The 288,358-nt window shown below is 47.2% G+C and overlaps 6 protein-coding genes across 14 annotated transcripts in view; 2 read left to right on the top strand and 4 right to left on the bottom strand.

Moving 5' to 3' along the window:
• The window catches only part of LOC140915916 (ADAMTS-like protein 2), a 45,288-nt gene extending 33,532 nt beyond the window's left edge, over positions 1-11,756 (top strand). For all 3 annotated transcript variants that reach the window (XM_073356538.1, XM_073356537.1, XM_073356540.2), the window contains 9 exons: positions 207-642; positions 1,445-1,551; positions 2,828-2,954; positions 4,556-4,769; positions 5,534-5,689; positions 6,244-6,414; positions 9,406-9,582; positions 10,901-11,045; positions 11,134-11,756. In XM_073356538.1, coding sequence (XP_073212639.1) covers positions 207-642; positions 1,445-1,551; positions 2,828-2,954; positions 4,556-4,769; positions 5,534-5,689; positions 6,244-6,414; positions 9,406-9,582; positions 10,901-11,045; positions 11,134-11,252 — 1,652 coding nt within the window. In that variant the 3' untranslated portion in view covers positions 11,253-11,756. The remainder of the gene's footprint in view (positions 1-206; positions 643-1,444; positions 1,552-2,827; positions 2,955-4,555; positions 4,770-5,533; positions 5,690-6,243; positions 6,415-9,405; positions 9,583-10,900; positions 11,046-11,133) is intronic.
• Positions 11,757-11,910: 154 nt separating this feature from the next.
• Positions 11,911-86,491, bottom strand: LOC140915918 (protein FAM163A). The gene is made up of 5 exons (XM_073356547.2): positions 85,677-86,491; positions 20,396-20,486; positions 17,925-17,947; positions 16,745-16,859; positions 11,911-15,155 (listed from the first exon to the last, which is right to left on the bottom strand). Exons 4-5 carry the CDS (start codon positions 16,835-16,837, stop codon positions 14,754-14,756), a joined length of 495 nt encoding a protein of 164 aa, XP_073212648.1. The 5' UTR covers positions 16,838-16,859; positions 17,925-17,947; positions 20,396-20,486; positions 85,677-86,491; the 3' UTR covers positions 11,911-14,753.
• Positions 86,492-124,534: 38,043 nt separating this feature from the next.
• On the bottom strand, positions 124,535-154,152 carry TDRD5 (tudor domain containing 5). 2 transcript variants are annotated; one of them, XM_078854061.1, is made up of 18 exons: positions 154,085-154,152; positions 153,395-153,633; positions 150,204-150,596; positions 149,569-149,747; positions 147,857-147,940; positions 146,354-146,410; positions 144,924-145,077; positions 143,625-143,734; positions 141,326-141,546; positions 138,023-138,235; positions 137,319-137,385; positions 136,006-136,206; positions 134,312-134,476; positions 131,759-131,932; positions 130,229-130,438; positions 129,646-129,801; positions 125,882-126,098; positions 124,535-125,084 (listed from the first exon to the last, which is right to left on the bottom strand). In XM_078854061.1, exons 2-18 carry the CDS (start codon positions 153,624-153,626, stop codon positions 124,828-124,830), a joined length of 3,090 nt encoding a protein of 1,029 aa, XP_078710187.1. In that variant the 5' UTR covers positions 153,627-153,633; positions 154,085-154,152; the 3' UTR covers positions 124,535-124,827. The 2 variants fall into 2 exon arrangements, with proteins under 2 accessions (XP_078710187.1, XP_078710188.1); XM_078854062.1 differs by having other exon boundaries at positions 143,646-143,734.
• A 9,907-nt stretch (positions 154,153-164,059) lies between these two features.
• Positions 164,060-179,250, top strand: NPHS2 (NPHS2 stomatin family member, podocin). The gene is made up of 8 exons (XM_073356531.2): positions 164,060-164,399; positions 169,329-169,432; positions 170,864-170,936; positions 172,667-172,749; positions 174,134-174,337; positions 175,194-175,249; positions 177,072-177,150; positions 178,040-179,250. Exons 1-8 carry the CDS (start codon positions 164,096-164,098, stop codon positions 178,313-178,315), a joined length of 1,179 nt encoding a protein of 392 aa, XP_073212632.2. The 5' UTR covers positions 164,060-164,095; the 3' UTR covers positions 178,316-179,250.
• Positions 179,251-184,781: 5,531 nt separating this feature from the next.
• On the bottom strand, positions 184,782-240,326 carry AXDND1 (axonemal dynein light chain domain containing 1). Of its 4 annotated transcripts, none has more exons than XM_073356526.2 (26): positions 240,228-240,326; positions 238,161-238,319; positions 237,192-237,373; positions 225,010-225,110; positions 224,210-224,318; positions 223,248-223,330; positions 222,110-222,166; positions 221,879-221,987; positions 220,943-221,064; positions 220,393-220,533; positions 218,701-218,805; positions 217,491-217,611; positions 213,465-213,566; positions 212,732-212,898; positions 210,769-210,844; positions 210,245-210,479; positions 208,106-208,319; positions 205,377-205,470; positions 197,449-197,657; positions 195,896-195,992; positions 194,453-194,563; positions 192,858-193,007; positions 192,124-192,261; positions 191,223-191,314; positions 190,291-190,433; positions 184,782-185,498 (listed from the first exon to the last, which is right to left on the bottom strand). In XM_073356526.2, the coding sequence occupies exons 2-26, from the start codon at positions 238,285-238,287 to the stop codon at positions 185,410-185,412; spliced, it is 3,174 nt and encodes a 1,057-aa protein (XP_073212627.1). In that variant the 5' UTR covers positions 238,288-238,319; positions 240,228-240,326; the 3' UTR covers positions 184,782-185,409. The 4 variants fall into 4 exon arrangements, 3 of the variants coding, with proteins under 3 accessions (XP_073212627.1, XP_073212623.1, XP_073212628.1); XM_073356522.2 differs by having other exon boundaries at positions 184,783-185,498; positions 192,124-192,264; XM_073356527.2 differs by lacking the exons at positions 225,010-225,110; positions 238,161-238,319; positions 240,228-240,326 and having other exon boundaries at positions 184,783-185,498; positions 192,124-192,264; positions 237,192-237,279.
• Positions 240,327-243,880: 3,554 nt separating this feature from the next.
• Positions 243,881-288,025, bottom strand: SOAT1 (sterol O-acyltransferase 1). 3 transcript variants are annotated; one of them, XM_073356529.2, is made up of 16 exons: positions 287,921-288,025; positions 283,811-283,943; positions 275,487-275,545; positions 262,850-263,001; positions 262,713-262,772; positions 261,672-261,779; positions 259,242-259,524; positions 257,233-257,311; positions 256,316-256,397; positions 255,475-255,520; positions 253,585-253,714; positions 252,933-253,030; positions 252,180-252,278; positions 250,981-251,116; positions 249,848-249,993; positions 243,881-247,910 (listed from the first exon to the last, which is right to left on the bottom strand). In XM_073356529.2, the coding sequence occupies exons 2-16, from the start codon at positions 283,935-283,937 to the stop codon at positions 247,854-247,856; spliced, it is 1,662 nt and encodes a 553-aa protein (XP_073212630.2). In that variant the 5' UTR covers positions 283,938-283,943; positions 287,921-288,025; the 3' UTR covers positions 243,881-247,853. The 3 variants fall into 3 exon arrangements, with proteins under 3 accessions (XP_073212630.2, XP_073212629.2, XP_073212631.2); XM_073356528.2 differs by lacking the exon at positions 287,921-288,025 and adding an exon at positions 287,507-287,903; XM_073356530.2 differs by lacking the exon at positions 287,921-288,025 and adding an exon at positions 287,554-287,575.
• Between the last annotated feature and the right edge of the window lie 333 nt (positions 288,026-288,358).

Genomic DNA, 288,358 nt, shown 5'->3' with positions numbered 1-288,358 from the left:
ACCTCATGGTTGGGCAACTGAGGTGCTTGTTAAGGGTGGGACTTACAGAAACACTCAGCATTGGCCCACCTCTGCTCTCATCGAAGCCAGTGGGCGCTGTACCATACCAGCTGGGTGGATGGGGGAGGTGGTGAACCAGAGGGGGAACCAGAGGTGGTGAACCAGAGCCTCTGTGGGCTCATTAACGCCCCTGCATTTTCCTTTAGCCTCCAGCTTAAACCAGATTTCCATCAGCACAGCCATGCCCTTCAGCGTGATGAGGCCCGAGATGCCAGAGAGCGGTGGGATTGGGGCAGCCAGGCTCCAGCTCTTCAGGAGATTGTGTCACCAGGACCCACAAAACGCTGCCTTTTGCAGGGAACTGCAGTACCTGGCTGCCAAGGTAGGCTGGAAGAACTCAACTGCAGGGCTGTGGAGAGAGCTGGTGGCTGGATGGCCAGAAGGGCTGCACAAAGGGCCTGCCAATATGAACTTGCTGGAGAGCACGAAGGCAGAGGCTTACGCAGAGAGCCAGGAGAAGGCAGCTAACTACAGTGTGATTACAAGCATTCAGAACCCCGTGCTGGGTTCCAACTCAAGCCTCCACTCTGGCCTCGGGAATAGCCACCTGGCAGAACCTCTTCAAGCCCCTGGGCCTGAAAGGTGAGATGCCGCCAGGTTCCTGAGGGAAGACAGGATGCCGGTTATCCTGGGAGGATTGATCATCCCATTCCCATGGTAGCTTTAGGGTTAGAATCATAGAATAACAGAGTTGGAAGGGACCTCTGGAGGCCATCTAGTCCAACCCCCTGCCCAGAGCAGGACCAATCCCAACTAAATCATCCCACCCAGAGCTTTGTCAAGCCTGACCTTAAAAACTTCTAAGGAAGGGGGTTCCACCACCTCCCTAGGTAATGCAGTCCAGTGTTTCACCACCCTCCTAATGAAAAAGTTTTTCCTAATATCCAACCTAAATCTCCCCCACTGCAACTTGAGACCATTACTCCTTGTCCTGTCATCTGCTATCACTGAAAATAGTCTAGATCCATCCTCTTTGGATCCACCTTTCAGGTAGTTAAAAGCAGTTATCAAATTCTCCACTTGGTTCTCCACTTGGGTTTCCCCTCTCTGACTCCTCTGTTATTGTGGTGATGGGGAAGGTGGGACAAAGTCAGCAGCCTGTGCCAGTCCATCTCAGACTCCCAGAACACGTTCCATAGTGCCTCTGCTCCTCCAAAGGGGCTTGGTCACCTCCTACGTGATCCCTCACTCACCAACGTGCTCCACCAGCCGTAGGAGATCTTCTCATGCAACCTGATACATGCAAGCCTGCAGGAGAGCAGTAAGAAAAAGAAGCAGAGCCACTGGGGTCCCTCTCCATCCCCTGGAGTACCAGAGGAAAGCTTTCACTATCTGTCACTCATCGCATCCCAAACTAAGCTCATTCCTGCTCCTCTCTCTGCAGCAACGAGTTTGATGTGAGCCCCCTGGACCATGATGACATCAGCCTGGCCGACATGTACCGGTGGAAGGTCTCCGCCTATGCTCCCTGCAGCTCCACATGCACTTCAGGTAGGTTTGGTCTGGGAGACTGGATGGCTTTGCAGGACTGGGAATGAAATGTAGAGCCCTTCACCTGAAGGTCCCCAGGTATAGTCCAGCCCAGCAACCAGAAGCTATTATTATTTTAAAGTGGTTTGGTGGCCTCTGTGAAATAACTTGGTGTCCTCAAGCCAGTTTCTAGTGGAGTAGTGTCCACATCCCAAAAGCCCCTGCATCGGTTGGCACTAGGTCACACCCCTATGGGCAATCTCAGCTGCTGGGAATGGCAAGTGAGCTCTCCTTCCCCTGTCTGGGGCAGGGCGGAGGCACATGGCTAGGGCAGGGTGGCGAAAGCTTGCACTGCTGCTGCCTGTGCTGTCCTTCGTGCGTGGGTCAACAGAGGAATCCCTTCTCCAGGGCCGGCAAGTGCCTTTCACCAGCACTAAATCCTCTTCAAATGCAAATGAAGGATCCAGCTACACCATGAACAAGGGTTAACATTTACACACAGGCACGGCTCCTGTACCTCAGCCGAAGGTGCATGGGAGAGAGCTGCAGGGGAAGAACCTGGGCATGTAGTATATGATCTTATGGGTCATGGTGGCTCCTGTTTCATTGAGGATCTATATAATTACCCTAACTGGGAGGTGGGTGAATGTTTCTGTGCTTGGGCTGAGCCTTTTAAAACTTGTAATAAGCCATCGAGAAGAACCTGAGCCCAGCTGAATAGTAGGTTCACACTTGGAAATGGTGACGTCCCTTGATGTGAATAGCTCCAAGCTGGGCTCCAAGTCTTGCCAGTTCGTTTCATGTTGGTGGGGTGACTGGAGGGGCTGAAGTATATTTGGTGGGGAAAGGGAGCTGGTACATTCAAGACCTGTTAGTCTGCAGAGGACCTCTTGACACGTCTGAAGCTCCTGGAGAGTGGTGTCAGAATGAGCATAGATACTTCAGAGGATGGGAGCTTTATTTAAGTTTCAGCATCCTTTTGCCTGAATGAAGTGAGACTAGGAGTAAAGGTCCTGGGAAGAGGTGGGTGGAAAGCAACCCATCAGCAGCATCGGGCTGTCTTTGGCACTGGTAAACTATGCTGTGGAGTGTTCAGTTCTGGTCTTGGCTGCTGTCCTGCTGGCCTCATCACGTGGGGCTTGAGCTTTGCAGTTCTCTTCTGGATAATGATCCTGTTGAATATTTGTGGTTTTGCCATGGCACTAGACTCTCAGATACATAGGCACCATGTAATAGATGGAGCGAGTAGTGGTTTGTTGGAGAGCAGGCACTAAGAGAGATTCCTGGTGCCCAGCAGGCATCAGCACCTCCTATGCCATGTGTGTCCGGTACGATGGAGTGGAAGTAGGGGAAGCGTATTGTGATGCCCTGACCCGCCCAGAACCCACTCATGAGTTCTGCACAGGGAGAGAATGTCAACCCAGGTGAGTGAGGATATTCAAGCCTTGGCCCCCTCTCAGCAAGACACCCCATCAGCCAAGGATACAGCCACAGATGGGCCTGCACAGCAGCAAACCGAGCTAGGTGGGACCTGGCAAAGATTGCACAGGCAGAATAATGCGTGGGAAGCCAACAACCAACAGAGAAGGAGGTGCCCAATGCACACCCACGGTTTCGGGTGGGTTTGTACCTAGCATGGCTCGGCCATGCTTCCGCTGCTGCTAGTTAGATTCGTGCTAGCTCTAGGAGAACCAGTGTGAGTATGTGCACACGCGCAGGGGGATCACCCCTAGCTCGCAGTACAGACAGAACCTAAATCAGGGGAAAAGAAAGGGAGAAAGCATGAGAGAGAAGAGGGGTGGGCGTAGGTGGGATTTCTGTGTCCTGTAGCTGATCCCACTCAATAACTCTGACGCTGGGTGTCACTTAGCACCCACAGTGCAGAGTATTAGAAAGAGGTGGGTGGGGACTGTCATTTTTTGGTGGCCATCTTGATACAGCAGAGTGAGGAATGACCCCGGAGATGCTTAGACCGTGGGTTTGCGTCAGCTCAGGTTGTTGGGCTGGGTTACATTGCTTTACAGCAGACTGGAATATCCGCCGGTGTCTATTTAAAGGTGGCCTAACATGTTGTGCAAGTCAGGATAAAACCCCCCAGGACATAGGCAGGGCCAGATGCATTGGGTGTAATTTACAAGCTGGGGGCTAGACAGAGCAATTCAACAACCTGCCCTGAGGAAGGGGTGGCCCACAGCTGCACTGCCCCAGGAACCCCAGAGACTGAGTGGTACCTCTGTCGCGTTGCCTCCCTGCCCCCTCCCACCTTACTCTGATGGGGGAATAAATTACTCCACCCCCTTTTCATGGAGCAACTCACTCCCCCCAGGCACTTGTGCACCTACTCTGACTGGTGGATGCAGAGCCAGGGCTCCCCCCACGCCCCATCCTTCTCCCCCTGCTCCTACCCAGTTGCTCACAGTGGGTGAGTAGCCCCTGCGCTCCCCACTAGAGTCAGTCACAGTCTGAGCAAGGGATTAAGGTCCTTACTCCCCTGCTGACTCAGACGAACACTGTGACCACCCAGCCCTCTGCGTAGGGGGATCATGCTGCTCCTGGAAATACGCTGCCACCTCTGCGCTGGAAAGGGACAGCCTTGAAACAGCACACAGCAGCCCTGTGCAACAGAATAAGGCACAGAGAAAAGGACAGAGTACCCAGTTGAAAGACCTCAGTAATGCTAGGCAGCAGGGCAGTTGGACACTGGGGACACAGGTGTTAACCTTCTTACGCTTGTGAAAGGGCCATGGAGTGAAGTTTTTAAGGCCCACATGCAATCAGGCCTCTGTGCTACATGTGGGAGACCAATGAGCAACTGGTAGTTAATTACAGGGGGATAATTGTCCTACAGAGTTATCACTTTAATTGGAGACACATGCGCACTGGGCAGTCCCATGTACTCAGGAAGATGAAAGGAGCCCACCAGTGACCTGTGTCAGATACCCCCTGTCTTTGATGTCTGTGGCCCTCAGGGTGCCTTGTTCTGACCTATGCTTTGTCTTCTCTCCCCTTGCGAACCCACCTGGAGGTGGGAGACCAGTCGCTGGAGCGAGTGCTCCAGGACCTGTGGGGAGGGCTACCAGTACCGGACTGTGCGCTGTTGGAAGATGCTGGCTCCAGGCTTCGACAGCTCCGTTTACGACGAGCTGTGTGAGTCTGCTGGGCTGGCCAGGCCAATGGAGAGGAAAGCGTGCAAGAACAAGGCGTGTGGGCCCCAGTGGGAGCTCTCCGAGTGGTCGGAGGTATGGAGTGCAGTGGCCTACCCCATGTGTCAGGGTTAGACTGGGGAGTGGCCCATGACGAGAGGAAAACTGACCTCAGCAGTAGACTCATTCCTATGTGTCGTGCTGAGGAGGTCTCTGGGTAGTTTGAAGCACAGTAATTAGGCATCACAGGGAAGCTAGCATTGTTCTTGCCCATCTTTTTCCTGTTCTAACACAGTCCAGGGGAGTCTACTACCCCTTCTGCTATCTTGCATAATAATTTGCATTTTTATAGGATCATCCCTGTGAGGATCTCAGTGAATTTAGCCACAGAGCACCTCTGCGAGACTAACCTCCCCCTCCCACCATTTTACAGCTCAGGAAACTGAGGCACTAAGAAGCTAAGCCCCACACTTTCAGAAGAGGTCACTGATTTTGGGTGGCCAACTCAACACGCCTTGTAGGTCTGGTTTTCAGATGTGCCAGACCCCTGCATTTCCGGTTTGCTGGTGGGAGCTGAATGCACTCAGCAGCTCTGAAAATCAAGCCCAAGGTGATTCATGCTGGGCACCCAAAACTTGGGGGTATTTGGGTGAAGTGACTTGCCTGTAGCCACCCAGCAGCAGAGCTGGGACTAGAACTCTGGTATCGTGATTCCCCCGCCACTGTTTTAGCCACAGGACCAGCCTTCCCCTCTGCACCAGCACTCACCTCAGTCTAGGGAAGAAAAATGTATCTTTTCCCTCTGCCCCCACCCAATCTCTTGTCCCCTTACTGACGCAGTCTGGTCTCTTGTGCTACAGTGCTCTGCTCGGTGCAGCAGTCAGGGGATGATGAAGAGGGAGGTACGCTGCTCAGTAGAGCCAGGCCTCTGCGATGAGGCCCTGAAGCCTGTCAGTGAGAAGGAGTGCACAGGCCCACCCTGTGACCGGCGCTGGATTGCCTCTGACTGGGGACCGGTGAGTCCAGGCCGGCTGCTTTTCCTCTTTCCCGGACCTGTTCGAGGCTTGAGGACTTGGGTGAAGAAATGCAGTAGCCCAGGCCTGAATGGAGGTGGAGATGGAATCCACCCCGCCCCCCGTTAGAGTGGATTGTGGGACCAGAATCCCCCACACACCCAGAGCAGATTACGGGGCCGATTACGGGGCCGATTACGGGATTATCGCCCACACAGACAGTTTACATTATACGCAAACTAACGGTTGAGTTGTTTTTGCTCAGACTTTTAACAAACATTCCCCTCCAGGCACAGATGGAGCCTGGAAAAGGTCAGCTCAAAAGTTTGGGACCATTATGAGTGCCTGAAAACGAGGAAGCTACTGCGACTCCTGAGTTAAGGAGGCAGTTGTGAGGCCATCAGCCCTTAACCGCGGCATGTCAGCATCAGAGCTAGGACCAGCACTCTGGTCTCCTGCCTCCCACTCCCATACTCTGGCCACTCAGCCATGCTCCCTCCACTCCTGCCAGTGCTGTTCAGTGACTGGCACCTTGACATGCCCTTTATTTCTCCAAGTGCTCAGGTTCGTGCGGCAAGGGGCGCATGAGCCGCTTTGTCGTGTGTCGCAACCTGGAGGGGAAGGTGATCTCGGACTCCCAGTGCGATCCGGCTGCCAAGCCTCTGGCTGTCTACCCCTGTGGGGACAAGAACTGCCCTGCACACTGGGTGGAGCAGGAATGGGACCAGGTAAGCCTGGAGTGGCCTCACTTCGACCTGCCTGCTGTCTGGAGGGGCTGACTCCAGGCATCCGGCCCCCTTGGGGGGGTACATGGGCCTTGGGCAGCCAACATGTGTGTTTTACAAGCACAGGGGGCCTGTGTGTCAGCGCGGAGGGGCTGGGAGGAGGCAATGAAGCAGGGGTGAGCCTCGGGGAGGGAGAGCGTTTGGGGCCCAGGGAGGGATCAAAGCACAATCCCTGGGGAAGCCGAGAAGCCAGGAGAACGGTCCCTTTGGGGGACAGGGGGGCGCTGTCCCCTGGGGGGAGACGGCTGGGGGCAGGAGCAGCACACAGGGGTGGGGGACATAATGAAGCAGTGCCTGATGGGACTCACCCTCTGCTGCAGGACAGGTGGCTCCTGAGGCGCAGCTCGGCTCCGCTCCCCACCCGAAGCCTGGCTCACCGCGGGGGGGCAGGTTCCTCAGCTCCCTGGGGCTGGTTAGCTCCTTCAGGCTCTTCTCGCTGCCGTGGCCCTCCTGCTTCCTGGAGCGGATCTCGTCATCCTGCCCGCACCCGGGACAGCCTGCCATAGCAGAGGCTGGAGGAGGGAGGAGGCCATCATTGGTCAGGCTGAGTTGGGGCCGGTCTCTTCAGGCCAGACGCCCCATTGGGTGCCTGGGGCTCCCAGCTTTACTGCCAGAGCTGCCGCGGGTTGGGCAGCGACAGCCCCTGCGCTGGTGCTGGAGCTTTGCCGTCCCGGGCTGGGTTAGCAGAACCGCCTGCCAGCTGGCTCTTTCCCGCCCGAGGCGGCTCAGGAGGTTCCCGAAGCAGGGAGGGGAGTCACAAGCGCCACTCCCCACAGCTGCCGCTCCGCAATGGCTTGACACATGCTGGCTTTCCCAGAGCTCCCATCAGAGGGCAGGGACTCTGCTCCTCCGCTCTAGCCTGCTGGCTCTTGCAGATCCAAGATCTAAACAAGGCCCTGAAGTTCAGTCCCGTTATGCACACTGCAGTAAGAGTGGAGAGCACTGGAGAGGGGCCCCAGCCAAACCCCAGGACCCATAGGCTGTCTGAAAGCAGGGCCATCAAGATCACTGTGCAGCGGGCATCTCCTGAAGCATTCACTAAGAGCCAGTGAAAGCACACGGCAGTGTGAGAATCTCTTGGGACCAGGAGCAGATGAGCCGTAGCTGCCTCTGCCTCCTCCGCTTTGACTTGAGGTCTAGAGTGGTCCGATTGAAACCCGAGCCATCGGTCATGGGGGGCAGGTTGCATAGCAGGGTTGAATGTGGGCACAACTGGGGATCGGGGGCGGGGGAGAAAGGGGGTAGTCTGGGCCTAGGGAGGGGGTAACTGCTAGGGGCTGGGTTCCAGCCACACTATTCCTTCCAGCACATCCTAGCTGCCAGCAACCCTCCCCAGCCAGCCACACTCTGCCAGCCCCCTTCATGGCCTGTCTACACCACGGCTGCTGCCAGTGTCAGAGCAGTACAAAGGCTCCAGCGAATACGATTGCTTTGTGCCACCGATTTTCCAAATGGCCAGTGATAGCATAGACCCAGCCTCAGCTCAGGCGCTGCTCTGTGCTGCCTGCCAGCTTCAGCCTTGCAATAGCTTGTTTTAGGTGGCTTCCCAGATAATGCAAACCAGGACACTTTGGCATTTGGTTTCCCCATACAGCACTGAGCTAACATGGCTTTACAGTGAACTCAGGAGGGAGCACAGAGATACCCTGGGGCCTAGCAGAACCAGCCAGACCCCAAGCACTTTTAAGCTGGGGCAGCGATATGAAGCAGGAAAACCACTTGATAATTCTACATTTCAAGCGCTAGGTGCCTAGGGTCCCACCATCCCTGGCTAAAGAGTGTTCTCCCTTTGTCTGAGCAGCCTGCTTAAACCCACCTCCTGGTTAGTGCTGAGGGCTTGAGGCTTGATGGGTGTAATAAACTGAGGCTGTTTTATTTCCCTATGCTATGGCAGTCCATTACCCCCTTTGCCTGCTGTGCAATTTGCACACCCCAGTGCAGCTGGGTTTACAAGCTCTGTTTCTCCAAGTACCAGCGCCCGTGAACTCAGTCTGAGCGCTTTTCTTCTCTCATGTCCCCTTCCGGGGTTGAGCGGGCCTTGGTGATCAAGTCTAGCTGGAGGGTGATTAAGATGGAATACAATCCAGCTCCCTGCCCTCCAGCTGTGCTTGTGTTGCATGGCGAGGGCGGGGGGAGTGAAAAGCGGGGCAAGCACAGAGGTGGCAGTCACGCTGGCAGAGGCAGCTGGGGACCTGCAAAGGGCGTAGAACAGAGCTGGACTCTTGCTACTGCATGACTGAGTATGTAAGAGCTGTCTTACAAGCTAAAGCGTGTCAGTAGAGCCCCGCGTCACGCTGCACTGGCCTGGCGCCCGTTACAACTAAGCCTGCCTTGTGTTCCTTCAGTCCCGATCCAGGAGCGTGCAATACGTCTCTCACCAAGACTGATGTATTAATGCGCTGTAATATCCAGCTCTTACATGGCATCTGGGTACAACTACCTCCCTAAAGGCTAAGTCTACGCCCTGACCTAGGGGTGCGACTCCCAGCGCACGTACACAGACGCGCAGTAGCGCTCGTCAGACAGCAGTGCTGCCGTGGTAGCATGGGCTTGCTGCCCCGAGCACAGATCTGCCTGAACGCTGGGGGGACGCACTTGGGGCAGCCTGCCTGCTCCACCACTGCCCGTGCTACTGCGGCTACTTTTAGCCTGGTAGCTCAGATGCTCTTCTGTGTCTAAGGACCTCAAAGCCAGTTACAGACACTAACATCCAACGTCTCAAAGGTATCGTGGCTGCTAACTTTCATTGGCATCAGCGGCTGCGTCAGGAGCAGCACAAATGTTAAGTGACTTGTTCAAGACGGCACGGTGAACTGCTCTGAGCAAGAACCCCCCTGCTGGAAGGCCGGCGCGTCTGCCAGCCTGAGCCCTGTGCCGAGGGTGTAGCAGTCCGTAGCAGCCGTGAATGAGCTGGGTTCCTTTTCGCTTTTCCAGTGCGACGCCAGCTGCGGCCGGGGGGTGAAGACCAGGAGCGTGCTGTGTGCCGGCCTGGAGAACGGCGTGTACAGGGAGTATCCAGAAAAGCGCTGCAATGCCTCTCAGAAACCGGAGGTGCAGGCGGCCTGTTTCAAGAGGCCTTGCTCTACGTGGTTCACGACCTCCTGGTCTCAGGTAGGGAGCGAGAGGAAGGGGGTGGGTATTGAAGGAGCTGGCAGGAAAATGGAAATGACAAATACCAAGGGGGAAGGGGTGATGGGCCTACACTCCAGGGAGCTGCAAAGGAAGATTCAGATGCCAAGGGAGCCAGGAGAATTGCTACTTTCGTGTTGTGCCTGTGGCATAGTTAAGTCTGAATGGAACCACCAAACTGGCTCCTTTCAGGGGCTAGCAGGAGAGGAGAGGGCTGGACATGCTCACATCCCCGAGTCTCTGAGTACAGACCTAGCAGGAGTAGGGACACCAATTACCTGTGAGCTGGGTAATGGTGACTATCTTGGTGCCCGTCTCCCTTGGGCGTCATGCCCCATAGAGTAGAATGCACACCCCTACCCTCCAGAAGCCAACTTTCTTCACGCCTTTCAATTGAATTTAATTGGTGTGTTTAGTGCTAGCGAACAGTGCCAGACTGACAGCCCCAGGGATATGCGGCCAAACAGGATTCCCAAAGGGCTGCAACAAAGCAGACTTCCTCCACAGCCCACGCATATGCCCCAGCCCTGCCTTGCAGGGATAAGAAGGGAGCTCAATTTCTGAAACTGTTCTGTGCTTGGCATCTCTGTTGAGTCCTCCCACCAGGGAGCTGATGAGCAAGCATGGTATGGCAGGAGGTATTTTGCAATGCATGTACCTAAGCAATGGGTGGTAGATGGAAGCCATCACACTTATTACCCGTAGGCCACCAAAGGGTTGTTAGCTGGTAGCCAGTTTCAGTCCCCATGTGCTCTGGTGGATTTGAACAAGTTGCATATGGTGCAGGGAAAGGGTCCATCACCAGTCCCCCCTGCAGCCTCATTTGTTACTAACTCTAAATTCTAACCTCCTCTGCAGCCCTTTGAGCGATGGTGGTCTGAAGGTCTTAGACTCTCTGCCCCCAAGCATGGGCCAGGTCTCCAGGCGCTGTGCAGACATGCATAGCACTGGGAATGCTGGATATGCTAGTTAATGAGACCAACCTTTTTATTCAGCTTGTACAACTCTCAGCATGGCCTGGGGGACATTTCTGAGCTGCTAGCTCTTATGCAGAGAGCCAGCCAGAAGCAGAAGAGCAAGCATCTTGGGACCAGTCAGTAATAGGCATAGGGAAGCACAGAAAGAGAACAGTAGTTTTCCCCCAAGGCCCATTAGGTGAGAGGCTGGCTGGGGACTCACTGTAGGGTGAAGTGGGAACTCCCTCAGTGAATATCCCGTCTTGGGGGACCAAGAGGAGTGACTGGGGGGGTGATAGGCACCAGGCTCACAGCCCGCTTCTCCTCCCTCTTGCTTCCGACAGTGCAGTAAGACGTGTGGTGCCGGCCTGCGGCTCCGAGAGGTGAAGTGCTACCAGGGAGATGCCCTGGGACAGGGCTGCGACCCAGCTTCCAAACCCGATGCCAAGCAGACGTGCCAGCTCCAGGTGTGCCCCACGGAGGCACCAGGTAAAGGGGGGGCGCTCTTGAGGTGGCAGTTCAGGCTTGGGGGCAAGCCCTTGCTTTAACCGCTGCTGTGGATGCTTTCGCTCCCCAGATGAAGACTGTGAAGACAAAACGACAGCCAACTGCGTGCTGGTGCTGAAGGTGAAGCTGTGCTCCCATTGGTACTACAGGAAGGCCTGCTGCCGGTCATGTAGGAGTAAGGCGCCCTGATGGCTGCCACACCACGCTTCCCTTCCAAGACCAAGGGGCAAGATCCCCTTAGAAACAGACTCCACCATAAACCCTTTTTCTATGACAGAAGCCATTCCGCCTGGAGTGCTCTGTCACGGAGCCAGTCCCTGTAGAACATCCTGCTCAGCTAGGAAGGATTCCTTGGGCACACGTAGCAACAACAGTCCCCTCTTCACCTATAGGATTTTATAGAGAGACCAGCAATTCCTACAAAGCAACCAGAGCCTGGGTAGTGTGGGAGGTTGGTCCCTGCCATCCATCACCAAGGAGCTGCTCCTCTTCCCCACCACACTGCTAATTCATGGCCCTACTCCTGCTGGGTGTGTACCCAGAGCTTCAGGGACGTGAGCAAGGAGTCCCATCAAGAGGTGGCCAAGCGTGTACCACAGCCGGCAGCAGCTAGACCAGCTGCTATACCCTCCAGCCAGAAGGTCAATTTTCAAACAAAAAAGTCCATTTGACAGTAAAGCAATAACCCATCCATTTGTATTTTCTGCACGTGTGTTCGGGCCTGGACGGGGGGCAGGGCTGGAATGGATGGGAGGGTGCATGTGTCCCAAGACCGCTTCCAGCGCAGCACCGTGTAAAACCTGCCCGGCCCCGATCAAAGAAGAGAGACAGCCCGCTTTATAGTTCAAAGTCCTCATTTATTTCTGACATTCACTCTGTATTCACAGCTGAGCAACAACGATGTAGAACACCATGTAGAAAAGTCTGACTTCCCTGTTCCTTCCCTCACCCCTTAGCAGGGCTGGAGCTACATTTTGGGCTCCCACTTGAGTTCTGTAGCTCTCACTTTTGTACTTGTTCACATGTTCCAGCACACATGCAAAATGTATTTGGGATTTCATGAGTGATGGGGGTCTTCAGCTGGGCTATACTACCAATCTCATACTGGGGTACACTTGGCCTAGCTCAGGGCCACATCAGCCTGCTAGAAGCCTAAGGGTCACATTTAATGTGTGTACGATGGAGCAAACTACAGCTATCTTCCCTTTTAACAGAGGTGTGACCCACAGAGCCTACAGCCTGTCATATAATGCACAACTTTGATCCCAGCAACCTTCACTGGGAAGAGACAGCATTGCATGCCGGGACCGTTAGTCTCCGTGGGCTGTCCCTTCATATTAAAGAGACACAGCTTTGTGCTCTGTTTAGCTCATGGGCTGCACTTTGACCACCACAGGTCGTGTGGGGTTAAGTTCAGGCTGGAGGGCTAGCTAAAGCAGGTACTAGCATATGAAAGGACAGGACTTGTTGAGTTAGACCAAGGAAAACCCTGCCAGACACTGTATCACCAGGGGAGTGTGCTGGTTGGGATAGGAAGCCAATAGGAGCAATGGGCTATTGAACACTTCGGGTCAGAGGCCTTCGTTGCTACTACCGCCCTCCCAACATTAGCTGGCTTTTTCTCCCAGGGTCCGTAAGAGGACACTTAAGAGGCAACTGCCATCTGAGGGAGAACTGGAGAATATGCTATTTAGGGGTCACAGTGAGGATGGGATGGCTTAGGAGCCAGGGAGTATCCGGATGTGAAGTCTTTCAGTTTTAAGGCCTTGGTTCAAATACAGACCAGCAGGCGACCAATGGCTGTTCAAACCGTCTACACCAAACGGGTTGGTTCCTGATGGAGAGATGCTTGTGTCACACACAACACCATCGCGTTTGGCACTAATCTGCTCCCTCACTGGCAGTCTCAGCAGGGATGCCAAAGAGCGAATGGGCCTGAAGACTGAACCCTCGTCTCCCCTACTAACGTGGAGCCTGCAGCTCTGGGCAGTGCTGTGCCTCAGCACCATGTCATGCCCCGACTGTGGATGAACAGAGAATATAAAGGCTGTCAGTCCAATGCCTTTCATGGAGTTAGACTATTTCTTCTATCACAGTTTATAGTTCTAAATAATGCTGCCTAAATAGCATGGGTGTGTGTTAAACCATACTCTAGCGATCATCGCTAAGGAAGTTTGTGTGGCAGCAGGAACTTAGCTTTATAGGTTCACCTGCCACCAATTTGTATTCTCCACCTGCACACACGGGACCACGTGTTGGGGACCCTGCAGCTGGCTGCTATGGAAATGGATCAGAATGACAGATGCGCCTTTTTAGTAATTTTTACCAAGTTTGGTATTGGAGTGAAAATAATCTCCATGTCCATTTTGCAGAGAGGTGGACTGGATGGTCTAGCTCAGTGGTTGTCAACATTTTTCATGCAGTGACCCCATGTTACCCCAGAAAGTAGGCTTGGGCCTCCAATCTAGCCCCAAAGAAAGGAAAGGTTTCAGAGTAACAGCCGTGTTAGTCTGTATTCGCAAAAAGAAAAGGAGGACTTGTGGCACCTTAGAGACTAACCAATTTATTAGAGCATAAGCTTTCGTGAGCTACAGCTCACTTCAAGGCAATCATGAGCCCCCTAAAGACCTGTCTGTGTGATTCCTCCCACTGGTGTTCATGACCCCAAGGTCATGATCTAGTAGATCTTTTCCATTCCTATTGCTATTGTAAGCAGAATTAGTCCTAAACAGACTATTTCTCAGTTTCCCAGAAGATGGCAGTGGGCCTTTCAGGGCTTTGCACACTGCAGAAGATCAAAGCTTTCATTCTTTAATAGTACAATTTTTTCTTTCAATAAAACCTTGCGCTTTTTATGCCTCTAAATTAAATCACTCTTAAAAAAAGCCTGTGAAGATTAAAGGGCTTTTTTTTTTTTTTTGGCAGCAGCAGGATCATCTCCATTGTTAGCATATGTCAGTAATTTCACTAGTCCCCTTTTCTCCCCTTCATAATTATCTAAAGTAGCCAGGGAGAGGTTATCCTATTTTGCATTCTAACACAGACACTAGCATTCAATTGCAACTAACGTGATATGAAGGGAACAAAATGATCAAACTGTTTATTTGCTTCTCCATTAGCTTTCATCAAGCAAGAGTGTTAGAACTCCCGGCACACTGGCTGGATCTTCACCCTCTCTGTCTCTTCCTCCTTTCTAATGCCGCAGCCATTGCTGGAGCCGACAGCTCCCCGTATGATGTCTTGCTCTTGCTGAATGCGCTCAGTTCATCCATACTGGAGGCCAGTGGTATTGCCTTGGAAAGTGACAAGTAGGATTTGCTTAGTGTAGACACCAAAGACCTCATTAAGGACTCAAGGGAGTAAGGAGAGTCACAAGGGTCTTGATAACTAAGTTAGTTCATACTGTACATAGCCCTCGTTAGACAAATCCCTTCCGTAGATACAGTGGAATAATAATTACACTTGTGATAGGTTCAGAAATCACGTTCAAGCTCTTCATTCAAATGTCCCACGAAAGCTTACAATGATCTGGACAGATCAACTTCAGGACCACGCTGGGTCTCTGACTTAGCTGTTCATGTTCGTTCAAGGGTTCCTCTCCTTTGCAAGAAACCCCACTGAAATAAATGGAGCCTCCACCCCGCAATGGCCATCTCATTGGCGCACCCTGTGAGATAGTGACAATGCTGATTACACATCTGTACTAATAGCCCTCGGGTTTGGAAAGGTCTCATGGACGATGCCATGGCGGGTCATCGGGTAACTCTGGAGGGTTGCCATTCTGATGGGTGGCCCCATTTCCTTGTAGCACGCAGGCATGTAGGTGATCCTCTCACCACCATTCCGCACCATGTCACCGGTCCGTATGTAAAAGGGCGAGCTGTAGGGGGAACAGGTAGGGCAGTAGTTCCGAGCACCCTGCTGGTTAAATTCGTGGGGTGGTGGTGCTGGGCTGCCCTGCCCGTCCACGATGCGAGAGTTGCAGGCATTGCAGGTTGTAAGGTATGAGCGAGTGGGAAGGTCAGGCTCCTCCTCCTCCTCCTCCTCCTCCTCTTCTTCCTCAGCAGATTCATCTTTCTTGCAGCAATAATACTATGCACAAGGAAAAGGCTTTGGTTAGTAAGAGGATAGCATACCATGCAGCTATGCTTGTGCACAAAGGCCCGTAGAGGGTCATACACATGGTCTTGAACACAGGCTACTTTTGAAGACATTTTTAGGATTCACGGTCATTCTCACTTCCCTCCCCACAATGTTTCTTCATCCATGAAAGTCCTTCAGTAGGGGCTGAAGGATAATGGTCAACTACCGGGAATTGCACATAGAACCATTCGAGAGGAGATGCAAAGAGCTTAAGAACATAAGAATGGCCATACTGGGTCAGACCAAAGGTCCATCTAGCCTAATATCCTGTCTTCCGACAGTGACCAATACTAGGTGCCCCAGAGGGAATGAACAGAACAGGTAATCATCAAGTGATCCATCCCCGGTCGCCCATTCCCAGCTTTTGGCGAACAGAGACTCGGGACATCATCCTTGCTCATCCTGGCTAATAGCCACTGATGGACCTTTCCTCCATGAATTTACCTAGTTCTTTTTTGAACCCTGTTATAGTCTTGGCCTTCACAACATCCCCTGACAAGGAGTTCCACAGGTTGACTGTGCATTGTGTGAAGAAATATTTCCTTTTGTTTTTAAACCTGCTGCCTATTAGTTTGATTTGGTGACCCCTAGTGTTTGTGTTATGAGGAGGAGTAAATAACACTTCCTTATTTACTTTCTCCACACCAATCATGATTTTATAGACCTCTTTCATATCCCCGTTAGTCATCTCTTTTGCAAGCAGAAAAGTCCCAGTCTTATTAATCTCGCCTCATATGAAAGCCTCTCTAGGCAGGCCTGGAGGAGCCAACTTCTCTGCTCCTTCCCTGGGGCGGGGGTGTGGTAGGACCATGATGCCTCCAGCAGGGGGCCTCAAAGGGTCTGGTACACGGTCACAGGAACCTTATGTCAGCAGTGATCAGAGTAGCGTAGCAGAGCTCCGCCTCGCCCCAACACACATCCCCCTCTCTCCTCAGCACACCCTCTGCTTTGGGAAGAGGTGGCTGGCACAGGAGCCAGCTTCAGAGGTTTTACAGCAGTACGGAGACCGCCTCTGCCAAAGGTGGTCTCTGCTGGCCACTATAGTGAGAATTCAGACACTATGTGCCATGCACATGGTGCAAAGTATCGCAGGTGGAACTGAAAATCTAGTCCAGAAAATTTGAGGCAGCCTAGCTTGGGCATGGTGGGGAACTCTGCCTCTACCCCTAGCACCGACTTCACTTCAATGTATAAAAAGGGTTTTCTAGCTAATCTCCTTAGGAAAAAAAAACCCAGTGGTTTACTTTACAGGGGGAACTGCGAAACCAGCCAACCTCTCCAACTAATTTTGAGTTCTACAAACCCTCAACCCCCAGGATTTGCATCCAGCACCAGGAAAAAGGAAAACAAAAATAAGCCCTCACTCTATGGAGCTCCCTAGGAAAGGGGGAGCATAGCAAAGATCTAACAATCACAACACCCAGTGTCCTGCTGCAATGGGGTATAAAGCAATGCACAGCAGCATTCCTGAAACTCAGCTGCATTGTCCAGGTGAGTACAAAGCACAGGTACCGTACCCCAGAAGTGTAGTTACATACCTGTAGCCTACAATAACAGAGCACCGCAATAATACACAGTAGGATCACGGTCGCTAGTATTCCACCGGTGATAACAACAGTTCCAGCTGTCATCCGACCGATTCTCCATCAAACTCTGAAAGGCAGCGCAAGGAAAGGAGTGGGTTAAATTCAAGGGAGCTAAGAGCAATGGTCAGTTACTGTGGTTCGAGTTAGGGGATCTGATTCTGCTACTGCTGCATCCGTACAGCTACCGCTGCCTTTAAATGTGGGTAGCTCAGTGGCTGCAGAATCAAGCCCAGGGAGTTCCCTGTGCATGTGGGAGAATGAATGGCGTTAGTCAAATAAATGCCTGAAAAACAGAAGGGTGGAGAAGAGCACTGTGACCAATGAAATGCAACTCTCCAGGACTAAGCGAGGAGGGTAGCAGAAGTCCGTTCTCTTGTACCTTGCACACATATCCCTTTTCACACAGGTGTCTCAAAGTGCTTAAGGAACACTAATTAACCCTTGCAGCCCACTGGTGGAACTGAGCTGGGCGGATTTGCCCAAGGGCACTCTGCAAGTCAAGGCTCCATGCTTCCCAACATAGTCACAGGTGGTAATAATTCAACAGCACACAAGCTAGGAGACTATAGTTAAGCTTGGATGGGAGTAGATTTTCGGTGATGCTCCTACAACTACATGGGCAGCTCTTCCATATACCCAGGGGAGGGCAGGCTCAAGCTACTGCCCGCTGCCTCTAGTTGGTAAGAAAGTTTCCAGCTGAAAAATACAGGGCTGACCCTCAGAAAGCAGGTCCCCGTGCAGTGTGACCAGTCTTGTCCAACTGCAGGTGGCTCTTGACCAAAGGCTACTTTTGAAGCTCAGCTGCATGAAAAATTTCTGATAAGGACTAAGGACAAAGATCCCTCCAAACTGAGCTTCACTTGTGATCTGAGGAGCATGATGCTAGATTAGAACCCAGAGCTCCAGCAGGGAACGTCTAAAGGTACAGCCTGACTTGGTCACGGAGCCTTTGCAAGCCCAAACTCCAGAGCACAGCAGGCTCCAAGGCATCAGCAGGCCTGGGGGAAGCCCTCAGCCTCACTGCAATAGCCCAGCACCTTCCAGCATTAAAAGTGCCATACAGAAGGGAAGTCAGTGCAAAGAGGGCATGAAGTGGGTGACAGGGTTGAAAGAGTTAACAGAGAGTACTTACGTTCACTGAAGGGTGCGCTGGACCTGCAAGGGATGGGGGGGTGGGGGGAGAGAGAGAGAGAGATTAGACCATGTTCATTTATTATGCAATATTTCTGAATAGCCATTAGGGGGCAGTGGTTCAAACCTGGACAGTCAAGTGTTGGGCGTTTTGGGTCTGATTTCTAGAGGTGAGGAGCACCAACAACTCCAGTTGAAGTCAGTGGTAACTGGAGGTGCTAAGCGCCTCTGAGAATCAGGCCCCCTCATTAACTTAATCCCATTGCTGGGTCTAAGAATGAATGGTCAGTGATGGTGCTATGCTGCAGAGTCCAAGGAACCAGGATCTACGCGAGCTGAGCTGTGCGCATTGCGTAACGTTTGCTCTGCAATAATTCACAAGGGCAAAAAAACCCCGTGGCTGTTTGCTGCACTTCTGTTGCCCATCAGATTACTCTGTGATGGCCGTGGCGGCAGCACACCACACAGACACGCGCTCTGGTTCTCCACATGGGCTCCCCCTTCACCTCCGTGTGGGCAAGGCTGGTCAATCCTTCCCCAAACCCCACAGGGGGCTGAGGGCGAGGGCAGCTGCAGGGGCTGCTGAAAGCCTGATGGCTCTGTTGCTGCTCCATGCCTTGAGGAGAGAATTCCCCTTCCTTCCGCTTCATGGGAACTTCCCCCTCCTTCCCTTTGGCCTATCTGGGCTGCACACAAGGGCCAGGATCTGGCTCAGCACACGTGAGCAGTGCACATTTCAGTACATTGCTGGGCATATGATGTAAGTGCAGGCAGTCCTGCCCCAGTGGGTCTGGCAGTGCCCACCCACCTCCCTCAGCCCAGCCATGCAACCTGGTGCACAGTGCTCCCAAGGCACTAGTGAACAGCCTTGCTGCTCAGTCGGTCTCACTGCCACTCCCGCACAATGGCTGCCATGGTGCAACTGACAGTGCTGCAGCCTCTGGCTCTCAAAGTGCCTCAGCAGGTCAGATTAATTCAGCCAAGCAGCACCTCTAGGAAGCAGGTATTAAGACTCCCCATGGTACCGATGGGGGACAGGCTCAGAGTCACACATAGCAAGTCACCAGCAGAGCCAGTTCCCCCGCCCTGCCCGCTAGCTGCTTTGCCACTTTTGTCATTTTTTAGTTAGAAGCATAGAGAAGTGGATGTTTGCAGAAGACCAACCACTCCAAGGAAATCAGCAAGCAAGGCATGATTTGCCGAGTGGAGTCTTGGAGCCAAACACATCCCTAGACTGCATGTGAATGGCTCTACTGAAGTCAGCAGGAGCCCTGGGCACAAAATGGGGCTTTTAGCATTGTTGTTAGAGGCATTTGGCCTCCAGGATTACAAAAAACATTACCTTCTTCCCTCCCGGCCCCCCAAGAGGGCAACCTTTTAAGGACACGGTGGCTATCATGAGGTTGCAAATAATTCAATGTTGCTTCTTGGGGGAAAAGCACAGCTTTGTTAAGTATTATTTAGTCTTACAATCTTTACAACTGACTGCACTGCATGCTATTGGCTAGCCTCAAAACTGGCCCACACAAACTGTTTATGTATTATTGTTACAGCAGCACTTCGGGGAGGTCTACTCTGCCCGTGACAGCGAGCCTCTTAGCCTGGCTCAACAGACTCAGGCTAGCGGGATTCACGCTCCTGCTCCACAACAGGATGGGCAGAGATTGTGACTTGGGCTCTGGAGCCTACGAATGGGGGTGGGCTTTCGAGTCTGAGCCACAACTTCCACGCAGTCTACACAGCTATTTTTAGAGCGCTGGCACGAGGCCCACTAGCCCAAGTTTCTCTCGATCCTGACTGGGAGGCTTGCTTCCACAGCCAGTAGATGCACCCTCTAAAAGCTCCAACCAGCGGCAGGGCCCCACTTTGCTAGATGCCGTATAGGGACAGCTCCTACCTCAAAGGTTGTGGCTTCACTGCAAAGTTAACTACACTCAAGTGAGCTGAGCTTGAGTGCAAGCAGCCAGCCTGTCACACATTCCAGCTGCACACAGAGCGGCCATGTTAGCAGCTGATGAGTTGGGCTGACTTGAGCTAGCCTATCCCACTTGGTGGGCCGGCAAACTGGAGTTAAAAGCACCACTGCGCTCAAGTGAAGGGTTTGGGGGGGGGCAGGACTGCAGTTTGGGGCATCACTGAAGTTGTAACTTGAGTTAACTCTGCAGGGAAGAAGAGTCCAAAGTGACTGGCCCAAGGTCACACAGGCAGTCTGTAGCAGAGCCAGGAATCAAACCCAGCTCTCCTGAATCCCAGTCGAGTGCCTTAGCCCCCAGATCAGCCTCCTGTGTACTTGGTATATTGTCCCATGTAGTGTAAATCCGCAGTCACCACACTACAACAAACAGACTATCAGTGCACGAGGAGCATGTCTTCTCTTCCCCACAGGGCTCAGATGGGGGTTTTCTCAACACCTACCCAGATGTCTAACCTTGAACAAGTGGGTTGTCATGGGTAGCTTGGCTGGACACTTACAATGAAAATGGCTGAAATGATGCCACAGTCACATGGGCCTGAGAGGAGACGACTGGAGCAGGAAGTTCCACACAGCATTACGTGGGTTGTCCTTGAGGGGGAGAAATCGGAGAGGAAAACATCGGAAGCAGTACAATCATTTACTTATATTACAGCAGCACTTGTCAACCACAGATGAGATCAGGACTCCACTGTGCTCGGCCCTGTACGTACATACGTAAGTACACACAGAAAGAGATAGCGCCTGTCCCGCAGAGCTCACCATCTGACTAAAGACGGACACAGGGTGTGAGAAGAGAGAGACGAAGTGATCACACATCAGTCATGTGTCAGAGCTAGGAACAGAGCCCAGGCCCCCAGAGTCCTAGTCCCTAGATCCCATCTCTCTGAGGAACTTTGACTAGTTCCCACTATAATGCTGTTCCCAGCCCCTGCTGGAACAAAGGATTTGCCTTACCTGCCTCCTACAGTGACCCAGTCCTTGCTGCTTCAAAAGGAAGATGGAAAGCCCACCCACCGTAAGGCCCTAGGCCAATGGACCCAGTTTCCAGGCAGCCTGTCCACCTGAGACATCCCCGCTCAGTGTCTGTCAGTTTCACTTTTCCCCAGGGCAGCACTGATTCTGTAACTGGGGAAAACACTGGCTGCAGCTGGCGTGATCACATTTAATTAACAATCTCCATCTCCTTTTGAGTCACAGCCCCCTCAGGAGCATGCTCATTGAGAGGGACCTGTGCCCCAGTCCATTTCCAGCCAATCCAATCTAATTAAGCCCTCAAGAGATATTAATTAACTCGTGAAATTGATCAAGCGAGGTGGCAGCCTGGATAAGAAAAGTGTCTAATTGGCTCCTTAACTCAAGCACTGCTAAGCAGTGCATGGATGTGGACCAGAACCAACTGGGCCCTTCCAGGTTCTCCACAGTGCCAGGAGAGTTGCAGTGGAAAACAAAGGCCTATTTTCCCTTTTAACGCCTCACTCACCATATCTCTGCATGTCCCACCCCAGGGTAACATGCACACAGGCAATGTAGTCTGCATCTCGGCAGTGGAACTGCAGGGCACGGCTGTAGGATGATGGTGCCAAGCAGGTGCCTGTTAGCCTGCCACATGCCTGATGGGTTCACATGGATAAGGCAGATGTTTCACAGCGCGCGCGTGTGTAGAAGTACTGTGCCACTCTGGATACTGCTAAATTATCTATGCCAGGGATGACTCTTCTAAAGAGCCTTTCGTCTTTCCCATTGGATCACACCAAACTGGAAATTCGGAGAGAGGGACATGAAAAATTAATGCAGGGTTGGGAGGATGTGTGGGGAATTGATTTGAAGAACCAAGTGCACATAGCCTGGCTTCACCATGATGGTGGGGAACGTACAGTATGATACTCCAAACCCTTATAAAGTATTCGAGGGCTACAAACAACAAGAATGGTAGGAAGATAGTTAATGAAACCCCTTGGATTAACTGAACATGGAATGAAGTTAAACAAAAAGAGCTCTGAGCTCAACTTCAAGAAGATATTCTAACAGGCAGAAATAGTAGACCGTGGAATGGTCTCCAAGGAGCACTGGCAGAATCCCCAGTGTTCAGTTACTTAAAAGTGGACTGGTCAAAGCATTGGCAAATATACTGCAGGAAGCAGTCCTGCCCTGGCCACAGCATGGAATTCTCCCACTAATTGTTTTTCCATCAGAAAGTGTTGATTTGTCTAAACCGAAACTTTTGGCAGGGAAGTGTTGGTTTCAACAAATCTCCAGTATTTTTATATTTACGTACATACAGACATACACACGTGTGTGTGTGTGTCCACGTGTGCGTATAAAGTTTCAAACTTTTCTAAATGTAAAGTTTTGTTGTTCAAAAATTTTCAGTCAATTTATACCTACAAAAGGTCACAATCAAAATGAAACATGTCCATTGACCCAATCCCACATTTTTTCATCCAAGGTTAGGACAGGACTTTAAGTTTCAGAAACTCTCCTGGGACGGGAAAAACATTTCACACCCAGCTTAACCTGTTTGGTGATCTTTCCATCGCTAGTTGTTATGATTCCATGATAGGTCCTCATTGGCAGGGCTTAATGTTCCACATCCAAAGAGCAACTTCGGCTTTAGCCTACTCCTCAGGCAGTCCCAGTGAAGTAACGCAGCCTTTACAAGGAGTTAACATGAAGTGACACTGGCTGTACTTTGTGCACCTAGCAGGGCCAGACAGGTCTAGGGTATGCAATGTTCACACAGTCCTTTCACAGGGAGTGTGTCATTTCATACAGCACTGCTAGTCCACTAGCTATTTTAGAACACTAAATTCAATGACAGTGCATGGACAAGGAAGATGGTCTTTGTCTCTCATAGGCAAAAAAGTCACCACATGATCTGGCACAAACAATGATCTGGAATGGAATGCAGGAGGCGCACGTCAGGTTTATGTTATGCACTGATTGTCTGAGGAAAGACTAGCTAGTTTTCTGCAATCTCACAAAAATATACAGTGCCCCCATCATCTTATTCTCTCTCTGCCGTTCTCCAGCTGCTATTTGATACAGTGAGCACAACAGCAGAGCTATCGAGGGATGAGGACTGAGCTAGCTGGGCTGGGGTGCCCTGGCACGGCTGTGGATATGGGTGGAAGCTTGTGCGTTGCTGGCACTGTGCCTGGCTCACGTCGAGGATGAGTAGTTTCACAAGCACAAAAACTCCCAACAAGGTGGATCCAGGTTCTTAGGCAAAATTAAAGAGGATGATGTTCACTAGAGAGGCACCAGGCTGCGTACACGGAGCTTTCAGAAAGCCCTCCCCATGGCAAGTGGGCTGTGGAAGCTACTCAACAAAATCGAGACCAACAGCTCGCTCCACCACACCTTCTCCTTTGGCCAGGTATTTCAGCTCGGCTAGTGGGGCACACTGTTGTGCGCCAGCAGAGCTGGGTAATGGTGCTGCGGTTTGTACATTGCCTGAACCAGATACCCACACCCCGAAGGCTTCACTTGGACAGCCAGACCTGAACTGCCTTCACCAGGAGGGACAAGCAATTCTTCTGGGCGGTGTGGGACAGCCCAGAGCCACCTGCCTATTACAGAGCACAGAGACCTTGGGTGCAGGAAGCATGACAACATTCCCCTGCAGGTGCTCACAGGAAATCACACATTCTAGAGCATATGGTGAGCCCCTACCCTGCTCAGACTCTGGGGTAGGGACTGGGGCCCTTCTCCTGGCCCTGCCCAACATTTGACACCTACTCCAGTGTCCAAACTGCCCTGGGATTCCCACATCAGCATCGCTGGGTTATGGTTAGTGGCATGCTGCCGGCAAGCCCTTATACCAGCTGCAGGAGGTTGGCTGACACCTCCTCCTATCCTCCCATTTTACTGGTCCCAGCTTCATCACCATCATCGGCTCTGGTGTGCACCCCTTGGTTACCTTGGCACCACACCTCCCAAGAGCAAGAGAAGTCTCCTAATTAGCTCTCGGCACACCAGAGGCTGCTCCTGCCGGGAAACCGGACCCCACATATCACAGGACCAGGTTCTATTCTTATCCCACTGCTCTGGGGCAGAGGTGACCTGTGAGTGAGTCATGCTGCTGGAGCGGAGTGCTGTCCTTATTAATGGCTTATGTGTGGAATGGGGGGGCAGGAAGTAGTGGCCCTGGAGATAGGGTCCCTTGCCCCCTGTGAATAAGCATCCCTGGTCAGTGATTTGAAGGGAGGAGGAAGAATTTCTGTCTGGTGTATGTGTATATATTTAAAAAAAAAAAGTCAACCATTACCAGAGTTTACTGCTATGGGGGAGAGAAGCATAAAGAGCAAGAAAGGGGAAAAACAGCTACAGCACAGGCCAAATGCAAAGGTGATGGAGACAGAAGGGAAAAGAGGTGATTCTGTGAGGGCTGAAGGAAGGACAGGAAGATTTATCTGTGCTGAGCTTAATCATGCTCAGTTTGGTAGTTTAAACAGAGGAAAATTACGGCAGGAAAAGCAAAGCCGCAGCTAAGTTGCATAGGCAGCAGGGAGCCAAGTCACGCTATTATGAATTGGGCTGCGTGGACTCTCCCGCTAATGGATCCCCCTCCTTGCCAAGCCCCAGCAAAGCTCCGGGCACGTGGCGCGTGCTGCAGATGGAGTGGCAGTCCCAGCTGGGCACGTTCACGCTCCACGCTGGCCTCGTTTGCGGTTTACTTTTTGGCTGTGCAGAGACAACATGGCTGGCTGGCACCAAGCGTACCCCTGGCTTGGGCTGCAACCAGCCTTTTCATTTCTCCTGCACTCAGAGTGGTTATCCGAATGGCTCCACCCTTCTCCCCAACCTGGGGGGAGCAGGCTATTTTGGCTGGAACTAGACAAGGAGAGACTTAGGGCCATAATGCTCCACGTTCAAACACCTGCTACATGTTCAGCTCTCAGCCATTCAGAGGAGGCAGCAGGCCCCAGCGAGAGGAATAAGCATGACACTGGGGAGTCAGGAAGCCCTGTTTTAACCCTGCCTCGATCAGTGACTGGCTGAGGGGCCTGGAGCATGTCATCAACTCTTAGCTTTGCTAACATTTTGATGGCTATCTGGGACTTTACAGTTGTCTATATGTTGCACACCGCAGCCACAGGGAACCCCAAATCAGCTGTGAAGCTAGAATGCAGATGCTCCAGTGAGAGTCCTGTGCTTTTGGAGCAGGAGGAAGAGGGGAATCTCCTTCTGCCAGCAATATAGGGCGTATGACACACAGCTCTGGGTCTATTCAGCAATCCTTGTACTAATGATCCAACCCATGTCTAAAATACAACCGTTCTCCATCCATGCCCCCACCCCTCCAACTCAGTGCTCTTGTAAGGAAGACAGCAGATGCATATGGAGGTTGACACTTGCTACCACTTACAGTAGAGAACATGCGTCTGTGCCTGATCTCTGGCCACTCTTGCATTAGAGTGCAGCAAACAGGTGTGCTCTGAAACGCACGCCACTTGGCTGGCAGGAAAAACGCCTCTGCATTAGTACTTAACGTTACCTCCGGTTATATTCAAACCACCCAGCCTCCGTCTTTTCCTGGTGCTTCATGTTTTAGGGGAAATCGCTTTGGAGTCAGAGAGATGAGTTCGTGGCTTAGTCATGCTGGCCCAGCTCCACTGGACTCTGAGGTTCCACCAGCAGAGCTGAGAGGAGAATCTGATTGAATGTATTTCTCCAAATATAAATAAGGAGCCAGATTCTTCCCTCCACCGTGCCTGCTCACTGGGCCTCATTCAGAGCGGGTGCAAGTGGGGACAAGTCCACTGACGCAGATGGCGCTGCATCTGCTTACAGTCAGTCGGTCTGACTTTCGTCCATTGACAGGAGCGTGACTCACAGCAGAATCTGGCCTGTTAAGTCTGTGGTCAATTATTTGCTGCCTCCGGTTGAATTCACACTAAATTATTTTTCCATTAGAGTCTTTAGTCTGTGTTTGACAAATGAACAAGAATCGATTCACCTACAAACAGTGCAAGGAAATTCATTGTTTTCTGCAAGCTAGCATTCCCTTAGAGCAGGGGTTGGCAACCTTTCAGAAGTGGTGTGCCGAGTCTTCGTTCATTCGCTCTAATTTAAGGTTTCGCGTGCCAGTAATACATGTTAACGTTTTTAGAAGGTCTCTTTCTATAAGTCTTTAATATATAACTAAGCTATTGTTGTAAAGTAAATAAGGTTTTAAAAATGTTTAAGAAGCTTCATTTAAAATTAAATTAAAACGCAGAGCCCCCCGGACCGGTCGCCAGGACCCGGGCAGTGTGAGTGCCACTGAAAATCAGCTCGTGTGCCGCCTTTGGCACGCGTGCCATAGATTGCCTACTCCTGCCTTAGAGCCTCCACTGAGCGTTGGTCTAGGCCTGCTGCTTATGGCGTAGACTGAACTTCACTGAGCCACAGCATGCAAAACAAAAATCATTGCCACGGCTGGCTTGCTCTCTACCTCTGTTCTTATGCAACCCCCACAGCTTGGTATTGGCAGGCCCATTAATTATTTGTATGACAACAGTTTGTAAAGGCCCCAACCAAGATAACTGCCCCATTGTGCTAAGCACTGCAAACAGAGTAGGAGACCATTCCTGGCCTGAAGACCTTACAATGTACTAGAGCAGACAGAGGGGGAGAAAAGTAGTACTATGCCTATCTTACGGATAAGACATTGAGGCACAGAGGAGAGGAGAGCCTCTGGATGCAGACCAAGTTCCATAGGCAAAGCATCCCTTTCAATTCCCGTGTTAGCATGAGTGCCGGGGAAGGTCCCAGGATGGAGCGGTGCTACGGCAGCCTGCCGCAAGTGGTGACGTGCAATAAGAATTGAAAAATTGCTGCATTCGTGCTATGCAGAGCATGCACATCAGAGAGAGAAAGAGAGAGAACGGACAAGCACACACAGAGGGCAATATTCCCTCCTTGGCAGGAACCCAGCACACCCCCCCCCGCCCCGAGTCCTACTGTAAGATGGGGGCTGGGACCTAAGTGGTGCAGACTGTGTGGAGGCCATCTGCACAGGGCTGGATTCCCCAGAGTGCGCCATGCACCCCAGCACTGATTACTTAAACTCTGTTGGATGCTCCCTGTTCCGTGCACACAGCAGTTAAAAGCTCCAGAAGCGCAGTGACAAACCAAGCATTACTAAATAGCTAGAATGAGCCAGGCTGTAAACAGCACTTAAAACAATGCTGCAGGCCAACTCTTCCCAACTGCCAGCGAGCCCAGAGAGCTCTGCTGTTGAGACACAGCACACAGAGGGTGGATTCACTTAGGGCAATTTGCCTAGTACGCTGCCCCTCAGAAGCAATAGAAATCTACAGTTCTGATTCATCAGACTGGCACAGTGTTACCCTGCTTGGGTGTTCCACTGTGTGGCAATAGCACGAGCTTGTGCCCAGGACTCCATAGGGCTGTGTCAGTGGAGGCTACCCACTAGCACTCAAGATGCCCTGGCCACTCTCCACTCCACCCCCTCCAACCCCCGCCTAGTGCCATCTTCTTATGGGGTTGCATTGACTGACTCTGAGCCACTCACAGTAGGGTGAGAGAGCCTGCGCTTCCCCTGCCCCAGGCAGACTTCCCTCTGCCGGGGACCCTGTGCCGTAGGACACACTGGCAGAAGCTGGCACGTCCCAGAGCTGAGTAAATGGCTGCTTATTCGTCAGAAGTGGTTCTCACCTGGCAAAGACACTCTCCACTGCTTGTGAGGTAGTGGCAGCAACAACCCAAACCTCTTCACCACTTTATTCAGTGCCGTGGGTCACTTTGATGGGAGCTTTCATGCCGCAGCAGAAGAGACTGGATGCGTCAGCCAAATTCTGCTCTGCATTCCACTGGTACAAGGCTGGCATAACTCCACTGGCTTCTGTGGATGGATTCTGGACTTACACTGGTGTAAAAAAAAAAAAAAAAACCAAAAAACACACCTATCCCAGGTACTTATCTGGCGCCCATCACCACAGCCCCTGCGCACCTCACAGTCTGTAATGTGGTGATCCTCACAACACCCCTGGGAGGCAAGGCAGTGCTACTATCCCATTGTACAGAGGTGCAACTGAGATTAAGGGACTTGCCCAAGGTCACACAGGAAAGTTGTGGTGGAGCAGAGACTCTCCCGAGTCCAAGGCTAGCACACTAATCACTGATCTTAAAAGAGAACTGCCCCAATTATACCCCTCTTCAATTGGGATTTTTCCCCAGAATGCCCTGGAATGCTAGCCTATGTTTTGGTCATCCATGGAAGCTCCATATTATTTTAAAGGCACACGGTCAAGCATATGATGGGATAACATGATTTTGGTAATTAATTGATCTTTAAATATTCATGGTAAATAGGCCCAATGGCCTGTGATGGGATGTTAGATGGGGTGGGATCTGAGTTACTACAGAAAATTCTTTCCTGGGTATCTGGCTGGTGAATCTTGCCCATATGCTCAGGGTTCAGCTGATCGCCATATTTAGGGTCGGGAAGGAATTTTCCTCCAGGGCAGATTGGAAGAGGCCCTGGAGGTTTTTCATCTTCCCCTGTAGCATGGGGCATGGGTCGTTTGCTGGAGGATTCTCTGCTTCTTGAAGTCTTTAAACCACCATCTGAGGACTTCAATAGCTCAGACATAGGTGAGAGGTTTATTGCAGGAGTGGGTGGGTGAGATTCTGTGGCCTGCGTTGTGCAGGGGGTCGGACTAGATGATCATAATGGTCCCTTCTGACCTTAGTATCTATGAATCTAAGATCCAAGTGAAGCCTGAAATGATGGAGCACTGAACTGGACTCTCGTCCTTTAAAAGTCAGTGTTAATACCCTAAAGATGTTGTTAGTAACACAGGTGAAGACTTTTTGGGAAGCTAATTCTTGGCAGTGTCTCTTTACTGGTTTTTTTAAATAACGAAGAATACCAGAGTGCCCAAGACAAGAAACATTTTTTTCCTTTTGACTCAGTTAGAAAATGGAGGCGACTCCCCTGTTGCAATTTAAAATAGACAAATGGATTTCCTGCCACTCCACTCTTCGCCCGAGACACCATGTACTAACAGGCACCCCCAAGTTAATTGATTGGTTTGTTTATTAAGAGAGACTCTCGGAGTTTCTGAACCGAGGGGTTTGTAATGGAAATGCGGTCAGGCCAGAGCACCATAAACGGGGCTGCTCTCAGAAAACAAAAGAAGCCTCGGCTGGGATAAAGAGTGTTCTAGTTTTATTTTCGACTCTGCTCATAGAGACACTTTCCTCGCTCCTTGAGCTAGCCACTGGGATGGAAATGGAAAGGGGTAGATCCCCAGCTATAGGATAACTCCATTGACTTCTAGAGGTACACCAATTTGAGCTAGGATCCAGCCCTTTAAAACTTCCTAGAAAAATAAAAGCATTTACTAGTGGGTTTGGGGGCTCAGTTCACATCCCTCCCCATCTGTGATGTTAAAGTCATGGAGGACACACTTAAAGTGCCCTTTTGGGTGGGGGTTTCACCCCCTGGCCCTTCTTGGCTGCTTTCTAACTCGGATGCCTCCATAGAGGGTTGTAGTTTTCACCCTGAAGGATTTCAAAGTGCTTTGCACACTTACAACATATCTACACACTCCAAGGCCAAATACTAACCTTACACTGCACTGAAGCCAATGAGTTACACCAGGTGCAAACCAGCATAGAATCTTGGCTAATGACAGATTGAATTATTTCACCTACCACGTGTTACACCACCATCTTTGTTAACAGGCATGTTGCCACACTTGTGCATGGGCTATTGCATTTAAGCTGAATGCACTACGCATCCAGGCTCAGATTTTCAAATCCACCTAGCGGGAATAGAGCATCTGTATTCCTTAAAGTTAATAAGAACTGGGCGTCCAAATCTCCTAGGCAGGTTTGAAAATCTCAGCCCTATTTTCTGATATCAGATTTTGTTTTCACCATTTATACTGTTTGTTGACACTTTGCACTTCAGTCAGCTCGGATGGTTGGTTTTAAAATTCATGTAACTTTCTATTTTCTGGTTCCTATTTTTAATGCAAGGCTGTTACTTTAGCAGTTCCAGCACTATGGTGGGTTGTCTTGTGTGTCCTGCACTAGCCATGTGAAAAGATCTGGCATTTAGATCCCATCTTGTGGTGCAGGTTCAGAACAGTTTTCACACCATGAAGATGATTGTCCCTTGGCGGTTTGCCATTAGATCAGTATGTGACAATTACATCATGAAATGAAGGAGGAGGAAGCAACTGGGAGGTGGACTGAGCTGCTTTGCATGGGGCTAGAGATGGCAGGAACAAATCTCTGATTTGAACATTACCTGACCGATACAGAAGTAATATTCAAATGGCTGAATAGTTCTCAATGTTCAAAATTAATATTCAGCTTGACTATCCCTGGTAACCTGGCAGGGTTCTAGTATTGCCAAATCCAAACGTTCAAAAATCATGAGTCAAGGTTCCCAAAATCATGAGATTTAAAAATTAAACAAAAAAAAAAGGTGGATTCTTCCCCCCGCCTTTGCCTTGTGGGTAGGCTTGGAGCAGTTTTTCCATGCTTTCTCTCCAAGAAAATTTACCTTTTCCATAATGAAAGCCAAAATTCTCCTGTAGTCACGACTCCAGCAGCCAGGACTTGAAGAAAAAACAAATACGGCAAGACTTGCAATAAAATTAGGAGAGATGGCAACACTAAGATTCTAAAATCCAGAGCAGGATCTGGGGAGATGATGATTTCCAGTTTAGTAGGAGCTAACAGAGCTAGGCAACTGGGCAACAGTAGCAGATGAAATTCAGTGGAGACAAGTGCAAGTGCACCGGGATTGCCAGTGCTGGAATGAACTATTTGAGTTACTCATACTTATAATTAACTGTAACCACTCAGGAAAGATCTAGGTGTCACTTCAACAGGTCAAAGAAAACATCTGCTCAACAGACAGCAGCATCAAACAAGAAAACTTGGGCTGTATAGGGAGAGGAAGAGAACAAAACTGAAAATATGTCATTATTGAAATTAGTGGCACATCTTCCTCCCAAATACTGTGTTGAATCCCAATCATCCCATCTTTAAAAGGGTAAAGCAGAAATGGAAAAGGTTGGTCCAGAATGGCCAACAAGACTTGATTAGTGGCCCAGGAAGATTTTCTTATGGACTAGTGGTCTAATCCAACATGAAAAGTCCTACAATCTTCCAAGCTCTTTGGAGCTCAGCAAGTTATACATTACTGTTGGGGGTAAAGGGGCTCTCAAAAAGCTCAGAGATCCATTTTGGATAAACACCTGAGCCCTGGTCTACACTAAGACTTTAGGTCAAATTTAGCAGCATTAAATTGACGTAAACCTGTCCACACGATGAAGCCCTTTATTTCGACTTAAAGGGCTCTTAAAATCGATTTCCTTACTCCACCCCTGACAAGTGGATTAGCGCTTAAATCAGCCTTGCCGGCTCGAATTTGGGGTACTGTGGACACAATTCGATGGTATTGGCCTCCGGGAGCTATCCCAGAGTGCTCCATTGTGACCGCTCTGGACAGCACTCTCAACTCAAATGCACTGGCCAGGTAGACAGGAAAAGAACGCGAACTTTTGAATCTCATTTCCTGTTTGGCCAGCATGGCAAGCCATGCAGAGCTCATCAGCAGAGGTGACCATGATGGAGTCCCAAAATTGCAAAAGAGCTCCAGCATGGACCGAACGGGAGGTACGGGATCTGATCGCTGTATGGGGAGAGGAATCTGTGCTATCAGAACTCCGTTCCAGTTTTCGAAATGCCAAAACCTTTGTCAAAATCTCCCAGGGCATGAAGGACAGAGGCCATAACAGGGACCCGAAGCAGTGCCGCGTGAAACTGAAGGAGCTGAGGCAAGCCTACCAGAAAACCAGAGAGGCGAACGGCCACTCTGGGTCAGAGCCTCAAACATGCCGATTCTATGATGAGCTGCATGCCATTTTAGGGGGTTCAGCCACCACTACCCCAGCCGTGTTGTCTGACTCCTTCAGTGGAGATGGAGGCAACACGGAAGCAGGTTTTGGGGACGAAGAAGATGATGAGGTTGTAGATAGCTCACAGCAAGCAAGTGGAGAAACGGGTTTTCCCGACAGCCAGGAACTGTTTCTCACCCTGGACCTGGAGCCAGTACCCCCCGAACCCACCCAAGGCTGCCTCCTGGACCCGGCAGGCAGAGAAGGGACCTCCGGTGAGTGTACCTTTTAAAATACTATACATGGTTTAAAAGCAAGCATGTGAAAGGATTACTTTGCCCTGGCATTCGCGGCTCTCCTGGATGTACTCCCAAAGCCTTTGCAAAAGGTTTGTGGGGAGGGCAGCCTTATTCATGGTAGGACACTTTACCACTCCAGGCCAGTAACACGTACTCGGGAATCATTGTACAACAAAGCATTGCAGTGTATGTTTGCTGGCGTTCAAACAACATCCGTTCTTTATCTCTCTGTGTTATCCTCAGGAGAGTGAGATATAATTCATGGTCACCTGGTTGAAATAGAGTGCTTTTCTTCAGGGGACACTCAGAGGAGCCCATTCCTGCTGGGCTGTTTGCCTGTGGCTAAACAGAAATGTTCCCCGCTGTTAGCCACAGGGAGGGGGGAGGGTTGAGGGGGTAGCCACGCGGTGGGGGGAGGCAAAATGCGACCTTGTAACGAAAGCACATGTGCTATGTATGTAATGTTAACAGCAAGGTTTACCCTGAAAGAGTGTAGCCACTGTTTTATAAAATGTGTCTTTTTAAATACCGCTGTCCTTTTTTTTTTCCTCCATCAGCTGCATGTGTTTCAATGATCACAGGATCTTCTCCTTCCCAGAGGCTAGTGAAGCTCAGAAAGAAAGAAGAAAAAAAAAAAACGCACTCGAGATGAAATATTCTCCGAGCTCATGCTGTCCTCCCACACTGACAGAGCACAGACGAATGCGTGGAGGCAAATAACGTCAGAGTGCAGGAAAGCACAAAATGACCGGGAGGAGAGGTGGCGGGCTGAAGAGAGTAAGTGGCGGGCTGAAGAGAGGGCTGAAGCTCAAATGTGGCGGCAGCGTGATGAGAGGAGGCAGGATTCAATGCTGAGGCTGCTGCAGGACCAAACCAGTATGCTCCAGTGTATGGTTGAGCTGCAGCAAAGGCAGCTGGAGCACAGACTGCCACTACAGCCCCTGTGTAACCAACCGCCCTCCTCCCCAAGTTCCATAGCCTCCACACCCAGACGCCCAAGAACATGGTGGGGGGGCCACCGGCCAACCTGCCACTCCACCACAGAGGATTGCCCAAAAAAAAGAAGGCTGGCATTCAATAAATTTTAAAGTTGTAAACTTTTAAAGTGCTGTGTGGCATTTTCCTTCCCTCCTCCACCACCCCTCCTGGGCTACCTTGGTAGTCATCCCCCTATTTGTGTGATGAATGAATAAAGAATGCATGAATGTGAAGCAACAATGACTTTATTGCCTCTGCAAGCGGTGATCGAAGGGAGGAGGGGAGGGTGGTTAGCTTACAGGGAAGTAGAGTGAACCAAGGGGCGGGGGGCTTCATCAAGGAGAAACAAACAGAACTTTCACACCGTAGCCTGGCCAGTCATGAAACTGGTTTTCAAAGCTTCTCTGATGCGTACCACGCCCTCCTGTGCTCTTCTAACCGCCCTGGTGTCTGGCTGCGCGTAACCAGCAGCCAGGTGATTTGCCTCAACCTCCCACCCCGCCATAAACGTCTCCCCCTTACTCTCACAGATATTGTGGAGCACACAGCAAGCAGTAATAACAGTGGGAATATTGGTTTCGCTGAGGTCTAAGCGAGTCAGTAAACTGCGCCAGCGCGCCTTTAAACGTCCAAATGCACATTCTACCACCATTCTGCACTTGCTCAGCCTGTAGTTGAACAGCTCCTGACTACTGTCCAGGCTGCCTGTGTACGGCTTCATGAGCCATGGCATTAAGGGGTAGGCTGGGTCCCCAAGGATACATATAGGCATTTCAACATCCCCAACAGTTATTTTCTGGTTTGGGAATAAAGTCCCTTCCTGCAGCTTTTGAAACAGACCAGAGTTCCTGAAGATGCGAGCGTCATGTACCTTTCCCGGCCATCCCACGTTGATGTTGGTGAAACGTCCCTTGTGATCCACCAAAGCTTGCACCACTATTGAAAAGTAACCCTTGCGGTTTATGTACTCGGCGGCTTGGTGCTCCGGTGCCAAGATAGGGATATGGGTTCCGTCTATAGCCCCACCACAGTTAGGGAATCCCATTGCAGCAAAGCCATCCACTATGACCTGCACATTTCCCAGGGTCACTACCCTTGATATCAGCAGATCTTTGATTGCGTGGGCTACTTGCATCACAGCAGCCCCCACAGTAGATTTGCCCACTCCAAATTGATTCCCAACTGACCGGTAGCTGTCTGGCGTTGCAAGCTTCCACAGGGCTATCGCCACTTGCTTCTCAACTGTGAGGGCTGCTCTCATCTTGGTATTCGTGCGCCTCAGGGCAGGGGAAAGCAAGTCAAAGTTCCATGAAAGTGCCCTTACGCATGCGAAAGTTTCGCAGCCACTGGGAATCGTCCCAGACCTGCAACACTATGAGGTCCCACCAGTCTGTGCTTGTTTCCCGAGCCCAGAATCGGCGTTCCACAGCATGAACCTGCCCCATTAGCACCATGATGCATGCATTGGCAGGGCTCATGCTTTCAGAGAAATCTGTGTCCATGTCCTGATCACTCACGTGACCGCGCTGACGTTGCCTCCTCGCCCGGTATCGCTTTGCCAGGCTCCGGTGCTGCATATACTGCTGGATAATGCATGTGGTGTTTAATGTGCTCCTAATTGCAAAAGTGAGCTGAGCGGCCTCCATGCTTGCCTTGGTATGGCATCCGCACAGAAAAAAGGCGCAGAACGATTGTCTGCCGTTGCTCTGACGGAGGGAGGGGCGACTGACGACACGGCTTACAGGGTTGGCTTCAGGGAGCTAAAAATCAACAAAGGGGGTGGCTTTACATCAAGGAGTATTTCAGGCAGGACTTCACGGAGGGTTCCAATAAGAAATGGTGCACCTAAGTTATTGTTCTTATTGGAACAAGGAGGTTAGCCTGGCCTCTGATTGATACATAGCTAGATTTACCTCACTGCACCTTCTCTGTGAGTGACTGCAGTGTGACCTAGAGGAATGAGTCCCCTAGACAGGGGAGGGGGGGAAGCAAATGAGTACAAAACAAATCTGGTCTATTTCTTGTTTTGATCCACTCCATCTATCTTTTACATCTTTGGCTGGCAGCAGACGGTGCAGAAGGACTGCATGCCATCACATCTCATGGCTGCTCGGCAGAAGATGGTACAGTACGACTGCTAGCCATCCTCATCTCTTGCCTGCCCGGCAGAAGATGGTACAGTACGACTGCTAGCAATCCGTATCGCCTGCCTGCTCACCATAAGACGGTTCAATAGGACTGACTGCAGAACTAAAGAGAATGACCTGGTCAAGTTACTCCAAATTTAGTCCCTGCGCCCATGTCTGCCCAGGTGCTCCCAGCCGACGTGGCCAGGAGCACCTCGGACACAACAAGGACGGCTACCAGTTGTACTGCACCGTCTGCTGCCACAAGGCAAGGGGTTGCTGCTACTGTGTAGCAATGCCGTACCGCGTCTGCCAGCACCCAGGAGACATACGGTGACGGTTACCTGAGCGGGCTCCATGCTTGCCGTGGTATGGCATCTGCACAGGTAACTTAGGAAAAAAGGCGCGAAACGATTGTCTGCCCTTGCTTTCACGGAGGGAGGGAGGGAAGGGGGGCCTGACGATATGTACCCAGAACCACCCGTGACAATGTTTTAGCCCCATCAGGCATTGGGATCTCAACCCAGAATTCCAATGGGCAGCGGAGACTGCGGGAACTGTGGGATAGCTACCCACAGTGCAACGCTCCAGAAGTCGACTCTAGCCTCGGTACTGTGGAAGCACTCTGCCGAGTTAATGCACTTAATGCACTTAGAGCATTTTCTGTGGGGACACACACACTCGAATATATAAAACAGATTTCTAAAAAACCGACTTCTATAAATTCAACCTTATTCCGTAGTGTAGACATACCCTGAGAGTTCAGATGCTGATCAGAACCTTAGCTGAACTATCCACATGCTTCAAAACAGCAAACTCATATGGAAACGCCACAAGAACAATCCATTAGCCTTCGCCATATTCACTACCTGCCCCTGGCTGGAAACGATAATAGCTGAATAGGCAAGGGGGATAAGAGATCTGAACTTTGTCAAGCGGCCAGAAGAGGTTCTGTTGGATTTGGGGATGGGTTTTGTTCTCCCCTGCCACTAGTTAGGATCCTTCAGTCTGAGTCTCTTTCTTTGCAGGTGGATTGGAAAGGGTTGATTCTGGAGAGATGGTCAGGAGTTTAGCTCAGCATTCATGATCTGTAAAAGCAGGAGATGGAGTGCACAACAAAAGTCAAATTCCCACTCCACTCTAGCAGCCACCCTGCTGCGTTTAGCCACACTGGAAAGCCACATTATGTTAGCAAATCTGTTCTCCAACCACTCATTCAGATGCCAAATACAAGAAACCCCAAAGATGCCTCCCTAGCTGGGGGAAATTCAGGAGGAAGAGACATAAGCAAGCTAAGGAGATTAATACAAATTACACTAGCACATTCATTTCCCCAAGGAACTCGTAGCTGCTACAGAGGAAAGGAGTTTGTCATCAAACCAGCAGGAACATGTCCCTCTGAACAGTGCGCCAGAGGAGGCCTGGAATATGCTGCGCTGATTTGTCTAGACAGCCACACAGTGCTCTCAGGGAATACAGATACAGTTAATTAACTGTCTTTTTAGAGATGATTTTTGAGAGAACAAAACAAACTCTGAAGGATCTGGCCATTCACACAAGTGATTGGAAAGTTACGGTGAGATGCCAAAACGATGTGGCTGGACGTTTAGTATTTGATTTCTTCCTACAAAAAAAAATACTCCACAAAAACCAAACCAATACCTTCCTAGCCCAACGGGACAATATTTCCATCATCCAGTCAACACACTCAACCCAGAGAAGGGCTAAGAACTCAGACTGAAAACACGAGGCTCCTGAGTTCTTTTATACCGGAGCTGTGCCTTCCACATATAAAGAGATGGGGGCAGAACAGTTTTCTATTACGTTATCAAAGCCCACTGGGCTTTGTTAATACAGGAGGGCTACTGACAGTGGCTGGAAGAAGGCAGAGTTTGACCTTTGGTGACCTGTTTTGAGTGAGCCATGAATTATGAGGCAGGGAGCTGTTTGCATCCAGAAAACTTCATTTCCTGGTCACAGTGATTTGATTTAGAACTATGAGAGCAGCCTGAAATTATCCCGAGGGTTAGACCAAGCAGGTGGGCTGTGAGAATTATGGTGTGGAGTGGGGGGAGAGGAGTGGCTTTCCAGGCCATCCCTAATATCCTGGAAAGAGAGACAGAGACAATGTTCTCGCACCACAAACAAGGTGTTGAGAGCACAGAAGCCAAGGGGTGCTCTGGTATCTTGGCACTGCGCTGAACCAGGGGAGGGGAGATGACTGGGCCCAAATCAAAGCAGTTGGGACCTGATCCAACTCAAGAGGAATCCTTGAACAAGACTGGTTCAATGAGCTACTGACAACAGTTTTGGATTGGAAGAATTCCAACTACTCTTACCCTCTTGAGCCCTGTTATGTTAGCAATGTCTCAGCGGCCTCAGCACCCTGGCTTGGTGGGCTCAGCCCACCTCCCAGAGAACAAATGTCCATGACCCCAAACTCACAGCTCCCAAGAATCAGCTCCCTTGTTAGCAGCCACTGAAGAGAGGCCAAGGCCAGAGCAGGCCATAGAAATGGCACCCCCCTCAGACTCCTAGAGGCTGCCCTCTATCCTCAAGCCAAAGCGGAGGCATGCTGGCAAGGGGGTGTGGAAGACTCACTCTTGCTCAGCTGCTTCCCAAGCTGCATCTGTTCTGTGGATTGCAGGCTCAGCCATGAGGCCATCAGCAGGGGTTTTCCAACTGATGTTAATGGGTGTCAGATTTGGCCCCAAAAGCAGCCAGCTGTGTCCGGGGCCATCACAGGCTAGCACTTTTCACCAGCACAAAGGCTCTGACCCAGCAAAGCGCCTAATTACAGGCATGAAGTTAAATATGTGCTTTGCGGAGTTAGGGCAGCAATTCATAAGAACATAAGAGCGGCCATACTGGGTCATACCAAAGGTCCATCTAGCCCAGTATCCTGTCTTCTGACAGTGGCCAATGCCAGGTGCCCTATGTTACCCGAAATTGGGCCAGCTAGTAAGCTTAGGGAGGACTAATGACCCACCAGAGTTTGGCAGAAAGCAGCACATTTATTATACTGATAACTAAGCTCAAAAGAAACGGGGTGGGAGTGTCACACTCACACTCGCATACTCACACTCCCAGGACAGGCACGGCACTGGAGATGCCAGGATCCTTCAAGGTAAGTGTACCACAGAGCAGCGATGGACGGTGCGATAGAATGCAATGCGACGAACCACTGGCCAGGCTAAGGGCCTTTACGGGAGGTACAATCTTGTGAGTGAACTCCTGAGCACATGGCCTCTTCCCCTTTTAAGGATCTGCTCCTCATGGCCTGCGACTAGAGATGACTTGGCCACGTCTGGCTGGTCACACTCCACCTCGGACAGTGTCTATGCATTGAGTGTGTGATTACTGCCTAATTAGAGTCCCGGACACCTTATCTTCCTGGGAGCTCTTCTGATCTTCCAGCTGTTCAACCAGCCCATTCATCCCACAAGCATTCCAGGAGGGAGTGGGAGAGGGAAAAAGCCACTTCACAGGTATTCAAAGAGGGAGAGGAGGGGTGGGGTGGGGGTGAGGTGTAACAGAACTTTTGAACATACAGGTTATACAGAGCATACAGATCACTGCTGCTCCTACAACACCCAAGAGGGTATGAACAAAACAGGTAATCATCAAGTGATCCATCCCGTCACCCATTCCCAGCTTCTGGCAAACAGAGGCTAGAGACACCATCCCTGCCCATCCTGGCTAATAGCCATTGATGGACCTATATAACCATTGGAGGGATCTTTTCCCTATTTTCCCTTTCTGACACTGCAGTATTTAAAGAGTTTTATCCCTTCTCATCAGAAGCTGTGCCTTCTGGGAAGGGTGGGTACAGAAATTCATTGCCTGCTCCCTGAAACAAACGCATTAGTCTAAACATTTCATGTACCACTTGGCCTTAAGAAAAGGAATACTAGTGGCACCTTAGAGACTAACCAATTTATTTGAGCATAAGCTTTCGTGAGCTACAGCTCACTTCATCGGATGCAGCCGAAGAAGTGAGCTGTAGCTCACGAAAGCTTATGCTCAAATAAATTGGTTAGTCTCTAAGGTGCCACTAGTACTCCTCTTCTTTTTGCAAATACAGACTAACACGGCTGCTACTCTGAAACCTGTCACTTGGCCTTGTTAAAAAACAGACTAAAAACGTCTTCTCTACTCTCCAGCTGTGCTCACGCATACGCACACCACTGTAGGATTACACAAACCATTCTAGATTCTTTTACAAGTTCAAAGGGGAAAAAAGGTGCGCAAGACAAAAGATTGGTCCTCTGCAGTTGTAATTCTCTAAGTCCCCAGGGGTCCAGTAAGGACAGCCTTCCCAAAGGGCATGGGACTGCCCCCATTACCGTGGCTTGTCCAGCAAGGGGATTAAAAAGACAACACCTTTCCAGGTTGTGTGGTGATACAAAATTGTATCACAACCCGATGCTCAGGTCACATGAGATGCTGTGGCTGGGATGTACAAACAGGATGATAATGATGGGGGAGGGGTGGGAAGATGGTGTAGCAGGAGAACAGCCATGAACCCAGGAATCTCTGGGTAAAAAATAAAATAAATAAAAATAAAAATCCTAGGCCTGCATTATTTCAGCACGTGGGACTACAAGAATATAATGGTTCCTTCTGATTTTGAGATCTATACACTTAGATAAGCAGTTTTGAATCAGAAGCACCTTCTATAACTACCTACAGCATTTCAGATGTCCCAAGCTGGGCCATAGGGGCCCCTTTACGACTCTACCCTTGTGTGGGTGTAATGACAAGACTCTGCAGAAAAGAAATGAAATTCAAGAAAAAGGCCCCAGAGATGGACCAAACTGGGTTAAGAGACCATGCGTATCTTCAGAGACTGGACAGGCGTTTGCCACTTGCAGCTGTTCTAGAAGGATGGCTGGCTCTCTCCCGCACTCCCAGAAAACACCTGTTCTGCGGCATGAGAAACAGCGTTTGGCTGTCATGGTGTAACCCACGTGCCTAATAGGGAGATCTCTCTAAGAGACCCATTGTGGGGAGGTAGGAGTGAGTTGTGTCTGGGTCATTGTTGCTAGGGAGATTAAGCATTCCACATCCAGAAGCTTCTGGAATTGGGTGTGGTAGATCCAGTGAACCCCAAGCAAGCCCATTAGATCACAAAGCTGACACATGGCCCCTTTCTAAAACTAGCTCATTTGCCGCTGACTTATCGACCCCGGTGCAGTAAGACAGGACAGGCGAGATCATGCTCACTTTACCCACCAATTCCTGCTGATGACAACGGGAGCTCTCCTCAGAGCACTTTGTCCCCGATTTTGATCTTGCTAGGGTGGCAGCCCTCAAGAGACGCAATCAGTGCGATGGATGAATTGGCCCGTGGTTCTAACGAGTGGGCTGCATGTAAGGAAATGTGAACTCTGCTCTCATTCCTACAGGGGGCGTCTGTAGCTAGACGTACTGACAGGCCAGCAACGGGAAGTTCTGCTTAGCCCTGTGTGCTCAGAGATGCCCAGTGCCTTCCCGCAGCACCGAGAGTCATGTTGCATGTATTCCAGAAAAGAAGAATGGAGACCCTGGGCACATTCTGGTGCCAACAGACGCAACCACGAGGCAAAAAAAAAAAAAAAAAAAAAAAGAGTGGGGGGGGGAGGGAGAAGGGGGCTTCCAGCATTCAACTTTTGGCTCTCACATGTTTTGTGGTCCTCACTGGACTGCCAAAACAGTCACTTCTGCTGCCACACCCACCCGCGCCTTCATTTCAAAAAGGGGAAATACCTCAACACTAGATATTGAAAAACAGCCTTTGCCCTACAAATTGATTGTTGCTTAGAACTCTACTACTTTGCACTTGGCTTACTAAGGAAAGCGAGGTAACTTAACGTGTCCTTCAATTCAGTTAGTATGTCGGTCAATCAATATACAGTCTAGATGCATTTGGGATGCTCTCTTTTGATTTGAGATAAAGTATCTGTGGCAAAACATTTTTTGACTTGAACAGACTTTTGGATCAAGAAAAAGCTCTTTAGTACAGAGGATAACGCTTTGTTAAAACTCAGAGGGAAAAAGCTACCTAGCGTTGCATTGCTTTAGTCCCAGCGATTTAAAGACAGACACATCCTCTTCTTTAAGGAGAAGAGACTGACTGCATTGCTGAACAAAAAATACGCACACAGAGATAGTTGCTTTGGCTTGTTTGCTCTACCAGCCACAAATCTTCACCAAAGTATTAATTTGACGTGTACCTAACCTTGCAGTACGTCCCTCTGTCCTTGAGATCAGTGTAAATGGAAGACATTGAGCTGATTTTATTTATTTTGGTCCAGTGAAAGTTCTCCTTTGCACTTCTAGATACGGTCAAGCCATCAACCTCAAAGCCCTTGGAAAAGGTGGGTAGCATCCCTGTCCCCATTTTACAGATAGGGAAACTGAGGCAGAGAGTGTTAAGGGATTTGATTGACAGTCACAGACTAAGCTAATGGCAAGAAGAGACTCAAACGCCAAATTCTGCACTCTGCTCCAGCTGTTTTTTGCTGCAGACAAGCCAGCTCAACAGGGTACCTGGGGATTCCTCTTGCATAAGGGAAGTCTCCCTGTGGCCTAGGGAGCCAAAGTAGCAGCAATATGTTTTCACCTACCCCAGCACAGGGAATGTGGCCAGCTATTCCCAGAGGCTGGAAATAGGAGCCATCGGCAGCTTGGTATAAATCAAAGCAGCCTTCAGGCTGCTCTAATTTATGACAGAGATTGGACTGGTGCCTGGTCAGCCCTAGAATCTAGCAGCCACAAATTTATACAGTCACCTTTGCCTCCCTCCTCGTCAGCTGGGCCAGGCTGATCTTATGACAAGTAATCATGCACTTTTTACAAAAGAAAGGATATCCTGGCCCAGTTCCAAGTGGGGCAGTGACAGTGTCCCCTTTTATTTCAACTGTACAGTATTAGTCTTTTAAAAATTCCCATCACAAACTGTTGTCACATTACTGTGAGCTGCTGCATTCCACACCAGAGGTGGTTGCATTTCAAGAGCAGATGAAAGGGTCTTTCAGAAAAATGCAATACAAATAGAAGCAGAGATTCAAATTACCATTATAGCTTGTTAGAAACTTTGGGGCTTGCGCAGTTACCTTACGTGTCATTGACCTTTCCCTGGATTTCTGGAAGCAATTAGAATGAGGATACAATAGCATAACTGTTTCAGGGAGGTGAGAAAGAAGGGACCAAAGGCAGACACAATCCTTGGTGAAGGATAGGGACTGTATTAAACTACATGCAAAACCACTTGGTGCAGAGATACATTTGCTTTAATTGACGCCGTGGCTCAATGTGAAGTTATGGCCTGAAAAGTGACTCTGTAAATTAAAAAAATCTTGATGTTCTATATTTATTCTCTTTCAGTGACGTCCATATCAAATTTGCACAGTTTGCAAGTCAATACAAGGTTTTGCCAAAAGTCAGCATTGTCAGCAATGCCTTACAACATTGGTCGGGGGAGTGGAGGGAATCAAGCAGAATTCTTGCTCCTTCACATTCTGCAACACCTACAAATCCTGCAAAACCAGGAGCTAATCAGATGTGCATTTTACCATCAAACAACCTAATCCTTTCTCCCATCCACCCCCTTTCCTTCGCTTTTTATCTCAACAGCAGCCCATCCTGAGCTCTTGGGGCTGGGACCAGGTCTTTGCTCATTATTTAAAGCACATCTGTGCTACTACATCCCCAAGTGATGATGCTACCTTGGGCTGTGGTGTTGTTGTGGCAATATTCACTGAGACAGACAGACATGAGCCCTCATTCAGCAAAGCACATTATATCAAGTCCCTGAGCCCCACCGAAGTCAATGAAAGTTCGGCACCTGTTCGAAGGGGTTTGCTGAATAGAAATGGACTTTTTAATTGGGGCTGGGGGCTTGAGCTAGAGCTCACTGAAGTTCACATGAGTCTGTCCATTGATGGGCTTTGTATCAAGCCCATATTGCCAACAACATTTATAGTCAGATCTCATTTTGCAACAAACATAAAACTTGGTTTTCCCCTCCATTTTCATTTCAAACAAGACCACCACTATCTGTGTTAACCACAAGCAGTTCTGACCATAAAAGAGATGCTTTAACAGAAAAGTTCATTGGTCCCTCTTGCCTGATACCTAGCCAGAGGCGCAATGCTAAGAGCAAAATTTGGAAGAAAAAGTCATAGTAAAAATGTAAATCACCGCAGATCCGCTTTTGATCTCAGTTACACCCATGTGAAACTGAGATCCAAATCTGGTCCTTCAATTTGTAACAACCAGGCTATTTTAATAACCCCAACTTTCCTCTACACACAAAGTCTATTTTTGCTATTATGGAAAGAGAGCCTTGTGACTAGTGTGGATCAGTGACAGGGGGAGCTGCAATCTATCCACAGCGCTATAGAAAAGTCCTGTGTAACCCTAGGCAACCTCTCTGGTTCCTCAATTTTCCCATTCATAAAATGAGAATAGTAATATTTACCCATCTAATGAGTGTCATGAAGCCAAGTCATTAATATTTACAAAGTATATTACATATACCACCCAGCGCTTAGCAAACTAATAGAAGACACAACCCCTGCCTCAGAATGCGCACTGGCAATGGACCCAATCCCGCTACCCTTCTACCTGGGAGCAATCCATATTCTCACCAACAGTCCCACTAACACCCGGGATTAACAATAAGCATGAGTTGGTGCTAAAGGAAACATAAAACAAATCACAGTGGTTTGGGGTGGGGAAAGAAGCATCTTACAGCAATACATTTCAGAGGTTGTTTGTTTGGTATGGCTGCATCAGGGCATTTCCATTTGGGTTTGAATATACAGAGTTAGATTACCTAGAGCTCAGCATGGGTTCCTTGGATTTAAAGCGCCACCCGGCATAAATGTAAATTGTCTTTATTTGAGAGGGCTAGATACTAGCCATGGCTACAATACCAGTGCCTATGCATATTCCACTTCCCTTCAGCAAACTAAATGTTGAAAAATCCATTTTATAATATTAGTCAAAGACCAGCCTATGATCAATAGAGCACTGCTTTAATCAGTATCTTTGATCCCTTATTAATTAATATGCAGATCTTCCACCCCATAGGAATTCTCAGTGGATGGTAAAAATGGAACAAAGTACTTTCACCATCCCATATAACCCTGTATAGTCTCCCGGCTAGTTTTACTAACGTGGCAAGAAAGTATCATTGCATGTGCCTGCGTAAAAGGGGTGGATCTGCTGTACTGGCGGTGTGCGTAAGAGATGAGATCACTTTCCTGACACCCATGTTATGCCACTAACAGTCTAGTGTCCTCCAGCAATTGACTATGCCCTAGTGCAACATGTAAACCACCCATGCACCAATTTCAGGATCCTATGGGAACAGGAATATGAACTGTATCCATCAGCCACCCTGTTGCCTGTGTTTGTATTCTGTTAGGTTAGTGGTGTTCACTGAGCGTCCACCAGTCTGCTTTTCGGCGTCCTCACAGGGATATCCTAAAGATGAGAAAGGCACCAACTCGATCCCCTCATCAGAGCAGGAGGCAGCCCCACCGTCCCCTGACAAATCACACATCAGATTGTAAGTGGCATCGATGCTTGATCTAAACCAAAAGGCCAAAGCAACTGAATAATGAGTGCCCACTCTTTGGGCTCAATTCCCCATCACCTGCACCTTGTTCAGCCATTTACACCAGCAATAGCATTTTACCTCCACTTTGCATTCCTATTCGGTAACGGTGAATCAGGCCCCATCAGCCTCCCACGTGGCAAGCCTTTGCTGCAGCTTTTTCTGCTGTTACCGTCTACTCACCCATCCACAAAACCCTCCCAAGTGTTAGAGATCAAGAATGTGGTGAAGGCCGGACCCATTTCAATCAGATGAGGGTGATGTTTGCATTTATGCAGCACCTCTCATCCGGGCCTCAACATGCTTTGCAGCTATTAAAGCATTTGATCTTGCAACACCCCTGTAAGGTGAGTGAGATGCATTATCCCCATTTTACGGATGGGGATGTGGACACACAAAGGCTAGGACTTGCCCAGGGTCACACAGCGAACCTGGAGTGAAGCCAGGAAGAAAGTCAAGCTCACCCAGTCCCCAGGCCTGTGCATTAGCCACAGGACCATCACCTTCCCTCTTCAGCTGGGACAAAAACCCAGCCCTGGTGTTAATATCGACTAAGCATTGTTCCTTGAAGGCTTAGCAGGCTAGAGACAAGCTAGTGCTCAACTCATTGTGAGCCAGTGTGGCTCAGGTTGGAAAAGAACTACCAAACCGTGGCCTCTTGCCCTGCCCACCTCTGCTCCCTGTGTGTTCTCATCCGTATGTGCTTGGTTTATGGACAAAAGACTCTGTTCTCCTGTTTACCCAGCAAATCAGTAAGATGTGGACTAGCAGCCTCTATGCTATTCTGCCTATCACATCCTCCAGCAATGCAGCAGCTAGCCCTCTTGTTCCAGAATCTTTCCTGCTAGGCGTGCTTATCTTGCATTGCCTAACATGTGCAGGGTGCTTTGCAGACACACATCCCTGCTCCAAATACCTTGCAGTCCCTGGGTCTGTCTATACTGCAATTGCAGCGTTTGATCACAGTTCAAGGCTCCAAAGGGGCCCCAGCTCAGCCCACTCTCAGGGCAGGGGGCTGGGAGCACCTCCACGACCCTCTAAATCCGCCACTGGGGCTGACCCTCCCCCACAGCTCCCCACGCTGCAGCCAGGGGCTGACCCCCCACTCCCCGAGCTCCGCATGCTGTTGCCAGGACAGGGGCTGATCCCTCCCTCACCTCAGCTCCCTGCAGCACTGCCAGGGGCTGGGGCTCGCCCCAACCCCTGCCCCAAGCTCTATTCTACCTGCGGCTGGGGCTGATCCCCCAAGCCCGGCTGCCTGACACCTTACATCACACCCCCCCACACACACACGTTCTGCCATGTCCCGCTAGGGGGCGCACCGGACTTTTTTGGTAAATGGGCATTTGTTCATTTGCTCTTGCCAACTGATCAGCTGGCAAGAGCAAATGGGATAAATGCCTGTTTTTGTCAAAAGTGTCAGGATGGTCAGGACAGAACTTAAAAAGGGAACTGTCCTGGCCAAACGGGGACGTATCGTCATCGTATCTCCAGGCAAGTGGGTCCTGAGGGAGCCTGTCCAGGGCGGGGGCAGGCCCTGACCTAGCTAATTGTGCCACTCCTGAGAGGCTGGAGTGATTCCCCACCCTGGGGACTGCACCAGCCCTGGCCGCGCTGCCAGCTCAGCCTGGTAGACACCGTCACCTTCCAGCTGGGCCGGTGAGTGTGGCCAGGGGGCAGGGTGTGAGGGAGTGGGTCTCTGGGAGGTGTGTGAGGGGCTGCTGGCCAGTGGGGGGTCTGAGTGGGGTTCTGTGTAGTTGTGGTGGTGGGCTGTGGGGAAGTGCATTGGGAAGTAGTGGTGCGGCTGTGGGGGCGGGGGTGCTGGGCAGGGGTGGTGGTGTGCAGGCCGCTGTGCATTTGTGGTGCAGGGTCTGTGGGGGGGGCTGCCGGCATAGCAGTTCTGGGAGACGCTGGGCATAGTGAGTTGGGGGCTGTGTGGCACGGCATGGGCCCACCCCCGAGGGGAAGGGGCACACTGGCAGCACAGGGCTGGGCTGGCCAGTGTGTGTCTGGCAACTGCTGGTTTGTATACAGTGCCCTTGCACTGGGCTGGGTGGAGCGGGGCCAGCCCCACCGTGCTATGCCCCATTGCCCCTGGCTGGCTCCTTGCTCTGAAGACCGACCTCCCCGCATCATGCTCCTTTGCCCCCACAGGGGCCCACAAATATGTTTGGGGCCAGGCCCACAAAAGGTTAATCCAGCCCTGTTCTTAACATGGGGCTGTGAGCATGTTTTGGGGTGGGGTGGGCTGTGGCCACCCTTTGTCTGAGTCATTGAGAGGGGCGGGGCGGGGCGGGAGAGTCCTGAAATTTGTTTCCAGAGACAGCTAGGAGGCACGGTATGGAAAAGGTTGAGATCCATTGACAAGACAGATGGAGGGTGGGGGAAGGAAGCAACATACACGCAAAGGCCTGACCCTGCAATGCATTCCACAGTAATGGGCTCTGTGCAAGCAGATCTCCCCACCCAGACAGTGCCCCGTAGAAGTCAGTAAGGCTCCATGCCAGCACAGGGGTCTGCCCTTGCAGAGTTCATTGCAGGATTGGGACCAAAGCAATTGCAGCGATGTGGTGCCAACAGGATGTGTGCCAGAGCATTTTTTGGAGGCATCCTTCCCCTCCTTGTCTCCAGCTGTCCTGGAGCCTGCATTCTGAACTAATGATCACTCTGTGCACTGGGTTTCCACATTGTTGGTATTTATCCTTCGCAGATTCCCTCCTGCATTTCCCCCCCTTGCCCATTCATTCACAACCCAGTTCCACCCCACCCATGGACTCATTCCATCACAGCTCACTAGCTTTCCCCTCTACCTTACTCTCTCAGAGCCTAATCTACTCTCATGGCAGCCACCTCAAAAGGACTAGGCCAAACCATGTGGGACCAGAGTCCAGCAGCACCATGCATGAGCTGGGGATGGGAGGCCAGGCCAGGCCAGGGACCCGCCTGGCCCCCTCACCTGCAGCCAGGCCAGGGACCCACCTGCTGCTGCTGCCGCCCCTCCCTGTTCTTCTAGTCGAGGCTTTCCATGCCCCTCTCTGAGCAAAGCCAGTGCGCTGCTCCGATGTCAATGGAGTGACCTTTTCAGACCTGGGGCACCTGCCTCGGAAGTCCCGGGCTGCAATTCTGTCTCCTTAGTGGACGAGATGGGCCATCGTGGCACTTGCCCTACAGGTTTCCATCCCTTGAAGAAGTCTAAGGGCTTGGCTACACTTGCAGATGTAGAGCGCTGGGAGTTAAACCAGCCTTCGGAGACCGCAGCACGGAAAACACTGCAGTGCGTTTACACTGTCAGCTGCAAGCACAGTGGCGTGGCCACATTAGCAGCTCCTGCAATGCCACAAAGAGCGGTGCATTGTGGTAGCTATCCCAGTGTTCAAGTGGCTGAAGAAAGCTTTTCAAATGGGGTGGGGGGAGGGAAGAAGAGGTGGAGTGTGACAGGGAGTGTGTTGTGTATATGTGGGGGAGAGTGTGTCAGCATGCTGTCTTGTAAGCTCAGACAGCAACAGACCCCCCCGCCCTCTCTAACACACACACACAGCGCCAGCATTCCACAGTAATGGTTTGCTTTGTCCCAGAGCAGATAAGCATGCCGGCTGTCAGAAACAGAGCTCCGAAAGGGGATATCCGCATGCCTGGGGCCGAGTTCAAAACAATGACAAGAATGGCCACTTGACTTCAGGGGATTGTGGGACATTTCCGAAGGCCAATCACAGCGCAGTAATGCAACACGTTGTCCACACTGACACCCAGGTGTTTCAGCTGGGGCGCAGCAAGCTTTATGCTTCTTGTGGAGGTGGATTACCAGGAGCGCTCCAGCTGCAGAGTTCAGGCGTTCTAAGTGCTTTGCCAGTGTGGATACCTCAGGAGTTAGGGCACCCGGGGCTGATTTAATGTGCTCTAACTTGCAAGTGTAATCAAGCTCTTAGAGTGACTTTAGTGGCCAGGAGAGTCGCAGGACAATACAAAAGCTGGTCAGGGCCAGAACTGTAATGTCCTGTGTGCAGATGAATAGTGGCCTGGGCTGAGTTCCAAAATCCCATTGGAGGATGGGAAGATTTGGGAGTTGAGTGGGTGAGGACCACTTTCTTAGGCCCTACCCCTGCATGCCAATAGTCATCCCACTGACCCTCCCTGTGCTCCAGGGGTGTAGCGGCTCTCTGCTGGCTGCCTGTCAGCAGGGACCCCAGAAGAGCTGGTCGCTGTGTGAGCACACCTCTGGGCATGGAGCTAGGTCCAGTCCTGTGCTGTTAACGCCATAGCTAGCGTGCAAACTCCTCCCCTCCAACAGCGCTCTCAATGCATCTTGCTTCTGACCTGCAGACTCCAGCCGTTCCAGGCCCAGGCCTTTTGTGAACAGGCTGGGTTAGTCAAATCATCCACACAGCCCTAGATACAGCTGGGATTTGCTCACAAGTGAGACCAGCCCTACGCCAGCAGGGCCCTGCCAACCCCTTTGCTCTGAAGGGAGTAGTGGAAAGAGGATGGTGAACAGCCATTCGGTGATGGCTCCTCACTGTACCCATGGTGCTGAATCCAGCCAAATTATGAACATCCCACGAACAGAGGGCAATAATCCTGCAAATTTTGGGCAACAATCCTAGGCAGGCTTGGCAAGTCATTCCAGTTGGCTGAAGCCAAGTGTGATTACTACTTACACCCCCATTTAATTTGAGAAATGCACTATTCAGACAGCTCTGCCACACTCTGCAGCTGTTACAATAAAGGAAACATCACACAAAGGCAGCATAAGAGCTGTCAGGAGCAAGGGGCATTAACCAGCAATACGTGGGCCACAGCAGCCGGTTGCAAGCCATGGAAGAGGGTGGCGTTTGGGCATAAATTTTAAGGAGGAAGTGATGCTGAAGGAACTGAGCAGGTGGGGATGGTACTAGAAATTGATGAGTACTGACATAGTGTTTTAGAGGGCCCCCCCAACTGGAGATCAGGCCCCCATTGTGCTAAGAACTGTACATGCACATACCAAGAGAGTCCCCTGCCCTCAACAGCTTGCAAACAAAAGAGATAAAGGATGTCAGATCCCCACTTGGAAAACCAAGGTGGAGAGAAGCAAAAGGCCAGATTCCCATGTGAGATCAGCTAAATCTGCCCCAAGTATCACAGTGGGAGCTGCTGGATTCTGAACACTGGAAATCCTGGCCCCAAAGGACATCCCCAAGGTCACATGCGCAGTCTGTGGGACTGCCAGAAACTAAATCCAGACCTTCTGAGTCCCAGTCCAGCACCAAACCATGAGGCCATCTTTCTTCTCAGGAGCAACAATGAGAGGTCATTTTTCCAATTCCTCAGTATAGACTAGAGCCCCCATCTTTATTCAGGCTAGCCTCCCATTGACTTAAACCAGACTGGGGACAGCAGAGGTCGAGCCTGTTGTCTGTTTTCAGCTCACGTATTTTCCTTTGTTGCAGATTGTCGCTAATAAGAATATTAGATAAGCTCAAGTCTACGTCACCCAACCCCCTCCATTCCTGCACTGGTGAACTCCACCCCAGCACACGTACCACAGTTCCAGGCTCACTCGCCGATGCATTTGCTAATTCAATGAAATGTCTGCCTGCTAAATTAGCCCAGTCACTGTCTTTCCAGAATAATCTAACTGGCCTAATTGGGGGGGGGGGGGGGGGGGGGAGGGGAGAAGAAGAGAGAGAAACCAGCATTGGGGCTGCCTTTTTGAAACAGATTACAGAGGCAAACAACAGGATACGGACAGCATCTCGCTGATCCAGCGGTGCTTAGAAGGTCATCTCTGCTGACACTACAGTGGGGTTACTGGGTCTGCTGACCCAGCTGCTAAGAAAGCATTAGCCTGAGTTGGAGCATGGAGTTTGGTGGGTTAATATACTCATGTAAGTAGGAGCTGGACCAAGATGAATGTAGTGCTTATGAAAGTAAGGAGTCCATACTACTGGCTAGGCGCACACAACAAGCCTTGGCAAGCTTTACAACCAAATATTCCCGCCCTGCTAAATTGGCCTATGGCAATAGTTGTGCAATACATCCATTGCAGGCTAGGCAGAGACCCCTCACACTCATTGCATTTTTGACCTCATGCACATTTGACAATATGGGCCAAACTCATTCCTGGGGTAATTCTATGGATTTGGTCTTCTGTGTCTAGAAATGAAAGACGACCACATGAATCCAAGGAATCAGAGCCAGTCAGTCCGTCCACCTCCCTGCCAATGAAGAATTGCCCTATCGCAGAGAAAGGCATTAATAACTAGGGAAGTGGCAATAAGCTACTTTAAAAAAATTCCACCAACCTTTATTGCTGCCATATCACACTGCAAACTCATGCCCAATTTGTTGTTCACTTCCACCCCTAGAGCCAGAATTGTCAAGGCCACTCAGCATGTTGGAAACTGATCTTTGAAATCCTGGCCTTAAGTGTTACATGGGAGTTGCAGAGTGCTGAGCACTGGAAAATCGAATCTCCAAGCTCTTCTGAAAGTTGGACCATCATCTCTTTCAGTATCACAGATTGGCAGGTTTACCCCTCCCACTGAGGGCATGTGTTTCCAATTATTTTCCCATGATCCATCAGCCTGCAGTTTTCCAAGCCGAATCTGTTTCAATTATTTTTGGTCTGCAACCCTTCTACTTTCCTTTTCACCATTTCTCTCTCCTCAGTGGTAGCTGCAGTTCCTCCCAATTGAAGATCTATTAATTAGCAAGCCCTGGCCCCTGATCTGACATACCAGTTTCAGGCCAATTTTAATAGGTTTTTAGAAAGGATGCAGTGCACACACACTAGCAATGCCAGTAAAATATTGCTTCATTTCAAGTTTTAGTCATACATTTCCAGAAATTGCTTTGTCTTTTCATATTGCCGAAATGCTATTTTATTGTACACACACACCCAGTTGGCATTTTAAGGCTTTTTTTTTGGCGCGCAGAATCAATCTTTGCACGCAACTAAAAACTTGTTCACAAAAAAACATGATTTTTTATTGAAGACAACAGTTTGCTCTCCGTAGAGATTTTAAGGATCTTACACCATTGAGGTTTCCAATACCATGTCTATCTCTTTGGTTAACTAGGGGGTTTTTGTTCTAGGAGAGCACTGGGTGTTACTGCGTTTGGGTAACCTGAGGAGCCTACAAGCCTGCTTGTAAACAAGACTAAACTAAAGATGAAATACCCAGAAAAAGCCCTTAATTTAGAAGAGACAAAATTGGGATAGTTGTCTTTGAACTAAGCTTCTCAGTCCAGCTAGTACATCTCAGTCATTTCCCCCCCCAGCCACCATGAGTGCAGAAAGCCATTCTGCTATCAAGGGACCCGATCCTGCAATCGGAGCCACTCATGTGGACCTCTGGGGATGAGGTCAGCACACTGGGAGTTCAGTCTGTGTGTGCACATGACCCAGTAATATGCAAGACATTTAGAAAACATACTATAGCAACATTTAAAATGTATAAAGTCAGCGGACATTCTAGGACAATCAGCTAAATTCATTTCTGCTGTTGTCTATAGAGACATTGCAGATCTTGATGAATGTGGGGCAAGTTATTCCAAGATATGCAAGCAGTGGATTTCCATGTATTTTCCTTAATTATATTTTGAGAGCTGTCTGACTGATCTCTGGCTGATTTTGCCTAGCATCCATCATTTTATGTTTTGTGATGGGGTTGAGTAAGGTTGGTTGGGAGAGGACAAGATGCTATTTATTTTGATATTGTTTCAAGGGGGCCTAGAGCTTTGTCTAGACACCCCTTTTTGCTGGGGCATAAATCCAAATAAATAAGGAATATTTGGTGTCCGAGATACTGTTGCGTTACTCCAGATTTCACCAGTGTAACTACTGAAGTCAATAGATTTATACTGGGGTAAAAACCAGAATAATACAAAAGTGACTCAGAGCCTGTATTGGGAGCTTGCTACTGTACAACACTCACTAGATGAGACTCCTTCCATGCTGTAATCATTACACAATTGTTTAACTGAGTCTGGTTAAACATAAGACAGCCTACAGAAAATAGGAAGCATGGGCCAGGTTTCATTTACATTCCCCCAATTTACATCCACTGAGGATCTGAATCTCTATCTTCCAATTTGATCCACTAACTCTACTCCACAATAAAGCTGATTGGTGCGTGTCGCAGCTTCACTTTATTCCCTTCCACAGCTTGTCCTCCCCACTCCACCTGTCCTCCTCCCCTCCCTGCAAAGCTCTTGCAGCATGACCAAGAGACAGGGAACAGAGGATGGCCTCCAGCCCAGAATCTCAGCTGCCAGACTTCAGGAAGCTTGCATTAGCCCAGCCAATCAGATACTTAAAGTTTTGCTAGAGCTCATGGAAGATAGTTCAGAGAATCAGGCTCCTGCATGTGCTTGGTGCAGGCTGGGATAAAGGAGAATCTTCGTTCAGAAGCACTTGCAGTTTTTTGTCAAGATAGCAGAACTCAAGGCAAAGTTCTAGCTGTGATCCTCAGCTTACAAGATGACATGGCCCACTAAGCATCCTCTCCCCTCCAGCTCTTAGCACATGCTCTCATTGCCACTCCTTTCCCTCCCAGCCACGCACTGTAGCATGAGGAAATTCATCAGCCCCCCTGGACTTGAACTTCCCTCCTCAAAATTTTTTGATCCTCTCACTGACCTCCACTACCCGTCAGAGGCTAGTTCCTTCTGCAGCTCCTGGTTCTTGAGCAGTGGGACTGTGCATACATAGCTGTGCACCTAGAGCTTGACCCTGCAAGCAGAAAATCATCTTCAAGCCCCACTGAAGGTAATGGTCACTGAGAACACTGCACCTTGCTTGCAGAATCAAACCACTAAATAGTATCCCAGCCCTGCTCATCCCAGTATGGAGAATCATTACTACAGACATTGAGTGCTCAGGGGTGTGGTCTGCGCAAGACTAGGCTGGACACATTAAAAAGAAAAAACACCCATGCTTGTTAGCAACTGTAATAGCCCTCTGCAAAATATTTCCCCTATGCTTTTAGTCATATGAGCAAGGCCACTTGACACTTAGCAAAAACTGGGGGAGGCAAGGCCATTAGAATACCCAAAAATCAATGATAGGTTGATCCCAGTGACTTCTTCGAGACACAACAGCAGCAAATAATGGAACAGCTCCTCCTCACTAAATCAACGGAATTGCGCTGCTGTACCAGAGCACGATTCAGCCCAATATGTCTGATTAGAAATGGATAGTCAGCTCCACCTCCCCCAAAAGTTTGCCCAACCCCTATGAACAATTCAGTGTGATCTGTGGTAAAATGTGCAATACCAGCCAGTCTCATGTTAGATCCTTGGTGCATTTCCATCATCTCCTTACTAAGCCCACACCATGCCCCCTAAGCAACACCATATCCCAGATCAGTACTCCAGTCCTCTCTGATCTCATGCAATGAAGTCTTGCTACCGGCTGTAATCTACCATAGATAATGAGAAAGAAGGCCCTCTATTTTGAAACATAAATCCTGCTCACACAAGTGCAGATCCAGAGTGATTCTATTGACTGGAATTATTCCCTTGACTTTTTACCAGTGGGACTGAGATCAGAAGCTGGACCCAAGTGTTTGGCAGGGCAGACCTGCTGACGTGACAGTTGTGTGTGAAGAAAGAAAGTGGAAACGAAAAAGAAAAAAGAAAAAAAAAATCACAGAAGCAGCATGGAAAAAAAACCAAAACTTTGTTTTCATATTCCAGCAGGATATGAACAAGGCCAAGATAGGCTTTTCTAAGGAAAGTGAAGTTTGAAATAATTCATCCTTTGTGTGCTGTGGCCCCCTTGGATTTCACAAGCTAAGCAGGGTTGGGCTGGGTCAGTACTTGGATGGGAGAGCTAAGGCAGCTGCCTTAGTACCGATCCAAGGTGGTGGCAAGGACAATTGGGCTGCTGAAGGTCATGTCTTTCATATCAGATATAAGCTGAAGGACTAGCAAACTGTGGTCCTCAAAAATCCCAACACTTCATAACAGTTTGTCCAACAAACCCTGCAGCATTCTGGACTCATACATTTGCATTCTGCCTACCTGCACTAAACTCCTGCTACAGCAAACAAGTTACTATTCACCTCCTGCCACAAAGTGTTAGGTAATGCTGTTGTGCGCAGTCATGTTCCCTCCCAGAAGTGACTGCATTTCAACAATGGATAAAATGGAATCTGCCCTGTAAAGTGCTACTGAGTGCTGGGGAACACAATTCTAGAAAGCCCATAAAAAACAAACAACTATTTGCCTGTATAGTACCTTCCTGGAGATCATTAGCAAGGACTATGTGATGAGATCTAGTGGTCTGAGCAAGTGAATGGGCAGTAGGAACTCCTGCATTACAAATCACAGCTCTCAGACCGATTCACTGATCTTGGGTGAGTGACATTAGTCGCTCTGCATCGGTTCCTATGTCACAAAATGGCTATCCCTCCCATAGTAATTAAGGTTATTAAAAGACTGAGGCAGGTGCTATGCATCATGACAAATCTGTTGCCACCCTAGCAGGTTGGCATTTGCCATGGTGCTGCACTGCACCACCTAGTACTTCAGGATGACAGTGGGAATAGGGCTCCAATTCTCTTGCACTAGAGTCCCAGGCCCCTACAGCTTGAGCTAAATGAGAATCTCCATTAAACTGTCAGCAGGGGCTATGACATGGGGGAGGAGTTCAGAGTCCATCCAGTTGAGGGCACTGCTACTCCTGCTAGAATTGCAACATGTTTCTAATCAGCTCCCTCTCCTCACCCTCATAGGGTTACTGGAGGCCAAGCTGAGCAAGTGACTGCATCTCTCTTACCCTCTTCTTTTGCTTACAATAGAGTGCAGAGCTGGCTCGTTGGGCCTTCTCAGAAGGCTTGAGCAGTAGGCTGTGTCATTGTTAAAGGGCCCTACCGTGATTTTATAGCCAAACACAGCTGACCTCCCCTGATAGCCATCTCATGTGTCAGTTCGGCCCTTTAGGAGTCCAGCCCATCCTTTGCTGCCCCATTGTTGTGGTCCCCCCGCCCCCTGAATGGATCGTTGCTCTCAGCAAACAGAAATGAGATTCTGCAGAGGCCCACATGGGCTTGCTGGCTGTCAGCTAAGAGTCATGGCATTTAGAAAAGCTGGTGGTTTCCTCTGCCCTTAGTCTGACCTCCTGGATACCATCAACACCATGCAGTGCCCTCCCTCCCCCCAGCAAACCCAACAACCAAAACGAGACTGAAGTATTACAGCCCATAGGAAACTAGACTGTTATGTGCCACAGGCAGAGAACAGGAGAGACTGAGGTGCACCAGTGCCCAAGGCCCCTGCTATGGCAGCTTCGTGATCCCTAGTAGCTCTTCTATGGCTCTTTTCATCAGAAGAGCTCAAAGTGCTTTATTTAAAAAATAAGGAGGAAAGCATTCTAATCTTCAGATGGGGAAACTGAGGCAGAAAGCAGGGTGTTGACTCAGTCACCCAGCCTGTCCCCCAGATCCCAGCCTGGTGTTCTGGCCAGAAGACAAAGCAGTTGAGACATGAGTCATAATTCACCTTTTAAAAATACTTCCAAAAAGTCAGGTACAAACAAGGTAGTGAGTGTGAGCCCCACAGCTGGAACTGCAGCTGGGCAGGGGGAGGGGAACTAAACTTGAATTGTCCCTTTAAGTGACAGAACCCAGTGGTCTGTTATTTTATACGGACATCCCAGCTTTCAGCTCCAAGCAGCTACTGTACAGCATCTCAGGGGGTCTTGCTAGGACAGGACTGTGCCAGGCCCAGGAACTGCTCAAGGCCCAGGAACTCTCGGCCTCAGTGGCAGCCCTCTGGCATTCCACCGGCTACTTATGTGCGTATAAAAACAAAATTCTTTAGTCAGTTCTGACTTTGCCACCTTCCCATTTCACTGAATGTTCCCCTGCTTCTGTGTTACAAGGCAAGGACACTAGCAGTTCCTAATCTCTCCCCTCTAGCCCATTTGCTGTTTTGTACACGTGAATCACGTCCCCTCTTATTCACCTCTTTAAAATAAGCCATCCCGCTCTTCTCAGTGTCTTTTCATGTGGGTTTCACCATGTCCTGTGCTAGTCACCAGGAGTTATTTTACTGTGGTCACAGGCCAGAACCCCAGTCACGGGCCAGAACCCCACTGTGTTTCACACTGCAGAAAACACAGAACAAATGGATGGTTGCTGCTTGAAGGAGCTTACAGTCTAAGTTGCGGTCTCCTGAACCCCCCCTATATCCGCAACATCCTTTGAGATGGGGTGACCAGAACGGAGCATGGCATTCCAGACTACGGTGGCCCGCCAATCTATACAGCAGTATTATACCATTTGGCATATTCTCCTCCCTTTCATTCCTCTGGAAGCCTAACATTTGGTTCAGCCTATGCTTGTTTGCATAATTGGCCCTGAAGGCCAGTCAATTTAAGTGTTGATAACTAAGCCCGTATCCTAGCACGGGCAGCTGGGCTCCACTTGTGCTGCAGGAGGCTAGTGGGATGGGACTCAAACCCCCCTCCCCCTGCTCATATTTTACAACATGCTAGGTGCTGTCCAAGTTATTGTCGTAAGACATCCCGGCCATTCAATCTATAGTCCTCCCTGTAGATATCAGCCATCTCCCGCTGGCCTTCAGTGTAGTTATTACAAGGTAAAGTTCTACTGAAAGAGTGTCAGGGGAAAGATACCGGATTCCCAGTCACAGCTATCCACACCTGGTTTCCTCTCCGCCAGGAGGCATGTTTTCTGCTGGGCTGAGCGCACCTGACACCCATCACGATCTGGGGCTGTGATGACTAGGGAGCACCACGAAAGCACCAACAGCAGCAGGAGCTAATGGAACACCCTGGGAGCAGGTGTGGAGCTGGCTGCCAAGAGGCTGCTTTATGTAACCCTGCTACCATGAGAACGCCAGAGCAATACAAGGAGGGGTCCATATGAGGCAGATCTCACATGCAAGCCTTTCAGGTACGGTGACAAGCAGGCACCACTGTATTCGGTGAGCTGCTGTGTAGAGACAGGGGGCAGCATCTGCCCAGCCCAAGTCCTGCTGCCACGGCCAGTGCTGTGATCAGATGGGCGCCTTAGGGTTACATATCAGTGGGCTCCTGGCACGGCAGAGCACACTGGCTGCAGATAGGGTAGAAGTTAGCAGAAAGGGCTTTGGCTGCATCATACCAGGCTGGGCCTGAATACGAGAGCAGCTAGCAGGTGGGTGTTTTTCTTTCAATCACGTGGTCCAGTCCCCTTCTAGGGATGACTTCCCTTCCCCATCCAGAGGCAGACAGGGCACTGCTGTGAAGAAGCTCACAACCACGAGAGCCTTACCTGCAGGCTGCAGCTGCTAACACTTCACACCAGCACCTGGCATAGGGATGATTCGTGCTTGCGCTCTGTCTGACCGTGGCAAGGCAGCACTACAGGGAATCTACCGCCCTAGCAGCCCTGGCTAGCACACACAGAAAGCTTACTAACCCCAGAGCTCCAGCCGGCATTGGTGGAGTTTGTGAGATATCCTATGGTAGAAACAGGAGGATGCGGCTTTCAGAGAGCTCCTGCAGGAGGAGTCCCAGCCACCACTTTTAGAAGGAAACTCATGCTAGAAGGTGTAATTGAGTCCTTACCTCTACAGCATCAAATCACAAGTCCATGCCTCAGTTTCCTCTCCGCCTGGTGGTGGTATGCAGTCTCCCACTGTGAGTGGGTTATTTGGGTTCAGCCTTCCAACCAAACTTCTCAAGGGGTCTTCCCCTTTCCAGGGATCAGCAGAGTCCAAGTCAGACAGTCATCCTCCAGCCTCTCTCAGGCTTAACAGCACAGGGCTGCCCTCCTCAGAGTGCACCGTCCCTCTGCCATCTCCTGGCTACAGCCTTCTCGTTACCCCATTGACACAGTGGTGTAACTTCTCAGGCATCTGACCCCCATGAGCTTCACTAATCATCATCCATTCTCCACAGCTTCAATCAAGAGCCCTTCTGCCCTCACCCGGCCAGAGCTCCTTACCCTGACACAGCTAGTGTGAAGAGGAGAGTCCTTCGTCCCTCCATGGAAGCCCCCAGCCTCAGGTCCCAAGCAAGGGCTAGTAACATCCCTGGACCACTAGCCCTTAACACTGCTCTACTACCTTCCACCTTTACTTCTTGCTTGGCCCCTCCCTGGCCTCCAGGCAGGTTTTTTCCCACTGTTCCCTTTCCAGGCCCAATGCTTCAATAGATCTCTTATCAGAAAGCTCCTCTCTAGACTCTTCCACCACCTCAACTCCTTCCCCATGCGGAGTAACAGGGCTTATATACAGCCTATCAGTCACATGGGCCCTCTCCTGGTCACCCGTTTAGAGACTACTCTTCCCAGCCATCCCACCTGGGAAACTATATCTCCCAGAATTCCTCTCCCTTAAAGTGCCAAAGTTCAATAAAAGGCAGGCTGGTGATACATGCTCTTAAGGGAGTCAGATGCTCTTGTTAAAGAAGACTTGGCTGGCACTAGCAGGACACAGGTGTGAAACAAACAGAAGTGATGCTACCGCTGACATGCTGAATGAATAATTTGTATTGAATAATTTATTCAATACATTCAGTCTCCTTTTTTTCTCCCGGAATCCCCCTCCGCGGATCACACTACCCTCAAATAGTCTGTTCATAATTTTCCTATGTATTTTTCTGCAAATGCTTTACACTCTGGGTTGCTTACAAATGATTCACTGCAGTTATGCTTCGATGGTAAACCTTTTTGGGATAGGGACTGTCTATTTCATTGTGTAACTGGGGCCTCTGCGACTAAGGTAATACAAAATAATAATCACTCAACAGGGGATATTCGCTATTTAAGCTGTGTTTGCTTAGAAGAGTAACAAAGCAAGGTTTTCTATTCCTGGATTGGAGGAGCCAACAACAATCAGGTGCAAATACTTGCAACATGTAAAAGGAAAGTCTGGGGTTTTTTACTAACACTTGCGAACACACAATTGAAATGGACTTTCCATGGCCTTCAGGCTGGTAAAACAGCTCTTGTTCAAAAGTGCATGGAAACCTAACACAAAAAGTGTGTGCTCCTTTGACAGCTTTGGACCAATATTCCTGGATTCATTTTGTTTCACCGCTATTTCTTCAGCTCTCCATAGCTCCCGCCTGCAGTAGTTAAAGAAGGCAGGTTACACCCAGGAAAGGCAGAGCATGGGTAACAATAATTAAGAGAAAGATGATGGCATCAAAGCTGATGTTGTGTTGCATTTGAGAATTATGGAAAACTCCTCTGCTGAGCCCAGCAGCTACAACTGCTCAACACTCAAACTGGAGAATATCTCAGGCTGGCCTTTGTCACTGCCTTTCAGAACACAGCGAACACCTGCCAGCTGCCTCCTCCCCCACCTCTCTGCCCCATCTGCCACCGGCTTCCCATAGATGCTACTCCTCCTTCCAGCTGTCAGGGAGAGGAATCTATGTAAACAGAGGGCATGCATGGCTAGAAACCTGCTTCCACACCCTCCTGTCATCCTCAATTAAATACACTTTGCATTGATCTATGTAAACACAAAGCTCATGCTGAACTGGGGTACCTGCGCTGGAAGGTGCTGGGAGACTTTCCTTGGACAGCAGATTTGACTTAGCCCCCACTGAGCAGAGAGAGCTGCCAGATGGCATCCAGACATCCTGAGTCCAGCGTCTGGCAGGATATTTATCACTTACCCTGCTTAACTTAATCTTTATAGCTGCACGGCTCCCTGTCTTCATAGCTCTCACCTGCCTGCCCTTTGTATCTACCTCTCTCTCTCCAGCTCTTCGTCCATCTCTATCCTTCCCTCTTCTCTCCATCTCATTATCTTTTTACACTTTGCTCCCTTCCATCTCCCCAATCTCTCCTGTCCCTCTGGTTCACGTGATCTCACTAGGTCATGCAAGCAGCCTGGCCTTAAGGGAACATTGTGACCCCCCCACCTGAAAAATGTCACTGCTGTTGTTACAAGTGGACCCTGAAATCACTGGCACGGGACGACGTTACAGAAAAAAAACAGCGTTCCTCAATTGGTTTGTCCAATGTCCAGCCCATTGTGAATAGGCCGGGTAACTGTTCCGCGGGGGGGGGAGGTCAGCTGGATTGCGCCCCCCCCCACTCTGAGGGCAGAGCCCCCACTCTTCCCTGCAGGGGCAGCACCAAAGCTGAAACTGAGGAGACACAGGCAGGAGTGCGGAGAGCGAGAAAGGGGAACTGAGACTGTTTGAGGGGTTGCTGTGCTGAGGACCCTGCTGAACACAGGAGGGCAGTGGACAAACCCTCACACAGACCCTGCTGTCTGCTGAAAGTTTAAGCCACAGTGTTTATCCAGGGCTTGTGGCCTGAGGTTTCCAGGACAAGCACTATGACTTCTGGTCCAGGACCATGCCAGACCTGCCAACTGGTGCTACAACTGCCATCCAAAGGGTACATAGGGACAGATAGTCGGGGGCTGTAGCTGGTAGCCTAGGGTGATGCTCAGACTGCCAGTCTGAAGCAAGCCAGACTGGTCCAGGCCATCTCTGGACTTGATCAGGATTGTGCAGCTTTTGCTACCGGAGGAACAAAAGGCCGGGTCTCTGAGTGAAAGGAAGGGAAGGGGATGGTGCAGCATTACTTGCAGATCTGAAAACGCGGCGCAAGGAGTGCACCTGGGACCCCAGCGACTGAGCTCACGCAAGCATCGCCTCTGAACTAGCACAATGCCGCCTCGCTGAGTCTCGTCAATATTTGATGCTCTCCTCTGTCTTCCAAGCAGAGAGAGCTGCTGGTTTTATTCCGGTACGCAGCATTGACAGGTAGAGGGCAGGGAGTTAGTTAAAGGTAGGAGAGGTGGAGAGAAGGAAAAGGCAGAGAAGAAGAAAAGGCATGAATAAGTGATGGCCTGTCCGAAGAGAGGATTCAGGGCAGGGAGCCAAAGCTTGGAGCTGGCTGAGAGAGCGGTAGTGCGGAAGGATCTGATGTGACAGATACAAATGTGTAATACGCTCTCCAGAGATGTGGGGGGATGAGGAGTGCACAGATTCTCGGAGGAGGTGTTGCCTCTGCCAGGGGGGATTCTTGCCTGTGCTTGCTCAGAAAGATGCTCAAAACTATTGTCTCCTCTTTATACCAACCTCAATTGCTCAGGGTCAGCGGCACAGGATGTGCTGCCCCCCCGTGGCTAGCAAAGCTCTCCTTAAAGGGCCAGCAGTGTGGTCCTTGTCTTTAAAGCCCAAATCACCCTCTCTCCCACCATCATATTTATTATTTGTAGGACAGCAGCACTTAGAGAGTCTGACTAGGAACAGCACCTCACTGTGCTAGGTGCTGTCCATATACACAGTACCTGCCCTGAAGAGTTTACAGTCTACAGAGACAAGCCAGACAGAGGCAGTATGGGTATGGTTAGCCCCCATTTCACAGCTGGGGAACAGAGGTACTGTGGGTATGTCTACACAGCAGCTAGGAGTGAGACTTCCAGCCTGGGTAGACACTAATGGGGCTGGAGTAAGCATTCTAAAGAGAGCGGTGTGGACGTTGCGGCTCCAGCAGAGATGGAATAGGCACCCGAGCGCAGACCCAGGGGGTAGGTATGAGAGTCCAGGCTGCCTCCATCCTGCTATTTTTAACAGGCTAGTCTGAGCTCAGTTAGCACCAGTCTGTCCACTGGGCCAGGCTGAGTCCCAGCTGCAGTGTAGCTATGCCCAAAGTGACTGTGACTTGCCCAAGATCATAAAGGGAAGCCTTGGCAGAGCTAGGAATTGAACCTTAATCACGACTGAATCTTCGGCCAATGCCTAGACCACAAGGCTCTCCTTTCTTCTGCAGGCAGAGGGACAAAAAGCTAGTGGGGAACAACAAAGTGCCACTTCCGTGGCATGGCCTCTCCTTCCACACCATCACCGAAGCTCCTCCCTGGGCTCTTTGCCAGCATCAGTCTATCCAGGTGGACATGGAAAAGGGCAGGCCTGGGGTGTGGCCACTGCCAGTGGCATCAGACATGCTTCTGCCCACCGCCACTCCCATCAGTGTGAACTCATTCAGGTTCCCCCTCCACTAAGTGAACCCTTCCCCCCAGGAATGGCTCCTGGGAAGGAGGTAAGTGTAAAGCCATATGGTCAAAGGGCAGGAGAAACCAGCCAGGAATTCCTGGACCTCAGCTTCCCCCCGCACCCACCCACCCACATACATTTGCTCCTGTGGGAGGGGCTAGGAGTGTAAAGTTACAGAACAGTTTAGAAAGCTCATAAGAGAAGGCAGCTCATCAGAATCCTGGCGCCTGGTGACTAATGGGTTAAAAGGCTCCAGTCCATAGCTGCTCCAACACCACTTTTCATAAAACCCCCTATGCCATTTTCATTGCCCAGCTTTCAGAAGGTCTCTTTTTTTGTTTCAAAAATGTGACCCATTTTGTCCCTGCTAGTTTAGGTAACTCTCTGGAGATGTAGTAGCGAATGTACACAGTGCAGAAACACGTAGAGTGTAGAACATGATGAGCTACTCTCCAACACCAGACTAACATCTAAATAAATACAACAAAATATTTACAAACTGGTCTAACCTGAGGATGATTATTTGTATTACCATAACATCAAGGAGCTGTAGTCAAGGTCCCCATAGTGCAAGGTACTGTACAAACACAGAATAAAAGAGACAGCCCTTCCCCAAAAAGCTACCAACCTAACTAACGCACACTTTGCAAAACTCAAGCCACACCATAAGCTACACAGAGCAGAGGCTGTGTGTTTAGAAGAGTTTGTTCCATATCTAGCACAAGGGGGCCCTGATCCCAGCTCCTAGCAGTTACTATAATATTAATGATCATTTAATTTTGGGTGAGCCCCCCTTTCCTTATCACCCTGCATTGAGTCATGTCACAGATAACCAGGGACCTGATTCTGATCCCCCTTACACCACTTCAATGGAATGTCATTTAAAGCCTGATCCGGTACCACTGGAGTCAATGGGACTTTGGTGTGTGCAGGATCCAGCCCCTACACCAGTGTCAGCAAAATCAGAGTCAGGCTCTTTATTTGCTCTGTAAAGCACCATGCTATGGTGCATACATGCATGTTCCAGCGAGTCAGGGGGAATCAAATATAACAATAAACAAGAACCAGAAGGGAAGATCTAGGCAATAAGCAATAAAACAGATCAGGGAATTCTGAAGACTTACAGCTAGACTCCCAGTGGTTATAAATCAGTGAGACTCCATTGACTCCAATGGAGGCATGCTATTTTCATGAGCTGTGTGTCAGCTCACTGCTACTTCTCGCTCCATCTGGCCTTTATTTGAAAGGCACAAAGAAATTCAACAGCCCCTCAGGTCTAATCAGCCCCTATCGGCTCAGGAGCTCAAATAGAGCAAGAGAAAGCGTCACTGTGAAAACACGAATGCAGCTCTTGAAACTTGGCCCTGCCCCATCCCCACCATTCACTGGACGGATCCTGGCTTTACTTGGTGACCTCAGTCAGAAGACAGGAAGAAAAGGGAAGTTGAAAACCCACAAGGCTGTTGGTCCCACATCTGATGGTAACTGACTGGCATATGATCAAGGTCACCCATCATCCAGTTGGGGCTCTCTAGTCCAGCAGTTCTATTTTCTGCAATGCTGCCAGCTTGTTCTGTGAATCCTGTTTCTTCCGAGCCCCGGGAAAGGTTCTGTAATTGGTTTGGGTTTCTGTTTAGCCCTTGAGAGCTTTCACATTATGATTGCTCTACAAAAGGCTGGCGCTTTTCTTCTTTTTATTTTCCCTCTCCCCTACCTCCCCCGCCCCAATTTTCAAAACTCAGATTGGAACTAGCTAGAAGTAAAAACCTTTTGGAAACAGCAGATCTGAGGACTCGGTACTGAAAGGTGGCATCTCAGCTAACTTGTCACACTTGGCCATGGCAAAGTGACCCAATTTCTAATCACGGGGGCGAACCTTCTTTCAACTGGGAAATGGCAAAAATCCCACTGATTTGAGTGGGGGTGGAACTCTGATTGTAAGCCCGTTGGAGTCAGGGTTGTTTTTCCGTTCTATGTCTATCCAGGGTCTAACACTAGCGCCTCGGGCAGTACAATGATCAGGAAGAGGAATGAATAGTGTAGGCCCAATAAACGAGTTCCCGCTGACATGGCAGATCCCTAGAAAACGTCTTGTCCTGGCCAGCCTCACAAGAGTCCTGCAAGCAGTGGAGAGGGAAGATGAATGCAAAGAAGGAAGGTGTTTTAAAAATCAGTCTTTCACTGTGCGCTGTATTGCTTCTGCAATTTGGAGATAGGAATTCCCATGAGACAAAAAAAAAAAAATCTGTTTGTTCATAAAAATACACTACATATGGCAAAAATGACAGTTGGCACTCATCCAGCACCTTTCATACAGAGATCTCCAAACACTTTACAGACCTTAATTAAGTAAGACTCACTGCTCCCCTGTGAGGTATTATTAGTTCCCTTTTATGGATGGGGAAGCTACAGCACAAAGAAGTTAAGGGACTTGCCCAAAATGTGTCAGTGGCAGATCCAAGAATAAAAGCTAGTAATCCTGCTTTCCGTTCTCTTGCTCTAAAAACCAACTAACGCCTCTCCCTCCTACTCTATGTCGAATGGACTAAACCCTGCAGACTTTATTCATTCCTTATTCAGGCAAAACTCCTGTTAATTTCAGTAAAGATTTTTGCCTGAGGCAGGAGTGCTTGATTTGACCAAAAACAGATTTTCCATTATATGGATTTCAGCCAATTATTGCTCTGAAAATTCAATCTGCATCCTCTTGCGAGGATCCGTATCATCATAAATATAAAGGGAAGGGTAACCACCTTTCTGTATATAGTGCTATAAAATCCCTCCTGGATGGAGGCAAAACCCTTTCACCTGTAAAGGGTTAAAAAGCTAAGATAACCTTGCTGGCACCTGACCCAAAATGACCAATGAGGGGACAAGATACTTTCATATTCCTTTTGTTTTTCCTCAGCCTCAAATCTGGCTAATTCCAGTTTCTGTTGAACAGTGCTGTCTGTCATCCTAACCTCTCTGTTTTTAACTAACTTTACACCCGAGAGTTAGAAAGAAAACAAACAAACAAAAAAACTGGCTTGTAAAATTTTGCTGTGCTGTAACCTGATGCCTTTTTCTCTGATAGCTATTCTCAGCCTACAGAAAAATCCTATTGTTATGCCTGCTGCTCTGTCCCCCAGGCAGAGAGACAGAATCTACAGCTGCAATCACCTTTTACAAAACCCTTTAAAATCTTGCTGTGCTTCTGGTTCAAAATGATCCCACCACTCTGCCACCATGTCAAGATTCCTTCCCCACTCTGAACTCTAGGGTACAGATGTGGGGACCTGCATGAAAGACCCCCTAAGCTTATTCTTACCAGCTTAGGTTAAAAACTTCCCCAAGGTACAAACTTTGCTTTGTCCTTGAACCATATGCTGCCACCACCAAGCATTTTAAACAAAGAACAGGGAAAGAGCCCACTTGGAGATGTCTTCCCCCAAAATATCCCCCCAAGCCATACACCCCCTTTCCTGGGGAAGGCTTGACAAGAATCCTCACCAATCTGTACAGGTGAACACAGACCCAAACCCTTGGATCTTAAGAATAATGAAAAATCAATCAGGTTCTTAAAAGAAAAATTTTAATTAAAGAAAAGGTAAAAGAATCACCTCTGTAAAATCAGGATGGTAAATACCTTACAGGGTAATCAGATTCAAAACATAGAGAATCCCTCTAGGCAAAACCTTAAGTTACAAAAAGACACAAAAACAGGAATATACATTCCCTCCAGCACAGCTTATTTTACCAGACATTAAACAAAAGAAAATCTAACGCATTTTCTAGCTAGATTACTTACTAACTTAACAGGAGTTGTAAGGCTGCATTCCTGATCTGTTCCCGGCAAAAGCATCACACAGACAGACAAACCCTTTGTCTCCCTTCACCCCCAGATTTGAAAGTATCTTGTCCCCTCATTGGTCATGTTGGGTCAGGTGCCAGCAAGGTTATCTTAGCTTCTTAACCCTTTACAGGTGAAAGGGTTTTGCCTCTGGCCAGGAGGGATTTTATAGCACTGTATACAGAAAGGCGGTTACCCTTCCCTATATATTTATGACATGTATGGATGCACTCCTGGGCTACCTCTGTCAGCCCTGCACTAAGAGGTCACCCCTCAATTATTCATTTTCTGCTCTGCCTCCAAATAATTCCCCTAAACTCCACCCACAATTCCCACAAGCCTCACTAACTCTGGGCAGGCTGAGAAGATACTGATTCAGAACTTCCAAAGCCTCAAGAGGTAAGAAAAATATTGTCCCCTCCTATATACATATTTTTTAAATCTTCTCTTACTTGACTGTATAATCCTTGCAGATTTTGCTTTGGTTTCTCTGTCTGGTTGACAGAAATGCTATGAAGGGTGCCTGTCCAAAGATTGGACAGAACTTAAACATACATCCTCATGGCAGCAGTACCATTGAAGAGCCAAGGAACTTAAAAACTCAAATCCCCCTCCACCTCCAGTTCCCCTCACGTATGATCTCCCCCAGCCCATTTTCAAATGCCTGAAGGGAGTGGGGAGAGCGTTGCAACATGCTCCTGAGATTTGAGTGACTTTGGACCGAGTGGAGATAGGATGGGTATTCATGGCCTAAGGGGGAATCTGCTCAGTAAAGGGCTTTGGAGATTATCATGCAGGCCAACTTCCCTTCAGCATTTGATCATGGCCAGAAGCCATTTATTGCCTTGTATTCCCTTCTGCCACAAACGGGATCCCTGAAAGAAACGGAGTATCCTCTTACAGTTATAAATTGATACTGGGCGTTATGAAGGCAAATGACTGTACAGGCAGCCCAAGAGGGGACGCAGCTCACCAGAAGGAAACTGAGCAGCGGGGAAAGAGGAGAAGGAGCAGAGAGGTGGTCCAGTGGCGGTCCATCAAGGGCCTGCCTGCACACATTTAAATAAATGGCAACGCTTCCCCCTGATTTCAGTAGTGCAGTATCATGTCCTCAGTGAAGGATACACAGGGCCCCCAGTTCTACTCCCGTGGTGCTGCCTGAAGAGAAGCAGCCAGAGCTCCCCAGCTGGAGATTTCACTGACCCAGGAGCTCCACCAAAAGGTGTAGAACCAGCATTGCCAGCTTCTCTGCCACTCACCCTGCAGGCCCTGCCATGGCTAGGAAAGGGTGAGAATGACCCTGCTTATTCACTGCTCCCACATCCTTCACTTCCCTCCCCCCACCAGGAGTTTGGGCTAGTCCCCCAAGAACTCTGGAACAGTGTAGGAACCCAGCTACTTCTGCTCAGATCTGTCTGGTGGAATACACAGCATGGAGGATCGGGGAGTGGCAGTAATACATTGACTATAGTAGCAGATCAGGGCTCCATTGTGCTAGGCACTGAACTTACACATAGCAAGAGACCGACCCTGCCTGAAATGCTTATTATCTACACAGCCAAGTCAGATAAAGGGTAACAGAGGAAAGAGGCCCAGAAACTCGCTCAAGGTCACACAGAGCCACAAATAGAACCCTGGTCCGATCTCCTCACAGCCAAACCAGGCCCCTACCCGCTGTCTCCCCCGTCAACAAGAGCCCACAGAAATGGGAGAGGTCTAAAAAGACCCAACAAGTTGCTAGGCACTTTACAGGCTTGGTCCTGCCCTGAAGACTACACAGTCTAGGGACACATAGACTGTATTGTCCCACAAGTTTATAACAATTGGGACCATCCCATAGAATAGGGATGGACGGCAACCCTGTAACCTGCCTCTGCCTCTTTGTTCTATAATTGGCTCCAAATGCTCCTTCTCATTCTCTTGGTCTCAGGCTTGACACTAAGCCAATGAGGGGCATGGTCTTCCCTGGACCTTAACATCCAGTAAGTCAACTGCTAACTAACTCCTGCTGTTAGCAGAAAGACCATGGGCCCAGGACACAGGCCCATAGATCTCCTGTGGACCTACAGGATGCTTAGAAGCCTCTTTGCTATGATGTATTCAAGTTGGTGGGGCCTGATGAGATTTACTCTAGGCTACTTAAGAAACTGGTTGAAGCAATCTTGGAACAGTAAGCAATTACTTTTGAGAACTCATGGTGGACAGGTGAGGTCCCAGAGGACTGGAAAAGGGCAAACGTAAAACCTTTAAAAGGGGGAACGAAGAGGAACTGGGGAATTATAAACCAATCAGCCTGACTTTGATACCTGGAAAGATACTAGAACAAATTATTAAACAATCAATTTGAAAACGCCTAGAGGATAATAAGTAATAGTCAATATGGATTTTTCAAGAACAAATCATGCCAAACCAACCTAATTTCCTTCCTTGACAGGGTTATTGGTCCAGTGGTTAGCAGGGGGAAGCAGTAGGCATGATATATCTGACTTTAGTCAGGTTTTTGGCACAGTGCCCACATGACATTCTCATAAGTAAACTAGGGAAATGTGATCTAGATGAAATTACTAACAGGTGGGTACACAATTGGTTGGAAAATCGTACTTAAGGAGATCTAGTGGGGTCCCACAGGGGGTTGACTTCGGTCAAGTACCATTCAACATTTTCATTAATGACTTGGATGATGGACTGAACAATACAATGATAAAATGTCTGGATGACACCAAGCTGGGAGGGGTTGCTAGCATTTTGGAGGACATGATTAGAATTCAAAAAGATTGTGATAAATTGGAGAATTGGTCTGAAATCAACAAGATGAAATTCAGCAAAGAGAAGTACAAAGTATGACACTTAGGAATGAAAAATCCAATGCATAAACTACAAAGTGTGGAATAACTGGCAAGCTGCAAGTACTGATGAAAAGGATCTGGGAGTTACAGTGGCTCACAAAATGAATACGAGTCAGCAATATCATGCTGCTGCAAAATAATTTATATCATTCTGGGATGCGTTAACAGGAATGTTGTATGTCAGACACAGGAAGTAATTGTCCTGCTCTACTTGGCACTGGCAAGGCCTCAGTACTGGAGTACTGCGTCCAGTTCTGGAGGCCACATTTTAAGAAAGACGTGGAGAGGAGCAATGAAAATGATAAAAGATTTAGACACATGACCAGTGAGAAAAGATTAAAGAACTGGGCACGTTTAGTCTTAAAAAGAGAAGACCGGGGGGGATCTGATAACAGCCTTCAAATAAGTAAAAGGTTGTTTTAGAGAAGATGCTGACTGTAGCAGGGCAGTCACCCTGCTCTGGTTGGAAGGGGTTAAAAACAGCCCTGCAAAAGGGCTGTCCTGGGGATCCAATCAGGAGCGGGCTTGAGGCAGCCAATCAGGGCCAGGCTGGGCCAGTATAGGAAGGGCTAAGGGAGAAGCTGGGTCAGTCTCACTCCAGCCTTGGAGTTAAAAGGACTTAGCTGCCTTGGAGCACAGGGTACCAGAAGCAGAGCAAGAGCAAGAGCAAGAGCAAGAGCAAGAGCAAGAGCAAGAGGAGCTGGGGATCTCCAGCCTGGCAACTTCCCAGGCCGAGGCCTTGTTAAGGCCTAAGGAGATACTGGGTCTGCAGAGGTGCAGCTCAGGGATAGGCAGAGGCAGCTGGTCCAACCCCCTTGCCAATGATGATTGGCCAATTTGGACTGCAGTTTGCCCCAGAGAAAGTGGGGCTAGATGATGAGTAGCAGTAGCCACTGAGGCAAGGTGGGCATAAGGGGAGGGGGTTCCTCTGGGAGGGGAGACCCAGAGTGTGGGCTACTGCTGTGGACAGGCACTCCAAGAAAAGGGGAACTGGGGTCCGGGAGGGACACGGGGGCCTGAGGCAGGAGAGACACTGTTCAGCAGGAGGTGCTCTGAGTGCTGGAATGGCTAATTCCCAAGGCAACCAGCAGCAGGCTCCACGCAGGTGAGTGCTCGACTTGCTACACTGACCAATTGTTCTCCATGTCCACAGAGGGTAGGACAAGAAGTAATGGGCTTATTCTGCAGCAAGGGAAATTGAGGTTAGATATTAGGCTAGATCCTAACTATAAAGATAGTTAAGCACTGGAACTGGTGACCTAGGGAGGTTGTGGAACCTCCATTAGAGGTTGGACAAACACCAGTCAGTGATGGTCTAGGTATACTTGGTCCTGCCTCATTGTGTGTGGGGCGGGACACTGGACTGACCCCTCGAGGTCCCTTCCAGCCCTACATTTCTAGGATTCTGCAATGTCACTGTCAATTCTGCTCTTAGCACTTGTCTTATAGGGTCAGGGTTCTCCTTCCAGGGCATGGTCGGGGTGCACTGATGGGGGAGGATAGAGAGATCCAGCACTGAGTGGAGCTGGTGAATTAATTGTGATGCACTAGCAGACCATTGCATAAACAACTGCATTTAAAACAAAGATTAATGTAAAAAGTTTTGTAATTACTGCGCTTCCAAAATGGCACCCAAGTTAGGGCTCCCATTAATCTGTAATTGAGGAGAGGGGAGATAAAACATTTAGAGGCCTGACTTTAACTCTGAAAGGCTTATAACCACAATAGGAATCCTGCGCCAGATCCCCAGCTGATGTAAACCAGCATAGCGCCATTGATTTCCAAAAAGTTACACTGACTTACACCATCTGAGGATCCATTCCCCTTTAGAGTTGAATGGCACTGGCCCACTGAACCCGAGCATTTCCACCGCCTGCAGGACAGGAACAAGGCTAAAGAACTATCCTGAAGAGCTACCCTCTCACACTGGTGCACGCACAGACACTCTGGTCACACGCATGCATATCCAGACACTCAGTCGTGCACACCCACACGTGCCCCCTGTTCTCACGTGCTCATACAAGCACTTCCAGGCACACGCACTCACTGACCCAGCTGGACTCTGGTTTCCAGGTAAACAAGGGGCACTTGACTTCAGTCATTTACTACAGATTCAAAACACCAGTGATGAATTGTGTAAAAACTTACATTTTGGGGGCACCTTCCGGGAATCCCCTCTAGCCCTCTCAGCAGCCTTGTCCTCCCATACACCTGATCATCCCCCAACCTGGCTAGTCAGGGCCTTTTTACCACTGAGCAGTGCGCAGCATTGCCTGAGCGCTGTCGCATTCCCACCCTCTGAGAGCAACAGAGCTCAGAGTTCGCACATGACAGTGGGCTAGGCTGCCGATAGGCCACACTGCAGTTTTTAAACATGAGGAAAGCACTAACTGGGCTTTCCGCAGGGAATCTGCTCCCAAATCAGAAGGCTGGGAGAAAGAATAGGGTTTGTTTCCTGCCAGGACATCATTTCTTGGTTTGCAGCGGGATGGGGCAAGCTACTCTTCATCAGAAGTGCTTTCCCCTTATATATCTCTGTCCCACACATATCATGCTCAAATAGTTTTTTCAGAACCCATCAATGCTACTCCTATCTCCACCAGTGGGGTCGCTGCTGAGTGAACTCACCTGCCTCCAGGTACTACCAGTGCGGGGAGAGAGAGGGGCTAGGCAAGGGAAATGGATTCAGTTCTTTTTCCGTCAGACTGCATGCAAGGAGTTGTGGCAGTCTTTGTAGCTACAGTTCCCAGTGCTCATTATGGAGAAGAACCAAAACCAGAAATGGGAGAAATACCCAGACTGTTACCCGACCTTTTCATGCCTTCACTGCAGGGGCTTCCCTCAAATGCTACTGAAATTAGGAAAGTATAATATTTAGTTTCTGCTGTATAACAGCTCTTCCCTTATCCTTAGCAGTGTGAGAGGTGCAAGTTCTTGCTAAAATTTCTCCCAGGGGCCTTGTCTAGACTAGGATTTAGAAGGTGTTTGCTAACACGTGTCAAATGCCTAGCGTAGACAAGGCAGTGTCAACTAAGCCAAGTTAACAGATGATAAAGACACACTGCCTTGTCTACACTAGGCACGTAACATGTATTAGCAAACACCTTTCAAATCCTAGTCTGGACAAGGTCAGAGTGAATAGTAAAGACACTAGATCAAATAGTTTAGGCAGGGCACGTATCTGGCCTGAACTCTCCATGGGCTCATTACAGGCTGCGATCCTACAAGCTGCTCTGTTTGGGCTCACTCCCACATATTGGGGTGCCTGGGGCTCACTGCAGGAGAAGGGACAGCTTGACTGAACAGGAACTCATTAAGGGAACTTAGGTGCTCCTTGCTGGGTTTCTTCAGTGAAGTGGTGCTGTTGCTTCTGCTTTAGATCCTCCTGTTGGAACATCCAGTCTGGGGGAGCAGAGCAACCTTCCTGCAGAAGACCTATTCCATTCCATGCACCGCGGGGGCCGGCATACAGAATGGGGATGAAAGTCAAGGGATTTAAATTTGTTTCTATTTTCTCACCTTTTCTGTGAGTTCATGCCCCTAGGATCAGGTTTTCAACAGCATTCAGGGCCAGACTTTCACATGCTCAACACCCACAATCATCACCAGGTTTTCTAGAGAATAAAACTCCAGTTGAAGCCTCTAGATAAGGGCTAGCTTTTAAGAGTGCTCCGCACCCAACATGCCCCCACTCTGCTGAGCTCTTTCTGGCACCGGTGCCCTGGGGGTAGAGCCATCACCAGCAGCAGATGTCTCCCAGGCAGGAATGTGCAGACTGCTTCGGAGGAAACAAGCATCCACCAGAGCTTTGTCCAGAACTGGCTCCACTCCAGCTTCTTCCAAAGGCTTGAAAAATGCCTTTTGGTGCCACCTCTGCGCTTGCTGGAGTGGCCACGCCAAAACGCCACAAGAAAGGCTGCTCTTGGGTCACTCACAGCTGCGTGCTGGGTGAAGTCTTCTCAGGCTCTGCTAGATGGGACACCTGCTGGGGCGCATAAAGCAAAAAGGCCCAGTTCTGATCTCACAGTTGCTTAACTCCCCTGACCTCAGTGAGGAGACACCTGTCCTGCACCAACGGACGTGAGAGCAAACTCAAGACAATGGTGTGCAGGGAGGGAGCCAGATACTGAAGCGAGTCAGAGGGCTCAGTTCTGCTCTCTGTAGTAACTCCAATAAGCCTATGGACCTACCTGAGGGTATGTGTTTGGTGCATGTGAAAGCTGAATCAGTCTCAAAATGTTTGTCTGATGTCACAACTAGCCCTAATTTTGCCAAGTGGCCAGTTCCTGTACACCCAGTGAGTCAGGGGCCCAGTTTAATTTCTAAATTCTTTGAGTATTTTGAACATATCCAGTGGAGATTTGCTCTTCTCCCAGATCTAATCTTTTTCTGCTACTTAAAACTGTGTATTATGATGTTCTTAGGCAGGCATAATCCTATGAAGGAGCTTAACAGCACCAAACCTGCAGAGATCCAGGGTGCAAACAGAGAAGTTCTTATCAGTTTCGTCCTGGTGCAGAGATATAATTTGAGGTAATTTGCAGCAGCTCCCTTGCCTCACCTGATCTAGAAATGGAATCAGGATCCTGATTTGCATCCTACTCCAATAGCCTGGGAGGATGCACGCAAGATTTCAGTTGGGGACAAAAAGAAAGTCCTGACTGTATACGCCTCTCCATGCTACTAGCAATAGCCAGCTTCCTAAAAGGATCTATATATTCTGTGCATGGAGAGAATTTCATTTCTTCCACCGCTGAGGAGGAACACAGCAGTTCTTTAGCAACACGGCACAACAGTTTAATACAGGAAGAAAGGAAGAATACCATGAGGAGGTGCATGTATCCCACCACTGGCCAGGGGAAAAAGGGGGCTAACAAACTTCATCAACACTACCTGCCACACCCTGAGGAGATTTTAACAAGCTATGATCTTAGAGGGAAGGGCTGACAAACGAGCCTCATTAGGGAACTAGACCTTCAAAAGGAAAGATTTGGAGCAGGGGAGTGGCCTGACCTGAAGAAGAGCCAATGCTTAATTTGTACTGAAAGAGGTGCCGGGGCTCAAGCAGTTTTGGGTTTTTTACATTTATAACTGATGCAGCAAAAGTGCCAGGACTCTGAACTGCCAAGCCTAGAGGTGCCGGGACTCAGTCCTGAGAGAAGAGCTTACCCTGCCTATAGGGCTCAATGCCGAACCATACTACAGGTGGGTAAGTGTCTGTCTAGACAGACTGTTGTGGACTCCAAAGGCCAGGGCTGTCATGTTTAAGGAAGAACCGGGGCACTGGTGCATTAGCCTCCCAAGGGTGGGGGAGTAAAAAAAAAAAAAAACCAAAAAAACCCCCACAACAATGCCAGTTCAGACAGCACTATGGAAGTTGGTGGATTCAGCAGTGATCAGTCGATACGACATCCAATGGGAAACGCAGGGGCCATTTGGGGAAGGCAAGATGTAATTGTTCAGCTGGAGTGTAGCCAGGAGAACATGCTGCATTAGGTGCTCCAGCAAGTCCTGTACAGTGGTATTAGGCAGTGTTTCCCAGTGGTTAACACCTTTGGAGACTAGGTTAAAAGCCAAACAGATGGCAGCTGGTCCAGGGCTTGAGGACAGTTATATTGCTGCTTGAGCCACAGCTCCCACTGGGAAGTTAGGCCTAGATCCTCAAAGGTACTTGAGAGCCCAACTCCCATTGATCCCCTTTGAGGATCTGGGTCTTAACAAGCATTTCTCTCTGGCTTTCTCTGAAACAACGCTCAGGAATGCTGCCCAGTGCAGTTCCTGACAAGGGACGTAAACCAGCCAACCAACCGCAGCTCTCTCTCATCCATGTCCGGATGCACAGGTGCTGGCTCTTCCGACCCATTCTGCAGTCATTACCTCCATCAAAGCTCTTCAGCTTTGTATAACAGCACACCGCCTTCCACCCAGAATGCTTTTCCTTGTTGCACATTGGCCCTGGGCCTCCCTATCAGACTCATGACCCCTGCAAAATCCCTTGGGGAAATAGTAAACCTTGTTCCTCACAAAAGTTATGCCCAGAGGGAAGCTTTCACTGATGAGCGAAGCCTGTTGTACACGTGCAGGTTTTGGACACATCTGCTGCATCAGACTCGGAGATCCCGAGGTCAGTTGCAGATTGCTCCCAATTCAAAACTGTCACCAAGAATCTGAAAACTTTCCCCGAAATCTTTCCGACTTTTCAAGAAACACTTGCCATTGCAGAGTAAAGAGCCAAGGCAAAATCAGGGAGAGAGAAAAGTAAAAAACACTCTACCACTGAGCTGGAAAATACTGCATGTCCTGTTGAGATGATGTGGTTATAGACATGATGTTTTGTTGGATGTGGTTATAGATAATGAACAAGATCCAGACTGACAGAGTGGATATGTTTGCCCTAGATCAGCAATTTAGTCATATAAACACCTTAAAAATAGGCTGAAAAGCTGAATGCAAAGCTATAAACTGTTTCCCAATACTGCTGTTCATCACATATGTACAGTCCACTTGTGTCCTTTGGATCCAAAGAGGAAAGATGCCCTGGTAGATAAGGACTCTGACCTGCATTCTGATCCTTGCTCTGACTCAGACTTCCTAGGTGAGTTACTTAGACCTGCATTCTCAATAACATCCCCTGATTTTGCATGACCAATTTGAGTTGTCTAAAGCCGGATTCTGAGAGGTGCTGTGTAGGCACAGATCCAACTGACTTCCCTAGGGATCTCCAGTTGGGGGTCCAAAATTAAGGGATCCTCTGAAAAACAGAAGCCTACTTCTCTCTGTGCCACAGTTTTCTCCTCTCCAAAATGGGGACAACCCTCCCTCCCACAGAGGTGTGCTATGAAGAGATACTTATCCCTGTTTGGGAGGGGCACAGATAGTGCTCATTACGACAGTATGGTAAAGCCTAGCAATCAATTAGAAGGTGAACCAAAAGGAAGTTGACTCTGTTCCTACGTGAGTCAAGGAAGGAGAGTTTGATGTTTGGCACATGTGGGGCTGTGAAGGGGATAACTGGTTAGAAGCCACTGGCACTATAGGTCCCAGAGTCCTGTCATAATTGATTTGGGCTGACTGCCAGCATGGCTGGAGTCTCCAGATTCAGAACAGTGGAATGTGGAAAAGGCTTTTATGGGCAATGACTACCTTGTGGCACAAGTCGGTTGATCTAGTTCCTAACTGACAGGTGTCCACGTCCCAAAACCATTATCACAATTGCCCCCCTGGATGGCAGTCTCAGCAGAGGGTCCAGGAACTGAATGAACAATGCAGATTGAACTCCTCACTCGGCCTATGGAGTGACCTCGCCAGGTCAGGCATGAGGCCCTTTGGTAGGGAACTTGCACTGTTGCTGAAACCTGTTCTGTGAACAAACAGGCTTCAGTCTCCAGGGCTTTCACCAACACTAAATCCGAATGAACAGGAGGACTGTGTTTATGGACTTATCCACCGCTGGTATAAAGGAGTGTAGCTGCATTTAAGTTAATGGAGGGCTTAACCCCTAGGACAAAATGCAGCTGTTTCTCTATTTTAACCAGCCTTCCCCACAGGTACTAGTATTCTTTGTTTCCATTTATAAAGACTCCCTTGGCTAATTATCAGCGATGCTGTCAAGGTTCCTTCCCCACTCTGAACTCTAGGGTACACATGTGGGGACCTGCATGAAAACCTCCTAAACTTACTTTTAGCGGCTTAGGTTAAAACTTCCCCAAGGTACAAACTATTTTACCTTTTTCCCTTGGACTTTTGATGCCACCACCAAACATCTAACCGGGTTTATTAGTGGGAAAGAGTTGTCTGGAAAAGTCTTTCCCCCCAAAATCCTCACCAAAACCTTGCACCCCCCCTTCCTGGGGAAGGTTTGATAAAAATCCTCATCAATTTGTATAGGTGACCACAGACTCAAACCCTTGGATCTTAAGAACCAAAACATAGAGAATCCCTTTGAGCAAAACCTTAAGTTACAAAAAGACACAAAGACAGGAATATCCATTCCATTCAGCACAGCTTCTTTTCTCAGCCATTTAAAGAAATCATAATCTAATGCATATCTAGCTAGATTACTTACTTAGTTCTAAGACTCCATTCCTGTTCTGTCCCCGGCAAAAGCATCACACAGACAGACCGAGACCCTTTGTTTCTCCCCCCTACAGCTTCGAAAGTATCTTGTCTCCTCATTGGTCATTTTGGTCAGGTGCCAGCGAGGTTATCCTAGCTTCTTAACCCTTTACAGGTGAAAGGGCTTTTCCTCTGGCCAGGAGGGATTTTAAAAGTGTTTACCCTTCCCTTTATATTTATGACAGATGCATTAAAGGACTTTCCCCATTACTATTCCAATGCACACTTGATAGTCACCTTTCTTCAGATGAGAGCCTTTGGGGCTGGGAACTTTCAAAGCTGCCTGGCAGATTTGGACACCCAATTCCTATTCATTTAATGATGTCCAGAAACCTTCGACAGCTTTAAAAATCCTCTGTCCAAAGCTTCTGGGCCAAATCTATGCCTGGTGTATGCAGCTGCAGCTCCACGGACTTCAATGGAGCTCTGCTTCCTTCTAGCAGGGCTCCATTTGGCCCCTTTGCAATGGGTTGGTCTCAGCTAGTGAGAGAGGTTGCCTTCGGCCCCCCACCCACCAAATGGAGAATTGGTTACAAAAATAAAAGCCCCTCTGCTACTTTTTCACCACCCCTACTTGTCACTCTGTCAAATGATCCATTAAAGTCTCTCTTTCATTTCAAAGGGACGGAGAATGTGGCTGTCAGAGAGCCACAGCTCCATATCCATCTCGATAAGTAACTGCCCAGGCCAGAAGAAGAGCTCTGTGCGGCTCCAAAGCTTGTACCTTGCCCTTTTCTTGCAGCGAAAGGATTTAGAGAGGCTGGGGGAGGGGCAACGCTGGCCATCAGCTACAGGAAAGCAAAGACTCTCTTCCTGCGAGGATACAAGACGTACAGCTGGGACTGTCAACATTATCTTGGAGCATAAACAGAGGTTTAGTTTAATGGCTCATTAAATGTAATTACATTCACAAAGTCATACTCCGATAGCATCCCACGTGCTCACACACTACAGGGATGGGCGCATGCAAGAAAACAAAGCCCAGGGCCCGCTCCTGTCCTCAGGCGCACATGTCCAATCCCTGCTGAAGTTATGGAGAGTTGCACATCTCTAGATCCTCAGCTAGCTTCCAAGGACCTGCAGTGATTTACACCAGGATCCAGCCCCAGTGGAGTTGCCTTAATTTTTAGGTAGCAAAACAAAAGCAGCCTAGTTCTCTCTTTCATAAAACCCTCATTAATATGCAGGTGTGTCCTTCAGATGGGCACAGCACTCAGCTGCCACTCTGACAGGGTGACTAACATTGACAGGCATTGCCTGTCTGTCTGTCACTAGGAGAGTGGGAGCTTTGGTGCCCATCTAGTGGCTGAGCCACAGAAGAATCCCTTACCTCTTCCAGCCAATAGACTTAGTTCATTCTCAACTTATTTCTATCTAGCTGTGGTACTCCTCTAGCCCCCTTAAACCTTGGGGTATCTGAGCACTTCACAATCTTTAGTTTTCAGAGTAACAGCCGTGTTAGTCTGTATTCGCAAAAAGAAAAGGAGTACTTGTGGCACCTTAGAGACTAACCAATTTATTTGAGCATGAGCTTTCGTGAGCTACAGCTCACTTCATCGGATGCATACCGTGGAAACTGCAGCAGACTTTATATATACACAGAGAATATGAAACAATACCTCCTCCCACCCCACTGTCCTGCTGGTAATAGCTTATCTAAAGTGATCATCAGGTTGGGCCATTTCCAGCACAAATCCAGGTTTTCTCACCCCCACCCCCTCACACAAATTCACTCTCCTGCTGGTGATAGCCCATCCAAAGTGACAACTCTTTACTGTAATAGCTTATCTAAAGTGATCATTGTAATAGCTTATCTTTTGTCCTCACGACACCCGCGGGAGGCAGGGCAGTGCTATGATCCTCATTGTACAGATCAGGGAAACTGAGGTACAGAAAGGCTACGGTTACACAGGAAGCCTGTGGCAGAGCAGGGGATTGAACAGAGGTCTCCACAGTCCCAGGCTAGTGCCTTAATGGCTGGAACACCCTTCTTGCTAGAGTTCCAGCAATGGAGGCTTTTAGCTCTGAAGATCCCACATTCAAACCTCAATGGTGGCTTAAGTAGGATCAGTTTTACTTCCATGTAATCAAAATTAGACAGACAAAGAAATGCATTCTGGGGTGGGGAAATAGCATACTAGCTGCACAAAGTGACCGAGAACCTAGGTAAGGGCTGCCTCCAACAATACCTGCCCTCTGCTGCTGTCCTTCACCATTGGATATAGATCTGGATAAGGCACTAAGCCAACACTGGTGGCCCTGGGAAATAACCATCTTAGACATGGGCCAGGGTCAAATGTATTGGATCTCTTTGCAGCGTTTGACACATTCGTCATGGAGTGCTGCTGACTAGCCTCAGAGACCTGGCAGAAGCAGATGGAGTTGTTTTACTTGGTCCTTCTTACAAGATGGAAATGAAATACCATTTAAAACCTGCTGAGCAAATATTGGAACCATAACTTCTCTTTTGGCAATCAAACAAAAGGATCATCCAAGCCTGCCTAGGCATGGCACCATTCAAATCTCCCCCAGTCCTCCCCATTGGCCAGGACCAATCCCAAACCAGTCCCAGCTCTACCCCAGGGTCAGGACTAGCCAAACCTAACCTGGCTCTGCCTACTATATTGGCACTGTAGAATAGATTCATTGGGTCATAGAACTGTAGAGCTGGAATGGACCTGAAGAGGTCATCAAGTCCAGATGGCAGGACCAAGTAACCCTAGACCAAGAGTGGGCAAACTATGGCCCAGGGGCTGCATCCAGCCCTCCAGATGTTTTAATCTGGCCCTCGAGCTCCCGCTGAAGAGCGGGGTCCGGGACTTGCCCCGCTCCAGCCAGGGAATGGGGTTGGGGGCTTGCCTCATTCCACACAGCTCCCAGAAGCAGCAGCATGTCCCACATCCAGCTCCTACACATGGGGCAGCCAGGGGGCTCCGCACACTGCCCTTGCCCTGAACCACGGCCAATGGGAGCTTCAGGGGTGGAACCTGTGGATGGGGCAGCTCGCAAAACTACCTGGCTGCACCTCCGCGTAGGAGCCGGAGTGGGGACATGCTGCTGCTTCTGGGAGTTGCTTGAGGTAAGCTCACACTAGAGCCTTCACCCCTGATCCCCTCCCATGCCCCAACCCCGTGCCCGACTCCTGATCCTCCTCCCGCCCTCCGAACCCCTCGGTCCCAGCCCAGAGCACCCTCCTGCTCCCCTAACCCCTCATCCTCAGGCCCCCCTCCCAGAACCCTCACCCCAACCCCAGCCTGGAGACCCCGCCCGCACCCTGAACTCCTCATTTATGGCCGCACCCTAGAGCCCACACCCCCAGCCGGAGCCTTCACCCCCTCCCACACCCCAACCCCCAATTTCGTGAGCATTCCTGACCTGCCATACAATTTCCATACCCAGATATGGCCCTCAGGCCAAAAAGTTTGCCCACTCCTACCCTAGACCATCCCTGACAAGTGTTTGTCCAGCCTGTTCTTCAAAACCTTCAAACCTCCCTTGGAAGCCTATTCCAGTGCTTAACTATCCTTATAGTTAGAAACATTTTCCTAATATCTAACCTACATCTCCCTTGCTGCAGATTAAGCCCATTAATTCTTGACCTACCTTAAGTGAACATGGAAAACAATTGCTCTCAATCCTCTTCATAACAGCCCTACCACAATTGAAGACTTATCAGGTCCCACCTCAGTCTTCTTTTCTCAAGACAGTTTCTCTGAATTTTTTTATCCTTCCCTCACAGGTCAGATTTTCTAAAGTTTTTGTCATTTTTGTTGCCCTCCTCTGAACTCTTTCTAATTTGTCCAAATTTTTCCTAAAATGTGGCACTCACAACTGGACACACTACACCAGCTGAGGCCTCACCAGTGCCAAGTAGAGTGGGACAGTAGCCTCCTGGGTCTTACATATGATACTCCTGTTAACCCACCCCAGAATGATATTAGCCTTTTTTGCAACTGCACCACATTGTTGACTCATTCAATTTGTGATTCACTCTAACCCCCAAATCCTTTTCAGCGGTACCACCATTGAGCCAGTTATTCCCTGTTTTGTAGCTGTGCATTTGATTTTTGGTCCCTCAAGTGGACTACTTTGCACTTCTCTTTATTGAATTTCATCTTGTTGATTTCAGACTAACTTTCCAATTTGTTGAGATAATTTTGTATTCTAATCCTGTCTTCCAAAGTGCTAGCAACCCCTCCCAACTTGGCATCATCTACACATTTGAAAAACATACTCTCTACTCCATTATCCAAGTTATTAATTAAAATATTGAATGGTACCAGACCCAGGACTGGCCCTGCGGGACCCCACTAGGTATATCCTCCCAGGTGGACAGTGAACCATTGATAACAACTCTTTCGGTATGGTCTTTCAAGCAGTTGTGCACCCACCTTCTAGTAGGTTTCAGAGTAACAGCCGTGTTAGTCTGTATTCGCAAAAAGAAAAGGAGTACTTGTGGCACCTTAGAGACTAACCAATTTATTTGAGCATATTTATTTGCTCAAATAAATTGGGTAGTCTCTAAGGTGCCACAAGTACTCCTTTTCTTTTCACCTTCTAGTAATTTCCCCTAAACCACATTTCCCTAGTTTGTTTATGAAAATATCATATGGGACTGTGTCAAAAGCCTTATTCATATGTCTGAGTTCAGTTCCTGTAGCTCTTAAAATATCATCACACTATTCCCTACAAAAAGACAAAAGCATTTGTTTTGCTTTGTATCCCTGTCTTCTGCCCTAGTCACATCACCTTACAGCCACCTTTCAGGCCAAGGACTCCTCCCCTATTTACTCACCAGATAGGTCGCTGTTAATTTATGCAGACCACTCCCTTTGCATCCCATCCCTGCTGCCCCTTGGAACTCTCGCATGACTTTAACACAGGTATAATGCCCTCAATTCCAATGGAGCTACTGCTACGGTCAACTGGTATAAATGAGAGAGGAATCGGGTCCTCAGATATGAGGCCTGGTTTCCCAGCTCACCGCCTTTACTCATTCTGCAGTGGATCCTCCTACATTTTAAAGTGTGATAACATATCCCAGAGTGGCCAGATATTATGTCATCATGTCGTAGGTCTGACCTTTGACCCTGTGAACAGAACTGCACCCTGCTGTGGGCTAATGCTTGCACAGCGTTCCCCCCCACAACTGTCTCTGTTGCAATGAAACCCCTCTCGGGACCAATTCTCCTTTTACTGCAATCGGTGTTGCACTGTTGGAACTCCATGGGGCTTGATTCTGAGCTCATTTATTCTGGGGTACATGAGGTATAACTCCAGATAAGACAATGGATTTGGGCTTTAATCCTTACTTATGCTCACCAATGTGAGTAAAGGGGATCTGTCTCTGTGCACGCCATGGACAGGGTACTAATCCCATTTAATGAGTGAATGAGAGGTGGGTCTCTGATGCAGAACTCTGCATGGAAGACACCCAAGAGATATATATTTATGCTGGGAGAATGAGGTTTGCAGTGAAACTACCCAGAGACACACCACCCATATCCCTGATAGATTTTGACTTTGCAGAATGAAAAATGTGGCATGAACTCTCTTAACATTTCCAGCAGATGAAGCATGAAACACACTTTCAAGAAAAAGACAGTAATGGAGCCGCGCTAAATATTTCATCTCAGTAGCAAAACAGCCATGTGAAAGGTCAGCACTTCAATCTGTGAGCAGCTCAGCCAGGGTCTCAGTTTCTGCTCTCGTAGCAGATGTGCAGGAAAGGAAATCAGATGGGGGAGGTGGGGGGGGGGGAGGACAGACAAGATTGTGTGCCTATTGTTGTCTGTCTAAGCTTATCTATCTTCATTTAGTGGGGGTGACTGGCAGCCCTGGTGACTAGCGTCCTGGATTTATCCACAGGACACATACAACAATGGGCCAGGGTGGTTCTATTTCTGTTTATGTCTATTGTTAAATTAACTGATCTTGCTCAGGCCACACGTAATATTTTTTGATATTTGATATTTACTTATATCTAGGGTGTTTCGTGACTGGAATTGAGCAGCCAGGTGCCTGAAAGAAATTCCAAAGGGAGGAAAGACCTAGGTCTCGCTGGGATCGTCAGGCATTCATTCAGAGAAATCCTCTGGCCTGTGTTACACACAATTGTCCCTCCTGGCCTTAGAATCTATTAACCTGATCTTTGTCTATGGTAACTTCTGTCATAACTCATTCAATAGCCTTATACACTTGGATTCCCCTTCTTCCGTTGTCAAATCCACCTCTGTTCAGAGCAGCGCAAACACGAATCTGATCTTTCAAAGAAACTATGAGTTTTCCAGGTCTCAGCCTCTACTAGACTGTTGTTCATACCCCCAAACCATTAGGAGACAAAATGATGAGGAAAAGTTTGTTTTTCATCAGGGCAAGGGCCTTGTTGGACCACTTTGGAGTGGACCTTTTACTTGGAGCAGAGTGGGGAGTGGTGTGGCTGCTAAAGCCAATGAGGACACCACATTGAAGAACCCACGGCATGGGATATCAGTAACCCACACTGCAGTTTAACAAGGGCTCCTGAGTCATCTGCACACAGCCCTTCATCAGCACTATGTCCATCACTACAGCCTGATCCTGCTCTCGCTGCACTAGGAGTAACCCCAATGAAGACTCACCACTGTAAAAATCCCTGGCATGAGGAGATTCAAGCCTGTTGTCTCATTAATTAATTTCCACTAGTGGCAAATGCTAATCTCCCATTATCACAATCTCCGGTTTATAAACAAGTGAAAACCCTTCCTACCCATTTAATGAGCCTATTATACTTCCTAGATCACTAGCAAAGCTGCCCAGCTTAGTACAACGCCTGACCCTTCTGAGGCTCTATTAATGCTAATTAACTAAAAACCAGGCTCAGGAACAGCCCAAATATTGACAAGTCACAAACAGCATCACATTTAAAAACTAAGCTTCTTAGGGCATTCAGGGAACTGGCGGAGGACAGTAAGAGAACTCTGTGTGTACTGATGGACTATTCCACAGCATATTTGAACGTCTCTACAATATACAGACAGAATCAACAACAGAGAGGAACTCCAGCTGCATGGCTAAATGTTACTATAGGCCCTTTTGCAGCAGGGGACAGAAATTCAGCCTCCAGGATGAGCTTAGAGGAAACAAGCCCCACCAATGGTGAAGCAGTCACCCATAGGGTGCAGGCAGTAATGTTCAGGCTAAACCCAGCTCTCCTTCCTAATTATGGACTGCAGCGAGAGACAACACAGAGATCCTTGGGAACAAAGGGATCTGATTTCCTTCATTTCAGCAAATCAGGCAGATGAGGCGGTCATTCGACTGTATGTATAGGAGAGCAAGGTTGGGGCTCTGCTGAGTTACCATGTCCCTGCTGTCCAGCACACCTGCATAGTGGGCCTGGTGGAAGCCCCATCACCTGGGACTTTTCAAACTTAGCCTAGGAAAAGCACAAGAAGTGCTGTAGGGGACAATCCTAGCCTGGCACAGAGATGGGTTTGCTAAATCCTTCCCCTCTCTGCCTGCTTCCTCAAGAAGAGGGTGTTACTGCTTTAAAAACACAAACACACAAGTTAGCCAAGAAATCGGAAAGTCCAACACGGCAGTTTGGGCTCTTGCAAGGCGCGGCAGGCTGCCGCCAGCCCTCCCACCCTTCAGTGGGGCTCCCCAAAGCAGAGCTCTGGAGCGGACGGGAGGAAATCAGCTCGGAAACAAATAGCCCAGTGTCAAGAGCTCACCCCGCTGCTCTAGCTGGCTGCTCTCAGATCATTCTCCGCAGCCATGCGAGTGCTTCACCATTCACCAATGGCCAGATCTGACTTTTCTTCCTTTTCTATGCACCCTCCTAGGTTTTTTTCCCCCCTTTTATAGGAGGCGGGGCGAGGGGATAGCAAGAGATTTCAGTTAAATTTCCTAGCTAAGGCGCCTGGCAGGGCTGTCAGCGAAGAGGAGCCATCCCCAGCATAACAGCCAAGCACTTTCCCCTAGGCGGGGTGGGAGGGGAGGGTCTCCATGCAAGAGGGAAAGACCTCGCCGAGAAGTTTGCAGAGGGAAATGTCTCGCTGCCTTCTGGACACAGCTCCCCTTTTTCACCGGATTCTCCAGACCTCTCCTCTGGCCACACAGCCTCCCCGCAGACAGAGAGACGCCCGCCCCCAGCAAAGCAGCTTACCTTGCAAGCGTCTGCTCCGAGCGATCGCCTCCCGCCTGCTCTGCAGGCAGGACGGGCTGCGAGGCAGGGGCTGAGCTGCTGCTGAGGTAGGAGGTGATGGAAGCGCCTTCAGCTCTCTGAGCCTCGTGTATATTTCATGGCCGCGGTGAGCGCCCCTCGGCTGCAGGGGGCGCCCTGCTGCACCGCCTGGCCCCCGCCCCCCTACAAGGCGGTAGCGAGGTGTGGGGTGGCGACGGGACGAGACGATGGCATCAGAAATCCCGCTCCGAGCTCACTCGGGGGAAGCCACCGAGGATGCAACGCGGCGAGCAAGTGCACTGGCCAGGGGTGGCTCCCCCGCCCCCGCTGAGCCGGCCGCGCCGTGCCGCCGAGGGAGGAAGGAGGGCGGCCCGCCTGGGAGGCGGGGGCCACAGGAAAAGCAGGAGCCCAGAGCGGGGCTGGGACTTGCCCCAGCGCAGCTTCGAACTCGCGGTGCGGGGACAGGCGCCAGGCTGGAGCCAGGGGCACCCACACGCAGCAGTATCCCGCCTGGGAACGAGCAAGCCGGGCGCGGCCCGGAGGAGTCAGGGACAGCCCCGCCCCCGCTCCCGACGGGTGGATCGAAAACAGCAGCTCCCGAGAGAGTCCCGCCGAGCGTCCGGAAGCTTCAGAGCAGGCAGGGAGCCAACGGGTTAATCCCCGCCCTGGCACTCAGCCCAGCGCGCCAGCCGTGCAGGGCGCCTGCCATTGTTCCCGCGCCCAGGGCCACCAGCCGGGCCTCACCGTGTCCTGTCCATGGTGCTGGAATCCCAAGCCGCCCTTCCTCCTCCAGGTCATCTGTATTTCCTGTCCACCTCTGCTCTGAATTCCCCACCCCTGCCACCAGCACCCCCAGGGCAGCTCCGGCTCTGCGCAGTTGCCAATGAAATCTTTGACCTTTGACCCTGGCCAAACTACACCGATCATTATGGGGGCAGGGGGGTTCTGAAATCAAGCTGCTGCATCTGCTTATCCCTCCCGGTTTTGGCAGGCCTGTGAGCTGCTTTGATCCAGTGCCAAGCGTCCCACCTAATGTACTCCTGGCTGCCAACTCAAAAGCGGGATCCGTGCTTCAAAAGGGCCAGAAAGGAAAACAGATGCCAAAAGCTGGACTTGGGCTTTGCCTGAGGCCTAGACAGGATTCGCATATGGATGAGATACAGATGAGATGGGGATATGAAAGCCAGCCCCACGATTTTCTCAGATAAAATTACTCTCAGGCTCTATTCTGCAAAGGGTAATAGACCAATCTTTGGCACACTTTAGTCCTGCACAAGAGGGCTTGTTACAAGACACTACTTCTATTCCTAGTAGCTCCAGCCCTCGCTTATATAACTGTTCACTCCCACCCCCAAAGAGTGTTCTGAAGGATGGGGCAGAATTTAAGCTACAAACCTTCCTTTATTCTGTAGGTAAGCTAAGATAAAGGGAATCAAATTTCATGCTTCAGGCCATAAGCCAAGTACTGTAGTGATCAGGAAGGAGCTTTTCCAGCCATGTATGTTATTGTACAATTACCTCAGTGCATTAGGAATGTTCTTTTTGCTTTCCTCTTTTGAATTTCCTATTTTGAGTGGTGCCAGAGGTAGCATTCTGGACTCAATAGTCCAGTAGTCGGAGAGCTGGCAGTCTGGTCTGATCAACAGTCACTGGATTGGGAAACCAGCGTTCTGTTCCCAACTCTGCTACTGATCTGCTGCATGACCTAGAACAAGTCATGTCACCTTTCTGTGCCTCAGTTTCCTCATCCCTAAAATGACAGTAGTGATACTGGCCTTCTTTTGTAATGTACAGATAAATAGCACTACAGAAGAGCTAATGGCTTTAAGAGGGCAAAGTAATATCTGTTTTGTCCATACTGTATTTCCTGTATTCCCATTGCCATAAGTTAAGGCATCTGACTGTTAGCATCCAGCATCTCCTTCTTGATCCAGACAGGAAGTTATAATTTCATTTCTAGCCCTCATATTCTGTTGCCAAAATATTGATGGTGGTGTCACAGATTCAGCATTATGACTGCCTAGCACAATCAGAAGGCACAGGTAAGCTGGGGAGGGAATAAATCTGTGTTTGAATGAGAGCTAGCAAAAGGACAAGGGAATAAAACATAATGCACCTCTATCCTTCTTACTGTGGTATACAAGCACCACCCACACACACACAGAGTGAAGGAATTACTCCCATTTAATAGGCCAATCCATTTTATGAAATCCTGTGCACTGAGGGCTAGTAAATTCAATAAGGATTCAAGCAAGGAAAATAGATGTGCTGAATACGCCTGTGGATCATAGTAGAGAGACACATCCCATTAGCTTTGTTTCTGTGTTGCCAGTGTAGGTTAACACCAACCACAGCTCCACAGAGAATGACCACGGGCCTGAGAAAGCTATTCCTGATGAAGTTCTAAATAGGATGTGAAGAACACTATTGTAGCCATTAGAAAATGCACGGGGAAATGGAGACAAGCAGAACGTAATTACTACACTGAAGTCAGGGTGGAAGGATACCACCCAGCTTCTTGGAAAAAGAGTGTCAAATATAAAGGGAAGGGTAGCCACCTTTCTGTATACAGTGCTATAAAATCCCTCCTGGCCAGAGGCAACATCCTGTTATCTGTAAAGGGTTAAGAAGCTCAGCTAACCTGGCTGGCACCTGACCCAAAGGACCAATAAGGGAACAAGATACTTTCAAATCTTGTTGGGGGGAAGGCTTTTGTTTGTGCTCTTTGTTTATGTGTTTGTTCTCTCTTGGGACTAAGAGGCCAGACAGAAATCCATCTTCTCCAACCCATCCTAATCCAAGTCTCCAATATTGCAACCAGTATAGGTAAGCCAGGCAAGGCGGATTAGTTTATCTTTTGTTTTATGTGAATTTTCCCTGTGTTAAGAGGGAGGTTTATTCCTGTTTTCTGTAACTTTAAGGTTTTGCCTAGAGGGGGATCCTCTGTGTTTTGAATCTGAATACCCTGTAAAGTATTTTCCATGCTGATGTTACAGAGGTGATTCTTTTATCTTTTCTTTAATTAAAATTCTAAGAACCTGATTGATTTTTTCTGTGTACCTAAGATCCAAGGGTTTGGGTCTGTGTTCACCTGTACAAATTGGTGAGGATTATTATCAAGCCTTCCCCGGGAAAGGGGGGGACGTTTTGGGGAAAGATGTCTCCAAGTGGGCTCTTTCCCTGTTCTTTGTTTAAAACACTTGGTGGTGGTAGCATACTGTTCAAGGACAAGGCAAAGTTTGTACCTTGGGGAAGTTTTTAATGTAAGCTGGTAAGAATAAGCTTGGGGGTCTTTCATGTGGGTCCCCACATCTGCACCCTAGAGTTCAGAGTGGGGAAGGAACCCTGACAAAGAGCCCTGGGAATCCCATGAGGGTTGGGCCTCACTCAAGATCCCTTCAGTGATAACAAGCATAGCGTTATGTCAGGGTATGGGTTGAAAGAAGAAATCCCCCTACTAAACAACTACTGACTAGGCCTGACCCCAATTCCAATGTCGCTTGTGAAATCTCAGAAGACCCCAGCTCGTGGTAGAAGAGCTGCATATGCTAAGAGATTTTTTATTCCCGTGGTGCCTGAAGGTTATACCCAGTGTGTCAGAGCAACAGGGCTCTTCTGTTGGCCCACCCTCTTAGCAAATACTGAAATCCTACAGGGCATGATTGATTGCTGTTGACACACTGCCAGCTGTGGTTCATTAGCTTCACGCTGGATGTAGGAGAGGTAAGCAGGATGGGAGCCGAGATCTTTGCACGGAAGCTTCAGGCACACTTCAAGTTGAGGTTTACATGTCGTTGTTCCTACCACCAATAAAGCCAAAGCCCAGGAAGGGCATAACTTTGGGCTAAATTAATTGCCCAGGAACTGCATTAACATTCATTAAAGGGTGCCCATTGCAGCCTTGTGTCCTTCCAGAATATGGAGAATAGCTAAATTTCAGCCACTGAAAGCCAGCAAATACAGAGTTAAGTTACACGCCTCTCTGCAATGCAGCCTTAACTCTGCCCCTGGAGCTGCTAATGGCCACTGGTAATGGGTCAGCAAGGGGAGTGTGCTTACACACACACTCAACATACTAACTAGCCAGGAGGAAGAGTAAACGGAACATGCCACAGTGTGTCATGTACTGCAAATCTGAATCTCAGCATTTCTCTTTATACACTCCAGCTGCCATTCATCATGTTCAGTGCAGCTGCACCGAGTGGCACAGGGATTAGTTGGAGCAGGTCACCAGATCTGTCACTGCAAGATGAGAAGAAGGGCATGTGTACCTGTGACACCCACTTCTTCCAGGTGGAAATAACTGCACAGGGTGTAGAATCAGAACGTAGGAGGGCAGATTATGGGCAGAGCCAAGTAGGAACTCCCACAACATATGCTCCATCACATCCAGCACTCACTTTTTTTTAAGTAAGATTTCAAATATTTTCCCTTAACGTAATGTTACCTAAGCAGTAATTAATAAGCATCTGCTACAACCTTCACCTACTTTTAATACCCAGACTGTTGCATAAATCTGCCTTCTACCTCCAACTGGCTTCACCCGGCCTGTTTAACAATGCCAGCCGGATACTTCCTTGCAGTTAGTATTCTCCACCCTCTTCTCCGGCACAGTTTTTAAATGGCTAGTTACAGCATTGGACATGATCTCTTCTCTTGCCAGGAAAAAAACCACACACAAAAACAAAAAACTAGGACATATTTCGCTCTCTTTCTTAGGACATAGGGTCTAGATCACCCTGCACTTCCTGCAGCCAATAATACCAGTGCAAAGTGAGTGTAAATAGGGTGACGGATGCTACTAAATTAGGGCTTGGCTACGCTTGCAAGTTAGAGTGCATTAAGTCAGCCCTGGGCGCCCTAACTCCTGAGGTGTCCACACTGGCAAGGCAGATGTCCCCACATTTTCCACAGGAGTTCGTCCTGGAAGATCTTGCTGCTGAGGGTGACCTGGGAAGAAAGGGAGGGTCTTCTACTGCAATGTAGATTCTGCCCTGGCCCATATGCAGCTTGCCTGTGTGCAGCAATGGTCCCCCCTGCCTGTCACAGCTGTTGGTACTCCAAGGCACAGAATCCCAGAGGACAGTACAGCCGTGAAACAATCAGTCCCCCTTGCCCCTGTGCTTACTCAACATTTTGGTGCTTCTATGCACTTGCTTTGGGATGGGCAATTTCGCCTGTACTTAAAGACAAGTACAGTGTACACAATAGCAGAATCATTGCTCTGTCTTGTGTGAGCAATGCTGCCTCGGTTAAGTGTTGCATTTTGGCTTTACAGATGCAGCCTTGAGATCCCAGCCATCCTTGTTATCAACAGCCAAAAGACTCCAAAGAATCAGGAAACGTCCGCAAAGACGACCTGCTGCATGAAGTCATGCAGCAGTCCTTTAATTAAAATCAAAGTGCAGCAGTGATGGGAGAGTGAAAGGAGGCTTTGTCAGCAGAATGCTGATTGCCAGCACCAAAGCATGGAGCGGCTGCTAAGCATCATGGAGTGCCAAGCGGACTCGATACAGGTGCTCGTAGCAATGCAGAGGGAGCACATCCGCGCCCACCCCCACCTCTTGTCCCAAAAAATTCCCTTGTTCCCCCATGTCACCGCCAACCCACTTCCAACATCTGGGTTCTTATCGCCACCAGCCCTGCAAACTACAACCCTTACCCACTGCACTCAATCTCCATCACCATGCATTTTAGCCAGCCTGAAGTGCAGCACTCATTGCTTGGCACTCCAGACAGGAAGGCTGAGTTTGATAACAGGACATACACAAATCTCCCATTGTCCCGTTCCCCACTGCACCCCACCCCCTTCCCTTGTCCCACACAGCACAGATGTGTTATGCCCTTTCAATTTCCCTAGCAGTTGTTTTTCAATAAATGATTTGTTTGGCTTTGAAAATATTCTTTAGTATTGCATTAAGTAAAAGATACCATAGCCCAGGAAAGCAACAGGTATTGCAAGTCAGTGCATCATATGTAGCAAACACAGATTCCTACTAACATTAGAACCACTGCACTTCACTCCCGTGCAGGGTACCAAACATTACCTCAAATTGCTCCCTCAAGGCATCCCTGATCCTTACAGCCCTGTGCTGGGCCCCTCTAATAGCCCTGGTCTCTGGCTGTTCAAATTCAGTCTCCAGGTGTTGAGCCTCCGAGGTCCATGCCTGAGTGAAGCTTTCACCCTTCTGTTCACAAATGTTATGGAGGGTACAGCACATGGATATAACCGTGGGGGATGTTGTCATCTGCCAGGTCCAGCTTCCCATACAGACAGCACAAGTGGCCCTTTAAATGGCCAAAAGCACACTCCAATGTCATTCTACACCGACTCAGCCTGTTGAACCGCTCCTTGCTGCTGTCAAGGCTTCCTGTGTAGGGTTTCATGAGCCACAGCATTAAAGGGTAAGCAGGGTCTCCAAGGATCACAATGGGCATTTTGACTTCCCCTATGGTGATCTTCTGGTCTGGGAAGAAAGTCCTGGCTTGCAGCTTCCTGAACAGGCTTGTATTCCGAAAGATGCGTGCGTCAAGCACCTTTCCGGACCAGCCTGCGTTAATGTCAATGAAATGCACACTGTGATCCACAAGCGCCTGGAGAACCACAGAGAAATACCCCTTCCAATTTATGTACTCTGAGGCTAGGTGGGTTGATGCCAGAATTGTAATGTGTCCCATCTATCGCCCCTCCACAGTTAGGGAAACCCATTTGTGCAAAGCCAGCCCCAATGTCATGCACGTTACCCATAGTCATGGTTCTTATGAGCAGGATGCGATTAATGGCCGTGCAAACTTGCATCAACATGATTCCAATGATAGACTTTCCCACTCCAAACTGGTTAGCGACTGATCAGTAGCTGTCTGGAGTTGCCAGCTTCCAGATTGCAATAGCCACCTGCTTCTCCACTGGCAGGGGAGCTCTCAGTCTCGTGTCCTTGTGCCGCAGGATGGGGGCGAGCTCAACACACAGTCCCATGAAAGTGGCTTTTCTCAACTGAAAGTTCTGCAGCCACTGCTCATCATCCCAGACTTGCAGGATGATGTGATCCCACCACTCAGTGCTTGTTTCCTGAGCCCAAAAGCAGCATTCCACGGTGGTGAGCATGTCTGTGAATGCCACAAGCAAACTCGTGTCATATGCGTTATGTGAGTCGACATTGGACTCTTCACTGTAGCTTAAGGAGTAACTCGACTGCAATTCGTGATGCGCTGGTGAGATCCATCAGCATATTCCTCAGCACATCGGGCTGCATTCCCGCAAACCAAAAAGGAAGAAAGAGCGCGCAGTACAAAAAACGTTGAAAGATGGTGCCAAATGTGAACGGAAGCATAGGGATTGCTGGGATGCGAAGTGATGCATCACAGGGCATTGGGACAGGATGCTCCCCTGCCCCCTTCCCAGATGCCACAGCACCAGTATCTTATACCAAGAAACAGCTGAGGCACATTATACTGCAACGCTGAGATGATCTAGGACTGCCTGATACAGGAGACAGCATGAGAGAGCGAGCGCGAGCTCAGTGTTCCTTTATATTATCTCTCACACAGAGAGACTAAGGGCAGGATGTGCCCCTTACTCATTACCTTACCCCTAAGGAATGAAATGAGACCTTCCATACACTGCCCCTTTTTGTTCATGCGCTCATCATTACCCTTGTCACTTCTCCCGTCACTGCCACTGCAGTCTGGGATCTCCCCAAACCTTCCCAGCTCTTTGCTAAAGGAAGCTCAGAGTCAACACAGTTTTCTCTTCTGCAAAAGGCTCTCATCGGACGTGGATCAACCATCTTGCACATCAGTGATTCTCCTTTCCAGAAGCTTGTGCAAGCAAAAATTGAGCCCAATTGTTCATGCAAGAAACATATGCAACAAGCATCCTCATTGTTCTGTGAGACAGGCCCTTGGAGAAACCATGGCTGGGGAAGGAAAGCATTGCAATACTTCAACCACAGAGCTAGAGCCTCAGTGAGTATCAATCAGTGGAGTTCCACTGCCATCGAGCTGTGCTGATTTACAGCAGCAGAGGATCTGGCCTGCAGACTGGAGAGAGTTAAAATTCAAATCTGGGAGAACACCCATGGGCAGAGGCAGCATGATTCTTGGGTTAAAAAGCAGCAACAATTGGATCTGAAGCCTGAGGAATGCAGATAGCTCTGTTAGTTTGTTTACTGCCTTCATCAACATGCAAACACCACATCAAATACTGAGGGGCTGCTTTGTTTCCCAGACAGGCGCCACCGGATACAATCACAAATAAATGTTGATGGTAACAACACTTGATATACTTAATGCTGTATAACTACAGCAAGTGGTAGCCAAGGCACTCAATTCCCTGACACTCCCAACCCTACATACAGGCACCTCACCCATTCTCCATGGAGTCTCAGCACCTGACTCTGTTTCTGTGCCAAGCCTGCTCCGTTGTGCACTTTTGCCCCATCACAAGATCTCCAGCACCAGGAACAAGAGCAGAAGGGGAGCGCTTCGGCCCAGATTCAGTAAGCATTTAGGCCATCTCATTGACGTTGAGGGAGCTTGAGCTTAAGTGCTTTGCTGCTTCCAGGGCTCCAGCAGCAGAATGGTTATGAAGCAGTTAGAATTACAGTTAGGAGCAGGGGAGATACGTGTGACCTTTAAAATGACAGACCCAGATGGCTGTACCGCTCCACTCCCTACACAACAGCTGCACAGCACACTGCATATGGCAACCCCTCATGACCATGAGGGAGCCCCCAATGCCCTGGCAGAGCTCTGGGGAAGGAGGGCAAGTGGCCAAGCGCTCATTTGTACTCGACAGGCACATGGCTCTCGGTGGTGAAGTTAGGCCCTTTCTTGTACAAGCTCCAAATTCATTCCTGATACAGACACACACGAAGTCCAGCAGGAGTCAGGTTTATTGCAAGATGCTAAAGAAGTGGGTGGCTGTGGAAAGGTTCCCACATATATTTTCTAGTGTCCCAAGGTAAACCTCTCTCCCTAAAGGAGGACAATACAATGATTGGTCCCCCTGTCTCTCAGGCTACCTGCAGAGCTATTACTGGGCCCTTTGCCCCGCCCCACTGCCCTGTCCTGCCCCAAGTCTTCGCTAGAACAGCCAGGGCAACCCCACAAATAGTACTTTAGGCACAAGGTGCATTATATAGAGAGCTAAGTACACATGTGATTTAATGCTGGAGGGGAGCGGTTTGTGGTAGATGGAGACAGGCTTCTCCTGCAAGAGCTGGCAAGATAGAGGCCCCAGCTGAGCCTTGTTTACTTCTTCCTGAAGAAAGAATAATTCTGTCACATCCAATTGCCTAAGAGCTTCTTCCTAGGAGGTGTTTGTTAGATCAATACTAGGGTGGCGCCGAGCTCCCATGGGTGCACGTGTGCCTGGGTACACACAGAGCTACAGCAACCTGTGCAGGAGGGAGATCAGCCGGGCAGAGCTCTGCTGTGCATTTATCTTACGGAGGGAGAAGAGGAGGGATAATGCTCAAGTGGTGGTCCAAGTGAGTTAGGTCATAGTCTGTAATGTCAGGAGAGATTAGCCCTCAGGTATTTTATAATGTAGAGATGCAATGAAGATTCCCCCTTAAGCTCAGCTGGGCTGAAAGGTTTAGCTTACATCTGGGGACTGTTGGAGGTGAAGAAACAATACTGTTCACTATTATTCCCTTGATAATCTAACAAGTGAAAGGTAATAATAGCAGAGGCTGGAGTGGTGCTATTTACCACCAAACAATTTCCAACTCATTCATACAATGCCCCTGTGATGTGAATCGCCCCCGATCGCAGAGGAACAGAGCTAGAGGACACTAGCAAAAACAGTGCAAGCATTGACCTGAATTGCAAATAGCCATCTGACTCGACAATGCTCATACAGCTTTTGATTCACTACTCGTGAAGGGTCATGGGACTGGGTTGTTGTCACACACCCCCGTCTGGGGACTGGTGGTTAGTTGTCCAAATGCCCACACTCACACATGCCATGAAAGGTGTGTGAACCACAGAACAGCAGTTAGTAAGGACTCAGCCCAATGAGATTCATTCACCCAGTCAGGAAGTGCAACCACCGCCATGTGATTAACCACAGCCCACAAATACAGAAGAGCAAATAGTAATGAGAGCAGGTTGTGAACAACTCTTAGGTTGAAAATGGTTCGCACCAGCCCCAGTTCAGCAAGGTGCTTAAGCACATGCCTAACTTTAAGCAAGTCTCTCATTGATTTCAAGGCACATGCTTAAGTACCTTGCTGAATTAAGGCCACAGTCTGTAAGTGAAACCATGACAGCAGTGAACCTTTGCTTGAACGCGTTTACCAGATACGGAGCTCGGCGTTTCAAGCTGGAATTTGGCTTGGGAAAAACACTCTTATAAGAACAGGTTATTAAGAAAGGGCATTGAGGTGTCAGAAAACTAACTTCGATTTGTCTGAGCCTTTCAAAATTGCATTTCAAATATGTACCGTAGATTTTCTGCCCCCCCCATGCTAAGCTCCAAGACCCAGATCCTCAAAGATATTTTGATTTCAATGGAACCAAGGAGACTAAATACCTGTGAGCCTCTGAGCCAACACACAGCACTCAGGAAAGACTTGAGCCCAGATTATGTCGAGTATCTGGCTACTTTAACAGCTGTAAAAGCATGTAATGCAGGTACCCTACAGAACTTGACACCTTCATTTTGCATCTCCCAACTTGTGATCACTTAAGTGTGCAACCTGAAGTCCTAACCCTGAAAAGTCTTATGCCTAGTCCTTAAATGTTACCTATGTGAGCAGCCCCTTGAATCTGATTGCCCAAATCCTCAGCTGATCCATTTACTTCCCTGGATCTACCCTAGTTTACACTCAGTTCCTAGTGCTCCTGGTTCTGCCCAGCTCTACTCAATTCCTTCTTCCCTTTCCCTGTGATAGTTTCCCTAAAAGATCCCTCTGCAGTTAGTTTTGAAGGGAGTTTCACTCCCCCAAGCAAACTGTTGTGCACTGCGGCTGGGGCAAACAGCCTCTGCCTTTCACAACACCCTGAGATGACTGCATGGGTGAATATATGCAGGCAGACGCACGGTGTCTAGAAGCGCACATCCCATGCTTCATCACTCAGAGCTCCTCCTGGGTTGCCTGTGAGAAATGAAAGCTTGCACCTGCCTAACAAATCCAGGCTGTGGTAGACAAGGGAAGAGGCCTATTACAAGTCAGGGAACCCTCACAGAGGATAGCTTTATAAGCAGGAGATAGCTGCTGGCACATGGAAGCTGCAGCAGGAGTGCCTCCGTTGATCTTGCCGTGGCAGTGTGGTGGGTGAGTGCATGTGTAATGAGTGTGGTGGGGCTCAGGCCAGTGGCTGGTGAAGAGGTGTCCATGTTTCCAAACACACCTTGCTCTAACCCACCACCCTCGCCAGCAGTCTCCACCAAGGGACCAACATCTGCATTGTGCATGGCCCTTGGAGGCTGAAATCCCCTTCCAGGGCTAGAGGCCAGCCTGAGCTGTGATACAGAGACAGGGGTTGGCATGAGGGGAGCCGGCATGCATAGAGAGGATCTTGCTGACCCGGACTGCGCTTTTCACCAGCAGCAAAAATCACTTCATTTAAGCACAGCAAACACTGAGGCCAAGATTGTCAAAGATGCCCTATTGGGACAAATGGGAGTTGGATGTCCCAATTCATTAGGGAACTTTGCGAGGGGCAGGACTTTTTCTACCTGTAGCAGATAAGACACCAGCGTTAGAGAGGGCTTCACACAAACCCTTACGTAGGCCTTAGCCAGACTGCATGTTTGAATGAGACAGGCGGAATCCTAGCTCCCCTCCACCTCGAGGAGGGGGTCTGCAGACTCACCCCCATCATTAGCTTGGCCTAGTTCTGGCTGCTGCTAACTGACCAGAACAGCACTGTGCAGGGAGGGGCTGATGCTCAGTCAATACAGCAGGTGGAAGCAGTATGAGAAGTAGATTTGTTTTCTCCCTCCGATGAGCACAAGCCTCAATATTTGATGAGCCGAGAGGCTTTCTCCAGATCTTAGCAGGAGGAGGCTCTGCAGTGGGAGCAGCTTGCCAGAGGGATGGCAGGAGGGGCTCGAATGCAGCACCTCACGAGCAGGAATGGGAGATGCTGAGCTGTCCCTTAGATAGAGGAGTCAGAAACATGATTTCTCTCACCCCCCACCCACCAGAGTATCCCACTTATTTAATTCCTACCAATTTCCTTCTCTCTGGCCCCTTCCTAGCTTTACTCATGCCCCTGTCTCTCTGGCCACACCATTTGGCCACCGGTAGCTTGGCACATGGACGATGCCCTCAACCCCCTCACTGTTTCTCCACCCATCTCTATCTCCCAACTCCTGTTCCCCTGTCCAGCCCCATGCCCACCCAGAGAGGGTACCCACAGACACATTCGGAGACATTATAGGCTCCCCAGAGAGGAGCTTTATTAAATGGAGCTGGTTACTTCAGCAGCCTAGATGAAACTAGATAAATCCATGGAGGATAGGTCCATCAATGTCTGTTTGTCAAGATGGGCAGGAATGGTGTCCCTAGCCTCTGTTTGCCATAAGCTGGGAATGGGCAACAGGGGATGGATCACTTGATGATTACCTGTTCTGTTCATTCCCTCTGGGGCACCTGGCATTGGCCACTGGGCTAGATGGACCTTTGGTCTCACCCAGGATGGCTGGCTGCTCTTATGGATGGCCACTTATCTAACTGCCATAAGAGAAAACCTGGCAGCTGGTAAAGCAATTGGTGACAATTGACAGCTGGAGGATTTCAGCCCCCCCCCCACACACACACACATACTCTCAGGCTAGGGGTCACCTCACCAGAGCCCAGGAGCCCAAGGGAAATCAGTGCTCAGCAGGAAGAAGAACTCAGGAATTATCAGTTGCTCAGATGGGTTAAATGAACATCACTCCATTGATTTCAACAGAGGTCGACCAAGTTCCACCAGCCGAGGATCAGGGCGATCCTGGACCTGTTGAAAGCTAGATTAGCAAGGAAGAGGAGAGAACACTACTCCCTTTCCCTTTGTTATGCCCCCTCCCCCCCAGAACTGGCCCTCGGCACCATACAGGAGATTGCACGGCTGGGCACAGCACTGCCTAGGAAGGGAGCTCTCATCACAGCCCATAATCCAGCCCTCAGACTAGAGAGGTTAGAATCAGCTTTGGGATCATGGGTCTAGTCAACACCAGGCTCACAGACCAGTCAGCTAGGCAAAGCTGGGAGACTGTCATGGTTAGACAAGAAAGGAAAGTCAAAGTGACAGACACCACTCAGTACTTTACTCCAGGGCCCTTCCCTCCTTCGCTCTGCCTGCCAAGCCACAGCTGGCTTCAGCTCAGAAGATTCTCTTCCATCATTGGGAAAGCTATGGGTAAGGCAACTTAATTCGGTAAGTAGAGAAAACATGCCCTCCGGGACCTGTGGTTCACATGGCTTCAGTGGCTGGTAATAGCCCACAATCCACAGCTTGGGATGTGCAGGGGCAGTCATGGGAGCTGAGCCCAGGCACAATGCGACTCAGAACAACAGCTCAGCCCTGCCCTTTTGCCTTCCTGGGGAAAGGGGCAAAGGGGAGAAGTTACAGCTCAAAATGCAAGGAGGGAAGCAGTGAGAATTAGCTCCTTCTGAAGGAGGTCCCATTCAGACCTGCTCTGCAGAGCTTGTGCTGACATCAGTCCCCTGACAGGAACCCCACAGTGTTTGGTGTCTGCATTTAGTCCCATCCACCTCCAGGGCTGGAGCTCACACCTTCCAGCTCCTGACCACTGCTTTGTCCATCAGGGCAGCATGTGCAGCTGGCCTATGCTTTATTCCCAAATACTCAGTATTCATGGAGCCAAAAGGCCCCAGCCATTCGACTGCACCTCAAGGTAGCCACTGGACCAGAGATTCCCCAAGGGGATTTCAGGAGCAGAGTGGAAGGAGGAAAGTTCCCACAGGTCACTAAGCCAGTTGCAAATTATGGCATCAGTGTTACAGGCCCAGGCCTCACTGTTATAGGAGTTATGTGATGTCAGAATCACATGGTTTTTAAACTGACGCTAAGTTTCTAGCTTGTCTGGTTGCAAAGAAAGGCTTGAAAACACGATCCAAGTGTAACCACTGTCGTGAAACCTGCTTGAGTCTGCCAGCAGCCTGAGACAAGCTGGATCTGGCCCAGGGAGTTAGACCAGAAACCATTCTGCAACCCAAGGCCAGTTTCCAGATTCACCGATCATGATTCCCCCTTGCCTCTGAGTGCCCCTTTGCATCTGGGCACAATAACACCAAGATTACTGCTTCATTCCACCCCCGGCCAGCCCGGTTTAAAGACTCCACCACAATAGGTCTGATGTTACCTTAACCCTGGGCTGGTTTATTCTCCCACATAGGTGCTAACAGTCCTTGAAGGCCCCCCAAACATGACCCATTATCCCCACACACAATGCACCTAGCCCATAAGAGCCCTTTCACCCAGTCCAAGAACTCACCTACTATGCCAGCTCCGGTGAGCTCTACCACTCACAGCACTCCATGGCTCCCCACCTGTTCTTCTAGCCAAAACAGCCACCCCAGCTAGAGACCGCCACAGGCTTCCTCCTGACTTCTAAGCCTCTGCGTGGGGAAAATCACTAGACTGCCCCTCCACTAAGCTTCTCTCCTCACCCTCAGCCCTTTTCAGTCTCCTGGCCCAGGCTTTCTGCCTCAGCAGATTAGCCCCACTCCTGGTCTGCTGCCCTTAGCTTTCCCCCAGGGACTGCCTACAACCCCCTAATCACAGCTGTCTTCCTTTCATTCATTAGCCCTGTCAAGGTTCCTCCCCCACTCTGAACTCTAGGGTACAGATGTGGGGACCTGCATGAAAAACCTCCTAAGCTTATCTTTACCAGCTTAGGTCAAAACTTCCCCAAGGTACAAAATATTCCACCCTTTGTCCTTGGATTGGCTGCTACCACCACCAAACTAATACTGGTTACTGGGGAAGAGTTGTTTGGACACGTCTTTCCCCCAAAAATACTTCCCAAAACCTTGCACCCCACTTCCTGGACAAGGTTTGGTAAAAAGCCTCACCAATTTGCATAGGTGACCACAGACCCAAACCCTTGGATCTGAGAACAGTGAAAAAGCATTCAGTTTTCTTACAAGAAGACTTTTAATAAAAATAGAAGTAAAGAAATCCCCCCTGTAAAATCAGGATGGTAGATACCTCACAGGGTAATTAGATTCAAAACATAGAGAACCCCTCTAGGCAAAACCTTAAGTTACAAAAGATACACAGACAGAAATAGTTATTCTATTCAGCATAGTTCTTTTCTCAGCCATTTAAAGATATCATAATCTAACACGTACCTAGCTAGATTACTTACTAAAAGTTCTAAGACTCCATTCCTGGTCTATCCCCAGCAAAGACAGACTATAGACAGACCCACAGATCCTTTGTTTCTCTCCCTCCTCCCAGCTTTTGAAAGTATCTTGTCTCCTCATTGGTCATTTTGGTCAGGTGCCAGTGAGGTTACCTTTAGCTTCTTAACCCTTTACAGGTGAGAGGATTTTTTTCTCTGGCCAGGAGGGATTTTAAAGGGGTTTACCCTTCCCTTTATATTTATGACAAGCCCTAGGTGGCACCCCACCCTCTTAATCAGTTCAACCTGAGATGTAGCTGTGCTGGGGGGTGGGCGGCGGTGAGGGCCTACTTCACTTAAGGGGACAGCGGGGGGTGTTGGAACAATTTGTATAGCCAGGGTGCTGACAGCCATTGAACCAAACTGTAAACCCTGTATATGATGGAAACTACTTCAAGGCAGGGGGTGCAGAAGCACCCCCAGCACCTATGGGGGCCAGCCACCCTGTGAGAACTGGCAGCAATGCTAGGGATGTCAACAGAGCCACCCTGAAATCACCACTGCATGAGATCAGAACAGGGCCCCTTTGAGGGGGCTGTCTGCTAGCAAGCGAAGGATGGTGCGATTGCATACAAAGGCCAGTGCATAGGCAAGGCATTCGGGCAGTGCGGCCCAGAAGAGCCTTGAAGCTCAGGACCCCGTCTCCGGAGCGTGGGTGGAAAGAGGATGTCAGTCTGAGGAGCAGATACTTTGGTCAGTAGCAGAATTCAAACCTGAACAGCTCCAGCTTTTCCCTCCCACTAGCATCCTCCTTCCACCCAGCTTCCATGTGTCCACTTGCCATTCCCTGCCCAGGATTCCTCCCCAACCTCCGACTACTGGAAACAACTGGACTCGATTCTCCTCTCACACCTGACTTGCACTGGGGTGAGTGAGAAGAGACTCAGGTCCTTGCAGCATTGGAGGAGGAGACACCCTGGCCTGGGGTGGGCCTGACAACTTAGAATCACATGGCCCAGAAGAGGACAAGCTGCAGGGGTGCTGCTCTTCACCAAGAGGAACCAGAAGGGAAACACGAAGAATTTTGAAACCAACAGGGTGCTGGGACGTGCAGCTGTGACCTCGGTTACCTGAAGACTTTGGCTCATCATATCGATGGCATTTGCATCCTTGGTCAGTTGCAAGTCACCCGTAGCTTCTCGGTGGCTCTCTCATGTATTCTACGTGTGAGTGTGAAGATCACCAGCAGCGGGAAGGAACATGCTGCTAAAATCACCATAGCACACTCCTTTGACTTTACTTGAGAGAGGGCGGCTCAGAGCAGCTGAGGAGCTGGCTCAGCACTTTGAAGCAAACTGGTAACCAGAACCCTGACTGCTCAGAACATGGCTTGTATGCACACCCAAATTATGGTCAAAGTATAGCTAGTAACTGTGGCAGCTGAGCCCAAGTGGCCCTTGCCAGTGACCAAGACTGGCCAATCTGCCTGCGTCGCAGCTCTCTGGGCAGTGAGAATCCCACAGTGCCCTCCTGTGTACATGTCCGCTTGCTACTTTCCCGGTGCTGAGGCATTCTGGGATAGATTTTTCCCAGGATGCACTGAGACAAGCAGGTAGCATGGAAGAGGTGGGCTCACACACACAGTCAGACACGTGGCTGTGCGGTGAAAAGCTGCCGTGTGAACACCACTCAGCTGTCTGTTGGAATGGGGTCAGATCTCAGAGGAGAAGTAATGGGGGGGCTGTGTAAACATGGCTGTGCTCTCGGCCCAGAGAGGACAGAAGGCTGAGATTTGCAAAGCTGCCTATAAGAGCTGGGTGCTAATCACCATTCAAACTAATGGGAACAGAGGGGCCAATCCTTGGAGTCCTTTGACAGTCACAGCCTTTGAATTGACAATGGGTTTGTGCTGCTGTGAAGGGAGAAGGCTGCTCCATTGAACAGGGCAGCAACCGGAGGAGGGACTAGCTCCTGCTTCTTCTCAAGGCATCAGAGGCCCTGAAGTCCATGATGGCCTGATCATCCCTTGCCCTCGGTTTGAGGCTCTTTGTAGTAGGCAACTCTCCCCGTTTCCCTTTTCCAGTCAGCAACCCTAGGTGATGCTAACACAGCTACAGCCCACCAAGCCCCACCCCATCATCTCTCCAGGCTAGCCTTTAGATCACCTGCATCGGCTGCCAGGCTGCACACCCAGGCCACGCTGCTAGCAAAACGTGCTGCATGATTGTCAACACAGCAAGGCAGCCACCATCTCTTTCCAAACACCCCACCAATGGATGCAAGGGAGAATGCTGGCAGCTGAGGAAGACAAAAGGCAGAGGGCATTGTCTCTTTAAGACATCACTCCCCATCCATCACTTTCCTGGAGCCAAGGCACTGCCCTCATTTCAGGCTGGGCTAGAGGGAGGCCAGGCCCCAGAAGTAGCAGAATGATGCCCAAATCTCCTAATGGAGCTTGACAGCAGAGGGATTAAAAGCACAAGTGCAGCACCCAGAAAGCAGTGAGTGAGATCCCACCCCTGCCCCTGCATCCAGCTTCTTCTTTTAAAGAGCTGAACCAGAAAATAAACCTTTTGGCAGGGAATGAAAAAAAAACCCAACAGTGATTAAAGAGCACTGAAGAGGAGAAGATGGGTCTGGGGGAGGGAGGAGGAAGAGAAAAGAGGTCTGTATGAAACAAGGAGATCTATGGAACGGGAGGGTGAAAGACCTACTTGCCAGGGGCCTATGTGAAAGGCAGGTCTGTGAACAAGAGTCCAGTGGGCATATATATACACTGTATACACACAGACATAGACTCTTGCCTGTTTGCTCCAATCCCACCCATGCCATGCACTTAATAGTTACATTTCACATGCAACCATTCTACACCCACTTTCATTCCACTCCCAGTCTTTCCAACCCCCTGCCTCCCCCCGCACCTATTCCACTTTGTTTTGCATTTACACACACACACACACCTTCATTCCACATGCACAAGACACCTCCCTCAAACTAAATAGAGAGCTACTCAGCTGGCACCTGTATCCCTGCACCCCATGGCCATGCCGTCCCCTGGTATCTATGCCCATTTCCAGACATGCCTTCCAAATGCAAACAGAACGTAAAGCAATGCAATGGTGCCTTCCAGAGTCTTCAGCCAATGGCTTGGAGAGGCGTGAACTCCCCTAGCCTCTACTAAACGCACTGGAGTGGCAACTCAGGTGACGCTTTAGCTGTTCCATGGCTGATCATTTTAGCAGATGGACTGGAGAAGGGATAGTAGAACCGCTCGGGGGGATGAAATGGCTGCAGGGAAGGAAGTGTCGAGGGAAGAAGAGGTGATACGAAGATGGGGAGAAACAGAGAAAAGAGCCTGGGGAAGGAGGAGGAGAAGCAAAGGGCTGAAACAGTGGTGGGGCAAAGGGGGCGATGGATTTTCTCCCATCTGACATGGAGCGTGACAATGAAGAACTTTACAATAATGAACCTAGGCCCAGACCCTCAAAGGAATTTAGGCGCCTAACCCCCCTTGAAACAAAGGGCTCCTGCGGCTGCCCTCTGCAGCTGCTGGGATTCGAACTCATACGCCAGAAGTGCAGGAACACTGAAGCCCTTGCAGCACCAACCCCTTTGTGCGGTAGCTCGCAGCTGCTGCAGCACCAGCCTTTCCCAGCAGGAGTCACTGTCGGGAACGGTGCCAGAGCACTGGCTTGGGGGGGTCATGTGTTCCCAGTGTCTGATGCCAGACCAAATTGGCAGGAATAATGGAGACGTGCTGAATGTGGAGCTCTGTGCCACGGCAGTTCCTGCCCCACTCATTAGGGGTCAGTCTAGGGACGGCTGCAGGAATGCTAGCATTGGAGGAGCTCGCAGCTCCGGCCATCCCAGCCTTGCTCATTGTAAGCTCCCTGGGAGTTTAGAGCTAGCTACTGCACTCCCACCCCTGCAGTGTGGAATGACCATGAGCCTACTCCACTCGCCACCATCCTGTTCCCTGCATTAGAGAAAGGGAGGTGGAGTAAATAGATCAGCACGGCTTGTCCCCTTGCTTAGAGCCAGCTCCATGCACTCAGAGCCCCAGGACACAGCCCCAGCTCTGGGGCACTGCATTGTGCTGGAACGCCCGGGGACTCCACCCCACTGCACTCAGTATCTACCCCAGAGCCCCTGCCCTGGCTGTCAGTGTGACACTGCCCCATCCTGGGCGCCCCAGCTCTCTCAAGACCCTGCGTCGCCTGCTCAATCATCCACTTAAGCTGTTAAGCTTGATCACTAAGTAGCTGGGTTTTGTGGCCATCTGTACCCCCCCACCCTCTTAGACGAGATCGGCGGCTGGAGGCCTGTGCTCCCTCTGAACCTGCTTGGCCACGTGCCAACTCACAACAGGCTCTAGCCCCTAAATCCAGGCACCCTCCACCAGATATTTCCCCTGCCATGTGAACTGCAGGATGGGGGGAGGTAACTCCCTGCCAGACCCCATCTCCCTCTCCCATGTTCTTCCCCCAGCCACGCTGTGAACAGGGTAGGGTGGGGAAGTGCAGCAGCGAAGGGCTGAGCTGAAAAGCCGCCAGCTCTCTGCACTTGGTATTTGTCAGCTGCTGCAGCTCTTTGTTAAGCTGAAATGAGCTGTCATTTCTCAGCCTTGTCCTGCCCATGCCAAATGCTTTCTGACAGGCCATTTAAAACCCAAAGTGCTTCCATTTACAGTCTCTGCAAGGGAACTGGTGCCTGCCACGGCCAACCCCCCCAGCACATGTACAGAGCAATGCCTCCCACCCTTCCCACTGCCCAGAGCCCTGGCACTTCCCCAGCCCTGCCAGCTTGCAGCACATCTGGGCAGACGGCTACATATGCCTTGATCTATTACCCCTCACCTATTCCACATCAGGAGATACCAGGTGAGGGCGGTGCTGTATTCATTCTGATGGAATACGTGGGCACAAAGAGTCACAGGTGTTAAAATGACTAAAACAGTCCAACATTAAACAGGGTTAAACAAGGTTCAGGGTTTGGTGTACAGAGACCTCTGCCTGCTTCATGCCAGGGCAAACGCTCCCTTAAAAATTTTTTTAACCTTTGATTAAAGATACAGAAAAGGAGGAACAACAGTTAAAGCATTAGAGATGGAAATATTAAGTGAGGCTTTTATTTTAATAACATCCCTTGTTCCTTTTCCCTTTAGCTGGAGAGAGTCTTTAGAGAGAAACCCTCCTGGTCTGACAGTCTCTTGGATGGTATCAAAGATGGCAATAACTGTCCTGCTCAGGGAAGAGAGCAGCAGTTAGTTGAAATGGGCTGGAGTTGCTGCTGTTGGTAAAGTCTGATCCCTAGAAGACACGGTCCCTGGTATTGATTCTCAATGCTGGCAAAGCACAGGCCCAGCACAGGGATGGGGCCACTTAGACCTGGCAAACTTGTACCAGCATTGGGCTGTATAGGGCATTGCTTTTAGCTGCCTCTCTGGTCACAGGTTCACAGCAGTGTTGCAAAATACATAGTCTTGGTTGGCTAAGCCAGACTCTCATTAGACAGAAGGAAGGAGGAGGATAGAAAAGAGAAGAAATAAGGTAAGGATGGAAAAGGACACATGGGGGGAGGAGAGATGAAGTCTCACATCCCAGGTGTTGTTTGGGATTCAGCTGGAGATGGTGGAGGTGGCCATGTCATCTGGGTCCCTCTCTCTGGCCCCTTCAGGCCAGGACATCTCTCAGGCTCAGGATGACGAAGGTCCGGGATCCCAGAAACCACTGGGAATGGCAACTATCATGGTGAAGCTCACTCCTTCCTTCTCTCCCCCATTTCAGTCAGCCAGCAGCCTGGGCACCAGCTTTCCCCCTCTGCTCATTCTCCTCTCAAAGTCTCTGATTTTAAGGGACCCACAAGGGGAGTGCTGGGTGGAAGAATAGCCCATCCCCACATTGTTTTGTCCACCTAACATCTGACACACCAATTTTGGTCCATTGATTTCTGACCCCCACTTCTTTTGTTTATCAGGTCTGATCCCAGCACAGTCCCCAAGTTCTCACCAGGCCTTTTTGTTTGGACTGACTCAGTCAGTACGTCTCCCTTTTCTACCTTTTCCCATCAACATTAATCACCCTCAGTTACTGGGACACCTTAGGAACCTACGTGCACTTTTCACAGCAGCGCTCACAATCAGGGCACAGTCGTAGGCCTAATTGTCACAACAGAGGGCATCAGCCATTTTCTTCCCTGTGATGGCACCCCTGCTTGTAACCTATCCAGCTACCCCAACCTGGGGTAGGGAGAAGACCATGTGCCCACGCTGGCCACAGCATCAGCGCTGCTCCCAGCATCTCCCCTCCCTGGGCACTTGATAGCAAGACAGGGAGAGCTCAGTGCATCCCAACCGCCACCCACCCTGCTCCAGGGCACCTGCTCTAGAGAAGGAAGGACGCCTTTGGCCACTAGCAATTAGGACAACGTAGGCCCCTCATCAGCACCAGCCCAAGCCCAACACCAGTATGGGCAGAGCTGCTGCCTCTCCTCTCTCTAGCTCATCCCAAGTGATGGGAGCGGGGAAGAAGACAGGCTATCCTCCTCCAAGCCCCAGATAGTCTCTCTATTCGAGGACAACTGACAGGCAGGCAGTGTAACCTAGTGGATAGAGCACTGGCCCAGGACTCAGGAGCCCAGGGTTCTATTACTGGCTCAGCCACTGACCTGCTTGGCCAGTCACTTCACCTCTGTGCCTCAGTTTCCCTCCACCCTGCCTGGTCGACCTGTGGCTTTTGTACTGGTATAACTACTTCAGTTAGGAGTTACTGTTACACAGATACCAGAACAAGCCCTAGAGTGGACACAGTTACACCAGCATAAAAAGGTGCCTTGCAGCAGTACAGTTCATCCCTGTCCTATGCAGGAATTAGCCATACCAATGTAAGCACAGTACAGCTCTGCACACATTAGGAGCTGCACTATTTTAAATGCACCAGAGAGATAAAATAGTATGATGCATGGGTGTAAACGAGGCCCCTCCGGCCAGGGGCTCTCGCTGGGTGTGTCCAGCACCCAGCACAACCGGGCCTCCGGGGGCGATTATAGCAGCCAATATGGCACCGGGCAGTGCACCGACTCCCCACCCCCAGTCTCTCCTATTCCGGGCCAAGTGACAGCAGGCCGGGGAGGCACCTGGCTGATCTATTGTAGGGCCCCATCGAAACAGACAGACGCAGTGAACTGTGACCCCACCCATCGCTGCAGTCCATTAGCCACTCCCTTGGAGCACATACCTCGCTGACGTTTGCCTCGCCCTGGCTTTTAGGGAAAGCCAGAGCAAGGGGGAATGCTATGCTGCAGTTCCACTTTTAATACACTTTAAACATTTTTTCCCTCTCTCCTGGGAGCCCTGGTTCAATAATCCCCGCTTGCTGCAGTCGCACCTGTTAGTGACTGGGGCACTAGCTCAGCCCAGGGTCGCCCACCGCTGAGTTCAGGCTGACGTGTCACCATGTGCTCAGAGCGGAGCGCCTGGGACAGAGACGATTGCAGAACAATTTGTTCTCTTCACATCACTACCAGCAGGAAAGCTCTGCAGCGGGCACTTAGCTGGTGCTGCACCTCGCTGGTGCTGCACCTCAGCTGCTGACCCACTCAGTCTCATTATGCATTACTTGCCAAGTCCAGCCCTTCAACAGCCGGATGACGGCGATGCGCAGGGGGCAACCGTGGCCCACCATACAGTGCAGTCCTGTGACCAGCAGGACTGATGTGGGCACAGCCCATTGTTCCATAGATTGGGGGTGAGGGGGCTGCATTTTAGCCTGTTGTACACGGTTTGTTTCAGGCTGTGACATTGTCTAATTAAAATATAACCATTCAAATCATTATTTCTACCACTGTTATATAATTGCAATGAATCTTATACGAAGTATAATACATGGCCAGAAAGGGTTAAACAGCTTGCAGGTTGAATGGTGCAAAGGCCCACCCAAAGGCCATGTTAGAAAGGTATGTGAATGGTAATGAACTTTGAAATGCAAACCTATATTGTTAGAACTGATACTAATTGTGTGTAGCTTAGAAGCTAGCCATGTAAACAGACAATTCCTCTCTGTCACTATAATTCTTAATTCAGAGATCAAAAGGGAACAACAACATTCAGATGAATCTTGGGTGAAATAATGTCATTGTCTATAGGTCTCTTAAAAGTTTGTGATAAACTGCCTAATGAATAAATTACCCTATGTTGATTTGTGTAACTAATTACCGCTGGTGTTTAGAAAACAGAAGGTTACATCAAAAGCCTATTGTTTACCCAGGACTGTGTGGTCAAGTGGATGCTAGAACACTGTACAAAAGACCCTTGGTCCTGATCCTGTTAATCTCTGATCTGCTGGATGCTTCAGCAGGGGAAGCTTAAGACACCAGGTTGGGATCCCAGTGCTGACTGGTCCACTCTGAATATGATATTTGGACATTGAAGTATAACCTATAAACTATTTCTGAAAACTCTTTACAACTACAAAGCTCACCATCTCTGCTATGTACCTGAATCTCAAGAATTAAACTCCTGTCTGTTTAACCATACTCTTTTCTTTTTAAATAAAGTTTAGTTTAGGTAATAAGAATTGGCTGTGTGTGTGTGTATTTGGGTAAAATGGAATATTCATTAAGCCGGGAGGTAATGTGTCTGATCGATCCTTTGGGAGTGGTAGAAACTTTTCTTTTATAGGATGAAATACGATTTTCAGAAATCATCATATTTGACTTGGGTAGCTGGATGGAGGCTTGAGGCTGGATCACTTTAAGGGAACAGTGTTACTGACTTCTGAATAACCAGTGAGGTAATAAAGTATTGAATTTTGCCCCAGCTTTGGGGTTTGCCTGCCCCATTCTTTACAGTTCACCCTAATTGAGTGACCAGAGCTGGCCTGCACTGGGACCCCAGCAACCCAGGCTGTCGGAGGAACAGTGGCAGGGAATCCCAAGACAAGAGCTTTAATCCCCACAGCCGAATCGCAGCTTGTTAGTGTCTTGGCACAGGCTAGGGATGATCCAGCTGAGAAAACCCCCTGCCAGCTGCAGGGTATGGGTAAGGGGACAGGTAAGGGGACCCACCCCAGGAGCTCAACCTGCAGGAGTCACTTATGCAAAGACTGTATCAGCCTAACCGCAGAGGAGGCTGGGCCTGGAGCTGGGAGTGGATGAGCAGTGCTGGGGAGCTATGCAGACTGGCTGATAGCAGTAGTAGGTTAGTATAGCTCAGCCATGCAGCACATCCCACCTCTCTGCACCTAGTGAGCCTGCAAAGCTGGGCTGCACATCCCAGGAGAACAGCCTCCCTGGCCTTCCAGCCGCAGCCCCCACCCCCAAACACGGCACTGGGTGGATACAAGGAGTCACTGCACAGGAAGAGCATCACAGGGAGCTAGCCCTCCAAATCACCGTGCTATTCTAACTTGGTGGGAAAGGGGTGATCAACTCCTAGTGCAGACTGCAAGCTGGTTTCCCCAGCCCCTGCAGCGCTTGGGACAGTAGCAGCAGCAGATTAGAGGTGGTCAAAGCAGAAGACAGGGAATCCATGATTCTTGAATTGACAGTAGAACCTAGAGGCCCCAACCACAGTCAGAGGCACTGTACAGACTGGCCCTATCTTGAAGAGTTTAGAATCTAACTAGACAATGCAGACAAATGGGGATGGGGACTGGCGCTCAGAGGTGAAGTAGGGTCAGTAACAGAGCTGGGAATAAAATAGGTCTCCAGAGTGCCAGGACAGGGTCCCATCCACTAGGCCAGGGGTTCTCAACCTTTTACTTTCTGAGACCAACCCCCCCCCCCGCACACACATGCTATAAAAATTCCACAGCCCAGCTCTGCCACGACTGTTTTTCTGCACATAAAAGACAGGGCCGGTGTTAGGGGGTAGCAAGCAGGGAAATTGTCTGGGGCTCCACGCTACAGGGAGCCCTGTGAAGCTAAGTTGCTCAGGCTTCGGCTTCAAACCCAGGTGACAGGGCTTGGAGCTCTGGGCTTCAGCCCCAGGCGGTGAGGCTATGGCTTTCTGCCCTGGGCCCCAGTAAGTCTAATGCCAGCCCTGCTTGGCAGACCCCCTGAAACCTGCTCGTGGGCCCCGAACCCCTGGTTGAGAACCACTGCACTAGGTAGTCCAGGCTCTGCTAAAGAATTTCTGTGACTTTAGGCAAATTGCTTCACTGTTCTGTTTCTCAGTTTCCTCATCTGCAAAACATAAAAATCCCTTCCTTCCCAGGACACTGAGTGTTACTACAGAAATAGCCATGAAGAGTCCTAGCCAGCAGGTGCTAAAGAAATACAAAGTATTTTTATCTCCTCTCCTCCCCACCCCCCATTGTTCCCAGTGAGTTTTGTGGACCGCCAGACTCAATCATGGACTAACATTTCCAGTGCTTTATCAGGGAATCCGGACCATATTTCCAGGGGTTTTACCCTACCAGCAGACACATTTTGACCTCCCTAGAAAGGTTCCAGGGAGCAGAAAGGGTAGATCACAGGAAAAACTGCTCTCGCATTTCTGGACAGAAATTCCAAGCTGAGCTGAGAGCTTTGGCCCTTTGAACTTAGCAAATTGTTCAGGTTTAATTAAATCCCACTCCCTTCCCCAGCAGCTGCAGCCCACTTATCTCAAATCTGTCATTAAGCTGCTGATAACCTTACAGAGGAGAAGGGTAACCAGACAAAACGTGAAAGCTCCCCCACTCCAAAAGATGGGATATGACCCCGTTAGGAGGCCCAGCTTTTCCAAAAGTTACAGCCAGAGGAGTGATTACAGCAAGCTGCAGAATTACCACTAAGCCCAAGGGTCAGAGGTGGCCTGCCTCCCCTGGGTGATGCACATTCAAAAGCAGATTTATTTAGAGCGCTAGCAGCCGCCCAACCCCATTTATCACAGGGAAGTGAGTGCTGTGCTAGCAAGCCATGGGGCCGGAGAGATTTGAGTGAGGCGTCGCTGAGCTTCCCTACCATTAAGGGACATGGTTCTGGAAGGGAAGACCAACCACCCCCCTTAAGGGACATGGGGGAGGGGGACAGGATGGGGCAATGCTAAGACACAGGACTGAAAGTCAGGGACCTGGATTCTTTCCCCAGCTCCACTCCAGCCCTCCTCTGCAACTCCAAGCAAATTGCACCACCTCTGGGCCTCAACTCCTCCCTCTGTACAACAGGGGGGTTGATGGTACTTAGCTCCCTTCCAGAGGGGGCTGACACTTAATTCACTGACCTTAGCAAAGGGCGTGGAGATCCTCAGGGGAAAGGAGCAACAGAAGGGACAAGACTGAGAATTCGGGCTCCCCACGTGCTCAGTGCAGTGCTTCTTCCTCCCTCTGCACCAGGGCCGCCCCCCTTCCTCCCCTCTCCTCACGTTCTCTGGGCTTCCTTACAGCAGCCGGAGGGCGAGTCCAAGAGCTTCCCACCTAAGGAATACAGTGCCATTCTCCCCCAACAGCGAGGACCCAGGGCTCAAAGCAGGGAGCTCAGGAGCCCTGGAGCCTACAACAATAGGCTGGGCCCCCGTCTCCTCCCTCCCCCAACTCTGGCTTGGTGTGGCCGCTGGGCCATGTACGCGATAAGACAGACACAAAAGTGACATTTCACTTGGCTCCCTCGGGCACGTTATTCTTGCTCCAGCACCTTCAGCAACAGTGTACAAGCAGGGAGCCGCGCAGCATTAAACGCGACCCAACAGTCCCAAGCTCATCACTCGCCAGCAAGCTGTGGGTCGTGTAGCACAGTTGAAAGATTAGCCCAGGCACCCCACAATGCGGACGGCGGTTTGTGAAAACCTCAGACACGGGAGCACCGGACCACAGCATAGAGCAGCCATTGTGCTCAGACAGTCTGCTAGTGGTACTGTGGTTCAGGAATCTGTCTAGTGTTTAAAACAAACATGGTGTGGTTTCCAAAGTGGTTTGTTCTCTGACAGTTCAGGCTTAGTTTGACTAAAGCCAGCCCAACTGCAGTCAGAGCTAAATTTCAGGGAGAAGGGACTCATTTACTCCCCACTTCATTCTGGGCTCTGAGAGTCAAGCTGGGCTCTTTTTGGCTCATGCATCATCACCAGTAACAAATACACTAGGGCCATCCCATTGCATTACAGGTGTAACATGGCAGAAAGGTTACTAATTCTGTGGATGACAGGTGAGCGAGGACATAACCCAGCTCACCTCCATAGCTCTGCAGGGAGAAGAGATGTAAAAATTTAAAGCTGGGACGTTCACAGCAGCTCAAGGGAGCTGGGCACTCAGACCCCACTGACATTCAATGAAAATCCGAGTCTCAGCCACTAGAAGAAGCTGATGCATCTCAATGCAGCCAGGAAGCAGACTTGCTGCTTAAGCAGATGCTGTTTTTACAGCAACACTTCTCACGCTAAAGCGGCACATTAAGGCTGAACTGACCCCTTTCTGTTTCATCCCAAGGTCCTGTTCTCAGGCACTCATTCCAGTTTGGATGCTTACCATGTGGGAACTCTACCTCTCTGGTGATTTGGTTCGGAAAGTTTGGTAACATTCCGCAAATTCAAAAAACGCCTCCACCCAGCCCTGCTCATCAGCTCCCCAGGCCAGGCCCAGTCCCCACTGCTGGCTGCACATCCCCATCTTCACCCCCTAGGTCTGGCTCTTCAAACCTCTGCATTCCAACCCAGCTGCTGCTGCTGCTTCTACAGACTACCCTGCCCAGGGACCAGCATGGGGAGTATTGAGAGACAGTCCCCTTGCTCTCCTCCTGTGCCTAGCCCACAGTGTCTCCTGACAACTGCAAGGGGAGTCCTGCTCAGCCCCTGTAGCATGGGATCTAGGGGCCAAAGTCTAACAAGTCCTCTATTGAGCGTATGCAGACAGACTGGCCAAATTTGAGTAGCTCTTCATGGGGACAGCAAAAAGAACATTCCCGACATTGGGGTGACCAAACCCGCTGCCAAATTTCAAGCCCTTGCTCCAAGGCATGGGGTGCTAGAAATACTCAATGAAATGTTGTAAAACAAAATTAACATGGCAAAACAACTTATTTTTCGCTAGCCTCGTTCTGAGGAGCAGCTGAGCCATTTTTGCTGACATTATCCAAAAAAAGTTCAGCTGAAAGAAGACATCAGGTAGGAAAAATTTCAGCCCAAACACTTAACGTTTGGTGCTGTTATAAGGTAATAAACAGAGGGTCTTATATGGGAAATGTCAGGCAAACCACAGAAGGTGTTACTGTACTTCCTGCCCCCCTCCTATGCATGTGCATCCTGCATCTGTCCTCATTGCCCTGCCATGGTGGGAGACATTCTGCCTACGTGGGAGATATTCTGCCTACGTTGATCTGAACAGAGTATGACAGGCTTTCCTTCACTTTAATTGATTCAACTCTCACTGCTGGTTTGGGGGTCGCAGAGAGGTCACAACCAGCATCTCCCATTTAACAACCCTCCTGTTTATGACAGTAAAACAACAGAGCACAGCTTAGTGAGAAGGACAGAGTACAATCATCAGCTAAGGAATCACTTTTTGAAAGCCTAAGTTACTCCATTAGAACAAGGCTGTAGTGATCAGGGTGCCAGTATTCTAGTGTGTCAGTTGGTCAACAGCTGAGCAGACTAACTGCACAGACAGTCAGCCGTGGGGTTTCTGGGCAGGCAGGGGTGTTATCTTAACACAATGGAGCACTGATCCCGGATTGGGGCTCTGATGCACTACCATAAACTGAACGGTTTCTAACTGCAGGCAGCTGGAAGGTCATATCAACACACCAGTGCTGGGTGGGATTGACACTACCAGCCTCTAAGCAAAGACAAATCCACACTCCTCAGTAACAACCTACCTTACTACAGCACCTTTCACATGAAATCGCAAAGCCATTTACTGGCAACAACGCATTCAGCCTCTCAACATTCCCAGGGAGGTGCAATTACAGCTGAATTAATACATGAAAACACATTCACAAGCTTTTGTTCATTACAAATACTAGTGACTTGATCTGCACTCAAGTCACTTCGGTAATTATTCTAGCAGGCACACTTGTGGGAACAGTGATTTTTTTAAATGGGTATTACAGAATATTTGCAAAATATGCATCTCAAATGGATAAATGTAAACATATGTGCCAGTCAGCTGATCCTTACATCCCCTCAAATCAAAGAACAAAACAATATCATGCGATCTTTGTGTCCATTCAAAAAACTAACACCCCTTCCTTTTAAAGGCTGGGTGCTGGCAAGCAACAGCTCAGAAATAATCTACAGACCGAGAACGATTAGGGAACAATTTTGAATAAATAATATTAGCACAATTTGTTGGTGAACAATTTGGAAACAGAAAAAGGTGACATTTGTTAAATAAGTTATTCCATACAAATCGTTCGCTCAGCTCTAATTATCAACACTTCACACTTGGGAAAACTGAGGCATAGAAGATAAGTGGTTTACCCAAGAGCCAACAAACAAGTGTGTGTCAGAGCTGTAAACAGCATCCACATCTCCTGACTTCTGGCCTTTTGCTCTAGACTAAATTATATGGGGTACATCTACACAGGGAAAAAAAAACACCATATCCCATAGCAGTGAGTCTCAGAGACCGGGTCAACTAATGCATGCTGCGGGGCTAAAAAAGAGCTATGTAGCATTTGGGGTCAGGCTGGAGCCCAGACTTAGAGCCCCTCCCATCCCCACTCCCTGGGTTTCACAGCCTGGTCTCTGTGCTGAGCCCAAATATCTACACTGCTGTATTTAGCCCCACAGCGCAAGCCCCAGTCAGTTGACCCAGGCTCTGAGACTCACTGCCCAAGGGTTGTTTTTTTTGTGTAGATGCACCCTTAGCCAGCAGTCCTAGCTCTAGCAGACAGCCCAGCTAATCATCATAAAGCATGGCCTCGTGAGCTCTTCTTGATTGTTCTAGGCTAGGAGAAGGAGGCTCCCAAAACAGATCCCCAAGGGCTAGCTGCATCCCTTCCTGGATCTAGTACTGTCTTGCACATTTCAGGCCTGATCCATGTATCCCAAACACCTCAGCCACTGCTCTCCTGTCTCCCAGGCCGGCCAATCAGCATCAGAGTGATTCAGATAGGAGATCACCTGAGATTTCCTAAGAGGGTGAGTTCATACAGCACAGCCCATGCTGCGATTACAGGTTCACAAGCAGGAATTTCCCTCTCCCTACCTGCTGTCCAGGGAGACATTGTGCTGAATCCAATAGTTTCTTTAGCCCTAGAACACTGACCAGTTCCTAACGGGATGACAGATCATCATAGAATCCTTAGAACACTAAGCACAAGGTTAGTCCTTTCCAGGGAAGTGAATAAACAACAGAGGCCTTATAGCTGTGGGCACTGTACTGTACAGGGCCTTAACTCCTCATACTGCCCTCTTCCCCCCAAACCTCCCTCCCAGCACCACCCGCCATCCTTACAGCTGCTGAAGTGTTTCCTCTTTGATCCTACCCAGCCTTCATTTAAACACTCTTCAATCCATTTCTGACCAGAGCAGTTTGCTCAGATTAGGAGTTTCTGTACAGTAGAGACTTGCAACAGGGCTAGGACAGATGCTGTTGGTTTGATAACAGGGGCAGCAGCAGAGCTGGGGAGAGGGCAGGCCCAACAGTGAAGCAAGCAGGGAGTCAGGAATAATGTGCAGCGTTAGCCTTGGAAATTGGAACATTTTGCCCATGCTACATCTTGTGTTACTAGCTCCTCAGATCATTGTTATGCCTGGGGAAATAAACTAGGAACCCCAGTGTCTCTCTCTTACTGGAGCATGTCTCACACTTGCATCCGATGAAGTGAGCTGTAGCTCACGAAAGCTTATGCTCAAATAAATTGGTTAGTCTCTAAGGTGCCACAAGTACTCCTTTTCTTTCTACTTACACACAGAGACATGAACCGTGCCTGCATCCTGTCCTAGGACGCCATCTAGTAGCTACAAGCAGCAATACACCTCGCTTACCCCAACTATGGGATTCTCTTACTGGCCGCCTGCTCTTGCAAAGCCATATGCTAAGGAAACCGAAAGTCCCAGGCTGGGACTATGGTGCAGATTTAAGCCTCGCAGAATACAGATTCTAAGGCTTTCAAACTGGTCTGCAAGATCACCCATCCAGTGATAAGACACAGTCCCCACTCACTTCTCTGGGGCAGAAGGGCAGCAGCTCCCCAAGATGGCAATGCTGCTGGGTGCCAGCGTGGCTGGTACATGTCAGCCTGGCAACCTTCCATGGCAGCGCACTCCGTGCCCCCCACCCACACAGCATAGCCAGATGCACGTCAGCTTGTCCTTGTGCTGCTCCCACCCAAACCTTGGGCAGCACCAGGCCTCATGGCTGCTCCCAGAGCTCATTAACAATTGACACTAACAAAGAAGGGAGCTGGAACAGCAAGGGCCCCTCTTCTCTTTCTGCTGTACTGCCGTTTGTTCTCCCTCGGGGGACACTATTTCCCAGAGGCAGCCTCCTGCACAGGGCTACTCCCCACCAGAGATACCAGGAAACTTGCTTGCTCCAGGTCCCAGGGCTAGGCTGTGCGTGGCCTGAGAAGAATTGGAGGTACCCTATCAGACAACTTTGTCAACTCAGATATCTGAGGATGGAGAAGCTCCAGCCTCAATGAAGAATCTTTTCCAACGGGTGGATGGAAAAGGGGGTCTGTGCTTCTCTAATCAAAATAAAGGGAGTTGTCACCTACTTGAGCATACTGTACACAAGGCCAACACTGGATTCTATCTATGCTGGGAAGCTTGTCAGAGTTGCACTATCAGAAGTGCTGCTCAGCCATTTGGGGCGGGGGGGGGGAGAGTTTTTGTACTAGGTCATTTTTCTTCTCTAGATGGACCCAAAGGAATGGTCACTAGAATCTGACTTACATTCTGGATATTGTATTTTACTGAAGCCATACATAGCTTCGCTATATCAGTGAGGTTTTGCTATAAAGCAGGTGCCCACATTTTAGTACAAACTCCTAATTAAGTGACAGGTTTCAGAGTACCAAACTCCTAATTAAGTGCACATTTTGCAGCCTGTCTGTAAAGGCTAGCTGTCTAAGGTGCAAGCGTGGGTCTGAAGCAGAGCAAATAGGTTGCTTAGCTTGGGATCAAATGAAACAGACAAGAATCAAATCATACATGTTTTCACCTTTCCAGGTTTTGGGACATCTCCCCGACTGCACCAACACCAAATTCAGCACTTCAATCTGATTATCCCTACGGTATGACCTCCAGCTTAGCGCCTACAGCAAACGTAGGCGGGGACCATCCTGCCTTCTTTGTTATTCATTAGGAAATGGGAGGTTGCTCAGTGAGTCCACACCCAGGATCATCAGAGATGAGCAATGGAGAGTGGGAAACAAGAACTGAGCTGGACAGTAAGCAGACAAAAGTGCCATTAGGGTATTGATACTGATATGGACTGGCCCGCAACCCAAAAATCTAAATCTCAGCACTTCAGACACATCCAAACCCAACTTGGGAGCCTGATTAGTAGCCAGCCATTTCAAATGCCATCATCACACTGCAGTAACCACTTCGGGCAAGCCCGGGGCGACTGGAAATTGAACACACCCATCAGGCAGCAGCTTCTCCGGAGAGACCTGACAGAACAGGAGCACGAATGGCATCAGGATGGCGACAACCAGCTCAGGGCACGCCCCATCCCAGCAAACAAGGCAAGCTCTCCTCTATGTTTAAGCCTTTAACATGAGGATGCCAAGTGGTGACATAGGAAAACCAGCTTTCTTTCACCAGGCCTGGATCCCCACTCCCCCAGCCTGCAGCTCTCTTGGAGACCATCCAGGCTGTGCTCCACTAGGAGGTGGCTCAGGGCACTCTGTAGTGACTCCTGCTGGTTGAGCAATGCTCACTGCAAGGATCCATAAGGGATTCCTGTCCCATAAAGCAATGCCAAGTACAACAATGCCAGCCCGGTCCATAAGCGAATGTTTTAATGAGAGACTGGCAGAAGGGGTCTCACAGCAGCCAGCCTGTCTGAGCAGTACCTACACAGAGCTGGGCCAATAGAATTGCCAGGTGGATGGTGACATTCAGCAGCTGGAAGAGGGAGTCTGTGAACTTGTCATGGGGCAGCGTGTAGACTAGGCAGCTGGGAGAGGAAGGGTCTGGCAGCCACGTGGGACTGTTTGGCTCCTTGGCAGGTGGAGGGGAACTGCGAAGGGAGCATTCGTGTTATGTACAAGGTAGCGGGAAGGTTCAGGCAGCTGGGGGAGTCACCTCAGGGAACATGGGTGGGTGACAGGTAGGTCTGGCAGGTGCTGGGGTGGACAAGTCATTTGTCAGGCAGGCAGCAGTGGTGTCTCCAGCGGGGAAGGCTTTGTTAGGTAAAGGGGGTTGCAGAGAGAGGTGGCAGTCATGCAGGGGAGGGGGATAGGAATAGGAATGTCACATGCTAGTTAACAGGCTAACGCAGCCAAGAACTCTGTGTTAGACATATAGCACCTTAGCCAGCACCCCACCTTCCAGAATGCCATGGGAGAGCCCATGCATAGCTGAGCCACACAGGCTCTGCTTATGGAGTCCGCGGAAAACCAGCTGAATCAGCAGGTCAGAAACTTTATTACATAGAGCAAACGGCTAAAGAAATCCCCACTGTTGGAAACTGAAGGGAGGTTTGTACTGGAAACCTGAGAAAACAAACAAGCTTCTCTCTCCACTACTGTGCTTAATGGCTCCGGGTCTCAGGCCCCAGCCTTAATTCTGATCTTTTATAGTCACTATCCTACCCATGTCCTTTCAGCAGCGAGTCACTTCTTCCTAAGCAAAGGTGAGAGGGGGCAGTGGGGCCTAGAAGCTAAAGAAACAAACTAGGGTCTAGGAGGTAGAAGGAGCCAGGTGGGCAGTTCTCTGTGGCCCCTGTATATGGATCCAGCAGCATGGAGGGGCTGTTAAAAAGCCATAAGGAGCTGGGGAAGAATGACCTCAGCACAACAGTAGCTCTATGCTGCTCCCCCTCACAAGGTCTGGCATAGGGGATGGTTGGAGTGGGGCTGGAGGAGGCATGCTAGGGGATGTCTCCACAGCACTGATAGTTGGGCAGCAGCCCGTAGTCAGCTCTGGGCAGGCTACTGTAAGTTAGAGAGGTCCCTGGTTACTTTTATACCACCAGTCATGCTGGTTCCTGCAGCAGCCCAGAATCCAGCCAACAAAATGGTGGCTTCAAGCCGCTCTGCCCCTGTACGGTGCCTTAAGTGCTGCCCTTCCCTGAGGCCCAGCACGTCTCAGATTCCATTTAGAGTTGCTCCAAAAAGCTACCTGCAGTTGTGTGTGTGTTTGTAAAATATCCAGTTCTCAGGCAAAACATTTTTACTTCACGACACCACAGGTGAAATGGCAGTCCTTCCCTCCCCCCGCCCCCGAAACGGCCAAATTCTCCTGGGATGTAAATTCCGGTTCATGTGCTGTTCTAGTAGAAGCACAACTTCCCCTTTCAACAGGCGAGACTCCTGGTCTCTCCCTGTACTAGGCTCACTCTTTCAAACGTAAGTAGCCTGGTCTCCTAACAGTCCTGCTCCCTCTGAAGCAACATTACTTCCACTTCTCCTCCTAACCGTTCATGTACCTACAAAGGAGCCAGTATACCCACCCTGGAGCAAAAAGGAATTCCAAGCCCTTGGAAGGAATAAAGTACTTTTGGTCCACTCTCTTACAGGTAGGCAGGCTTGCAGCCGTGGTTTGCCAAATGGCCTCGGCAGGTTCTAAAAGGGCTGTGTTGATAGGTAATGCAATTCTAGAAGAAGAGGGCTGCAGGATGTCGGTTAGCTCATGCTGCTGTTCAGGGACTTCCTCCAGGTTAATTTGTAGCTCACTGGCAACTCTTTTAAACAGGTCTTGAAATTTTGAGAAGTCTTCCGAAGAACGCAGTGCTTCATCAGGTGGAACAACTGGTTCTACCAGGTTAGAGGCACGCTGCGCTTGCTCTTGCGGTTGTGACAGGGCTGCCTGGAGTCAGCGGCAGGGTCATCAGCTGGTGGTACCGAGCAGGTCTCATGCCTAGCGTCAGTGGTATAACGAGTGTGGTCCCAAGCATAAGGAGCCCATGGAGCCCAATATTGCCACTGTGGTGGGAAGGGCATGGGTGGTGCCATTCAGGGGTTAATGCACCATGGGGCAGGACCCTTGGAGTAGGATTAGGCAGCTTTTTTGTATGGCCTCTCTTGACTGGGGTCTGTGGATGGGAGATCTGAGGTGAAAATTCTCCCTGCAGACCAGATTCCTCATCACTGGAGGAAAGCTGTGCAGACCTTGCTTGAGTGTCCAGAGAGAAGTAGGTGTTAAGTAGGGGTGACTGCAAGGTATGTGACACCAGGTGGTTCCTTGTGTGTATGAATTGCAGTACCACAGTGTCTCTGTGGGGGGGGGGGGGCCGAGCAAGACCAATTTGTTGTGAGGAGGGGTTCCTCGGCACCGGTGTCCCGAGCGTTCTGTCACTGCCGGCTAGCTCAAAGGCTGATGGTGCCAGGAGAGTGAGGAGCCTGCGGGGGGTCAGGCAGGCTAGTATGCGTCGGCACCGCTTCCATTGTGGTGCTGAATGGTACCAGGCGAGAGGCAGGCAACTGAAAGCCTGAAGCCTCAGCACCGGAGGTTAGCGTGACTGCCGCAGCCGCAGGTGGGTTTCGTGCGGTGCCGGAGTAGCCCAGCGCAAAGGTACTCAACAGGGGAAGCGTGGGGAGGGAAGCAATACCCAGAGAAGGCTTGTCCCTGTGAACACCCTTTGCGGGTGAGAGAGACTGATTTTTTTTTTGTCTCTTTGAAACGGGGTGTGCGTGTGTGTTCGCGCTCAGTGTATAGCAGAGTCAGAGCCCGGGTTTTTTCAGCACGTGGAGTTTTAACCGCAGCTCCCTGTCTTTGTATGCCCTGCATTTCAACTTGCTGCAGTGGGCACATTTTTGGGGGATGAGGCATTTAGCATCTTGGTCACCACATGGCTTTCCACAATGAAAACCATAAACTCTTCCCTGGAGGGTTCTGTCAACTTGTCTATGAACTTAAACATGACCACTCAACTGACAAAGACATTTAGAAAGCAACACCTGCTGGTTTGTGATGCACTTTTCCTGGAAAAAGGAGGTATAAATCTTCCTCCCCATTAAGTCCATCCTCTTGGACTCTTTGTCCTTAGGGTGGACTTGTATCTTCTCTGCCATGCCCTGTCATTTACTGCAGTTACACCACCAGAGAAAGTTAGGGGACAGGTGGGAGTAGAAACCCTCAAAGCCCTGCATGGGAAGGAAATACTGCTTCTCTGAATGTTTTGCCATGGAATGCAACGTAGCTGGAGTATTCCACGGGGCCTTTAGAGGCTCCAGAAGAACCTCATTTATTGGATGGGCTACTCTCCCTGGAGCTGATGGTTGAAGAATATCTGCATATTCTCCTGCAGGAATTCCACCTGGATACCCAAGATAGAGGCCACATGTGTCAGGATGCCTTAAAGTCCTCAGACACCGAGGGAGAGGTAGATTAATTCAGGTTGGATGAGAAGATGGTCTGCTGCACCAATGATGGGTCCTGTTCTTGCACTACAGGATCCAGTTTGAATAATCCCAGAGGTCCAGAGGGAACAGGCTCAGAAGTCGCTTGCAGCGGAGATGACTCATGAGTGGAAGTTACCATCAGGACCTGTGATCTCGCTCTAGAGCGGGTCAAGGAATGAGATCTCAGGGACTGAGCAGCATTCCAAGAAGGCCAGTAGGCATATGAATAAGACATTGGTGGCCAGGAGGCACTGGACCAAGAGTCCGTCCCGACTGTGGGACACATGCCAATCTCAGTAGCAATGGTGATCCAAATGCAATCTCTGGTGCCTGTGTGACAATGATGGGTACGACAACCCCAAGCAGGATCTTGAGGAGTCCTAGAGGTTCTCTGATGACAATGTGGGAGCCAGCCCCAACAGGGCAAATGGTCAGACTCATCTGAAGCCCAATCCAGTTGCAGCATCAATGCCAAAGAGGAACGGGCGATCAGCACACCATTGCTACTGAATGAGACACACCTACCCAGTACCAAGGCTAAGGGCCGTACCGAACTCTAAGGAATCTACTGCCAAGATGACAGTGTCAAAATAAGCACCACTGTCGAGGGGGCTTTTGGTGTCAGGCCCCGTGTCAGCCTCCACTCCACAATCCAAGGCCTGGGAGGTGTGCACTATGGTACCAATGAACTTGGCAGCTCTGCAATGCAGCCGGAAGGTACCAAGGGCACAATGGAGGGCGATGCAATAGAAGCCATGGCACCAAAGCACTCTGGAACCAGTGGAGGGTCTGGGACAGAGAAGCAAATCAGGTCTGATGCCACCGGCATGCAGTCAGTGCTGGTGCAGACTTAATCGGTACCAGACTCTATAGACGCACTATAGCTTGAACTTGAGTCAATGGTACAGGCTCTCACTGATCTCGGCATGGTACTGGGGAGCAGTTTGACAGATCTCCTTCATCCCATGTGATGGAGGGAGTACAGTGCCAGTCACTACTTCTCTTAGAAGATGAGGAATTTCCCCAAACCCTGAAATGGTCCAGATTCATTTTATGGGACCAATTCCTCACCCTACAAGAGAAGGGTGAACGACTTTTCTTCCTCTTGGGGGGAAGCCCAATGTGCAGCAACATCACTTGCTGGATCTGAAGGTGACTCCCAACGGGACAAGGGCCTCTGTGCCGAAGCAGGCCTCATGGCCTGATCTAGCACGTGCTGCTTCAGCCGCCACACTCTTGCCACCTGAGTCCTCTTTGTGAGCAACTTGCAGATGGGGCATTTCTCTTTAATGTGTCCTTCGCTGAGACAATAAGCACCTCAGGTGGAGGTCACGGTTAAGAGATGGCACCCACACACACAATGACCGTGCTTGAACCCTAGTGAGGGCCTGACAGACAGCAGCCAATTGCTCCAATACTATACTCACACTGAAATGAAAATAAGGTATTACTAACTACTATATACAAGAAAAAGTTCACACTTTTGTTCTCCGTTTCTGAGAAGTGAAACATGACTCCAGCCACAGGTGGTCAGAAGGAACTGAGGGGCTTGAAGCGGTGCTGCCTTTTATAGTCAGGGGAGGGGCTAAGGTCCCAATGGCGTGAGCACCACCCCTACAAGTATTGCTAGATAGAGCTCTCCAGCTCCAGTGCACTGGGGTCATGCACACCTAAACTGAATACACAGCTGCATCTGCTTGAAGAACCACCACCATATTTTAACATTATGTAGATGCAGCAAGACAATGGGGCATGACGTAGGCTGTTTACTGATTAGGAGTGCTCACCACAGGCTGGATGGCCTGACTTACGATGTGACTCTAGTTGTACTATCAAGAAAAGGATTATGTGATAGATCCACTGCATTTAAAAAATCCTTACTCACAATAAGTCATAAGTTGCAAAGCTCAAGGCAATGCCTGTTTTTGAAGGGAAGCTGGTTCAGAGGTGAGTGGAAAGAGGGTTTTTTTTTGTTTTTTTTTTAAAGATAGTCTGTTTCTAACATGACTTGCCAAATCTGACCCCAATTTCCTTCCTCCACCTTTTGGAGACTGTTTATATACACACACACACACACACACCCACCACAACAACATTGAAACACAGTTCAAACCACTATATTAAAAAGAACAGTCGTTGCACAGCAGTACAATAAAAGGAATATAACCATCTCCACTGAAAATAAAAGCAACATTTATCCCATACACAGGCATGTCCAAGGAGACCCTAGGCTCTAGTTATCAGGAGGATGAGTATCTCTTACGGCCAAAGAGAAATGGCACAGGAGCACCAACCCCTCAAAGAGCATCTTTGTTTCTCCATCTTGTCTGATGCAGTACAAGTGAATTAGACTCCTTTCTTGAGAAATCATACAGCTGGGGTTCCTCCTTCTCCTCATGTCTCCAACTTTCTCAGGACAGCGAACCAGTGAAAAAGGCCACTGGAGGTGGCCAAGCGTGCAGCAGCTCCCAATGCTGCGGTAGGAGAACTGCGAGGGATGTAGAGCTTCTCGGACACCTGGAGCTCAGCAGCTAGGATCAGGGAATTCTTATCCTCAGCCCCTCGATTAGTGCAGCTGTTACTGCTACTCAGTGTGATAACTTGGGTCCTCCAGAGGTCCTCATTCTTCACCTTCTCTGGAATGACTTCCCCTGCATAGTAAATGAGACAAGGGTGGAAGGATGGTCTAATGGATATGGCACTGGACTGGGACTCAGAAGAACTGGATTCTCAGCTCTATAACAGACATATTATGCAACCGTAGACAAGTCACTTATTTTATGCTGTAAAATGGGCATAAATATTTCATTACCTCAAAGGGGTGTTGTGAAATTAAAATCAATTTATGATTCAGAGGACATACACATGGGAGCTCAGAGGGCTTTAGAAAGAACAAGGGCTTCACTCTCTCATTTGCCATGGTCTTACATGGAATCCCTTAAATGCCAGGAGATGAGAGTCCATTTAATATTGGGAAATCCTAACATTTGAAACAGACAGGCAAAAAAATCTAGGATAAGGGCTGGACAAAAGTAACAGAAGATAAATATCTGGATAAGGCAGGGAAATGAACCAAGAGAGGAATAAACCTCAATTCAAGTTCATCCCCATGGAATACTTAGGAATCCACTTCTCTGCACATGGGGCCAACCTGAAGTACTGCATCAACCCACAGTCACTGTTGGTGCAATGGACAGATGGCAATAAAAAGCCAAGATTCAAGATCTCCATGTGCATACACCAGTGCCCTAGCCCCAGGATTCCTGAGCCCAGCTTCTGGCTATAATGGACTTCAGACAATACCAGAAGCCACCCACCAGTGCCATTAGCATAGTACCAGGATCACAGAGCTAGGGCCAGCATTCAAACTGGGCAGTAGAATGCACATACTAATGCCCCTTCAGGTCTTCACACACTCTAAAAATCCAGTCAGACAAATCCACAGTACCATTCTGCTTCTCCAAAGATACAGGTGCTGTTGTAAGTGAGGCAGAAGCAGCTGGTGCTGTAAGACACTGGACCTTGTTAGGAGATATTTTGTTCTGATCAGGCTCCAGTTGGCTAGGCTCTGCTGAGGGCTGGGAATGGCTTAGGGAGACACAAAACTCTTCCAGTGACTTGGACAAAATAGCAGGATCTGGTGAATCTCCAGGAGAGGCTGGTGTCTGCAATCAAATATAAAACAGAGCAGAGAGCAAGATTAATGCACCCACAGTTCATCAACTGTCCTGGTCACCATATAGTTAAGCATCCAGACATAGCTGGAAAGGAATTCTAGCCACTACGTTTCTTTTTTTTTTTTGGCCAATTGCACAAAATCAGGGCCAGAGACAGCACCTCCTCCACATTCTCCAAGGAGGGCGGCTGCTTATTGCAATGTACAAAATTCCATCTCGGCTCATGTCTTAGCAAGATATTAATGGTCTGCTGTAAAAAACCCTCATAATTCTTGAGTGGAGAGAGGCCCCAGGCACAGCAAGACTGGCAGTGACAGAGTGAGCACAAGGGAATTTGGACTGAGGTTGAGTGGGCTGCTCAGTCAATTTTTAGTTGAATAAAACCTTCGCTTCTAGTTTAAAGGTTCACCTAAGTCACAGATCTGTACCGGGACTGATGTTTGTATTTACTAACTTAAGTTTTTTCCTGACTATAAAGATGAGTTAATGCACTGGCACAGGCTACCTATGGGGGCTGCAGAATCCCCATCCTTGGAGGCTTTTAAGAACAGGTTAGACAAGCATCTGTCAGGGATGGTCTAGATATCCTTAATCCTGCCTCAGCGTGGCAGGATGGACTAGATGACCTTGAGATCCCTACATTTCTATGAACTGTAAAATGATAACATTTACAGTAGACACAAAATTGTTTAAGATAGTCAAGGCTAGACATAACTGTGGGGAGCTCCTGAAATAGTAAACAAACTAGGCAGCATATATATAGACAAAGGAAATTCAGTGTTGACAAATGCAAGGTAATGCACATTTGGAAAGAAGAATTTGAACTAACCGACATTGCTGGGGTGCAAATTAACCAACCACTTGGGAAAGACATGGCCATTGATGTCAATAGCTCAATGGAAATCTCTGCTCAATATGCAGAAGTCAATGCATGAGAACAATCCACAGTGAACTGAGATAAAGCACAAAGGATAGAAACCCTCAGGCTCCAGGCACAAGCCAACTACTAACTGATGGGAGACCAGGAAGAATCTTCTCCTAGGGGAAGTTCTTTCCATAATTTTCCTTTACAAAGTTTCTTGTACCTTCTTCTTAAGTACCTGACAGGGATCACTGTCAGACAAGATGATGGACTGTTCTGGTCCAGTAGGGAGATTCTTACGCTCCTAAAGCCACATGATCAGCTGTCTAATAGTTATGTAGTTATATCTGAGTCAGTACATGAGGAACTCCACATTCTCACATCATCCATTTTGATCTCCTTCTCGTCTCCTCACCTCTGCTTGCACAAGCTAGGTTGTCTGCTCTTCTCTCATTACCTTAGCGCCACTTTCCTCACCCCAACCTCTCTTTGCTCTCACAAAGCCTCACCCATCTCCACCCCATTTAGACCCACCTTTCCTACCCTCATTTCTTCCAGCTCTTCCCCTGATCCTCTCAAATCTGGTTTCTGATACCCCACTAGAACTGCTCTCATCATAGTCTAACCACCTCTTCCTTGCAGTTAACAAGTTGTAGTAATGCACAAAAAACTTGCAGGTATTTGATCATTCCTGATCCCTCTGCTGCCTTCAACATTAGAACAATTTATGCCCCTCCACTATTCCCTCCTCTTGTACATCCCAAACTCTGCATTCATGTTAACTTATACCATTAGATAGTCATTATTTATTATCACCACCTAACTATCAGCGCTCACTTTGTGCTCCACATCCCACAAATGATCCTCCCCAACCTGACTATTAAGAGTCCTGACTTCAATCCCCTAACTCATCAAGCAGTCAGAGGCATTGGCAATATTGACTAAGCAGCTTCAAATAAATTCAGCCATAGACGTACTTTTAAAGTTGTTAACATAGGACCTGCTCCTCCTCCCACTGAAGTTAACTGCAAAACTCCCGCTGAGTTCACGGATGCAAGATCGGGCTAGGTGTAAAACTACACTGAATAGATTCTACAGATTTCCCACCTACAGCAGAGCTGGTCACACAAAGAGCATGCCAGGGGAAAACAAACAACCAGAGAGTCATTCTGTGGAAGCTGACAAGCACTCACCACTATCAGGCCCAAGCATTACACTAATATAAAGCTGCTGAGTCTGGATTGCTAACTACATTTATATAGTATAAAGATTATTTTCTGGGTTCTTTCCTTGCCCTCTTACCCTTTATCATGCAGATGACACTACACTGGGAGGAGAGGTAGATACGTTGGAGGGTAGGGATAGGATACAGAGGGCCCTAGACAAATTAGAGGATTGGGCCAAAAGAAATCTGATGAGGTTCAACAAGGACAAGTGCAGAGTCCTGCACTTAGGACGGAAGAATCCCATGCACCACTACAGACTAGAGACCAAATGGCTAGGCAGCAGTTCTGCAGAAAAGGACCTAGGCATTACAGTGCACAAGAAGCTGGATATGAGTCAACAGTGTGCCCGTTGTTGCCAAGAAGGCCAATGGCATTTTGGGATGTATAAGTAGGGGCATAGCGAGCAGATCGAGGGACGTGATCATTCCCCTCTCTCGGACATTAGTGAGGCCTCATCTGGAGTACCGTGTCCAGTTTTGGGCCCCACGCTACAAGAAGGATGTGGAAAAATTGGAAAACATCCAGCAGAGGGCAACAAAAATGATTAGGGGACTGGAACACATGACTTATGAGGAGAGGCTGAGGGAACTGGGATTGTTTAGTCTGCGGAAGAGAAGAATGAGGGGGGATTTGATAGCTGCTTTCAACTACCTGAAAGGGGGTTCCAAAGAGGATGGATCTACACTGTTCTCAGTGGTAGCAGATGACAGAACGAGGAGTAATGGTCTAAGTTGCAGTGGGGGAGGTTTAGGTTGGATATTAGGAAAAACTGTTTCACTAGGAGGGTGGTGAAACACTGGAATGCGTTACCTAGGGAGGTGGTGGAATTTCCTTCGTTAGAAGTTTTTAAGGTCAGGCTTGACAAAGCCCTGGCTGGGATGATTTAGTTGGGGATTGGTCCTGCTTTGAGCAGGGCGTTGGACTAGATGATCTCCTGAGGTCCCTTCCAACCCTGATATTCTATGATTCTATGATCATCATCACTAGCATACATGAAAAGGAAGGGTCAACACTACTGACTAGAGAGACGTAGCACAGACAGGAGAAATGTATGCTTCCCCACAGAGTTCTGTAGGAGAATCTAGACGTACCTGGAACCATTCAACCCACTCCTGCAGATCACACGGTCTATTAGCAGAGACTGCCAATCATACCAAAGCATGGGATGGTTCTCTGATACAAAGGCACTGAATTAGGATGAGACATTACATTTTGTTTCACGTTACTTGCTATAATTGGATTAATTTGGAAGACACTCAGACAAACTGGTGGTGGGCACCAATGTAAGAACCTAGATGCAGAGGTAGGTAGATTATCTTAAAACAGTTGTGCCTCATTTGGACTAAAGTTTCAATTTAATAAAGACCAACAAAAATATTTCCAGGAATATTAAAATAATTTAAAAACAAAATACGCCACTATACCGGGCCAGAAAATGTGTGCTTACCTTCAGTTCCCTGGTGGGCTCCAGGACTTCTCCCAGTTCCAGTGTCTCCTGGATTGGGTATTTTGACTTTTCAACTGCTGTCCTTGCCATGTTCACATGATCCAAAAATGGCCACACATCATCCCAAGTCTCTTCAGCAGCAGCAAAATGCCCTACCTAAGATACCCAGCAGAGTGGGTGTGGAGAAGAGAGAAAGCGGGAGGGGCAGAAACATATGGAAAACCTGGCAAAAATTGCAACCAAGAGAGAAATAGCATTAAAGGATCAATTATATAATCCTCAATTGAGAGTGGACCTAAACCTCTCATTTTATTTCCAAACAAACTTTTCAGGCACATAACAAAAAAACTTGATATTGTGTTGGTGTACGAGGCCAGCAAGAAAGGAGCCCTGAAATCACAGATCTGGACAAAATGGAGTATCCCTTCATACACACTTCCGCTTTAGGGTGTTGGCGAGGTTTCCCCATTAAATCAGCATATGCAGCCTACTGTGCATCATGCACAAGATGTTTAATTCCCTTTAGGATGTCACCATGGGGCATCTGTCCATTTCCCTCCCTCCCCGAAAGATTACAAGTAACCTGTTGCAGCTGCTCTTTGCTTTGCAGGCTCTGATTTCTTCCTTCATGGCTGGAGGTCTGGCTGGAAGATACCACAGTATCCAACTGCAAGGTGTCATGGCCAATACCAGTCTGCTTATTTAAGGTTTGCAGAGGCAACCAATTTTCATCCCAGATGTCTGAGATCACAGACACCAGCTCTAGGTGTGGCATCTCCAGATGAGGACTTTCCTTTAAAAAAAAAGCAACTAACTCAAGTTGATATTCTATGAGGGTATGTGAAAAATCCAGAAGCCATTCAATAAAGTGCAGAGAATGGAATTCATCTCTCCTTATCCTTGTCCATCTTTCCATTTTCTAAATACCTGCAGCTCCTTCTTATTTAGCCTCAGAAGAGATTCGGTGAGGTTTGATAGTTACATTGGATACTGCTTAATAGCAATCCTAATTTTAACAACTTCCAGTTAATAGGAACATATGGCTAGGAACCAATCCCATCCCACTGACTTTAAAGTTAACGAGACTTGGATTTTGGCAACAGGCAGGTCTCTTATGGCAACTTTTTGACATGCCTTCCCTGGCTACAGACGCACAAGCCTGCCTGAGGCTGGGAGAGTAGGCTGCAGACAGGGCAGCAGCTGGGAGAGCCACTGCAGTCTGGATGCGAGGCTTTCCATAGTTGCCATTTATCTGAAGGTTGCTAGTAAGCGGAAGGAAGACTTGTACAGCCAGGGAAGAATGCACTGGGACATGCTGAGCCTGTGCCCCCGGTGCCAGGCCAGGGTGCTCAGCATGTCCCAGTGCATCCTTCCCTGGCTGCAGCCCCACAAGTCTTCCTTCTGCTTACTAGCAACCTTCAGATAAATGGCAACTTTTATAAGCAACCACTCGGTTCCCAGTGAAATGGAATCTACTGTACTTTAAAATGGACAGAAAAGTCATTGCGTGTCTAAGCCTGGAAGCTTTTAATACAGTACACACTAGCAGCACTGCCACAATACCATTCTTTGTCCTAAGACACGGGGTTCCAGCACGTGTACCATTTGCTCCTTTCTGTGGAGGAGAGGAATACTCTGATGTACAGAATCTGGTTTCTAGGGAGGTTCAATTCCACTATTTTCTTTTGTTTGCATTTAAACAAAATGTATGCTAGTAAGTTAACACTTATTCGCTCAAGAGTATTCTTCTCCACTAACACTAGTTCATATTGTCATCCAGAAGCCTGCAAAATTTCATTGCCAAAACTGTTCCTATCCTAATACCTCGCCAATTATAGTATAAAGATTAACAACCTTTGCAAACATCTCTTGAACAACATTTAAAGTTTGCAGTTTTATTACAGCAGTTTTAAATTGTCACCAACACTTGATTCCTCCGGGGAGCTCCTTTCTATGTCCTATTCTTCCTTACCCTTTATTGCAGGTATACATATTGCCAAATGCTTTTTGGAATTGCTTCTAATCCTACTGTCAGCAGCAAGCTGATAAAGGGACAGTTTCTCATCTCAACCTCAATTAAGTTATTCAGTATTGGAAAAAACGCCAACCTCACCTGCATTTCCAGTTCTGGCTTTCTGGGCTCTCCATTTGGACTTTCCTGGTAATTTTTGTAGTCTTTGCCTTGTGAGTCCCATGAAGTGAGAGAAGAATTCACAGAGCAGGAATGTTCTTGTACTCTTCCTTCAGGTTCTAAGCACATTGCATCCTTTTCGTCAACCCGAGATCTCTAGAAAGAGAACAGCAACTTTATTTCAGCTCACCTGTACATGCTTGTTTGGTTTTTTTAATTCTGATTTTAAAAGATTTATTGTATTTGACATAAGTTACTGTACAAAAATATAGAGAGACATCCACCATGTGAACCAAGGACTCACCCATAACACATATTATTTCAAAAGAGCATGAGCAAAAGTAGTAAGGTACAGTACATATACGATATTTATATTGTGCAAGGTAATTAGCTATAAGATTCCAAATGCAGACACAGGGCTCTCATTCTGCTTGAGAGCAGAGCACCATCATTTGTTATTTGTCTTATGGTAACACCTATAGGCCCCAATAAAGATGGGGGGGTCATTGTGCTAGGCACTGTGCACTGTGTTTAAAATAGAACACTTAGATTTTAGATTTGTTACACTAGTTTTAAATTAGTTATATTATGAGAGATGTAAAAAAATGGTTCCTATAATACTCAGGTCAAGGAACAATGCAATATCTAAGCACTGCATTTCAGGAAGGATGTGGACAAATTAGAGAAAGTCCAGAGAAGAGCAACAAAAATGTTTAAAGATCAAGAAAACATGACCCCTGAGGGAAAATTGAAAACATTGGGTTTGTTTAGTCTGGAGAAGAGAAGACAGAGGGGACATGATAACAGTTTTTAAGTACATAAAAGGTTGTTACAAGGAGGGAGAAAAATTGTTCTCCTTAACCTCCGAGAATAGGACAAGATGCAACAGGCTTAAATTGCAGCAAGGGTGGTTTAGACATTAGGAAAAACTTCCTAACTGTCAGGGTATAAGTACTGGAATAAATCGCTTAGGGAGGTTATGGAATATCCATCACTGGAGATTTTTAAGAGCAGGTTAGACAATTACCTGTCAGGTATGGTCTAGATCAGCATTTCTCAAACTAGGGTCCACAGAATGGGGTCCACAGGCCCTGCTGATCAACTCCTCCCCGACCCTCCCAGGAGCAGGGACAGGGTGCGCTCGGGGAAGGGGACGAAATCAAGTCCAGGGCTGCCAGCCCCGCTGATCAACTCCTCTCCCACCCTCCCAGTGCCTCCTGCACACTGTAGAACAGCTGTTCCCCGGTGTGCAGGAGGAGCTAGGAGGGAGGGGGAGGAGTGGGGACGGGGCACGCTCGGGGGAGGGGGTGGGAAGAGGAGGGGCAGGAGTGGAGCGGGGGTGGGAAAAGGCGGGGTAGGGTTAGGGCCTTGGGGGAAGGGGTGGAGTGGGGACAGGGCCTGGGGCTGACCAGGGAACTTGGGGGTTTGCAAAAATTTTTAAATCAAAATGGGAGTCCTCAGGTTGCTAAAGTTTGAGAACCGCTGGTCTAGATAATACTTAGTTCTGCCATGAGTGCAGGGTACTGGACTAGATGACCTCTCGAGGTCCCTTCCAGTCCTACGATTCTATGATCTACTCAAAAGGTGCTCAGATGCCCTGATAAAGTGTGCCACAGAAAAGCCTGTAAGAAAGAAATAAGAAAAGAGCAGACAAAATTGGTTAATAAATATTTCACCACTGTGTGGCCTAGTGGATTGAGAGCCCTGGACTGGGATTCAGGACACTGATTCTATCCTGGCTCTGCCACTGGCCTGCTGGGTGACAGACAAGTCGCTGGCCCTCTGTGCCTCAGTTCCCCCTTTTCAAAATAGGAAAACAATGCTTTCCTTTTTTGTAAAGTACTTGGAGGTCAAATGATGAAAAGTGCTATATAAGAGCTAAATATTATGATGAAGGGGTTTTTTTTTGGAGTGGAACAATAGTTATGTAAGACCAACTCCTCCCCATGCCCAAAAACTGGTTTTCATGGGGTTTTTTAATAAACTAAATTTAGGATGAACAAGCCAAATTTTAATAGCAATAAGCCATGCCAGGGTGTTTATTAGGTGGCTTATGGTGTGCTTCTCTGATGGCTGAATGCGACACACTCAAAAATGCAATTCATGCTGCTCCACTGCAACTGCACATGAACAGATAAGAGGAAAGCAAGTAAAGACACAGGAGATGAGAAAGGGAAAAGTCTGAAGTCAAGGCTGATTCCAAGATACAATATGTGAACTCAATGCCAAGTAAAGGTCTGAGTTCAAAGAATAAGTAGAACAGGAATCTCAGAGCAAAGAGGACTCTATACCTAGAAGTTTAGGGACTACCCAAGAGCTGTCAAGAGACCAGACAAGCAGGCAGGAAAATAAAAGATAAGGGCAAGCATGAGGAGATCTATTTGTGTCCCATCTGAAACATTTTTATTCTTATGGCACCTGTTTGCTTTTTTATACCACAGGGTTAAAACATAGTGTACCAACCCACCAGAGTCTCCCAACACAACAGCTGTTTTTAATCTTGTATTAGACACAGAAGAGCTAAAAACCTCCCACCTGGGCATATGGTTCACTCTCATTCAGCTCCGGATTCACTGCCCTGCTGGCCTCATAGAAAGATTCCTGTTCCTGTAAGGGAAGGTCTGTCCCCGACGAGCCATCATTCTCCTGCTTCGGACTGGGCTGCAGGTACAAGACTGAGGGGTTCAGTTCTATAAACCCCTGTTAAAAATAAACAGTATGTAAAGTCAGTAAAGTGTGTTGTAAGCAACAGAAAAAGAAGAAGAAAAAAAACTAGAGCAAGATTTTGAAATGGTTTTCAAACTGCAGCAACCTGCTACCCAACTGAGTGGGAGTTGGGTTGGGAGCCATCTAGATGCTGGCAGAGTCTGCCTTGTTGCAAAAGTTAAAATGGTTTTCCACAGTGACAAAACTACTCATCAAATGGTACCTGGACATATCACATGCCAAAATGGCAAGACTTCTTGCCACAAGATTTACTGTTCAGCCTACAGATTAAAGCAAAGGACACGGCCCCTGGGTTCTGCCTGTTACTGACATTTGAAACCGTGGGATTTTGTTTATAGTTCTTGGTAAAACAGTGCTGACTCTCACTGTCAAATCACAGTGTTGGCCATTCTTAGTTATATTAAATTATACATTTTTACAGCACTGTTTAACAGCCTAGGCCCCTTTCTAAACGATAATCTGGTGCTGGAGCATAATCCATTTAGTGTGACACTTTAGCATAACCCACTATACACTTACCAGGAAAAAAATAAATCACACTAGCATCTTTATACCTCAGTATGCTGTAACTGGGTTTCTGTGGTCAGTGCAGACAAGGTTGGAGATTTACCTCTTGAAATTCACCTTGAGCTTCAAACAAATAAGCTAATTACAACTAATCACCTGAGACTGAGATTTCCAGAGCAAAAGTACCAAAACTGCATAACAGTTTGAGTTCTTTCATTAACAAAAATAAACACAAAAGCAGAAGACTTCCAAGCAGACTTGAAACTAGACAGTAAAACCTCATCAATTTCAGAGAGATGGAACTAAATGTTTTAGTTCATTTTCTGAGCAAATCTTGTGCTGTTAAAAATGATGGACTGACAGAACTGGTGAGAGCCAGGAATAGAAAAGGCAAGTATCCTATAGGCAGTTGCACATGTGTACCTTAATCCTGCCCTGTAACACAGGCTCTTCACTGCTATCCCAGTTCTGGACTGCTATTCAGAATGTCTACAGTTCTCAAACTTTTTTTCCATATTTACATAAGGTCCCTATCAACACTACTTGAACAAACAATAAATGATAATAAAATATCCACATTAAGAACCTCCTAAACCCATGTTAGCAAATGTTACCAAAGAATCCTCTCTGTAACATTGATGAAGCCATAGCAGCTTTCTGAACAACAGCACAGCAGAGATGAAAGCGCACATGAACCCTGCAGCATTACACAGTGGTGGTTAGGTGATGAAGTTCAAATGTCTAATTGTGCTCAGGCTGTGAAAACCTGTTTAAGATAAATGTGAACTTAAGCTTTATGAGATAAAGGACTATTGTATGAATATACTGGACTCTTCTCCCTGGGATGAGTGAAATTTTAAGGTGCACTGGAAGTTCCTGTTGCATTTCTTTTGTTAAGAGTAAATTTTCCATGTTACATAATCCAAATTCCCACCATATTACAGCCCCTTCCTTGAACAGTCTTGCTCAAACTCGCCACCTCTGCCCTTCTTCACCTTGGAGAGAATATTTTCTCTGCAAATGACAGCATGGCCCTCTGCTCTCAAGACCTGATGGATGTAGATATCTTCATCAGAGGTAGTGTCACACAGGAAGAGGTGAAGAATACCGTTCACATATTCATCCACCACTCCCACCAGTGGCTTCAGGTTACACAGCTTCCAGAACTGTAGAATGGCATTGGTAGTCCAATGCCCCTTGAAGAAAGGGGGATAAACAGGTTACTACAAAATAGCCCATTGGCAGCTATATGAAGCTTATTCTCATTCCTAGAAAGTTTGCTGTGGATGCAAAGGGTGAAGGCAAGCTAGATTCAGGGGCACAACCGGGCAAGGTTTAGCTGAAGTAAGTGTAATAAAGGTGTACCACACAGGCAAATGCACCAAACTGAACCTGACAAGATTACCAACACTCAATTAAGTTTAACTACTCAAAATGTAAAAAGGCTGCAGAGCTGGAGTTATTACTGAGAAGCGACGTGCACTCTAAGCTCTTATTTTTCCAATGACTGACAAACTGTGTGGCCAGCTCCTGAAGTTTTATCAGGAGCCTTCTAATACATGGTGATTTGCTGCAAGCCTCAGCTCCCGGAGTCATGTGATTAAAGGAGAATTTCAGCTTTCATTTATAAAAAAAGTTTCTAGCCCTTATAGTTCTGAAGAAAAGCTTGAAAATGTGAACCTAAATGCTTAGAATGTGAAGGAAATAAAAAGAACCCAAAATGTATTATTGGTAGAAAGCCTTTCCTCCCTTTGGAGTTCTTTCACATACTTCTCACCCCAGACAGATTATTTTGTTCTGAGAAAGTCTGATGGAAATTTATTCATCTGTTTTGCAGTTAGAGTGGAAAGGAAATCAGGGATCCTGCTATAAGGGGTGATGGGCTGACTCTAAAGAGGGTCCTGGCCAGTCCCCCCTTGTGAAGGAAGTTTTGACTAACATGGGTCACTCAAGTAAAGCAAATATTTAAAGCAGAGAAAACTGGGCTGGATTTCCCAAGGCTCCACAAGGGTCACAGAGCACTCAGGACAGAGGAGAAAGCTTATTCACTGGCATAATGAATACCTCTACAGGAGCTGTCCATTTGTAGACAGAATGCAAACCAGCATGTTATGAATACTCAGAAAGGGAACAATGATAGGTTGACAGACAACAGCAAAACTCCCATGCACTTTGGTGGGAATCAGATCAGGCCCAGAGAATGTCAACATCAATATTACTCAGTTTATTTCAAGTAGGCAAGAGGCCAATGTCTACTGCACAGTCCCATTATATATAAATAGGTGAAAAACTGTCTGTGGATACATACCCCTATGGGTTTCACCCATGCCAAGGAACAAGGGATAGCTTGGGCAGGAAGTTTCGAATAGCAGCACCTGCAACAGGAATCAAATCCATCATTTCATCACACACCAAGAGTTAAAAATATGGATGGTACAAGTTTCCATGAGCCATATAGCCTCTTGATCTTCAATTCCAACAGCCACCTCATAGTTGTATTTTTTTAAATTAATATTTTATGCTTATGAAAGACGTCCGATGAACAGCTCTGGCAACCAACATCCTCCATCCAAAGAATGGGTACAGCACAGACAACAGCAGTGCCAGTTCCCACGCACTGCACCATGCCAAATGTATCTCACCCCTGCAACTCATTAAACAGAGACCGATGGTTATGACTTTTGTTTCAATCAGTGTCAAAGCCCCCATGTAGAGAGGCAGATGAGACAGGAGAACAGACTAAACAGTGTGGAGGCTAGGAAAGGAGGGAGATGAAAAAAGCTCTCTTCCCTCCACTCCAACCAACTCAAAATAAGGACAACTGATGCTTTATGTTCATCCCAGAATAAATGACAACTCCAAATATGTCTGGAAAACACTGTGAAATCTATTGACAGTGTTTATGCAGCTTTCCCCAAAGGGAGTGAAGGTGGGGCAAGCTCCAGGAGAGAAGGTAAGATTTGGCAGCACTTAGCCAAAATACCCTTAGCCAGAATACCACAATTAACTTACTTGAGGAATCTCAGGCAAGACTTCGGCACAGTCCGCAGATTTCCAAAGTCTGGGAAGAACACCTCCACCTCCTGTTCGCTGAGCACCTGGTGGATGATGACTCGGTACCACCATTTGTCCTCCGAAATCCTAACACAGCAAAGATGGCCAGGCTGGACCAAGACCTCCGGCATGACATAACGGTCAGAAACATTTTTATTTGAATAGCATCGTCTGCAAGACACCACAGAAAAAGGTCATGCCCAGCAGGAAGCAGTACAGACAGAACTGCATAGGTGCTTCAGTACAGCATTGCTTTCTTGTTTTCCTTTAAACCTCTCTTTGATATGAACTTTCAAGGAGCCTTATGGTAAAACATCAGAGCTAAGAACAGTTTTCAGAGTTAACGTAAGATCTAGGAAAGGCAATGCAGAGGAAGATCTTCCTTAACAGTGAAGGTGACCCTTCCATATCATGCTCTTATACCACATGGGTAGAGTACACATGTACTTTAAACATTTACGATGAACACACAGCCAAATTCAAAGGCTCAAATATATTTATATTCAAAGAGTATAAAAGCACACACAGGGATTTTACTCGCCTTCCAGCAAATACAGTAGGTGCAGCTGTGACACAATGTACTTCAGCGTAGCACCCTGCAATCCCCATATTCATCAATGGTATATGGTTGTGGTATTTCATACAAAGAGTGCCTTGAAAGGTATCATATGAAAAGTCATGATCTGCTGAAACTCATTGTTCTGTCAAAATATGTATATCATGATGTACGATGTTATAAGATTTTGCTATATGGTTGTTATTGACAGGTGTAATGAGTTTGGGATACACCCACTGCTAACCTTCCAGTGACAACAGGGGTGGTGACCCACACCCAGATGGGCATTAACTGACCCTGATCAGCAGGGGAATTGTAAACAAGAGATTTACAGTTCTGTAAGAGACCGTTGTGCAAGCACCACACAATCGGGATTGCTCAACTCTGAATCAGCAAGGCCCACGAGGACATGCCTGGGCCAATATCTTTCCAGGGACACAGACTGAGAGTATAAAATAACGGACAGTGGCATCACCAGACCATCTCTCGTCCCTCACCTACGCCGAAGGGCAACAAGAGAAAGACTTGGAACTGAGGAGATTAGTCTCAGGCTGGGAAGGAAATTGTGCTTAAGAATTAAGAACTGTAACCTACCTATAACATCCAGTGAGATGAGAAAAACTGCTTCAATTCTTGCTTAGTCTAAACGTTTAGGATTTAGAATATGTGTTGATCTTTTGTTTTCTTAAGGTAACTATCTCTGATCTTTATGCCCAGCACTTATAATTAGGGCCATGATTATATCACGGAATCCGTGACTTCCAGAGACCTCCGTGACATTTTCTGCCCCAGGGCTGGACTACTGTCAGCAGGCAGCCCCACAGCTCTCAGTTCCTGCAGGCAGAGGCCCCCAAGCAGCTCCTAGCCGCTGGGCAGCAGGGGTCCCCCAGAGCTCCAACTCCCCATGGGCAGCTGGGCTCCCCACAACAGAGGAGAGCAGGGGGACCCCACAGCAGCCCAGCCACAGCGGGTGGCAGGAGCCCCCCCAACAGCAGCCCAGCTGAGGGAGGCAGACAGAGCCCCCCACAGCTGCCCAGCCACCAGGGTGGGGATTGGTCCCTGCAGCTGCCCAGCTGCTGTGGGTGCTGGACCCTTCTCACTCCCCGTTTTATCCGTGATTTTTACTAAAAATATCTCTGACATGTCATGGACTTCTGTGAATTTTTATTACCTGTGACCTGTCCATAATTTTTACTAAATATCTCTGACAAAATCTGAGCCCTACTTAAAATCACTTTAAAAAAAAATCTTTCTGTAGTTAATAAACTTATTTTAATGTTTTATCCTTACTAGTGAGTCTGTCCAAAGTGCTTGGGGAATCTGCTCAGATTACAAAGGCTGGTGCATATCTATTTTCCTTCGATGATGAAGTGGCAAACTAATTACTGAGCTTGCACTGTTCAAGAGAAGGCCTTGAGCAGTGCAAGACGGTATATATCTGGGGTGCAAGGCTGGGGACTTGGGAGATTTGCTGGTCTCTCTCTGTGTATAGTTTATGAGTTGCATGAATGCTCTTCACACCACTTAGCTGGATGTGCCTCTGCATGCTGATGGCTGAGTGATAACAGTACCTGGAAGGGTTTGCTGCTTGTCACTGGCAAAGCATTGAGAGAATGAGCCCAGGCTGGAGAGTTAAAGGGGCCAGTGATCCCACTTTTCCAGGTTGCTCACACAGGCGTAGTAAAAAAGTATATGTAAAAAGTATAGTTAGAGCTGTGTTACAGAGTTCAGTTTTAACCGAAGCGGTCAACCTTTATTTTGTTGAAATCTCATTGAAATGGAAAAAAAAAAAATCAGAATCCAAACTGAGCACTATTTGATTTTTTCATAGTGGCTCAATGAAGAATGAATAGAGAGAATTATAAGCATTTAAAAGGTTTCAGAGTAGCAGCCGTGTTAGTCTGTATTCGCAAAAACAAAAGGAGTACTTGTGGCACCTTAGAGACTAACAAATTCAAATAAATTTGTTAGTCTCTAAGGTGCCACAAGCATTTAAAAGTAATCCTATTTGGCAATTTTTCATTAATATTATCTCACTTTTTTGGTACCCCTTCTGCAAGAAATTTAACACATTCTGGGAGCTGTCCTTTGGTCACTTTTCTCTTACTCATGCATTAATTCCTAGAATATGAGTTATGCATCAGTAGTGATGCTAGAGAGCATTTCATAACTATCCCTAAAAGCAGTAAGTACCCCAATCATAACAAGCTTTTTCTTTAACACAAAACCTTTAGATAATGACCTTCCCAAATACATGGAAAGCATGACAGTCAGATGAGCAAGTTTGATGAAGCTGGGGTAAGTAGTGCTTTTTGGTATCTGTTGGAGATGGACGTGAAAGCCTTAAGGAGTCCTATATCAACAGTGCTGTAGGCAACATGAAGGTGCAAAGGAATGCATAAGTCCTTTGCCATAACTATTTATTTCTATGCTTTTAAATTTGGGTGGATGAAGTGTGTCCTGCTGCAGCCCTAACTGCCACCAAACATAGTTCTTGTTTTCCAGTTATAGAGGGATGAGTAAGCACTATGCATACATGAACGAGTAGAGTGCATGAACATCTGCACCAACATACCCAAGCCGGTACCAACCACAACAGCAAGCTGGGTGCCCTGCTCTCTCAGCAGCATAGCACATGCATACACATTCTCATGGAGAATCTTCACAACAGGCCACAGCACAAAGCTGATGCAACGCTTTCTCACCTCATCTCAATCATCATATCCTCCAGCATCTCAGATGTTTCCCTGCTACATAGACGGATGTAGAACTGGTTAGGAGAGATTATGTACTCCACAAAGACACCCACTAGCATGCTACTGTCCAGTGCAGGGAGACAATAAAGTCTTCTGTCCTGAATAGCATCAGGGGGGATCTCGGGTTCTGCTATCTCCCGGGCTAGCTGTAGCTCCTCCACATCCAGATACTGCAGAGACAAGAAAAGGAGTAAAAGGAACTGGTGCTCAGACAGATGGTTAAATGCTGGTGCTGTGGGTGCATTGAACAAGGACAAGCAACTGCCCCATTAAGATAAAACCCAGTGCTGGTGGGGCTTGTCCTAATGCCTAATGGAAAGGATTCTAAGTGGCACTGTACAGCCTAAGTCCAGTGCTTAATTTGTAATGACAGAGGTACTGGAGCTTGTGCTCAAGTGATATTGTTACTTTCATAACTGATGTGGCAAGCCTAGAGGTGCCAGGGCTTTGAACTGCAAAGCGTAGAGGGCAAGGGCTTAGCCCTGGCACAAATTAAGCACTGCTTAAGTCCCATTCCAAAGCCCTGCCTCTTAAGTTCTTCACACAACGAGGGCTGGCAGATTTAATTGGGGTGGTTCAGACCCACAATAAAGGGGAAGGAGTGCCTGACTTACCCACAGCAAATATTCCAATTAAACATTGGGTCTGACTGGCTCAACAGAGGAGATCATCTGCCAGCAGAAGGGTTCTCTGGAAACAGGGAAATTCTAAGGACTCTCTCTGGGATGTGCTACACCCACCAAGGAAGGAAATGGGGAAGAGACAGAAACAGATACCTCACACCAGATTTGAGAGTGACCTCTGAGTTTTCATCATGAAAACTTAGAGACAACCCCAGAAGGGAGAAAGCCAGTCCCTTCCATGAGAGGACTTGACTGAAAAGGTGAACTAAATCTTTTTTGGTTTCATTTAGTTATCTGGGTGTATGCAATAGCCTGAAGGCAGTGCTTTCTGCTGCCCTACAGAGATTCAGACTCCATCTGTGTACACTGCTTCTTGTGCCAGCAAGGAGAGTGTGTGCCATAGAAGTAACATCAGGACATGGAGAGTTGAGGCAAGGGAGAAAGAAGGAGAAAGGCACCTCACCTCACCTGGTAGCCATCCCTACTAGACAATGCAGAAGCAATGCAGATGAGCTCAAAAGACTGCATGATCAATTACCACAGATGAAAACTGCATTGTGGGAGTAAGGTACTTAACAGAATGAACAGATTCATAAATATTAAGGCTAGAAGGGACCATTATGATAATCTAATCTGATCTCCTGCACAACTAGGGCCTTACCAAATTCACAGTCCATTTTGGTCAATTTCATGGTCAGAGGATTTTAAAATTCGTAAATTTCATTATTTCAGCTATTTAAATCTGAAATTTCACAGTGTTGTAATTGTAGGGGTCCTGACCCAAAAAGGAGTTGGGGGGGGCAGGGGAGGGTCGCAAGATTATTGTAGGGGAGGTTGCAGTACTCCTAGCCTTACTTCCATGTTGCTGCTGGCAGTGGCCCTGCCTTGGGCAGCTGGAGAGTGGTGGCTGCTGGCTGGAAGCCCAGCTCTGAAGGTAGAGCTGCTGGCAGAAGCAGCACAGAAGTAAGGATGGCACAATATGGTATTGCCACCTTTATTTCTGTGCTGCTGCTGGCTGGGAGCTGCCTTCAGAGCTGGGCACCTGGCCAACAGCCACCACTCTCCTGCCACCCTGTTCTGAAGGCGGCACAGAATTAAAGGTGGCAATACTGTGAACCACCTAAAATAACCTTGCGACACCCCCCCCCCGCAACTCCCTTTTGGGTCAGGACCCTCAATTTGAAAAACACTGGTCTCCCCCATGAAAGCTGTGTAGTATAGGGTAAAATCACACAAAAAGACCAGATTTCACAGGGGAGACCAGATTTCATGGTCCGTGATGCGTTTTTCATGGCTGTGAATTGGGTAAGGCCAGAGAACATAACAGGCCAGAGAACCTCACCCAGTATTCTCTGCATCAAGCCAATATGCTATAACTCAATAAGAAGCTATCTTTTAAGAAAATATCCAATCTCAATTTGAAAACTTCAAGTGATGGAGAATCCACAATGTCCCTAGGCAAGATGGCTTTGGATAGGCTGGATACAGATGCAGAAAGATTCCAGTGGCTCTGCAAGGCTGAGTCTGGCTACAGTACACTCTTGAAGGGATATTTAAATTCCCAGTAGCCAGCTACACTAATCACAGCTTCCAAACCTAAAATGCACCCCCTGAAGGTCACTCACTGGTTTCACCATTTCTTTTACCACATTGAATGCTCTGCTTTTTTTCAGGTCCAGATCCTCAGAGTTCTCAGAACAGAAATCCCAGCTGGAGACCTTGAGCTCAACAGCACCTAGTGAAGATGTAAAAGAATCAGACTGACAGATCTCATCCTTTGATTGCTCAACTAATGGAATCAAATGTGCTCGGTTAGAAGATGAAATTCACACATCTTAAAAGCCAGAGCTGTTACCTTCCAAGGTTCTGTCTACGTTCAGGAAATTTATCTTTGCTTTTACTCCAGTGCAAATATGTTGCACTGATGTAAAGCAGGGCTTACACAAGTGTGACTTAACCCAATGAAGAAATTGCCCGGGTGTAACTACATCAAGATAATTACACTTGCACAAATTCCCAATGTATAGTCACCACATTGTAAGCCCCATTTTACAGCAATGCCACACCTTATGCTGCCAAGTCACACTACACTGATGTAAATGTCTTTAGTGTAGATGGGGCCTTAAGAAAGGAAGAACATCTATTTGGGCTTCAGAAAGCAGTAAGAAAAAGAACTGATGTACATCAAGATACAAAAGCAGAAACACTAAAATTCATTCCTTGCCCAGTGGTACATGCTACAAAACTCATTGATAAAAAATTCCATCCTCAACTCACAACAAAAAGGCTTCAAAAATACCTGCATTAAAGTATAATCTGCAAGATGCTGACAAAGCAAGCTTCCCTCCATAGAGAAGGGAAGGAAAAGCAGATGATTTGCCTTCACAATTCAAATGGACAGCACTTTTACCCAGCACGCCACACACTTTCAACTGCTGTGAGGCTGGTCACAGATTCCAATACTTGCAGCAGAATCTAATCTTTTTTTTTTTTAAATGAAAAAGAGCTAGCCTTTATTGTGAAAATACTCTTTAGCAATGAATCTAAGCTATTCTGTCTTCTCGACAGCCTCAAACAGTAATTCAAAGACAGATGTGAAATCTCCCCATTCATCTCGACTGGTTTTTAACTTTGAATATAAATGTCAAATCTAACAGTTTCACTCAGGCTTGACAAATCCACTCACCAGTGGTAAGAAATGAGCAAAGCTCCCAGCGTATAATGCTGAATCGTGCTCTGAACGCTACTCTGTTTAGACCAAGGTGATGAATTGTATGATGAGACTTGTAGACTCCGCTTCTCTTTTACAGATCCCATTTTTAAGGGGCCCTGCTGTAGGTCTTTGTGGGTAACATCTGTCCCACCAGCAGTATTTTGGTCACTCCTGCCCTACAGCGAAACATGGACATATAAACCTCACTTACCATCCGCTAAGCACTTGGATTCAAGATCAAAGACCAGCCAGTCTTGTTCTCCTTCCTTGCGCTCAACGTGGAGAATATCATTAAGGGCCCCAACAAACTCCATCACATTTAAGAACCCCAGCTCCTTCACGGATAGCTTCTCTTTAAAATGTGCCTGTTGCCAGAAAAGAAGAGTTTTACAAGGTATATTCAACTGCCCCTTTTTTTTTTAAACTGCGACCACACCTGCAGAGCAGACAACAATAAAAACTTAAAGAACTAAAGAACTTGGCAAGCATAATTTGCAAGAGGGGTTTAAGTGCCCCTGCAGCAGTGAGTGGGTTATCATCCACTGGGATCAGGCGACAGCATCTCACAATCCACTTCTGCCATTGTACGATGGAGGTAGGGGGTGGTTCCTGTGCACATCAGTCTTCGCTGATATCCAATGTCTGTTTCTAAGAAGACTGAGCAATAGTTAAAAGCAACTCAGATGCACGAATTTCAGGTTCCCTTTGAAAACACGGGAAAGCAAAAATGGCTGCCAAATGGAAGAGCTCTAAGATCAGGAGAGAAAAGAATTTTAGAATCAAACTTCTAAAGGGAGTTAAAACCATGGGGAGGAAAAAAATTCCAAGCTATAAAAACAGTTCAATGGTATCTTTTAAACAGAATGGTTTCACAGTCGGGACTATAAATTGGTACAAATCATATCCACATGACTTGCAATCTTCTCATTCTTGGTGCTGGACATGGATAGCAGCACTCCACAGTGCATCAATTACAAGGTTCATCACTGTGTAACAGACACATACCGGATCCCTAAAACTGGACATAGGATGTAGATTTACCTTTTGCACATCTAATAATTTTGTAAAATGACCAAAAAAAAGTGTTTAGCTGGAACACAGGACTACAGATAGGAGCCTGCACCCAAACAGAACAAGCTTGAACACTAGTTCCCTAATATTAGTGGAGCTGCTCCTCAATACCAAAAAAATTAGACTCTCTCAAACTACATTTATTCAGTTCTCCTAAGTTTCTTAAGAAGGGTATTTCATTTACTTACAGGATTCCACAAGGATGCAAAAAATCAATATTTCAGCCCCTCTGGCCTGCCTAAAGATTAGTTAAATAAAATACCCTTGTAAAACTCTTTAAAAGAATTATTGGAGTAATTAAGTTTTGGGGGCACTCCTATTTCCTCATTGTCAGTACGTGAATGGACATAAGTTCAGCATCATCATCTTAGCTCCTACTGGGTATTTATCTTCACCATAAATCCAGCACACAGAGTTGGCAGCCTCTTCTGGAGGGAACCTGCACTGAAAAGAGAAAACTGCTCTACCAGAGCTGAGAGAGAATCTTGCAGAGTGCTCTTTGAACATGCAGTATGTCCAGCTTTAACCAAACCGAATAAAGAGTCCCTACCCGCTAGAGGCAAAACTTACCTCAAACTCACTAGGTAGCTTAGACGCAAGCAAACCCTCGGGATACTGGGCTGCAACCTACACGATAGGAAAGGACACATCATAACCAGACAGTTGTGTACCTGGACCTTAGGTGAAAGAGGGAGTAAGAATAGCTTCATATTGCAACACAGACAACTAAACAGCATATTATGAGTGCAAAATATATACTTATAGAAAGTTAGGGGCCCTAGCTTTTTAATGACATGCGCTTTATTACTAGCCCCTGTGGCTAGATATGTTGGATCTTCCATCTGTTGATGCCCAAAATTAGCAGTGCTTTGCCACTCATCCAGAACCTCAGACTCACATAACTTAATTTCTGAGGGTACATATAAACTGGAAAAGGAGGAAAGGACTACAAATAACATGTGTATGTTTGGAATTCATGGCCCCACACAGTGAGCCAAGCAGGAGCAGCAAATGAAAGAGCCCTTTAAAAGATCTGCATCGATGCATTCGACCCACTGGCCTCAACTGTGGCCGCAGGCCCTGCTACAAGATACAGAAAGTGCATCCAGAGTCTGGCTCAGTTAAAAGAGAGAATTTCAATGGAAAGTATCTATCCAGAAGAGTAATTTACTTGGCATGGGTTCATCTGTCCCAATCAACAAGTCCACACATCTCTGTGAATTCAGTAAAGAGAAACTCTCCATTGTATACAAGGATTATGAAAATTCCACATTGTAGAATACCTGCAAGGATCAGAAGTCTAATTTCCCAGATAAATAATCTAGGCCAGTGGTTTTTAAGACCTTTTCCATACCCTTACCTTCTTTTCCATATAAGCACCATCCTAACACCCCTCTCCAATCTAGCCAAAAACCCCTCTCCCACTTAGCTATATGGGAAGGACAAAGTAGTCATGCCTCCTACATCTACCTGTTCACGACCTCCAGGTTCAGAACCCCTGACCCAGACAGCTATGCTGAGAAGCCCCAATTAGCAGTCCACCACTGTATTTCAGTATGGTTGCTTAAGTGCACCCATAACATGCTAGGTACTGTCGACACTTATAGGAAGATGGCGAGCTCTTTAGCGCATGAACTATCTGTAAAATTGCAGCTGCTGTGAAGGGGGATAGTTCAAGACATAAGCAGCAAAAGAGATAGTAGTAGATTAGGGGGAGTGAGATCACACTGGACAATAAATATACACATTTAAATAACCTAGAGGTGTCACCACCTTTCATAGGTTCTGATTCTGCACAAGCATCAGGATTCATAGATAATCTGTATTCTCTGCTGGGCTTTTCCAGCCTAGCTGATGCCAAAGACAGAGGAAACAACATATTTCAATCTTGTGGGAAGAGAGGCAGACCACAGGCTGGCTGACCCCACATCATCTTCCCTAATTTATCAGTAACCACCAAGTCTACTGAAAAGCAGCAGTGATGTTCCTTGAGCATCAGGCTTTAGACATGCTAATGTCTAAATGCTTATTCCTGCCCAAAGCTTAGAGACATTTCCAGATATGAACACTTACAACTCGGATCTTTTCTTTGAGTTCTGAGCTGACTGTCCCTCCGGCTCCCTTCTGTGCAAGCATCATCTTAATATCCTTCTCCAACTTCAAGGAAAAGCCAAAAATCATACCAAGAACAAAAAGGTGAATTACAAGACTCAAGAAAACTCATATCAAATTGTGCAATCAAGGGGGCAAATAATTACAGTAAAAGATGTGTTTATTAGTGGAAATTACATCGAGATTAGGATTGCAGTGAAACAGGATTGAATGTCAGCATCTAGCAAAGGATTTTTAAAACACATTGCATGTATAAGATGCACAACCATTAACTCTAAAACTGCTCATATACAGGCACTTGGAATGTCTAGTAGTTCTTGCCCTTCATAATCTCTGGGACTCTATTCTGTAGATCACCAATACTGATCATGGGTCTTGCTGCGATGCAGGGGTTTCCAATTAATTACTGTTTACATTTACCATTATACCACCAGTGTTGTACCACTTCATCATAAAGCAGACTATGCACTAGCCATAAGCCAGTTTTCTGGAGCTCTCAGAGCACCTCACACACTTCCTTTCATTCTTCCTTCGTCCCTAAGACTCTTGCCATGGCATTCTCCCACCTACCATCCCGTGGCATATGGGCCTTCTAGCAGTAACTAACTATACTGCAGCCTATTACAATTCTGGATCAGTTCCCTCCCACAGCCTACACTTCATTCAAACCTCCCTGCTAAACCTATCCTTTGTAATCTTTCCCATTCATGTCTATGCACCTACCCCCATGCTGCCCCCTACATACAGAACTCTATCTCCCTCATTTGCTAAATGACCCTCTTAGGTGTGAAGTATTATTCATTTCAAATCCCCCCTTAACACATGCTGCTCCATTAGTACTTCAATGATCTAAAATAATCCACACCACCTCCCATTTGTACCATTAACCATTGTATTCATCATGGGTCAGTATTGGATTGTCTGTGCCTGATCACCTAGGTAAGCACACTGAGGTAAGGAGAGTGTGTCTTCCTTTGTCTGAATATTGCCTACCACACAGAACTCAATAACAATGGCTGCCCTTTGGACCAAGTCCTTCCTTGGTGCTAATAAACGGTCCAGTTATACTCTACCTCAGCATAGAGCCCATCAGGACCAGAAAGGACAAAGGAAATAGTGTCTTTCAGTTATGGCATTAACTGGAAAAGCCTCCATTCTTTTTTGTCCTTGGGAGGAAGTATAGCTAGTAGTCTGAGCAAAGTACAGGGTCTCAAGGCTCCTGGTTTCTATTCCTTTCTCTATGAGATTCTATGTGATCTATGACAAGTGACTTAACCACAGTGTACCTCAGTTTCCATATGTATAAAGTGGGAATAGTTGCCATGGCTTATCTACCCTCACAGGAGGGTTATGAGGCTTAATATTAAGTGCTCTGAGATCTCTGAGTGGAAGGCACTCTATCTTTAGGTAACAAGTTGATGGTCATTACAGGAAATGGCCAATGGGTTATGTGTAACACGAGTACAGAGATTTTGCACACCAGAAATAGGATTTTGACAGCCCACTGGACTCCTATGCCAATATCAATTTGTTTGTTGTTGAACTAATCTGAAAACAACTTAGAAAACTCTAGCCTTGTACTGATGATACACTGTATCCCAGACACAATTACATTATTAAATGACTCTCCTTAAGGATAAGAAACCCCACAGCTCACTTCTTCAGTTACTCACTTGTTTCAGTCTCTCACCACAGTTCCCTACTTCTGCTTCCACTGGCTCTGATCCCCATTTTGGTGTTTTGAGGCTCTCTGTACATAAGACAGATCCTGGAGGGGGTGTCCTAACTGCAGGTACTGGCAGAGAATCAGAGTTGGCCTGCTCTGCTTTCTTTGGCTGAATCACCTTCTCACCTTAAGCAGAGAAGAGGTTTATACATGGCATTAAGCAGGTCACAGTTTCCCATTTCCCTGGCAGGCAGGCAATGTTGGGCTCACACCAATGTTTATCCAGCTCGACAAAGGTTGCCTCCTTGTTGTGATGTTAATAAAAGCTATTTATAGAGTACAGACTTCAGATTAGCTCAACTCGCCCCTCTCCATCCACCTACCCCTGAGAACACAGAGGAGAAATCATGCAATAAAGCCCCAAGTCATACAGAGCCAGAACCCTTTGGCACTGGGCTGGGCACACAGCTGCTGCAGCAGCAGCACCACAGCCATCCTGTGCTGAATCCTAAAGGATGGGTGCTATTGCAGCCAGTGGAGACCTAGCCCCCTTCACCTGAAACATGGTCTGCTTGAAGAAAAAGTGACAATGTGTGCTAATGAGAGCTACTTGCCCCAAATGAAATACATATACAGCCTCACCCTGTGACAGATTTTCCTGCTGTTGCTTAATTGAGGGGCTTTTCTTCAGGGTCAGCAGAGAGCCCGCCCTGGTCTGCTCAACGGCAATGAAATCAGAGGCTGCGCTCAGCACTTCAATCATGGAGAAGAATCCATAGCGCATATACTGGAATGTCCGTCCAAAGCGCCTGGCGAAGGCCTTATCAAAATCTGAGAGCAAGACTGGGGACAGACTCAGCAGGTCCTTCAGCTCACTCTTCACCATAGCTGGCAGGATAGGAGGGGTCCGGCCCTTCCGGGGCAGGCTGGGGCGAGAGAAGGCATTTGTTCTTCGCATGACATTTCGCACCTTAGAACTGGTCCTCTGTCTGGCAACCAAACTTGCCATCCCCCTGGTGGCTTCATCTGCAATGACTAAAGCAGCAGAAATAAATAGTTAAGCTGTGTTGGGTAACGCTCTTCCTCTCTCCCCCTTCCCTTTTACTAGCCCCCTTCTGAGGAAACACTCCTCTTCAAAGAGCAAAGCACTAATCAGTTATTGCTGAACTCTACCATTAATGATGGAAAGCACAGTAACTTATAGCTTTTATCCTCCCTCCGTAAGTTGGTCTGGAACAGCTTTAACATCCCAGAGAGGGCAATGTGACAGGACCATGATCTCAGCAGATCATGATCCAAGCAGAGAGGGCTGCTGAGCCTACTAAGTGCTTGAACAGGAGATCATATGAGAAAGCCCAGATATCGCAGAAGGCTGTGTTGGCAGCTCAATAGATGGCACCCTTCCCTGTGAGCCAGTATTGCAACAAAACCATACTGGACCTCTTGGTAGTGCTAGAGCATAATGTGCTTTGCTGGAGCTGCAGCCTTTTGAACAAGATGTAAAACCAAGGCCCTAACCACCTGTCATTATGGCATTTTTCACAATGTTAAAAGTGTTAGCAAGAGTGTCTTGGACCAATTCCAATTTGTGCAATTACACTCTACCTAAATTAATCAGATACAGCATTCTTCTTTCACTGCCCTACATTGATGTGCAGTTTAGCTTCAATATTTACAACTACTTGATAAAGTGATCCCTGTATATACATAGCTTGTGTCAGTTCATGGCAACTGCACATGTATTTCCCTTGTGCTCCAGCAAGTGCACCCACTCTAGTCTCCCAGCTCCTCACCTCTCTTGGGCAGAGACCCATCTCTCTTTCCCTCCTGACAGGGGTTTTTCCAGGCTGCAGTTCCCTAGTAAGTCAGAATGCCTAAGCAGGTCTCCATCTGCGCTTTGCCTTCTCATCAGGGGCTATAAACAGTGTAATTGCCCACAATTATAAGTTACCACACAGCCCTTTCTAAGCAAGCACATTCATTCTTAAGGTGAAAAACTATTAAAAACAATAAAAGAACCTACCCAAAATGCTAATTAGCTCACTAGAGATCAACCTGAACTTAAGCAAGGGTTCTACCGCTCTTTTGAACCCCACTATGGGGCTTTTCTGTGGTTACAACAGCTGTTTGCTCAAAACACACATTCATAGATCAGCTTTTCCTTTATACAGCTTGTGTCTTTGCGCTTGAGAGGCCATGCATACATAATCAGTCAGATAATGGCACTCTCCTAGGGCATAGAATCAAAAGGTTGGGTCCAGAGAAGGCACTCTGCATTCACCTCCTCCCAGATATTTCCTAGAAAACCCACTTAACTTTGTCCCAAAAGTTCCTTCTTGTCTGGCACATTGTTTAAGAGTCCTTTAAAACTCAACAGCGCTTCTCAGGGTATACATTGGCCAAGTCTCTCCTTCCTAGAGAAGTTGCAAACAATCCCACAATAATACAAATAAATAATACAAACTTTGCATTTATAATACAGTGGACTCCAAAGCTATTTAACCTTAATTCAATAATATCTCCAAAAGACATTGCAGGAAATTGCCATATCTGTCACAGCTTGCATGGTGCTTTGGGAGGCCTCAAATTAAAAAGCACTATCTACATGCCTTTGAATTAAGCCAGCACCACCAGTGAGAGAGGAAGTTAATACCACCAAACCCTGAATACCCTCAGTGAGGGGGCATATAGCTAGCTTTGCAAAATCTCTCTGGACTGATGGGTTGGTAGTATTCTTTGTTAAGCTCCATAATAACAACATTTTTGGAGACTGAGCCATGTTCTCCCAGCATTTCCACATCACCCCTCTTATTTCTTAAAAAGAGATTTTAAAATGTCTATTCATTCTCCCCCTGGGGGTGCTTGCCTCTTCAATTTTGCAAAATCACTCCTACCAAAACAGTGCTGCTGATTATTTCAAAGACTCTGCTCCCAAAGGTGGGGAAACAAGAAAGAAGCAGGTTCAACCCACAAAGGTTCTTTTATCAAGAAATATAAATAATAATTAGCCCCCAGATAAGGGGGCACCAGTTGCTTCTCTGGTGCCTTTTCCCTGGCTCTGTCTTCTGCCACAATCTCTATTTACATAGAAGAGGGAGGCCTAAGTGCTATAGCATAAACCTGGGTGGTTGTCATTACAGATCCTAGGCTGGGCCCAGAACATATGTGAGATTAAGCAATTAGGAGAGAAGATGTCCGAGAGGCTCAGGAAGGAAGAGAGAAAGCAAATATAAATAGACTGGAAGAGAGGGAGAAACACAAAAGGTAAGAAACAAACATGGAGGCAAATGGAAATAATAAGGAACATGTGCAGAAGGCAAAAAAGATAATAAGAGTATGAAGAAATGGATCATGGTGCTGGTCCTTATAATGGAATCCTGCATACTAATGCTTATGTGGGTTACCTAAGGTTAAAAATAGGCAAACCCAACGTCAGCAGCCCATTAGAGTGCCATGAAGATTCATCTTTTTAATCAATAACTGTAAACTGCAAGTCACAAAGGAGAGATACCCATCCATAGTAAATGGCCAAGATGCTCCCTAGATATCACCCTCTGTTATTTGCACCTTTATAACATTTATCTAAAGCTTTCTTAAAAAGCTGGGGTGGATTAAATACGTGACCCTGAAAACTCACTGGCTGGTTAGTATACTGGATACCTTCCCCCACGTTCAAATGCTCCACGTCCAGGGTCCACGCTCTACACCAGCCTTGTATCATGCACATACAAACTACAAGCACAGCATGAGACTGTTCTACTGAATGCCTTTCCATGCTTGGGTGAGGGTTCCCAAGTCATTTGCTCCTCTTGCCAGGGGAGCCGCACACCCACCTTTCAGTATAACATAGCCATCTCTAGAGGAGCAGATGTTGATGACATCGGGCATGTCCTTCACCAGCTCCATGGTGGATCGGTAGCCCAGGGTGTGCAATGGGAGAGGTTTGCCGATCATAGACAGGTACTCCTGCTCCAGCTGCACTGGGGTCAGGCCCTCTTTGACAGCCATCAGCAGCGACCTCACCTCTTTCCTCAGCAAGTCCATGAGGCGCTCTTGGTCCGACATGTTTGCGCTGGGGGAGAAACAGAGTGAGCAGAGAGCGTGACTTCCAGCAGGGAGGACACGCCCTGGAACCAAATCAGTGACTGATTTTTACAGCAAGCCCCAAGAGACAGGCAAGCAAGGGCACCGGGGAGGAGAGCAGGGGAAGAGAGTGGGTGGGGAGCGGGGGAGGCTGAGCCAGCACCAAGAGTGCAGCACAACAGCCCTTGCCCCTCAGTTACTGCCCCTGCATCAGCCTGTCCCCGTCTTCCCAGGATTACGGCCCCCTCTGCAGTTATTGCCCCCTCAGAATTACTGCCCCTCCCCCACTGAAGTCCCTGTCCCCCTCGCAGTTACTGCCCCTCCCCCACCCCCGGGGTCACTGCCGCTGCCTCCCCCTGCTGTTACCGCCCCTCCCCCATGGCGATTACTGCCCCAAGCCCTCCTCCCTCCCATCCCCCCAGAATCGCCCCCGCCCCCACCTTCCCTCGCTCTCGGGCCGCGTCCTCACGTCGCGCCTCCTCGCCGGGTCCCTCCCTCACGCGGTGCCCACCCTGTGCGCCTGCGCGCAAACACCCCGCCCCTCTGCCCTCCCACCCCACCCGACCGGGAGCGGCGGAGGGGCGCTAGAGCCACCCAGTGGTGCGAGCGAGGTACTGCGCTCAGGCCGCCCGCCCGCCCCGTGCTGGGGCTGACGCTGGGCCAGCCTTCCCTAGGTCGGGACTCGGAGCTGCCCATGGGGCGGGGTCCCCACCCAACACAGTGAGCCCTCAGGTCCTGTGCGGGAGCAGCCAGGGCTGAGTTCCATCCCAGGTGACAGGCATCCACAGTACAGATGCACCCCCAAAGTTGTACTGAGTGGCCGCTTTGCTGAGCTCCCATCTGACCCTTCGGGCCACCCCATGCGTGCCCCACGGAGCCATGGCCTACTGCGCCATGCTAGCGATTCCCATCCTGGTAACCCATAACCATGTGAGGCACAAAGCAAAACATGAGATCGCTACGTGGGCTTCGGACAGACCTGACAGCACTGCCAGCTAGATTTATGCAGGGCTTGGTACAATGAGAGCAATGGGGGGCCCAGGACCTTGCCACAGAATCATGATTGAGCCCTGCCCCTTCAGGCTTAAAGAAAGCAAAGGGATAGGGGAAAAGAATAGAAAGAAAATCAGCCACACCCCAACATAAACCTGCAGCCCAGCTCTACATCATGAACACACAATCTCCAATTAGCATCAATCTTAAACCCTTACACATTCCTCAGACCTACCTCATGGAAGGTTAGGAAAATTCCTACAAAGGATCATTGCTCCACAACACTGATGTTTCAACACAACAGCACAATATAATGGCACAGTGTGTATATTATGGCACCAAAACCTAGGCTTGCACAAAATTATGCAAGCATTGAAAAATGTCAGACAAATCATTAAGACCTGGGCAGGGCCGTCCTTACCAATACGCAGCTCCGTACAGCCCCAGGAAATTTGGGGCACCAAATTGCCCCAAATTTCCTGGGGCCCTATGCAGCTGCGTGCTGCTCCAGCAGCCAGCCTGATCCCCTGGCCGGCTGAGCCACCCAGGAAAGCTGCCCCCGCCCTTGATCTGCCCCAGCCCCACACCTACTCCATCTCTTCCCCTGAGCAACATCCGAGGGACTGCAGCAAGGGTCGGGCGCGCCCTGCACTCACTGAGTGGCGGAAAGTGGAGTGACCCAGCCCTAGCCTGCTCTGTGCTGCCGGCTCCCAGCCATGCCGCCAGTGAGTGCAGGGGTGCAGTTCCTCCCTACCCCCCAAGTCCCCAGGCTGGGAGCCAGGGGAGCAGAGGAGAGCGGGCTGGGGCCGGGTCACTCCACTTCCCACTGCCCTATGAGTGTGGGGTCGGGCCTGTGTTAGGATATAGATATTCAGGCCTGTCGGTAAAGGCCTGTACTTTAAGAATTTAGGTGTATTCTTATCACTTGGCTAGTTAGAGGTATAAAAGAAAGAATCAAAATCACTGTCTGCCAGTGTAAGGTCCTTCTCTTACTGTGACAGTCTGAGGCCCTGTTCTTAGGTTAAGGCCTTTGGCTAAGCAACAGAGGCAGCCATAAGCTGGGAAGCGAATGGTCAGATCCTCACATTCCAAACTAGTCACATTGAAATACTGTTAGGAATACAGTCCTGTCCTGATAATGCCTATCGCCTCCAGAGAAAGGGAAGTGCCTAGAAAATGTAAAAGGAAACTTAGTTTGATAGCATCCTGTCTGGCAAGAACTCACTTATCAATAGCTGGGATGTGAAATCCTCGCTTCTGTATTGTTTTGTCATTATAATTCCCACTTTGCTATTGTTTGTCTGTATAATCTCTCTCTGGTTCTGTGATTGTTTCTGTCTGCTGTATAATTAATTTTGCTGGGTGTAAACTAATTAAAGTGGTGGGATATAATTGGTTACATGATCATGTTATAATATGTTAGTTAAATTTCAGGAAAATGATTGGTTAAGGTATAGCTAAGCAGAACTCAAGTTTTACTATATAGTCTGCAGTCAATCAGGAAGTGAGTGGATGGGTGTGTGTGGGGAAAATGGGAACAGGGAATGGGGGTGGGAATTGGAATCATGTTTTGCTAAAGGGGGAAATGGGAACAGGGAATGGGGGTAAGGAAATTGGAACCATGTTTGGCTAAGGGCAGGAATGGGAACAGGGACACAGATGTAAGGCTCTGTGGTGTCAGAGCGGGGAAGGGGGACACTAAGGAAGGAAACTGGAGTCATGCTTGCTGGAAGTTCACCCCAATAAACGTCTAATTGTTTGCACCTTTGGACTTCGGCTATTGTTGCTCTCTGTTCATGCGAGAACGACCAGGGAAGTAAGTGGGTGAAGGAATAAGCCCCCTAACAGCCTGCCATGCACTCACCGGGCGGCAGAAAGTGGAGCGACCCAGCCCCAACCTGCTCCGCTATGCCAGCTTGTTCTGGGGGGCAGTTTCCCCCCCTCCCTCCGCAGAGGCCTGGGGCCTACCCCCCCCCCCACACACACACAGGGGTTCTGCTTAGGGCACCAAAATGTCTAGGGACAGCCCTGGACCTGGGAAGAAATGAAGAGGCACTAATCAATCCCAGCTGGTGTTAAAAGCCTCGTGGCTGGGGGGAAGCAGTAGACATGGTATATCTTGACTTAATAAGGCTTTTGATATGGTCTCGCATGACCTTCTCATAAGCAAACAAGGGAAATACAATCTAGATGATGCTACTAAAAGGTGGGTGCATAATTGGTTCCCAGAGAGTAGTTGTCAGTGGTTCACAGTCATGCTGGAAGGGCATAATGAGTGGGGTCCCAAAGGGATCAGTTCAGGGTCCGTTCAATATCTTCATCAATTATTTAGATAGTGGCAGAGAGTACGCTTATAAATTTTGCGGACAATACCAAGTTCGGAGGGGTTGCAAGTGCTTTGGAGGATAGGATTAAAATTCAAAATGATCTGCACAAACTGGAGAAATGGTCTGAAGTAAATAGGATGAAATTCAAAAGGACAAATGCAAAGTACTCCACTCAGGAAGGAACAATCAGTTGTAAAATCAGGATAAAAAGGGAATCATTGTCATAATCTGGATTAGAATTCCTGACTCCCAGTCCTGTGTTCAGGCCAATGGTCCATTTCTCTTCCTTAGTCCATGTGTGATGCCTGTTCAGACATTTTGTTTATTTCCAAAAAGTTGTACATTTCAGTACAATTCCCAGGGACTCAGGCTACAGATGAAGGGGTTTGGAGAAAACAGGGGGGAAATTCCTGCATTTGAGTAAGCGATTCCCGTCTTCGTTCTACACTGATTTTCCACAGGGCAGGAGTAAACATGCGGCACTATTCTCACATCCAAATTCCTGAGATCAACTGAGAGTTGCTCAGCTGCAAACTGTTCTTACAAAGAACCCTTGGGAAACAGTATCCAGAACACCAGACAAGAAATCAAAGGTCCAGGCTCTTATAGTTATTAAAGATTGCATCCTACTTTTGGCGAGAAGGGGCCATAGCCAAAGCAGTCTGACCAGCTTTCAGAATTACTTACTGCTGACCTGAAATTCCACTCGCAGTTCCCCTTTGGATATGGTATCCTTCTCTGTTCTCTTCCCATTCCACACTGTTCTGTAATGTTGACATACCTAGTTAAACAGGCAATTTTTCTATGTATATAGTTTATAAAGCATTTGGGGATGATTAAGGACACTATATTATTTATGTATCACTGTTTTCTCCCAAGTACATACTCAACTCCATTTGCTTGACAGTAGCCCCATTCATTCAACATTTCCCTGGGACCAGTAATCTGCCAGCAAATAATATGTTTCAAGATCCTAACACTACAAACTAGATCAGGGAGTAGAAAGTTCAGAGTTCAGGCATGCCTGTAATATCCTGACTTAGCGGTCTGCAAAGATTTCCAATAAAACAGGAATCCAAGAGAAAACAAAGACTGTTGCCACCCTAACTCTACTCCCTTCCTCTTTCTCCTCCTCCTTTAACAATGCACATGCCTGCTGGACAACAGCATAGCTGTGCTTCTAGATAAACTCTGGATATCAGCACTAAGTCAGCACCAACTCATCAGAAGGGAGGTTGGTGCTTCTGTGTGCAGAGGACTAGCATTGCCTTGCTGCTGAACTGATTTCTTATAGCATAGATTGCGCCTAACCACACTAGCCAACTCGGCTATAACGGCGTTATTCCCGCAATCTCTCTGAGGCTCACAGTGTGGCTCTCATGAGCTCTTTGCTCAAAATGTCTAAGCCTCTGTTTCTCTTGGGGTTGGGAGCTGCTCAGCTGCCACTGCAACTATAGTTGCGCTAAGGCTGGTGGGGGGAGTAGAGAGGGGGGATGACAAACTTTTTGGCCAGAGGGCCAAATCTAGATATGGAAATTGTATGGCGGGCCATGAATGCTCACAAAATTGTGGGTTGGGGTGCGGGAGGGGGTGAGGGCTTTGACTGGGGGCGCAGGCTCTGGTGTGGGGCTGGGGACAAAGGGTTGGGGGTGCAGGAGGATGCTCCGGGCTGGGACCGAGGGATTCAGAGGGGGAACAGGGCTGGGGAAGGGGCGCAGGAGGGGGGTAGGGGTGCAGGCTCAGGGCAGCGCTTACCTCAAGCAGCTCCCAGAAGCAGCGGCATGTCCTCTCTCCAGCTCCTATGCGGAGGAGTGGCCAGGTGGCTTTGTGTGCTGCCCCATCCACAGGCACTGCCCCAGCAGCTCCCATTGGCCAGCTAATGGGAACTGCGGGGGCAGTGTGCGGAGCCCCCCTGGTTGCCCCTACACATAGGAGGTGGAGTGGGGACATGCTGCTGCTTCCAGGAGCCGAGCGGAGCCCCGGCATGCGTAGCGCGGGGAAAGCCCCTGACCCCATTCCCCGGCTGGAGCTCAAGAGCCATATTAAAATGTCAGAAGAGCCGGATGCAGCCCCCGGGCTGTAGTTTTCCCACCTCTTCTCAAAGGGGACTCCTTCTTCTGTCCCCATCAACATCTCTGTACAGTTACAGCAATGCAACATGTAGCCTACTCTGCCACCTGTCAGCATCAGTGCTCCCAGAACAGCAGCCAGGGGCTGATCTAAACTGCTGCTCTAATTAGTGCAAACACTGCCTCCTCCCTCCCCACCTGCAAACCCAGACAGCCAAGACAGTTTGGATCCTCAGGTCCCCCATGCTACAAGTCAGGGTACATCACCTCCACCTGACCCACCCCTCCCCACAGGCTACAGGGCACCCTTACTCGCTCCAATGACCCCCACCTACCCCCAACAAAAGAGGACCCAAAGCCACTTTCATAGATTCCAAGGCCAGAAGTGACCATTGCGATCATCTAGTCTGAAATCCTGGATAACACAGACCAGAAAATAATTCTTAATGCGAATCTTAATTAAACACATTGTGACGGGTTTCAGAGTAACAGCCGTGTTAGTCTGTATTTGCAAAAAGAAAAGGAGTACTTGTGGCACCTTAGAGACTAACCAATTTATTTGAGCATGAGCTTTCGTGAGCTACAGCTCACTTCATCGGATGCATACCGTGGAAACTGCAGCAGACTTTATATACACACAGAGATCATAAAACAATACCTCCTCCCACCCCACTGTCCTGCTGGTATAAGACTTTATGGAAATATGCTTATGAATGTATATAGGACATAACTGGAATATGTTTTTATGCTTATATATGCCATGTAACATATCTCTGTAAAGGTTATGATCTACTGAATCTATTCATCCTATTTGTATGCATATATTATTTTTATATTTAAAGTTATGAATATTGGCTGTGTACTTGCTTGATTTTTAAGTAGCCTTAGTAAAGCATTTGGTCAGCTTCTTGAGAAAGAAATGTGCAAATTAAGTGCCCAGTCAAGAAGCACTTAATGAACAATGGATCTTGGAAGGCTCCAATCCACATAAGAAGTCTTTCTGGAGACATTCAAGATAGCATGTGGGCAATGGCTGCTGCCTGTAAAAACTGAGTCATGCATGGACATGTGGCTTGCCCATGTGACTCCAAAATTCCATTTTGTAGCTGGATTCTACACAGGGGGAAGGAGGTGTGTTCACCCACAAGAGAAAATCTATTTAAACCCCTGGGAGACCCCTCCATTTTGTCTTCAGCTGGCTCAAGAGATAGCCTCTCCACCCCCAAGGATACCTGAAAGAAACTGGAACAAAGGACAGTAACTACAGGGGGTGTGAGTGATTGCTGGACCCAGACTAGAAGGAGATTAGTCTGTAAAAGGAAGCTTACTGGAATTCCTCTGAGGGCGAGGTTTTTATCTGTATTCAGTTTTCTTACTGCATTAGACAGTCTTGCCTGTTCTATTTTATTTTGCTTGGTAATTCATTTTGTTTTGTCTGTTACTGCTTAGAACCACTTAAATCCTACTTTCTGTATTTAATAAAATCACTTTTTACTTATTAAAAAACCCAGAGTATGTATTAATACCTTGGTGGGGGGGGTGGAGAAACAGCTGTGCATATCTCTCTATCAGTGTTAGAGAGGGTGAACAATTTATGAGTTTACCCTGTATAAGCTTTATACAGGGTAAAACGGATTTATTTGGAGTTTGGACCCCATTGGGAGTTGGGCATCTGAGTGTTAAAGACAGGAACACTTCTGAACCCGCTTTCAATTGAGCTTACAGCTGTTAGCGAACGTGGTTCAGACCTTGGTCTGGGTTTGCAGCAGGCTAGCGGGTCTGGCTCAAACCAGGCAGGGCACTGAAGTCCCAAGCTGGGAGGGCAAGGAAAGCAGGGGCAGAAGTAGTCTTGGCACATCAGTTGGCAGCCCCAAGGGGGTTTCTGGGATCCAACCCGTCACACACATCCAATCGGAATTTAAAAATTGCCAGTGATGGAGAATCCACCACGGCCTGTGGTCAACTGGTCCAATGGTTAATTACTTGCTGGTTACCAGCCTCCTTAGGGCAATCCGTCTCCTGCCCTTGCTGCTGCAGAGCCCAGCAACCCGGTGCGACAGCCTCCCCAAAGTGGGGAGCGGGGAGGCTCCAGTTGGAAAGAGGGAGCTGCTGGTGGGTGCCTGTCACTGAGTGGTGGGAGAGGAGAAGATGAAGTGGGATGAGAGAGAAGTTGCCTGAGGGAGGCCCTGGCTGAAGTGTCAGCTGCACAGCACTGCCCAACTCGGTTCCACTTTGAACGCAATGGGAACCTCAACCTTTTCCAGACCGGGCTAAAGCCCTGCAGAGCCAATGCTGTAGCAAGGTCTGACAACATGGTTAAGCGCAAGCTATGCTACAAACTGGCTATAAGACAACTATGTTGTAGCTGGGTCCCCACTACCGCAATTGTATCTGCAGTATAGATAGGCCATAAGAAGCTATCCCTCAATCCACCCAAATTGCTTAGGATAGCTTGAAATTCCTCAGATGCCAGAGTCAGCCTGAGCAAGCACTAACCTCTGCTTTGTTGGCGAGCAGCTCCCCCATATGGAAGAAAGTATACAGAGCGAGCTGGTACATAGCATGGCCCTAACCAACAAATCTTCTCACTCCCCAAAGGGAATGGAGAATGAGTAAGAGTGAGAGAGCCCATATTTTCCCAAATGAAAAATGGGACACTGCACAGGGCCGGCCTGAGGCCCCCTTCTTTTCCCCCCGGTGCCCGCCTGCGCAGAGCCCTCCCCCCCACCAACCCAAACCTCCCCTGCCACCAGCCCTGAGCCCTCCCTCCCACACGGGGCTGGAATCACTGCTCATCCCCACCCCCCTGCATGTTCCTCCGTGCCGCCCTAGGGGTCACACCCCACTTTTTGGGCAAAACTGGGCATTTGTCCCATTTGCTCTTGCCAACTGATCATCAGTCGAGACAGCCAGGACAGGGCTTAAAAAAGGGACTATCCCAGCCAAAACAGGATGTATGGTCACCCTAGTAAGAGTCTAACATCCTCCTTGCACCAGCTTCCCTTGTCTGGCAATGCAGCTGGTGGGAGATCTCCAGTGCTTGCATCCCCACAGCTACGATAACAGTGTCTGGGCCAGACGAGGCTGAACCTACCAAGGGGTCACAAGCAGAAGTCAGACTATGGTCACAGCTGCTAGTCTAGAAGCTGGCATACCAAGTCACTTGGTTGGGGAAGATTTCTCTGGGGAAGGGGATTACTTCTGCAAATATAGAGTCACTTCGTTTCATTTTAACGGGAAGAGGCTCAAACATTTCAGCTGTTCATTTTTTATTTCTTTAACATCCAGGGTTAGGCAGAGTTGAATTTCCAGCAGCACAACATTCATTCCAATGTTCTCTATAATAAGATCCTTATTTTCTTTAGTATAGTCATTAACTTCAACATCCCATGCTAAATACTGTTATCTACAACTATTTAAATGTGCATACATAAGTTTCCTGTGCTTCATACAGCTCTGCAAAGAACCAGCCACACTTCTGGCACCATAGATAAATGAAGGCTGCTGTATTGTTAGTTACTTTGCCCACCAACAAAATGCAGCCCCTTCTGTGGGCAGAATACAGCTACTAGTTATCAGCTCACAGCAACATTTGGCAATAGTCCGGAGCAGGAAGTGAAGGATATCAACTGGAACTGCAGAAAGGAACAGTTACCATCTAACAGCAGATACCAATGAGAACCAAGGGAAGGAGGGCAGAGAGACAGAGAAAGAAACCGAAGCAGCAGACCGGTGGTCAGGGCATTTCTGTTTCATTCTAGTTTCGGAGGCCAGAGGTGAATGAACATAACCCTTGACTTGTCATCGCTCTGCTAAGTGGATGCCTAGTTTTAAAAAAAATATATACTTTGGGGTTTTCCCCTCTTCCCCCGTTAACGACCAATTGAAACCAATTTCTGTGAGCCCCAAATTTAAACTGCCATGAAACAGAATTTTCCTCTCTCAGAGGCCTGAGTGAACAGCTTTATGCAGTTTACCCTGTAAGAATTAACCCTCTCCCTGCTAACAGGCATGTACTGACAACCCAATGGGACCCTCTTATCTAGCATGCCAGTGAGAGGGCGTCCTTCACACCACTGCTGAGTGTGTGGGTTATGCAGATTATTGTACCCCCCATGCCACTGCACATCTTGAGACCCCAAGGAGCTATTTCAGGTACAAAGTTACAGTTCTGTCATTTGAACAAGAGTCTTAAAGGCCTCATACCTCAATGTCCCCAGCTGTAAAATATGGACGATGACTCTGACCGCCTATGTAAAGCATTTGGAGACCTACTGATAAAAATCTCTAGAAAAGAGCTGGGTATTATTATTGTTAATCCTGCAACGAGCCCCATGTCCTGAGCCCTAATGGAGCCACACTAAATTCAATCAAGCTCGGCTCAAGGGACCATGTTGCTGGATTGGCACCAAACTGCCTCACTTGAATTTGAAAAGCAATGTAGGGGTTACATTCCAATGAGAACAGCTGTATGTCAGCGTGTCCCTGCTGCATCGGGAACACAACCACCAGTTTCCAGGGAACAGAGCCAGTGAGGAGCAATCCCCCCACCCCAAGCCCTAATGGAGATCATTTCTAAACATGGGAAATATTCAGGATTTGACTTGGGCAGTTGCTTTCAACAGCAAAGGTTTGGAATTCTCCACCCAAGTCCTGGTGCTAGCGATGCCAGGCAAGTTCAGGAGCCTCACAAGCTGGATGGCTGCATTGGGGGTGGTGTTTACTTTACAGATGCACAAAAAGACCCCTTTGTGTGAGTGTCAATGCATTTTATGCCAAAGTCATGCAAAAGTACATAAACCCGCATCATGGATTCCATCGTCTTGGCATCTGATTGGTGGGACTGAGCCTTCCTGAAACTCCTCTGCCAGCGCCAGGTAGGTGCGGGATAGGACAGCGCCTGGGAAAACAGCTTGCTTGGCTCACTGTCCAACAAGTCTGACAAGCCCAGAGAATGATCAAAACCTCCTGCGCCTCCCCCGCCTGCCACCTCCTCCACTCCCCGATAAATTCCCAAGACTGGTCATCCTGCCGCCGCAGCAAGCTGCTTCCCAAGAGCTGCATGCTCCTTCGCTCGCAGCCCCCAATGAGGATGGAAAAGCGGTCTCGCAGCTCCTCCAAGGAGTCCCACAGGAGGAACAGAGAGCCTGCAGACTCACAGGGCAGGAGAGAGAAGGTGGAGAGCAGAAGAGCAGCCAGCAAGGACAGAGAGGGGCTCAAGAGGGGGAAAGCCAAGGAAGGCAAGAGCCCCATGGAGACAGACAGCAGGATGCCGAGCTCCACAGTGGTAGACGTGGACGATGTAGTGTCTTTCGACGAGGAAACAGAGGTGATGGCACTGCTGGAAAGTGAGCGACAAGAGGAAGGTAGGATTTGGAAAGGGCAGGAGAGCAGTAGGGACAGAGGCTACTGGCTTGTGGGGCACTGGGGTCCGATTCTGCTCTGATCCCTGTATCGTCATTTACACCAATGCAAAGGGAGAGCAAAGCAGGTGCAGTAAGTGCATGGTGCAGGAACAAGCAGCAAGTGATCACACAAACCCCCAGGGCCAGATTTTCAGAAGGGCTCAGCACCAGGCCCTGGGGCTAGCCAGGCTGCTCAGAGACATCAGGACCTGTTCCATTTCTAATAAAGCAACGAATTTAGCAGCAAACAGCATCCATCCTGCATCCCTTTAGGCCTCAGAGCACTGCTCATTAGCTTCATTAGGCCACAGCCTCACTAGCTCTATTACCCCTTAACCCTGAGAAGCACAGGGGATTATTTACTACCCTTAGATAGAAGAAGTTTCTAGCTAGAGTTATCCTAGGTGTCTCTTAAGCCTTGCTCTGCCCAGAACACACCTGAACCAACCTATTGCCACAGGAAACAGATCAAGATGGCCAGTTCCAGGGGCAGGGATTTGGCACGGGGTGGGGAGGGGAGGGGAAGAAGGGGGACTGTGAGGTGATCAACAGAGCTCTTTGCCTCTCATCCTTTGTATATTGGCACTGTACTACCAATAGGCACAGGCTCTATCCACAGAACTGATCTGTTCAGCCCTGGCATCACAGGGATGGGAGGGAATGCCAAGAAGCAGCAAAAACCCTCCCCAGTCCAGCTGCTCTGCTGCCCCAGCTTTACTTCTCTCTCCCTGATGATTAATTCTCTACAGCTGCCTCTTTCCTCTAAGGAGTTCTGTCTTGATTACAGGGAGCTGCTCGTCGCTACAACCAAGATACTAAGCCACAATCAGAACATTGCTGGAGGTTCTGAGGACACGCAATTTGGGAGTGTTTCCAGCCACAGGTTTAGTTCAGCTTGTTGTAGGGAGAAGGTCCAGCTGCAAAACTCAGATACAGACTGTGAACCCTTATAGCTTGGTGTGTTGGCACGTGGGGCTTCGGTTCAAGCGCCTCTCTAGACCTGGTCTTTCTGCAGAGAGCCCCTAAAGGCAGAAGGGACTGTCATAGTCAGTGGAAGCAGGGATGTTAACTCACCTTTGGAAAGAGTAAGCATTCTGCTTTCAGGGCTTTGCCTGCACCCAGCAGGAAGCCATCTGCCTACTAGAGCCACGGGTTCTCTAAAGGGGGCAGTAGCCCTGAAAGGCCAGCTTTTAAGGGCAGCCAGTGGAAGCTGGAGCATGCCCACTTTGGGGAGAAGGTGGCGTCAGCATCAGCTCAGTTGGAGAAGGGGGTTCTTGCTCTCCTTCCTACCAGCCTTCTGATGGGAGGTCAGAAAGGAAGGTTCAAAGGGGGAATATTTTAAAAGCAAAACCAAGGGAGCTAATATAGCCTCGTGGACAGAGCACCTGCCTGAAGGCAGAAGCATTGGGTTGTGGGCTACAGAGTGGGTGCATGAGCCTGAGAGGGTGAGCTTTCCTATCTGTTAATTGAGGGAAATAATCAATGTCACAGGGAGTGTGTGAGGCTTAACTTATTCCTGATTGTGAAGCCTGAATGGAAGGGGCTATAAATGCATGAGCGTTGCAGGAGCTGGTAGGTTACAGAGAGAGCACAGCTATCCTCGCACAGGACAGGTGAGGGTTAGGGTCTATTTAAAATGATCTCTGCTTTCTGATTTTTCTCCTTCCTGTACTGTCCATTAGTAAATAAACATCTGGACTCAGAGCTCAGACCACCATTCTTTCATTGTAAGCCTTTACGCTCTCTCTCTCTCTCACACACACACGCGCACGCATGCCAGGTCTCATCCTCCATAAATAGCAATTAATCCAGTCCTACAGCTTCAGACAAAGTTAAAAGCCAGAATTTCTGGGAAAGGATCACTTGTTGCTCTGAGTCACAGCATCAACCCTAAAGGACTGCATGGCTCAGAGAATTAGTAAGAGCCCAGGTAGCCTTTCATTTGGAAGTCACTGCTGCCCATCCACCTGGGGCTGCTGGGGAATAAGAGTTGTTTCCCTCTGATATCTGTCTGATGATACTTGGGTAACATTAGGTCCCACAGGAGAGGTGCCCACATCACAGAACTCACCAGGGGCTTTAGCTCTAGTGGCACCAGCCACATAAAAAGGCCAAAGACTTAATAGCAGGGGTCTCAAACTCAGTTTACCGTAGGGCCAGTGCCAGTCCTCAAATCCTCCCAGCGAGCCAATAATGTCACTGAAGAAGGTGTTCAGAAAAGAAAACGTTGATATTTATTTTTTATTTTGAATTTCTTAGAAATAATAAAACTGTCATGCAACTTTATACAATTCTTCCCCTGCCAGAGAGTTTTTAGTGTTTGTCAGACATCTGGCAACGCTTCAGTTCTGTCAGTTTGTTAATGTTTGGCCCCAGTGACTGAGCAGTTGACACCTTCAGGATTGCAGCAAGGTGGGCATCAGATAGTTGTGTTCGGTATTTCGGCTTGTTTATATTCATTGTGGGGAAAAGTGATGCTGCCTCCATGGCTGACTCTGCCCAGCAACTAATGATGATATCTCTGTCCCTCTCCCCCAGCCAATGGGAGCTGCGGGGGGCAGCACCCGCAAAAAACAATGCCGGTAGCGTGTCAGCCTGGGTCTCTCCTCTGTGGGCCACAGTGGGGAGGTTCTTGGGCCGCAGGTGGCCCACAGGCTGGGACTTTGAGACCCCTGCTTAATAGCTTCCAAGCAGCAGGATTGTCTCTGAGCTAAGGGATTGACCTGGGCATTGAGAGAGCTGGGTTCAGTTCCAGTTGTGCCACAAATTCCCCATGAGCAAATCACTTTAGTCTCTCTGTGCCTCAGTTCCCTCTGTAAAATGGGGATAACAGCATTTCCTTTGTCTATTGTTTGGGGCAGGGACTATCTCTTACTGTGTGTATCCCTAGCACCCTGGGGCCAGGCCTCAAGCAATACTGCTAACTAATGGGGATAGACCAGAGGTGGGCAAACTACAGCCCGTGGGCCACATCCAGCCTGCGGGACCGTCCTGCCGGCCCTTGAACTCCCGGCCGGGGAGGCTAGCCGCCGGCCCCCCCCCGCAGCCTCACCTCGCCGCACCGCCAGCGCTCTGGCCCGTTGCTCCTGCCGGGCAGTGTGGCTGGCTCCGGCATGGTAGGGGGGTGGGAAGTCCTAGGGGACAGTCAGGGGACAGGGACCAGGGGGCAGTTGGATGGGTTGGAGGTTCTCGGGGAGGGGGGCAATCAGGGGACAGGGAACAGGGGAGTTGGATAGGGCATGGGAATCCCAGGGGGCCTGTCAGGGGGTGGAGGTGTGGATAGGGGTCAGGGCAGCCAGGGAGCAGGGGGGGTTGGATAGGGGGTGGGGTCCCGGGGGGGCGGTTAGGGGCAGGGGGTCTCAGGATGGGGGCAGTCAGGGGACAAGGAGCAGGGGGTTTGGATGTGTCGGGAGTTCTGAGGGAGGGCAGTCAGGGGGTGGAAAGTGGGAGGGGGCAGATAGGGGGCAGAGGCCAGGCTGTTTGGGGAGGCACAATCTTCCCTACCCCGCCCTCCATACAGTTTTGCAACCCCGATGTGGCCCTCAGGCCAAAAAGTTTGCCCACCTCTGGGATAGATGATAGCCTCTATGAGTGGTTCCAGTGGGTCAGGGCTGAAGCACAGTGCAGTGGGGCACCATCCGTTTTTCTGCTTGTGCTGTGGATCCCCAGGCCCATAAAGCTGGCACAAAAGAAAGAGCTGTTGCAACTTCCCCTTGCACTGGGTGGCCTCTAGTCATTCACTGCCCAGGAGTGAATCAGACACTACCATCAGGTCAGTAAAGGTGCAGACCCAGAACCAGCTGCTGCCCCTGCCAAAGATCTTCAATGGGCTCCTTGAGCTCAGGACTCTTAGACCAACCACGGGGAAGCTGCTGGCCTCACCCTTCTTCCCATGTTACAGCAAAGCGCCCCACCCCCCCACACACACAGAGCGTGGGTTCTTTGCAGCTGCCCATTTCACACTGTGGCCTCATGCCATGGCACAAAGACCTGGGCCCAGATCCTCAGAGGTATTTAGGCACCTAACTCCCATTAAAACCTTTGAGGATCTGGGCCTTTGTTCCTAAGGGCACCAGTGGAAAAGTGGCACGTGGCACACCCTGGCCTGCCAAAACCACAAGCCTGGGGTTTGGGCTGCAGCCTCTAGTCCCTCTTATTGGTGTGGCTTTCCAGGCGTAGCAGACACACCCATGCACAGTGCTATACTCAATAGGGTCGAGGTTGCAGCTGGAATCCATTTCAAAAGGACACACAGGCCTAGCCTGAGATCCCCCTGTACCAGTCCCAGATGAATAATGCAGCCTCCACTTAGAACAGCAGAGAGGAGTAGAGCTTTCACCTGGTTCTGGTGCCCTCCTGGAATGAGCACTGGCTTTGTCTGGTTCATGCATCCAGCTGGGAGTCTGCTCGCGGACAATGGAATCGTCCCAAACACAAAACGATAAAAGCTTCGTACCCAGCCCACCAGAGGAGCTACACCACCCCGACAGGAGAGATGCTGGCTCAGGCTGCACCTGGGAAATGGGACATGCGAAATGCCTCTTCTTTGCTGGGACTTTCAGAGTATTTCTAATGAATATTTAAAGTACGATATCAGCAGTAGTGCCTGATGAGCACTTGTTCCCAATGGTGCTGTCAGAATACATATAGTAATGCAGTCTCTGCTCCAAAATGCTCACACATAACCATGTTTTTACCCTTTTAAACCAGGCCCTGAATACTGACTCCAGTGTCTTGGTCAAATTCCAGCCCAAGTGATTACACTCTGTCTATCTCTAAGCAGGTTTTGATCACCTGTTGGAAGCTGGATTTCTGACCACGCAAGCAGGTGTCAATCGGTCAGTAATATGGAAATAGGCACCTACTAATGTGTTCTTTCTTTTTCTTTAGGGATGACATCTCCCGGTCGAGGTATCTGTGAGTGGCTTCTTACCATCTTGTCCCTTCTCTTCATCATATTGACCTTCCCCATTTCTGTCTGGTTCTGCATGAAGGTGAGGCTATGCATGGTGTGCTTGACTTTGCAACCTTATTGTGGTATTTTAACATAGGTTTTGGGTGTAATTTCCTAGAGTTTTAAAAAAGCAAACTGAAAACACAGAAATGCCATCATGTGGCATCATACTGGCACCCATGTAGGTCCTCAGCAGAGTCAGAACCTTTACATACACCACTCAGCCCTCTGCTACTTAAGCTAATGGATTAACTGATAGCAATAGTTGGTTGTTATCCAGATCATTTCCCAGATATTTGCTGACAGCAGAGGAATGGTGAGACTCAAGCATAGGTGCTGGAACAATTTTTAAAGTGGGGGTGCTGAAAGCTATTACCATGTATCTGGTGGTTAGTACTACTTCAAGCCAGGGGCTCAAACCAGCAGGTGCTGCCACTCTACCAGCACCTATGGTCTCAAGGACCTTGGGCTCCATTCCAGGCTGGAGGGGAGTGTATTCTAGTGTGCAAACTCTTCTGCCCATTCCCCTCCAATCTGGTCCTGTCCCGTCCTTGCCCTGGGCTCCTTGTCCCAGTCCTATCCTCCTCACCTAGCCAGTCCCAGTCCCCACTCCTCAGACTTTTCATCCCAGTCCCCATCTCCTTTGCCCAGCCAGTCCCAGTTCCCTGCTCCCAGCTCCTCAACCCATCCGTCTGTGTCTCCCGCTCAGCCTCCTACGTCCACAGTCCCCATCCCCACTGGCTCCCAGTCCCAGTTTCCCACCCCAGCCTCCCTGTCTAATCTGAGTGTCCCTCCCCCAGTCTGACTCCTTGTCCCAGGCTCTCTGCTCAGCCAGTCCCAGTTGTCTCCTTGCACACTGGCTCCTCTCAGATCTGTCTCCCCTCCCTGACTACACTGCTTCCCATTCCCAGTCTCCCCCAGCTCCCCATCTGATCTCAGTCTCCCCCTCAGTGGCTCTCAGTCCCATCCCCAGCTTCCTGTCATGGTCTCCTTGCACAGCCAATCACAATCTCCCCCGATCCCAACACACAGTCCCAGTCATTCCCCACCCCTGCACCCCTCCCAGAATTCTTCATCCCAATGTACTCGCCCCACCCCAGATCTGGCTCTTGCCCCCTCTGCATTTGATTCAAATGGCTTCCTCCTCTACGCTGCCTAGGCCCAGGAGGGAGATCATTGAGAGCACTGGAGAGACAGGCTCCCTGCTCTCAGTTCCACTGGCCAGGAGCCGGCCACAGTTGCAATTGCCATACAGTCTCTGGGCCAGATTCTCAGCTAGCATAAATGGAAACAGCAGCCCTGGCATGAATGGAGCTACACTAGCTGACAGCTCTGGCTGGCTGGCTCTGCACAGTTTGCCTTTCGGTGGTTTTCCCAAAACAACGATTTCACCAGCTTCTCTTCCAGTGCCGCAGCCCTTCCCCCAGATCCCCACCTCCTCCAATTCCAGGCTCTCTGTCTCCCACTGTAGATCGTGCGGGAGTACGAGAGAGCCATCGTGTTCCGACTTGGGCGCCTCCTTCCCGGAAGGCCCCGAGGGCCCGGTAAGCAATTTGTTCGCTCCTTCACCCCTTTCTCTTGCCACACTCATGCAAGGCTCCAACGGGGCTCCCAGAAGTGTCAGGCCAGCCACCCCATCCCCACTGTTCCCAGGGGATCCCACGCCCAGTGTCCCACTCCCCGTGCCTTGCCCCTCTCACTCCACCCACCACAAATGTACATCCTGATCCAGGCCAGCCTCTGCTAATCCTGAGTCTGCAATCCTGCACCCTTCTCCTCTCCCCTCCGTCCGATGGCCTTGTCCTCCTAACACCCCACCCCTGCGGGCTCTGGCTGTCTCCCTCCCTTACCAGGTCTGCTAATGGCTGACAATGCGGGCATTATCCTCTGCTTGGCAGGTGACTGGCTCCTCACAGGGCTGGCTGCCCCTTGGGCTGCTGCAGCCACAGGAGATGAGTCGGGTGAGGGGCGTCTGGAAATCCTGTGCTCAGTGCCTGCGGCTCCCTTGGCCCTTTCCCACTCCGAGTAGGCAATTCTTGGGACCCCTGTTTCCTCTTCTGGCAATGGCAGCTCCTGTGCGGCTCCCAACACCTGCAGGCCTCCAACCACTGCTGAAGTGGTGGGGTCAGGCTTCATGCCCCCTGGTTCCCTTCCCCCTCCCAACTATGAGGAAGTGGAAATGCAGCCGCTTTCCCACCCCCAACTGCAGGTTGTGGTTGTCTCCCTACCCCTCTCCTCTCACAGGGCCCTTCGCGTCTATGTGCCATGCTCAGCTTGCTCCATCCGCACTCCGCACATATTAGCTGCCTGGGGGGCCCTTGCATTAAGACCCCATGGGCCTGGCACCCCTCTCCTCAAAGCCCCCACTGTGAGGATTCTAGGCAGCCAAGGGCCTGAGCAGGGCCGGCTCTCGGTTTTTTTGCCACCCCAAGCTCAGGTGGGGCTGGGGCTCGCAGGCGGTGCTGGAAGTGGAGGGAGTGATGTCACCTTCTCCCAGCGCCTGCAGGGGCTTTCCCCCCTCCCCCGCCCGGCCGCGCAGAGAAGCCCCCATATAAGGGGTGGCACAAGGCAGCACAGCAGCCAGTGCGCAGAGGAGGCGGCGCAGCCCCGGCAGGACTCGCCCTCTCCTCCCCAGGTAGCGGCTGGGCCTGGCAGCTCAGCATCCCGGGGCTGGGGCTTCCCCTTCCTGCTGCAGCCGGGGGCGCGGCGCCCTCGCCCCGTCTAAATGGTGCAGCTCCGAGAGCGCAACTGCCCCGAAAAGAAAGTCTGGATGGAGTGCCGCCCCTGGAAATGTGCTACCCCAAGGATGTACTTGCTTTGCCGGTGCCTAGAGCCGGCCCTGGGCCTGAGCCAGAACCCCCGTCCAAACCGTCCACAGCTTGTTCTGGTCTGGATCCTGCTCCAAGTGTTACAGCTCAGACCCATCTTGGCGCTAAGACGTGGGCTCACCTGTGAAGTGAGAACCCAGCATGCTGAGTGGGGGACAGCGAGTGACTCTAAAACATTAGCACTGAGTGGCCAGGGGAACCCCTCAGGGACTGATGTCTCTGCCACATCTTTTGGGAAGAGTTTATTTCCGTCCCCCCCTCCACTCATTCCTGCAGCAGGACATCTGGGCAGGTGTTTAGTGCGGGAGACGCTGCAGCTCTGGGCCCTTCTCTTGGTCTTTGTCTTGTCCTACGTAGCCCCAAGTTTGCTGCTGTTGGGTCAGGGAGTGGGACTTTCTTCCATGGCATCCAGTCACATGCTGCTACTCTGTCTCTTCCTCCCGTAGGCCTTTTCTTCTTCCTTCCCTGTCTGGATACATACCACAAGGTAGACCGTCGCCTCAAAACCCTAGAGATCCCCTTCCATGAGGTAAGCCAACTCCCTCCCATTTATTCCCTTGCATCTCTAGCATTAGCTTTTCCTATGGTTGGTTAGAGCTATTTGCTCCCTAGTGGGAAGGTGGCATAAAATATTACACCCACCCAAGAGGCAGGCTTAAGCCTGAAGTTAACTGCAGCCAGTGGCTAGTGTCGGTCATTCTGCCCTGGAGCAATAAAAGTATCTCACACTTAGATAGCACTCTGGCTTCTGAGGGACCCCAAAGTGCTTTAGAAGCTGTACACAGCCAGCACAGCTGAGATGCAGCCAGCTCTGGGCAAAGGACACTAGCCGACTGGCAGACAGCACACTGCTCCATGCTCATGATCATATTGCCAATCTTATGCTATTTGGTATTTTTATAAACCCCAGGTCCTGGAGTCAGGTGAATGGGCAAGAATCTCACTTTTTTTCCCCGCTTATTCAACGCTAAATATCTAGGCTTCATGGCTGTGCAGAAAGGCTCGTAAATGTGACCAAAATGCACCCTAAAAGTGCAGAAACTAGAAGGCACAAATCATACAGGTACATTAAAATCTCTCCATTTTTAATCCAAGTTAACGATTTTTGAACACATAAAATGGGCAACGCCCACACTAAGGCCCAGCACAACACAACACACTGCTGCACAACACAGCACACCAAACATAACCCAATGCACCACTGGCCAGTACAGCACAGCACGACAAGGAGAAGGGAGGAAGAGTTTTTGGCCAAAGACACTGGGCCAGATTCTTCAAAAATTGCCAGGGGGTCCAGCGCAGAGGAGGCTGGGGCATGGTTCTTAAGATCTCATCTGAAGGACCCCCACATATGTACCAGCCTTGGAAGGACAGCCTGCTGGGATTAAAGTCTGTCATTTCAGGGTCTAGGCAGGCACAGGCCAGTGGGGAGCAGCCCTCCCTATGCCCAAATCCTTTGTTTTCATTTCTTTCCTTGGCTCCCTCTCCCTGCATTCCTTATACCCGGCTGCATTACTAGCTAATAGCAGCATCTAGAGCCCCCACCTGAGATTTTTTCCGTGTGGGCAGCTTGGAGCAGGGACCATCCTGCATGACTCCTAGCATGCGGTGGATGCTGCCGTGAACAGTGATAATCACATTGTTCTCGGTGCTGCACACACATAGTAAGAGACAGTCTGCCCAAACCACTTACGTGCAAAATAGACAAGACAGGCCAAGAGCAGGATAGAAAAGAGAGGCAAAGTGACGTGCCCAGGGTCAGAGCTAGGACCAGAATCCCTATGATCTCCTGAGTCCCCGCCCAGTGCCTTACCTACAAGGCCATTCTTCCTCTTCTGCAGTGTTCCCAGCTCCTCCATCCCACCCCAGAGTTATCAGAACCAGCTCCATCACCCCCAACATTCTCTGTCTAGGTGGTGACTAAAGACATGGTTACCGTGGAAATAGATGCAGTCTGCTACTACCGGATGGAAAATGCCTCTCTCCTCCTAACCAGCGTGGCCAACCTCTCCAGCGCTGTCAAGCTGCTGGTACAGACAACCATGAAGCGCTTGCTGGCCCATCGATCCTTCAGTGAAATCCTCCTGGAGAGGAAGAGCATTGGCCAGGAAATGAAGGTATCTCCACAAGGAGGTGGGCAGCTGTGGGACCAGAGCACTGGGGCAATGCAGTAGATCGATCTTTCAACACATGGTGTATAAAGGGCCTCAGGGAAAGGCTTATAAGAAGCCCACAGTGATCAGTTGCAGGGACTCTGCAGACTCTGGAGACTTGCTGCGCCCAATGGAAGGCAACAGTGTGATGATTATACTTTGAGTCCCTTGGGTTAGAGAGGCTGTCCAAGGGCAAAGTACTGGGGCGAAACGCAGGCCTGATGGGCCGCAGCCACAGACAAAGCAGCCACAGAAACGCAGGCCTGATGGGCCGCAGCAGGTTTCTCCTCCAGCTGCAGCAAAGGTGACACCAATCCAGCTGCTGAATGGGGCCTGGGGGAAGCAATCCACGCTGGGAAATGATCAGCCATGCCGATTCAAATGACACATCCAGGGCCAAATTCAGGCCTGGGGTAAGTGGGACCCACTCCACTGATTTCAGTGGAGTTACACCAGAACTAGATTTTTTGAGGCAGCAATGGTGCTTCTGAGTCAGCTGACTTCTCTGGGAGCAAATCTTCCTGAGCACAGTGTGAGACCCAGAAGCCAAGAGCAATGAAGACGTACATGGCAGCTTACCTCCTTGGCCTGCCCTCTACAGGGATTTCTCTTGGTGTCCAACCTTTAGAGACACTTAAGCCTTTTAACCAGAAGTGTTTTTCTGTAGCATGCACAAGTATCCATAGCAGACACATCCCTCCAACACGAGCTCTCAGGCAGTGAACCATATGAGCCTGTGCCGACTGTCTGACTTGTTTGTAAGTGCCTTGGCACAGTGCCACACAAACTGCCCACGGTCAGTATATCCCCATTTCTACAGGTCGCTTTGGATGCAGTCACATGTCGCTGGGGAATCAAGGTGGAGAGAACAGAAATGTAGGTAGGAAACGTATGAAATGGAGACCCAGCAGGGTAAAGAAACCTCCCCATCCCCTTTGCAAACACTACTTGCTAATGTCTGGTCCTTTGCCACCTTTGCCCCTGAAGCTCTATCCAGGTGTCACCTCTTCAGCACCCCGAGCCCCCAGCCAGCCCTTCTCCTTTGCCCATTGTGATGGGTTGGTCACAGAGACCTCCTTGGGACTGTCAGCTGATGTGCTGAAATGACCTCTGAGCCCGTTTTCCCTGCTAGCTTGGGACTCCAGAACCCTGCCTTGTTGAGCAAGACACGCCAGTCTGCTGCAACACAGATCCAGGTCTGAACCATGCCCCCAAAGCTGCAGACTTTAACCAAAACTGCTCAGCAGGTTTCCTATCTCCAGTACCCAGGCACCCAGCTCCCAATGGGATCCAAACCCCAACTAAATCCATTTTACTCTGTATAAAGCTTATACAGGGTAAACTCATAAATTGTCTGCCCTCTATAACACAGATAGAGAGACAGGCACAACTGTTCCCCCCCCCCCCCCCGGTATTAATACATACTCTGGGTTAATTAATAAACAAAAGTGATTTTATTAAGTATAAAAAGTAGGATTTAAGTGGTTTCAAGTAATAACAGACAGAACAAAGTAAGTTACCAAGCAAAATAAAACAAAACATGCAAGTCTAAGCCTAGTACATTAAGAAACTGAATACTGGTAAAATCTCACAGTCAGAGATATTCCACTAAATTTATTTCACAGACTAGACTCCTTCCTAGCCTGGCCCCATCCTTTCCTCTGGTACAGTTCCTTTTAGTTGCAGCTCAGGTGATAACTAGGGGATTTCTTATGACAGGCAGCCCCCTTTGTTCTGTTCCACCCCGTTTTTATAGCTTTGGCACAAGGCAGGAATCTTTTGTCTCTCTGGGTCCCCACCCCTCCTTCTAAATGGAAAACCAGGCTTAAGATGGATTCCAGTACCAAGTGACATGGTCACATGTCCTTTGAGACCCCAGCCGCCATTCTTCCTGTCCTGATTTACAGGAACACAGGAAGGCTTGCAAGTAAACAGAGCCATTTACAACCAATTGTCCTGATTAATGGGAGAAGTCAAGATTCCAAGCCATTATTAATGGCCCACACTTTGCATAGTTACAATAGGACTTTAGAGTAATACTTCATATTTCTAGCTTCAGATACACGAATGATACATTCATACAAAAAGGATAACCACACTCAGTAGATTATAAGCTTTGTAATGATACCTTACAAGAGACCTTTTGCATAAAGCATATTCCAGTTATATTATATTCATATTCCAAGCATATTTTCATAAAGCATATGGAGTGCAACATCACACCCACATACTCAGCACCTCCACTCACTGGGCTGCAGAAGTTTAAATGGCATAAAACGCTCTTGTGTTTTCCAGCTGGGGCCAGCTCCTCAGTGGGGAAACTCAGCATAGTGCCACAGATGTTGTCAGAGCTATATCCATTTACACCAGCTGGGGATCTGGCCCTGTTATTGCAATTCAGATTTCCCGGCCCGGTTCCAGAGGAAGAAAGCACAGCTCAGCCAATAACAGACCCTAGTTCAAGAATCAGAGTGTCCTTGGGAAGAACCCCATTGATTCCAGTGCTAGGTGGGTTGGGCCCAGCTGGGTGGGAGATGAGATTGGAAGGCTGAAAATCTGAACTCCGGGGACTTTTGTAAGCTGCCTCAGCCTGGGACAGGAGACACTGGGGCACAGTGTCAGACAGGCTCGCAGCCTGGCGCTACCCATGGGCACAGAATTCCAGGGTCCATGTAACTCCGGTCTCTTCTTCCTGCAGCAATCATGTGCGGCTGCCGGCTGAACTGCAGCAGTCCTTGGCAATGGAAGCAGAGGCCCAGAGACAGGCCAAAGTGCGGGTAGGACACCAGCGAATGCCCCTATATTCCCCTGCGGATCAATTCCCAGCCTTTTCCGGCCATTTGGACAGAGACCACAACCACAACCAGGCGGGGAGATTCCCCCCAGGGCCTCTACTGACTCCTCACCCCATACGCCTTCCTGCACACAGCACTGCCCCTCCACACCTGCAATGGGAGGGGTGCTTCTCCCTATCCCAAGGGGGCCCTCTCCCCAGCAGCACTGCCCAGTGCCCCTCCATGCTCTGTGTTGCAATGCCTACGTCCCCCTGTGGAGTTCAGCCATTTCTGCGGCATGGAGCAGTCCCTTTATCAAACTCTTCCCACTGGCGCTCACTGCAGGCTGAGTCCGGGGCTGCCTCTGTCCCTGCACTGAGTGATGGGAATCCTAACAGGAGAGGGCAGGTTAAATGCCGGAGCACAGTGCCTGTGTCCCAAACCCTGAACTGACTGCTCCCTCCTTTGCTTATTCTATAGCCCTCCTCCACAGGAGGGCTCCACCCAGTCAAGATCCCCAGGAAGGCCCCTCTGACCAGCCCTAATGGTACTTGACCCACAGGCTGGGGAACCCCACTTTAAGGAATAACAGGAGTTGGTAGGTGCTGCAACTGCAGCAGGTGGGTTACCCTGCTGCAGTCCCAACCTTTCCCAGCAGAGAGGTGATGGAGGAGCTCTGGCTGCATAGGCTATTCCACTCCCTCCTTTGCTCAGCAGGAGGCACTGCAGAGACTAAGGTAGGAGCACTGGCCATGGGAGGAGCTTGCAGCGACTCCAGCCTAGCATCTTCACTCAGACTCACTGTAAGAAACGATGTCAGGTCCTGCCAGCCCCAGTGGGGCCAACCCAGTGGAATGGTGCAGAAACAGTCATTCATTCCCTTGTGCTGCAGGTGATTGCTGCCGAGGGGGAGAAGGCTACCTCCGAATCCCTGAAGATGGCAGCCGAGATCTTGGCCAGCTCCCCAGCTGCTGTCCAGCTCCGTTACCTGCACACGCTGCAATGCCTGTCTGCTGAGAAACCTTCCACTATTGTCCTCCCTTTGCCCTTTGACCTAATGAATCTTGTATCTGCCGCTAGCCACAACTCCATGGGCAGCAGCCTTCCTACCAGCGCTCCCAATCACCCTGAGGCTCCAAAGGACACGAAGGACTCCCCCATGCTATAGGGCCATGCCATGGGGAGCTGGCACCCAGATGGACACCTTCTACCAGGTCACTTATCTTCAAACAGGCGCCATGGATTGGTCTGAACCATGCCAGCCCTCCAGCATAAACTGTGGAGGGGTTGGGATGGGCAGCAAGCAGGGGCCTGTGATTATATAAAGTGGGCTGGGCACAGAAGTTTGAGTTTGCTTTGAAGAAACATTCCGGCTCATCCCGTGTGTGGGGCACTGGAATGGAGCTAGGGGTGGGGACGGGGACGGGAGCTTCCTCTGCGTCTCACCATTTCATTGCTCCTTTCACCCTGCTGTGCTGAGGAGCAGAGGGATGGTATAAATGCTTCCCCCAGCCCCAGAGCTGGAGCCCTAGAGATGGCCTCTATCATTCCAATTAGGCTGGCTGGATAGACTAGGGGTGTTTTTATTTAAGGCCCCAAATATCAACCTCTCCCTTCCCAATCCCCACAACATGATCTGGCTGGAATCATTTGCATTGCAAAAGCCTGGTGCCCAGGAGAAGCGAGGAGGCCCAAAGGGACACCCTGCTGTAACATATCAGTCAGAGGCTGCGGATTATCCAGGGCTCCATACGCTCAGGCAGTGCTTGAGATCTTCCTGCTGTGTCACTCAGCATGAAGTGGGTATCTCCTCAAAGAAGGGCAGCTGGTAAGAAGTGCTGGCCCACGTACAGGGTGAGCTACATGAAACCTCTGTCTTTCAGTCCTTCGTGCGTACACCCCGCTGGAGACAGATTTCGCTACCTTCGCCCCTCTCTGGGTGGAATCCCCATGGTCTTGGTCTGCTCCCTCGACTGGGTTTCTGGGCTGCAGCCCCCTGCCTCCCAATCGTATTAATGTAGCTGGCCCAGCTGGGCTGGGCCCCTGTAAACCCTTTGCCTCCAGAAGCCTGAGGCATCAGCTGAATAAAGTGACTGAAAACAAGGGCTTCAGACTTGCATATTAATCATTCACCCAAAGGGCCATGCCAGTCTGAGCCAAGGGATCACATGATACAGGCCTAGCCACATCTTCCCTCTCACTTACACCGTCTTCCCTTGCAGCCTTTGGCAAGGTCCTCTCACCTACTTACCTTCGTCTCCAGCTGGAACAGCCTGCCTGCTGCAAGTGCTCCCTTACTCAGTGTGTCACTGGTAGTGTCCCCCATGCAGGCAGCTGATGATGACCCACCTCCCCAAACCAGGGGACGGGCTTTATAGCTGTTCCTGGTCTTTTACACCTCTAGGCTTTCAGCCCTAGCACCCCCTCTGCCTGGTGCCTGGAGAACAGCATCCTCCCACATAATAACCCCAACCAGTGTCATCTTAACTCCCTTGAAGCTGTTTACCCCAAGTGGCTTATCCCAACTATTGCTTCATTTCCTGCTTGTTTACCCCTAAGAGCCTCCTTTGACTGTACCCCAGACAGATGGGCAGGCTAATGCCAAGCAGGTAAACTGAGGCACATAGGGTGTTCATGAAAGCTAATGCAGATAGCTCCCGCAGTCTCCACCCGTGCAGCCGAAGCATTGATTGCAAAGGGCAAACTAGGGTTGGAGCAGTAAGTGGGCAGCCCCTGGGGAATAGTGTTCCCCAAGATCTGTCACTTGCCAGCTGTTGGATTCTGGGCTGAGGTGGCCAAACGTGTGACGTAACTAGGCCAGGGAGAGCAAATGGGCAGCACAGCAGAAAGCAAGGTGGGGTCCTTGTTGTTCCAGCTCCATTCTCTGTGTTAATGTCAATTGTTAATGAGCTCCGGCAGCAGCCCAGTGGCCTGGTGTCATCCAAGGTTTGAGTGGGAGGGGCTGGAGGACAAGCTGGCGCACATCTGGCTGTGGGTTGGGGAACGGGCACTGCCTACAGCCAGGCTGACACATAGCAGCCACACTGGCTCCTAGCAGCATTGCTGTCCCCAGGGGAGCTGCTGCCCTTCTGCCCTAGAGGAGTGAACAGGGCCCCTGGCTTCATGGGGTGGAGGCAGCCAAGTGTGAAAGCATAGCACCCCCCATCCAGACCAGTCTCCTCCATGGATGATTTTCGTTGGGTGAATGAGGTGAAAGACAACCCCTTCTATGGCCTGGGAGCCTGCTCCTGAAATGGACACCCCAGCCATCTGTGCGGTAAGCAAGCTGTATTCCTGCTTGTTGCTACTAGATGGCGCCCGAGGACAGGACACAGGCAAAGTTCTCATCCTCTGTATGTCTGTGTGAGACATGAACCTAGTAAGAGAGATGGGATCTTATTAGGGGACTAAAGGCTGAGAGATAAACTACAAATCCTGATGTACTTCCCCTGAGATAGTGAAAGCAGGGAGCTAATAACTGTCATGAGCTTTATAGATAACAGCAACATTTCTATAGCTTTCTTCAACTGCCCTACGCGATGATTCTCTGGTGATGATTCTCTATTCAGTTCTGTCGGATGGTCCACAGAACAAATACAACGCTCAAAAAAACCCAACAGAACTAAGCATCATGTCTCCAGAAGACTCTTTAAATATCTGTAGCTCCCTAGTCAATTGGATAGACCTTTCCCCATAGCAAAAGTATGCAGCACATACTAGCAAATCCTGTACAGCTCTATTACTGCACCGTATTCCTGACCATCTGTACCCCAGGTCTGGGATCCCCACAGTTCTGATACTGCCCCTCTCACCTACCTTTGAGTATCCCTCTTGGAGGCAGTGCAGCCAAGCTGATAGGGCACTGGACTGGGACTCAGGAGACCTGGATCCCATTTGTGGCTCTGTCACTTACCTGCTGGGTGATCTTGGGCAAGTCTCTTCCCCTCTCTGTGGCTCAGTTTCCCCACCAGTGACTTGGGGATAATGATACCAACCTCCTCCATAAAGTGCTTTGAGATCTATGGCTGAGAAGAGCTATATATGAGCTGAATATTATTATTAATAATACTTATTGTAATTACAGCAAATTGCCAACCCAGCCAAATTGCCACCCTGCACCCTCTGGCTATTGTATTTGTACATCTCTTTTCACTAAGCCCCTGCTTGCTGCTGACCACTGTAAGAGGAGACCATCTGCAGCTGGGGTAAGGTTCCTGATAGTGATGCCTCAATACAATGCATCAGCATAATGGAGATGGACTAGCAGAAAAAGGGTTAACCCTTAGGCTATTAAGGACAAGGATCCTCATTGCCAGTGAAGAGACCAGGCTAAAGCCCTGAGCAGCATGTGCCAACCTGGGCCTCCACCGCTTCTCCCACTCCTTCCACTTTGCAGCCAACCTTCTGGCTGCTGCATCCACTTTGGGATTCCTTCCCTACCTGCTTCCAGAACCCCTTATCCTCCTGTTTCCCTATTTCACCCTCCATCTGTAGAGGTATAAAACTAAGGAAACTCTCAGCCAAATGTCTGAGCAGGTGCGAAGGGAGAAGAAACTGGCTTTGGAAAATTTGGCACCAGCCTGAGTTAGTCTCCACTGAAGAACATGAGCTGAGTGGAGCCTCCCTCCTGCCTAGTTCAGGTTATTGAACAGAGGAAACTCATCGGGCCCAACCTCCCAGCCTGGGACCCATTGCAGCAATGTAACTTCAGAGGGAAATGTGTTGATCAAGCGAAATAGGTTGTTTTCCCCCAGACATTTCTCCTGCTGCGTTTCAAACTCTGCACAGAACGTTCACTCTAGACAGACTCTCTGGGGTGAGTTACAAACCTGGCATGTTTTTAGGGCTGTTCTTTAAATACCCAAGAGGAGGGACTTTGAGGTTCATAATGGAAACAACACAACCAACCTCAGTCAGACACTATCAAGTTAATAGGTGAGCACCCATAGTACTTCAGCCCTAACCAAGCACACACACACTGCAGGCAGGGGGAGCACTGAAGGGGCAGGCAGGAACACAGAAAGGAACGAAGGCACAGGAGCAAGCCTGGGAAGGAGTGGTGGACAGGGGTGGTGAGTTATACAAGCCGATGGTGCCCATGCTCCAGGAATATTCAGGGTCTGCGGGCCCAGCTCCATCAATGTTCGGGGCCAGGTCTCTCCCCTGGCCCTTCCTGCCACCCTCACGCACCTCCCCCAAAGCAATCTCCCAGCACCGCCTGCCACCCCATGGCAATTTAAAAGGACCCAGGGGCCCCCCGGTTGCTGCCATTGGCAGAGCAGTGGGGCTAAGGCAGCTTCCTACCCGGCCTCACTCCGCGCCACTCCCAGAAGCAGCTGGAACGGCCCTATGGGACCAGGGGTCTCTGCACACTGACCCCGCCCTAAGCTCTGACTCCACAGCTCCCATTGGCCAGAAACTGTGGGCAGCAGCATGTGGAGACCCCCAGCTCCACGCCTCCCCCAACCTAGAAGCCATTGCCAGAGGGGTGTGCAGGCCGCTTTCGGGAGCCACCCGAGGTAAGCGCCACACCCCTCATCCTCTCCTGCACCCCAAGCCCCTGCCCCAGCCCAGAGCCCACACCCAAACTCCCTTCCAGAGCTCACACCCCTCCTGCACCCAAACTCCCTCCCAGAGACTGCACCCTGCACCCCCTTCTGCACCCCAAGCCCCTGCCCCAGCCCAGAGCCCAAACCCAAACTCCCTTCCAGAGCTCACACCCCTCCTGCACCCAAACTCCCTCCCAGAGACCGAACCCCCTTCTGCACCCAAACTCCCTCCCAGAGCCTTAGGCAGGTGAAGGGGGGGAGGACTTGGACCCATTCTGGGCACCACCAAAAATGATACAAACCCACCGTCCCTGGCAGAGGCCCTTGGAGAAGAAGAGGCAGAGGTGCAAGGTGGAGGATGGGAAGAACAGCAGTAGCACAGGCAAGAGTGCTGGAAAGAGCAGCTGATGTGCCCGGGAAGGGCCCTGGAGGCGCAGGAAGGAGAGGGGGGAGGAGTACGGGCAGAGGCACGGGGAGAAAGGAATGAAGGAGCGGTGGAGACATAAAACTGCTAACCAGGAATGTAAACTGCTTTCTTATCAACTACCAGTTTGTCTGGATAGAATGTATTGGGAAATCAGGTCTTCTATGTAAAAGGTTAAAAGGTATTGATTAAAATATAGGAACTGGTTATTATAGCACCTATAAGTATAGGGGGTGTTATGTAACCAGAATAAGAAAATAGTCAGTGAATAAGTATATTATATCTGAAGTCCTTTATATTTACGTTAAATTCTCTAAACTGTAAGCTATGTAAATGCTGTGACCTTTGGACGAACTCCTGCTAGGTGTCTGCACTGGAGAATGCAAAACCTAAGATACCTTCTAAACTTTGCTAATTTCTAAAACACTATGCCGAAAATATTTTTGAAAAATATTGCATCTCTGTTTTTGTGTAATGTGCGGGGTCCATATAACTGTCAACATTTAAACCATATGCCTTCTTGAAACTTACAACATATTACACACATCCTGGGGTAAAAATGTATAGCGCCTCACTGTCAGTGAAAAACATGTAAAAGAAACAGACAAAAAGGTGTATTAGGTAAAGTGATCTAGGGAAACTGGGAACTCTTCCCAGTTAGGTAGAAATACAGAAGGGGGAAGCACAGAATTTTGAGACAGCATGACCACTGCCACTGCTGTCTTCCAAAGGGGTTGGTAACATATTACTCTTCCTTTCTGTATTACGCTGTATTAATCTTTGATTAATAACTTGATCAAGTCTAGTTATTGGAATCTCTTGTTATTAATTGCTATTGCACCAGCAACAGACCTCTCTTAAGTCATTTTGTAATGCTGCAAATGCTAATATAAGGCGAAACACAGGGACTTGAAATGAGATCCTCAGGCCCAATAAACTTAGAGTCAAGTTGCAACAGTCTGTACTGGCTAATCAATCATTAAGACATTTGGTCATTTCACTGGAGCAACAGAGGTGCATCTTTAACATTTCTATATATACAAAGCACTGGAAAAGCAGAGAGTAGGGCTGTGTGTATAAATAAATGGTAAAATGGGGCAAAGTCCTGGAGAAGCCCTGGCAATAACATCAATCAAGGCAAAGTCCTGGGCAGGTCACTGATATTTGCTGTAGTAATCAAACTTTCTTTGCAGGCCCAGCCTCCCATTATTGTTTGGATGCTCTGGGGACAGTTTGTGACTGTTGCAGATTTTACTATTCCCTGTCACACCCCACCCCCACAGTCCTTTTTGTAGGTGCAAGCTGCTTCATCTTTGTTTTCCACAACCATTGCCTTGTTAGCCATTGTTAGGAGCTGCTCTGCTATCAGCTCTTTCTCTTATCCTGGTGATTTTATATTGCCCCGGAGGTTTAGTGCTTAGGGGTCTCCCCATTAGTCGGCAGGACTCCACCTTTGCGTCCTGGCAGCGTTGTCTCTATAACCCTTCTGGACAGTCCTGTGGGTTGTTTCCTTAGGAGTCTCACTCAAACTGACAGAGCTGTTCCTCTCCAATTCACCACCCACGTTAACAGAAGTCCAAGGTATCAAAAGCCATGGACATCCTGTAAAAGGATGATAACCAGGGAGATGATGGCTCTCAGAAGAGGTATTCTGAGTCTGCTGCCTTAATTATTTATCAAGCAACACTGAGCAGAACTTTTTTTCTTTTTCTATACACCACACCTGTATAAATTAGTTGGAAACCTCCCCTCTAAATACTTTGAAAGTATCCTGTGTCCCACTCTGTGAAAGACCTGGCCCTCCCTCTGTCTCCAAACCTGGAAGAAAACATCCCAAGATTTCTGTTCACAAGCTGAGCACCTATGAATGGGTCTGAGATCTGGACAACATGTCCCAAAGTTCCAACTACGGCAGTACAGCTAGCCTGGGATAAGTTTATGACCTGATATCTTAAAGACTCTACTAACAGATATGTTGAGAAGGCCTGAAAGCCTTTTCTACAAGTTCTGTTCTAATCCACTCTCCAGTTATGACTAGCAACTACTCTAAAACACTGCGTTACCCAGCGTGGGGTTTTCAGATAATTTATAAATCTAGAAAAGATCCTCTCTAGTGCTTTATCTAAAGCTCTCCTTTGGAGGGTGCATTAGTGGGTGTTCCAGTCATTTTGCTATACTAAAGAACATGGAATTAAAGTGTATCTGGAGCCACAGAGATGGGCAGTGGGGTTATGCTGAAAGTCTACTACAAATGGTAACCAAACGACCTTCGTTGGACATTGCTACTCTTTAATGTTTGGGTTTGGTGGCTTTCCTGGACCGGGCACTAGCAGATGGTTTATGAGAAGTTGGCTTGGATTCTTCTTGGGAAGAGACTTCTGAAATAAAAAATACACAGAGGTTAAAAATAAATATAGCAAAACTCCTCCTTGGGTAAATACATCCTGTAGAATCAAGTATACATCAGTCTCCACTTTCAAATCAGAACTAGGAGGGAACCACTAGAGGGGAAGTGTTGAGAAAGCCCAGGACTATAGTCCCATCTTCCCCTAATCAGGGTGGATCTAATTCTAAACTGATGAAAAAAAGTGCTTTCCCACATAATACACAGTTTGCCTGTGGAACTCACTGCCACAGGATGTCAGTGAGGCCAAGAGCTTGGCAGGGTTCAAACAAGGATTAGACACTTACACTTGTCAGGAAGGAGTTAAAATTCAGCCAGCAGAAAAGACAGAAACTGTTGAGAAGCAAGGATACTGACAAGTGTAAACAATTGATAAGCTTATATGGTCAATGCCCACCCAGTAACTCAGTTCTTAGAACAGAATAAACCTTCCCTTCACAGCCCACCAGATATCTGTAAGCACTCATCCCTACTCCACCCCGCCTCCTTCCCCAGCAAGGTAGCCATAGATGCTTGATGCAATAGGATGACCTCTAGACGTATATATTGTTCCTATTTTTATCTTTGTTTAGGGTTCTCTCTTGATTTGTAACAATGTCTGTCTCCGTATGTACAGATAAATGCAAATGAATTGATAAGCGAATGTATATAACTTGCCACTATGGCACCATATTTTTGAAGCTGCTTGTCAGTCTTCCCGGTACCATGAATAAACCCCCTTCAGTATTGTCTGAGACAATCCAGCACAGACAATCCAGGAAGTTGCACAGACAATCCAGGAAGTTTTTGGAAAGTGTAGGGGACAATTTCCTGGTGCAAGTGCTGGAGGAACCAACTAGGGTTGGAGCTCTTCTTGACCTGCTGCTCACAAACCGGGAAGAATTAGTAGGGGAAGCAAAAGTGGATGGGAACCTGGGAGGCAGTGACCATGAGATGGTCGAGTTCAGGATCCTGACACAAGGAAGAAAGGAAAGCAGCAGAATACGGACCCTGGACTTCAGAAAAGCAGACTTTGACTCCCTCCAGGAACTGATGGGCAGGATCCCCTGGGAGTATAACATGAGGGGGAAAGGAGTCCAGAAGAGCTGGCTGTATTTTAAAGAATCCTTATTGTGGTTACAGGGACAAACCATCCTGATGTGTAGAAAGAATAGTAAATATGGCAGGCAACCAGCTTGGCTTAACAGTGAAATCCTTGCTGATCTTAAACACAAAAAAGAGGCTTACAAGAAGTGGAAGATTGGACAAATGACCAGGGATGAGTATATAAATATTGCTCAGGCATGTAGGAATGAAATCAGGAAGGCTAAATCACATCTGGAGTTGCAACTAGCGAGGGATGTTAAGAGTAACAAGAAGGGTTTCTTCAGGTATGTTGGCAACAAGAAGAAAGCCAAGAAAAGTGTGGGCCCCTTACTGAATGAGGGAGGCAACCTAGTGACAGAGGATGTGGAAAAAGCTAATGTACTCAATGCTTTTTTTGCCTCTGTCTTCACGAACAAGGTCAGCTCCCAGACTACTGCACTGGGCAGCACAGCATGGGGAGGAAGTGGCCAGCCCTCTGTGAAGGAAGAAGTGGTTCGGGACTATTTAGAAAAACTGGACGTGCACAAGTCCATGGGGCCGGATGCATTGCATCCGAGAGTGCTAAAGGAATTGGCAGATGTGATTGCAGAGCCATTGGCCATTATCTTTGAAAACTCATGGCAATCTGGGGAAGTCCCGGAAGACTGGAAAAAGGCTAATGTAGTGCCCATCTTTAAAAAAGGGAAGAAGGAGGATCCTGGGAACTACAGGCTGGTCAGCCTCACCTCAGTCCCAGGAAAAATCATGGAGCAGGTCCTCAAGGAATCAATTCTGAAGCACTTAGACGAGAGGAAAGTGATCAGGAACAGTCAGCATGGATTCACCAAGGGAAAGTCATGCCTGACTAATCTAATTGCCGTCTATGATGAGATAACTGGTTCTGTGGATGAAGGGAAAGCAGTGGATGTGTTACTCCTCGACTTTAGCAAAGCTTTTGACACGGTCTCCCACAGTATTTTTGTCAGCAAGTTAAAGAAGTATGGGCTGGATGGATGCATTACAAGGTGGGTAGAAAGTTGGCTAGATTGTCGGGCTCAACGGGTAGTGATCAATGGCTCCATGTCTAGTTGGCAGCCGGTATCTAGCGGAGTGCCCCAAGGGTCGGTCCTCGGGCGGGTTTTGTTCAATATCTTCATTAATGATCTGGAGGATGGTGTGGATTGCACCCTCAGCAAGTTTGCGGATGACACTAAACTGGGAAGAGTGGTAGATATGCTGGAGGGTAGGGATAGGATACAGAGGGACCTAGACAAATTGGAGGATTGGGCCAAAAGAAATCTGATGAGGTTCAACAAGGACAAGTGCAGAGTCCTGCAATTAAGACAAAATAATCCAATGCACCGCTACAGACTAGGGACCAAATGGCTAGGCAGCAGTTCTGCAGAGAAGGACCTAGGGGCGACAGTGGACGAGAAGCTGGATATGAGTCAACAGTGTGCCCTTGTTGCCAAGAAGGCCAATGGCATTTTGGGCTGTATAAGTAGGGGCATTGCCAGCAGATCGAGGGACTTGATCGTTCCCCTCTATTCGACATTGGTGAGGCCTCATCTGGAGTACTGTGTCCAGTTTTGGGACTCACACTACAAGACGGATGTGGAAAAATTGGAGAGAGTCCAGCGAAGGGCAACAAAAATGATTAGGGGACTGGAACACATGAGTTATGAGGAGAGGCTGAGGGAACTGGGATTGTTTAGTCTATGGAAGAGAAGAATGAGGGGGGATTTGATAGCTGCTTTTAACTACCTGAAAGGTGGATCCAAAGAGGATGGATCTAGACTATTCTCAGTGATAGCAGATGACAGGACAAGGAGTAATGGTCTCAAGTTGCAATGGGGGAGATTTAGGTTGGATATTAGGAAAAACTTTTTCACTAGGAGGGTGGTGAAACACTGGAATGCGTTACCTAGGGAGGTGGTGGAATCCCCTTCCTTAGAAGTTTTTAAGGTCAGGCTTGACAAAGCCCTGGCTGGGATAATTTAGTTGGGATTGGTCCTGCTCTGGGCAGGGGGTTGGACTAGATGACCTCCAGAGGTCCCTTCCAACTCTGATATTCTATGATTCTATGATTGTCTGTGCTTACCTAATTCTTGGGGGAAAGAATCTTTTTGCGTAACACACAGATAACAAAAATATCTAGAGTTACGGAGAGGAAGGATGGTCTTGTGGTTACGGCACTAGCGTGACACTTGGGAGATGTGGGTTCATATTCGCTCCTCTGTCACAGACTCCTGGTGTGAACTTGGGCAAAGTACTTACCCTCTCTGTACCTCAGTTCCCCATTTGTAAAACGAGGATAACAACACTGCCCTGCCTAACAGAGGTCTTGTGAGGGTAAACACACTCATACATTGCATGAAAGGGGCTAGATAAGTATCTTAGTATATATTAAAAATGAGCAAAATTCAAGATATAAACCACCCTGTACTGAATGGGGGTGAGGAGGGAATATTTCTGGGGGCAGGTACCCCATTGCTGCAGGGTTTCTTGTGCTTTCCTCTAAAGCAGTTGGGTCTGTGGCCACTGTCAGTGAAAGGATACTGGGCTGGACAGACCACTGCTCTCCCTAGTATGGCAGATCCTTAGTTCCTATGTTCCTCAAAGTTAGGGTTGTGCTTCTTGGACATCATACTGTGAGGGAGCCCAGAACTGAGTGGAGATGGAGAGTGAATTCTCTGTCACCCAGGAGAGGTTGGTCCTGGACAGCTCTTAAGGATAGCAACAAGGAGAGCATGAGTAAGATGTAGCCAGTCTCCACATTCATGTCTGTACAATGCACCGGAAACAAACTTTTTAAAATGCTAGGCTTGGTCTACACTACAGTGTTAGGTCCACATATGTTGACCTAACTTATGTTGACCTAACTATGTCAGTGTCTACACTACAGCCTTGCTCCCGCCAATGTGAGGGCCTTACTATACCGACATAATACCTCCACCTCCATGAGAGGCTTAGGACTTATGGACTCTCTGTAGACACTGTGTTACTTACATGGGCTGTTGGGTAAAATTCTTGTCAATTTCATGGCTCAGTGCTAGAGCTGTGAAATTGACAAGAAAGACTAGTAGGTTCCCTCCTGTGAACCCTGCACCTGGCTCACAGCCACCCCCCAGGCTCCTGGCTACCCACTCCCAGCGGGCTGCTGCCTGCACTCCCCTCTCCCCATTGAGAGCCCTGCTTCCCCCCAGGCTCCCAGCTTCCAGCAAATACATATACATATGCTGTGTATTTATACCTGCCTACTGTATTTTCCACTCCATGCATCTGATGAAGTGGGTTTTAGCCCACGAAAGCTTATGCCCAAATAAATTTGTTAATCTCTAAGGTGCCACAAGGACTCCTCGTTGTTTTTGCTGATACAGACTAACACAGCTACCACTCTGAAACCTGTTACCATGCAAGGCACTAATTCTCTAGTGTAGGCAACCCCCTAGAAACAGAAAGAATCTGATGTATTAAGCATTCTTACCAACTTTCTTTCAAAAACGCTCAGAATGCAGTGGTTCTACTGTTTCTGCTATAAAATAATCTCCCAAGGGAGGTGGTTGATACGTCATCTCTTGGCAAAATTAGTCTAGACAACAAACCAGTATATGTCCAAGAGGGAATGGTTCTGCACTGGCCATGAAATGGACTAAGGGACCTAGCAGATTTTTTCTATCTCAGAATTCTGATTAGCTCACCTGGTTTTGGTGCTACTTCCTGGGCTTTGAGTGCTTTTTCCAGCTGTTTCTCTAGATCCTGGATTCTCCCCAGAGCTTCTTCCATTTGCTCATCCAGGCTTTCTGATCTCTCCTCTGCATTCTGAGCACGGATCTCGGCTTCTCTGAAATACAGAAGCCAGGAAGGCACTGAAACCTGGAGCCTAAGAGATTATTGGCAAGATACTCAACAGACAGGCTAAGAAAACTGAGATTTTCAGTATAACGGATTGGCTCTACAAAAAACAACTCACTAATATAAATGTGTGGCATTATTAAAAAGATCTAAACCAAATAGTGACTCCATGGCCCCAGCTATATGGTCCATGTGCATCAATCACATTTTCAATTAATTTTAAAACTCAATTTCTCTGAACAAAGGGTCAGATGAAATTCAATAAGGACAAATGCAAAGTACTACACTTAGGAACAAATAATCCATTGCACAAATACAAAATAGGAAACTACTTTCTAGGAAGGAGTACTGCAGAAAAGGATCTGGGGGTTATAGTGGATCACAAACTGACTATGAGTCAACAATGTAATACTGTTGCAAAAACAAAAAAAAGCAAACATCACCCTGAAATGTTAGTAGGATCATAGTAAGCAAGACACAAGAAGTAATTCTTCCACTCTATTCAGCCTAGATAAGACCTCAGCTAGAGTATTGGGTCCAATTCTGGGCACCACACTTTGGGAAAGATGTGGACAAACTGGAGAAAGTCCAGAGGAGGCAAAAAAAAAATGATTAAAGGTCTAGAAAAGATGACTTTCCGAGGAAAGCTTGAAAAAAATGGGGTTGTTTAGTTTGGAGAAGAAAGACTAAGGGGGGTCATAACAGTCTTAAAGTACATTAAAGGTTGTTATAAAGAGGAGGATGATAGGTCTTCTCAACCAGGTGATCCAGTACTCACAGGAGCTGCTCTTGCAGACATTCTAGTGAAGCCAAGGTCTCAAACTCCTTTTGAGAATACGGGGTTGTTGACTTGCTGGCAGTCATCTCTCTCTAGGGGGAGAAGAGGAAACACCTTCTGTTTGGGAGTATGAGGAGAGGGGAGAAACCGACAGAGCTATGCTTCATCCACAGCATGTGCCTTGTCCAGTTGGGTGCTGGTCTGTCACTACTTAATCTCAGAGCGGACAAGCAACAAAGAGGGCAGATCACTACATCAAGGCTCCAGTTCAGCACAGGCTTCACTTTAGGGATGTGATCAGTCCCATCAACTTCAACTGGATCTTCTCACATGCTCAGAGTTAGCGCTTTGCTGAATCAGGGCCTGAGTGGACTCAGTGGGTAATTGTCTTGGATTGCCAAAACCTTCAATACACACCCAGATGTCATGTAGCCTGTCAGGTTATGGCAGTTTGTGAGGGTGATGTCCTGACTGGAAAACCCTGATGGTCAGGATCAGAATGAAAGGAGGTCAAAAGTGTGAGAAGGGACAGATAGCTCCTTTAATTGGCTGAGCTTGAGAAGGCCTTACACTCAGTGGCATTTGTCTGTCTGTAATGCGATAACTTTTGAACACTGTATATAATAAATTCCAAAATTTCAGGGAGCATTATAGTCATTGATAGCCAGGATCCTATTGATTTTGTGGAAAATCAGAAAACTGGAAAGGGAGAAAAGAGGGGAGAAATGGGGCCCCCGCCACCTGATTAGCACAGCCACTGCATCTCAGATTTTTTTGAAAATGCCACTAGGAACTTATCTGCATCTTTAGGCACCAAAATACCTTTAAAAATCTGGTCCCAGAGCTCAAGCTACAGCCCAGGTGAAAAGGAAAGAATAATTTGTATGATGGAGATTCCTACCCCAGAGACCGACACCGCTGTTGACTTGAGGGATTTCAAATGGATGTTGGAGTCATATCCTATGTACCTGACGGTGTCCTCAGTTACCTCACTGCTTACAGTCAGGGCCTCACTGCTGACATCTGGCGCAGGTAGTTCCTGCTAAAGGAAAGGTGAAAGATGAGTTAGTGCAATGGCTCCTGGCACAACATAGGCTTTGAGGCCTACATGTCACGTCATATGCAAATGGCAAGAAGCAAAGAAAGGCTCCACTGGAAAGCAGTAAATCTTGCACCAACCACGGCTACAGCGCTCACTTGTAAAATGGAGATTTTTACCACGGGTAGTGGGTGGAGCCCCCCGACTCCACCCCTTACGCCCACACCCTCTCCACGGCCAGAGCCCCAGACCCCCTCCCCCTGAGGCTGGAGCCATAAACCCCCCCGGCCGCAGGAACCATGGGCTGGCCGAAGCCCTGAGCGCCCCTCCTCGGCTGGAGGAGCCCTGGGCTGGCCGAAGCCGCGCCGTGCCTCCCCTCCCTGGACCCAACCCACCCAGGGGAAAAATGTCTGTTAGAAGATGCTTTTGATATGCTCCATGCAGGCTGAGGCATCACTGAGTGCCTCCTCAGCCACCCTGGAACCTGCATGGGGCATAATAAAGCAAAAACTTTGCCGCCAAACCCCACGGCCACGGCAATGCCGGGGGAGGCAGAGCCACCCTTGCCTATTATACCCGCCGACCATGATTTTCACCTTTTCCCCTAACACTTTTTCCCCTTTCACAGATTTCTTATCAACATCAACATCTTCAGTTTTGCCTTTCCCAAGTTCAGAAGAAGTCTCAGAAATTTCTTCAGGTAAAGAAGAATCCACATGAATTGAGTGCGTCTGTGGCTGGGTCTCCTGGAAAGCAATGCAAGGGACTATTCAGTAGCACTCTCATCTGGGATTCTGTCCCTCCATATAACATAGGCTGGCTTCAAATCTATTTAAATCACAAGCTACGTGATGTTGTTGTCTCCTCTAAATCCTTACTGGACCCTGATGAACATTACAAATCACAACATAGTTTGGCAAAATTGGTTCAGAACCAGTCAAGGAACAGGGTCGCAGGGTGACTGCAGAGCAGCCAGTGCACATGCTGAATCATAGACTTTAAGGTCAGAAGGAACCATTATGATCATCTAGTCTGACCTCCTGCACAACGCAGGCCACAGAATCTCACCCACCCACTCCTTTAACAAACTTAACCTATGTCTGAGCTATTGAAGTCCTCAAATCATGGTTTAAAGACTTCAAGGAGCAGAAAATCCTCCAGCAAGTGACCCGTGCCCCATGCTACAGAGGAAGGTGAAAAACCTCCAGGGCCTCTGCCAATCTGCCCTGGAGGAAAATTCCTTCCCGAACCCAAATATGGTGATCAGCTAAACCCTGAGCATGTGGGCAAGACTCACCAGCCAGACACCCAGGAAAGAATTCTCTGTAGTAACTCAGATCCCACCCCATCTAACATCCCATCACAGGCCATTGGGCATATCTACCGCTAATAGTTGAAGATCAGTTAATTGCCAAAATTAGACTATCCCATCATACCATCCCTTCCATAAACTTATCAAGCTTAGTCTTGAAGCTAGACATGTCTTTTGCCCCCACTGCTTCCCTTGGAAGGCTGTTCCAGAACTTCACTCCTCTGATGGTTAGAAACCTTCATCTAATTTCAAGTCTAAACTTCCTGAATGTGGGAAATCTCAAACAATATCTATCCACATGGGGTCAAATCAGACCTGAGGTAAGCAGATGAAACTCTATTCAAATCAATGGAGTTGAACCCACTTCCATCACATTTGAATAAAGCCTATTATGTCTGAAATTAGATCAATGTCAGACTTACCATCTAGAAGATGTGAATCAAATCAAATTCTCACAGGCAACCTCCATCTGTCCAGCCACATACGGAATGAAGCTAGAAGCTCCCATACCATCATGAACTCCTGTGCAATCCAAACCCCAGGATTCCATCAATTTGCAATCTCTTGGGAGAAGCAGAATTTACCAGGCAACATCACAGGGCCAATCTTCAGCTGGTGTCAACTGTCACAGCTCCACTGAAGCTATGACAATTGACATTAGCTGAAGGTCTGCCCCCATAGGAAGCATTTTAGGTGTAACAAACTCCATCATCATGAATCCTAATAATCCTCCAATGTGGAGTCTTGAGTGCAAAGGGCTCTATACGCTGAACCCTCCTGGAAACTGAACCATAGTTTCTTCAGTTGGGAAAGCCTTTCAAGCAGCTCCCCAGCCAAACAGGTTCTACTTTCGCTGGCAAATGCTAAGTCTTTATGTACCTGAGGCCCAAACAGTTTCCTCTGCTCTTCTAAACTCAGTAAGGAGACTGGAGAGCCTTTGAATTCAGAAAGCAGGAGATTGCAGGTATTAATCCAATCAAGGCACTCGGTCTGGGATGAAGTAACAGAAGAGACAAATTACCAAGAGGGAGAGAAGAATTGATATTTCATTCACTCCTGTGATTAAATAACTCCATCGTTCTACCTATGGTATTTATATGGCCCCATCTATCCTCATCCTACAAAGGAAAAGGAACATTCACTCCTCCTAAGCATTCAAATAATGGAGCCTTTCATGGGCTAATCACCTATTCCATACAATATATTTAACAAGCTGCCAACAGTGTAGTGGCAGTACATTGCCCTGAAAGCTCGGGGCAGGGATCAGAGTTCAGGCCCCAAGCTTGGTTTTTTACCCCATAAGCCAGCACAGACCAGAAGTGCTGGGGAGGAGCATTCTCAACCCCTGCAGGAAGCATTTCCTCACACCACTCTGCGACAACGCCATCTGTTTGATGCTTAGAGCAATGCTAGGCTTCAGAGGAACACATGCCCAGTATTCCTTAAAGGCAGATTGGAATCAGCCCAACACAAGCTGGCCTTTGAAGGTATTGGGAATTAAAGGAGGGAGGAATGGAGATATGCACCTTCCCTGGCTCCTCTAAGATAAAATCCTGCAGTTAACTTGTTATCTGCAGAATAGCTTTACATAGATATGTAGAGTAAGGAGACATGAGGACTAGATAAGGAAGTCGGCCCAGTGCTGAATGGAGTACTGTTCCCGGTATATCCATGGGTCTCTCTCCTTAAGCTCAGCAAAGCCCTGGATATAACTACCTAGCCCAAATGCCTGACAAACCTTAAACTAGATTTGAGTCTATTGCAATTCTTATACGAATTAGATCCTACAGAAAAGTCCCGAGACATGTACGCTGGAACAGTGTAAGGACGGAATTAAGGCTGAACATGGAAACTCTATTCAAACTCTATTCAAACTATTCAGAGTCCTCCAGATGTCTCAAAACTGTTCAGCTTTTGAAGTGCTCTCTGGGGTGCTGGGGTCAGTACAAAACTGCTGGGGGGAATCCATGAGTGGAGGTAGAGTTTGACTGGAGGAAGTGTTGAGGGATTCTTTGGAGCTTTGGGGTCTCTAACCAGGGTCTGTATCATCCAATCAATGTGATTATGTTTTAATTCACTACTGACCATTGGTGAACCAGAAAGGCTGACTATATTGCTGCAAGAAAGAAATATTTGGTGGTGGCTTGTGGCTTTCTACGCTTGGGTCTAAGAGGAAGCAAAAATGTTCTGTCTGTTCAAATTCCTTCCTGACTCCCTTGTGTGTGTTAGCTTTCTGCCTGTTCTTCCTCTTACCCTTTTGCAAACAAACCCAGGCTGATCTGGACCATACTGTGGACAGACAGGTGCACTGGCAGCTATTACCTTGATTTTCTCCAGCTCCCGCAGCTCATAATTGTGGTCTGAATCCAATTCAGCTTGTTTCTTCCGAATCGTAACATCTACTAACTCCTTGCAGCAGCTGAAGAGACACAGAATGTCACCCACCCTCCAAGCAATGCCCTCAAACACCTGTTTCCCCTTGGTCAGAATTGTGCAGGATCCTGTTGTTGCAACAAGACACACTGTGATCACACATAGCAGGGCTTTTAAAGCAACACCATGTACAGACAAGAGCAGTCCATTCCTTTGGGTGTGTTTATTAAGTGATGTATTTGTCAGGTTTCCAATACACCTTCGAGAAGGGGCTGTGGGAGGATGGAGGCCTATAAAACTGTGCTTAATCTCCCCAGTATTACAGGAGAGCTGTGACATAGTAGCAAACTATTGAGAGAGAATGTTTAAGTTACTTGACCAGCCAAGTTCTTGCTCTGCTATTACTCCCAGCAGTTCCATTTGAATTAAGAGCTTCCTCCCTCACAGACCAGCTTCTCCCTGGCCCAGTAGTGAAGTCATAGTCCCGCATTTGTAACATCACAATGCAGACGCTGTCAGAAATTCAGCACTGTGCTGGAACACGAAGCAGGTGCTAGAGGCATTTCTTGCCAACCTGTCATATCAGCGATACCCTGTAGGGCACCCCTTCCTTCAGGTTCCATAGAGTGGGAGAGAAGCAGCTTCCTCCAGGATTCTGGAGAGAGCCAAAGAAGGAGCCCACTTTGAAACCCACCCCCCAGCCTGGGTATTAGCAGGAGATAGCCAAGCAGAACCAAAACTGGGAGTCTGTCCCCGCAGAGGAGGAGCATCAGCATATGAGTATGTCTCTCTCCCCTCACTCTTTTCTTGGGTCTCTCTTTCCTCCTTTTCACTTCTCATTTCTCCACTAAGTCAGCCAGCAAGTCTCTCCAAAGAAGCCCCTGTCCCCCTGGTCACTCTCTTTCACCCTTCCGCCAGTATCCCACTCTCCTTGTCTCCTGTCCAATTTGCCCCTTTCCCAGATTCCATCTCCTTCTGGTGCTGAATGGGGACTGTTACCACACAGCATTGCTGGCACTACAGACAGTGGAATCCCAGAGGATTTGGCTTTTGTCCATTTTCCTTTACAAAACATGCACCATGTTAGAGCACGATTCTGTAGATGCCAACACTATAGCCAGGAGACCCGCTGCTTGCTTTATGAACTCAGAGTCCTCCAGGACAGGCCATAAACCCCCATCATTTTCCTCAGCACAACGTTTACCACGTGGATCTCTGATATGTCTAAGAGATCTGAACAATGCTCATAGCTAGTCAAGCCCTCAGTGATTACATAGCTGTGGGTGCTGAACAACACAAGTCATTCCAGCTAATGTTATCATTAACTTATGCTTGAAATATTTCCTTCTGAGTGCCACACAGTATTAAAGTTGCATTTTTATGATCCCACCCACTTTTGGGGAATCATACCTCCCTTCAGGGGGCTTTCCCATCATACTATGGGATTTTCCCATTAGAAAAAAATCCTATAGGCAGGTGAGGTCCCAAGGCTTTATTAATACCTCATTACGTAACTGGAGAATTTGCTCAGTTTGGGAACCAGGTTCATAGCTTCTTCCTCTAGTTTATAGCCACGTAGCTTCTTGAGCTCTTGATCCTTAGCAGCTTCTGACTCATTCTCTATGAGACCCTTATTGGAGGGGTGGTCAGGTACCATCAAAGTCAACAAATTCACTATCCACATGGTCAGGGCTTTGTGGAGATCAATCATCTGCATAGAAGTTCAAACTAAAGGATTAAACTGTAGCAAGAATCTGGAATGGTAAGAGGGTGTCTGATTTGCAAAGTATCCTGATGTTAGTGGCAAAGTCCGAATGTGCAGGTAAATATCCTGACACTCACTATACTTGTAAACTGCCCCTCTAAGATAGTTTTCATCCCATGTTAACATCTTTTCTGTCAGCCACATCTTCTCTATCAGCCACATAGCAGTATGACACTTCCAGGAACCAGGAGTATCCCACAATTCTATGGGGGGCACTGATGCGGCATTTCAAAAATAACTTTGTGGCAGCTGACAAACAGGATTCTAGGGTGAATCCAAGATCCAACAGGATCAAGCAGCTATCTGAGTTGGAAATGGGAAAGTCACTCTGGAGGAGACACCAGATGAGACTGGAGATCAAGAAAAGATAGCTGCAATCAGGAGCTTATTTCCAAAGGATTCTGGGGAGACTGGAGTTAAGGTTTTCACACCCTTCACCCTGTTATTTTCTCATTTATTTTCTCTAGGAACTATTTCTCATAGTGGAAGGATACATTACAGAAAAAGCCATATATTTAAACAGGAAATGTAAAATTAAATGATCCATACTCTTGATACAGCAATAAGCCACTGCAGGGAGGGCAGTGGTAGGCTACTGGGGCACTTCTCCAGTGGCTGAACCACACACATGCATACTCTTCCCTGCCTTACTTCTATAATAATCTGTACAGTATGGGGTCCCAAAGATTTTCAAAACATAGGCCACATCTTCATAGAGAGATTGTCTCATGGATCAGCTTTGTTATTGTAGCCCACTGTTGTATGTTACAGGTCCCTGCCTGTGCCAAAGCGCAGAGGACAGGTATATGTTATAGCCCGCTACACCCTGGCCCTTTAGCTCAAGTTGTAGCAGCTTATGCTTTTAGCTCTGGAAGTCTCAAATTCAATCCCTGCTGAGTCAGCTGTCATGATGAACTTCCTTTCCTGTGAAAATAAAATAACATCCCTGTGCCAGCTACAGCAATTGCCTAAAATGAACAGCATTTAATGTTGGTTTAGCTATCTTTGAGTGCAGTTTAACACAAGGAAACAAAGCCCATGAGACAGCCAGTTAAGTCCAAAGCAGACTGCAAAGGGATTTCACAAAACTGGGTGACTGGGCAACAAAATGGCAGATGAAATTCAATGTTGATAAATGCAAACTAATTCACATTGGAAAATATAATCTCAAATATACATATAAAATGATGGGATGTAAATTAGTTGTTACCACTCAAGAAAAAGATCTTGGAGTCATTGTGGATAGTTCTCTGAAAACATCCGCTCAGTGTGCAGTGGCAGTGAAAAAAGTTAGCAATGTTAGGAACCATTAGGAAAGGGATAGATAATACGACAGAAAATATCATAATGCCACTATATAAATCCATGGTACACCCACATCTTCAATACCCCATGCAGTTCTGGTCACCACATCTCAAAAAAGATACATTAGAATTGAAAAAAGTACAGAAAAGGACCACAAAAATAATTAAGAGTACGGATCAGCTTCCATATGAGGAGAGATTAAAAAGACTGGGATTGTTCATTTTAGAAAAGAGACGATATGACAGAGGTCTATAAAATCATGAATGGTGTGGAGAAAGTGAGTAAGGACATGTTATTTACTCCTTCATATAACACAAGAACTTAGAGTCACCCAATGAAATTTATAGACAACAGGTTTAGCACAAATATAAGGAAGTATTTCTTCACACAAAGCATAGTCAGTCTGTGGAACTCTTTGCCAGGGGAACTATAACTGGATTCAAAAAAGAATTAGATAAGTTCACAGATGATAAGTCCATCAATGGCTATTAGCCAAGATGGTCAGGGATGCAACCGCATGCTCTGGGTGTCCCTACCCTCTGACGCCCAGAGGCTGGGAGTGGATGACCAGAGATGGATCACTCAAAGATGGCCTGCTCTGTTCATTCCCTCTGAAGCATCTGGCATTTGCCACTGTCATAAGATAGGATATTGGGACAAGATGGACCATTGATCTGACCCCATAGGCACATTTTTATGTTCACTGTGTAAGTAGCCAGCTGTCCATGGAACATTAAAGAATCCTCAGAGTGGAAGTTCAAACATAACAAAGAGAGGGTTGAGTTAACATGAAATTGGAATTGGTGAATGTATATAAAATGCATTGAGTGGGGAGCTGCTCTATAATTCTATACTGGCCCAGAATCCAAATCTTGGTACTTGAAGCTACTATATGGGACATCAGGTCCAATTCTGACATCTAGTTGCACTTTTCCTGGACCACTAAGGGATAGGAGTCCTGAGAAGACAGCATCTTACAACTGGAGCCATTGGAAATACATGCAGTAGAAATTTCATGCTCAGATTAGGGCCCCTCACTGAAGTGTGCTTGAATTTACAATGGCTGCAAAGAACCATCACATGCTGCTATGGCAGCTGGGGAACATCTGGGAGTGTAAGAGACCCCAGCCACACCCACTACACCAGTAGCAGTGAAGAAGGGTTATGCAGGAGCCACTCTGGCAGCTCAGTGGCACTTGAAGTTCCCCCCGCAGCTGATGGAATCCTCCAGGCTCTTTGTCTGCTGGGTTTAAGTCTGCTTGGTGCCACCAAAGAAGCAGAAAATAGCCCCAGTGGATCAGAGAATCAGGGTCCATGCTTCATTTCTCTGAACCCAGTGCTAATTCTGCTTCCTCCTTTTCACCAGCCTGAGGAAACAAGGAAGAAAGAAGGCAGAAAAGGAAAGAGAACAAGAACGATGAGTAAGGACATCAAAGAAAGCCAAAGCCAAAGAAGGATAATAGACTTCCAGAGCCATACAGCTGCAGATCCCAGGACCCTGGGGTGAGGCCCCCAGCAGCAGCCCTACTGACTGGGTTTGGACTCTGCCTCATGAAAATCAGTAAGGATCACATTTAAATTATTTCACTGCTTGCCATTTTAGGAGAAACGTCCAGCTAGTTCATTTTACCCAGCCTGGTTAGATTCATTTGAAGGAATACTCTACAGGTGGGGAAGGTTGAAAGTTTTAAAGATGCAAATAACTGAATGCTGTATCTAGTATCTGATTGTTTTGTGGTGTCAACTCAGGAATCTGGGAGAGAAGGCAAGAAAAAAGCTATAGGACACTGGAAGATTTCTGGAGAGAGAGAGAAGGGGGTGGGAAGATCTGACAGGTCTCATGGAGTGAATGAAAATTCTCAAGGTGGTGTGTGGGTGGGATTTAATATAAAGACTGGGTTAAATACCCATTTTTGCCTAAAGCTACCCAATATAGTTATTAATACATTTACTAAACCACTTTGTTAGCCAACACATATAATTATACAGCCACACATCATATTAATAAGTATTATGCGCACTGTATTAATATTGTATACATTATATTAAATAGGAATGTTGGGTAGTTATGCTAAATAACTTGTATTCTGTTCACTTATGTCAAGATATATATGTGACGTTACACCTCGTATTCTTTATGGAAATATGGTTATAATATGAATATAGTATAACTAAGACATACATTATGCAAGATGCTCATGTAAGGTATCACTGGAAAGGTTATGATTTACTGAGGGTGTTTATCCAATTTGTATGCATGTATCATTTTTGTATCTGAAGCTGGGAATATTGACCATGTCTCTGTATTTCAAATGTGCTATGTTGGATGAGGCCAGTCAATGTTAGTGGCTTATTGAAAAATGCACACAAGCATAAGGATTACACCAGGAACCGTGTGCAATATTTCAGAGATAGCTCTACACAATGGGAACTGCTTGACTCAGGTCAGATAGCTCTATACAGTAGGAACTGTTTGATCCAAGTCGCAGTAAAAAAGCTTTCCAGCAAGTGGGGGGAAGATTCATAGATATTCAGGTCAGAAGGGACCATTATGATCATCTAGTCCGACCTCCTGCACAACGCAGGCCACAGAATTTCACCCACCACTCCTGCAAAAAACCTCTCACCTATGTCTGTGCTATTGAAGTCCTCAAATCGTGGTTTAAAGACTTCAAGGAGCAGAGAATCCTCCAGCAAGTGACCCACGGCCCATGCTACAGAGGAAGGCGAAAAACCTCCAGGGCCTCTTCCAATCTGCACTGGAGGAAAATTGCCATATTTGGGGTCGGGAAGGAATCAGCTAAACCCTGAGCATATGGGCAAGATTCAGCAGCCAGATACTACAGAAAATTATTCCAGGTGAGGTCTTACTAGTGCCTTGTATAACGGTACTAAAACCTCCTTATCCCTACTGGAAATACCTCTCCTGATGCATCCCAAGATCGCATTAGCATATCACATTGGCAGCTCATACTCATCCTACGATCAATCAATACTCCAAGGTCCTTCTCTTCCTCCGTTACTTCTAATTGATGCGTCCCCAGCTTATAACTAAAATTCTTGTTATTAATCCCTAAATGCATGACCTTACACTTCTCACTATTAAATTTCATCCTATTACTATTACTCCAGTTTACAAGGTCATCCAGATCCTCCTGTAGGATATCCCTGTCCTTCTCTAAATTGGCAATACCTCCCAGCTTTGTATCATCCGCAAACTTTATTAGCACACTCCCACTTTTTGTGCCGAGGTCAGTAATAAAAAGATTAAATAAGATTGGTCCCAAAACCGATCCTTGAGGAACTCCCTCCAGCCTGACAGTTCACCTTTCAGTAGGACCCGTTGTAGTCTCCCCTTTAACCAATTCCTTATCCACCTTTCAATTTTCCTATTGATCCCCATCTTACCCAATTTAACTAATAATTCCCCATGTGGCACGGTATCAAACGCCTTACTGAAATCTAGGTAAATGAGATCCACTGCGTTTCCTTTGTCTAAAAAATCTGTTACTTTCTCAAAGAAGGAGATCAGGTTGGTTTGGCACGATCTACCTCTTGTAAAACCATGTTGTATTTTGTCCCATTTACCATTGACTTCAATGTCCTTAACTACCTTCTCCTTCAAAATTTTTTCCAAGACCTTGCATACTACAGATGTCAAACTAACAGTCCTATAGTTACCCGGATCACTTTTTTTCCCTTTCTTAAAAATAGGAACTATGTTAGCAATTCTCCAATCATACAGTACAACCCCTGAGTTTACAGATTCATTAAAAATTCTTGCTAATGGGCTTGCAATTTCATGTGCCAATTCCTTTAATACTCTTGGATCAAGATTATCTGGCCCCCCTGATTTAGTCCCATTAAGCTGTTTGAGTTTCTCTTTTACCTCAGATATGGTAATATCTACCTCCATATCCTCATTCCCATTTGTCATGCTACCATTATCCCTAAGATCCTCTTTAGTCTTATTAAAGACTGAGGCAAAGTATTTGTTTAGATATTGAGCCATGCCTAGATTATCCTTGACCTCTCCACTCCATCCTCAGCGTTTAGAGGGACAATGACAACATGATTGATCCTCACTCTCTACAACAACACACCTGAAAACACCTGAAGAACAAAGACTGAACTGTGAGAAGTGATGGTCCCAGGCTAAGATCTTTAGCCTGTGTAAGAAAATCTGGGAAAGCCAAGGCAACTGCCAGCCTGTTTATCACACAGGGTGAGAATTTGTTAATTTGTATCCTAGCAATCTAGTGTGTTAAGCTCAGTCTGCGATGTTTGTTTATTTACTAAGGCAATCTGCTTTGTTCTGTTTGCTATCCCTTTAGCCACTTAAAATTCACCTTTTGTAGTTAATAAACTTATTTCTTGTTTATAATAAAACCCAGTTTATGTAATTTCTAACTGGGGGGGCAAGAAGTCGTGCACATCTCTCTTCACATTGAGGAAGAGGGAGGATTTGTATGAGCTTGCGCTGTGCAGATTTTTCTATACAGTGCAAGACAGTATTATTTTGGGTTTATCTCCCAAAAGAGGTGTGGCGTGTGAGTGCTGGGGGAGTCCTCTCATACAGAGCTGACTTCAGTCTGTGACTACAGCGGGGAGTGGCCCTACCTGTGTCCGTGTGCTGCAAGAGGCTGGAGAGCCTAATTCAGCAAAGCAGGGAGAGGGAACCCTGGCTGGTTGAGCAAGAGAGGCTCAGTGAAATCCCAGTACAACAGGCGGCACCCCAGAAGGCGGGGGGGGGCAACCCTTCACAATATATATCTAACAATACTCTGCAAACGAAAGGTAGCTTTTGGTATTAGGAAATATGAAATCTATCAAAGATACATGAATGGTGTGTCCCAGTACAGGTTGGGTTGTGCCTTCATGGCCCCTAGCACTTGGAATGTGCTATCCAAAACAAAAGATAAGGAAGGAACAGGTTGATAGAAGAAAACAAGGTAAAAAGCTGCTTGGTGGATTTTAGTCTTGGGTGATGTCATAAATATAAAGGGAAGGGTAAACCCCTTTAAAATCCCTCCTGGCCAGAGGAAAAATCCTCTCACCTGTAAAGGGTTAAGAAGCTAAAGGTAACCTCACTGGCACCTGACCAAAATGACCAATGAGGAGACAAGATACTTTCAAAAGCTGGGAGGAGGGAAAAAAACAAAGGGTCTGTGTCTGTCGGTATGCTGCTTTTGCCGGGGATAGAACAGGAATGGAGTCTTAGAACTTTTAGTAAGTAATTAGCTAGGTATGTGTTAGATTATGATTTCTTTAAATGGCTGAGAAAAGAACTGTGCTGAATAGAATGACTATTCCTTTCTGTGTGTCTTTTTTTGTAACTTAAGGTTTTGCCTAGAGGGATTCTCTACGTTTTGAATCTAATTACCCTGTAAGGTATCTACCATCCTGATTTTACAGAGGTGATTCCTTTACTTCTATTTACTTCTATTTCTATTAAAAGTCTTCTTGTAAGAAAACTGAATGCTTTTTCATTGTTCTCAGATCCAAGGGTTTGGGTCTGTGGTCACCTATGCAAATTGGTGAGGATTTTTACCAAACCTTTCCCAGGAAGTGGGATGTAAGGGTTGGGAGGATTTTGGGGGGAAAGACGTGTCCAAACTAGGTTTCCCAGTAAACCCAGTTAGAGTTTGGTGGTGGCAGTGGATATTCCAAGGACAAAGGATAAAATTAATTTGTACCTTGGGGAAGTTTTAACCTAAGCTGGTAAAAGTAAGCTTAGGAGGTTTTCATGCAGGTCCCCACATCTGTACCCTAGAGTTCAGAGTGGGGGAGGAACCTTGACAGGTGACATATATAATGTTTTTAGCCTGTAAACAACCATACTATAAATAAGGCTAATTTGAATGCATACTTCGATGCACACCTTTCGTGTATGGTGAACTGCATATTTAACTGCAAGCATTATCAAGCAATTGGCTATACTTTAGACAATGAACTTGTTAACATTGTCATACGCACTTTGAAATAATCAGATTTTTTTTAATTCAGAGATTTCCAAAACTCTTTGCAGAAGCCATAGGAAAAAATCTTTATAATGTAGCAAAATTTTTCATAAATTTCCAAAGGTCCTTCTTAAAGTCTATTTCATGTCACTCTACTGGGTCCTCTCTGACTCAATAAGCAACAGCACTGAAGAACTCTGAGAGGATCCCTGCTAAGCTTTCTTTTGCCAGAAAGATGGAAACCATACCGCTGAGCTTCAAAGGGAGAGGAAAGGGTAAAGGTACAGGGAACTTCCTCCGGAGTCTACCCTAAACAATAATAAACATACAAAAATAAAGCAAGAGAATGAATGCTAGACAGATGTGCACCCATCCCAAACCCCCTCAGGCATATACCTACTTCCTGAGTGAGCTGTATGTTGTCCTTCTCAGCCCCAGAAGTTGTGGTCAAGATCCATTGTTGAATCATCTTAAACACATCACCTGAAACGACCCTGAAGGAAAACAAACCCCAAAACCAAAGTGACCTATAGTGCATCAGATCTGACTCTGAGACTCTCATAGTTCATACAGAAATCTAGCTTCCCAACTCAATTCAACTCAATTCAGCAAGATTCTCTCCTCTCTTTCCTGCATACATGTTTCTAGCACAGATCACACATGCCACAGGAGTTGAAGTAGCTATGTATTCTTCTTATACCAACAGTCTTCTGCTCAGCTAACATTCTCTTGTTGTTATGTTTTTACTTTAATCCACTTTCCAGGAAAAAAGGGTAAATGTGATGCACTTGCAGCATGTAGGTGATAAAACAGTTTGGCTTTGTCTTTAAATTGACTTTAGTGATGATTTAGGTTGGGGAGCCCCACGGGTGAAACCCATGAGTCGTTTTCAGGGTGTAGTCAGAACAAAGAGCTTTATCATGGACTCTAACTGCAGGAGAGTGGAACTAGGAGTTAAGGAGCAGTCATCATAAAGATATTCCTATACAACAACAAAAATTAAGGAAAATGGAAATCTGGGGAGGAAAAAGAGCTTAGGTTAACAAAAATTCAGTCAAATAACTGACAGAAATTATATTAATTTCTTGTTTGAGGTAGTCACAATGGGCATGAGCGCTTCCAATAATGGGAATTCTGATTGTCTGAAGTCACAAGTTCTATGTAAATGTGATTGACTTACAGTGGAAACAAAAGTTGTATATTGATTTGCTTCCTTGTGATGAATAAAGAAGGCTAAAATGTGTTTTAAAAATAGGAGAGAGGTTCCTATTGGATTTTTACATTAGAAATTCAATCCAGCTTGTACTTCCTGAGAGGCTTTATGGATTACTGACAAATAACAGCATTATGACAAGAGAGTATTTTGAGCAACTGGTTTTCAGATTCAAACTCTGGTTTTATTTATGTTTAACATGTATTTAATTCAAAAAAAGAAAAGGAGTACTTGTGGCACCTTAGAGACTAACCAATTTATTTGAGCATGAGCTTTCGTGAACTACAGCTCACTTCATCGGATTCATCACTTCACTTCATCTGAAACCTGTATTTAATTCAAATGGCTGACAAACAGTTGTCATGAAAGATTTGTCATTGCCTCTCTACCAGTTAAAGACAGAGAAAGCTCCCAGTCTACTTTTGTGGTCCTCCCAGAAAAACTCTAGCAAAAACAAGGAGTCTGGTGGCACCTTAAAAACTAATAGATTTATTTGGGCATAAGCTTTCATGGGTAAAAAACCCATTTCTTCAGATGCATGTTTGAAGAAGTGGGTATTTTACCAACAAAAGCTTATGCTCAAATAGATCTGTTAATCTTTAAGGTGCCACCAGACTCCTCGTTGTTTTTGTGTATACAGACTAACACGACTACCCCTCTGATTCTAGCAAAAACAGAGAAGATAAGCCTTGAGTACTGCTGATATAGCTTGGATAAAAACCCAAACAGAAACCCATTGTTCCCTTTGAAGACAGATTTAATGGCCACTCACTTGATGGTGAGTGAGTGAACAATGTGTATAGCCATGACCATCAAGTTGTGAATAGCTGTGAACTAGCATTGTATTCAGCCTATGCACATAGGGTTTGAAGGGTGAGGGAGGATTGGATATATTTGGTGGGAGGAGGGGTTAAATTGTCTATGGTTAGTCTGCTACATACTGTATAAAAGATTTAGGGATTTTTGTAAATGCCGTAGCTGTTGGTGAATTTCTCAGTTGTAAATAGCCGGTTACATAATGTATACATATTCTGCAGTTAATTCATTCCTTATGTAACTTTTTCAAAGTCAATAGAGTTACACCATAGATGAACTTCACCTCATAAATCCAATTGTAAATTGTTCAAATATTTTCTTTTCTTCAAACTGATAAAATAATAACATATCTCTATCAGTTAACATACACAAAATTACACAAAAGGACTCTTCATAAATATAATCAGCCCTCAGCCAACTCCTTCTCATCAGCCTGAGAAGAGAGAGAAAAGATGGGTTTTGCAGAGTGCCCAGAAGGTAAAGAAATCAGAAAGTGCCACTATTTGCTATGCACAATGTTTTAGTGTTCTGTTTGAATTAATACAAATGCTAGAGAAAAAGCATGATTGGTATATGAACTTCATACAAATTGAAGTTTCATCACATGCTAGAATTATCACTGGTGTCAAACTGACCAATCTGAAGCCTAAATTCCTCTTTTACCATCTAACAAGTAAAGCACGAGCAGCAAGACTCTTCACACTGCCCCAGCAATGTGCTTCATCCCTCACCTGGAGGGACCACTTCCGGGGGGAGAGAAGAGGTCAGGCTTTGAGGTCCATTTGGTCCTTGGTTTCTAACTCCAAGATTGCCAAGGAAGTGTCAGCTGTGATGGGGACACGTGTACTAGGAACTGTACACAACTCATTTCGTAGGTATTACCAAACAGCCATCAGATGGGAATGACTTTTAATCACCGCCCACCTGAATCAAATTTCAGCCGGTGGCCTAGAGGTGAAAGGCTCTGTAGCCCATTACCAACCTCCTGTTCCAGACAGTGTCCACCACACAAGAACATTTATCCATGCATGTGAAAAGAGAAAATTGTGTCAGGACAGCCCAAGAGAGGAATGAACAACACTGGCAAAGACCTATCTTACGAGACATGAGGCTTTCTATTCTTCCGATCCTCATGAGACTGGCCGGAACCTATAATTGTCATCAGTGCAGCCACCTGGGTCAGCCAATCAGGAATCACTCGAAACAATTTCAGCCAATCAGATTCATGCATGCCAGATCCTCGCTTGTTGGTTAGCATCTTGAATGTCCAATCTTCCATACTGCTCACTAAACCTGTCAAAATCCTGGTTACCCCTGGGGGGGAAAAAGAGGAAACTTTATCTGTATTCCTTCAGTCAGTGAAAAGTGAGTTTCAGAATCCAGTAGTTCAAAATTCTATGATAAGAGGAATGACTACACTATGCATGAACTTAGCAGGCTTGAATTAAAGATTAATTGTTTAATAAGGACCTAATTCAAAAGCCACTAAGTCAATGGGTGTCTTTCTGTTTATTTCAAGGACCTATGGTTCAGACCATAAATCTCCTACATAGCTCAATCAATTTCAGATTCCTAGCTCTCAGCAATGGCCAACATCACAATAATCAGCAGCCTTGTATTCATTCAAAAGCACTGGATCAAGACAGACCAAAAAGGATCTGTTGTTCCTATGCATAGACCCTTTCACAGTATGGTTTTATTTATTTATGTGCCAAGAATGCCTCATACATAAAAGGGCAAAACTTTCAACACAAGCACCCAACTTCTGCCTGGTAAATGTGCATGTGTATGTGCAAAATATAAATGTGTGTGTAAAATGGGAAACTGCCTGTGCAAAGGTGTGATTACCTGCTCATTTACCTATTTTGCACATGCAAATATATATTCTCTGTCTGCTGAGATGCATGTAACTATACACATTCTCATTATCCACATAAAGTGTTTAAGCTGTCTTTGAATCCTACTAAAGGTGCTGGCTTCGGTGATGTCTTGTGGCAAAGAGTTCCACAGATTGTGCATTATGGGGAAAAAAGGATTTCCTTTTTCAAATTTGTTGACTTTCAAGATTCACTGATTGTACCCTGGTTTTTTATTAGGGGAAGGGGTAAGTGGGGCACCAGACTTACCTTTATTCTATATATTTCTATAAGGTCCCCTCTTATCTAAACTAAATGGTCTGGTCATATCAATCTCTCCTCACACAGAAGTCTCTCCAGGCCTCTACTCTTTGTCACCCAATACTGACCCCCATTCTATTCTGATACATAGTTTTGGGGCTAGGGTGATCAGGGCTTAGTATAGTATTCAGGTGATTGAATGCTACTTCTCTATGATACGGCATTATGTTTTCAATATCACTAGCCTGTTCCTTATAACTGCTTAACATTTTGTTTGTTTCTACCACTGCTGCACACTGAACACCAGTTTTATTCATCTGTTCACATTGATGCCTCTGGTCTCTTTCCCTAGTGGTTACATTAGTTTAGAACCCAGCAATAGTTCTCAAAATGACTCTTTCCAATGTGCATTACCTTTACATTTGTCAACACGGAATTTCCTCTGCCATGGTGCTGCCCAATCCCCTCATTACATTAGATTTCACTGATTTAAATTATTTTGCGTCATCTGCTGATTTTGCCAGCACACTGCTCATCCCTTTCTTCAGATCATTAATAAATATCTTATACAACACTGGAGTTAGTACAGAATCCTGTGGCAACCCATTGTTAACCTTTTGCCATACTGAAAACTGATCCATTTAGCCCCACTTTTTCCCCCATGTCTCTTACCAGTTTCTATGACTACTAAGAGTTTGTCTACACCAGACATTTGTGTGCGCAAGCCAGGGTGTGAATTTACAGCGCACTAACTTGCCACACAGTAATATCCCATACGAACACTACTATCATGCACTAGAAGTTTTGCAGTGCACTTTCATGTACTCCCATTTCAAACAGCAGTATGTCAAAGCACACTGCAGAACTTGCAGAGCACTGTACCAGGGTCAGCTTCGTGACTTAGTGCATGGCAAGCTAATACACTGTAGAGTCACACTCTGGGTTCCCACACAGTAACATCCTGTACAAACAAGACCTTACTTTCTTTAGTAGTCTTTTGTGAGGGACTTTGTCAAAGGCTTTTTAGAGTCCAAATAAATTATATCCAATGGTTCTCTTTTAGTCACTCGTTCACTGACACACTGAAGGAAAGAATGAATGACAAGATAGGTAATTTCTTACCATTCTCCCCATTTATTCTTATGCTGTACTGCTGGCAGAGCTCATTTGTACGTTCATTTATTTCTTCCATGGCTTTGAGCTCTGGAGGCAACACCCCATTAATGTCCTTGTGACGACTAAGCACTGTTTGTCCCAGCTCTGTCCAGCATTTCTGCAGGTTGGCAGCAGTCTTGAGGGTCTCCTTCTTCATTAGTAGAACGTCCCCTCCATATTGCTCCAGGTCCTCATTCAACATCTGAAAAGAAAGTAATGAAGATGTCATCCCAGAAAAAGCTTTCAGCTGCTTGGGTCACCCCCAGATGTGCAACAGAAAGGTGATGGAAACCCTTTTGGCCCAAGATGAAAAAGATGTTGCAAACTAAGCAACTATACAATAAACTTGGAGCCTTGCTTTATTTTTATCCTTCTTAGCATTTGTAGAGCTAAATATTAATTATTTGTTAGCAGCTTAGTTTGTAGGCTAGGGGAATATGCTTCTCAAAAAGTCTTACTGTAGCGGGGTGGTCCCACCCGCCTACACTTACATTTTCCAAGTTCTTGAAGTCCTGTAGGATTTCCTCCAATACCTCTCCCTTCATATTAGAGAAGCTTGCTTTCCCGCTAGAGGTACAAGGAGAGAAATTGAGAAGAGATGAGTTACAAGAGAAACATTACTCCTGAATGAGCAAAAGTAAACTTATAATGTGTGCACATCCTGCTAGGTGCTATATCCTGTACTTGAAACAGAGGCCTTTTTGCTAAGGGAAGGGTCTTTAGGGCTTCTTCCCCACCACTGACTTACATGCCCTCCCCTAGAATCACAAAAGTGTTTGGAGTCCCTTGTAGGAAAAAAGATTGCTTCAAGCACAGAAGGAATGGAAGGCAAACAAGCACTGGATGCTTAGTCCTCAGTAAGGCTGTGAATGAAACTGACAAAATGCTGTCCTTCACTAATACTGCAATCATCCTAGAAAAAAATTCTTAATATAATATTTTTATTCCTATTTTACTTTTTAAATGTGTAGTTCAACAAGTAAGTAGAATGAGGATGATAAGTAAGTTAATGTTACTATGAGAACCTTACATTTTGCATCTTCTGACTTTTAGTGTCTCATTTTGTAACTTTAAGTGTCCTATTAAAATAAATTTTGGTATTTCACTTATTTGCATTTAAGCATAAAAATTACCAAACTTAAACAACAAACAAGAGCACTCTCAGACCAGTCAGAGAGTAACCTTTCAGAAAGAAAACTCTGGTTATAAAGTTAGAGGGTGGAATCCTCAGTCCGTTTGAAGTCAATGGCAAAACTCCCAGTGCCTTCAATGAGGTCAGGTTTTCCACCTGAGGTGTGGGAGGCTTTTGGAATAAATACAGTAGAACCTCAGAGTTATGAACACCAGAGTTACAAACTGACTAGTCAACCACAGACCTCATTTGGAAGCGGAAGTTCGCAATCAAGCAGCAGAGACCCCAAAAAAAGCAAATACAGTACAATACTGTGTTAAACACAAACTACTAAAAAAAGGGAAAGCAGCATTTTTCTTTTGCATAGTAAAGTTTCAAAGCTATATTAAGTCAATGTTTAGTTGTAAACACTTGAAAGAACATCTAAGGTTTACTGTGGTAGAAAGTTTTCTACAATCTGGGATTCATAGACAGAAATTGATTTCAGGATTCAATACCTAGGATCTTTTTAAAAAACAAGCCACAGTTATTATCTGAAGACATTGTATTAAAAGTGTTTAGTTGTTACTGTATTTTATATTGTATTCTCTCTACTTTCCCCCTTAAGGAAGGCTGTATTGTCCTCACATTGCCACTGAAGAAGTATTGTTTTAGTGTGTGTTCGTATTTAGGATATAATCTAGTCCTTCCATTAGATAGGATTTACTTTTTCCCTTTGTTTGGAGAGAATCAACCTTTATCCTTGTCATTATTATTATTCGTTACATGTATTGTGGAAGCCCCAGGAGCCCCAGTCATGAACCAGGACTTCATTGTGCTCTGCATTGAAAAAACACAGCACAAATAGATGATCCAAAAACCTTACGAACTACAAGGCCTCTGAGGTGCTGGAAGTTATCCTGAATTCCTGTATTTTAGTCATGTTCCATCTTAGGTGATTTCTCTCCATTTGTTTCAAAATCTTCATGGGAACAGACAAACAGATCTCATAGTTTACTATGAAATCTTTTGTTTTCTGTTGTTCAGTGGGGGTGTAAGACAGAATCATTGCAGAAGGTATGAACAGACATCTACATCACCATATTGGATCTGACAGATTTCAACTATGGACAAGGCTTTCAGAATAAACAGATGTCAAAGCTAACAAAACAATGGTGAGGTGTATGCAGCTTGCACCCAGTGAGCCAAATCCTCCAGCTAATGGGGTTTTGCCTGAGTATGGGCTGCCAGGGTTGGTGCACTGCAATTTTCTGTCACATAAAGGTGGTGGAGATAGCTAGTGTACCACTGCCTAAATTAAACAAGCACTCCTGGACACTCACAAAACATTGTCCTGGAAGTACTGCATCCACTTGGTGAGGCCATTCTGAACAATTCGCAGCTTCTCCCTGCTGGAGTTTTCAGCATGTTCCACTTCAACCCTAATGCGGTCCAACAGCTCCCTGAACTGCTCAGTCATCTCCTGCAAATTGGAAAGGTCAGCTGTGTCCTGTGTGCATCACAAGAAAGAATGGGAGAACCATAAGGCAAGGGACCTTCCATTTCACTGGGATCAGAACAATGACCCACTTCACAGACTGCTAGCCTGAAAATGTTCTGCAGTTCCACAGCATACACAATGACCCTGGGAGCTGGACATTTCACTCACAGCATTAGGACAGCCCTTGAGTTTTGTATTTGTGCTGAAACATCAGAAGGCAAATGTGCCAGGCCAGCACTGTTGAGGACACAATTACACTAGCATTGATTTCAATTGGTCCTCTGAGGATGAGCAGAGGGAGCAAATTAGGAAAAGCCACAAAGAGAAGATGAGAGTTGAGGACAGAGCGAGGGAAGGGGAGAAAAAGGGAACAGCAGGGAAAGGAACATAGAGGAGGAGATAGAGAACCTATTCAAACCATACCATTCATTCAAACCTGAGCCAAAACTTTAAAGTTCAAATAGTAACTGGGAAGATGAAATTCTGAATTGAGACAGATGGACCCTGCACAGACACAAGCTCTCCAAACATAGCCTTCTCCACACCACAATCATATATCAAAAACAGAGCTCTACCTGTGATGCCAGAAGCACTATGAAGTGTTTGATGACTTTGGTCCATGCCTTTTCACTAACATAGAGCTTGCGAGACAACATGAGCTGGTTTCTTCCAATCACCTGCAAGGAACACAGTTACTTATACCAGCTTTTTTGGGAGTGGTGAGGAGGTTAGAGAACAACCCGGGAGATAACTGGCCCAAGCTCCGCTGTGTAAGAAATGTACCCTGAAAAGCTGACTACACACTAGCACTCCCTAAGCTATAAGAGTCTATGGGCAGAGCTGTCACAGGATTTACAGGGCCAGGATAGGTAGCCTTCTGCCTTCCTGTGACCTGTCCCGTACAGTGACCCCACACCCCCAGACAGGCAGCTATCTCTTCCAGCCCTCCCTCCCGCATCGCAGGACTCTCACCTTGAGTCTGTTTCCCGTCAATGTTTTACTGCCTTTGCTTTTCCTTGTCTCTGCTCCCCGCTTGGGGTTACTCCCCCACTTGCTGCTCCTGTCGTATATCTGCCCCATCTCATTCTTCTTTCAAACACCCCTCATCTACTTGTGCTGTTGTTCTCAGTCCCTTTCCCTTGGCTCTCTCCAATTCTTTCACTACCTTGTCTCTGCCCCTCACTGTTTTAGCCCCCTGCTCCCCTGTTGCCTCTTTTTGCCCTGTCCCGCTTATCAGGTGGCTCAGGATGGTCCAGGGCTACCCTTCAGCTGTCACAGTGAGCACTCGTGTCTCCCCAACACCTGCTCCTGGCTGACTCCCCACTGGAGCAGGTGGCACTAGTGTGAACTCCTCCTGCTGCACATATTATTGCTAGGTGCTGTACCCAAACACTGGCAGACTGTCCCTGTCAAAGTGGTTGGTGAGCACTGACCCCAGCATACAAGATGGGCATCAACTATTTTAACCCTGACTCGTGGTATGGGAAAGGGCCAGGAAACACAGACCAGTCTCTTACCAGCACTGCTGCGCATCACACACGTCCTGCTGTGCAGACCCACTGAGAGGCCCACCTTCCACTACAAACCCAGGCCATGGACAACTGTCTCCCCTCATCATCAAACATACGACAGCCCTGCTATCAGGAGTGAAAGATCTGAATAGATGTTGCTGTCATAGGCCTCACAGAGTATATAGTTTGTAGAACAGAACTCCATAAAAAATGCTACCTCAGTGCCAGTGGCCACCATAGCAAATAAATGAACAGCATGAGACAACAGCAGAATCAAAGTGTGTGATAAAGCCACCTACTGTCATCGTTTTGATCTGCAACCTGACAATCCAAGTACACTCCTTGAGGAGGAGAGAACTTCCTTACCACGCTACCTTGCTTGAGCTTAAACGCCAGCAGGAACCTCATTAGAATGACTCACTATGTGATGGAGGATGGCCAAAGCCCAACATCTCCAAGCTAGTAGGGATGGAGATTTAAAGGACTGCTCAGCAACTTTCGGCTATTATGTTGGAACATATTAAAGAAGTTCTGTATTAAAATCACAAGTAAGTTTGATTCCCAATCATTTAAATTCCAGGGCATTGCTAATTAAGAGGTCTCTTGGTTTTTGTTTTTTTTTTTTCTTGTTACTGTTTCTCTCCCTCTCCGTGTGAACCTTGCAAGCTGCTAATTGTGTTATTACATCCTAAGAGAGGAGAGACTCAAAGCGATACTTTGTAACAACAGAAACAGCACACAGAGACTCCTCACCCTTTTGTTGTATTTATCTCACTTTGTTAACAATTGTGATTAAAATAGAGATAGAGGATGTATGTTGATGGATGCTTGGTGCAGATAATAAATGATCAGGGAGGTGCCAGCCTAGGAGTTCAGTATCAATCAGCTGAAGAATGCGCAGAGTGGAGACAACCAGATGACCCCCGGAGGGCACACTGGAATCCACCCAACAGCCTCAAGAATGGGAGAACCGAAGAACATCTGGCAGCACGGAGCCATCAGGAATGTGCCATCTACTGATTGATTCAGCAACAGCATGATGAAGCAATTCCCATAGGCTGGCATAGGAATAAATTCCTATAAAAATGGACTCTAGAAACTGAGAACTCTGAGTCTGGTTCTGCTATAACCCTCCAGGAGCATCAGATGCACATCTGACAAAGACTCGGCTCCACCCTCATGCCCAAGCTACCTGGCCAGTAACTTGGCATGGGCAACCTCTAGACTGGTAACTATAACAAATTTGCAGAACGTGTGTGTGTGTGTGTGTGTGAATGAATGTGAAACTGAATGAAATGTTAAAGCTATAATTGACTGCCTACTAGTCACAATAAATGTGACATTTTGTCTTATCCCCTTTAATAAGATCCTGCTGGGTTTTATTTTATTGGTATAACATTTATTCCACATGATATGCAAGGTATCTGAGTATTTTATAAGTAACAATGGTAAGCACATGCTCGATTACATCCCAACAGATGGCTCCTGTATATAAAGTGGCAGTAGAACACTAAAGCCCATGGTTTGAAGCTTAGTGGAGCTCTCTGGAAGGCAATAACCTTCGTCAAATAACAATAGAGTATAAATTTGCATTAACTTACTCAAATTCGGGCACAAACCATCAGGATAATGTGCCTTTTAAAGTTAAACTGTAACAGAAACCACATGTGGCATTTATGATAGGTAACACATATCAATAAAAATGTCCATACCATATTTCCAATATTGTATTTTTCTTGGTAAAAGCAGTCCTCAAGAGATGAAGTAAGGTACTTGTAGCGGGGCAGTCACCCCGCTCCGGTGTGGAAAGGGTTAAGAACAGTCCTGGGAAAGGGCTGCCCCAGGGAGCCAATCAGGGCTGGGCTGGGAGTAGAAGAAGGCCAAAGGGAGGAACTGGGTCACAGTCTCTCTCCAGCCTCAGAGGGAGAAGGATCTAGCTGCCTGGAAGAAAAGGGTACCTGAAGCAGAGCAGGGCTGGGGACAGGCAAGAGGAGCTGGGGAGCTCCAGCCTGGCAACTCCCCAGGCTGCAGGCCTTGTTAAAGGCCCAAGGCAGGCACTGGGGCTAAAGAGGTGTAGTCCGGGGGTAGGCAGAGGCAGCTGGTCCAACCCCCGTGCTGATGATGAGTGGCCATTACAGACTGCAGTTTGCCCCAGTGAGAGGGGGCTAGATGACGACTGGCAGTAGCCACTGAGGCAAGATGGGCATAGGGAGAGGGGGTTCCACTGGGAGGGGAGACCCAGAGTGTGGGGAGTGCTGGGGACAGAACCCTGAGGTAAGAGGCACCGGGGTCTGGGAGGGACACGGGGGCCCAAGGCAGGTGAGACCAGCCAGCAGAGGGCGCTCCAAGGCTGGAAAAGAGCTAATTCCCAAAGGACCAGCAGGAGGTACTGTGCTGGTGAGTCATCACTCTGCTACAGTACTACTCAGGATGAGTAAGAGTGGAAGAATCTGGCCATTAATAATCTCTTAATGTAAAAATATCAAGCCATTTCCAATAACTCTGAACAGATGTGCTTTGAAGGACTAGTAATGCTGTCCATGGGAAACTCAGAGAGCCCCGCAAAATCATCCCATTCTGTTTCTGCAGAACTATTGCTGCCTCATCCTAAGGAACAACCTGAAAAACTCCCAGGCAGCTCCAAGTAGTTCTCACAGCAAATGTTAAACTTGAGTGGGATAAAATAAGAGATCACAAATGTGGACACAATGAAAAAAGTAAAATATAGTCCTGGAATTACAGAAAGAGTCTAGGGAATCTGGGTTGGTAATCTAAACTCTAAGAAAAGTCAAGGAAGCATTTTAGTGACACTTTCTGAAAATACACAAATCACTCTGATTTCATATGAAATCCTCTTGCACTGAGCCTGAAGATCAGCACCAGAAAAAGCAATATATATATCTGTCAGTTTCCACAGTTAAAAGGGCCAAAAAACAGTAGTCTCCTGGGAAAAGCAGTCTTGGCAGGTCTGGGAGCAGAAAATTTCAGTTAAACAAAACCTGCTTTGGAAATCCTGAAGCAGGAGTTTTGGCTACAATGGTTTGTATCATGCAGTAAGGCAGTGTCCGCCAAGATGCTGTCTGTACCTACCTTCATTGCCAGGTCATATGTAGCTGAGCTCCAGATTTCTCTCTCTTGGGTTAACTGGAGCAGCTGGGTCTCAAGCCTTGCTCTTTGTAACTCATACAATTCACGATATTCTTCCACAAGACTGAGAGAAGACAGAGAGACAAGGTGTGGGTGAGGTAATATCTTTTATTGGACCAATATCTCTTGGTGAGAGAGACAAGCTAAATCCAAGGTGGAACAGATTGTTTAGCATAAGTTTATTTAATTTATTACATTTTAATCGGAGTACCTTTCCCAGACCTGAAGGCTCTGTGTGGCTCCAAAGCTGGTCTATCTCACCAACAGAAGTTGGTCCAATAAAAGATATTACCTCACCCTCCTTGTTTCTCTAATATCCTGGGACTGAACCGGCTACAACTACACTGCATAGAAGATGCTAGAGGTACACTACTGGAATCTACATCCCCTTCCTCCTAACCTAGTTCTTTATTTTTCTCACAGCTCCCAAACATTTCTCAGACACCTGCTTCAGCCAGATCTCTTTCCTCAATTACCACACTCCATAGGCCTGCCAATCCACAGCTTCTTTCCCTGAACCCCAAATAAGCCCTTTTACTGATATTCTCATTGTGAGTTCCCAACAAGTCTGGAGACAAGTCTGTGCTGGGTTTAGGCTGACTGTTCTATTCATAATGCAAGCTTCCCTGGGTCAGGTGTTTCAGAACTCAATGCAGGAGTCTGACAAACTCTGCATCAGTTGGCCCCTCAGACATTGAGACCTGATGAGGTCCGGATGTTTTTTGTAGACTGACAAGAGACCAGGAACTCAGAACTGGGAGGATGAGGAGGGGGCAGTACTTAGTCAAAATCATTAAAATGTGAAAATGCACAGACAACAAATACAAAGGACTTTTAATGGTTAAAACTTGAAACATTAAAACAACTTATCCCTTTGAGAAATTTGGTACTATTAGAGAAATTTCTGTGGAGTATACTGTATAGAAATAACCAGTTTCTCACACACAGAGAAATCAATATGCTACCCCTCCTCTACAATGCCCTAAAGAGAGAGAAATCAGTGTGCCGCATCCCTTCCCACAGACGGTAAACACTGCCATGTCACCTGTGAGACAATAGCAGAAGTATGTGCTTTGCCTTCAATTCAAAGACATCATATTGCTTCCAGAAATGTCGCCTGCACTCCAACCTTCCCTGGGCTGAAGGAACTCACTTTGCATTCAGCTCAGCATCCCGCACTGCATCAGCCAGCTCCTCATGGGCCCGTTCTGCTTCTCTCGTCACCCTGAAGTCATGTTCTCGGACCTCGCATAGCTCACTGGAATAGCATAGAACAGTCATTTCGCAGCCTGCTGCAATCAGAACAATTCAGAGTCAACCTACCAATCTCAATCTAGAATGCCCTTAGCTGTCTTGTGTGCTTCTCTTTCTCAAACAGCCAATCATCTCATCTTAAGGGATACTTATGTCCTTCCAGTGCAAACAAAACTCTATGGTCTTCTTGTGCATATGTTTTGCTTAAAGCTCTCCCTCTGCAGACAGCCTTGCATAACATTTCAGGCAGGATGGATGGATATAAATCAAAGTTATTTAAATCACTGATTTTAATCATGAATGAAATTAGCAAGCAGAAAAACTTGATTTAAATAATCAGTTTTAATCATGTTTTGCATTAGTACTTTTTATTTATTTTCCTAAAGAAAAGCTGACTCTCATTGATTGGAAACATAAAACATATTGATTTGCAACTAAATATAGTCCTTACACTAAGTTTGGTGCTTTATTTTTTTTTGCAAACAAGGAAGATACACCATACCTATACATATTTATTTAAGCAATAATATAGCTTACCGTATATTTATTCTGATTCTTAACTTTCCATTTTTTAAGTTAGAAAATGGTGAATGATGCATTTCGTATTTACTAGATGATGATTAATTATTTACTTTTGATTTGTGTCAAGCTCTGTTTGGATGGAAATTCAATTAAAAATGCACCAAAACAGCATTTTATTTATTAATTAAAACTATTTTAAACATATTGAATATGCCAGAAAAAATCAAAAAGTTTATCAAAATAAGTTTTGCATTTAAAGTTTACCAATGTGTTAAACAAAGAAGGTATTATCTGTATTTAATGAATTGAACTGACTGTTTGTGGTCACCAGGTCCTTGAACATTTTAGAACTAGTAAATCTCATCCTCTCACACCTAGTTTTTATTCATAGCTTAGAAGAGGAAAACAAGCTTTCCTGATTTTTCAACTCCCAAGTGTTTTTTTAACTTTGAATGAACTAGTCATTGAACCTGAATAAACTGAAATGAAGAAAATATTCTCTCTGCACAAGCAGAAGAGGCTATTGCTGTCAAAAGCTGATTTCACACTTCATACTTTGGTTCTAGATGCCTAGCAACTGACTGCCATCAGTTCAATGGTTTGACTTTCTTTAAAACTTGGCAGCAAATATTCACTATTTAATCATATGTTTTATATTTAATTTAAATTATTTCAATAGATTATAATTCACTTAGGTCTTAATGGAGTCTATCATTATTTCAAATTTATTTTTAAATAGGTTTATTTTTTAATTCAATTTAAAGAAAGTTCAATTTAAATTTAAAACAAATGTGAGTTTTTAATTTTTTTTAAATAGTCATTGATTCTTATCCACCCTGATTTGAAGAAAGGGAAGAGACTGTGCTGCCATTCTATGCTACAGTTCTACAGGACTGGTACTAAGAATGTGGACGAGAAGCTTTGCATAAGAGGTAAGATGGCTGTGAGATGGTCAATATTGTTCTGACCCACAGCATAAAACATGGAAGCAGAAACCATGGAAGAGCAGAACACTCAACAAATCTACTGCACAGAAGGTAGATTTAGGAAGATCAATCATGATTCAGACCTTGTCAGCCGTCTAACAGATTCCTTGAAATTGTATAACTCTTCTGTAATGTGCCTGTCCATTACTCGTTGCGCCATCATTTCTTTGTAAAGGTTTCTCATCTGTTGGGGGATCCGATCCAGCAGATTCACATACCTCTGCCTGTAATAGAAAGAGACACAGTAAACTGGGAAAACTGTCTTACCTTTCTGAGAATCTACATCTGCTAATCCAGTATCTAATGAGGATCCTCTTTCTACTGAGTATGGAAATTTCTATAATATAATCTTCTGAGCATTTGAAGCCAGGATTTTAACATTCTAGGATTATTCGGTTGTGCCAAATACAGGATCTCTGAGAGAACGGTATAAGAACCTTGATCACAAAGGAGCTCTCAGCTTTCTACTCACAGCTTCTCCCTCTAGAAATCACTTACAGAGAACAAGGCAGTGGTGCTGAGGAGAGTGACAGTTAATTATTCTTCACATTCCTGGAGGCAACATGGTTTTATGAAATACCAAGCTAGTCTGAACACAGCCATAATCTGAAAGGGAATGCTGTGAATTCTCACCTAAGCTTAGAAAGCAGTTCTCCTCTCTCTGCACAATCCACACTGACCTGTCGAATCAGCTCATGGAACACTATGTTGTAAATGTTCTGCTCTGTCTTCAGCACCTCCAATACATTGTGCAGCTGGCAAAAAAACAAAACCAGGATCTTTGCAGGCTTTGTCAAGGAATTTACCCTTTGGCAGCGATGACCTTGGGGTAAAGAAATCCTGGACAAAGTTTGACTTTAAAAAACAAAACCCTTGTGATAGATTTTTTTTCAGAAGAAAATGGTAGAGTGTACTGGAGAAAGAGTCATTGTGCATGAGTTCAATGATACGGTTTTCAAAAGTGCTCAGTATAGGCCTAACTCCGCTCCCATCAAAGTTGATGGGAGCCTTCTGTTAACTCCAATGGGAACAGTTAGGCAGATACTGAGTGCTTTTTAATATCTCACTCTGTATGTCCAAATCTGCCCAATTTTTGTGCATGGAATACCTGAAGATAGCCCTAAGATAGGAAGATTCTCTGACATCCTGTTTCAAGCCTGGACGGGTTTCTGAAGGCCCAGCATTTAACACCTCTCAGTCAATTTGGATCAGTAGCTGTTGGGTCTCCTTTTGTAGTCACAATCAGGAGATCGGGAATCTGCTGCTTTAATTCTTTCACACTAGCCATTAAAAACATTTCACCTGTTGGCAACATTTGCACCAGGAAAGTCCAACACCCAATGCCCTGGTGCCAACCTGTCAGTCTTCATAAATCAGACCAAATCCCAAGAGGAACAGACCAAATCCTCAACAAGTAACAGTCTCTATTAGTAGTACCAGGATGAGAAGGAAGACCCACAGTAGCATATAGCATTAGAATTAAACAACTGGGAGACCCCTTAAATATTGCAGGGGATAAATTCTAGTGTAGATGAGATGTTATTTCGCAGGATTTTGACAAGACATTACCTGTGAAGGTCCTGTTATCCCGATTTGCTCATCATCTACTCCAGCCTTCTCCAGCATGGTGTCCATCACCTTCATCAGCTGGATGACCTCTAATCTCCCAGATGGTTTCCTAAAAGTCCAGGGTAGAAAGGAAGTGCTATTCACTTAAATAAATGGCACAAGGTATTACATAGAAATTAAATCCATACTGTCACTTCTTCTAATAGAAACGTAGTGCAGGGCAGTACTCACATAGATGGGAATAGCCGCAGTCTATTTTCACTATCTTCAAGTAGTGTTGTGTATTTACTGTAAAACAAACATAAATTTTAAAACCTGCGTCAGACAGTATTCTGGCTTAGCTGTAGAATTCAGGACTGCCTCAAAGGTGCTGTATAGAATGTGAGCTCTTTGAGGAAGGGACTGCCCTTGTGTTCTGTGTTTGTATAGCACATAGCACAATGGACTTCTGGTGCATGTCCAGGGCTCCTAGGTGCTACTATAATACCAATAAATAAAAAAAATATAACACACAATACTAATATTATTATTAATATTACTTATATTAACATTATATATACTGCCACTCAGAAGTCTGGGATTTAATTCCTAATCTCAAAGGAAGAGAATATGAGACTCCAACAAATTTAAGGCATGGTGTTGAGGGTTTTAAAGAACTCTCTCTAGACTTCTTTGGTCAAGGTTTAGTGAACTTAATTGAAGCCTCACAGCCAGGAGGACTAAAAGGTGGAAAACCTGAGAGGATAGCTTCAGGATTACAACTAGGGCCCTGAAGATCCACTATGTGGGTTGAGGGAACCTGTCTAGCTTTATTGCAGAATACAATTCTAAATAGTGGGTAGAGTGTAAAAAGACACACTCCAATTAAACTCATACAACAGCCAACCGTGACTTTAAGGAATCTCTCAGCATTGCCCTCTAATGACTGGACTAGATGACCTCCTTAGGACCCTTCCAGCCCTATAGTTCTGTAATTCTGTGGTCTCACCAGATTTCTACTGCCACATTCAGACCCAACCAGAAATACATTTGACAGCCCAGCTCTTGAGAGGTAGTCAGAGGAATGAAAAAAAAAAAAAAAGAGAGAGAGAGGTTTGGCCCTCTTTAGCCATCACACAGCAATGGATGTAAGAGCATTGCTCAGACAGCTCTGCGGGGACAGGTGTTGCCTGACATCTCTTCTGCAGCCCTTTTTCTAGATATGCTCTTAACACAACTGCTAAATCAGACTTTATACACTCTTCACCCCTTGATTAGGTTGCATATATTTGGCCAGTGTTCTTGGCCTTGTTACCTTGCCCCACTCTATAGTGCAAGACAGTCCATTAAACTTTGAGGAGAATTCTCTGTAAACCATACAAGCACTCACTCATCATAATACTCCAAGCCCAGGACTCCTTTGTTCTTCACAATGTGAAATTCTTCAGGGACCAGGCTATCTGCTACACTTGTCTGTGAAGGACAGAACGGAGACATCAGAGCATAAAACACATTGGTAAAAGCTGCACACAAACGCCCACTATACCCCAGAAGGGATATCTGTTGGGGTTGCTTAGAGAGCAAGCCTTGTGCAGAAGCTTTTCGTACTGCTATCCCATTTCTCCATGTATGTATTTAGAATCTGGATGATTGGTGCACTTCACAAATCTAAAATAAATGTAAATTTATGACAAAATAAACGTGTGTCTGAATTCCGACTGTGAGATGGGAGGTTTTCTGCTGCTGAAGAAATTGTATAGCCAAAAAAAAAAAAGCAGTGAGTTATTAGATCAAAGGGTAACAGATTAAAAGACTGTGCTGGGTGAGAAACCAGGCCTAAATCTAACACAGATCAACATCAGTCAAACTCTCACAGAGTTAGAGCAATGCTGAGTGCAAATGAAAATCCTCCCTAAATCTACACCGAGAGCTCATTCAAATTTAAAATCTTTATAGCCACACCAAAATGGAAGGGTTCAAAATGGAAGCACAGCATTCTGTACAGTGATGCCTGCAAGAACAGTTAGTGCGGCTATATTATTGCTTAAAATAATTATGGCTGGAAACAGCTAGACCTGATAGAGTTGGAACTGAAATCCCACAAAACCAGTGCTCTTGCACCGTTCTCTGCAGGCACTCCAGCCGAGACAGGCTGAAAGGGAGTAACTGAATTACATTTTCCACCATTCCCACAGTGCCTACTATTATGAATCTCTTGCTCTTAAACATACATTAATACTGGGAAAGGTAAAGAAGAATCAGCAGGGTTTCAGATTGGTGAAGAAAACTCTTGATCACTGTGTTCAAGGGCTCAAATGAAATGAGAAAGATTTATCAAACTTTAGCACTCACAGCACTAATCATGGATGAACCATCACGATGTGGTTCAGCTAAAGGGCTTGCTGGAGACATCTTTCTTTCATCTTCTTTTCCAGCTATGTCATATAGAAATGAAACATCCCTGAGAAAATAGAGAAAAGCACTTATTCATTGAGCTCATCACCAGGCACTCCACTTCTCTCCTAATGCTAGTCACAGTCTGAGGGGGGATTATTCTGTGCATCCTAATGAAGGCTATACCTGGAATCTTGTCACACTTGGCTAATAAAGGGTGACACACTGATATTTTAGCCATCTTAATCATTTCACTGAAGGTGAATCTGCCAGGAACTACTGTCTGCAATAACACTGGTCAGGGTTGCTTTTCAGACTTGTTTCCACTGATGTGCCAAAATATGTGTGTGTCTTATTTCTGGTAAGGACAACATATGATTGGAACATTATCACTTCTCTGGCATGACTAATGCAATGTTAAATTACAAGGAGCTGCCAAAAGGCTATAGGAGAGCTACATCCTCTTCCAAATCTATTAAAGACAGGCAGGGCTTCCTCACAGCAATCCTGGATTATATAAATGTGTGAGACTTGACTCCTTTGGAAAAGAGTAATTCCCAAAAGAAACCACATGACCTCAAAGGAAAACACCATGGCCTGAAAAATCTCTCCAGATTGTTAGGCAGCACTTCCACTTGTTTATTTCCCAGCCAATACTTGAGTGTTTGTTATCACAGCCATTAGACATGAAGAGTAGGGATGTTCCCAGCCCTCACCTTTCTTCACTTTCACCATCTCTCTTATCCCCGTTCACATACCTTCCAGCTCCCATCAGACAGATGGGATGGTCTATGAGGTATTTGAACTTGTTCCTGCGAATGGGATGCTGCCAGAGCCCATCTGGGGCACGCATACTCCCCTGAAGAGTAAGCACAAATATCACTTCTCAGTGAAAACCCTAAGTTCATGAGAAACAAAGACTACCCATCATTCCAGGGGTTACCTAAAGAATTGACAGGTTTCAGAGTGGTAGCCATGTTAGTCTATATCAGCAAAAAGAATGAGGAGTACTTGTGGCACCTTAGAGACTAACACATTTATTTGAGCATAAGCTTTCATGGGCTAAAGCCCACTTCATCAGATGCATGCAGTGGAAAATACAGTAGGAAGATATATATATACAAAGAACATGAAAAAATGGGTGTTGCCATGGCATATAGATCTATCTATAGATATAGATATATATCTTCCTACAGTATTTTCCACTGCATGCATCTGATGAAGTGGGCTTTAGCCCACAAAAGCTTATGCTCAAATAAATTTGTTAGTCTCTAAGGTGCCACCAGTACTCCTCGTTTTTTTTTGCTAAAAGAACTGAGTCGCCTATGCTCAGATGGCTGAAGAGAACAATACCATTGACATTCAGAGAGACAGAAAGAGAAGCAAGGAGATATTACTAGGAATATTTACACAATAGAAGGCAAAACAGCAAAATGGTCACTAACAATTTTACACAGATCACATATAGGGCCCTCCATTTTTGCTTTTTACTGAATTTCTCTGAAAAATTCAGTATTCAGGCACAGGGCGCCTGCACAGAGGAGGGTAACCTCTGGTTTGTGACTGCTACAGTTGCACGGTGGGGCAGCCAGACAGGCAGAAAGTCTGGTCCCAGCAGCCAACACCACCTGAGCGCTGCAGCAACAGGCCCACAGGGAGTGGAAGGCTGCAACCTGGCCCCCCAGTTGGGCAGAGCCCCCTGCTGACCCCAGCTGTTGAGTGCAGCCCCATGTGCTTCCCCTGCACTGTTAGAGGGCTTATTCCTTCACCCTCTCACTTCCCTGGTCCTTCTTGCATGAACAGAGAGCAACAATACCTGAAGTCCGAAGGTGCAAACAATTCAATGTTTATTGGGGTGAACTTCCAGCAAGCAATGATTCCAATTTCCTTCCTCAGTGTCCCCCTACCCAGCTCTGATGCCACAGAGCCTTACTTGTGTCCCTGTTTCCATTCCCCCCCCCTTAGCAAAACATGATTCCAATTTCCCCACCCCTGTTCCCCACCCTTACTTCCTGACTGACTGCAGACTACATAGTAAAACTTGAGTTCTGCTTAGCTATATCTTAACCAATCATTTTACTGAAATTTAACTAACCAATCCTAACATATTGTAACATGATTATGTAACCAATTATATCCCACCACCTTAATTGGTTTACACCCAACAAAATTAATAATACACCAGACAGAAACAATCAGAGAACCAGAGATTATACAGACAAACAATAGAGAAGTGGAGACTACAGTGATAGAACAACACAGAAATGAGGATTTCACACCCCAGCTATTGATAAGTGAGTTCTTGCCAGACAGGATGCTATCAAACTAAGTTTTCTTTAACCATCTTTATCTGGTGGTGATAGGAATACAATCCTGTCCTGATAATGCCTAACAGCCCAATAGCACCTTATTTCAATGTGACTGGTGAGGACGTGAACCTACACTTCTCAGCTTATAGCTGCCGCTGCTGCTTAGCCAAAGGCCTTAGCCTAAGAACAGGGCCTCAGACTGTCACAGTAAGAGAAGGCCCTATACAGGCAGACAATGATTGTGATTCTTTCTTTTATACCTCTATAACTAGCTAAATGATAAACATATACTTAAATTCTTAAAGTATAGGCCTTTACAGACTGGCCTGAATATCTATATCCTAACATGTGCCATGGAGGATCAAGACAGAAAGGGAGCTGGGTGATAGTCCCTGTCCATTTCTCCTGTTAACCCACTGGCCCTCTTCTCTATTTTCTGGTTTTTGTGTTCTCTCATGCCTCATTATTAATCCTGATAATTACCCAGAAAACTGTGAAGTAAATTTTTTCCACTGATTTTCACTCATTTTTTAATATTTGTACGAAACACTGCTAACTTCCCTAAGAATTTTAAACAAAATAAAAAGCAGAAACAAAGGGCCCTAATTATATAGCATACAGAGGGTCTGTTTGTCAGGTTTCCATGAGCCCACATTAGGGCTTGGTTTATATAGTTCTGTGGTTCCCAGCATTTTGGAGTTGTCCCCCCTTCTTCCCATTTATAACAGACTCTTGCCTGGGACCCCATCTTGTCTCTTCACCCTGTTCATTGTTGCCATATTCACTTGGTATTCCTACCATTTGCTCTCTCTCTTTCCCATCTTCTTCCTTCCTTCCTCTCTCTGCCAGTGTTCTACAGGACCCTGTTCTCAATCCCTTTCTGCCATCCCTCCATACGCTCTCAGTCAATCTCCAGGGTTTGCTATCAACTCTATACTGATGACTTCCACATCTCCCTATCCATCCTCAGTGCCTCTCCAATATTCCTCCTTGAACATCCAGCTGCCATCTCAACATGTCTCAGACTGGACCTCTGTGACACTCAGTACCTCAAAGTAACATGCTGGAACTCCCATATTCACCATTGTCATGTGATTATGATATGTTTTGTATAATGCAGGCCTTGTGGGGTATCATTTTAAAAGTCTTGCTCTGTTGAACCTTAATATCCAGTTGAACTGTATGTACTATAATTGTATGTTAAGTTATAAAGTATTGCTATATCTGTTACTGAGATATGTTGTGAGGTTGGGATGTTGTACTTAGCACAGGATCTTTTCAGGGGGGATAAGGCAAAGCACCACATTTATTGGTAATACATGTATCAATCAATACTGTATCATATGCATATGATATATATTACACTCATGCATTCACATACACACACAAGCACACTCCGTCTTGTTGTTGTTACCAACTAGTTGCTCCCCTTAACCTCACTAGCCAGGTGAGTTAGATGGGGAAGGGGTGGAGCCGGGCTTCTGTCCATCCGGATCGATGCTGCGATATTGACAAGACGAGACCCGGGATCCTCTGCAAGACACCTCACATTTATAGCAGCTTCCCTCTCATGCAAATCTATACCACAGATGCAAAATCTGTGTCTGTGTCAGTTGGTCATCTGTGGCGCTTCCTTCTGGGTGTTGTCTTAATGCTGCCACATTTATTTTCAAAGAGGGTGTTTTGAAAAGAAGGTGCTCGCTTCTAACTCCCAAGGCCCTCAATATGTCTGATCTTCTTTAATGAGCCCACTTGACAAGTTTTATTGTTCTTGGGTCTGGCTTCCATCCCCTCTCCAACTGTTGCAGCTGTCTGGAGGTGCTTGCCTTCCACGCCTTACTCATTCACCTCATTCATTCAACAGGGCAATTGATTAAAAGGGGGGAGATCTGATTCTACTCCTAGCAAAAAGACATTTTTCTTCTACCTTAACTATCCTTAGGGGCTATAACATTATACTAAGGCTCAATACAAAGTTCCTATATCAAAGGACTTGATACAAAGTTGTATGAAAATAGAGGTTATATATGGAAAGACTTAATACAAGGTTATATGAAGAGGCATAATACAAAGTCATATGAAAATGATACACAGTTATGCGAAGATGCTTAATGTAGAGATTTATCTACAGGGAAACGACCACAGCTGACCTTTCAGTAGTGTGACAAAGTCAGGCCAGACAGCTGCAAGAGGGTGTTCCTATTGGGTTCTGGGGAAGTGGACACCCGCCAGTGGCTAAAGGACCTCCCCCAGCCTATGGGGAGAATCCACAGAGCCTGGAAACTCAAGGAATTACAGGGGACAACGAAAAAAATGACAAGGACTGGTGTGAAGGTCAAAGGGTCAAAAATAGGGAACCTGAAGGGGACACCGAGCAGAGAACCCTGGACAGCACCCACTGTTCCTCAAAGGTGTCAAGGAAGCCAGGCGGACGTTGCCCAGAGGAACTCTGCCCGGATGCGTGAATGGAAGGAGGGTCAGAATTAGGCCCCACAGTCACAGAGAATGCCCTCAGCCAACATCCTCTCCCTGGTGTTACAGACGACCACCTTGGCCATCGCTAGGAGGAAGTTGACAAAGAGATCCCGCGACTTTGTGGGGCCACAGATGGGGGTGCATGTATAAAGAGGTGGGGGGAGAAATGCAGCCAAAAATGTTAAAGGAGGTCCAGGAGGAGTCGGAAAAGGGGTGCAACCTGGCGCACTCAAGATAAACATGTGCCAGGGTCTCCCTCATGCTACAGAAGGGACAGGCTTCCGGGACAGGAGTGAACCATGCCAAATACACACCCGTGCTCACGGCTCCATGGAGGAGCCATCAGCTGATATCCCAGAGGGCTGCGGGACTAGGGTGGAATATAGGCTGGCCCACCAGGATTCCTCACCCTCGACAGATGACATTAAGTCCCACCATTTGGTATCGGAGTGGGACATGAGGGTGAGGAAATGGAGAGTACAGATGTGCCCTTGGCGCAGTTCAAAAGCGAACCAGCTGGAGGTCACGCAGCCAGCTCGAGGTATAAGGGTGGGGCTGCTGAGGAGGCTCACAGGACAAGGACCCAATGAAAAGATCCAGAGGGCCCAGGGTGTGGGGTGGGTAGGGAGCACCTTCCCTCAGGACCTGCTCAAAGTAAGCTTGAGAGGCCGGTGACAAGGCTGCTCTCACCTCCTGAAGTATGTGTCTGGGAGTACGATGGGTGGAGAGCCCCACATGCTGAGCAAGCATCAGGGGATCCACCAAGTCTCCTCGGTCATAGTCCAGGAAGTCTCCGATCCCGGTGACTCCTGCCAGGACCAACCTCTGGTGCACCGAGGGGGACTCCGCCACCTGCACACCAAGCTGGGGATTGTGTAGCAGAGGCTCCACGAGGAGATCTACCCCTTTGGTGGCCGCCATGGACCTGGTTGCTGATACCAGCTTCCAGGGCCGGAGGAGGTCCTGATAAAAGACCGGCAGCTCAGAGAGGTCTCAGAGAAGACCTCTCAGATGGAGATAAAGAGAGGCTGGTCATATCGAAGCCCTCAGAAGCGGCGCAGGAAGGCGTGTGCCAGAGTGCTCCACACTAGACTACATGCACCATAAAGAAGTCTCTGCAGGGCCTGGAGGCAGAAGACATGGACTTGAGTGCAAAGGTAGATCAGGTCCTGTCCTCCCTCCTCCAAGGGAAAACTAAAGACCCCTGCAGAGACCCAGTGCAGTCCTGGCGAAAAGAACTCCAGAACTATCTTCTGGAGGTGGGCCAGGAAACCCGCGGCCAAGATCTGGGTGTTGAGCCAGTGCCAGAGCATAGGACCAGCTGGTTAAGCATCATGCTCTCCCTCAGAGGAAGAGGCACCACAGCAGTCCTGTCCATCTCCGCAGCCGCTCACCCACCCTGCCCTCTAAATCCTGCCAGTTCTCCAGTGGAGAAGGATGTATGGCAGAAAGATAAACACCAAGATAGAGCAATGGACCCACACTCCACTGAATGGCCTGAAGCGTGGGTGGAAGGGAGCTCGTCTGCCACCCATCCCTGACCATCAGGCCAGAGCTCTTGATCCAGTTGATTCGGGTGAAGGAGGCCACCAAGTAGATCGCCTGGCAGGCCTTCACCCGCACCAGGTCGCCTGGGTCCTGGACCACAAGGAGCACGTCATTGGCGTACGGCAATGGGACCCGCCACAACTCCAGCTCTTGGAGCACCAACCCTGTCAACCTCCAGCGGAGGAGACAGAGGAAGGGCTCGATTGCCAGAGAATATAGCTGGCCCAACAGCAGACAGCCCTGATGTACCCCTTGCCTGAAGCTGACCGGTTTGGTCAGGCTCCAGTTGAGCCTGACCAAACACTCCGTGAAGGCATAAAGCACCTGGAGAAAACCCACAAATTGGGGCCTGAAGCCGAATGCTCACAGAGTGCCCAGGAAATACCCGTGGTCCATCCTGTCAAATGCTTTCTCCTCATCCAGGAAAAAGAAGGCGAATGACAGACCATCCCTGCACCCAAGCTCCAAGAGGTCCTGGACCAAATACAGGGTTTTCGAAGATGGATTGGCCCGGGACTCCAGCCGCAGCGAGATGGCCTTCACTATGACTTTGTAGTCCAATGCCATTTCTGAAGGTCGTGGAGATCCCCCTTCTTCGGTAGCAAGGTGAGCATGGCTCACCTGCATGACAGAGGGAAGACCCTGCTCTCCAAGGACTCGGCCCAGATGGTGACGAGGTCCAGGACAAGGATGTCCCAGAACACGCAGTAGAACTCCACGGTCAGCCAGTCCATGCCTGGAGATTTATTAGTGGGCATGACATGGAGGGCTTCTGAGAATTCAGACAGAGTGAGCGGCAGCTCCAGCCGGTCCCAGTTGCCTGCACTGACCGTCAGGAGTTCATTCCAGAGCACTCTGAAAGCATCAGCGTCGGTCGGATTCAGGGAGAAAAAGCTGGCATAGAAGGCCCTGGCCCTTCCACACATCTCCTCCGGATCCATGAGGGGGGTGCCGTCCTCTGCCAAAAGGCAGGTGACCTGCTTCTTGGCCCCCCCCCCTTTTTCTCCAGGGCATAGAAGAAGCAGGAGCCGCGATCCATCTCCTGAAGGAGATGGATGTGGGAACAAATGAATGCACCCCAGGCCTGATGATCCTTGAGGACCCAGAGCTCCTCACGCTTCTCCTGGCATGCTCTGCAGAGGGATGGATCCCCGGGTCTGGCGTCCAGGCACCTCTCCAGCTCCAAGACCGTCTGCTCCAGCTGCTCTATCACCACATCCCTCCGCCAACTGGTGCCCCCATCATGACAGAAGAGCCGGGCACGTACCTTCCCCACATCCCACCATCACTGCACTGAGGGAAAGCACATCTCTGCTCTTGCCAGGCCAGCCAGAACTCCTGGAAGGATGCCACGAAACCCACATCCTCCAGCAGGTTATTGTTAAAGTGCCAATAGGCCTGCCCCAGCATCTCAGAAGTCAGAGGGGCCATCACGGCCACCGAGAATGGGGCTGGCCGAACGCTGGAGGAGTGGGCCCATGAGAGATGATGATGAGATAGATAAATGTAATCCAACCAGGAGTAGTACGACTGATCTTCCTCCACCCGGACATAAGTAAAGGTAGACTCATCATCCAGGTGATGATCGCGCCAGACGTCCACCAGGGAGTGATGGTCTATGATCTCCCAGAGGACGTCCATGTCAGCCGGACTCTGCTCAGTCCCCGAGCGGTCCCACTCTTCGAGGGTGGTGTTAAAATCCCCACCCAGGACTAGGCACTCATGAGGATCCAAAGAGCTGAGGAAGGTGGATGCCTGCTGAAAAAAAATGCACCCGCTCTGGGCTTGATGTCAGGCAAGGTGCCATCTGCAGCCGGGCATGGCTCAGGGGTACCCCAGGAGTAAGAGTGTGGGCATCAGTCAGAGGAAGGGGAGAGAGGGGAGGAGGGGGCATCGTAATGCAACTGCCGCCCAGATCGAGGCCCACTGGCCGGGGGTTGTCCTCCCCCAGGGTGACCGGGGGTTAGACCCAGAGCCTCAATTGCCTCCAAGATGGAGCAGAAGTCCCCACCCGATACCCTTGGCAACACTCACCTCGGTGCCGATGGTGGGCACAGTTGACAAGGGGACGGGGAGGACTCAATCCGAGGCCCCCACAAGAAGGGACTCCAGAAGGGGGCTGGTACTGCTTCTCGCTGCTGCCATGACTTCCCCAGCCAGCTTTAGGTGTTGGACACTATCAGGAGGTGCAACGGAAGGCTCGGCATCAGGGGCCACTCTCCTGGTCTTATGGGGAGCCTCCTCCCACTCTGCATCAAGAGGGAGGTGCTGAGCTTGTGCCTTTCGCTTGCCCTGCTTCCCCTGGAGGAGAACCCAGCCCTCTAAGGTGTTGGTAGAGGGCTGGCCTGCAGGGGCTGGGCCAGGGGGCAAGGATGATGGTATAAAGGGTCAGGGAGGCATTGGTGGGGGGACGTGCCCCTCGCCTGGCAGAGGTAACACCGGGCCTGCCCTGAAGAGTAGTACACCCGGTAACGGGCCCCTTGGTGGGGCACCAAAAAGGACCCCTCAAGCGCTTCCCCGTCATGAACTGCCAGTGGAGGTTGAATCTGCATCTGTTAGCGGAACGAGAGGATGTGACCGAGGGCGGGGTTGTTACAGCCTAGCAGGAGAGGGCTAATCACTGACAGGGGCTTTCCCAGGGTCGAAAGGAAAGGCTAAAGGGCAGCATTGGGAAGGAAGAGCAGGATGGAAGTGAAAACCACCCATATGCTCAGGTCCTCCAAGGGCTCAAGGGGGACGTACATGCCCCCCACCACCAGACCCCTCTCCACCACTTCCTGGGCAGCAGCCTTCATTGCCAGGAAGAAGACTACCTTCCCATACATCTTAGAGGCTGCTTCCATGGCCTTGGACCCCACCACCCTCACCAACACCCATTTCTATGTGGGGCAAGGCGGGCATCAGGAGGCAGCGGACGCCGTGCTTTCTGGTTAGGGTGGGAAAGGAGCCCCATCCACCAGGGATGGAAACAGAGGCAGTGGCTGAGTTAGATGACGAGGTGGCGGGTGGAGGGGCCGCGGCCTCCTGGGCATACGCTCTGGGGGTCAAGAGCTGGTGGAGGGGATGGCAAGGGAAGGGGCGGAGGGGCCGCAGCTCATGGTGGGGCTGCAGCAGAGGGAACGGCGGTTGGCCTTCCAGGTAGGGCTTTTACCCTTTTTTTCCCCCTGGCCCTTTCTACCAGCTGGGGGGGCTCCCCCAGAATTGGAGGAGACAGAAGACCTGGCAGCAACAGGATCTGTACCTGTGCCCGCCACTGCCAGTGCCCCAGCAGGGGGCAATGATAGGCAGTCTGGCAGCAGCGGTCGAGAGGGTAGCCGCAGGGATGGTTGGCGGGGGAGCAGGCAGAGAGGGAGCAGCAGGGTCAACCCAGGGGGTCCCACCCGCTGTTTCCCCCCACCATACTCGGTGGGGATGGGGACAAGAGGCCAAACCACACCTCCCCACTAGGCTGCAGGCAGGGGAGGAGGGTGCCAAAAATTGGGGGTAATGGGGTGCCAATCAAGGCTGGGAAGGGGGAGTGCAATCAATGCCATGAGATGGGAATACCGGCTCCTTTGGCTGCACTGGAGAGGGGAAGGACTACAATATCAGAGGGTGGTGCATTGTACAATGGGGCTCAACATAAATGAGGAAGGAGCACAAGCATGTGGGGAGGGGACATGGGCGCACAGAATGAAGGGGCTGGACAAGGGGGGCAGCAGAAGGCAAGGGGAGAAGGGAATGGGCTAGAGGCAGACTGGGGACAGGGCCAGAATACCACAGGGATTAACTACAGGGACTGGGGCTGGGTTTACAAACCAATAGACTCCTAGAGACTGGGGTGGGGCAGGCAAACAAACAAAAAACTGCTGGGCCAGGCAGGCCAAATACAGGCAGAAAGGGGAAAGGGCAAACCGCTGCAGGGAGGCTGGTGGGCAAAGCAGAGGGTGGGAAGGTCCACCAGCCAAAGCAGCAGAGAAGGGATGGCCAGTCCAAGGGCAGGGATCAGGCAGCCAGGCAAGCAGGAGGGACCCCACAGGTGGTAGCGGATACAGAGGCAGGGGAAGCAGGCCAGCAGGGCCCACCAAGGAGCGGCAGCAGCAACCAGGGCGACCGCTAGTGAGGCAGCAAGGCGGGGGGGAGGGGGCTAGCTCAGACAGAGACTGAAGGTGCTCTGGGCCCAACAGCAGTAGCTCCCCACCCACATGACAGTCGTATCCTATTAAATTCCAGGGAAGTGGGTGGGTGTAAGCTCTAGAATGTTGAAGGCCCTCTTCCCTATCAGCTGAGAAGGGGTTACCACAAGTCAATTAGGATCAGTAGAGAAGGGGTTGCCTCAGGTTAATTAGGAACACCTGACTCCAATTAAGGGCTTCCTGAGCCCTTTTAAAGCCCCTCCCATGTCCCTATCCCTCCCTCACCCCCTGCAGTGGCAGTGGGCAAATAAGCAGCTCTAAGAGAAGAGGCTGTGCTCCTTCTCATAGGGAAAATAGACAAGCCTAAGCGCCTACTAAGGGAAGGATTGACTCCGCAGGGCAAACCACAGGATGATACCCGACCCCAATGAGGAGGTAGGGGGAGGTATCTCCCTTTGTATTGGTGTCTAGTGAAATAATACCTTCTGTTTGTTGTAGATCTAAGGGGATGATCCTACCCAGAAAATATGGCTGAAGGAACACAGAATGGGGAAGATGAAGACTGCCCCAGTGCAGCAGACAGGGGTTGATTTACCCCAGGCCTGTCTTGCCAAAGGGAGAAATGCTGAGGCTGGTGAGTCAAAGAAGGTGCCTTGCTAGAGTAGGGATAGAGGAGCAACTATCATTGGCCAGACAGGTGTTGATGGCCCACCAAGAATAATCTACTATCCCAGAAACTCCACACAGAGGATGCATAGGCAATGAGGGCTGTCTAACCCACATCACAGCAATTCTTTCTAGCAGTTGGAAGAAAGTATAAAAGAGGGACAGTGACATCATCACTTGGCGCCTCTCCTCTCCCATCTCAACACCCAGAAGATCATCTAAAAGACCCACACTTTGAACTGGGGAGGTTGGTCCCAGGCTGGGAAGGAAATCCAGCCTGCGTATTGAGAACTGAGCTGCCTGTAACATTTATTAGGGTGAGAGACTGCTTGATTCAAATTTTTCTTCGTCTGTAGAATTTAGACTGAATTTTTTTATTTCTATGTAACCAACTTTGATCTCTATGCCTGCTACTTATAATCACTTAAAATCTATCTTTATAGTTAATAAAATCTGTTTTTATATTTGATCTAAAACTGTGTGGTTTTGGTTGAAGTACTTGAGGAATTTCAGCTCATGTTAAAAGGGCTGTTGCACATCCACTACCCTTTTGCTGGACTGGCAAACTAATTAATGAGCTTGCACTGTCCAAGAGAGTCTTGAGCAATGTAATGGTATATTTCTGGGGTGCAAGGCTGGAGTCTGGAGTGATTGGCTGGTGCCTCTCTCTGTACAATTCATGCTCTCTGTACAATTCATGAGCAGTACATTCATGCAATTTAGTGGGGTGTGGGGCTCCACATGCTGAAGGCTGAGTGATCACAGCACCGGGAGAAGTTCTGCTGTTTGTCACTGACAAAGCATTGTGAGAGACGGCGCAAGCTCGGGAGTTAAGGGGGCACAGCGATCCCACAGTTTCAGGTTATAGCCCAGGGATCCTGTCACAACTTCCCAAGTCTCTCCTCCCCTTTTTATGTCACTGTTAACATCACACACATCCTTCTGATTCTCAAAGCTTGCAATACTATGCTTATCTTCCAGTTCTCTCCCACATCTTCCCTCACATAACTAAATCTTGTCTTTTTTGTCAGCTATAGTACCTCCAGAATTTGCCCCTTCTTCAGGAGCCCTCTTGCCAAGATTTCAGTCCATGTACTATTTTCCTCTTGCCTTAAACACTATAATCTCCTACTCTCTAACCCCCACCCCTCCAATTTCTCCATTTATAGTTCATCCAGAAGGCTTGGCCAACAGAGCATTGTAGTGTACCCTTTCAAGTCTTCATTCTGTGAGGCAAGAATGATGGTTTTGACTGGCACAGTAACCAATTGTAAAGCTTTATGCATGCTATGGTGCTATACAAATGATAAATAAAATAAATCATAATAGTAATAAAGTTTCCAAGAAATAGAAAAGATCAAAACAGCAGTCTAACCAGTTTCCATATAGCTCTCTCTGTCACCAGAAAAAGCCAGGACTAATACAGACAAAATAGTTATCTAATATTTTAGTAACAACAAAGTGTGGTAGGCACTTTATGGTAAGTAAATGACAAATTCCCTGTTTAAAATAGCTTAAAATCCATATAAGGTTGTTGTAATTAGAACACAGGTATAATATAAGTTTAACAAGGTTACAGATCCATTGAAACAAGTCACTTCTAGCCAACAGAAATACAGAAAAGACACGCTGTTCTAATAAAACCATGTGCTACACTAAATTCACTTAAACTTTTAGCTGCTGGAATAAAAACATGCTGCACTAAAGAATTCCTTTAACTATTTGGTAGCACAGCTGGATACTGTGCTAGTATAGATCTAAATGGAACAATTCTGGGCAGGTCTTATCCTGAAGAGGAAAAGGCACTACCTAGGATAATGTACGTACCTTGAAGTCTTTCGCACTTCTGTTTTTCTTGGGGGGTCTTAAGTATTCAGGGCTATAGGCAGTACTGGCAGCAGAAGTCAGAGCTAGGAGGATCTCTTTTGGGATGAAATCACACTGTAGAGAGGTGGGAAGAGGTCCTGAACAGTCCAGCATACTTGATTTATTTCGTAGCTGAGGGAGCTCTGGAAAACAGCAGGGAAAAAACCCACCAGTAGATGCTGATACACTTTGCTGGGGAGGGAAACACTGTTTTCAAAACAATATGGTGAACTGGCTCCATTCTCATGTATTTTTGAATAGATCTTTATTAAAGGATCATCTTATCCCATCATTATGAATTAGCCCCACAGAAGTAGCTCTCCAACATGAGCCCATTGTAAACCTACTGCTGTGGCTCCTCTGCAGGCAGTGCTGCTGCTACTTGTTCAGTATGTAGCAATAGGTTTTCTGTGAGAATTTCAGCATCCGCAAACAGGCAGCGTATATGGCGTCAAACTGCTGCTATCTGCAGAGTTATTTTACATATGGTAGTACAGTACACACACATTTACGCACACGCAGATGAGCACTCACAGAGGATGAGCATCCTAAATTCACCATTCCTTTGCTGGTGCTCTGAGGTGTTGGATTATATTTAGAGCCCTGCAAATCAGTGAATATTCACTTTAAATCTGTGAATCATTTTTGTGGATCGGCTGCTGATACAAATTTTGTATCCGCTCAGTGTTCTAATTATATTCAAACCACAGATGTAAATGTAAGAGCCACATGACCCACCTCAATACAGTGAATATATAAAAACAAGAGGGTACTTCCAAACTGCAGTCTCCTGTTTATCAACCTCTTACTATGGATTGGTAGGTCAATTTTCTGCAAAAGTCATGGTGACTGAGACATTTGTGAATGGTTATTAAACAACACCCCACATGCAGTTAATACAGTATCATCTGGTCCCCAGCTGAGATTTACCTGCACTTCTGCTGACAGGTACCAGAGATAAGCTACCTTTCATTTTTCTGCCCTCTGGTTTGGATGCAGATGGTGGCCCAGGAACTGGCATTTGATTGAGGGACATGGTGAGTGGTTTACTATTCATTTATACAAGGAAATTTTCAATGATGAAATAACCTGCAAGCAAAATTAAATCAAAATTGTTGCTGGGCTTCATCATTTTTATGGAAATAAAACTTTGGTGTGTCGTACAAGGAGTGCCAGAGTCAGGAACCAGACATGGTGCTTTGGTGCTGAGGCAATTCCAAATGGAAGTCACTTAAAGCCATCTACTAAAAGGGGAGTTAAAGATGTAGTGCTGGATGTTATCAGTTGGACCTTCCAACTTTGCATCCAAAATTGTGTATATATATATATATTTTAAAAAGCTTGGTTTTAATATTTAACATGAAGCAGGCACTAACCATTTCACATATAGTAGTTGTGATTACACTGAATTCAGCTCTAGTATCTATTTTTCAATTCACTTTTTCTTCATTTATTTCCAGTGCCAAACCAATCTACTGTAGAACCTTGCTCTCTAAAATTATTAGAGCCAGTGACAAACTGTGTTCCTCCATCATCACCAGTGCTTTATCCTCCCATTCATATATGTGATTTTCTATTTGTTTCCAATTTGTGTTGAGAGTAAAACACTTGTCAAAATAGTTGCCTTTATTACATGCATGACACCACAATGCTTGTGTTGGACACATCTGAATTGTATTGCAATTACCTCCATATTTATTGCAAAAAAATCTGGTCTCTCTCATTTCACCCATTGTATTCTGACTTTTATGTCTTGATATCTACCTAACTGGATGCGTTTAAGTTTTTTTCACAGCTTACTAAGCACTTAAGGCCGGCTCTAAGCACCAGCAAAACAAGCAGGTGCTCCGGGAGGCACATTTCTAGGGTCGGCATTCCGGTGTGAGCCATGCAGCCCCTAGAAATATACCCCCGCCGCCCCAGCTAGCCTCCAGTCAGCCACCGCCTGCTCCCCTAAGCCTGCCGCCACCGCCACTCCGCTTCTCCCCCCTCCTCCCAGGCTTGCCGCTTGTGAAACAACTGTTTCGGGTGGCAAGCCTGGGAGGGAGGGAGAAGCCTAGCAGCGGCGTGTTCAGGGGAGCAGGCGGAGCGGAGCTAGGGTGGGCGTTTGCGGGGGGGGGAGCCGCAGGAAGCAATGGGGGGCGGAATGCAGCACGCCGGGGGGAGGAGGCGAGGCAGGGGGCTTGGGGAAGCGGTGGATCCGGGGGGCACGAAAAAAAAAGGGAGCGGCTGAAATTTTTTTTGCTTGTGGCGCCAACAATCCTAGAGGCAACCCTGTAAGCACTCCTTTGGACAGCCCATTTTTTTACTAGCTGCAAATATACATCGTTTTTGCAAAGTCAAGCTACATCTCATGTTAGCCTTCCTTTAATCTGGTTACCAATAACAACACAAATAATTAGATCAGCAAGTGGACTGTTAACTGCCCCTGGGCTTTAGCCTTATCACGGGATGATCAACAGCCGCCGCTGGCTAGTGACTGCTTGGAAAGAAGATGTGCCTTTCCTAAGTGATATTCTGGCGTGGCCTGGATCAAGGTACCCTTGATATTTCTGCCTGCCTCATCAGCATCCCTGCCCCCCATGCCCGCGGCCGGCCCCACCCTGTTGACGGTTCCTCCCGCTCCAATGTCCCGCAGGGGTTCAGGTGGTTTCTCCCGTGCAGCCGGCAAGTGCAGCGAAGCGCCGTCAGCCAGCGGGGGGCAGCCTCCCCCCCGCCCCGGACAGCATCACCCCGGCCCCCAGGGGCAGGGCCGGGCACGGGCCCACGGGCTCCCCCGCGAAGCTCGGCGGGCGGCAGCGCGCGGGCCCCGCGAGAGGGGCCAGGTTGAGGGGGCGGGGCAGGAGAAGGGGGCACAACCCGCCAGCCCCTCCTGTCCCCGCCGGGGGTACGAGCCGCTCCCCCTGCAGTGACACCCCCCCCGTCCCGGGGTCGAGCGGGGCCTGCCCCCAGGAGCCCCGCCCAGGCGATGCCGGGAGCTGGGAGGACTCTGTTTACCCGCTCTCAGTGGCACCGGCCCTGGCCGTTCAGTGTGTTGCTATGGAAACGAAGGGCTTCTCCCCCCAGCTGTCCGCGTAGCGCCTCGGAAGGTGGAAGGCCCCGGCCCCGCCCCGCCCCTCCCGCGGGACTCTCCTTCCCGCGCCTGTTCCTGCGGGCAGGCGCCCGGCTTCCGCACTACGACCGGGACAGCCGGGAAGCGGGCGGGAGAAAGAGGGCTTTGATCAGGCAGTGGCTTAGTCACCTCAGCAAAGCCACGACCCCTCACGGAGAGAGTCACCAGGTGTCCGGTTTCCAACCGGGACACACCCTTGGAAGGGGAGCCTGGCGGGGCGCTGCGAGCTAAACAGACTGCTCCCTCCCGGTCCCGTGCCCCAGCCCAGGGCTCTGCACACGGCCCCTGCGCTGAGCACCGACTCCCTACGCCCCCGGGCCAGGAAGGGTAGCCAATGGGAGCTGCAGGGGCGGTGCCCACAGGCAGGCACGGTCTGCAGAGGTAGTTGCTGCACCTCCGCTCCGCCTACGGGAGCCAGACCTGCTGGCCGCTTCTGGGGTGCAGGGACAGGTACCTTAGCCCCCACTGCTATGCCACTGACCGGGAGCCACCACCGGTGACCTCAGCCCACACCCCCTCCTGCACCCCAGCCCCTTACCCCAGTCCAGAGCCCCGTCCCACACGCCAGGTGTTTTAATGCAGGCCTGGAGCTCTCCTCCGGGAGCGGGGTCGGGGCTTTGCCCCACTCCACACAGCTCCTGGAAGCAGCGGCATGTCCCCCCTCCAGCTCCTACATTTAGGGTCAGCCAGGGGGCTCTACACACTGCCCCGGCCCCAAGCGTAGCCCCCACAGCTCCTAGGGGCTGGGAACCACAGCCCATGGGAGCTGCACGGACAGCGCGTGCACCCAGGGCAGCGCCTCCACCTAGGAGGCGGAGGGAGAATATGCCACTGCTTCCGGGAGCTGCTTGAGGTAAATGCCACCTGGAGCCTGCCCCAGCCCTAATCCTCCTCCTACCCTACCCCAGAACGTAGCTAGACAAAGGTAGGGAGAAATGTATGAAATATTATCTCATCTCTTCTGCAATTACTAGTCAACATTCACTTTTTAAGAAATATTTCTTTTAGAGTTCCCTTCTTTTAAAAGCTTGATATAAAGTGTGTATTCATTTCATAACATTAATATTTTTGTGCACAAGCCAGCAAAAGGAATAAAAGAGGCTGCAAATTTTATTCATATAGGTATATAAACATGCAGCAATACATACACTTCCCTACACAAACAAATTTCTTACATGCGTGCACGCACTTGCCGACACAGAGAGACACCCAGCTGGGAAGGGAAGGTGGTGGGCTGGAGGGGATAGATGGGGAAGGGCTAGTAAAGGAGAGGATGGGGAAAGAAAGAGGCCAAGGACAAGAGCAGGGTAGGGGTAAGAGGCAGCAGTGAAGGAGAGAGGAGGGGGTGGATGGGGAGGCAGATGGCTACAGGTGCATGAGGATGTGGGGGGCACAGGGGTGTATAGGAACATAATGGGAGTGAAGCAGTGTATGAAAGTGAATGGGGTGCAGGGCTGTGGGGAAGTGAGGGACATGGGGTGGCAGGTCTGGGAGGTGGAAAGAGGGGGCAGGAGAGCGCTTTAAGGCATACAGGGCTAGGATGGATGCAGTGAGGGGGATGGGATACAGCCCCATTCCCAGAACTCTGAGATGGGGATACATACCTCCAACTCCTGGGTGCTGGCGATGGGGCAACAGACTGCAATGAGCTGCAGCTCAAGCCCAACCACAGGAGCACGAGAAGCGGGACAGTAACAGCAGTAGAGGCGCATGTCAGGACCACTCAACAGCCACCTGCTAGGCACACTAGCTCATCCCAGGAACTGTGCCTGCAGGTGAGGGGCAGGGCAGCACATGGACCCTCCTACATGTAGGAGCCGGAGTGGGGACATGCTGGCTGCTTCCCAGGAGCTGCGCAGTGCAGCAGCTAGCAGGGAACCTGCCAGCCCTGCTGTGTGGTGTATTCTGTTCCAAAACCAGACACATGGTCACCCTAGTGAGGGCTCCAGCTGGGGGTGCAGGCTCTGGGGTGGGGCTGGGGCCAAGGGGTTCAGAGTGCAGGAGGGGGCTCAGGGCTGGGGCGCAGGAGGGGGTGTGGGCTCTGGGAGGGAGTTTCGGTGTGGGAGGGGGTTCTAATTTGGGGCAGGGCATGCAGGTTCAGGATGGGGGATGGGCTCCAGGCAGTGTTTACCTGAGGCAGCTCCCAGAAGCGGTACTAGGGCCCTGTGGCCCCTAGGCACAGGGGTGGCCAGAGAGGCTCAACATGCATTTGACATGCAGATGCTGCCTCTGCAGCTCCCATTGGCTATGGTTCCCTGCCAATGGGAGCTGCAGGGCCAGCACTAGGGGTGGGGCAATGCACAAAGCCTCCCTGGCCACTCCTGCACCTAGGAGCCGCAGGGACATAGCACTGCCTCCGGGAGCCATACAGAGTCAGGGCAGGCAGGGAGCCTGCCTTAACCCCACTGCGCTGCCAACCAGACTTTTAACAGCCCAGTCAGCATTGGTGACTGGAGCCACCAGGTTCCCTTTTCAACCAGGTGTTCCAGTCAAAAAACAGATCCCAGGCAACCCTAATTGAAGAGCTAAAGAGGCTGCATACTTGGCTGCCCAAAGCAAGCAAGCATGCATCATTCAGCCTCTGGACAGTTTCACAGGTAGGTTTATCAGATATAGGCAAGCAGACAGCCCATTCATAGGCAACCTACAGGCCCCAGCATACAAGACTCCATCCTAGCTTGCTGTGCATTGCATGCCGAGACCGGTAGTTCCAAGGGGCAACACCTTTGTAGTGAGATGAGGGTTGAAGAACAGGCACAGCATTTGGGTTCTTGGCAAAGTGAGCAAAGCGGCCCTGCTATGGAAAGTCTGGACCTCCTTGCCTGCTGGGATGGGAAACCTAACAAGGCTCCTAAAGAACAGAGATCATCATCACAGATGGCTGGGGCCAAAATGTATCCATGGGGCAAGTCCACTAGAGTCAATTTTAGCCCCTAGATTCAGAAATGCAGAAGCCAACTCTCCCCCTTTTGTATTGGCATCTAAATGAATGATAGCCTGGGGGACCAAGTGCACTGAGTTGGCCCTTGCACAGGATAAAAGCAGAGGAGCTGGGATTAAGAAGATGCGACCCCTAGGATTGTCATAGTTTAGAAACGAGGAAAGCAGGTTTGGAACTGGGAGTTACTTAACGCTCTGCATGGAGATGCCTGGGGACCTGTGCCCCATGGGAGCTTATTCCTTCAGCACAAGAGTTCTTGCCCATTCCCAATCACTCCCTCCTCCAATATCCCTCCACAATGCTTTGCGACAGATCCCAGAGTGCTCCAGAGTGGGCATACAAGGACTCTACGCAATAGGTTATCGGGGTGCTTGCTGAGCAGGCGGGTTGCCCTGGTGGCTGTCTGGTATCCAGAGCCTGGCTCCAGCGGAAACATGATGCATAGACTGGAGGAGGAAAAGTCTCTCACCCCTGCTGCCTCAACATCCAGGAACAATGCGCTTCACCCTCCTGCCAACTCCAGTAGGGTGGAGTGCAGCCTGTCCCTCGCAGTAACATGGGCTCTAGGGGACACTGAAGAGAATAGACCCACACACCTTTCCTAGATAGCAAAATATATTCCAGTAGATTATATAAACAGTGTTTCTGCATGACAGAACATTTTACAGAACATTTACAAGTTAATACATTGCAGACAGTAACAGAATCACATCTCCACAACAGGCATCTCTTGGCAGCTATTCCAGCCTTAGTAACACCAGAGGTTGTTCATACCACTTACAGGTAGAGTGCAGTTTAGTTTCCTCTACTCAGTGGTATTTGTACATTGAATTCTTTCTGCCGCCCACCCTTTCCGACTAAAGAGATTAGAATCTGTCTGCTCCAGGAAGGAGACTAGAAGGGTTGTCGACTACTCTTAACAGCAAAGACCCCAGTGCACTGGATAGAGACTTGCAGGTATCCTGCTGACCAGGTGCATACCCCTGAGACATCAGAAAAGAATGCACGCTCTCTCAGAGGGCACATTTAAACCATTCCCTCCTTCCAGCTCATTTACATTCAGAGATTCAAGGCAAATGATTCACTTTCCATTAATAGATTGATACTGCCTCTTCCCATCCCAGGCACCCTGCCTCAAATCATGGATTTCTTCACAGCAAGTAAAAACAATTAGGCTTATTTTGATAATACTTATTGAACAGTGTACAATTTTAAGAGATCAAAGGCAGGATTTCTTTCCATTCTAAAGCCATCTTCACACAGGAAACTAGATAGCTTGGTGGGTTTTTTAAAAGCAGCAAAAAAAGGACACATTAGGTATGAAGATTCTGTATGAATCTACAGTCCTCTTACAAGGACAAATATACAATACCCTTGCGAACTATTACATATTTCATATATGCAAGAAACTGGGTACAAAAAAATCTCACCACAATAATACAGATTTCTGTGATGTTACTGAGCAGTGAGTTGAGTTGTATTGGTGGGCATTCCAAAATGGAAGCTTCCAATTTCATGGATGGTTAAGAGATAGTGGAAGTAAGCTTCACAATTTTACAAAGAACTCTTAATATGTGTATATAGTAAGAATTCAAATAGGTTGTTAGCCTTAAGTGGCCAAATCACTGGCTAGACCACCACACTGATAGCTCTGGGATTCTACAGCGTACCAAAAAAAAAAAACCCCAGAAAAAACCACTTCAAAGGTAGTATCTTCAATTCCCATTTAGCCCAGCAATGTGCAATCATTTCGCTAGAAAGTCTAAGGCCTCAAGTATTTCCCCAAGGCAATCATGAAAACTGAATTTCAAGCTGATATCAAATCTCACAAAATAAGTAGTCAAAAAATAGCAAAATTTGTCAGTAGTGTAGTTGTTAATGCTCTCTAAAGGCATGGTTTCAGGTGACTTGAACTACAAGGTAAGAACTGAATGTGTCAAGAAAAAAGGCCAGTTACAGCAATTAAACATGCCTGTATAATGACTGGCTTCTGCTTGCAATACTTTAATCCTTTGGCTCCAAGCATTGAGGTTATTGACATACTAATGCTCAAGATTCTACATTATAGGTAAACTGGCACCATAGAGTTATACCTAGAGTCCTACTAGTAGGCAGAGAAGACTCAAAATACAATTCTTCCTTCTTTTGAGAATACTGACACACAGTAGCAGGAATCAGACACAGGATTCAAGAAACCCAAGCCTCTAATCCATCATACCACAGGGGAGTGCAAGGATTTCCATACATAAGCAGTACATTGCATTTTAAGAACTATGATTAAAGTCTACTGACTTCAATTCATCTTAGATGGAAGAGAAGTGCTACTATCTGACCACAAAGCTATTTTTAAAAAGGACACTATCAGGTTACAAATAATCTCAATTATTTTACTAGCTTTTTTTTTTTTTTAAAAAAGAAAAAGGTCTAATTTACTCTGCATAATAACTGTTCAAGCTCTACTAGTGGAAGTAAAAAACCAACAGAGTAAAGTTTCTAATGATTTTCATCTCCAGGCTCTTATATACTAGCACAAATGTCCTATGTTTGGGGGCACACATTTGTTAAACTTTTTCTACTGAAATTAAAAGAAAAAAAATCATGAAAACAAGAGTTTTGATATTTAGTACAAGCTTTCATTCAATTAAAAAAATCCATCCTATACATTCAAAACCTGAATTTGTCACAGATTTGACCTGGTTGTGTTTTTAATAAGAGCAGGAGACCTACCTTTTGGACAGGAACTAAAAACTAAGAAAAAAATACTTAAAATCAAAATAGTTGGCTCTGATGAAGTTGTTTCAACTCTGGTTAGAAAATAACTTTCATTGTCAGCACTGGTAGCCATGCCAGTGGCTTGGAGGTCAACAGGATCAACTCGCCACTCATAAAAATGCCATTAAAAACATTTGAGTAACTGTGAAATTACAGTACTTAATGAAAGCCAAGTTGTTCTCTACCACTCGGTTCCTTCAAGCAATGGAAGCTAATTACTGTAGCATACAATTCAATTGTGTCTCTGCTGTACACATCACTTAAATGAATAAATGCTATTCAGATAATCAGGAGTTATATGGTTAGTTTCTGAACTCATTTGTAACCTAGACTGCAGAACTGACATCTCCATATAGAAAGGAAAGCGGAAGTAACTGGAAGGGAACCTCAATCAGATAAAATCATGTGCAACTACTGTGGTAAAGGGAATATTCCTAGTTTGAATACCCTTTCATCAGAGTTTCTCCTTGTAGCAGTGCAATGGTCCCTTCTCCCTCCCAAATTAGGGCATGACCTTTTCCTGACTCCATGTATTTTTGATGCAAGTATTCCAAGGGAGATATGGCTTTCCATTGCAAAAGTAGTGATTTAGCATTGAGAAGGCGGGAAAAGGCTTTGATTCATCCCCTTATTTTCAACTGCTTTTGTGTCAGGAAGCCATTATGGAGCATCTTGTCAACATGTGGCAAGATTAATGGGCATTATATCCAGTGGAGCTATTTGAATGAGAATACATTAAGTCCCACTGAAATCAATGGGATTTTTTCAACCTGCTCCATAATACTCAATGCATACTAACATACGCAGAATAGTAAGTGCACATGCACAACAAGAAGTTTTCACTTTCATTTGGCAGTTCTGTACCCCCTAAGATAATTGATTAGTCTAGGGGGTACAGGGAGGTAAGTTGTCAGAAAAAGCAAACTCCTACTGCTCATAGTCACATGAGCTTCAGAGCACAACAGAAAAAGCCTAGAGGCATAAGAGCTGTAGTTGGAATCCTGACAGCCAAAGAGGTCAGGCTCTTGTGATTTAGGGACCAATCTTATGCTTTAGTGTAACAGAGGTTTTTGGTTTAAGAATGTATGCACTCAGGGCCCTACTTTTGAGTATAGCAAATATCTTCATATAGCCAGTAGCAACTGATCGATCATTCCAACCACAGAAAGAAAAAGTCTTCAGCATTAAAAATTAACTTTCCCCAGCCCATTTTCAATTCCTATGTACTGTCTGTGGAAAGTAATTCCAGACAGAGGGCATAGAAAGCCATCCACCAAAACTTGGGCTATGATGCAAAGACATGTTGCTCTGTCGCATAATACTACCATAGCAACAAGGAGGGTTCCAAAGAGCATACAGATTCTGTAGACCTCTCCAGTTACTGAAGGAGGAAACAACTTTGAAGGAATGTCTAAAACAGATTGACAGAGGCTACCGCTGAGCTCTACTTAGTCTGACCAGCCCATCTACTGTCTGGATGAAGAGTAGCAAAATACGAAGTGCCGCTGGAACGAGCAAAATTCAATGGACATGACCTTCATCTCAGTGTTTCATGACTGACATGGGAATGACTGAGTAGAGCTGTGTGAAATGAGAGCTACCTGGAAGCCTGCTGCAGTCCACTTCAACTGGGCTGCCTCAGTAAAGTTACAAAAACAGTTTATCTCCAATAATCAGGAGGCACAACTTCCCTTAAAAAAAATATTTGAAGTGAATGTCGTCATTGGTCCCTGTCCTTGGAGGAGCACAGGCTGATCTTCAGATATGGGAAGAAAGATGAAAGCTGGGTTTAATGGTTTTAAATCTGAATATGACAATTCCAGGAACGTGGTTTCACATAGTCCAGGAACGTGGGCTAGAAGACACAACAGAAGAGAGGCAGCATGTTAGTCATGGACATGTAGTGGTGGACATTATTGTAATATCTACTGAAGTCTATAACCTTTTCTGTTCACACACCCCTTACAGGAAAAGAAGACAGCAACACCACATATTCTCCATCTGATAGTCACGGAGGCTATGACTGATTCTGACAGCAGGGTGGAGCCAGATATTTTTTCAGGTAAACATAAGCATCTAGTCTATGACCATTACAAAAAAAATCTATTCATCTGTCTTCAGCGAAGACAGATCTACAACAGCAGCTGATTGTTTCATGCCATGTCTCCTTCATATTGGTGTACATAAAATTCATGTGGTGGGGGTAGGGCAGAGGGGTTTGGAGTGTGAGAGGGGGCTCAGGCCTGGGGCAGAGGGTTGGGTACAGAGGATGAGGGCTCTGGCTAGGGGTGAAGGCTCTGGGGTGGGACTGGAGATGAGGGGTTCTGAGTGCGGGAGGGGGCTCAGACTACGGGGTGAAGGCTCTGGGGTGGGGCCAGGGCTGAGAGGTTCAGGAGGAGGGGCTCAGTGCTGGGGCAGAGGGTTGGGGTGCGGGCGGTGCAGGCTCTAGGGTGGGGATGAGGGGTTTGGGGGTTCAGGCTGCCCTGGGGCTGTGGTGGGGAGAGGGAGAGGAAGAGAGAGAGAGGGAGAGAGAACACTCCCTCTAGCCCTCTCTTGCTGCAGCAGCAGCTCAGGGCAGGGGGAGAGGCACCTCTCCTGGCTGTGGCAACTCCCGCAGTCTTGGGCCAGGCTGAAGGAGAGGCTCCTCTGCCCCGGCCCCAGCAAGTCCAGGGCAGGTCCATGTTGGGGCCAGTGGGGAGGGGCACCTCTCCCCTGGCAGGTCTGCACTGGGGCTGAGGGGGAGGGGTGCCTCTTCCATGGCAGGTCCATGCTAGGGGAGAGGCATCTCTCCCCTGCACAGGGCTTAATAGGCAGCTGCACAGCTTAGAGGGAACTTAGGACCAGACTTTGAATTCTGAGCCCACCTAGAATGGGCCTCAGGTAAAACCTTGCTGAATGCCTTTTCAAGGTGCTAAGCAAGACAGGTTGAGCTATCAAGACTACTCAGACAATGAAGGGTTTTTGTTTAGGACTGAAGTTGTCTATGTTTGACTTTAGAAAAATGTTTCTATTTTCCCTATTTTAGGATTGCCACTGCTGAAGGCAAGGGGAAATTCCCTACAGACCCAACCAATGCAAAAAACAACAGAACAAAAACCACAAGACAATCCCCCACCCACCCAAACAAAAACAAAAACAAAAATCCCACAACTGTTTCTCTTCATCCTGGAGGCTGAGCATGTTGCCTCCCCTGCACTGTAATACTAGTACATATTGCCTGAATGGATGAAAGTGCTCAGAGTTTAAAGGATGGAAGCCTACTACTTGAAAACTGACAGTCAGGGTGAAATAAAATGCACTGTTTAGACTTCTTTAAAGAAATGACTTGACAAAGTAAAACTGAAAATGTGTGTGCGCGCGGAGGAGGGGGTGCGAGGGAAGATGAACAATGGGCAGTAAAATACTAGATTCTTGAGATTTTGTCAGCCAGAGACCTTCGCTAATTTCTGTTGGTAGAGTCAGCCCTTCTCCAAAATGATCTCAGAGGTCAGTAATCATGTAAGAGGTCTCAAATTTTGTACTATTCTGGAGTTTTTCTTATTATGCTCATGTCATAAGTTTAAAAAAAACAGTAAGTGAAATAGAAACCAACTTCTTTACATCATCAGCCCCCATTTTCCAGATTATGCCATGTCAGTCCATTCCTGCTCTCCTCTACCATATTACAATTTCTCGCCCTTTTCCCCCATAAGTCTGACACTCGCTAATCTTTTGTCCTTTACCCAAACCAAGCTTGTCCCTTCTCATTGTTTGTACACTTAGTTATTCCAGAATCAAAGGTTAATCACTCACATTTTTCAAGGGGCAATACTGATGTGCATACCACTCCTGACTGTAAAGGCAAATTATGACACCCTGGCCCAGGAAGAGAGAGGTCCACATGATCACATTCCAAATGGGCCCTTTCCGACGGTCATTAAGAATGAAGTTGAAAACCACTGGAAGAGGAAATAGAAAGCCATCAAGGTGCACTATTCAGGACATCTGCAAGCTCAGGTTTTAACACACATCAAGAGCCAATTCGTCTCTTGACTTCTCCTTTAATTTCCACTAAATTAATTTGATCATCAGACTGCTTTCCATGTCTCCACTGTATTGATAGCACATTATGGGAAAAGTCCATACAGCACAGGAAAGCATGCTCATTACCTTCTTTCACAAGTGATATGTATCACATTGGCAGGTTTGTTCCCTACAAGACTACCAGGCAATTGGCCAACAACCAGGTCCATCTGGCAGCCTCAGCTTAGAACGGGAGCGGTAGTGTGCTATAGCACAGGAGTGAAGAGTGCTGGCAGAGCAGGGGGTGGAAGGCAGCTGTGCCTGCCCCATAACAAACATCACCCACAAAGTAAACATGTTTGCACTCATGCTCCCACAAAAAGAGGCAGGGGAAAGGGAAGATGCCATCCTCCGACTCAATGCTGGAAGGCTACACCTATACACATCAGTCACTGTAGCAAGATAAAAACTGAGCAACTACTCCCGCATGCTATTGCTTTAAAAATAAAAATATTGGTTACTAGGCAGAAGCGTGGTAACTCATCCTTGAGGGGCTGGCTAAAGGGAAAAGTTATGTTGTTATAAGTTCACTGCCCATTTTTATATACATTAACTTGGTATGTTATATATGCATGGAAATATGTATATGGCTAGTTGTATAGCAATAACAATTTCTCTTGCCCTTATATCCCTTGCCTCCTTAGGCCCCAATCCTGAAAACACATAAGTAACTCTTTAATGGGACCCCTTGGACGCATGTGTTTGCAGGATTTGGGTCTCCAACTGGAACTCTTCTACAGGAAACATTTCTGCAAGTGTTTGAAGAGCAACTAGCCCAACAGAGCCTGATCACCATTTTAGTCTCTGGGCTTTACTACAGTTGTATATTTCATTTTTTACCAAACGCTTTCCTGGTGACTTACTTCCAAAGCACATGAAGAGGCAGAAGAGGACTGGATAGAAATAACCAAAGCAGACTCCCAGGACATACTCGTGTACGGCAGCTGAGACAGCAAAGACAGACAGCATAGCAGCAGCTTTGAACTTCTTACCAAAGAACTGGTGATGGGAAGAGGGGTGGGGAAGATATCGAATACACAGCTGTACTTGTACTTTATTCCATTTTATACTAGAAGTTAATTCACTTAGTCATTTTAATGGACTAGTTAGGGTCTGCCCCTGCTATGCATGAGGAGCTCTATATTTAAAATGCCATACACATTCCAGATTCCTTAGATTAAGGAAAGTGTCTATTCTTTGGGGGATTTCTACTCTGCTTTTCACTTCCTGAGAACACACCAAAGCTCATCTATTTAAACAACATATTACCATGCCTGAATGTAACAGTTCTGTGAATCAACATACTATTAGGTTCAGTTGTTACCTTTCATTAAAGCACTAGATTAGGCCCCAGTCCTGCACTTTATGCATGTGAGTAGACCAGTGAACTCAGGGGTACTCCAAACATGCATAAGTGGCTGCCCATACCAGGACACCGAATTTGGTCATTCACATCCCTGAATGCACCATGAAGCAGTGTTCCACCATCAGGTTACTAGTTTGTTTACAATTAAATTTTTAACCTAAGTCTCCCCTCCCATCCTGCAGGAAAGGCTCTGTGATCCCCCCCCTCCCCTCAAAGGTCAGCAGATCACTAGTTTGTCAGTCACTGACTCTTTTTGTTAGTCATCAGATCAATCAAAAAGCAAGGCTTTTTTGCACCTCTACAGGACAAGACATTGGCAGCTGTAAAATTGGCATAGAAATAGGGAGGAGCTTTTACTGGACATTCATTTATTCAAAACAATTACAAAGTTCTAATATGGATTCCATTGCTACACCACATTAATTCACACTTCACCACATTTTCCTCCTTTGTCATCCTCTTCAGTGATTTCTGCATAATTGCAGAAATAACCTTGCTGGATGAAAGCTATTCCAGAGCACTTCTCCACATCAGTGCCCTTCCAAAGCCAATGAGGACTCTAGCAATACAAACTACTTATTTTCTCATGAGGAATGGTGTTAGCTCCCCTCTTACACCCACCCCCTTACTTTTTCAGAAAAAGAGGTTAGTGTTTCAAAGACAGGTAAATGAGGACTAAATCGGCTTGCTGCTCACCCACAGGAAGTCCCTGTAAGCATAGTAATACAGCCAGTCATGTACCACCACATTCCATGTTCGGTAATAGTTTGCATACGATGTGGAGTTCCACCAATCCTGTAACACACAGTTAAAGAAGAGAAGAGGGCACACAGTTGGAGTTAGTGACAAGTCTTCCATTAACTCTTTTTTGAAAACTAAGTTTGCAAATGTCTGAGCAGACTATTTGTTCTAGCCACACAATCTATCATCCCACTTAATTTAACAAGTTGCACTGCAAGATTGCATAGGTTATGGCATTTGTAGCATCTTTATCTTTCAGGGGTAGGACAGTTACTCCAATAACTGAGTTCTATGGAACTGTAGTGGTCAAACAGAAGGAAAAATTTAAGTTATTGTCATGCCAATGAAAAGATTCGACAGCTCTGGTAGCTGAAGTCCTGTTCACTCACAGAATATGTAATACAAGCATTGGCAGGCCAAGCTTCCCCCACAATGCCCCACTGGGATGCCTCAATCCTGATCTAGAGGGACTCTGGAGAAGGAACTTTCCCTACAATGAACATCAGTAGCATTTCTGCTGCTAGTATGCCTCAAGCAGCAGAGTTTTCTGAAGTTCTTTTCCTCTCCTGCCCCCATTTCATTTGGAGAAAGCAATTCTAGGAATGTCATAAAACTAAAATAATTTCATTTGGGGTTGATTAACAAAGATAGCATCTGTAGAGAACAGCAGCAACATCTACAGACATTGCAGAAGAAAGACCTTGTTACCTCGTAGAACATTCTGTCTGCAAAGCGCAGCATCTCAGCAAATGCATTAAGCCAGCAGTGAAGGAATGCAAAGAAGACCAAGAAGAGAATCAGAACACCTGGGGATACAGAACAAAAAAAAAAAACCAGACTCATTTCACATCATCTTTTGGTTTACACATCTGTGACCAGGGATACATAAACAGAGCCATCAAACTGTGTCTGCTGCAAACTGATTAATACAAAATCTGGTTCCTCCTGTTAAACCTATCTATAACTATCATTTTTAAAGGGTAATCTCACCACACGGGACACACAGGCTGCTCTATGGTGCAGAGACAGTTGTCAAAGGAGCCAGAATTAAAATTTGACGTTCTGTTTGAATCTCTTGTGCCCTCAAGCTATAATATCCCACTGCTGAACTTTCATGGAGAAAAGTCTTATTTAACAACAGAACAGCTACTTATCCTCTTAGTTATCACAGGATAGGTGCACTGCAGGGCAGCCATATCTGCTATAATGACCAATTCGCCACTCCCTATGAAAAACCACCCATCTCACATAAATCCTGTGGACAGAAGTTTACCACCTTCTCTGAACCCTCCTTTTACAAGTCTAGCCTGTAATGGAAATGGAGGAAGGTTATAATGTTGCACAGCCATCTGGGTCTCACCTGGCAGGATGGAATTGAAAATGCAGAGGACCAGCCCTCGCAGATTGAAGGGTTCCTGACTTATGTTCCGAAATGGAGGGATGCAGAGTCGCACAAAGATGTAGTACGCATAAAAAAGCGAACCAATCACCTGTAACACAAGAGCAGTCACACTCCATAAGAAAAATTAATGCACAATTAACATCTGTAACATTGCAACTCTCTACAGAAGGGAGAGAAACAATGACACCACCCCAAACTTCCCACAACTCAAACTTTTTGGATTAGAGACAACATCCATGAAACTCCCATAATATTCTATTTTTTTTGCTTTCAATTTATGTTGGAGCATTGTTCCCAGATAGCTGGTGTCGTAATGTCAGTGCATTGTCACTGTTCTGCCAGAGTAGCTTTATAAATTTCTCCAAGTCCACCTACTGACATGGCAGCTGTGAACAGTTCTAATATAGTGCTAGAAGATGATAAAGCTGAGTAGTTTTATGCTGATGCCCAAAATAAACTGAGAAATCTCACAATTTGGATCTACCCAAGACATTGAGACAGATCTGAGCCCACATTACATATTAAGTTATATTATAATCTCCACTTCTCTTCCATCTGAGAAGATTTACAACACGCCAGGCTGTTCAAAAACCTGGTTTTGGTTCAGGCAACTCCCTATTCAAAGTTTTCAGACAGGGAAGTTCTGTCAATACAATAATTTGACTGGTTGAACACCAACTCACTTTTTAATTGGCTTTTCAGCTCACCTAAGCGCTATTATAAATGTGCATACTTTACCATAACTACTGTACACATTTTTTCACCCCCTTTCCTTCCACATCAAGAACAGCCTAGTCAAGAGGGAGCTGGGCCCCTTTGTTAGTGCCATTTAGATGCAAAGAAGGATTCCTTGTGAATGGCAGAACTCCAGATCACATCACACTGAGGGTCCAATAAAACTTGACCTGGAACTTTCTTTGGATTATAGCAAGAAACAACAAATGACTGTGCTCATTGAAGCACATGGGGCAAAGGAAGCAGTTTCTTGTCAATGCCCCCACAAACATACACACACACTGCCTTCCCAAGCTCATAAAATCTTGATCAGTGCTAGGTTTAGATAAAAAGTGAGGTGAGAATACAGAAGTGTAAGTGTCCTCTGCACTCATCTCAGTTGAACTACCTAACTAAAAGTTAGTTACTTTGACAAGGTATGGTCATTAAAATGATAAAACAAGTAACAAAGTTTAATGTTCAGATAAGCACCCAAAAGTTTGGCTTGAACTATCAAAACCTCAAGTCTTCAAAAGAGCTGGAGATCTCAAGAGATATACTGGCACTTGTGTTTCCGTCTGGAGCACCTGAAGTAGTAAACAACCTTTTCTAACAAGGGTGTGGTTCAAAACTAAGACAAAGATTCAGATCAGTTCTTTCTTATGCCAGGTAGTTAGCCCTTCTCAAGTATCCACAGTATATTGGTAAAATGCATACTGGTGTGTCTATTGCACTCTGCATCAATATAAAGGCCACCAGTCGTGAAGCAAAGCTAAGGAAAAGTCAATCCCTAAATGGAATTATGACTGAATTTCATCAGAGGGTGGATAAAATATTGAGTCAACTCATTGAAGGAGGCAACTAGTAGAAATATTTTTTCTTAAAAAGTAGTTAGATGAGTATCTGACAAGATATTTCAGGGTACAAATATTAATATGACAACAGGGATCAGAGACAGTTTTCTTATCTTCTTCCATCACTAGAAGGGCTTCTGTATTTTTCCAGTGAAACTCATTGCTGAATAATTCACATAAGCTGACGCCTCAAGCAGAAAGTGCTTGGCAATTCCATCTGATAGAATCTGAGAATTCTCTGGGCATGTGTTAAGATGATCAAAAACTAAACTAGACTCACCTGTGCAAACTTGGTAGCTACATAACCCCATCTTATCATGGGATTCCTACAAAGAGAAAAAGCATAATGTTACATCTAACAAACTCTTCTTTTGGGGCAGCAAGGATCTCACCCAGTACAACTGCATTCTGTAACCATCCCATCCCTTGAGCAAAGAACCCTTTGTTTAAATTAGAGGTTTCGTCTGTGAAATATTGATGGTCTGTAGAAAGCTCATGGCTCCTCCTTACTGCCAGATGTAAACTGCAATAAGACAGCAAAATATATTACTTTCCCATGTAAGAAATTCCTGTAGTTGCCATGGACATATGCAATCACATTAGGAGATAGTGGTCTGCACAACTGTGAATGGGAAGAGAGTTAGTCTACTAGACAGTGCCACTAAAATGGGACCCATACTATGAAAGTTTGAGAACTCCTGGGCTAAGTGTATTTAGGAGGTACCTGTAGTTCCTCCACAAATCCAAGAGATGGAGCTGCTTAACAACTCCATATTATGGCAGATACTCAAATTTAAGTAAATTCTAAGGCAATAGTCTTCAGAATTCCATTTCTTTCTAAAGACATTCAGCATCTGGTTGTTTCATTCCTAGATCTAACTCTAAACAGTTTTTCAGAAAAGCTCCTACAATACCTAGAGAATGGCTAGCAGAGGGCAAGTCTGAGTCAGGTCATTGGGGTGCTATTTCCAGCCCTGCCAGTAGTTTGGCATATGACCTGCAGAAACTCACCTTCTCTTTCTGTGCCTCAGTAAAGTGGGGTTAGTTCCCACTTCAGAGGCATTGAACTTAGCTCAGACTTTTAGACTACTACATAAAGATATGAGTGTCGTTGACATTACCTGGGATAGTTGTCCCTGTAGATGAGGGTGGGAGCAAAGAGGAAGTACAGATACTGGGTAACTTGCGGAACTGGGATGGTGCCTGAAAGAGCAAAGAGTATTTGGTAGTGAAGCATTCAGCATCCGGAAGGCACTGTGGTTCCCTCACTAGCCTTCTGCATACTTAACCCAGGCCTCCTCACTAGCCCTCACCCTGAAGACTTTACTAAAGGAGACAGAATCCTTAGATTGCCAGAAAAAGAACAGAGGAAAAACAAACAGATTAGTAATTAGCAGGAATTCTGCTTGGGACATGTAGTTCAGATAAACCAGTGCAGCCACTCAGTGCACAACATTGTTAAATTGACAGTCATTACACACGGTCCCATTTCTAAAGGCGTTACTGCCAGTGTGTCATGATTACTGGTATCACATGTACCTCAGGGCCAGAATGTTGGCAGACCAAGTCCCACACCAGCATGTGGGCTCTTATTCCATGCTAACACTACTGTGCAGTTCTAGATGGGCTGCTGCCCTCTTGGAGGTGCTGTCCTTTGGATTGAAGCATTACACTGAAGTCCCCTCTACCATTTCTTGTGGATCTCCCAGTGGTAGCAAGACCCCCCTCCCCCCCCAAAGCACTAAAAGCACATGGACAACTTACTGTCTCTCTAAAACCAGTTCTAATTCACCTGGGGCAACTGAGTTACTATAAAGTGGAAATTCACTTCTATGCAGAGGGCCACCAGAGAGCCCATGCACTACTCTAGCCACATTAAAGACCCACTTACACCCGAGAGTATAAATGGTGCACAGAAGCCTTGGGCTGACCATATGTATATGGGTGAATTTCACCCCCAGAGGGGGGAGGACTCAGGGAGCAAAGAGTAAAACAACTTATCCACAAACGTCAAGTGGAAGCAGTGTAAGTTACTCACTTGACTTCTCCTTGGCTGAAGACAGGACCCGAGGAACGTTCTCCCTAATGAATGAATAAGCCTTCATAATTAGACGTACCTGTAAAACAAGAGTGCCCAAGATTCCGTTTTTCACAATTTAACTTCCTCAGCCTCTGCACTTAAATGGGACAGAGTGATGCATCTGGGTAACGCTTTCAGTGTATTAGTCTCTTTTCACCTTACCCTTTTTTAAAAGGTATGTGCTGTTCCCCCTATAGGTTCACCTCTCAACTAAACACTCAGAGTACCAGAAGGGGCAAGTATGCAGATAGTAGTGGTACCTGCCTCCTCTCCACCTCCAAAAAATCCAAACTCTTTTGTAATTTAGGTGGAAATAAAAATGAGCCCCAGTCCAGTGCATGTGCCATTTGACACAGAAGTCAATAAAACGTTAGCCAGGTTAACCAAACACGATCGAGACTGAAGCAATGAATCACATCATTTTGATACTCCAGCTGTTCTCAACATTGAGATGATTGTTGTTAATCTAGATTTATTTATTGAGTATATTGCTCCATTTTTTAAGTGATCAACAAAAATACCACTTAGGAGTTGAAGCAAGATGCCACCAGCACACGATGCCACCAGCTACTATTCAATTCACTTTTTTTGCCCCCCACAATTTCCTCTCAGGAACTGATAACTGCTTGGCAGTTGATACTCCTCAAACTTGCTCCCCAAGTGCTGGCGACTCCCGTTTTGAGACACCCACAGCGACAACTGCTTCTAGAATTACGATCATCGGGACTGTTATGAATACATTCAGAACACAAAACATGAATATGCAGTAACCAACTGATGTCAAATGTAGCTATTAAGAACATTTCTGGATCACAGTACAGGCCTCTCCTTTGTAACTAATATAATTGTTCAAGAAGGATCTTAAATTCTCTGTTAGGCCAGCACTACATGTTTAATGGGAGTTTAAGGTAAAAATCTGACCCCCTTTAATAAAAGCTAGAACTGTTCTAACTCTAAATTATGTTTAATCTACTCAAGATTAGCTCCCTCAAAATGGAACTGTGCAGTTACCACCTTCCTACTTGGGATACAACTGAAAGAGATTATTCTGTGCAATATCACAGAGTATTATAAAGCAGCTAATGTCATGCATCACTTGGGCCATAGTAGCAAAGTTTGCTAGATTAAACCGTTTGCTGTTTGGGTCAAACTGACCAAATATTTTATTTACCACAGATCTTACAAGAGGATATATGTAGTCTTCATATTTAGATGCATGGTGCACAAAAAACTGCTTGAATTTAGAACTACAGTATTGGAAGTCAAAATCACCAAGTGGTGAATGGCTATTTTAGAGGGAGACCGTTCAAAACCATTCCCTCCTGTTTTTGAATACATTTATCATCATCTGCACTCTTCATTGACAGAGCAGCAAGTAAAATTAGCGTGAGGTTGCAAGACAACCCAAAATTAAAGCTTTAGAAATTACACAGATTTGTTCTGCCCTCTTTATGGGTATTGCACCTTTCTGTTGTGTGACGACTAGATTAATTTACATCACAGACAATATTCAAGTGGCCATGCATTTTTACTTTTGTTCTAAAAGCAGCCAATACTGGGAATTGGCACTATTTCAAGTGTTTCCAGGTCTCTCTTGCTTCTAGCAGTAACATGGGTACACCTTGTCTACAAACAGATGATATTTAAAAATATATATGCAATAGTCTAATGCAATTGTATCATATTAACAGATGCTGAATTTTGATTCATTGGCAAAGGGTACAACTACTGAAAGCCTGTGAATAAAATAGAAAACATGATTTTAAAAAAAAATCAGAAATAGTTGCCAAGAGTAATGAGGTCTCTTAGTTACAAATTGCTACTGTCTCACATGCAGAGACAGGCACTACAATATCTCTGAGGAGAAAAAAAGGCTTTTCAATAAGTTCTTTCCTAGATTAAATTTTCACTCTGGCATGCAAAGTCATCGACTGTCCTGCCTCTAAAGTCACCATGCAGGGACCCACCTGTTCAAGTATTACAACGAACCGAGAGGCTGGAGGTAGAGAGTACGACACAGCAACATACGTTGGCCCAAGCCCAAGCCCGATAGTTTGGAAGAGCATGAAGAGCATCCCGAAGAAGAGGGAGCGGATTTTCCGTTGGGAGGAACAACTGTGGCCCTTGGCCCACTGCAGGAAGAGGCCATAGGGTAAAATGAACGTTGACAGAAACATGCAGAGCCAGGTGGAAATGACAACAGGAAACTTGCCAAAAGCGAAGACCAAAAGATCAAATTCAAGCACCAGCCTAAAAGAAACAGATATGACACAAAGCCAGATTAGTGGTATGTGGTGTTCACTATCTCTTTTTATGAAAGCTTCCAACCCAGTTCTGCAGTGGTCACAGAAAGTGACATTAGCAGACAACAGCTGGTAGGTGATCTCAGTTCAATTTCTAAATCTACAAGTGCATTGTGCTAAACCAAACCACACTCACTCTTGTTGGCAACACTGACTGGTTGAAAGACTAAGGTCTGACTCAGCAACACGTGCAAGCACATGCTTAACCCTAAGGCATATAGGCTTCAATGGGATTTAAGTGCACGTTTTATGGAAGCGCATGCTTAAGTTCTTTGTTAAGAGGGATGAGCTTAAGCATGCACTTAAGGGTAAGCATGTGCTTAAATGCTTAAATGTTGTTAAAATCAATACCAGGGTGAGACCCGGAGACAGAACTTCTCTTACTTCTAGCGAGGGTCCCTCCAAAACAGGGAGAAGACATTTACTGGGAAGTGAGAAAAGTTTCTATTGATGCCTCCATGGCTGTACTTGTTCTGTGGATAAACAGGATTTCAGTCAGAGGTGTCACTTTAGCATGTTTCACAAGAACTCAGGGTCAGATTATTAAAGATATTTAGGCACCCAAAGATGCAGATAGGCACCTAGTGTGGATTTTCAGAAGTACCTATACACCTAATATTCACTGATTTTAACAGGAGTTGGACACCTAGGTGCCTTTGAAAATCCCACTAGATACTTAAGTACCTTTACAAATCTAGCATTAAGTCTACTTTGTTTAAAAAAAGTGGAATTAAATCCCAGGTATATTTGCTATAGAACATGGTTGGTTATATTTAGAATCATGAAGAAACAGTTCAAATCTTCACACGTGAATATTGTGACTGGTCCTTCATGTTTTCCCCCCTCCTCTAGAATCTAGTCTGATTTAGAAGTTTTAGATTTCTAGCCCTTCTCCCTAAGAAGGGCCTTCACTCTATAGATTTAAAACTCTGCTGGCTCAGGATGACCTCTCAGGTACACATACCACAAGCACACAAAAGCTTAAAATGTATTCATTCCCATCCGGACTCTCATTGGGATTACAAACTGTACCCTGAGACACTATCAGATCTATTTGGGAAGACAGGAAAAAAAAAAAAAAAAAAAAAAAAAAAAGGATATTACTGCAGATACTATTATGACAAAATTTTACAGACAATCTGTTCCTCTGTATGGAAGACAAGTCTCCAATGTAGATCCATCCAATTCTTCCCCTGCTGCCCACATCACTTTCAATTGAGAAACAAAGCTAAGCTTCCATTTGGAAATCCAAGTTGCTGCCAGTTTACATTCATCCAGAACTATACATGCCAGCTCTCAATCAGAGATGAAAACACACTAACATCAAGTCATTTCATAACTGGTTCTGAGACATAAAAAACAAGGAAGTTGTCTTATAAGATAACCATGTAATTTCACTTGTAATCGACAAGGACAGCTGCCAAAAACAGCTACAATATAAGCAACGGTCAACAACTCAGAGGAAGACACTCTCTCTCAAGCATGTTCAGTACTGGCTGCAAGCATCTAAGGACAGTCACAACTGAGTCTGTTCCAGGACCTTCAAGGTTCTCTTAAAATAATTTAATTTACATCTATTTAGCAATAGTACAGTCCTCCAGAAGTGTGTTCAGTATAGTCTACTAATGCAGGACAGAAGACTGCCAAAGTATTTGCCATAATTCAAGACTGTCTATACTGTCCCCTTCACTTGACATAAAAGAACCACCGCCATTCAGCTCATAATTCTGGTGCTCTGAGAACAATGAAAAGAAGCTATCATCTACCTTTATGTTAAGTTCTCAAGAACCATGAGCCTCTAGCCCAATTACATTGGATATAATATTTCTAGGATGTGCCCAAAGCCTATGAGCCATATGACAAAATTGCTCACAATCTCCCCCACGCCTTCTGTGATTGCCGTGTCTGTCTAGAATGTAAATTCTAGCACAATTTTAAAGCTTGTTGAGTCTATTTACAAGTTTTATTACCTGTCCACACAGCATTACACTTAGAGTAGGAGTTTCCCCTCATTTTGCAACTTTATGTACCACTAATTTTTAATTATCAATTTTCAACGTGTAAGTGCTTCCCTTTCAACATGCTTTTTCTTACCTTCCTTCATCAATAAAGTCTACTACAAGTGTGCTGAGAATGAAGAGGATGAGGAGCGCAATGAACATGTGGTAGATTGTCCGGATGTGGTTCACTTCAAACAGCTCACTGGGGAAGTGGTCCAAATGAAGAGCAATATCATTAGCACACATACAAATAACATATAGTGTCTACAGTACTTTCTCTTCCAAATGTTTCCTTTCAATGTGAAACATGCCCCAAAAAGTACAGCACAACTAGGAGACAAGAGATCTGGGTAATAGTTCTGACTTGCTACATGACTAAGTCACAGCTCCTTTCCTCACTTTCTCCATCTGTAAGAGGATGATGATAGATACAACTACCTCACCGGGGTATTGTGCAAATTAGTTAATGCTTGTGAATAAAAGACACTTGGTTCTCATATAGCACTTCCACCTGAAGATCTCAAAGTTCTTTCTTTGAAGGTTGGGTAGGTAATCCTCAACCTTATTTTTACACAGGGAGAATTAGTCACAAGATTAAATGACTTGCATAAGAATTTAAGGGGGACTGTCAGCAGTGAACAACTGAGACAGGTCCATTAAAAGCAATGAATACAAGCAACAAACAGTTTCTCCCAAAAGGAATTTAGATTTGAGGAGCCAGCAAGTGTTGTGCTGTGGCAGCCATCCAACTGGACCACAGCTATTCCTAATGCCTCCTACTATCACCATCTTTCTAGCACATGTGGACACGGGCATGTGGGAAAAGGTTTACAGAACCCTCTAAATATGGGAAAGGCAGGCAAGCAAGCTACACTGCTTTGTAGCTTCAGAGAACCATTATCCTTCCCCTAAAGATACAAGGTGCAACAAATACCCATTTTCTTAGAGATAAAGCTCCAGGGACATTTGCAACGACAGATGGCTGGAAAAAAAAAATCAACAGGAATCGGACATAGAAAGAAAGGGCTCAACTATAATAAAGCAGAGGTCCCAAAGTGAAGATACTGAGGGTGGCCAAGCGAGGCACTTTTAGCCAGTATGCTTCAGAAACAACAGGTGCAGTTAAAGTACTCACTCCAACAGGGATCTCCTAGCAGTAAAGAGCTTTCCATGTTCTGGAGGTGCTCTCAAGCCCCTGTGAAGAAGGAGATTATTAAAGACAAAAATGTTAAAGGTTGCAGGAAACATAACCTCATCCAGGAACCAGCTTACTTGGTTTTGTGCAGGTCTCTCTCTGAGCAGGTAGCTGCAGGGAAGGTGGATGTTGCTGTGGAGGATTCCAGAAGCACAGCCTTTGCTATCAAACGGTTCACAAACTCTGTAAAGTGACTGTCCACCTCCTTCATGAATGCTGGCTTCAACTCCTGATAAAGTGGAAATCGGTTCACATTATTTTTTATGCCTTGATGGGTTGAGTCAGCTGTGAAACGCTACCATGAATTGTGCTTTGAATAATGCTTATTCATCTTTTGATACAATGCAGAAGAGAGGAAAGCTATTGATATTCTGGAGATAACATTTAAAGAAGGTGAAAAGTAAAAATTAGGGGTGGCATGTACGTCATAAGATGTGGGACCAAGTAAGTTAAATGTAACTTCCTATCCCTGGAAACAAATCCCTGCATTCACACAACGTTATGTTACATATTTAAACACAAGAATGTCAGAATTGGTACACATGATGTACCACTAGATTGTCCATGTTGCACTATGAGGACAGTGCCTTTTGCTTCCACAGTTTTTATGTTTAACCATGTAAGTTTTTGGGGGAGGTTAAGGGGGTAGAGTTGCAAATTAATTTCTCACATGAACAACAAAATGGTCCCAACTAGTCTTTGAATTTTACACCCTATCAAAATGAACGTGGGAAGAGAAAAGAAAGGAATTCACAACTGTGCTACTGCCATTCTTTGGCTAGAGGCAGTTTTCTGCATGGCTGTGATTACAGGGCAACATGTGAAAATGCAATCGTAGATGAAACAATAGCAACAGAGAATAATCAAGCAAATAGGCCCCGAAGTATTGAGCCCTCGGATTCCCATTAGAGTCAAGAAGAACTAAGGGTTCTTAGTACCTTGCAAGGCCAAGCCCTTTAATTTGCATTGTGGAAAGATTATGCCACTTGTACTTTTGATATTTACAGTTTCCAATTAAAATATTCCTGCATGACAGGCGAAGATGCTTGCACTGTATTGTCAAAGGGGACAGAGCTGACTAGGTATGCCATTACGGCATGCTCAGAGGTGATTTGACAAATTGTACACAATTTTTATTCTTCCCTCTCTATGCAAAAGTCTGCTATGGGTCCAATGGTTTAATCATAAGGGTGTTTAGATACATTTTTGAAAGGTTCTTTGGATAACAAAAAAGAGGTCTTATGCTGTAATGTTACATTCTCAATTACTTCAATTACAGCTGAAGGAATTTTTGCTTAAAGCCTATATTACCAGTTTGTATAACCCATTTCCTAGCTGCACATTGCTTTCCAGCTTGTAACATACTAGGAAACGCACGATAAAGCAGTCAGTTTGAAGAGTGTGCTGATGCAAGGGAAGTGTCCAGCTTATTTGCAAGGGAGTTAAAATGGTAAATTTCAGACAACCTGTAAGAAGAGGTCTTCAGACTGACTGTGTAAAGAAAACTATTACTGCTCGTATGTGCTAGATTGACAGTTCTGGATAGTGAAGTGTTCTTCTCACCCACAGAAGAAATATGGCAGAAGTAGTGGTAGTGAAAGTTTGGTAGTGAAAGTTTTCCCATTATATATATACATACACACACACACATACACACAGAGATCCTGAGATGCAAGCAACAGCATAAACCATGGGTGGGCAAATTTTTTGGCCGAAGGGCCACATCTGGGTATGGAAATTGTATGGCGGGCCATGAATGCTCAAGAAATTGGGGGTTGGGTTGCGGGAGGGGCTGAGGGCTTCGGCTGGGGGTGGGGATTCTGGGGTGCAGGAGGGTGCCCCGGGCTGGGACAGAAGGGGTTCAGACGGTGGGAGGGGGAATCAGGGGTGTAGGTTCCAGGTGGCGCTTACCTCAAGCGGCTCCCAGAAGAAGCAGCATGTCCTCCCTCTGGCTCCTATGTGGAGGCGTGGCCAGGCGACTCTGCATGTTGCCCCGTCCACAGGCACTGCCCCTGCAGCTCCCATTGGCCATGGTGGTGGGGGAAGTGTAAGGAGTCCCCTGGCTGCCCCTCCGTGTAGGAGGCAGAGGGGGGACATGCTGCTGCTTCCAGGAGCCGCATGGAGCCCCGGCATGCGCAGAGCGGGACAAGCCCCAGAACCCGCACCCCGGTTAGAGCTTGAGGGCCGGATTAAAATGTTTGAAGGGCTGGATGCGGCCCGTGGGCCATAGTTTGCCCACCCCTGGCATAAACATTAGCCTCAGGAAGACCAGAGAGCCATGCGAAGTTAATTCTTCTTGAAAATCCAGAGACTATGAGAAACAGACTACAAGAGATCTGGGGCCAGATTCTTAGCCTCACGTTAGAGGAACTACATTGATCTACACCCATTTGAGCATCTGGCCCCTGGGTTAAATACCTGCAGTTAGGCTGCTCTTCAAAACACCAGCCTGGTGGGGAGGAAAGATGGTGAAAGCTAACTAGTAAGACAACAACGCTCTACTCCAGAATCTTTCCAGAAACTAATCTTACAAAGATTAAACTTCTGCAGCATAAGAGATGAGCATTTCTAGGCAACGGATTTCAAAAACATGGGCTTTAAAAGAGTGTCCTACAATGAGTCACCCCATTTTGGGGTGCTGCCAGGAAGGATCACACAAGGATGATGTCTTATAAAGAAAAATTTCTAGGTATTATTTGATTTCCACTTTGTTATCTTCTATCATTGGAATAGCTAGCTAATAATCATTCCACTGATAGATTATTCATTTTAAAAATTCTTCAAGCTTCTTTATTTTCCCTTTCTAAGATACCTTGAAATTCACTATAAAATAGAGAATTGCAATCTCACAACTGGTACTTTTGAGAGGTGCCACTTTTACCCAAGACATTATCACATGGTATCTAGGAAAGAGAAAGCTGAGTAACCAACTTTCTGTTGCAGCTCACCTTTGAGATCAGTAAATATCATGATCATCATTTTTGCTTCCTTATGATGTGTAATGAAAGCCTGAAAGTTTCTCCTGATTCTTTACCTTAGAAGAGGAATACAGAGAGAAACAAAGAAGGGAAGACCAAATGACTCTTTGGAGAAGCTAACAGCTGGAACTGTTGCAGAGCTACATGCGTTTGGATCTTACACAGAGATTTTCTCCCCGTTATTTTTCCAGGTGTTTTGAGTTGGATAGACTTTTTAAAAAAAAATCCCTTCTCCATCCTCCCCTGTCCCCAAATTGCACGATTCATCCTTGTTCCTCGTGATACCATAATGCTACTAGTTATCCAGCTATCCATAGATTCCTAGAAAAGAAGACAGGTTAGACAAGGCATGAAATACTAATAAGCAATAGGCCCTCTCACATCCTAAAGCAGAAAAACAAGTGCACATTTTCTTCCCTTTGGGGGCCATCTTTACCAAAATACCACATATCTAGGGAGATGCATTCTTAGAAACTAGTAATGTGTAATAAAAAGGAAAATACACCCAGTCAATTAAGTGAACATTGTGCTTAAGACTCAGACATTCAGTTGTGAAAGACTTGAGATGTGATTGTATGAAAATAAAATTGTGTGCTAAAAAAAGTCAAATTGTAAGACAGCTCTGCAAGTTTCTTGAAGAGCTGGAGAGTCTCCAAGTCTCCTACTCTCCAATCCAAACAAAGATCTGTCCATGGCTCTGCTCAAAACGAATTGCAACTGTTAATATTTAGCTTATTGAAAATATTTGCTCAGCAACCACCATGGGAACAAATAAATGTCTCCAGCACTTGGAGACAGTAGTTCTAAGTTGCTGACTGCCCCTAGAATTGCTTCCACTCATTCATTAAAAAGAGGCTTAATATTTTACAACGGATATCTGGATTTATCCTTTTAAAAGCAGAGGGTGAGAAGACGATTTAGTTGAGCAGGGATTATGGCTGATACCACTGTAGATACAAGAATGCTAAAGCAAAGTACCAGAACCGAAGCCAGAAGAGGAGGAGTTATGGGATTCCTGCTGCTACAGAAAGTAGGAACAGTCCTTTCCAAATTTCAGAATATTAAAATACACCACCTCCCCTTCTCCATTCCCCAAGGAGCAAGGGATGGTGGACAAGGAAAGAGTCCTCATGAGGGTTACCAAAGTAAAAATAAATAAATAAAAAATGTTACCTTGGCACTGTGCCAGAGAAGTGTCATAGCTCCAAGAGTAGGGTGCATTATGGCACCACTCCTCATTCCCGAGGACTGCCCCCTCCCACACACTTACATGATCCACTAGTGTCGCTAGGGACAAGGAAAGGAGGAGCCTATGCAGGTAGTCTTGCAGTAGCAGTTTCTCCCAAGTCTGCCCGATTGGCCACAGGGCAGAGGAAGGTAATAGAAAAGCTTCCCAATGGGAAGCCAATGCATGCCCTCAGCACGTACCGCCTTTACTCCCATAATTAAAGGAGCAGCAGAACTTCCCTCTCCCTCCTGAAATGCAGGCAAGCACCACCCCATGCACATGGTTAGTGCATGTGCAGCTCTGGCCCTTTTTCTTTCCACCTCAACTTATCAGTGAGCTGGAGAAAAGGAATCTGGCTGATTCTGCAAGCGCCAGCCAGCTCAATAGTAGCGGGCATGCAGGGAGATGATAGGAATTCCAGTACTGAGGCTCTTGTGAGCTCCCCACAACCCCTGATACTACACCAATAATTCCCTACACCTTCTTCCCCATAATAAACCAAGTGGCCTAGGAAAGATACAAGGGTTTTTTTTCCATCTAACTCCTGAAAGGTCATCTATCCAGCTGGGGAAGGCATATGTTTGGACCAGGGCTAGCTGGTAGTGAGAGTACTTGCAGGAAGTAGGTCTATTGGCCCTTTAAGCATGCTGGAAAGATGGCAAGTGGAGGAAAATTTTCTGCATCAAGCTAAATCTATAGTCCCTGTAGTATGCAATGATCCATTTCATATGGATATAACACCAGGTTGACCAACTGCCCTTCACACCTTGGAATGATGGAAAAGCAGCACTGCAGTTTTGAGACTCTTTGGTAAAGGATGACCTCCAGCAGCTTTCCTGCTCTACTGTAATGGCTGGTCAGGGAGGACCAGACCTCTGAACTCCAATGGCTATATTTTAAATAAAATGGAAAGACAGCAACACTGACGCACTCTACAGGATTTCGGGGGTGGGGGAGCTATAACTGAGCCTTATACTGCCCCCCCATCCCCATGCCACCTGATATTCTCCTATCCACAGCCTATAAGAACCTGTGGTCCCTCAACACCTCATTTCTATGGCCCTGCAGACAAACAATAGTTAATTGAGAAAAATAAATATAAATAGTCCCTTTGCCATTATTGATTATTTACATTTACACAATATCTTCCTTTTGCTTAATCTCGGAAGAAAGGCATCATTCAACACTTAGAGCCATGAAAAAAATTGTAAAGTGACAGATTCAGCATTATGACTTCCCCATAGGACCAAAGAAATAAGCAGCTGTGATTAGAAAAAGCTTTCTATAAATACAAATTTATTGAAAGCAAAAAAACTATGAAGTAAAGAATAAAATATATGTTTAAATGCAGTATAAATCAGTACTACTTCCTCCCCCCCACCCCCCCTGTGTGAATTTCTTTAAATGGGACATCAGAAGTCCCCTGATGTTCCTTCAGGTGCAATTCATGATTAGGCACCAGTGTTCCAGAGAGAACAAGGGGGAAATGGAACAAGCTAGGTTTAACCAGGCCAGTGCTCAGGGAGCACACAGTGCTTACATGTCAATGGAATGCTGCTATGGATCCAAAAGCAAAGGGGTTAAAAAACTGTAAGGCTATTGAACAAACAAGCAGAGTTGAAGTTATTACTCACTCTCCTGCTCACTACACTGAGTATTTCTTTGTCTGCTTATGGAGCTGTCAGCTGACTATAAAGTGGCTGAAGTAGCAGTCCCCCTGCCTCCTCCCAATGTTGCTGGATCTCTGAGTGGTGAATCAACTAGTCCGGGAACACTGGATCTATAAATACAGAAATTAAGCTCTCTCAAACAATTAAAGTGTTTGTTGCCGTTTCTAACTGCCAAATGTGAAGCATGACCTCAAACTGAGTTTTGAACTATAGTTAATACTCATTTCTGTATTATTTGTCTGAAGGGTTCCTTCTGTAGTCTAAGTACACTTTAACGTTTTATCTAAGAAAGGATCAACAGTGGTAATCAGATCATTTTCCACCATGATATCTAAGATTTCCCCTATTCTCAAAATAGGGAACAGTCATTGTGTGGTATTGGTTGGCAGAGTTTGATTCAATGGTTTCTGCTGTGCATATCCAGGTTGCTGACAAAACTGAAGCCCTCGGCTAAAACCTGAATAAGGTCAAACTTTAAAATAAAGAGAAGCATGTGTTAGAAACTAAATAGATATTAACTGGTTTCTTTTACTAAAAGGACAGTGTGTTTCAGGTTCTGAAGTCTCAGGTTCAGAGTTCTCAGCCAACAGCTTCCCAAAGCCCATTTAGACAATGTTTAATAAATCACTTACAGTTAAGTAAGCTAGTGAGATCTCCAGTCACATGCACCACAGAGTTTTAAACAAGAGAATCAGATTATTGAATAATTGTCCTATTTACCGTGGAACCTGAGCCATAACAAAAGGAGAGAGAGTGTCTCTGTGGGAGCCATGCTGTGCCATAAAAAGCATCAATCACAAACTGAATGATGGAGAACAGGCTTTCCACTGCTCTGACCAGATCCTTGAAAGAAGATGGGCCTCATCCTCACAGCTTAGCTCTCAACTGTTGCCCATAACTTTTACTTCAGTGATATTTTCCAGCCTTAACAGCTTTAGTTGTTTAACTATCAGCCAAGCAGCGTTGTTCTCAATCTCAGTGCTACCTGTGTGACAGAAGAGTGCACTGCTCCTGCTTAGAGTTTAAAGTCCAGGAAAGGACAGAGTATTCAGACCTTAGACCACAGAATTAGGCACCTAAATAAAGAGTGCCTGATTTTCAAGAGTGCTGAGCATCCACAACTCTCATTCAAGTCAGTTGGATTTAGGCACCTCAAAGACAGGTACTTATTAGGGCCTAAATCTATAATTAGGGATCCAACTCAAAGCTCCTGCATTTGAAAATTTGGACCCAAGTTTAGATTCCAGCAACAGTTCACACTGAGAAAAGAGAAATGTCAGAGGCTCCACAAAAATCTGCTAAGGATTTTGCTACTGATTTTACATGGAAAGCACACAGACACTATGGTGACAGGTAGCACTATAAAACCCTAAGATAGGTAAGAATTTGCTGTTTAAATTCTGAATTTTCAAAAGTTACCTGAAAAAGTGATCAGTAATTAGCTTGTGCATGTTGTCTTCTTGTGTGCAGCTCTGTCCATGAGCAATTGAATCTTACTTTAGGCCAGTGGTCCCCAAACTTTTCAGGATCGTGTCCCCCTTTACTCCTGTTCCTCCCCCCCACCCCCAGAAGCGAGTCTGCAGCTTGGGGGGAAGGGGGCAGCATGAACAGCAGTAAGGGGGCCAGGAGCAGAGATGGGTGGCACTCCCTTCCCGCACCCCCCCCACCCATGGGGGCTGGCCCAGGCCCCAGTCGCGCCCCACAATTTGGGGTCCTCTGCTTTAGGCCAAGATTCAGGAAAGCACATTAAGTATATGCTTAAATGCTTTCCTGAATTAGAGTCTTTGAGATTGCTAAACTGACCCCTTTTTAAACAGCTACATAGTATCTCATTGAAGCTGTGGCTGCACACGGGTTAAGTGTGGTTGACTGCTAATAAAAGATTTTCCATATTCATATTTAATTGTTCCCAAGTTAGTTTGCTGCCATATTTTCCCCATGAACAGAATTCATTCCACAACAAACTGTTTAAGCTAGAGGGCTTTCTGTAGCCCATCAGCCTCTACCACCACCAGATTTTCTGATAATGTCACAAAGCTAAGGTGTGGCAGGAAATTTGCTCCCCATCTCCCTCACGCTATATGCCCCCCCCAAAAAAAATAGGGCTGTCAAGTTATTAAAAAAATAATCATGATTAATCACACAGTTAAACAGAATACCATTTATTTAAATATTTTGGATGTTTTCTACATTTTCAAATATATTGATTTGAATTACAACAGAATACAAGGTGTAGAGTGCTTACTTTATTTTATATTACAAATATTTGCACTGTAAAAACAATAGTATTTTTCAGTTCACCTAGTACAAGTACTGTAGTGCAATCTCTATCATGAAAGTTGACCTTACAAATGTAGAATTATGTACAAAAAAATTACTGCACTCAAAAATAAAACAAAGTCCACTCAGTCCTACTTCTTCTTCAGCCAATTGCTCAAACAAGTTTGTTTACATTTTCAGGAGATCATGCTGCCCACTTCTCATTTACATTACCTGAAAGTGAGAACCAGCATCGCAAGATGTTTACATGCCAGATGCACTAAAGATTCATATGTCCCTTCATGCTCCAACCACCATTCCAGAGGACATGCTTCCATGCTGATGGGTTCTGCTGGATAACAAGCCAAAGCACTGCGGACCAATGCATGTTCATTTTCATCATTGAAGTCAAATGCCACCAGCAGAAGGTTGATTTTCTTTTTTGGTGGTTCGGGTTCTGTAGTTTCCCCACCAGAATGTTGCGCTTTTAAGACTTCTGAAAGCACGTTCCACACCCAGTCCCACTCAGATTTTGGAAGGCATTTCAGATTTCAAGTGTGGTAGCTATCTTTAGAAATCTCACATTTATACCTTTTTTGTGTTTTGTCAAATCTGCAGTGAAAGTGTTCTTAAAAAATGAACATGAGCTGGGTCATCATCCGAGACTACTATAACATGAAATATATAGCAGAATGTGGGTAAAAACAAGGGGCACACAATTCTCCTCCAAGGAGTTCAGTCTCAAATTTAATTAACACTTTTTAAAAAAACAAAAAACAAAAAACGAGTGTCATCAGCATGGAAGCACGTCCTCTAGAATGGAGGCCAAAGCACGAAGGAGCATATGAATCTTTAGCGCATCTGGCACATAAGTATCTTGCGAGGCCGGATACAGCAGTGCCATGCAAGTGCCTGTTCTCAATTTCCAGTCACACTGTAAATAAGAAGCAGGCAGTATTATATGTTGCAAATGTAAACAAACTTGTTTGTCTTAGAGATTAGCTGAACAAGAAGTAGAACCGAGTGGATTTGTGACATACATAATTACACTCAAAAAAACCAAACAAAAAAATCTACATTTGTAAGTTGCACTTTCACAATAAAGAGATTGTTCTACAGTACTTGTATGAGGTGAACTGAAAAATACTATCTTATGTAATAAAAAATTGCACTAAAAATGATAAATATAAAGTGAGCACTGTACACTTCGTATTCGGTGTTGTAACTGAAATCATTATATTTGAAAATGTAGAAAAACATCCAAAATTTAATAAATTTCAATTGGTATACTATAATTGTTTAGATGTGCAATTAAAACTATGATAAATCACAATTAATTTTTTAGTTAATTGCATGAGTTAACAGCGATTAATAAACAACCCTACAAAAAAGGTAAATATTAAGCTGATATTGACATTTTCTGCATTCCACTGGTGTCTCACTGAGGCCCTCTTAGCATGCATACATTTTTATATATACATTACATATATGCATGCATGCTAAGTGGGCCTCAGTGTGTAGATAAATCTCTGCATTAAGTATCTTTGCGTAACTGTATCATTTTCATATGACTTTGTATTACGCCTCTTCATATAACCTTGTATTAAGTCTTTCCATATATAACCTCTATTTTCATACAACTTTGTATCAAGTCCTTTGATAGAGGAACTTTGTACTGAGCCTTAATATAATGTTATAGCCCCTAAGGATAATTAAGGTAGAAGAAAAATGTCTTTTCGCTAGGAGTAGAATCAGATCTCCCCCCTTTTAATCAATTGCCCTGTTGAATGAATGAGTAAGGCATAGAAGGCAAGCACCTCCAGGCAGCTGCAACAATTGGAGAGGGGATGGAAGCCAGACTGAAGAACAATAAAGCTTGTCAAGTGGGCTCATTAAAGAAGAGGGCCTTGAGAGTTAGAAGCGAACACCTTCTTTTCAAAACACCCTCTTTGAAAATAAATGTGGCAGCATTAAGACAACACCCAGAAGGAAGCGCCACAGATGACCAACTGACAGACCAGATTTTGCATCTGTGGTATAGATTTGCATGAGAGGGAAGCTGCTATAAATGTGAAGCGTCTTGCAGAGGATCCCGGGTCTCATCAACATTGCAGCATCGATCCGGATGGACAGAAGCCCGGCTCCACCCCTCCCCCATCTAACTCACTTGGCTAGTGAGGTTAAGGGGAGCAACTAGTTGGTAACAACAACAAGACGGAGTGTGCTTGTGTGTGTATGTGAGTGCATGAGTGTAATATATATCATATGCATATGATACAGTATTGATTGATACATGTATTACCAATAAATGTGGTGCTTTGCCTTATCCCCCCCGAAAAGATCCTGTGCAGTACTTTAAGTACAAGTGAAATACCAATGGAATGCAGAAAATGTCACGTCAGCTTAATAAAGATTTACAGTGTGTATATATAGATATAAAAACTATAAAATTTAAGTCAGGAGAGTTCCCAATTGCCAAGAACATTTTAAAGCTTCAAAACTGTTCACCTCATTGAAATCCTAAACTTGGCCACATTAGTGCACCAAAATGCATATAGAGGCATCTTCCCCTCTTGTGACATGCCTTCAAATTCACTTTAGTTACCCCTATCATATAATGAAACTGCATGTTCATCACCCACTCGCCATACCACCAAGATTGCGAAATGAGACTTCCCCAAGGCAAGGGCATTCACCTTTCCTTCTAAGAGTTATTCATTCTCTGGCATCAAGTAAGATTGTGAAATTACAGATCACTGCTGTGGAACACTTGTGATGTTAATAAGTGTGAGTAAGGCACAGTGTGTCAGGAAGAACATGCGAACACAAGAAAACTGGTTGCTAGGATGAAGAGTGGAACTCAATGCTGCCCCACTTAGTATGGATACAGGGCACCCTTGCAGAATAGCATGGAAAGGTTTGGAAATTCCTTCTTTGTCTTAACAAGGATAATGGCAACCATGGGGGGAAAGGTTTAACAAATGGTTTAATAAAGCCAATGGAGAGTTGGGAAAATAATGTGGGAAGGAGGACTGTGGAAGTGTGTATAATTTCTTTTTCTGATCAAGTATAAAAATTCATTCCTATATCAAAGTTCTCTACTCCATTCCCAGGGAAGGGAAGATGGCAAAGGAGTTTCCCTTGGTGTTCCAAAGTATTTTACATATTCTTAAGTAAAGTGAAGAAAACATGTTTTTTTCTGATATTCATTTCAAAACCTTCTAGGCAGGAGATGCTTGGACAGGAAAAGGAAGCCCTATAGAAGTTTAAAGTAGCAAATGCCAACATCACTTCCAATAGGGAAGACACTGGCTGAATATACAGTTTATTAAAAGTGATATTATTCAGGCTAGGAAGCCAGAAGTCTCTCTGAACACATGACTAAGTGTTGATAGTTTGCCTTCCCATTCGAAGATCAGAGCAGGACATGCAAACAAGCTTGTGCCCCCACATCCCTAACAAAAGCAGCCCTGGATTTGTGGTTGTGACGACTCAACTGACATGTTACTTTATGTTGCTGCCTTTATATTGGAAGAATTTTAAATTTCAGAATCTAGAGAACTTAAAGTGATTCTCTTTAAGAGGCAGTTCAACTCTGGGCCTATTGCTTTGAACAGTCATCCTTTAAAAGTGAACTACTAGTATTAAAATCTCATCCTGTAGACATATGTCAAATGCTCTAAACAGCAAAGATAAATAGGGCATTCAGTAGACAAGCACCTTGAGGAAAAAAGCTGCTTCCCCACTCTACCAGAAATTGGTAGTACTTTTAACCCCATATCACTGTAGAGTGACCAAGCACATAATTCAGGAGAATGCTGCCAGATGTAGTCTGCAGGGAATTAAGTCACTGTTAAAAACCACACTACTGTTGCACAGACTATTATGTTAGAAGCTGGGATATTCTAGTAGGTCCCCTTTAAAAAAGGCGTCATGAAGAATGAAGAAATTCTCTAGAAATTAGAATCTACAACAGACTGTCTGCATGTCCTGCTCACAAACATTTATGGACAACACAACCCTGTCTGCACTAGGAGAGTCACCTCCGGCTGCTGAAGGAGTGCAGGGCTCCCTGCTAAAAAGGGTGGGAGAAAGTGTCTTAGCTAGCTCCACAGCAACAGGCAAGAGTACCAGGCAGTGAGTAGCCCATTCACTGGATTGAACATCATGAGGAACTTTTTCCTTTAAACATTAAACCTACAGATTGCCAAAAATAGCAGTCCCAGCTATATGGTCAAGGGGTAATACAGCCAAAGCAAGTCAATTTGGATATGGGTATCAAAGTTCACATGCTTATTTGTAGAATTAAGCTTTTGGGGCCCAAGTACAACACAGGCTGAGAAAGAAAAACAAATAGCCGAGTTAATATTTTGACAGAGATGTCACTAATGCTGTACAGGGCACAGGAATAGGTAGGGGAGAATAAAGGCTTGTGTAAAACCACTACTCCTAAGTGATGTCTGAAAGGATGGCATTCTAGAACATTAAACCAACAACAGACAAACATAAGACAATGGCATTTCATGTTTTCCAGGAGTCTGGATCCCTCTCAACCAAGTAAATGTTAAGAAATATTTACCTCAGCCTCTGCTATTAGCTGCATTTTCTTTGTTATCCCGTGGTCAACATCAACCCAACCTAAAGGAGGAAAAGCAAGTATTTAACAGTTATGTTTTCAGTAGATATGACATGGCCAATAAAGATGCTCAGAAGCACAAAAAGAGAAAAGGAACAGCATACCCAGCTCATAGAAACTGAATTTACCATTAACTTTGTCTCTGATAAGCCAAGGGCCCCATTAAGCTCGGGACTGACAGAGCTGTAGGAAGTTTAGAAGCCAGGAGCATTTTGGTGTTTTACGTGGATGGTGATTTTATTAAACTGCTGAAACCCAAGCACTCAATAAACTTCACAAGTGTCAAGTCTTCTCCCTCCACCCCCAACATCAAATATTTTTAAGGTTCACCAGGAGCCAATCACTACTCTTATTTTTGATACAAGCAAGAGGATAAATGCACACACGCTTGTCAGAGTTAACCACAGGAGTTCAAATTAGTCAGGTGACAAACCAGCTGCATCTTCGTATTAGATCATGCCAGTGCTAGATTTTGGAAACTTACTTTTGCCCATTGCTAACCATAACCTAGAGTCATTTTCAGTATGTCATTTATTTGTATCATCATTAGGGCTATGATTTGGTCATGGAAGTCGTAGAATCTGTGAGTTCCAGAGACCTCCGTGACTGGAGCTCATGGCACCTGCAGGGTCTCCCCGCAGCCCGTCATGGTTGGGAACTGTGGGGGCCCCAAGCTCCGAGACGCCGCAGGGGTGCCCCGAGCGCTCCCAGGCACCACTGGTGGTGGGGATGCCCCAAACTGGGAGCCATGGGCAGTGCGGGGACCCCGCAGGTCTAAGGCGGGGGCCCCAGGGTGCTGTGGGGATCCCAGAGCTCCCCATTTTGTCATGCATATTTTTAATAAAAGTCATGGATAGGTCACAGGCAATAAAGAAAAATTAACAGAAGCCCATGACCTGTCTGACTTACTAAAAATGTGAGACAAAATCTTAGGGCTTGGCTACACTTACATTTTATAGCGCTCCAACTTGCTGGCTCAGGGGTGTGAAAAATCACCCGCTTGAGCACAGCAAGTTAGAGCACTTTAAAGCACTAGTGTAAACAGGCTCTGGGCACTGGGAGCCACTCCAACTCGTGGAGGTGGATTACCAGAAATACTGGGAGAGCTCTCTCCCAGCACTCACGCACGACCACACCCGCACTTCAAAGTGCTGCCACGGGAGCGCTCCTGTGACAGCGCTTTGAAGTTTCCAGTGTAGCCAGGCCCTTGGGCTTAATTATCACAGCACCTAAGAGCTGCAATTGTGGACCAGGACCCCACTGTTGTAGCTGCTATGCACACACAAAACAAACAGAAGGTTCCTGTGGCAAAGAGCAAACAATCTAAGTAATAAGTCACACTGACTGCAAGAAACAATGGATGAGCTTGGGCCACAACAAGACGACCAGATCCTAGCAGATTTGGGTAACAAGAAAGTACAAGAGACAAAAATTAACAGACTCCCTGCAGAAGGGCAGTTTGGAAATAAAACTCAGTGGGAAAAATACACCAAGATGCCTACACATCTTGAAGCAAAGATACAGTACTCAAAGAACCATACACCATTTAATGTTTATCACTGTGCTTAAAGGACAGAGTCCAGATGTTATCCATATTTATAACCACCCTTTGGAAGTTTGAATCTGAAGCATATTATCTTACTGGAAATCTTTCCATCATGTATGCATGTAGGTATATTACTATAGGGTTGCACACAAAGAACAGTGTTGATTAGATCCTTGTTCTGTGAGAACTGTAGCAGTTCCTTGCAAATGGAAATTTAAATATTTAGAGTATTCTATTCTAATACGTTGTAGCAAAACAGATGGGAGGTGTTGTTCTGGCTTTTACATAATGAATAACCAAGGCCTTGCTATGCAAGAGCTGTGTTTCCTGCTAGGCACAGTGCCTGTATCTGGTTATCACTCACTAAGGAACACAATATCCCAACAGTTGAATTCAGAGTAAGGACGCTAAATGGTAAAGGATGGGAACAACTGATAACATTTTGGCTTTTGGAATGTTTTTTGTTTACAACTACATAAGCCTTGCCAAGGTCCCTAAACTTGGCCAACCCTGAAACAGTGATAAACAACTTTTACAAGGCCACATGTGTCTGTGTGGGCCTTTTCTGTAGTTTTCTCATCATAATCTTGCAACTAATTCAGAATGGCTAGGTAGAAATGGAATAGTAGTTCACTAGCAGCACATAACCCTCCAAACAAGACCTTAACATGTTGCTACCTTTTTAAGTAAAAAGCACTTCTCAAGTTTCTTATTAAGCAAAGGATTCTTAGCAAACAGGTGTAAAGACTTTAATAGAAACAAATCTTGAACCACCTCCCCCCAGAAAATCCACAGTTACACTAATAGGCCAATATTTATTTCTCTATATACTTGTCTATCTCGCTAAGGGGAGGCCAGTTTATAAATCAACCCATAAAAAAAATTAATCTCTTTGGTGCCTGAATTTGTGACTTTCACATTCACTGTAATGCTTGTCATCCTGTATTTAAAGCTTTGCCACTTGCATGAAGAACTTTACACCAGAAACTTGTTACACCCAATATAATAGGCAGCCAGAAACAGCATACTAAGAAAACTGAAGGAACAGTAAGAAATAGTGGCTCAGTTATGCTTCAGAGATTTTTTTATAGTTTTAACAGGAGCGCAGAAGTATACTGTGTTGTAATACAACTTTTTCCATTATTTTGTAGTGTTGTTGCATCCGTGCTTGTCCCAGGATATTAGAGAGACAAGGTGGATGAGGTAATAGCTTTTATTGGACCAACTTCTGTTGATGAGAGGGGCAAGCTCTTCTTCAGGTCTGGGAAAGGTACTAAGAGCATCACAGCTAAATATAAGATGGAATAGATTGTTCAGTATAAATAGTTCCACATATTGTGAGACACCATTCAAGGTGGTGGGGAAAGGGGTTCATGGGTTTCAGATTGTTGTAATAAGCCATAAATCCAGCATATTTAGTAAAAATATCATTTTCAATGTCTAGCTAAGTTATGAATTTAAGCTCCCAACTCGTCTTTTGAAACTGTTGTGCAGGTTTCCTTTGAGGATGAGGACAGAGGTCAGATCGTTTTGTGAAAAATGTTCGTCCACAGGAGATAAAAGACAAAACACCATATCATTTTTCCCTGGGAATTCTTTCAAGAGAGTAGTGACTGTTTGATTTCACCCACAGTGTTCCACAATGGTTTGTCTGGTGTCTATGGGCCTTCCTTTGCTGGGCAGAAAACATCTCTTGTGGTGAACTAGTATTTCACACTTGTTAATGCTTCTCTCCTGACTCTGAGGGTTTCCAGTTTCATAGCAAACACTTAAATATTACCTTATAACATGGTTTAAACATTATAAGTGAGATTAATGGATGCAGCAACTCACAAGCATTTCATAAAGTCCAAACACTAAACCCATCTCTATAAATCTAATACCAATATTAACATGCAGGTGAGTCAGACAGGTGTCCAACGACACTTTTGTCAGTGTTCAATGAGGTCTAGGGGCCTTGGCATGAGCTGGCACCTGGTCTGCCAGTGCCACAAACACTACTGCAAATATATCAAGATCATCTTGCTGAAAGTTACCAAAAATAGAGATTTTCTGGTTGCCAGGCAACTTCCCCACCTCTACAACTTAAGACTTAGCCCAGCATTTAAGATTACTACATTATTAAATGCAGGCAATTCTGATTTCAGAGATAATTTGACTAAGATTCAGAGGATAGAAGAGTAAATAGATATTTGTAGCCAAAAAGCCCACTCTCTCCTTTATCTCTCACAACCTACTATACATTAGTCTGAAATTGACCAAGAGCACACAAGGAAGAAACTGAAACATTTACTATTAAGTCACAGCTTTGAATTTAGCATACGTTTTACTGTTAGATCATTTAATTAGAAACCTCAAAAATTACAACTAGTCAAAAAGATTCTGTGAAAAGTTTATCCTTTTTGGTGAATGATTTTGAAAGTTGTTGAACCAGCTCTATTAACTAAGGGGGAATTATACTAAAGTAACACCAAAGGAGCACTGTTAAGAATAACGAGTGGGAGAGAAAGGAAGGGAAGTGAGTTTGATATAACGGTGGTTAACATCATGACTATCAACATTCAAAATGTGGATTACAACTGGACAGATCAGCAAACCCAAGAATCCTCAAGAAAGACGGACCCACAGACTCTGGGCCAGAAACAGAGAAACCCAGAAACTGTCTTAACAGAATCTAAATATCCAAAACAGTCATTTTCACTGTTCTCATGTTACAGTATGTACGTTGACTACAAATATTTAAATGTACTAAAAAGTTAAAACAAAGAAGTAGAATAGCTAAATTGTGATTTGCCCTGGAAATCAAATCTCTTAAAAAAACACCACACCAAGAGCTCCGTCTCCTATTTAATACTGCTCAAAAAAAACTTATAAAAGTGAGTCAACATACAAATACACGTGTGTACAGAAAAAGGGGACAGTTCATTTATTTTCTGTTACATAAATTGTTGCTTACTCACAAGGAACATTTGACTGGAGGAGGAATCCACACATGATGATCTGTCTGAGTTGAGGTCATAAAATTGATTTAAAATGGGTCTCTTTGGAACTGAAATTTAAGACCTACCCACAAGGGAAGTCATACTTAAATGACTTACAGGTTACAACATCCTCTCATTGCAAAACTGTAAACTATGTTAGCATAGCAGAAATTAAGAACGCCTAGATACTGACCTTTAAAATAGGGTAGGGTGCTAATTAAAGGGGAAACAACCCAACCAATGAGACTAGCAAACAAACTTGCAGGATCTTCTTTGAGAGACAATATGGTTTAAAGTGGGCTTACGTTTTGTAAAGCACCTTCAAAAATGGTATTTAAGAGTGCTATCTCTGTAAACACAACTCTCCATCTGAAAATTAAACATGTCTCTTCTTCTTGTTCAACACCTGAGCTGGTGAAAACTTAGGAAAAAAAGAAAAACAAAAAGACATGCCTCTAAGGGTTTAGATGACCTAATATGGGAGATACCCTCTCACTATATAAGTAAATCAAATAAGAGAACCACCCATAGGTAAAATGGATTTCTCCAACGAAGCGTCTGCAGTTAGGTTGCCACTCCTGGAATGTCACTTCTCTGAATAGGGCCTTCCTTTCAGAAGTCATACAAGAGACTTACAAAACTTCAGTCTTGTGTATTGCAAACCCCCAGGCATATGTCAAACAGCCTCCAACAACTACATAATGTGAAGATGCGTAGAATTCATCTTTACACACAAAGGACAGTGAGATAGCCATCTAAATGCACAATTCTAGCAGGTGTTTTATAGATGCATGATGCAATGCACATAGCTAGAAAAATTTAGTGTTTTAACTGAAAAAAGTAATTCAAGAATAGCCCAAGGGCTTTGACATATACTTTGCACTTGTAAGACACCTTTCACCCCAGGATCTGAACGAGCTTAAAATATTACACCTCACTACTGAGGAAGACAAATTATCCTTATTTTACAAAGGGGGGAAACAGCTAGAGGTTAAATGATTTGTCTAAGGTCATATACCAAGTCAGTAGCAGAAGTGAGATGAGATCTTAGTCCCAATTCTCAATCCTTTATGCCAACCACTAAATAGAACACTACCTGCCTTAAGTTAAACTAACCTACAATTACTTAGGTGCAAGGCTACCATACTATTCAATTTAACAAGTTCTCCATTTGCAATACACAATACATGTTAATAACTACTAATAGTGTTTACTGAGTTAAGTTAATTTTTACAGCGAGCCAATGCAGGCATGTTATGACTCCAGTGACTAAATAGCTCAAATGAACTACTTAAAAGTACATGCAGGTCACAGAGGGCATGGTTCATTGAGCTGCTGTCCAAAAAGGAATTAGATTAAAAAACTTCAGACACAACTCGTGATCATTTCACTGGCAAGCTAGAAAGTGCCAGCATTATCTAGATTAAGAAGTTTAGCACTGTAGGTGTCTTTTTCTGTCTTCTTCAGGCTTCCTTCACTAAACCTCAATGATTTTGCCATAACTAGAGAAGCAGAAAAAGACAGATCCTAGAATAACTGGTGTTCTTAAGTTTGATCCTACCTGATCCCGGTGAGAAAAAGCAACTCTGTGTTTGATTTCCACAGAGAACACCACACAATGGTCTTGCTGAAGCAAACGCCAGGAATATGGATCAACAAAAAACAGAATTCCAAGCAGGGCAGATAATTAATCTGATTTAAATCTAAGTCAGTAAGCCTTATTTAAAATATCAATTGTAATTTTCATTAATAAAGGCACCCATCACAAATTCAGTCTAGCTAGAATAGAAATAAAGAGATTAGTAGAGCCACCCAACAGTTAAGAATTAACTCTAGGCCACAGGCCACTTGTAGTTTTCCACTCTCACCTAAATAACCTGGTTGTTTTTGTTTGTTATAGGTAAGTTTATAACTCTTCCTTCTAACTTCACTTTTTGTTCCACCCCTTTTCTGTTTATTTGAGATAGCTAAGCTGAAATATTGCCTATTCTGAAGCCTGTAAGATCAATGATTTTCTCTGTTAATAAACTCCGAAGTCCCATTCCTTCTTGCAGAGAAAGCCCATCTCCTACTCAAAGATTTCACCCACAAGGATGACAGCTCCAAAGTGCCTGAGGAACATGTATACTTGCAAGATATAGTTGTCAAGGAAAAAGGCACTCGCTGAGATGCCAACAACCAGCTGCAGAGGGAATTAAAAATGAGAACATTAGCTTTTAACTTAATTCTATAAGAAGCCAGAGTAATGAGAGAAGCAGTACTAGAAAGATGTGTTCTTGGTGGTGGGTGTTGCCAAAACAGGCTGGCTACTTCATTCTGGCTAACACTCATGCCTCGATAAAGCAAGTTGCAGTAATCCAGCCTGGAAGTCATGACGGAGTGGATGACTGTGGCCAAATCATTCAACAGCATGAGGCATAGTCTTCTAGCTAGACTCTGCTGGAAGGTGGCATCTTTCACAGCAACAACTATTTGAACACTCCAGCAGCAGCAAAGAGTTGAAGAGGACCTCAAAGCTGCAGACTACTGATGATTATCGGAGGACTGATTCCCTCCAACAGAGCAGGACAGCCACCCTATTAGTGGTTCCATTGGTGCTTTCATTGTTTGGTCTTCCCATAATGAATCCTATTCCTTGCTATTTGTGCTTCAAAAGTTTTCAAAGGGCAAAATGGAACAGTGAATTCCATAGGTTCGCTCCAATCCTCAAAACTCAGCTAAAGCAGTGTATTGTCTAACTTAGATATTGGGCTATTCCTACCATCCTGCACAGGTAGAAGAAATCTTCAAACTCCACCATCAACCAGCCTCTCCTACAGGATGGAATTAGGGGAAGGTGACAGGGGAGTTCACACTGAGTTCTGTGTAATCAATCTTATTTTTCCAGCTTGTGTGGGGAAGTAGGAAAAAGAGTTCACATCAAGTGAGCTCCAGTGAAGTGCCTCCACTTGCACCAAAAATGAAGCGCAAGCCCTGCAGAAGCCCCTTCATCAAGCCAATGAGAGTGTGAAAGGTATGGGAGACGCTCCTGATATTTTATGACTATATGTCCAGCTACTTGTTATTGCATCATTTGCTATAGGACTACGAGGATTAATTCCAGCAGGAGTTACTTGACACTGTCCACAGGAAAGGTGACTGCAGCACAGCCAGGAGTTCCTTAGCAAACATCCAAGACTATAACTAGGATATGCTGCCTCCCCACCTCTGGTGGGCTGCACAAACTAGTTTGACCAGGTTCAAGAGACACAGGGAAACAAAGAACATTTGGGACTGATAAAAGGTCTGCCCCCTGAAGACAGGGGAGGAGACCCATGATGGTATAAAAGCAGACTGAACCCCAGTCGCCAAATGTGGGGGTGTCTGGATAAGCCTCCCTAATCTTTACATAAAACAAAAAATGCAAGTAGATTGCTTAATAACATGCATGTGTTAATAACCCTTTGCTCTCGTTCTGCTTTGTTCCTGCTATGAAATTGAAAAATATGTTGTTTTGAAAGGATTGTTTTGTGTCACCATATCCACATTCCCAGCTCCTGAAGGGAAGGCTCCAGCCCCGCCAGCCCTGCTGAAGAATCACAGTCAGTACAGCAGGATCCAGTCTGAAAGTGGGCGAATTGTGGGATTCCTCCTTGAAAGAGGTGAAGGTAAGAGGCCTGTCATGCAGAGGAGATGTCTTCAGCCAGACTAGAGTGGGCTGAAGGTACAGATAGCCCTGAACCATTACTGAAATAACTCACCATTGTTTGAGTTTTGGAATGGCCTCTCTGCCTCAGATCTCTTCTGCATTTCATGTTTCTCAGGGGTCCCATGTGCTGTAGAACTCGGGTGGCGGTGTCTTACGGAAGTATAATCTTCACCTACCATTGTAGACTACCACAGAAGAGAGAGGAAAGAAGTAGTTAGAAAAAGGCCTCAGACGTGATGCATTTATTCAGCTATTACATATGCTAGATTTTTCCTGCCTTTGACTGCCCACTGGAGGCAGTGGGGAGAAAAAAAAGAAGCGGATAAATGGGATTGACAGTCTAACAAAGCTAACCCCCTCTCCCATCTCAACTATCTACATAGTGAAATCTGTACTAAGAACCATACCTCCTCCTCCCCCCTTCTCTCCACACTAGACAGTAAGTGGGACAGTAAAAAATTAATTCCCCCCACACTCCCAAACCACCTCCAATACACAAACCCTTCATTTTAAGCAACTAGGAATCCTCAGGGCTCCCAACACAGTGTTGGGAGCGTCACTTCACAAGTGAAGCCTTTAAAATGCTTCACTATGCAACTGATTTTTCCTGGTAATTTACATAGCAAAACCTGCCTCTCAACACTGGTTTGAGGGTTTTGAGATTCCTCCCCTCCCTGCCTTTTCAAATTCCGTTTTGGCATCATGGAAGAGAATAGTAAGCCTGAGAATACCAGACAATCCCCTTTCTGTAAAAAAAGCCCAAGTCCTCAGTAAACCTTGTGCCTTATTTAGACAAATGAATGATTGTGCTGCAAACCACAGCGAAACAGGAAGAGGGAGAACTGTGTTTGTTTAAACCACACCAAACCCAACAGCAGGGCCCATTGCTGAAGGCTGAATTATTAGTAACACATATTCCTGCACCACCACCCCCATATTCAAAATGTAGACCTGTTCTTTAAAGGGAGGGAGGGCTGTTATTTCCCACAGTCACCAAGAGAAAAATGGCATCTTGCCCTATTCTTGAGTAACAAAATGGAAATCTATGAAGCTCCCTAAAGTTGCACCTGCAGAGACTGATGTTCAGACTGGGCTTCCAAAATACCAACCACACACACTTTTCTTTCATAAGACCAGCTCCTTACATTTATTTAAGTGCCTCTCATCCAGAAGCATCCAAAATGTCTCTGAGGTCCATCAGAGTATACTCTGTGTGCATATTTATAAACACATGCACTACACTCACTACTGCAAGGCAATATCCATTTAAGAAAATTTACCAACACTACAACCAGGATTGAGACTCTTGCAAGAAGAAACAGGATCTCTCTCAATCACATGTGGTCAGGCCTTCAGCTTCCCTTCTCATTAAAGAGACAGCAGCTCTATCAGCAGTTTCCCTTCCTCCCCACACCTCATTGGGCACTGCTTCTGTATAGACAAAGGGAAGAATGCCACCTACTGAACCACCAGTATCACTTCCTGAAGCACCTATGTATTCCTTGGAAGCCCCATAGCAACTACTACTAACCAGGCCCAGTCCTGTCTATTTTATGAGATGACACCCCAAAAAAAAGAAGGCTGTCATTCAATAAATTTTAAAGTTGTAAACTTTTAAAGTGCTGTACTTAAAGTGCTGTGTGGCATTTTCCTTCCCTCCTCCACCACCCCTCCTGGGATACCTTGGTCGTCATCCCTCTATTTGTGTGATGAATGAATAAAGAATGCATGAATGTGAAGCAACAATGACTTTATTGCCTCTGCAAGCGGTGATCGAAGGGAGGAGGGGAGGGTGGTTAGCTTACAGGGAAGTAGAGTGAACCAAGGGGCGGGGGGCTTCATCAAGGAGAAACAAAGAGAACTTTCACACCGTAGCCTGGCCAGTCATGAAACTGGTTTTCAAAGCTTCTCTGATGCGTACCGCGCCCTCCTGTGCTCTTCTAACCGCTCTGGTGAAGACGGTTCAATAGGACTGACTGCAGGACTAAAGAGAATGACCTGGTCAAGTCACTCCAAATTTAGTCCCTGCGCCCATGTCTGCCCAGGCGCTCCCAGCCGACATGGCCAGGAGCACCTCGGACATGACGATGACGGCTACCAGTCGTACTGTACCGTCTGCTGCCACAAGGCAAGGGGTTGCTGCTACTGTGTAGCAATGCCGTACCGCGTCTGCCAGCACCCAGGAGACATAGGGTGACGGTTACCTGAACGGGCTCCATGCTTGCCGTGGTATGGCGTCTGCACAGGTAACTCAGGAAAAAAGGCGCGAAATGATTGTCTGCCCTTGCTTTCACGGAGGGAGGGAGGGAACGGGGGCCTGACGATATGTACCCAGAACCACCCGCGACAATGTTTTAGCCCCATCAGGCACTGGGATCTCAACCCAGAATTCCAATGGGCAGCGGAGACTGCGGGAACTGTGGGATAGCTACCCACAGTGCAACGCTCCGGAAGTCGACTCTAGCCTCGGTACTGTGGAAGCGCTCCGCCGAGTTAATGCACTTAATGCACTTAGAGCATTTTCTGTGGGGGGACACACACTCGAATTCTAAAAACCGACTTCTATAAATTCGACCTTATTCCGTAGTGTAGTCATACCCTAACATGGCTCCTCCTCCTCCCCCCATACTAGTCCAGTTTAACTGTCGCAGGCAGGTAAGCAAATGTTCTTCAGTCCCCTGGCTCCTTGAATGCTGTGCAGTGAATCTCTTCTAACTTCCTTCCTCCCACAAGCTCAGCATATCACTGCTTCCACAAGCTTCCTCTTACTCACACCCTTCTGTTCACCTTTCCTCTCAGTAAGGAACAGTGTGTTTTTCTGATGCCCACCCTATGCTCCTTCTGGGCTTCAGAACCGTGAACAGATCCCCTCAGCAGATTTTTTTTTACTCAGTTATCAGGTACTATACCTCATTTACAACATTCCTTTTTAATTATTGCCAATCATGAGTGCACTTCACATGAGCACAGAAACAATATATTTTAAATCATCCGTGTTTACACAATCACTTGTAAAAAGGTTGTGACATGGCTTCGAGCTAAACTGCAGCCTACAATTAACAATACTCACTGTCCAAAGAGTGAGTTTTATAAAACTATTGATATGAAAAACAAAAACAGACATGGATTCTGCTCCCTCAGACTGAAAGAGCCCTTCACACAACACAGGTCCTAAAATAAAGTTAGCCCATAAACAAAACAAGCCTATTATAGTCAGCAAATAAAATGCTGTTTATTGTTTTGCTGGCACTCAGTACACTTGTGTAGTAACAAGTGGACTTCCCTCTCTGCTAAGCCAGTGTTATTTACTACAGTACAGACAAGGTGAGTGAGAAACAACATTACTTATTACAAAACATTCTTTAAGAACAAATGTAATGCCTGGACTCTCTCCTCCAGATTGCATGCAGGCCAAAGGAGCATTACAGAATCATAGAACTGAAGGGACCTCAAGAGATCAAGTCCAGTCCCCCCACCCCTGCTGAGGTAGGGGCAACTAAACCTAGACCTTCCATAAGCGGTGTTTTTCCAGCCTGTTCTTAAAAACCTCAATGAAAGGATTCCCCAGCCTCCCTTAGACGCCTATTACAGTGCTTTAACTATCCTTATAATTGGAAAGTTTTCTTAACATCTAAGCTACCTCTCCATTGCTGCAGATTAAGCCCATTACTTCTCACCCTATCTTCAGCGGACATAGAGAACTGATCATTGTCCTCTTTAAAGCAGCCCTTAATTTTAAGACTATTACCAGGTTCCCAAAGCTAAAACATCTCCCGTCTTTTAACTCCTTCTCACACATCAGGGCAGCTGAACCTTCTATCATCTGTGCTGGTCTCCTCTGGACAGCCAGGTGGCCTCCCCGCCAAACTCCAGCCGGACCTGGGGCTGCGAGGAGCATCCCCCTCCCAGCCTGGCGCTTCCCACAGCAAGGCTGCCACACCAGCGAGGGACCGCGACCCCCAGCAGCAGCAGCCGCCGCCAATTAAAGCCTCTGAATTAACAAGCTCGCGGCGCCGTGACAGAGATCAGTGCACAGCGCGGGGCGGTCCGCACGCATGCCTGGGTACAGGGCAGACCCGAGCCCGGCCCGTCCGGCGGAGAGCCCCCGGCGAGGTCAGCCTGCCCCCACGAACGCCCAGCCCAGGCGGCGGGGGTACGTCACCTTGTCCTCAGCCAGATGGGTCCGCGCGACTCCCCCGCGCCTCAGCTGCACCGCCACCTGGGAAAACGAGAGAGCGAATGGAAGGCTCCACCCTTCCCCACTCCTCCACTGCGTCACCGCGCAAAGGGAAGGAGTGGGGAGCGTCGCCGCTCATTGGCTGCCAGCCCGAGAACCAGGCCCCACCCCCTGGCTACCAGCCGGCGCCGGCGGCACAGAGGGGAGGAGCTGGAGCAAGGGAGCAGCGTGCATGTTGGGGGCGGGGCAGAGGGGGTGCCGGGGCGGGGTGCACGTGAGAGGCGCCTGTGCGCGCGCTCTGGCTGGGACCCCCAGCTCCAGCCCTCCTCCCCACGGTTCTGCCTTCTGGCTCCTCCCCCAGCCTGGGTGCTCCCCCAGGCCAGTATGTCCTGCGGCGGCTCGTACCGTGGGCTATGCGAGACT

Source organism: Lepidochelys kempii, chromosome 8, assembly GCF_965140285.1.
Source record: "Lepidochelys kempii isolate rLepKem1 chromosome 8, rLepKem1.hap1, whole genome shotgun sequence".
Lineage (NCBI taxonomy): Eukaryota > Metazoa > Chordata > Testudines > Cheloniidae > Lepidochelys > Lepidochelys kempii.
The sequence above is the reverse complement of the archived record's forward strand: the minus strand, read 5'-3'. Positions and strand labels throughout refer to the sequence as shown.

Bases quoted from the DNA above. Each gene is read 5' to 3' on its own strand.
- LOC140915918 (XM_073356547.2), bottom strand. From the start codon at position 16,837: ATGACAGCTGGAACTGTTGTTATCACCGGTGGAATACTAGCGACCGTG. The intron at 15,156-16,744 runs GTATGTAACTAC...CCTTGTGCATAG, and splicing joins TCTGTTATTGTAGGCTACAG to TATTATTGCTGCAAGAAAGA.
- TDRD5 (XM_078854061.1), bottom strand. From the start codon at position 153,626: ATGTCGGACCAAGAGCGCCTCATGGACTTGCTGAGGAAAGAGGTGAGG. The intron at 150,597-153,394 runs GTGGGTGTGCGG...CTGCTGCTTTAG, and splicing joins TGGCTATGTTATACTGAAAG to TCATTGCAGATGAAGCCACC. The intron at 125,085-125,881 runs GTACTGTGGATT...TTTACTATGCAG, and splicing joins ATCTTTGGAGAAGCAGAATG to GGGAAGTCATTCCAGAGAAG.
- NPHS2 (XM_073356531.2), top strand. From the start codon at position 164,096: ATGCTCCTTCGCTCGCAGCCCCCAATGAGGATGGAAAAGCGGTCTCGC. The intron at 169,433-170,863 runs GTGAGGCTATGC...CTCCCACTGTAG, and splicing joins CTGTCTGGTTCTGCATGAAG to ATCGTGCGGGAGTACGAGAG. The intron at 172,750-174,133 runs GTAAGCCAACTC...TTCTCTGTCTAG, and splicing joins TAGAGATCCCCTTCCATGAG to GTGGTGACTAAAGACATGGT.
- AXDND1 (XM_073356522.2), bottom strand. From the start codon at position 238,287: ATGAATAGTAAACCACTCACCATGTCCCTCAATCAAATGCCAGTTCCT. The intron at 217,612-218,700 runs GTGAGTTCCTTC...GTCTTCTCTCAG, and splicing joins GATGCTGAGCTGAATGCAAA to TCTTGTGGAAGAATATCGTG. The intron at 205,471-208,105 runs GTAAGATAGGTC...GTTTTCCTTCAG, and splicing joins AATAGAAAGCCTCATGTCTC to GGTCGTTTCAGGTGATGTGT.
- SOAT1 (XM_073356528.2), bottom strand. From the start codon at position 287,656: ATGCTCCTCGCAGCCCCAGGTCCGGCTGGAGTTTGGCGGGGAGGCCAC. The intron at 259,525-261,671 runs GTAAGAAAAAGC...TGTTTCTTTTAG, and splicing joins GACTTTATTGATGAAGGAAG to GCTGGTGCTTGAATTTGATC. The intron at 255,521-256,315 runs GTAATGTCAACG...TTCTCTTTGTAG, and splicing joins TACAGGGACAACTATCCCAG to GAATCCCATGATAAGATGGG.